The sequence below is a fragment of the Hippocampus guttulatus genome, chromosome 6 (assembly GCF_054856545.1).
Source record: "Hippocampus guttulatus isolate MCC_2025c chromosome 6, RoL_Hgut_1.0, whole genome shotgun sequence".
NCBI classification, from domain to species: Eukaryota; Metazoa; Chordata; class Actinopteri; order Syngnathiformes; family Syngnathidae; genus Hippocampus; species Hippocampus guttulatus.
The window spans coordinates 10,630,596-10,918,953 of NC_141266.1; the positions used below are offsets into that span (position 1 = coordinate 10,630,596).

The window sequence follows — 288,358 nt, forward strand, 5'->3', positions numbered from 1 at the left end:
GGGGGGGGGGGGGGCGCAACGGGAAAGCAGTCCATCGCGAGACATCACAAGTAATCTAATAACGTGTCTGTGGCTTCCCTCGCTTTCTCTCTTTTAGAGGTCAGGGAGGATTCATATGAATTGTGTTTTCACCTGCCTCACTATATCGTTATGTCCTGCATAATCTCACATACTCCCCCAGCATTTGGCCTATATGAGGAAAGGAGGCGAGAAGCAAGTACCGGTAGTTAATTTTGGTTAAAGCACAAAATGTGATCACAGGAGAACATGTTGTATAATGCTCAATTATTATCTTGTTCAGGCACTCCAATCGATGGATATTAATAATGTTGCCTGATATACGATTTTATTCTGAATTCATCAGAACATCAGTTTACTCAAAAACATGTTTTCAATGCCCAATGGTTAAGAATGGGAACATCACTGGCCTTTCAACAAAAACATCACAAATATTAGCAAATATAAAGGCAATTAAACGAATTATGTATGAAAAGGCCGGAGTCAGTTTTTGAATACACATTTATTTCACAGAGAACATGGAACATTTTAATTTCATGGCATAGCTCAAATTTAAATGTGTAGCAGCACCCTGTGAATGTAATCACTGTCCACTTCTGTCCCTCTGACATTGGAAGCCTTGTCACTACTGAGAAAACTGAACAGTTACCTTCATCCTACCACACACCGGCTTCTTATTCTGATTTATATTCATAAGAGACACCTCTTATGGAAAAGTGGCTTATGAGGTTGCACTTCCATCAAACATAATTGGCGTGACCTTCACTGAGACATAAGTGCACTTTCTGTACCGTCTAACCTCCGGGTTTTGATTTAGCGTATTAAAATCCACAGCGGGTGCTGTATGTTCTACCTTCCTTTGCGGTTTGGTAGATTACATGCTGCTCTTCCAACAACTTGAAAAACAGCATGTCTTAACGTTGAAAACCTCTTCTTGAGGCAGATTATGTATCAGACAGAGAGAAGAAAATCTCTATTCTCCCTTCTACCACATTTATCCAGGCTGCTGAATGGACAATGGTAAACACATTATACATACTATAAACTACAGTGTCACTTTAAACAGCATCAGTCGATTCACTTGATGCCAAATTCTCCAAATGCTTCTAGTGAGGTGGTCTTTCTCAGGTCCTATCTCAAACAGTCGAAGCCGAATCCTCATTTGCCTCATCCCGCATCTGTCCAAAAAAATAATTTGCACCACTCAAGACCAGTAAGGAAAAACTGGACTTGTAGTGCAGTTGCCAATCATAGGTAGGATTTCTCTTAAGTCTGAAGGTGCCATTTGTCAGTCATTGTAACTCTTCAGATTTCTTAACTGGGTGTTACACTGGGGTCATTAACAAGGCCATCTGGCGAGGCTCCCAGCCATGTCACCTGTGGGTGAATTACAAGTGCACGACGTGAGTAATTCACATTGTTGCCTCAAGCATATTGTCGCTGTCCTGTGAAAAACAAGTATGTCCATTTTTGCCTTTAACATTTATTTTTACATAAATGGTAGGAACATTAACATTTTTTAAATGACAAGAATGCATAGACGTGTTTTCCACAGGACAGCAACATTTTTGGCTGCCTGAAATTTAATTTCTCCTCTTTTCAGTAGTTTCTCTGGTATCTCTAAAAATACACTTGGCAAGATTCTCAGTTGTACACCTACTTACCCCTTACGTGGCACATGTGGCAATCTTTGGATTGTGCTTGATTTGTGCAGCTAGTGCCAGTTCTTATTCTTCCATGATCAATATCGAAGACTCAATTTTGTGAGCCGTCTATCTCTATAGAAAATTTTAGTTCTGTATGCTATGCCTATATGTAAATGTTCTTCTAGAGTGCATGTCCACACACATTCTGTCAATGACAACTGTTAGGTAATACAGGTAAAACACAGAGCGGGTGCAGCATTCAAAATGATGCAACTCTGATCGGAGAGTACAGCCCCACCCCGAGCTGCGTGAAACTGGCCCCATACCCAAGCAAAATTGTCTGTGTGGTTCTTGCCATAAAAATGTTCCTTTGTGCTGCTACCGTTTTGCAGTTATCCAAGATTATTTTTTGGTCATCCAGATTATTACCCCCCATTAAGAGAGTGCAAGTGTGTCTGCTCTATGCCTCATCCATGGATGAATGAATACTTTTTTTCTTGTTTCAAAGGAAATTTCAGAACTGTTTGTATGGTTAAGGTTATGCAAGGTCTTCATGAAATGTTAAAAAAAACTGATCATGTACTCTATTTGGGGAATGTTTTAATCAGAAGTCAGAGTTTACACTTTAATATTATTGCATGGCATATATTTATGTGAGATATGAAACATTTTTTGCACAGTCTGTGACTTGCGCAATTCTGGCCAACCTGAGAGAAGTGTGCATTCCAAACTGAGAGTGATGAACATCAAATATAGCATCATTTCATATCATTCATTCATTCATTCATCTTCCGAACCGCTTCATCCTCACTCGGGTCGCGGGGGGTGCTGGAACTTATCCCAGCTGTCTTCGGGCAGTAGGCGGGGGACACCCCAAATTGGTTGTCAGCCAATCGCAGGGCGCACAGAGACAAACAACCATGCACGCCCACACTCACACCTAGGGACAATTTAGAGTGTCCAATTAGCCTGCCATGCATGTTTTTGGAATGTGGGAGGAAACCGGAGCACCCGGAGAAAACCCACGCAAGCCCGAGGAGAACATGCAAACTCCACACAGGGAGACCGGAGCTGGAATTGAACCCGGTACCTCTGCACTGTGAAGTCGACGTGCCAACCACTGGACTACCAGGCCACCATTTCATATCATAAATGAAATATTAAGGATCCAAAGTAATGAATAACAGAGTGTAATCTTACAAAAACAATACCATTTGAACTCACCCTTAACACATGCAGCACAGGAACATACAGGCCAAAAATATGTTTCCCTATTGAACAAAACAACATGAATTAGACAGCTTCAACGCATATCTTTTGGGGAAAAAAATGAGTAAATGCACCGCAATAATAGTGCTCATGAACCTGTAGTGAAAAGCCTGCACTTCCCCTGAATTCATATCGCTATTTTACACTAATACTGTAATGCCAAACTGATTCCAAAAAAATCTGTTGGACTGTCTGCGATGGTACGGCTACGAGGGGCCTAATCCTTCTGTCTGTGTGTTATTAGCCAACAGATGAACAAACAGCTGTTGGCAAACTACACTTGCTGGTTTACTTTCAACATCAGCTTGGAGTCGTGCATGCTGGGATCTTGACATCCATGATTCCGGCGCCCTCTGATTTTATAGTGCTGAAGCTCGTATTTTCTTTCTCCTCAAGAGAAACCAAGCTAGAGTGTGTTGGGGGCAAAGTGACCTTCTTTCCCCTGTGCTTTCTTTGAATTTCAGACGAGGAGAATGTTGGTTATCCAAATACAGGCTGGAATCGATGAACAGTGCCTTCGAAGAGTTTATTTGCAGAATATTTCGGGCACCCGCGGTTTACAGACAATGGCTGCAGTGGTCACTAGTGCAAAGAAGCAAGGGATTCAGAACGTGTTTATATCATCATAAGGGCGGCACCAAAACGCATGGTGAGGCATCAGGACGTTCGTTTCTCCTAAAGTGATTCTTAGCTTGTATCAACTGGTGCATTCCTATGTCTGTGCGTCTCTACAAGGTTGTCCAGTAGGGAGTGTTCCAATTTTACGTGATGATTGCTTCAAGGACACCAAGTTACGCTGCGGCCATGGGAAAGCTATACAGCATGACTGAATATGGGCAGAGTACACACTTCAAGTGCAAAGATTAGATCCGTTCCGCATCCTACTTCTTAGCTTGAATCATGCTAACGCTTGACGTTGGGTGGCACTGCTCTTTCAAGGAAGGACGAGAAAACAAAGAAGAGCGGGCATGGTGGGAAATGTATAATAACAAGCGCTTAGCAACATTTTTATATCAAATATTTATTGTTAAAATCTTGCAACAAGCGAATAATCTTGAACAGGAGATGTATAGTATTTCATGTGGTAGTCAGAAATGAGAATGACCAAAAATAGGAAAACCCGGACTGAAGAACACACAGACGGGGAATCACAGATGCATTGTAAATAGACCAGTGTGGGGAGATTTGGTTTGTTGTGAAAGTGATTACACCATGTACGTATGCCAAGGGGAAGAGGAGAATAAGTGGGGGAAAAAAAAGAGCAGATAATTTTTCAGATGAGGGCAAAGAAATTCAGAAGCAGGACGACAATTGCAAGACAGAGATCAAGAGGCTTAGGAATTTATGATGAGAGTAAAACAATGTAATCAATGTAGTTGTCGGACACATTTTTTGGAAGAAAAACAAAACAAAACAAAAAAAGATTGGAGATACAAATGGCAAGGGGTTTGAACAGAAATTGGAAATGTAAACTTTCTGATGATTACCGAAAGTAATGAAGACCAGAGTGTGCCAGCACAGGATGAAAGAAATTGGACAGTTCAAAGTAGTGAGCGCTATCACACCGAGAAGATTAGTAAGTGGGTCAAAAGAGTGATTCCAGTGTAGGTAGGGATTAAAATTCAAGAAATCTAGACAAACCTGACAGGAGTGACTCCAGTGACTCAAGAAGGAATGAGAAAGAAGTGCTTCCAGGGAAAGTGAACCTAAGTTGTCTGAACATCGTCTCAAAGAAGTACCAGTACAGTACTGTATGTTCCGAAACAAGTTTTGATTAGCTTTATGGTGGGTGAGTATACGCAACACTGTAGATTAGCTCGAAAACAGTCAGAATACAAACGATCTTTAAATCAAAATCTTATCATTTGGATCTTGGTTGGACAACATGGGAGGAATGTCAGGAATGATCTCAGCAGTCAAGCTAGGCAGGAGTAACCATGGTTAAATAATGGCTCTTCTTGTTCAATGTAGTACTAGAACTTTGTTTGCAAATGTTAAGGAATTATTATTATTATTGTAGTTATTTTAGGTGAGCAAAGTCCAGTACACACTTATTGTACTTGTAAGGCAAATCACCTTCTTGATTAAAGTCAGCAAGGGCCCAATTATTGGACGTCACTGAAGATGACTTGATTCTGATTCTGATGAGCTTGACCAATTACATCTGGAAAAAAATACTGCAGATGTTCAAGGGATCAATGCTGACGAGCGCCCTCATGTATACCTTTGTGTTGTGGAATGGCGGTGGTGCATCAAGGCAAGGGACAAGGCTGTCATAGGCACAGAGATGGACAGCCTGAAATCTGTGGCACAAAGGAGGACGTTGAACAAGCTTTGGTCCTTCACGGACAATCCACAGCATCACTGCACAGCGCCATCTCCAGGCAGAAGAGCAGCTTCAGTGATAGGCTGAAGAGCTGAGGAAATCCTTCTTCTCCATAGCAACCTTTTTAATTCCACCCTGAGAGGGAAACACAATACACATATGTGGATATTATATATATATATATAAATATATATATATATGAACCATGCTAATATATATATATATATATATATATATATATATTAGCATGGTTCATATATATATATATATATATATATATATATATATATATATTAAAAAAAAAAAAAAAAAAAAAAAGTAGGCGCCCCGGTAGTCCAGTGGTTAGCACGTCGACTTCACAGTGCAGAGGTACCGGGTTCAATTCCAGCTCCGGCCTCCCTGTGTGGAGTTTGCATGTTCTCCCCGGGCGTGCGTGGGTTTTCTCCGGGTGCTGCGGTTTCCTCCCACATTCCAAAAACATGCATGTCAGGCTGATTGGACGCTCTAAAATTGTCCCTAGGTATGAGTGTGGGCGTGGATGGTTGTTTGTCTCTGTGTGCCCTGCGATTGGCTGGCAGCTGATTCAGGGTGTCCCCCGCCTACTGCCCGGAGATGGCTGGGATAGGCTCCAGCACCCCCTGCGACCCTAGTGAGGATCAAGCGGTTCGGAAAATGGATGGATGGATGGATGGATATATATAAGTACTGCAGTTCAGCATTCCAGCTTTGACTGGTATTGTGTTACTTTCATTGTGGGCATGACTTAAACTAGGATTTCTTTCAGTGTAGGATCAGGGAGTAAATTGCTCTACTTCATACATCAATATCACAACGTGAACTGCAGAAAGGGGTTTTTTTTGTGTGTGTGTTTACCTCATTTATGACAATGGTAATATACATACCTGTACATGCCAACATTTTCTTTGGGGGGGGGGTAAAATACGGTCATGTATATACTTGTACATTTTAAATTTATAGGCAACATATTTTGGACATGGTTGGTCAGAAAAAAGTAAAATGAATGAAATTACTTATTATCACAGCGCTCAGGGGTGGGTTGTTTGTGTGTGTGTGTGTGTGTGTTAGGGGGGTTGTAAGATTTTATGCAGTCTTGGAAATTCCACTCATGCACACTCTATAATGATAATTTAAGCGGATGATGAGGGATTGAAGCAAACAAGAGCAGAGTGGGCGAGAATTGAGTTACATATGGGTAACATAACATATAAAATACCATGTTCTCTGCAAAAGTGTTCCAGGTTTGATACTCGACAATTCTCTGAAATGTTCTACCATCAGGATGAGCACGATTATTCTTGTTGTTTTAGATATACTGTAACGCATCAGTCGTAATATCCACTTGGAATTTAAACTTCTCCGAGTGTTGGATTCCAAAACTCGGCAGCAATAATGTATCCAATAAATTATATCCTCCCAACAGTTGTCTTCATTGAATTAATGAATTGTTGTTGTTTTTTAAAATTCATTTCTAATAAATAACGATGTTGATTATCTGAGAATTAGGCTAATCAGAGATGAATTTATTGCTGTGAAAACTGTCGATTGTGATGGAGTCACATTATGGTTACGACGTAATCCCTCGCGGGAGAACACAAAACTGAGCAGCTGTGAAAAACCCAGCACACGCGAGCCACAAAGCGGCTCGAGTGACAATGACCCAGGGATGGCTGTAAGGGTTTCAACTGTAATCATCAACACATATGCATACTGTACCATGTATGTCATATTTAAAATAAGATGCAGGAAAATAACCTTTATTCGTCCCACAATGGGAAAATTTGCAATTCACAGTACTTCCCTAGTTTGTGAGTGTGCACGCATGTGCGTGTGTGTGTGTGTTTTGGAGAGTTAGAGGCAGTGGCAATTTGAGAACAATATGTCCCACTTAGTTATGTATTTATATCAAGTATGAATTCCAATTAAATACAAAATTACGATTTAAAATATTAACCAAGAGTGTAAATATTTAATGCGAGCCCTTTACCATATGCCTGGTAGTCATTACCATGCAGCGCTAGAATTTAATGGGCTATTCCCCCCCAGACAGTTTGTGGGTTTCCCCTTTCCCGAACGGCTGCAACAGGGGTCGCTGTTGTTCTACATCTCTGTCAGTATACATTTGAATACTGTAAAATACATTTAAAACGAGGGGAGAGTTGGAAATATACTGTACGTTTGCAAATAGACATTGAAGTGTGAATATGTGTGTTAGTTTTTTAAATTATAGACACATTATATTGTGAAAATCTATGAGAAATTGTGCCCCTGTGGACAAATAATACAAATATGACTTTGCCACAATCTGCCATCATCAGATATTTTAAGATTTCAGTCAGTAGCGAGCGGTCTGAATTGTTTTCAACTGCTAAAGTTGTTCAGTCGTTACCTAAATATATATATATATATAAATAAATTCTTTTACATTCTTTTTAAGCCCTCAAACACACCTTGCCATCTGTATTCTTGCCAAATCACAGTACAAGGGAAATTTCCATTTAAACCCTTTCACTACATAGCAGAAATATGTATCTGGAATGTCCTTCATGTCCAGTGCATCAATTACCAACACACCCAAACTGTAAGGCTGCAAGATCATGTCACCAAATTTAACCTTCAAAAAATTGTTGATATCATAGAAGAAGAGGAACCTTTCCAGAAAGCCACAAGTTAAAGAAATTAGCTTTATAGAAGGCTAGTGTAGGGTTCGATATGCATGGGCGTGCAGCACCTCTGAGGCAAGGCGGGGAGGAACATTAATCATCGAGAGACATCTGTTCATTCTGCCACTTTACAATTCTGTCAAAGAGATCCTCTCTCACCGACCCGCCACCCTCAAACCATCCACTTATAAACCACAGAGAAAACCTGTCATTTGTTAAGCATGGACTGGCAAAGTGAAACATCAGAGCCAACCTCTCTAAAGCGTCCCCTCAATTTGATTTTTTTTTGTTTTTATTACCTTAATTCAAGGCCATTAAATCTGTACAGAGGGAGAGGGAAAGGGTGCTGGATGTAAATCAGTGGGACTCTCTGCCTTTGTCTGCCTTTAAGTGGGTAAACAACCATGCATGTTACTATGTTATTAGCTGACACTCGTAGACATTGATTTGACATCAAGCGCCTTTAAGTCATTATATAAAAAATACATGACAAGCTATTCTACTGTACTTTTTTTAAAAAATACATGTCACAAAACACTGACAGAGGGAATGCACTGAACCTATACACTATATGAAGTTTCAACCTTCAAAAGCTGTCAAGTGGCTGTAAATGAAAGTGTCTACAGAAGACAAACAGATTAATATCTGCTGTTGAAAGTGCTAATATAATATGATATTCTTGAAACAAAATAGGGAATGAAACAAGTTTTACGTTTATGGACATATGGTTGAAGTACCCATGAGCATTACCGGTACCGGTTTATTTATTTTTTAATTTTACTTTTATTTCCTGGTAATCCCTCCATCCATCCATTTTCCGATCCGCTTTATCCTCACAAGGGTCGCGGGGGGAGCTGGAGCCTATACTAGCTGTCTTCGGGCAGTAAGAGGGGGACACCCTGAACCCGTTGCCAGCCAATCGCAGGGCAGACAGAGACGAACAACCATCAGCCCTCACACTCACACCTAGGGACAATTTAGAGTGTTCAATCAGCTATTTACCGGTAATGTACTTTTGGAACGCTGATCTGGTGGCAGACAGTAAAGCAAACCAAATACAAATATATATGTAGCAAACTGCACAATGTGATATTAGTTACATGCACTAGTTACATAATATGTCACACTGGAGCACATGAAGAATAAAATGCTTGGCCGAGAACGTGCATTTGCCTCATCCGCCAATCAACCATAGATGTTCTTTAGATTGGAACTGTAGAATGGCATTTTTGGAGTGTTCATAAAAGCTTCGAAACTGACAAAAGCCAAGGAACTAAAATCCGAGTTGTCCGGATGGGTCACTTTATCATAAAGGAAAAGAAGTCCGAACAATCAATGGTAAAATAGGGATTGAACAATTTTCAAACTTCAAAAATGAACAGAAATTGCACATCTTTAAGTAAACATCCCCTCCACCTTCCTACACTGTTAACTACCATTTTGGGACCTTACTCAGAGCACAAAAGTACCCCATGAGGAAATGTGCTACCTTTTAGACTGCATGATTCAGCTGAAAGTAGGGTCTCGCACAGGGTGTCATTCAAGCAGCGACTGCCACTTTCCACTGGCCACAAAATTACGGGGCTATATCCATGCGAGCAATTAACGTCCCTTAGCCGAATAATGGAGTCCGCTGGGGAAGTGCTCTCCAGCACCTCCTCCAAGAACTCCAAGCCACGGCCAATATGTATGCCCACGCCACACCTCTCAACAGGAGCAACTGCAGTGTTTGAGAGAGCGAGTTTCCAGGTGAGCCTGACTCTCTCCTGATAACATTTAAGCCATTTAATAACAAATTAAATCCCAAATAACGAATGAGTTCACCCAAGGCATGGAATACTGTGGCAAAATGTGTCTTTAGCAAAAGGGGGATATAATGTTTGGTTGGGAAGCGTGAGGAGAATTTTAAGGGTTAAAAGTCTGTAAAGACAAGCACATGGCAAAAAGACTGAGGTCCTAGTGTTAGCGATGCCATACAAAGACTGAGAGAAGTGGAAGGTTATTGTTTTAGGGAGCGCAGAAGCAGATGACTCAGCAGAAAGTTAGCAAACAAGTGTCTGGGGGAAAAAAAGCAGGGTGTGTCAAAGGCCAAACCTCCACATGTGCTGGTGTGGCCTTGACCCCAATGTGAACACACATTGTGTGTTCTAAAGTTAGATATATATATATATACAGTATATATACATGAGATTTTTTTTTCTTTTTTAAAACGAACCCTGTATAAATTTTAGACCCTGGAAAAGAACTGTTCATATAACCAGGACTGCCCAACCAGTCGATCACGGTCGTCCGGTACTCCGCGCGGACTGGAAAGGTTGAGTATCACTGAACTAGATACTCAAAACCAACATCCCCAATTTCAGGGCCCCTAAACACGCTCGACGAGCTTCCACGGCTCTACAATCCTCTGTTCTCCGGGAATGGGTGTCAAATGGCCGTTTCAACCACTTCAGTCTAAGAGTTGAGTTAGCTTTGCCCTGATCGACTGAGGGGTGAGAGTTTGTCATTTTCAATGTTGAATAAAGTATTAAAAGGTAAGCACAATTAAAACTACTAAGGAAATTGTCTCACCCCCCCAAATAAATAAATAAAAGGAAAAAAGATGGCCCTTATAATCTGTGTGGGCGGAGTCAAATGATTAGGTCCACCCCACATTGAGCCTCGCCTTGAAATGCACTCCGCAGCCAGGGCTACTCCACTGCCAACAGACAGACAGTGTGACGGTTTCGCTCGTATATGGTACATAACTCAAGCACATAAAAGCACTTGAATGGAATGAGGCTAAACACGTCTTTTTCATGTTTATTGCAGACATTAGTCAGCTCATTGGCAAATTCCCGATTTATGTTATTACTGTTAAAATCATGAAGTTCCATACTTTGGGTAAAATATGTGTTTTTTTTCTCCCAGAAGCCGGTCTGAAATACAATTAGCATTTCTTAGTAAATCCTTATCCAAGTAAATCCATAGTTTTGAAGGTCAGCACTCTTAACTGCGGTTTCATACAGCATCTTCACATTGTCACACAACAAAATGGCTTTTTCACAAGACTGATTAAAGCAGCGTGATAGCTTTTTCAAGCTGGCAGAACAAGCTGTAAAACCACCAGTGAAATATTATGGCCTAATAAAGTTGTTGTTGACTGTATGTCAGACTTATTCATTTATTGGGAAGTCACAAATTTGAGGGGGTTTTTTTTGGTCAATTGCCATACTAGTGGTTTATCTGTTCACTTTAGCTCCTCCAATATATACAGTGAATGTTACATCATTTATATTGGCAAATTATCACCTATCCATCGACTTGGTATACTGTACCTATTTTCTTCATTAGGGTTGCAGGTAACTTGACCCTATTCTCGCTGATTTTAGGACAATACTGGACTGGTGTACAGTCTGTTGCAAGAAACACACTTTAAACAACCATCCATTCACAATACATTCACACCTATGTGCAATTTAGAGTCTGAAATCATGTTCCCCAGAGAAGCAGACATGCTAAACCCTCTATCACTGTGCTACCACCACGGTCAAATCTTAATTGTGAAATTTTATGCTGGCTGGAAATTAACAGTTCTGGGACTGCATTTATGCACAGACAAGGTTCTAATTTCACCGATTCTCATTTTGCTGGTGAATGGCGAATGACGGAAGCTTTGAAAACAGACAGACGAAGCGTCAACAAAAGCGTTATTTTTTTTGCCCATCACCCAAATCGTTCCGGGCCAGTGCCAACGGACCTTTTCAGTCAGTTACTGATGGACTCCTATTTTGCTGATGACACACACCAATGAAGACAACTGTTGATAGGATATAATCTCAGTTCCCATTCTTCATTCTCAAGCTACTTCCTTTCACTTGGGTCTGTCTGCCATTAAGTCTGCACTCAATTACTATATACCATTCTACTGGTGACATGTCCGATGTAAATGTTTATTAATTTAGTCACGATGGAAGGATCTAGTGATGATCCTCTTTAGTTGTCCGTCTATTAAAAGGAACACAAAAGCTTTTGAAGGCAAATATATATTCTACAATGGCATCTTTGAAAGCAGTTACCAGACCAAATCCTAGAGACCGTGTTTTACTATTTTTGAAGAAAAAAATAAATGCAAGAAATCAAAATTCTACATTTTGTATACTTCACAAAAGGGATTGACAAAATTCCTTGAGAGACACTTGCAAATGCCAATAAAACTATCAGTGCTGATGTGATTGTTGATGTCAGTCTTACAGATGCACGTATACATATTACCAGGGGGTGAAACAGTCTGTCTGGAAAATTAGCTGTGCATTAAGTACGTAATTTATGTATGAGGGCACATATGACCTGAGCTTCTTTCCACAGATTGCCATGCCACATCCCATTTATCGTGAATAGCTGGTTGAGTCCCCCCAGAGCAACTCTTCCACAGGCCAAGAAAACAGATCTCGGGCACAAATGATTGCTCCTCTCATCCAAATAAAGCCATAATGAGGAGTCTTCGGAGGAAAAGGTAATGCAAAAGCAACAATAATGGTGTTTCTATTCTAACCTTGATCTCTGGAGAACATTTGCATTTAAAGAAATGTTTGTCATTTCAATATGGATGTTATGTCACAAAGAAAGCATGTTGTAGATCCAAACAACAGTGAAAGAAAGACATTTTGAAGATTAATCTCAATGTGGCATGCAAAACATACTGGTGGCCATCGTTTATGGGTTGCACGCACAACATGAAAAATAACTTTTGTTTCAAAGACAAAAGACACACTATTAAAAACAAAAGTAATTTCAAAGGCAACTAGGATGACTTGCCAGACAGATCATGGCATACAAGTCAAAGTCAAGTCGAGCCACATGAATGCCAAGTCACTCATGTCGAGTTTTTCCTACGTTTGTTCCAAGCAAGTCGCAAGTCGTAAAATTAACGACTTACATTCGTCTCAAGTCCCCCACTTCTGCATATACTGGACCTATTATTGGGCGGACAGAGCATGCCCAATCAAAATAGTGTTTGTGTTTTCCCACCTCGATTTGCACAGTAGGAAACCACCTACAAGACTGGAGTAAAACTGTATTACCCACACATCTTCGTCACAATTTCATCCCATTTTCTCTACCGCTTATCCTATTCCGGGGTCGCAGGGAGTGACAACGGGAAAGGCAGACGCTACCGCGGACTGGTTGCCAATCACTCGGACACGGGGACAGATAACCATTCACACTCACATTCATATCGTCACTGAATGAGGACTGACCTAGCGCTGCGTATCCCAATGTCACAATGTCACTACACGAGTGCTTCTGAATTATTTTCTGTTACACTGCCCCTAGAAAAAAGAAAACATTGCGTGCCCCTCACAACTTTCTGCTCCCACGATAAATATTTGTCAATAAAATTGTGATATGTACACCTTTGCAGAACACCGTATCCTTAACATTAAAGGAAAAAGACAAGAAATATAGATCAATCTTCAACAAAGAATAACTATGAAAAGCATTTTTCAGTCTTAGTCTTTTTCATCCATCCATCCATCCATCCATTTTCCAATGGCGGGGGACACCCTGAACCGTTTGCCAGCCAATCGCAGGGCACACAGAGACGAACAACCATGCGACGAACAACCATGCGCGCTCGCACTCACACCTAGGGACAATTTAGAGTGTTCAATCAGCCTGCCATGCATGTTTTTGGAACATGGGAGGAAACCGGAGCACCCGGAGATAACCCACGCAGGCCCGGGGAGAACCTGCAAACTCCACACAGGAATTAAACTCGGTACCTCTGCACTGTGAAGTCGACATGCTAACCACTGGACTACCGGACCGCCCGTCTTTTTCATCCCTGTTAAATATTTTCCCTTGGTGTCTCCTAGGGATTGTTCACCGTACTTCATATCTGTCTTCTCTGTGCAGTGTGTGCGTATGAACGGTGCAAAAGATGAATAAATAAAAATCTGCACCTTAGAGCTAATTCTCTCTGCACACACTCTGACAATGAGAGCGCAACTGCCACCTACTGTATTGAATGTGCAATTACATTTTATTCAAGTACAATTTCATGAATCAAATGAGTCAGTCGTCAAAATGTCTAGTACTCTTTAGCTTTGGTCAGGGCTATTGTAGGGTGTTCTTTTTGTTGTTTGACGTACATGTGAGCTTTTGTCAGTGAGTAATGGAGAGGTTATTGGCTGGAGGGAAGCAAGCCCTGTCTTTTCGGTTCTTTAGATAAAAGCAATGTGACGAAATGAGAGCAGAGGCTGATTGAACTGAGCAGGTCTAAACCATAAAAGGGAAAATTAAGACTAATGGGCATGTGATTGGCCAGGAGGCAACACAAATAAGAGACCGATGCTGGCTGGACATCTACTAATGACAATTCCATTTCACAAACAGGCCATCCACCCACTGAGAAGATCACTGGCCTTTTGGTAAAGCGGTGATGATCATCGATCACACTGCTAGATATCATACAAACACACACTATAGCATGGAAAAAATATAATTTCTGTGACAAGAGCAATACTTGACGGGAAATTGCAGTGACTAAATGCAACACAGCAAAGAATGCTTGGCAATGGAAAGAAAATCTATACTAATTATTCGCAGAGCAAAGAGGAACATAATTACACACAATCTGTTGTTTTGTCACACTGTACAAGCCACTATGCAGTCAGTCACTGCTGACACCCGGGGTTTTTAATAGCTTCGTGTCTGAAAGACACTTTTTGACTCCTAAGAGCAAAACTGAGCAGCGATAGCCGGCAGTCTTTTTGCAAACCGCTTCATTCTATGTTCCAAGGCACTTTCTGTCAAAAAAACAGCCACTGAATGTCTAACCTTGTAAAGCTCTCAGATTTATGAGATGGTCTGATAGAGGTAGTGCAGGCCCAGTAATAGCAATGTCATTTTCATACTGCTTTACGTTACATTTTACTACAGGAAATGAAATTGCTGCTTGAGATTTTTAGTGGCTCCATGTGGCATTGCACTCTGATAGTTTCCTTTGCATAAGTTAAGACTTGGGAACATTAGTGTGGCACTCAAAATTATGTGGTCACATTTATTTTGTTTAAAAGAGCACATTTTGTATGCAGAATTGATTTTCACATCAAATGTTGAGGTATGAGGGGATACAGTTTCTAATTCATTGCAGTAAACGTGAATTGGAAACAAAAGAGTGCATCCATCTAATTAGGTGTTGCGGTCGGTTTCCCTGTTCAGTGTAGTTCACACTCCCACTTCAGAGGAAATGGCCTTTGTGCGTGCAGAACTTACACATCCTTTGTCCTGATTTTGCCCTTTTTCGACTAACCCAACACTTAAGAGGTTCAGCTCGTAGGACTCCTTGATGGTGGTGTATGTAAACTTCACTGGAATTGGAGTTGGTATAGAACTTGACTACTCTTAGAAGGCATTTCGCCTCTCATCCAAGTAGGCTTCACCACTTCATTGGACTCCAGTGCACTATTGCACCAGCCTAAACTGGTGTGGAAAATGCAACTATTTATGTTCCAAGCTTAGACACCGAGTGATTTTGAAACCAACAAACAACCAAAAAAAAAAAAGGGATTGTTCCCCAGTGGCTGTTGACGCAGCTTCACCATCTTTTTACAACTAAATGGCATATTAACGAGGGAGTTTCTTTCCAACGACTTGACAGAGGCCTCTCTGCAAGGCATCTTAACGACTGTTGTTTTGCATTCCCCCAAAAAATGATAGCGTTCGTAGTTGGGGTGTGCCTCCAGCATAAATAGTTGGTTTCGCAACGCCGACTTGGGCTGGTGCAGTCCGAAACAAGCCTTATTCGAATCAATTGCATCAATTGATGAATCCTACTCAAATGAGAGGCAAACCATTGTCAAAAACAACCACAGCAGTCCAGTTGCGATCAATTTAACCCCTCATACGGTAGAATGAAATTACTTGGATGAAAGAGAATATTCACACGCATCTTAATACATCTGTTAAGGTTTGTATGTGACCTCAATTGCATGACAACAAGCAGGTATGGTGTAAGCCAACACTGGGCGTTGTTTATTAGTCTTTGCAAATTCAACTCCGGGAGAAGCACGAGGAATCCACAAGGAAATGTTTTGTACAGGATGCGAAACCCTCACACAGGAAAAAAAATGGGACTTACTCAAAGGAAATGTCTACTCTGCACAGGAAACGAAAACGTCAGGAGATGCCAACAGAGCTTACTACAGTTGGTAACGGCACAAACTTGCACTGAGGACTGGTTAGAGAGCCAACTTATACCAGTCCAAACGTGCAGATTGGCCACAGGTGGGTGATGAGCTGACGATAATCAGGTATGAGGTGCAGAGCACTCTGGCTGAGGAGGCTGTCTGGCTGGCCCCTCCCAACCAACATCAAGGCATGCTGCCATAACCACCAAATATACCTAAAGCAAGGACCAACTGTACAATATGTTATAAAATATGTTATAAAATACATGATAACATTTACATACACACCCTTACTTGAGATTGTCCTTATGAATTCATTTCAGATGATTTACTGAAAGAATTGAAGCGTGTTTTATTCCAATTGAACACTGGTGCGAATGATTGCAACTTGTTTTAATTGTTGAGTTGACTTTTTCTCTCGGGTTTGCCATTTGCTGTTATTGTCTTATTTACATGTTAAAGTCATAGGCATAACAACCTTGGCTGATATAATGGAACTGTGGGTGCAATAAAAGCATATCCACAAGACTTTTTTTCCCCGTCTGGCCCAGTTCGCAATTCAAAAGTAGTTTTCATTTTGCTGCATATAACATAAAATAAGAATGTGGTCTACAGTTGTTTCGACACTGTTTTGATGACAGGCTACTTATATCTCTTTTATTAGGCACCTATCCTCTCTGATAGGTCAGATGGGAATGCATGCTGCAGGTTTTTATTACTCTGCAGTGTTGAGATTGGGTTGGGCCCACTGCATACTATCCAGGGGGGATTCAGTTTAGCTGTCAAGCATAAGACTTGAATATGCCATCCTGTCAGGAATAAATCCGATCCAGACTCATTTTAACGACGACGTGTTTGATATTCAACCACTCCTCTGTAATATTAATCCAGCCTTATTTGGCATTTTTCTTGAAGTCATCTTCGTGTCTACCTATCGTTTTGAATTTGTTCCCAAGAGAATGCTACAGTATTCTTGTCAGCAGCAATTGTTATTACCGCCCTCAGGGAAAAGTGAAGCACAAGAGGACAAAGAAATATTTTGATTTCAATGCCAGCCACCGGCAGTTGACATTCTGACATGTCTTGATGTCAAGAGTTGTCGCATTTTCCCCATAAATACAGTGCTTTGTAAATCAGTAGTTGAAGTAGTTGGTATTTATACAAATAAATCAACTTTGCTGTCATCATGCATCTTTATTTATTCTTATTTATTTATTTTTTACAGTAAATACCTTGCTTTGCTTTTATTTGGTTCCCATTTGCTTGGCAACAACTTTACACAAAACAAGCTTTTGGTGTCTTGTCAATGTGTGAAATACCAGCGATGACTCACTATCACCTATTACAGTCTGTGGTTTTAAATGATCTAACTTAGCTGCAGGATGCTGTGTTTTAAGTCTGGGGGGGGGGGAAGTCTTAACAACTTGCACAGGCAAAGAAATGAGTGCTTCAACCGTGTGTGACAAATGACTTCTGTGGGCGAAAATTTAAAGAGCATTTGTTTTTGGTAGGGAACATAATGTACCATAAATCCCACCTACACTTTCCTACTTCTGAGAAAACATTTTATCTAACTCGCTGGAGCTTTCTCAGCTGATTAAAATGCACTCTCATGCAGACAGTGCTGCATTGCATCTGTTTCTTTCCTCCTAGAGTGTCTCATCCATAATTCTGACTGCACTTTTTTCTTTCCTGTTGTTGGTCAGTCATATCTCAACTATTATTCCTCAGCTGTGTTATCCTCCTACTCATTAACACCCAATTTCATTAGTCATGGAATTTGACTCAATGCTGATCTAACATTGGACCATTTTACTGCATCTCTGTGCAAAGCCTTCAAGTTCACTCCAGTGCCTGTGGTGAGAGCAATACCGTCTCTTCAGGCTCGACTCCCAAAAAAGAGATGATTCATTTGGCTCCAAAGTGGCTCCTTAATTTTTTATTGTTGCACCAATGAATTTATTACCAAACTAGGTGGGGAATGAATATTATTATTTTTTGCATTATATTGACGATGCATGATTTAGATCGACCTTTCTCAAACCTTTTACATCAACTACCGTCCCAAAAAATGATTGGCTCTCCAAGTACCAATATACAGTAATGAACTACATTAACATTTAAGAACCTACAGGCGGAAATATTGATATTCCAAAAATGAGACAGATGTTGTTTTTGTAACGTAATATAAAAGAAAAAAAATGTTTTATTTTATCCTATTATGTTCTCATTTTTTGCTACTCTTTCCACAGTAACTAGTTTTCTTATGACGTATTCGTTCCCATGTAGATGTAGGGGATACTATATGTTCACCTCATAAAACTGCATTGTGCAAAGTGTGTGTGCTTAAATAAAAGTTATTAGCCTCAAAGCTTTGAAAGCGAACTCCAAACTCTTCAAATGTAGCAGCCTTCTAAGAGGAATTTGTCTGTTTCGGCCTTTTAAATTTAATGCAGAAAAAAAACAAAAAACAATGTACTGGCTGAGTGTACTGCAGGCAGCAAAATTCAGCCAATGTCCATTAATTAAATAATTTGTATCCATTATTTCTACAACTCTGTTCTCTGTAAGAAAAGTCACTTTCACTTAAAGAGATATTTTCATGCAAGCAGTTATTATTGAACTGTTAGATGGCGCCCGAGTAGGCAGCCGTCGGCAAGTGCTCTCATGAGCCTTGCTTTTTTTGTTGTTTTTTGGTTTGTTTTGTCACTTTGTGTTTGTTGTTACGTCGTGTGGACCTGATGTGGACTTTTTTCAGCATTTTTTGGCCACGACATTCATCAAGGAGGAGACTCTGTGCTTGGTGGTTGCGCCTTCTCGGCAGCATGGGTATACCAGCACTGTTTTTGCCTGGGAGGAATGTCGGCACCATTTGACTGTCGTTGCTGGACTGTCCCGGGGCGCTTGTGTCTTGCGCCTGTAATGGGCAGCATTTTTCACAGCCCCGCTTTGTTCAGCGGAGAGATCGGTGCTGTTGAACGGTCTGCGGCTGGATGGATGTAAGGCTTGAGGAGCCGACGATGAGAAGAAAGGGGCGTTAGCGCGGAGCGCCGATGCGGATGTGGAACTGGGAGTCGCGGCTTGGAATTGAAGTGGATTTACATGGGACAGGAGATGTGAGCCAATCTCTTTTTCGTCAATGGACGCTACAGCTTCGTGTTTGCTTCCAAAACTTAGCTTGTAGGAGACGTGTGCACATTTTCAGCATGACGTCTCTGATCCACTGGTGAAAGGACACTTTGATCCTCTCCTCTTTCATCTATAACTGCTTCAGACAACAAAGTGTGTGCAGAAAAGTGGTGAAGATTGCACGACTGTCTGTGTCCTATGTGTTGTGTTGTGTTATTTTTGTTATTTTGACTTCAAAATGGCGCCGCGTGAGTGGCTGCCTTTCCAGCAGCTCCTATATTTTGTTGTTCTACTTCTTCCTTTCATAACTTTGCTGCTATGAATTGGGAATTTCTCCATTGCGAGACTAATAAAGGTTTTTCTTATCTTATCTTATCTTAAGGTGCACAGATTATTCACGTCAAATTTAATTGAAGAGCCCTTAATCACATTAAGGCTCAAAGGGCTTCACAGGCCCACATTTCACCCGGATCAACATCATATCATCTGTTCTAAAACACCCACATGGGCAAATAAGTTTACAAGCAAGTATTATTCGTGAGTTGTTATCATTACAAACTAATATACAGTGGATATCAAAAGTATACACAGCGCTATTCAAGAGTCAGGTTTTTGTGACAAAAAATGAGGGGAAAAAAATAATATCAAAACCTTCCCCGCAATAAATCACCTGAACCACTTTGTCTTCACAATGGTCATATCCCAACTGTATTCGGGCAGTAGGCGGGGTACACCCTGAACTGGTTGCCAGCCAATCGCAAGGCACACATAGAGACGAACAACCATCCACGCTCACAATCAGACCGAAGTACAATTTAGACTTGGAGTGTTTCATAAACCTGCCATGCATGATTTTGGAATGTGTGAGGAAACCAGAGTACCCGGAGAAAATCCACCCAAGCACAGGAAGCACATGAAAACTACACACAGGGAAGCTGGGGCCGGATTCAAACGAACAACCACTGCACTGCTAACCAGTCGGCTACCGCGAAAATTTTTTGAGTGTGCTGTTCAAAATTACCCCATCACATTCAAACTCATTTAAATGGGAGTTGGCACACAATTCATCATTTAAAATGCCTATATTAACTCATTTACACCCTTTGACGTATAAATACGTCAATTAGCGCATAGCCGCTCCCTCCCCATGACATATTAATACGTCAATCACGTTTTTTCATGGGGGAGGGTGCAAGAGAGTCTGATGCAACTTCTCACCACAGGATTAGGCTTGACGGCAATGTTAATAAATCCCACCACCTTGACTAAGGCCCCAGTTGCAGTTGAAGAAAAACCTCCCCAAAGCAGATGCTGCCCCCACATTCTTCACGATAAGCATGGCGTATTTTTGGTGGTGAGCAGTGTTGCGCCTGCGCCAATAAAATACTTTTTGGAATTAAAAACAGCTCAACCATGGTTTCATTGGACCATAATTCATTTTCAATTATTTCCTGTGCATTCATTCACAATTTGTTTTTGAATGGCAATGAAGTTAATGCAAAACCATTGTGTGGTTATTGAAATTGTTATCTATTATGTATCAGGACGGTTTGTATAATACATGAGAACTGGCATTCTGGTGTATTCAAGGACAGCGTATTAAACAAATGGCACATTGAGAATTTTTCCAACTGCCTTGATTGCTAAATAGGGTGTGAGAAGGAGTGTGAAAATGGCGGGCACTTACTGCATATAGCACATCTTTACAATGTCACCTCATATCTCCATTAAGGCTGCTGAGCGGGGAGCGGGTAGAGGGCATTTGGATTTCCATAGACTGTAATCAAAAAGTGTCAAAAATGGCCTGTTCATTATGGGAAATTGCATTCATCTATAATCAACCTTATTGTGTGCTAAAAGCCTAATGGGGAATTTTTATTATGTAAATCTTCATGTTTTGGCTAATTAATTATTTAAAGTGTGTCTCTGCCCCTCGGCTCATTGAACAAAGACATTGGGCGCTTCACTTTGCTTTCAACTTGGTACCATATGACACAATTTAAAGTTAAACAAACAACATGAAAAATACCCCCAAAGATCATTACAAAATACAGCAAAGTACAACAACTGCACAATTTGCCTTGTTCTGCTTGGTTTCTTCATGTAACTTTCATTCAAATATCAGAACAACGGACAGGTGAAAATCAATCAGCTTGCATAAGAAAACCAACCTTTAGCTTTCCAAATAAATAAATAAATAAACATACATATATACAGTATTAAAAAATATATAGTAATAAAATATATATATTCTCTCTCTCTCTCTCTCTCTCTCTCTCTCTCTCTAGAATGCACACACGCATTTGCTGGGTTCATGGAGAAGCTTTCATATGCACGTTGAAAGTGGATCGAGACAGCGGACGTTTGACCATAATAAATTATTCTGTTGAATGTGTTCTCCTAATGAGAAATGACGCAGCAAAATGCACTTAGACAGCAGATACATTTGTGCTCGAGGCTAAATGTGTTTTAAATTGTGTTCTCTAAATAGACTGTTCAAAAAGCACTCATACAGAGATGTCATTCCATAGTTGCACTGTCCTATTGAGCTGACCTTTAACCAAATGGACCAATGATAATTGCTTTATGTGACGTGCATGCAACATCAAAATAACTTACAAAACTCCAACAAAGAGACCCTTGCATCCTGATTCATCATGGTAAATCCATGAAATGAATTATGCTATTGCAACATTGGATGAACTGAAGTATTTAATATTTTTTTTTGGAATTGCATGTGTTTAAAAGCAGCTACAAGCTCTGCTCCTTTTGTGTTTTTGTTCAAATCCTACTCCTTTCTCCTCCCTTCCCCTTTCCCTTCCTTGAGTGCATGGCAAAGATAGATAAACATTGGCCAAAACAGTTACGAATAATTTTGTTGGTGCTTAGTGAACAGTCCTGTTTAACCAATCTAGAAAGTCCCCAATGGTGAAACAAAGAAAGGCCTGCACACAAGCAACCAATTTACAATTTCAAAGAAAGGGAATTTTTGCTCTGCTAAATACCAAACACACTTAATGTGAGAAAAAACAAGAAGCACAGCAGTATAAAGGGTTAAGGAGAATGGAAAAGGAGGCTTTATGGGATTATGGGATACTTTACATTTGATTATAAAATCAAAAGCGGGATGTACGTCCACAAATATTGTGTAGTTGCTTTTCAGAACATTAATATTGCTTCTGAAAAAAAATTTGGACAACCATTACTTTTAAAAGGATGTAATCTCAGAGAATTATAAATTCGTTACAATGATAAAACCTTTAGCCATTGATTTCGTTTCAGTGAAAAAGTATAAATATGTGAAACCATCAATTACACCAATCCTAAGAACGTTCTCCGTTGTAAACGGCTGCCGAACCAAAGTAAATACGCTTGCTGTCCGTAGAGAGAAGTGCACTATTTCTCCACTGTAATGGATGCCGTGTGCACTCCATGCCTGCAGCTACATACTTCCACCACTGAAATTTAGGCTTGGAAAGCACAGAAATTGATTTTTCTTTGGAGTCAAGCAAAGACTTTCACAGACTACAGGATTATGATTGCTTCAGGGTTGTTTTGGACACTTAGGCATAATGAAACAAGTGAAGCAGCCGCAGGAAATGTAGAACATGGCTGCAAATTAAGCCAACACCCGGCATGAAAATACATTACATTTTGTTTTTAGGTAGTATTGAAAAAATGTGCTGGATCTCATTTGCATATATCCAAAATCATAAAGTAGCTTAAAACACTAGATTTAATCAAATTTTGGCATTTTCAATTCAGTTACCGATAAGTAAAACAAATTGTGATCCATTTACAATATGCTGTCGGGTATTGGATTGCAGGTGTCTTGATATTAAGTGTGTATATGTATAAGTGTACATCGTGACCATGTTGAAGCGTCCTTGAGCAAGATAATGAACTCCCAGTTGATACCTGTCGTGATTCTGTTCCTGTGTGTCTCCATCATAATCAGCCAAATATATAAGGACTGTCACGTTGTCATGCCTTTGGCGGATTATTCACCCTGCTCACAACTCTTTACCCAAGTGTTGAATTCTTCTAGGCGTCTTTTGTTGATCGACATATTTTCTCTCGTCATGTTTTGCATTTGCTTTTGTAAGTATTTATTTTTGCAATTTTATTTGTTTATATACAGTATCTTTAATGTAATCTTGGTCCCGGTTAGTATTATAGGTGTTTTAGGTCATTCTTGTCTTTTCACAACCAGCGATTTCCATTTGTATTTATCCTTGGCCTTTGCAAGTGTTTTTTGGTTTGTCTTGTTTTCCTGGTTATTGTAACCAGCATCATTTGTTGTACTTTGTCGGTCTTGCACATTTTTGTTAATAAACTCTTTTCATTCAAAGTCTATCACTATTGGGGCTCAGTCGGAGTAGCAGCTTGGTTAGCATGGCAGTGAAGTTGTTCACATTCAATTATGGTGACCAGTTATGTTCATTATCATAATGGAGAAAAATTCTGGGCATAGCCAAGGTGTGCAAGGTTCAAATATCTTGCCTCCTGATTTGGAGCGCTGACCTACAGTACTTTCAAGAGCATTTCTACTGACTGGGAAGCTTCACTCTGGAACTAACTGGAGGGGATGGCAGCCAGCTCTCACCCTTGGAATCCAGACTCATCGCTCTGCCAGTGAGTGATTCTGGTTGGAGTCTCATCAAGCACATTTCTGAAACCGGGCAAACCTGAGCAACGAGACAACACAATTAGGTCAAAAGATGCCGTGCACAACCACGTTTTACCGTCTCATGTATGCTTCTGTTCATTTTTTAGATAATACTCATGTGGCCATGACTGAGATGACAAAAGCCTGTCATGACTGGCAATCAAGAATAAATTATACTTTGCCAACTCCGACAGCCAAGTAACCACATTGCTGTGTACACAGTTTATCGCTGAGCTGTACTTTTGCTGAAACTGATTTAAAATCCAATTAAATTTTAAATACAAGTCCAACATTGCTAGTCTGTTCTCCTCTTATCTCCTCCTGTAATTCTCTTCTGGATGTACCAAGCTGTGATTGCATCCGTCATCATCCTCAATGATGCGGCTGCTCCAAAACCTCTGAATACATGAACAACAATCGACCTACATGCATGAATGCCATCTAATCAGACCATTTAGTGGTAATGTGGTAACCTCATTCATAACAACACTATGTACAAATATATTTCTCTTTTTGTTTCTGTGTTAGCTGTGGTTGAACAATGCCGACAAACCAGTGGCATTCATTCACATGGGTGATGTTTCAGTCCCCAAAATCATAGTTTTATAGAAAAATGGTTTATTCCACACAAAATTTATCATATTTTCTATTAAGGGCTGTTTAATTGTACAACATTAGCTCTTTCATGTTTCATCAAATATTTTGCACAGTATCGACCCATTGTTAACAGCACTAAGCCTAATGTCGCTGTATGGCTTCTTGCCAATTTCATTTGTTTACTGAAATTCCACTCACTTGGACTCCAATGGAATGCGTCTGTGAAGAGAAATCATTTGGAGGCTGCCCCCCCCTAAAAAAACATCTTTGATCTCTCATAATCTTGCTCTTATGGCATCTTCAATTTAAATGTCAAGCATTCAATTTCAGCTAATATACAGTACATATGAATGGGGTCGCCTGTCTTCTTTGCTTCTGGATTTCACTGCTGTTTTTCCTGTTTGCTGACATGTTGATTGATAAATAAATATATAAAGAAGCAAATTTGATAAGTGTATTTTTATTTGCATTGTTTACCTGTCTAAATCTTGCACAACAAATGCAGCAATGAGACAGCATATCATCATTCAATGAGACAGCATATCATCATTCAAATGTCTTCCCAGGTTTTCTTTTATCACAAAATCTCTCAATTCCACAAGTATTTGTATTATATATTTTTTGTTAATCTTTATCTGCTTTCCACCATTATTATCGTTGCTACAACTATTTTATTTTCTTTTTCTATTTTTTTTTTTAACCTTTTAGTGAAAGCACCGATGCTGTCTGTTAATAGAAGTACAGTTATCAAACTCAAGGCTCATCGATCAGACCGGGCCCGTCGCATTTTCAGATGAGGGATTACCTAAGATTGTAGTACATAATCTTTACCTGGTTTCTAGACATCTGTAAATGGAGGGAATATGAGGGTGGCATAATCAAATGCAGGACTGCAGAAGTGAAAGTAAACAAACATTGATCATTTTAGTGTGTGACAAAGTTGTATCAGTGTACACAAATTTAAAAAGTAATGCATTGCTAGCTCTTACACAATATGAGGTGTTAGAATGTAGTCCAAACACACTGTCGAGTGCAGTGGTATCGGCACATCTTGAATATAAACTGGACACCATCTCCACGGCCACAGTATTCAATCTCTAATTCAAATGGGCAAAGTATTTTGCACAAACTGTGGAGTCCACCATTGTTTTAGCAAAATTTCACAGTGACGCAAACTTTATTTTTCATTCCTGACAATTATTTGCACGTGTAACTTAACCGATATTGAGGCAAGTGGAAGCTATTTTATCTAAAACTGTTTTACCCTACCTGACTCAATCTAGAGATGACTCAAGTCTCCCACTCGGTTTAGAGACAAACATAAATCGTCCATGATGAATGCTGAACTGGAGACTCCTCCTCCATTTGACACGTCACGTTGACATGCATGGTTTGTCATTTCACTGAAATATTGGAGGTAATAAGCTCCAAGAAAAATAGTGTTTCGGAAATGCGGTAATTCACAAACATAGGAGAGCAGGTGAGATAAAGTGACTGGGACGAACTGGCGTTAACTACCTAATGCATACTGAAGGTAGTCTTAAAGGATCTTATCCTGGCTTGAGAATGACAACGGAATAATGCAGAAATCAATGGACCTGATGATACGACTGCATTTAAACTAATCAATGAATTTCGCTTTTTAAATCAAGGTGCTTGACTTCCTCAACGCAAATCATATTGTTATACAAATTACAAAGAGCAGGGAAACATGAGGGAGAGGGAAAAAAAAACAGGACTCACAAGATGAGCTCCTCGGTCTTGAATTCAGCTGGTCACATTGATTAGGATGTGAGCTTCTACACTCCCAGCAGTTCACATTCAGCTCAGGGGCCTTATCTGAAATTAAAAAAAATCCTCTTCTCTGACGCTTTGAAGTTTCTCTAAGCCACTCAAATAGTGCAATTTGAAAAATGTGGAAGCTAAAGAAGGCTTTGATTTTTGCAGTCAGCTTTGCCTGTCACTTTAAGTTACATGCTGACGGATCTAAAGGCTAAAACAGAGCGACACTGTCATCCTGTCAGCTTTTCTCTTTTGCCATAATAACAGCGTTCTGGCATTAATGACTGCTACACAGAATAAAATATTGGCCAAGAGAGTAAGTCTAGTTTGAAACGACGAAGCACTAAACTAAGAAGTCGATGTATTGCTTCACTGTCACATAAGATACTTGTTTGCGGAGTTTGTTTACCCCGCCCACCTCCCCCCAGAAATAAAAAATAAATGCAGTAAAGGAGTAGGAGTAAAACCTTGATTAAAATATTGTAAAAAAATCTAAGTATACTACTGTGGCTTTTAACACACCGGAAATGCGCACATTATTTTACAGCATCGTATTTTGCCGAAACCAGGGGTCGGCAACCCAAAATGTCGAAAGAGCCATATTCGACCAAAAAAACGAAAAACAAATGTGTCTGGAGCCGCAACAAATAAAAAACTTAGAAAGAAGGCAATATATGCTGTATGTATCTATATTAGCTATATTAGCCTACTATCAAAATGACTAAGTTGGCTACAAATACACAATGAGCCTTCCTGATTAAACGTTTTTTTTTTCCCTGCAGTACATCCTGAAGAGCAGGGGGGCCCAACCTTTTTTGACCAAAGCTCTATTTTTCCATCAACCAGCCTCTCGCGAACGACCCGCGACCGCACACGCACGCACTTACACACACATGCCATAATGAGCGACAGCCATAACAGCCCCTGAGATGAACGAGGCATGGGACGCACTTTTGCAGCGTGTTAACCTTCGTAGCTGACGTGTACCGTTTTAAAATGCTTCTCTCGGTCCTGCAGATTGCCAGTCTTTGCCAGTTCCCTCTGTGAATTGAAAAATATATTTTCGGCTCCGTGGCCGCGGGTTGCCGACCCCAGACTAACCCATCAGAGATGCCGTAAGACAACTGTCTTGATCAGTGAGAAGCGCTGTGCTGTCGGCTATCGCGTAGCACTTGTCGAGGGACCAAATATTGTCGAGCGACGATGACTGTTGCTTAATGTCTGTTTCCCAAATCCATAGGAGTGTCAATAATACAATATGGACTCATTTGACGTAATTTGTAAATAATTTACTGTATGGGTGGATAATTGAGACATGGACTGTGAGAGAGTTCCACTCTGTTAGGGACATACAGTTATCCCTCGTTTATCGTGGTTAATGGGGACCAAAACCACCCGCGATAAATGAAAATCCGCGAAGTAGTGAACCCCCCCCCCCCCCATATAGGAACATAAAAATATATTATAAGGCCAAATTTATTGGTACACATGCATGTAGAAGTAAATTTTGTAGTAATTAACATTACTTAATGCTATATACTAATAGATTTAAACATGTATAAGTTAGGTTAGGTTAGTGTATGAATAACAAAATACAGTAAAGATATACATGTAGTACTGTATATGTTGCTCTATGTGACTCGCTGTTGTTTTGGTGACTTTCGCTGCTTCTCGCGGACTGTTTGCGGACTTAAAAATGTATTTATTTATTTTTTAATGAATATGTTTGAAAAAATCCGCGATTCACTAAAACCACGATAAACAAACCGCAATATTTAAATATTTAAAAATGCTTAGTTTTCAATACCTTATGTGTCCCTTATGAGCTCACTCTGGCATTGGTCACTAGTGCCGACTTGGTGGCATTGAGACCCTGCTCCACATGTTTATCCTTTGCTTCGACTGCCCCTCTGGTTGACAGTCGCAGCTAGAAGTTAAAGCTTGTGGTCACTTACAGCCTGGTGTTGTATGACCTTAAGAATTTCTTTAGAACAAGCGCAGTGTACTTGTGTTTATTTCACTCACCATCCATATAGCAGCATTTAGCAATTAACAGTATTAACATTAACTCAATGACTGTAAGGGAACTCAGGGTTGTCTCGTGTGGTGCACATCAGTTTTTGGTAAACGTCCATGTAACTGTCGTCCTTGATACGAAGTTTTAATATGGTTCTCAGTTGGGGAAGGGGTGAGGTCACTTTTTTATTTCCTACATGTCATGCAGACTCAAACCTGGATATATTGCCTTCACCACCTCTTTAATAATCTGTCTCCATGTTCTCTTTGCTGATGCCTCTGTCATCCTGATGTATCAAATTGGTGTGTGAGAGTCTGTTTTTTTGCCCATGTTCGCAATTCTGTCCAGCAGTCTTGAATTCTATTCTGATTGTCACTTCAGGAAGCCCGTTGACAGCTGCAGGCATCATGTTTTGGTGAGGCACCCTTTCACTCAGCCTCCTCACTTGGTCCTGCAGCGCTTGATTGTTTAATTGGAGTTGTGAGCTTTTCTCTGCTAAACTTACACTCCCTTGCTTGCTGCACAGCTCTGTGGAGTGGTGCACACTGCATTTTTCACCTCACCAATGTTTACCATATCTTGTGTTTGCTGAGTTAGTTTCAACATTTTTTTTCAGGTAACATGCTGCAAATTACTAATCTTCATCATTAATAAAATAACATAGATTCTCTACTGTTTCGGATTAGTGCTCACCTTGTTGTGACATTTTCATTTTGGATTTTAGTCTCCACACACACACACACACACACACACACACACACACACACACACACACACACACACACACACACACACACACACACACACACACACACACACACACACACACACACACACACACACACACACAATCCACCAGCATCAGTGTGTGCTGATCCACTTTGGTCCACCTACAGTACATGTCCTCACCTTATTAGCCTGCGAGAGAGGGAGGGAGAGAGAGAATGATCTCCTAACTCATCTCTGTCTCTTTGCGACACATTTGTCGTTCTCTACAGAACTCATAACAGTGCCTCTGGAGTGGGGGCTGAGTTGATGGCCTGTGTTAGAAGCGTTTGCCTGCAGAAAGATAGTGGCTGCCATTAGTTTGGACTCACCACCGCCTCCATGTCTGCATTGCTGACGGTCCACTGAGCTGCCAGCTGCAATTCTCTGCAGGATGAGATCCTTCACCCCCAGCACTTGCCTATAATTCCCTCCCAAAATGATACATTTCACCAAGTAAATCAAACAATCCATGCATCCATTTTCTATGCTGCTCACCCTTATTAAGGCCACAGGTGAGCCGGAGCCAATGCCATCTAATTTTTGATGATAGGCTGGTTACACTCTGTACTGGTCACTGGTCACAAGCTAATCACACGGCGCATGTCGTAGTGCAGCGGTGCCCAAACTATTTTGACCGAGGACCAACTTTTCGATCAACCAACCTCCTGCGATCGACCCATTACCGCGCATACACATGCACGCACGTAAACACGCATGCCATGATGAGCAATAGCCTGACACTGAGGCACTTAGGCAGCCTGTTAACGATCGTATATCACACGCACCGTTTTAAAATGCTTCTCTCGGCCCTCCAGATTCCCATTCTTTGCCCATCCCCTCGATGAATTGTACAAAACAATTTCCGAATGAGAATAATGATAACGATAAAAGATATAGCACAACAACTGTGATCACAAGCTGCAACTGCAGAGTGCTGAGCGCTAACAACTTCTGGTGACGCAGGTCACGCGCCACCATAGGTTAAAGATTTTTAAATTTTATTTTTAAAATACTTTTTGTAAAGTGAGACTGATAGAACGATTAGGGTGCCGTGTGCATTAACACAAAAATATATGACTAACATGCACAGAGAAACAAATGTTTGGGGTTTGCCAACTAAATGCCAAGCCAAGCAGTCATTTCAAGCCAAGTCATGTCGAGCCATTTGAAAAAAAGAAAGAAAAACATAAGGGGAGGCCATGTCAAGTAATTTCTGCCAACGCAAGCCTCCCCAGAAATGTCAGCCTCCCCCAAAAAGAAAAAAATGACAAGCCATGTCAAGTCCTGTCAATCCAAGCCATGCCAAGCCAAGTCATTTCAAGCCAAGCCAAGCAGTCAATTCAGGCCAAGCCAAGTGGTCAATTCAGGTCAGGCCAAGCTGTCAGTTCAAGCAGTCAAGCCAAGCCAAGCGGTCAATTCAAGCCATGCCAAGTCATGCCAAGCCGTCATTTCAAGCAGTCAATCCAAGCCATGTCAAGTCAAGCCCCCCCATAAATGTTTCAAGCCAAACCGTACCATTTCAAGCCAAGCGATGTCAAGGCAAATCTCCTCCACCATTAACAGTCAGGACGGCTCTTAAAAAAATATATATATATACAGTATACTGTATGTACTGTATATATATATCGGGCTGCCTAAAAAAATGCCTAATGAGGATAGCTAATGTAGAAGAGGGATGGATCATTTAAGAATGCTCTTCAGTTAGACCAGCCTTGCTGTTAACTCAAAATGTTGCTATAATACTCTTATTCTGAAAGACAGCTACTTCTGCAGCCAGAAGTTATACTTCTTTCTGACTTCCGGGTCCACACACACGTACGCACACACACACCCACTTGATCACTTTTACAGCTTGAGCAGCTAAATCATTTGTTGGACCCAATCTCTGCCAACTCCAAATCTATTCTCTTTGATGTCACCACACACCCGTTGCTGCACACTCACATCCTCTTAACTAAGCGCGGTGTGTGCGCGCCTGTGCGAGTAACCTAAAGATAAGCGTCAATCATCCCAGCAGTGCCTCCAGTATTTGACGCACACCGATAATTCCAGGCGTTCGAGGGTTTTCCAAAAGCTAACCGTACATCTGTAACTCACAACACACAGTGTGCGTTTATCCTGACACATTGCTTTAACTGTTGCTGATGTGCTGTCACTTACTGAACAAATTCAAAATGTGGATACATAATATGCAATGTTGTACATTTCGACCATATAAAGTCTATAGCAAGAGGTACAAAAATGGCTACTTTACCCATTTGCAAGTTATTATGCATCACTATTGTACGTATACATGGTCCGATGAATGGTAGTGTTTCAAGCACTTTTAATGAGTAGAAATGTTCGCCCCAACCTCTTAATAGCAACACATTGCAATAAAAATCAAGTTGATTACAATATGATATGGCCAGTTTGTCTATTTTTCATATGATTCCAGTAGTTTCATTTACTTAGCAAGACGGTGCATTTTCTCTCCCTGCAGCACAGCCAGAGCTTGCCATCGAGGTTAAAAAAAGCCCATCAAATTTCTCTGCCTGAGTGTCATTCAATGACAATATAAAGCCCAGAAGATCCTTCCATTTATTAAAACAAGGTATAACAAGTTTAATAAACAGGAACAACATGTCTGGAGTCACCTCATGAGACAAAATAAATAATGTAAGGAAGAAAGATTGATCACTCTTCTCTCTGAACCATTTTGTCTTCTCACGAGTAACGGCAGGGTGGTGGTTATGGCTGTGTATGTTCACAATTAAAATTCCACATACTTCCTGGCTGAATTTCAAATCAAAAGACATACAACTTTTGTTTGGTCTAATATTGGTTTTCATATTTATTATGAACATGTGGATGGATGTCTGTCTGCATTCTGAACTAAATCAAATGTCAAATGACTACAGATGAAAAGTAAACATTCCTGCCTCGTCAGAAAAGAGAGTAGATCATCACACACACAATCTGTCCAACACCTGTCATTTTGCTTTTTTAGGTTGAAAAAAGCCACCACCTCTGCAGTCTGTCATTTCTTTTCATAGCTGTTACATGGATCTGGAGTACAGATAAAAAGTAAAGAGTCAGAAGAGCACAAAGAGCAGAGCGAGGCAAAGGCAAGAGAGAAAGGAGAGCAAAGGAGGAAGGAAGGACTGAGCATTGAAAGCCAAAACCTGCACGATAAATGTGAAGAGTGGGAACAGAAAAGTAATGAAGGGATGGATAAGGAAGGACTGACTGACAAGAGCAGTGGCAGTCCTCCTCAGGACCATAGGCCTACTATAGGTCCAGTTGGACCTCATGTCACAGTATTTTTGCTGACCTCAGACAGCAGTGTTGTGTAAACAGTAGCCAGAACACTGTAACATAAGAACATGAAAGCCATTTTGTTGTATAGACATTTGCTTGTGTACTTGTGGTGTTAGGTTGGGAAACACTGCTGTAGGTGACGCTACCATTCACATGTGAAAACTTAAACATTTATGAGAAATCATGATCTCTAATTCCTTCATTTTGCGCAAAGAGATACGCGTAGTCAGCAATATCATCCTGCAAATTTGTTTTACGCCACTTATTAAAAAGAGCTGATCACCAATCTGAGCCTATCTTTTTCTCTCAGGATTTTTCCATGGTGCCTTAAGGGGTCTGAGGGTGGTATGGAGCGACCTAATATCAAGCAGAATTTGTATCACAGACTGAAATTAATGACCAGGTTGTCACATGGCAACAGGCAGTCTGATTTCAATTCTTAAGTCAGATTTTATCAACACATCCACTGTTCGACAACAGAGAACAATTTAAAGACACTAAATTGTGTTCTAAAACTCTTTGAAAGTAACAGGGCAAAGTGGAAAGAGACTGCCACCACTCTGATCACATTTAAATAATTCTTAAAGTTGACAAAAATAGTTTGAACTTTTCATTTACTGTATGTAAAATTGCAGCTGCTTTGCCTGCGGGTAGTGCTGGGTGTGAGTGCCACATCTCAAAACCGAAGCCTGTTTGAACCCCCCAACCTTTCATTTAGCATTGTTGATCACATTTTTATGATATTTGAACAAAGCCATTTCGGTCCAGTGTCTTTGTGACTAATTTAAGACTGTCTTAAAGATCTTAGCAGCTTTGATGGTTGCCAGCAAAACATTTGCAGTGTATATCTGATAAATGCTGACTGCATGAAAGACTGTTTCAATATTGAGTGTCGAACATTTAACCCAGTAATTGAAATCAGAACTCGCAATGTTTGTGTGTGGGTGGGGGCGGGTCTTTCCTCCCAACTGAACGCAAGTAAAACCAACTCAACTGCCACTGCTCTCAAGGCGTGAGAAAATCTATTAAAATCGATTCACGCTTAATCCAACTGTTACATTCGTGTAACAGAGGGAACTAAGCGTGGATTAAGCGATTTATGTTTTGCTGGTCACTTGTGAGCAGAGTTCAATAAACAGTCTCTTGGCGCATTTGCACGCTGCACAGACTCGACCAGTTTGTTTTTGTGTGACGAGTGACTTTAGATGCAACAGTACCATTGTCTGATTGAAGGTTTGCACACCGTAACCTGGAAAAAAAATCTATATATCTATATACAGTATATATATACACAGTATATATATATATACCACACCAGACAAGACCCAAGGTGTAGGTTGTGCAAAGAGGCACCTGAGACGATCCAACACATAACTGCAGGGTGTAAGATGCTGGCAGGGAAAGCCTACATGGAACGCCATAACCAGGTGGCTGGCATAGTCTACCGAAACATCTGTGCGGAGTATTGACTGTAAACCCCAAGGTCAAAATGGGAAACACCTCCAAAGGTGGTGGAAAATGACCGAGCGAAGATCCTGTGGGACTTCCAGATCCAGACTGACAAGATGGTAATGGCGAACCAACCAGATATCGTGATCATAGATAAAGGGCAGAGGAAAGACGTTGTAGTGGATGTAGCGGTCCCAAGTGATAGTATTTTTCTAGTTTCTCGTGTTCCTTCTTTCTGATGTTTCCAAGGGCTCAGAGAGGAGCTGGAGAGAGCCTGGAAGGTAAAGGTGACAGTCGTGCCTGTGGTGATCGGAGCACTCGGGGCAGTGACCCCCAAACTAGATGACTGGTTGCAACAGATCCCGGGAATAACATCGGACATCTCAGCGCAGAACCCTCAAGCTTCCTGGCCTCTGGTAGAGGACCCGAGCTGAATGGGGGATGGACACCACCCGAAGGGTGAGACGAGGATTTTTTTTTATTAGACATATATGATACACATATATATAGCTAGTTAGCTTGCTGTATTGATAGACAGTAAATTAATTTCTAACCCCATTATCTATTGATATATCTCTAAACCAAATCACAAACTTTGTCCCTGACTGGTGTGGAAGTCACATATTTTGCCAGTGGCCCTTTCTGACGCAACCCTCATCCTTTACTGGAGGTTGGAAACAGCTCACAACGGTTGGTGAACCCAAATGATTGGTCTGTACTGGTTATATGGTATTGTTGAAGGAATAATTATGTATTTTAGTTGTCAAACATTGTTATATTAATCATGAAAATTGATTATGCTTCCAACGATGAATTGCTTAAGCTCACAATAAAGAATGCTTATGCTTGCAATGAAGAATGCTTATGCGCTTAAAAAAGAAATGCTTATGCTCATACTGAAAATAAAGAATGCTTAGTGCACTGTGTGACAGTTAATAGAAGGTCAGAGAGCATTATACATAACCTTTTGACAATTCATGACAGTCAAAGGCAGCAATGTCCTGTGTACTTTTTGAAAACGTGAAAAAAAAATGTTGAGTGTCCTCTTTGTCTTATCACATGTTGCAAAGAGCATCCGTAGGAAATGATTCAGAAATAGCTAAAGGTCACGGTTTCTGCAGCTATTACAATTTCCATGTTCAATAGGTCAAAGCTAGAAGTGCCATGGAGGCAAAAATATCCATCTTTTAAAAATGACATCTGCTGCACATATATTATTGCTGCTGAATGTGGTTGCTGGCCCCCTGGGTGCTTCTTGATTTCGTCTTGTGATTGTCTATTACTCTCGACAATCACAAAATGTTGAAAAGGGTATGCCCTTTAGAACATGGGAGCTGCACCGTCAAAGTTGTATCAATATCGAGCAAGGAATGCAATCCAATATCAGTACAGTAATAAGTATCGTGGTAGCGGTTGGGGAGGAAGTCACTCCACAAACAGAAAAAGTGCCAGAGTTTAGACAGAAATGACTGTGAATTGAATAAAATATGAAGCATTCTCCCTTGAGTATCGAGAACAACTCCTTATTTTTCAAGAGATTTCTTTTTGGCAGGATTTCCTCTCTCTGATAATCCAGCCAGGCACAGTCACGGAGAGCTGAGCTTAATCCAGACACCCGTAGTAAACAGCATTTGCGATGGGATATTAGCCTGAGCTGTTCACTCATTTGGAGTGTCTGTCTCATTTCATGGATGACATCTGAGAACTGCAGAGGTGTATTTCAGGCAGACAGCAGAACCCACCTTAATCGGTTGGATCTAATTACCCCTGGCATCTGTCAGTCACAAGGATGATATGAGCCAAATGTTACAGCATCTGCAGAGTACAATATGTGAATTGGCCGATAATTTCTGCAGAATGTAAATGATGTCATCTTAACACCTCAGGAGCGCAACAACATGCTATAAAGGGGGACGTGACACTTGGACAGCAGAGATTCATTGTGGGTTCTGGTGCTTGCGGAGAATGTAAAAGCCCATGGGACAGGCTAATATTTGAGAATTCACAGAAAAATCATAATGGTTGGTCAAAAAAATAAATAAATAAAGTAAGAGGTCATTGTAGGCTAGTCGTGCATTGTGGTAATTCATTGCCAGTAAGCAATGCTAGCATAGAAAAAGGGATTCTCTCTCTCTCTCTCTCTCGCTCGCTCTCTCTCTGCCGCCACAAAAATCAACTCACAAAAAATGCTTACATTATTTTGGTACTATATACAGTATGTCATTCCAAATATGGCAAAAAAATATTAGGACTACTCATGTTGTAGTATAGGGCAGGATAAGACCCCGTGCAAGCACAACTAAGCCATGTCTTCCATCAAGTGGTGAATGGTGATATTACAACTCAAAACTACTGCCGTTGCATACCAGCAGTTCAGCACCCGCCTATTTTCTTTTTCCATTTATTTTTAATTTTTTATTAATATTTTGGGGGGAGTCATTGATGTCTATGGGACTGAAAGGTATACAACACTGTTTTATTTATTGTATTATATATATATATATATATATATATATATATATATATATATAGACAACACACACACACATATATATATATATATATGTAATATATTTTTTAATGGATTTGGCTGCATGTCAGGTGTGTGGCACTTGCCTTTGACCTAGCACTGGTAAGTCCATTTGCAATGCTGTTTGGCTGTCGCCGACGACACGGACCAATTTGGCCGCCATGAAATACTGATGGCAGCTCACTCGAGTGTAAATATAAATAACCTTGCAATGGTGACATATTTCCTGCAGAAACTAAATGAATACTCTACAGAACCATTTTATATTTGGCTACGGATAGACTGTGGATAACTGATCCGACATAAAAGTTGAAGATGGCATAAGGGAGTGAGAGAGAGAGAGAGAGAGAGAGAGAGAGAGAGAACGATGGTCAATCAGTATACACAAATTTTGCAACGTATGTTGATTGTTTCATTGTCTCTCAGCACTTCCAGTGAGAGCTAGATCAACCTTATTGTAAACAACCTTATCTTGTCCTTGAGCTCTGTCAGATTGGCACATTCTCCACATCATCAAATTCTCTTGTCAGTACTGCCAAAATTGGCTAATCCTTCTTTTGCTGGCTGTCGATCATCATCACGACTTCTGTCATCCTCCCTTAACTAAGAATATTCATTGTCAAAAAGGTCTACAGGAGAGTAGACCAATCTCAGTCGTGATGGAGTTATTTTGCCAAATAACTGCCACACCTTTTTTTGTTTGTTTTAATTACATCCAATGTGTTATATACAGCCAGTATTATAAGAATAAGGCAGGAAAAACTCAGCCCGGGTCCACAGTTTAATTTCATCTTTTTAATTGATGACCTGCATGAAAATGTAACAAATGAAACATAGGAATGATGCAGGAAAGCTTGAGATGCTACCAAATACAGTACAAATCTTAGCCTCTATTCTACTAATAACAGTAACAGAAAGTGTGCATGTGTGACCGACATTTGGTTTCCTTCCCGTCACTGAGAGGCACTCTTTCCAGAAAAGCGTGAAATCAGATTTATCCCACTTGGATTGTAACAGTTGCAGCCAGCCTCAAGCTGATGTCAACAACAAAAAGGGCCATTGTCAAGTGACGTCATACAGAAGGAACTCGGTGATGCCTGGGTGGATTTTTGGATCTCCCACTTTGAATGGCATTCCAATGAGTGCACCTTTTCTTGTTGAGAACTCAGACTTTCCACATTCATGGAATGCAGCATAGATACGAGCCACGTGATGAGGCAACAAGGCAGGGGGCATTGGTAGATACAAGGGAACAGTTTGATGAGTTGAGGTGGAAACAAAAACACAAAACAAAACAAAACCAGATTGCAAGTCAGCGTGATACCAAAGTGTTTTCTTAAGAAACAGTATTTGTGTTCATGTCTATGTGGCTGACATGAATCATTGTATTCAATAACTTATTGGTGTAGCATATTTATAGCAGCAAGAATGGAGAAGAAATGCAAAAGTCAACAAACTGAATGGCGACATGCAATATAGGCCCTCTCTGAAACGAGTTACTGCAGTCCATAACATAAATATGAAAAATAATATATTTACATACAATGTTGTGTTTATGTACAATGACTTACATTAAGGTAAAACATGAAAGTTACAGCATATTTTGGAAAAAAAATAACATTTTTGCATGCAGTATTTACACATAAATACATATAACAGTAGCCCACACACACACACACACACACACACACACACACACACACACACACACACACACACACACACACACACACACACACACACACACACACACACACACACACACACAGTCCTTTTCAAAGGTTTTTAAATTGCTCCCATAAAGAAATGACTGTCTTACACAGCCTAGTTTGTGTTCTCATTTTAGTTACAGTATGTAATCATGTCAGTTTGTGGAAAACTAAGCACGACGTGAGCCCTGCAAAGTGGTCTTCAAAGCCATACTGTGTGTCCTTAAGGTGCCACCTGGGGAAAAGAAAGCATGTCCTGTGATTCAATTTTTGGATGGAAAAAACGGTTAAGAGAGGACACACTCACGTTCCACTGATGTGATGTGCCTCACTATCCCCTCGGAAAGAATCACCAGCCCTCCCAGCTGCGGCTCAACAAAGTTAGTGAGATAAGTTAGTCAAAAAACCTTATTCACCACAGTTAGTAAAGTTTTTAGGCAATTGTTGTTTTTAGGCAAGCAAGGACGGATGCTTAGCAAGGGAATTTTCAATTATTCCAGCTGCTCTGTTCCCAAAGGTAGTGTTATATGGGTAAACACAAAAATAAAACAAACTTTTTTTGGGAATGTTGATTAAACTGATTCAATCCAGCTGTTCTGGAACTGTAAATTCAGAGTTTCCTATTTGAGATCAGATCAACTTAAAGTTGAGCATCACAAACAGAGTTTGTTGAACACTTTTTGTGAGTGCATGAATTTCATGCACTCACAAAAAGTTTACAAAAATTTCATGCCATGAAATCCAGCAATCAGATTTTTTTTTCCCGAACCAACCACGAGCAAGCGGCTTGTCTCATTCCATCACAAAAACAAAAACAACAACACAACAACAACAAAAAACTATGACCATAATACATACTGTTGCTTTCTCCTTTGTGAACTATAGTAATGTAGCATGTAAACGTCACGTCTTATCTGTATTGAATTGCATTTGGTGGTGTCACGATCCATATGCTGTGAGAGGAGGTGCGCAAACAACAACAACACGCGAAAAACGGTGTGTTGCATATATGCTTCTTATATGATTTCATAAATGGAACAAATGCCACCCTGTCAAAATCCTTGACAAAAAAAATCACAACCTCAATCGACAACGTTTGTGACATCACAGGTATATTAGGTGAGTTCTTTTTGGTGTAGCTGTATATTGTCGGCTGCATGGGTTCACTTTCCATTGTGTGACTGTGTGAATGTCAGTGCAAATGGTTGTTTGTCTGTATATGTGCCCTGCAACTGACAGGGCAAATGGTGGGCTATAGCCTGCATTGGTTGCCAAAGTCTGCTGTTACGTTTCTGCTCACTTGTGATCCAGAACAGGCTAAGCAGTATAGAAAATGGATGATGGCTGAGTTATTTTATATGACGCTATTTTTATGTGCACCCACACATATAGTACTCTTGGATTTATGGGAGAGGAAAAGGCTGTTTTGATGTGTGCGCTTATGTATCACTTTAATACTTCTCCTTGTCTTTAACCTGTTCACACTTCATATCTGAAGTGAACCAAACCACACCAGAGTTCACTTGCAAGCAGAAGAAAATTGCTTGACGAGGTGGGTCTGGGTCCATGAGACCATGAACTTGATGGGTGAGTGGATGTTCACCAGGGTTCGGATGAGAGCATCCACACTTGACCAAATGAACATTGCATTAGCTGCAGAGTTCACTTGAATCACGGCGAAGTCAGCTTGGATAGCCTCCAGCTAATGATCATGGATAAGTATTGTCAAAAAAGGCCAGCCGATTCTCATGTTGGTTTTACATGGCCAGCACCTTTATTTCCATTTCAACAGGACCCACTTTAATAGCAACTGATTATATATATATATATATATATATATATATATATATACACACACAGTACTGTATATGTGTGTGTATATAAATATAAGCATTTTTTCCTCATTTTGTCCCAGCTCCTAAACATAGTTTCTGTCATCCAATGCAACACTGCCTGCTGGGAAAATCAACCCTAATCACCCTTCCCCACTGCAGCCAGCGAGACAACTCAATTGACGCTAAATTATGCTAATCTTATTCCTTAGATGATTACACCATGGAGTTAACATTGATCTTCCATGATCATGGAAAAGACACAGACCCTCAGTCAAAAAGACTGATAGGATGGCTGTAAGGAGGGCAAGGGAGACAGGGGCTTAATTTCAAAGCAATGTGGAGGCATAAAGACTGCAATTACCAGACTGAAATGTCTGCTTTCAATTGTTATTAATTACACCCATAAGTTTGGCTATTTTCAACTCCAAAACATTTGACCTGCAAGGTATTTATTGAATAACATGAGCCCACCAGCACACAATTATTATTTAAAGTACACACACACAGACACACACATATACATATATATATATATATATATACACACATATTTATATACATATACATATACATATACATACACATATACACACACACACACACACACACACACACACACACACACACACACACACATATATATATATACATTCATTCATTCATTTTCCGAACCGCTTTAATCCTCACTAGGGTCGCGGGGGGTGCTGGAGCCTATCCCAGCCGTCTTTGGGCAGCAGGCGGGGGACACCCTGAATCGGTTGCCAGCCAATCGCAGGGCACACAGAAACGAACAACCATGCGCACTCACACTCACACCTAGGGACAATTTAGCATGTTCAATCAGCCTGCCATGCATGTTTTTGGAATGTTGGAGGAAACCGGAGTACCCGGAGAAAACCCACGCAGGCCCGGAGAGAACATGCAAACTCCACACAGGGAGGCCGGAGCTGGAATTGAACCCAGTACCTCTGCACTGTGAAGTTGACGTGCTAACCACTAGACTACTGGGCCGCCCTATATATATATATATATACATACACACATATATACATATATATATATATATAATTTGATCCAGCAAGGGGCATAAAACACCCATAGTGATGCGTTAGAGCTACCAATAAATGAGTTACCAGGTTATCAACTAGCTGCGGTTAAAAATTAGAATAATTTTACTCCCAGCATTTTGGAAGAAGAAGAAGCAATTTTCCCTGGTCAGGGGTCATCACAACGAGTCAATGATATGTTTGGCACAATTTTTACACCGGATGCAACACGCCTCATTTTTAATCCAGGCTTGGGACCTGCAATGGCTGGCAATCAGCATGTGGTGTAAACTGTGAACACCCAGGCTATTACCATTTGCATTGACGGGGATTTGAATCACAATCTCAGAGAGTCCGCAGTGTTTTCCACTAACCCAACGTTTGGCAGACATTTGGTAACACCCCCCGCCCCCTCAAAAAACAAAACAAAACAAAAAACGTGTGGTGGTGACCATCTTCAGCCTGCCCGAATCCAATCATCAGCCCAATTTGCTGCGACAAAATAATTAACCCAACCTTGGGTAAAAGTAACCCGATCTGCTCAAAATCCAAAGGTAGTAGTTTAGGAAAGCAACCCCGTATTTTTTAGTGTCTGCCTTTGGTTTCCTCTTCTTCATATCCTTCAAAAAAATTGATGAATGTAAAATTTGTTAAATTGTCAGTTATTGTCATGTGTTTCATTGTGTACCGGTAATTATCTTTTTTGCCCCAAAGTATGAGTAGATTATATTGGCAAACAACCATCTCGGGATCTGCCCCACCCCTCGCCAAAAGTCAGCTGAAGTAGGCTCCTGTTCACCCACAACCCTGGTGAGGATAGGCAATGTAGAAAATGTTGGATGAATGGATGTGTACATTTAAATTCAAACCTGTGGTCAACAAGACATGCTCCAAAAACATTTATTTTAATTGCAGACAATTCCACCATTTGCAAAGGAACTACATGCAACCTTTTCGACCGCTCATTCTATTCAGTTTTGCAGGAAGCTGTAGCCCAGCCCAATTGTCTCTGGGCAAAAATACAGACCATCAGTGAGTTGAGACGGAACCCTCACTGCCAGCTTTGACTTCAGGAAAGTGAACCACTACCAGTTTTAAACACAACATAAATTACCTTTGAATCCTGACTAATCACAATCAGCTTGTCGGAAGATTTAAATAATGAATGAAGCTATGCTGCATTTTTTTCTGTATGAATGCACACAGCAGTGCTCTTCATACATGTTTTATCAACAGAACTCTTTTGGTATAGTTTTACTTTGACCAGATGCTCTCTCAGGCAAATTAGCAATGATTTACACAGTTATTATATTGTGATTCTATGCAATTACGATGAGACACAAAATGATTTCCTTATGGACTGTTAGAGAGCCAAGCAAGCCTGGCATTAATTAAGATGTGTAAGTGCAATAAATCAGTTGTACAGTGTGCAATGAAAACAGAGAGCGCCACTGCAGCATTGCTAATGATGCAGGATTTTGAGTGCAAATGTTTGGAGAGTATTAAAAATACATATTTAAGTGTTTGGATAAATCTACATGAAATGTGGACAAATCTATGAACACACGCTTTGGAGGGGATAGCCCACTCTTATTTTGTTCTCAAAGTGGGAAATGTTACAGAGTGACCATATGCACACATCCATCTGTGAAATCGCTGATGTGTGGGAAGACAACCCCACCCCCCACCTTCCAAAATACATTGGAAGGTTATTGTCTATAAATGCTTTGTTTATCCTGTCTGTATCAGTCATCCTTGGGTACAGTATAGATAGTTTTTAGCTTAATTTTGTCACGATCACTGAAGCAAAATAGCAAAGGTTTGTGAAGAGGTTCATTCTAGATGTGTGCAGATTTAGAGTGAAGTTGCAAGGGTTTATTGACCTTGGCTGCAAGCTGAGATGCTCATGTGTTCAATTTGTATCCATGAGTCATTGTATTAGCCTTCGACCCTGCAGCAAAACCTGTCTGGAATAGCTACTCTGCAAAATGCAAAATGTCACTCAACAGGATAAAGAAAAATGCACTTTAATCAAGGTACTCTGAAAAATTTCTTCTCAGGAAAAAACTAAATCAGCAGCAAGAGCTAATTAGAATGTAATGACACACCCTATTTCAATTGTGGAAACATTTTACATGTATTTTTAAACCATACACCTTTGGCCACCTAAATAATACCCCCATAATTATTAAAGTCACACTTGTATAGTGAAACATAATAAGACAGATACAGTATACACATGACGCAGTATTGCAATGTACATTGTAGGAACTATTACATTGTTCACTGAACAGCGAAAATACTGCTTTGCTATTTTATCATATCCTATTCTTGGTCCATCCTTGCATCTTCTTCTGCTTATCCAGGGTCATATTGCTGCCTGGGGCAGACTAAGCACAAAAACTCAGACTTCTGACTCCCCAGCCACTGGGGATCCTCTTCCAAGGGGATTCCAAAGTGTTCCCAAGCCAGCTGACCACCACAGCCTGGATCTTCCCATGGGAAGATCAATGGGACATACCCAAACACTCATCAGGGAGTAGTCTAGGAGGCATCCAAATCAGATGTCCCAGACAACTCATTTGATTCCTCTTTGGATCTCTCTGTCATAGCCCACGTGAGCACTGGAGTCACCAGCAAAACAAAGGAGTCCCCATCAAGAGCACTCTTTCGCACTTGTTTTGGCATGCAACATTGGTCATTTGACACAGACCTGTTCAAGATCACAGGCTCGAACCACCGTCCACTGGGTTAGAAATGTTGTGCACTGACCAACAGATTAAAAGCAGTGAACCAACCGGCTAAGCCCTCCTGACAAGGCTTCCAAAGAGTGAGTTTTACGGACGTACTTTTTGCATTACCCGAGATGACACGTTACAGGTGCCAAACCACAAACATAGGTCGCACAACACCCAAACCCAGAAAAAAAGACAAATGGCAGGAAAGCAATTCAGAACACGCCTATTCTGTGTTGACAAAGTCCAAGAGAATCCAACCTCTCTCAAAAGGACTGATTCCAGAAACAACGCCGTTTGTCAACGCAAGCCCAACTGTATCTAGCCAGGACCTCTCGGCCTCACACACCAGTTCAGGCTCCTTCTCTGTTCGAGATACAGCTTCCGTAGCCCGTGATCTGCCAATGTCCATGCCTTTGGCCACCACCCAGCTCACATCAAAGGCGGGCAAGGAAAAATGTAGTCCAATGTTTTTTCGTCATTGTAGGGGTTCTGACCTGTGCTTTGTCTGGTTCGTCACACTGGACTTGTTTGTTCTGGGTGACACTGCCAGGGTATGAAGCCCCTGACAATTTAGCTCCTCGGATTATTGGGCCACACAAACCCCTTAACCTAGGTAATGTGACTTCTCATGTAGGGGTGGAATCTATTGTATTCTATTCTGCTAACAATTAGCAGAATAACAAACCACTCACAGGAGTGCACCAAACATGATGTCTTGGATTTGGTGTACATCGCTCACCTATTCCCAAATCTCTCTCTGGTTTATAATCTGTCTATGCATATCAGCAGCTTTTGGCTTCAAGTTTACACCATATCATGAAGAGCATAGAAAAATACATCTATCCCATTATCAACCCCTATATAACCCGACCTACTTAAATTGTGCAGATTTTATGTACCGGTATTTATTTATTTATTTTTTTAAACACCTGTGATGGAGGCACGCATTTCTCTTCATACAAACTGCACTTCATACAGCCTCTGGTAAGCTTCTAGTGCTTGAGCAGCTAAATTGAACCAGGGATAAATTCGTTCGACAATCTTCTAAAGTTAAGCTCCAGGCGTTGAACTTGTCTGTTTGAAAGCAGTTGGTATTTTTTATTCACATGGGAGAGGCGATGAATTGCATTGACTGCAGACATAAGATTCAGCCTCTTCATGTGCATACTGGTATAACTCACTAAACACTCACTAAAAGCAGTAACATTAAATCATCTTTTTTTTAAATTCTATTATTTTACAAAACTAGTCAGGTAAAACCATTAGACAAAATATTGATTCGAAGCTTGATCACTTTTGTATGACCCCATATTGATGCCAACACTTTCACTAGATGGCAGTATGTCTCAAGCTAGACTTTAAGCACAATCATTCCTTTTTCAAGCATCTTCCTCCTCCTCTCACAGCACTTTTACCCTCTGCTTGGAAGGTGCTACCAGTCTCTTTAATGGAATGTCAAGAAAAGGCAGTGCACTGCGCTTGTCTCCCCCCTCCCCCCAAAATACACAGTGAGTTTAAACAATCCACTTCCCATTCTTTAAAAAGCTGCAGTGCTCTTGCAATTTGGTAGCTATTCTCCACAGGTCTGATAAACACCCTTGTTTTTCACAGCGAGAGAATGTTGCAACATTTCTACTACTCTCTCAAGGGTTGTCAGGCCAACTGGAAGGACTTGTGTTGTTGGATTCAAAGTAGGTGAATTTGGTAAACAAGGCAGGGTACCTTTAGTGCACAAAGCAAGCACGCTCTGAATAAATTGTTGCTCCCACAATTTCTGGATGCTCACAAAATAGATCTTGGCGTCACTTGGTGGTTTTCATCTCATTCATCACATTTCATCTCAATGTCCTTGCCTGAGAGGACATTGGTTTCCGTCTGATTGCATATGACTTAACATAATTGTACCGTCATTGGTCTGAGCTATTCATCCAGGCTGCTGACAAATGTATTTATGTAATATAGCATATCATCTGTAAACATGAAACTAATGTTTTGCCATCCATGGCAATGTGCAGGTGAACCAGCCTATTTTGGTACATCATATTGTCTAAATAGTAATTTGCATCCACCGTGTAATGTTAGGAGGACTAAAATACACAATGAGTTACATTAGTTTAAAACGTCAAAAGAAAAAAAAACATTCACTGAAAGCTCGTAAGTAGTTTCTTAATGCTCCATTCTTTTTTGATATTATCACAATTTATTTTAACATAAGGCATTATTATTACATCAATAAATGAAAGAGGCACATTCTAAAAAGTGTGTGCACATGAGCGAGCTACTTTACGTTCTTTTTTTTGGGGATGTGGACACAGATGACTAGCTTTGCAGCCAATGGAAGCGGCTCCTCTCATTCCCTTCAAAATTGATGCCGTAGGGAGGTGGTACAGTGTTTGACTTGGCGGAAGCAGGAACAGATTTGCTGGAGTCCATGCAGAAGGTCGATGCTCGCAAAGACCATTTGAGGGATTGCGAGCAGATCTCCTCGGGCCGATGATGTAAAGTACACAGGAGGGTGATTTAAAAATATGAAAAAGAGAATAATAGTATTAAGTGATTTATACAATGTTTCTGGGGTTTCGATGCATGTTATTGTCATACAGTATTTATGAATGAAATACAGGAACATCTCCCACACAGCGGAACTCAGAATCTATTTGCCTGCACCTCGATCAAATTCACCAAAATCATGTTACACCACCTGCGCCAATACTTAAACCTGCTTTCAGCAATGTGTAAAGTTTAGTTTACTTTCAGAAAGCAAATTGTCAGTTGCTAGAGCAGTGTTGTGCCTATTTATGTTACTGTATATATATATGGCGGGCCGGTAGTCCAGTGGTTAGCACGTCGGCTTCACAGTGCAGAGGTACCGGGTTCGATTCCAGCTCCGGCCTGCCTGTGTGGAGTTTGCATGTTCTCCCCGGGCCTGCGTGGGTTTTCTCCGGGTGCTCCGGTTTCCTCCCACACTCCAAAAAAAAACCATGCGTGGCAGGCTGATTGAACACTCTAAATTGTCCCTAGGTGTGAGTGTGAGCGTGGATGGTTGTTCGTCTCTGTGTGCCCTGCGATTGGCTGGCAACCGATTCAGGGTGTCCCCCGCCTACTGCCCGGAGACGGCTGGGATAGGCTCCAGCACACCCCGCGACCCTAGTGAGGATCAAGCGGTTCGGAAGATGAATGAATGAATGAATGTATATATATATATATATATATATATCCATCCATCCATCCATTTTCCGAACCACTTGATCCTCACTAGGGTCGCGGGGGGTGCTGGAGCCTATCCCAGCTGTCTTCGGGCAGTAGGCGGGGGACACCCTGAATCGGTTGCCAGCCAATCGCAGGGCACACAGAGACGAACAACCATCCACGCTCACATTCACACCTAGGGACAATTTAGAGCGTTCAATCAGCCTGCCACGCATGTTTTTGGAATGTGGGAGGAAACCGGAGTACCCGGAGAAAACCCACGCAGGCCCGGTGAGAACATGCAAACTCCACACAGGGAGGCCGGAGCTGGAATCGAACCCGGTACCTCTGCACTGTGAAGTCGACGTGCTAACCACTGGACTACCGGGCCACCCTATATATATATATATATATATATATATATATATATATATATATATACAGTGTATATTTCGGGCGACCATTCACTGACACTCATTCTGGCTTCTGCGAACGGTTTTGGAACGGCAGTTCATTTTTGTTAAAGGGCGCCAGGTTCGGTTAGACTTTCAGGAGAGAACTCAGCTAAACACACTATAAATGAGCCTTCCTATGTAGGGAGATAAATGGCTTATTTGACAACCCCAGGCACCAGATCTGCACAGAACGTGTGATGTAAAGCTTAGTAAAAAAGCTCATGTGGTGATTACCTCAGTCGGGAAATCTCTATTGGTCGGTGACAAATAGTCAAGTCGGAATAAGAGCGTTTTCTCTTTGGATTTCACAGGGAGCCTGATTGATACTGTGGTGAGGAAAAACGGGTTGGCTTGGGAGCACACCATAGTCTTCTGAGTTGAGGGGGAATTTAGTGACAGTGTGTTTGAGAGTTAGAGGGACACAGTGATGCCCACTACTTCCCTGTTTTAGTTTTTTTCCCCCAAATTGGATCTTCATAGCGCCTCCCATTTAGCACGGATTTGCGAGGGAGATGAAAGGAAAACGGCTTTCGATTCACACATTGGGCACTTTGAATATCTTGTCATGCCGTTTGGTTTGACCAATGCTGCGGCTGTTTTCCAGAGCCTAATCAATGATGTTCGCCGAGATCTCATCAATGTCTGATGTTTTGTTTATTTGTATGATTTCAATATTCTCAAGAACCCTGGAGAGCAACAAGCATGTTCGTACCATTTTATAACAACTTTTGGAAAACTAAATAAAGTTCCATGTCGATGCTGTTCAAAACCTATGGTTTATTATCGGGCGAGATTGGTGAAGAGCTGATCCTGCTAAAACCAAGGCAGTCGTTGAATGGCCAATACCCACTTCTAGAAAGCACTTGCAACGATTTCTAGGTTTTGCTATTTTTTATCGCCGATTTTTATCCGGAACTACAGCAAATAACCAGCACCATTAACTAAGTTAACCTTGATTAAGACCAAATTTCATTGGACATCAGAAGCCGAAACCACATTTAATAACCTTAAAAGAGCATTCTCTAATCCACCAATTGTGCATCACCCTCCATCGATTTTCCAATGCCGCTCATTTTATTGCTCTAGTGAAAACTCCGTCCGCACTAGAGATTGCTAAGTTACTAATGACCCACATTTTCCGCGTCCATGGGATCCCGGTCAACATCTTTCCAGACCAAGGTCCGCAATTTGTCTCCCAGATTTGAAAGAGATTCTGTCGTACCCTGAGAGCCACAGCCAGCTTATCATCAGGCTATCATCCTCAGTCGAATGGACAAGCTGAACGCAAAAAACCAAGACCTAGAAACGGCTCTTCAGCGCGTATGCCTCCAACAATCTGTATCGTGGGCCGCACATCTAGCTTGAATGGAATACACCCAATAACACTCTCACGTCTTCAGCCACGGCTCTCTTCATGGCACTGTCCCTGTCTCATGAGGGGTTAGATGAGGTTCCCTTGGTGCTGCTCCATCTGAGGCAGGCCCATCGGCTATGGAGGGATATCAGGGCTGCCTTCTTACATACTGCTTCTAGGAACCGGCTCATCGATGACCCTCGGCGCAGGGCTGCCCCAGAGTGCCAGCTGGGACAAAAGGTCTAGTTGTTGACATGGGATCTATATCTGGCAGGTTCGTCTTGAAAATTGGGACCACAGTTCACAGGACCATTTGAGGTGGAGGTGATCGTCAATCCTGTGTCCGTTAGGCTCCGGCTACCCCCATCTATGAAGGTCCATCCACGCCTCCTTGTTGGTGCCAAAGGACTGGATGACACAGGTTTCATCTCCGACTCTGCCCCCTCCCCCGTGAATTGTTGATGGTGACCCGGTTTATATGGTTAAGGAAATGTTGGCTTGAGGCACAAGAGCAGAGGCATACAGTAGCTGGTTCAGTGGGAAGGCTACGGAAAGGAGGAGCGGCAGTGGATCCCCGCTCCTTGCTCCGGTTTAACCCTGGAGAACCCACGGGGTCAAATTTGGCCCCTATAAATTCTGCGACTAAAATGCTACCCTTAAATCCCAAAGGGTCAAATTTGGCCCGAACTCTAAATTAGGCTTAAAGCATTGAATATTTGAATAAACATATATTTTGGTGTTCAGTGAACATATAGCAGTCATTTAATGTATAATTCATCATTTTCCGAAGAAGAAAAGGGTTCTTGGGTTCTCCAGGGTTAAGCTGTTTTCAGGGGCTGGGGGTATCTTTGTACATGTGAACGCTCTACGGGGAGCAGCTCCGATGCTTCACCAGAGTAAAAGTTGCTGCGTGAACACCCCTTTAGTGTCCGGCACGTGGCAAAGGTGTTCCCTGTTTTCTTGCTGCACACCTGTCTAGCATCACAATTATTGCGACTATTTAAGGACCTCATTGACTCACTTCAAGATGCTGGATAATTTCGCCTTACTCAAGTCATTGTTCATGTGCGTTTAGTCTAGCCCAGGGGTGCCCATTACGTCAGTCGCGATCGACCGGTAGATCTTGGACTGCTCCCAAGTAGATTGGGAGGGGTGTAGAGGAGAAAAAAAAAAACAATTGTGTGTCTTGGTGCATGTTAGTAATATATGATTTAATGTTAATGTACACTGCACCGTAATCATCCTATCTGTCTCATTTTCACAAAAAGTATTTAAAAAAAATAAAGCAGGTAAATCTTCAACCTACGGTGGCGCGTGACCTGCGTCACCGCAAGTTGTTAGCGCTCAGCAGTCTGCAATTGCAGCTTGTTATCAGAGCTGTTGCGCTATACTGTATCTTTTATCATTATCATTATTCTCCTTCAGAGTTTGTTTCGTGTACAATTCACGGAGGGCGGGGGCAAAGAATAGGAATTTAGAGGGCCGAGGGAAGCACTTTAAAACCGTACGTGTGAGCTACAATAGTTAACAGGCTGCAAAAGTGCGTCGCATGTCTCCGTGTCAGGCTGTTGCTCATCATGGCGTGCGTGTGTATGTGTGTGCATGGTAACTGGTCGATCGCAGGAGGTTGGTTGATCAAAAAGTCAATCTTCAGTCTAAAAGGTTAGGGCACCCCTGGTCCAGACAATATTTTATTACTCTTGTTCCGTTTTTTTGTCTCTTGCCTTTGTTTATGTTCTTCATTATTCGAGTAAGTAGTTCTTGTGTTTAAGTGTATCAACGGTTTATTCTCCAAGAGGTTTGGTCTTGTACTTTTGTTACAGGCTATTTTCATTGTTGTGTTTTTCTTGCTTTGTGCAAGCGCTTTTTGTTTTCTTCGCAGCATTCCTGGCTTGTTCTCCATCCATTCATCCATTTTCTGAACCGCTTTATCCTCACAAGGGTCGTGGGGCATGCTGGAGCCTGTCCCAGGTGTCTTTGGGCACTAGGCGAGGACACCCTGAACCGGTTGCCAGCCAATTGGCTTGTTCTCCTGCATTGTTTGTACTTTTTTGGCCTTGCGCCACATTTTTTGTAAACAAATACTTTTATTCGATCAACTTTCTTGAGTCTACGTTTGTAGGATTCGATTCTGTCTGGAACTTTCCGGATGCCCGCCATACGCTATGCACTGATACCGATACTTATGATGATATCATGCAGCATGTACTGTGAGTAAACAACAAATGATGTGCAAATGATGCATTGTTTTTATTGCAAAGACTTCCAAATGAGTGCTCTGTGTCCAATTACTGAAAGCTCTTTGCTCAACACAGTCAGAATTTAAGGGGATCATTTCTTGTAAGCGTGTGATGAAAACCTTGAACTCAGTCATCCACAAAATGCCCTAAGGACTGATACCATCACTGTGACAAGTCGAGGTGGGAGGAGGGCTTAGTTCTTGGCTTCTTGCTGGATCGAAGCTTGGCTTTGTATCTCCCCCGTGTTATCGAATTGCCAATGTGCTGGGTTGCAGGGTCTATTGTCTCCTTAACTACAGGCACTCTGCTGTGGGTTAATGGAACAAGCTCTGCAGGATCACAAGACTCGCTGTATACTTGACCTCCCAGTATATTACAAATCAGTGTCTGTGGCAAGTTATTTGCATCTACTTACTGCACATTCTGAAATGTGGCACAATGAAGGGTCTTTGAGATACTTATGTTGCACATGAAATCACATTTATATGGATTGAGAAAGAATGTTGATTTCAACTTGATTGATTAATCAATGAATATAGCCTCCCTGTTATTGATTCTTTTTATTTGCATTTTATCCAGATTCTGATTTTTATGGCTCCAAGGAAGGAAAAAGAAATAGATCTACAAACTATAACAAATTACAGCTTGATTTTTGATTGTGGGACATCCCATAGTTTCAATTTTAATAGCTGCAAAACACACATTCTGGACTAGATAACCATAATAACAATGACAATAATGTATAACCTTTGATTAGATTTTTTATATTGCAGCATTTGTTGACAGCTTTCCACGTAAGTGCAATGAGAAGATCAATGGGTACAACATGGTGGCTAATGAAAAACAAAACCAACAAAACAAAAAAGGAGAAAAAACAGATACATTTAGGTCCATGAAAATACTGACGATCGTAATACCACTTTAAAAAAAAACAGTTAAATAAGAAGCTAAAACTGTCTCATTGAAGTCACTTGTTCATAACTTGCCGAAGGTTACTGCTTTCAGACCACTGCCTGCTATTTACGCAACTGCATGAACAATTCTCCATACTCTGGAAGTTTGGGGACATCAAGACGTTAAATTTACACCATCACTTTGACAATCACTGAACCCATATGGGCATATGACTGGGACATGATCTAAGACAATGATTTCCTAAACTTTGCCATTTACATTTTATATGAATGGGAAAAAAATACATTGATCAAAACACCACCAATTACACGGTGCAATTGATTAATGACATTCTTTGTGTTTATAGATGTGATTACTTCTCCATCAGCATTAGAAAGGTCATTTAACAGAAGTAAATGATACATTTCTGGAATACGTTCATGGCAACTACAACTATGACATCCCTGTTACTGATGATTGGGGTTTGGCAACTATAGTACTGAGCAACACATTAATATTCAATGAGAAACTGTGAGAATGAATATTTCTTGAAACAGTGATCGATCAGCTCATATTTTTCATTTCACACGCTCACTTTGCATCCAGGGCACGGAGGAAATATACCTTTCAACATGTAACGCTAATCAACATGTAATTTTGACATTTGACGTTTTTCATTGAACAAATATGCTCACTCAAATGTTTTGTCCATAACACAATCCCAAGTAATGTCACCTCTTCTGCACACCGTGAAATGTGGCTATTTGATGTCGTCCAAGTGTTTTTACCATAAAAGTTCTGCTACAGAATAAATAATGCACAGCCCCACGTCATCATAATAATTGCCCTTGCTGCAAAAAATACAGCATTCTTTGTCTTTTAAAAAAAAATGTTGCCGTTGATGAGCATATGGTGCAGTGAAGAGAGTTCTGACCACATGCGATCATTCAAGATGTACATGTATTGACATTATCTCACCTGGTGCAAACAGACTTGCTGTGCTGTGGTGATAAGCCAACCCCAATTACACGTTCAAGCAGCCTGAATAGCCTCCGACTGTGACTGGTAGCTATCTTGCTGTATACAGTGTGGCCATTAGATAGGTGTTCCAGCCCCCAAAGGTATAAAACTAGGGGTGTCAAACTTTCAAAAAAGGACACTGAAATGATTTTACAACTACTTAATGAAATGATTTATGTTACTGAAATTGCAACACACTGGTGCTTACAGGCAACATCTTCACAATATCCGTCCTGACAATGAAGGACAGCTGTTTATTCTTGACAGGGAGAATATGCCCTTGGTAATGCATTTCATTTATTTGCTGGGGGGTGAGGGGGGCAAGTGTGCCGTGCGTAATCTACTGTGTGTGTGTGCATATATATATATATAGAGAGAGATATATATATATATATATGTGTGTGTGTGTGTGTGTGTGTGTGTGTGCGCGCGCATGTATGAAAGAGAGAGTAGTATTTGGATAATTGAAAATAGCCTTGTGCCTAATTATCATTAAAGGAGTTTATAGTTCTTTCTGCTGGACCTTTTTACGGTACTAATTGCAGGTATTATTAGTCCGCCTCACCGGGTGTTCGTGATGACGTGAGGACGTTGCACTGTGTAATGTGATGAGCTGAGCCGACCACCTGGGCACACTCTAATAAGTTTGGAGTAAAGTTAATGACTTTGAGAGTTTCTTTTCTTGTGCGAAGTTACAACCCATTTTGGAGGATGAGGTGAACAGAGACGAGTTGTCTTGGGGTTTTTTTTCTGATTTTGGCATGCTTTAGCTGCAAGGTGGTAGCTAGCTGGGTGCTCTTGGACAAACAGTGATCTGGTGCGTGGAGATGACACCGATAGTGCCGAGGGGTTACGTGAGGGCGTGGAGCCTCGAGAGCAGATGGCTATGTTTGGGGTGATCTGTGAATATGTGGAAGGTAACCACTACAAGGCTACAAGGAAAGGTTGGGACACGTTTTCGTTGCTAATGGGATTTTGATGAAGCTAAGAAGTGCTCCATTCTTCTGAATGTGTGTGGGGCTAAAATGTACAAGTTGATGCACAATTTGGCCACACCCCTGAAACTGGAGCACATCCGATATGATGAACTGGTTTAGATTGTGCGGTACCACCACAACCCAAAGCCCTCTGTGATAGTCCACCATATAAATTTCACAGCCGTTTTAGGAAACCAAATCAATCTGTGGCAAACTTTGTGGCCGAATTGAACCAGCTGTCAAAGCATTGTGATTTTGCAAATATGTTGGATAACATGCTTCGTAACAGACTTGTATGCGGTGTAAATAATGATGCCATATAACGGCGTGTATTGGGAGAAACACTGCCAATTGACTTTTAAGAAGGCGCTAGAAATCTCCCACGGCAGCTTGACCTGGCGCCCTCACCTTGACACACAACTTGGGCTCTGGTACCCGTCATTCTCGAGAGGAATTGGATTCTATTCCACTCTGGAATTGCCCAAGGTGAGATATGCTGAGCAAATGTAGGCATACTTATTATCTCCCAACTCCATGGCTGTACGTTTGAGTTAACACTGGGGGATGAGAAAGTAGCCTTCCGCCACCTTCAAGTATTTGAATGGGTCGTGGCTGTTGTTTGTTCCTATGCCTAAAACCGCAGTTCAGAGTACCCACGCATCTTGGTGGTGCTGGAGAGCATTCCCTCCGGGGACTCCCTCGTTCTGTTGCTGTTCAATGTGCACTTAGGCAATGGCAGTGAGACCCGGAAAAAGCGCTGTAATAAGGAAAAGATTCCCCCCCAACCAGAAACCGCATAGTGTTCTGTTATTGGGTGTCTGTGCTCATCATGGATTGTCCATAGCTAGCATCATGTTCAGACATTAAGGATGTCCACATGTGCACTAGGGTAACCTTGGCAGCTCTTCGACAACTTTGTGGTCATGTCATTGGACTTGCGGTGGTGTCTCAGGAGGTGGAAGCAGTGCACCATCAATATTGTGTATAGTAGGGACTGAGTACAGCTGATTTCGACTCTGGACATTGTGAATTGGTGCGGGGAATCCTTCGATGACCTCGTCAATTGTATGACACGCCTACCATGAGGAAACAGAGTCCGGGGTCTCTGAGACAGGCTCTCCCCTCTCTGCGTTTGAGGTCACTGAGGTGGTTAAAAAGCTCCTCAGTGGCAGGGCCCTGGGGGTGGATGAGGTCCATCCAGACTTCCGAAAGGCTCTGGATGTTGTGGGGTTTTTCTGGTCAACACACCTCTGCAACAATGTGTGAACGGGCATGTCATTTTCTCAGTACTAATCAGTGCACTCCATCATTCTGCAGGACTGATCTGATACTGAAAACAGCTTTATCATTTTGTAAGACGCTACGAATAAATTGTCATTAGATTAGAAAAAATAATGCGATCAGAATTATTTTGAAATTGACTCAAAATAATCCAGTTCAATCGTACAGTGCTGGTGAAAAATGAAGTGTAAAAAAATGGTTGAAGAACAACCAGTTTTGGAAAAATTGGATGGCTTTGTGTTCTGACTGTTGATATCTGGTGAAACCATCAGCTTTCTCGCCATTGTTTTCCGTGTCTATCTTCATGCACTTTATGTCCCATGAGATATAGACCCTCTGAGGAGGGTCTCCTGAATTACACCTTTAAGTGATGCAAATTGTTGTTTAATGTCTCTTTGTTCTTGCCTGAAGGCATGATTACACGTTTGTCTGTGCATGTTATGTGATGCATGTGTGTGCATTTGAAATGGAGCGGAATGGCTTCAGGCCCTCAAGCTAGAGTCTACAATCCAAATGAGATCTGAGGAACTGTATGTCAAGACAGCTATTCATCAAACAATACAGCAATGAGAAGCGAGATTGAATGGTGAAGATAGCATCTTCAATCATTCAGTGAAGTTGCCCACTTTGAGGGTTTCATCTCCACAATATATGACTTACAGGACCGTCAAGTGAATATGATAATGTGAGAATAGATCTTTTTTGAATATGGATCTCTGGTGGGTTATGCTGCAAATGGTATGTCAGCCTGTCTCGAAGACATCCATTGAGAACACTGTTCTGTGTAAACAAAAACGACATTTTGAGTAGAAAAATCATAGTGGGGAAACAATTGAGTCTTTCACCTAATTTTTATGTTCTTTTATTATAAATGTTTCTTTAGAGCAGGACAATGCTGAACAAATTTATGAAGCCAGGAATTAATTAATGATTTTATCAGCATTAGAAAAAAAAAAAGATCCTATGTTTAAGGCATAGGAGGGCCACTTTCCTGCCTGTTTTCCAGCTCTCCCGGCTGCAACACACCTGATTGAGATGATCAGCTCACCAGCCAGCTCTGAAACAGCATTAGAACGTTCCTGATTATTTGAATCAGGTGTGTTGCTCTTCGGAAAGCTGGAAAACGGGCAGGACAGTGGCCCTTGAGGACCGACTTTGGACACCCCTGGTTTAAGGGGTGGCACTGCACTGGTGAGCACGTCTGCCTCACAGTGCAGAGGTCCAGGGCTCGATTTTGGCCTTGGCCTTCCTGTCCGGATTCTGTATGTTCTCCCCTTGCCGACGTGAGTTTTCAACGGGTACTGCGGTAGTTTGAAAGTGCTGAGGGCATCGGTTCCCTTGTGATGGTCCTTTTTGTTCACTTATTTGGTTTGCTGTTTCTTGGATTTTGCTTCTCTGTATTATGATCGTCGATAATTTGTGACAATCATTTCCCTCTGATTGGTCAGGAACTGGGATGAGCTCATTTCCATGCAATGAGCCTACCTTATTTGTGCTTCTGTGTTACCATGGTGTTGTTTTCCTGGAAATGCGCAGGGTCCATATTTTTTTTTTCTTGCGGTTTATAATTAAGTCAATTTCCTGGCGTTGTCTGTGCGTAAAGTGGAGTTCGGAAACTTTTCTGTGTCCATACTTGTGTCTTCCAAAATGGCAGTATTGCTTATGGTGTGTGTGTGTGCGCGCGTGTGTGTTCGAGCGCACGCACACACGCCCTGTTTTGATTACCGTATTTTCACGACCATACGGTGCACCGTATTAAAAGGCATAATGTCAATTACGGGTCCTATTTCTGTATTTAACACATACATAAGACGCATTGTATTATTGGATACAGGCATGGTAAAACGTACGGTAGCATCCATTTTTAAAAATGCATAGAAACTCGTTTGTACTTCAGATATTTAACAATGTACAAGGTATTTTCCGCACTATAAGGCGCACCTGAGAGCATTCAATTTTCTCAAAAGCCGACCAAAAACTATTTAACTTCACTTGGGCAGTTACCATTTTATCATGTAACATAATAATTCAGTAGGATTATGGCTGTGCGTTAATGAGTTGAGACCAGCAAACCTGGAACAAGACAAATATTCCATAGTACAGGGGAAGTATGGAAGGCTGTAAATTGAAGAAACCTCTCGGAGGAAACACTGGAAATGGTGAACTATAATAAATGTTTACTGATGTTCTCATCACTTTCATTTAAAGTGTATCGATGATTCACTTATTTGATTAAGATCCCGAAGAAGGATTTTCATGACTTAATGTAGCTCAGGAATAGACTGGATTCATTCTTTTTGTTTTAATCCTTCATTTTGCACATTATCTATTTATGAACATTATCTAGATTGACGTTACATTATATTATTTCAACTATTTTTAGATTGTTTTCCTTTGTATTAGGAATTTTGCAATGTCTAAAGATTTAGCTATATTTGTGTAATGTTTTATGTAAAGCAATTTTGAATTGTCTTGTACATGAAATTATTTGTGGTAAATATTAGTCAGCTAACTTAAACCCGTCAGATAATTGTAACTGATTTCAAAAGCAGGATAAAATGGTCTAAAATACACCACTCACCAACTTTACATAGACATTTCTTTTTTCATTCAAATGGACTCCATGCCTGGCAGCTCATGACATATTTCATATTAAACAACATATATACTAAATACATAATTTCTCCAGCAATTCCTGATTCGTCTGGAGGGCTTTCTCTCCATGGGATGTGCCCAGAACACCTCACCAAGAGCCACCTTAATCAGACCCTTCAGTCACCTCATCTGGCTCTTCTCGATGCAAAGGAGCAGCCGCAGCTCTGTTTGTACCCCCTCCCGGATGACCCAGCTTCTTACCCTATCTCCAAGGGAGAGCCCGGACTCCCTGCAGAGGAGATTCATTCTGGCTGCTTGTATCCCTGATCTTGCTGTTCCAGTCAAGCTCGTGACCATAGTTGAGGGCAGCGCAACTGATTAACGGAGTGCTTTGCCTTTTGCCTCAGCACCTTCTTCACCACGACAGACTAAAAGAGTCTGCATTATAGCAGATGCAGCACCGATCTGCGTGTAGATCTCCACCACTGCATCGAACTGAGTTTTCTTTTGTAGTACTGTTTGAAGCGGTACCGAATGTGAAGGTCCTTGTCTGTTGATTTCAAATTAAGAATATGTTAAGTGAAGTCACTCATGAGTGCCTTGCAAATTAATTGTTCTGCACACAACTAAGGAGATGTGTAATTAAACGGATACATTGGCTGAGTGAACTGCTAAAATCATACAAGTAGATGGCCTCAACTTCATTAGCTGGCCCTCCTCCATGGCACTATTGATATCCCTGAAATGAATGTCAATTCCGTAAGCAAGACATACCTAGAGTGAGAATCACAGTGGGATATTCACTTCACTAAAATGTCCTTATTCTTTTTAATTTAGAAGTCTTTGATGCAATGACTATATTTTAGAATTACTGCCCACATAGTTAAAATAAATGAATGCTATATTCTTCCACCCAGAGAGCAGAATATCCCTACCCCCATTGTAATTATGATACTGTATTCTGGTTCAGCCCTGCCCCTTATATCAAATCTTCTACCAGCTGCCTCATATAAGAAGACAAGGCCATTAGTTTTCTCATAATGCAGTGTGTTGTGGGGTGGCATATGTCAGCAGCAGCTGAAGAACTAGTAAAATGCCTGTCAAAGGAAAGGATGGCCTCCAGCAAAGCATCTCCAATTAATTTGAGCCAAGAGAAAGTACTGATTCTTGTCAGCGCCATCTGGAGTGTGTCCTCTTATATTTGAATTATGTGTAGTAATTACAGTAAACAAGGTGGGTCATGGGACTATTGCAATAAAAAGGCACAAGATTAAAATCAATAAATAAATGAAAAAGGTACCCAAATTTGTCCGCTTCAGAATTCAATGTCAATTCATTCATCACAGAACATTTTCAACCTAGTTTTGCCTTGCCTGTAACGTGTAACGTGGGGCTCGATGGTGCTAGGCCTATACCCATGAGCCCGATGAGAGGTAGCGTGGCTCCCCCCCATCCCAACAGCCAAAGGTGGAACCTAGGCATGGTTTTACCCGTCTTATTGCAGTAAGCTCTTGCTCAATGGAACCACAATCCTGTTTTTGTACTAGCTACCTCCCACAGCTAGCCAGGTAGCTCTCGTCAGCTTCCATCCTGATGGTTTAGGTCGCTGAATCTCTGCCGTTCAGTTTTTTTTTTCTGTAACACCTTCTACTATTTTCCATCTGCCTGCTTGATCCCGTTTAAACTTTCTTTCATTCATGTCATGACCAATCTCCACCAGATCAGTAAAATAAGGGAGGAAAATCTGTACTCAAGAACACAAAAATAAACATGTTGATTTTTATTTTGGTTTCATGTTATCTTTATTTATCCAAACGTTTCCCTTTGCTTCACTAGTATGTATAATTTAAAAAGCATTCAATTGATCACCGAAATCAAAATGTGGTCTGCACCCTGAAACTCGAAAAACCCTTCGATTAGAAGGGACTTTTGATTTTTTTTCACTGTAAGAATAAAGTACAATGTAATGAACCGGATTATGGATGTTTTACTGTTATGCGTTGCCGTGGGGTCGAGGGTCTGTGACAATTATGTCATGTTCTGTTACTTTGAGTACCTGTATTTATGAGTAAGTCAATGTACCGCTGCTTGCAGGTGTGGCAATGAGAGAGAGAAAGCCAGAGTGAGCGCCAGAGCCGTACGTGTCTTGGCGGGTCACTAAGTTCATACATTGTGTGCTATGTTGTTCAAAAAACTCCCCAAAAAAACTGTTTACCATCCAGATGTTTTTTTCCAAGCTCGAAAGACTTTACAATGTATTGTTTTGAAATCTCATTTAGAATAGCCAGGCACGTCTTGATGTAAGCTAGATCGCGCTGCTGCCGCGCCTCAATAAACCTCCAATCATCTAAAAACCATACCGCTAACTACTATTTTACATAAGTTGTTACATTTGACAGACAATTTGAACATATTAAACATAGACTAGAGCAACCACAAATATAATATCGCTTACCTGACTGTCTGTGGTCCGCCACACTTAACTTTTTCCCTTAATTGGTGGCACAAATATGACACAAGCATTTCTTATTGAAAGGTGGGGGAGTTAGAGTAAATACACAATATTTATACACACTCTGGAGAAAATATAAGTAACACTTGTATTGATAACATTTTGAATTTAGTATTGATAGATTTATTGCCAACAGCCAGGAGTTGCAACTTGGGGCCAAGGCATTTAGTAAGGGTGGCAGCTGCCACTCCTTGCCACGTTGTAAAACCACCTATCACCATCGTTTTCATAATGCATTTTATTGCATAAACAGGGTTGTATGCAGAGTTGTTAACAACACTCTCCTCTATGGTGTCAAATTCACAAGCCATATTTATTTGTGCATTACAGGTTTTTTTTTTTTTAACTACATGAAGACAACCATTCCTGACTCTGACAGGTTGATAGATGTGCGGCATGCTATCTTTTCATTCATCCATTAATCTCATATAGCATACTGCTTGTCCTCATTAGGGTCGTGGATGAGTAGGGGCATATTTCGACTGAGGCAAATGTGCTAACCATGATTGGAACAATGTGCAATCACCGTATTGCCATTCGGCTCTAGAATATTAAATATGAATATGACAGAAATAGAAAGAGCTCTAACATTAAACATTGCATTTGTGTTCATCAATAATGGTTTTTAATTTAAAGTATCGTTATATTTATTGCTGTTATTATTGAAACACAATTCATTATAAAGACTGGGCATTCAGTATTGTTTGAATAATTGTGTGAATGATGGACATTTTAAAACATTCCACCAGCATCAGTTGAGCCTTTTGGGCAATTGAATTTTTCAACACCGCAGTACAGTTCAGATTTGTGAGCTTGATTTTCCTCTACAGCGCATTTGTGAGAGTTGAATGCAACATTTCTGCTCTCACACTTTTGTGGGAGTGCCTGTGCAGATAGAGCTTCTACAGCTGCACACAGCGATATGAAGTTAATTAAACTGCCAATCCAAGCAAGAACCATGACAGCAAGCAAAGACCTGTGGCTGTATTAGAAAAGCGAAGATGTGGGGGTAGAATTAAAGCAATCTGCAGTATGTCATTAACTCTCAGAAACCAAAACACATTGTATGAATATGTTTAATATTTAGTGCTGCTGAGCCCGCTGTGGAAATATGTGACTCGTAGATTCCATTATTCGAACAGTATTGATAAGGAAATCATTTTACCCTGTTGAAAAAGTGGATTAATTTTCTTCCAGACTTTACAGCAGGGTAAAAGGCTCTGGTTTTGAAATCTTGACCGAGTCAGACAAAACCTGCCTATACAGGCTGCTTATTTTGCCCCTTTGAATAGTACAAATTCATCATTAGAGATGAGACCTACACTTTACCTTTGCACTCCTGTTCGTAGAATTCCAAGTTATGATGACTATGTGGCACGATTAAGTATTCTTAAAATCTGGTTTTGTTTAGGTACTGGGGAAAAGGGGGCAAAAACCCCCCAAGTCAAATCGTATGAAACAAATGTATCTATCACAACACAAATGACAATTGTAACACCGATGTCACTGACAGAATGTAATGACACTAAATACATTTTTTTCTTTTTTTCATGGGAGAAATACATGATAGTACTGCAGTGGTATCATCTGGGCTTCTCCAAGTGCTGTATTTATTTCTGTTGGAAGCTCTGTCAGCAAAGCAGTCCCATGACAATGATGAGGGAAATATGCTCGAGCGGGGCCATTCAGTAAATGTTGCCTGACTAATATCTGCTTTTGTTCTTGCATGAATTAATCAGCCGGAACATTGTACTTTGTATTTAGAAAGATACATTTGTGATTTATTCCACAGTTGGAACGCATGAATCAATGTATTCCAGAACAAGCAGGAGATGGGACCGCTCAGTTTCCGTAATGAGGATTATCTTGGAAAAATGACAGTTTTTCAAAATAGAAAATGTGATAGGAGGGGAAGGGGTCCTTCATGATTATTTCAGGGGCGACCCACGTGGGCCCGGACAGACTGCCCCTCGTCGGCGACAGCCAATCGGCGTCACGGTCATTTCCACATCAGGCACAGCCACCACACAAGCAGAGACAAATAATAAGAAGGAATTCTAATAAAAACAACAGACAAGCACACGCTCAAAGTAGTGAGTGGTGAAATTAAAACAATACGGGACACATGTCATTGAGGTTTGTGGGACTGAAAGATATACACTGTTTTATTGGTTATATTTTTGATGTATTTGGCTGCGTGTCAGGTGTGCAGCACCTGCGTGTGACGTAGTACCAGTAAGTGCGTCCTGGACGCCGTATAGCTGTCGCCGATGACTCGTCCAGACTAGGACAGCCTGAAATACTGACAGAAGCTCAGTGACTGACTCAACAGGGCGATGATGCCCACCTCTAGTCAAAGGATACAAGGCCAACGTTTATTACGTTAAAATATGCAGGTGTCCTCGGTTTATGATGATACAAACATACATATACTGTATGTTTAACTAAAAAGACGATATATTTGATATGTGTTCATATTAATTTTAAACTCTGCTCTTTATTAGTTTGCTGTTAATATCAAAACCAGCATTTCTTTTGCAAATGGGTTCCAGCCTTTGGAGTCGTGTGTGGATTTTAGTGATGGCAGCACGTCTCTGCTTTACACAAGTGCTGAATATGGACAGGGATATGACCCAGGGATCACTCTCAAAATGAGGTCACAGAGCCTCAAACATTCCGCTAGCTTTTAGACTGAGCCAGAATTTTTTGTTCCAATTCAGCCTTCAGCTTCCAGTGTAGGCTGCTATAGTTTACCAGCGTAATAGCTTTCATGAGAGCAAAGTATACCCCTATGATGAGTCAATCAATACACTTTCCAGTTTTCAAATTCAAAGACTTAAATGCCATAATGCCAGTAGGGTAAATGATTTTCCCTTCAATTTACTTCAACATTTAAATTACAAAAACATGCACTCATGTCTGTTGTCCCAGACCTATGGAATTGGAGGAAAGACAAAACAATCGATGGGGTACAGGAAAGAATAATGCTGACATTTGAAAAGGAGCTAAAAGGAATGCAATTCCACTTTTCTCATATGAAAAGGTCAGACACGAGATCAGGGTAAACAGCAGATATCATCAAATTGGTCTTAAGACTGGACAGAATTTTATTAGAATGACAGTTTTGTTATGAAAGTCATCAAATTATTGTTCCAAGTTGCAAACCTAAGTCACAGGGTCAAAAATGCCTTCCTGGAAAAGCACAGACCCAGTTTAAAGAGAGCAAGATCATCAAATGCACTGTGATATAATGGTCAATAGGGGAAGCTCAGAGGAACAAAATAGATTGAGCCCAAACCCAGCAGCGCAAGCATATTCTCTACTGCTCTCACCAGAAGCAAGTGAGGCTTTTTACAGCTATCTTTATCAGGGATTTTACGATTACAAAATCACCAACTCAGCAAAGAGAGATGGGATACGGGGACAAAAGAGAATTGGGGAAGGAAAATAGGCTGACAGAGGAATATATGGTAGGCTACAGTGTTTGGTTGCTTGAACCAAACTGATAATTCAAGATAAGTTTCAGAAGCAGTCTTTAGTTACTTCAGCTGCTTCAGCTAATGTGAATCAATTGTCATTTTTAAAGTAAAGTAACATGTTGTCCACGTAAACGTGATGATGACATGCAAGCCTCATTTCGTTTCAGCCTCATCACTCGATCTGACACTGTCTTCACCTCCAGGACATTCATTATAACACTCTTCATTTAAGATACCCCCGATTCAATTTCTCTTCCCATCCACATTATGGAACAAATATTTCAACTCTGTCCCTAACCATTTTTCTTTTTAGCTTTGCTGCCTCTCCACCTATACTTTCCATTTACGTTTCTCCTAATCATCATGTCAACCAACTCCTACCTTTTGCTATCAGAGCCCCTACATTCAAAGTTCCCACTTTCAGATCCAAGCTATGTGCTTTCCTCTTCTCTTTCTGCCTATGAAACCCGCCTTCCACCTCTCCAACTTTGACTGACAGAAGCTGAATTTCCACTGGTGGCCTTTAGGTTAATGGCATGGGTGGCGGTCAATGTGAAGTTGGGCTGCGACTAATCTGGTATGGAATTCTTTGGATGAACGTTGATGATTGTTTTAAGATGGATGCCCTTCCTCACGCAACCCAGTGCTTTTACCCGGGCTCCGGACGAGCCTACAGTTTCCCAAGTCTCATGCCGCTATCGGGCTGCAGTATTTTGGAAGTCTCTTTCACAGTATTACTTGTACGTGTGGCGTAAATTGTAACCGCATCCAAAATTAAAGCGCAATGTGTTCGAACTTTCCATTGCGTTTACCTTCCCACGGGCTCTGAAGCTGATGATGTCCAGCCTTTAAACTGATAGGAGAATACACGGGAGGCCAGATTTGACAGAAACCCCGCCACAATTTCGGTTGGGTATCGAGCATGAAGGTTCTTAAATGACAAACTTAAGCCAATGAGAGGTTGTGTGCAGCTCGAAAAATATTTAACATCACAGCCTTTCCCTCTCACGCACATGCACTGCTATGCAGTGGCAGGGCAGTTTCTCTTGATGTGTTATAATTGTGAATGGAATTTGAGTAAAAGAACATTCATTATTCCTTGCCACACGCACAGGTGCAGGTGAGGGTTAAATCCGCATGATTACATAAGCATCGTTGATTTCTATTCATTTCCAGCGATTTTGCCTGGTTGCCAAATAGAGATGGTGTTCTGAAAGCATCACGGCTCTAGTCAGAAGCCAGTCCACGATGAAATTTCTAATTGACTTGGCGGTCCTCTCTGTGATTCTTTTCCCTGTAGACTGTGTGCAGCAGTATGAAGAGGTTGCTGTTCTCCTGGCTGAACTGCAGCAGAAGCAAATATGCGTTCATTGGACTGTAACTGATGTGACAATAGAAGCCCGCACTTCGCTTTACGATGCAGACCCATAATTGTGTCTTCTCAAGTAAACTCTGACAGACTCTTATAAGTAATGTATTTCCGGTGTGTATGTTTTAAAATGCCTTTGCAGTGTCTCACTGCTATGTTTAGCGTGTGTCTTGTCTTCCCTTCCCAGTGTCGTCCCTTCATCTTATGATTACACACGCACTCTGATAACTGTGTAATGACAGCATTACGGGGAAAATATAAGCTTCAGTCGAAATCCAAAATCAAAATCTATGAATTTGTCCCAAGCAGTCAGTAGCTAGAATTCTATTTGCCCTCCAAAAAATTTCCATCCTTTTGTTGTAGTAGTTGTCTCGCTCTTACACAGCACACCCAATGGGCTTTATCAATGCTAACACCATCCGTTCACGGACCAGATGGAAAGCGAATCCCATAAACGTGGATTCAGACAAAGGACAGTACAAAAAGTGTAAACGGAATGTGCTGGCAACAGAACCAGGAAAAGCCAATATGAACAAAGTAATCATGAATCCCAAAAATACAAAATACATCAAACGAAATGGCAAAAGTCCAATTACACAGAACTTAAGTCATCCAAACAGCAAGCAATGTCAATAATCCGACGAAGACTCGGAAACTTGACAGTCCTTAAATACAAGACTGGGCTTGATTTTGAACGGGAAACAAGTGCATTGCCGAAGAGGAGATAAATAGGACACTCAATCCATCAATCAGTTTTCCGATCCGCTTGTCCTCACGAGGGTTGCGGGGGTGCTTGAGCCTGTCCCAGCTGTCTTTGGGCAGCGGGCATGGTCCACCCTAAATTGGTTGCCAGCCAATCACAGGGCACACATAGACAAACAAACATCCTGGCTCACAATCACACCTAGGGACAATTTAGAGTGTTCCATTAACCTGCCATGCATGTTTTTGGCATGTGGGAGAAAACCGGAGAAAACCCTCGCAGGAATGGGGAGAACAAACTCCATGCAGAAAGGCCGGAGCTGGAATTGCACTGTGAGGCTGATGTGCTAGGCGACTGTCTACCGTGCCACCCTAGTGCACGAAATATAATCAATAAAACCTTTGCAGCATAATAAATAGAAGAAGTAAGGGTTCACAATTGTTATTGAAGATATCACCTATGTTATATGTTTAGCTTAAAACTTTGTATCATAGACAGGTCGACTTTGACTATTAGGTCTCTGTCCTGAACATCCGCTACTTAAAACAAAGAATGTAGTGTGAAGCTGGGCTCCTATTTCCCCTTGAGTGATTAACAGCCCCCCAAGTGTTTTCTTTTGCGTCTCCCACCTTGGGAAAGTCCCTGAAGGCTGTCAAGTGCCTTCGAAGAGGAACCCTAATCTCAAGATTTGTGGACCAACAGATATGGTCTGTACTTTGTCAAAATGCCAAAATCGAACTTTGCTTGACTTTCTTTGTTTCAGATTTTTACATGAGGGTAAGGACTGCCCGCCCCTAATTAATATAATTAACATACTATGCCTATATGTACGTGTGACTGTAGTTGCTCGGGGCTTCCTGATGAAATCTGAGACTCACAGGAGCCCGAATCGATTCGTGTTGTGCCCTGAACGTTCAGTAAAACATCTTGCAAGAACTTCTCCATTTCCAGCCTCTGACTTTTGCACATCAACTCAGCCCGAATCAAACGAACACGCGGAGGACCTGGGGAAGTGGAGAACGGTCAAGGGATCCCGCCGTGTCGACAACAACACACTTCCCCCTGTTTGATCATCCTCCAACAATATTAATACAAGGCAGTCACTGGGGATGTCAAGTCAAGTGAAATTTGTTTAAATATGCCTAAATCACAAGAGTGCCAAAGGGCTTCACAAGACATATTACTGACATCTCCTCATTTTAACCCCACAAAAAAAGTAATAATTTAAAAAAAACTGAGAAAGGGCTGCAAACAGGGGGAATCCACCTTCCAGGATGACTCCTCCGTTGCCAAATCTGCATCCCCTAATTTCTGCTGTGATAAAGTTTTCTCCCTTAAAAGTCGTTTGTCTATCCATCTATTTTTGTCTGATTATGGAGGTTTGCTAGATTTGCCTTTTAGCCATGCCGATTCTGTGCCACAACAGATTGAGGCAGCATCCACATCCCTGCAGATCCCACTTGAGCAACTCCACTTGGGGTATTATCTCATCCTCAGACATGAGAGAGCACTCCACTACTTTCTGAATGAGGATCACCGGCTCACAATAAGAGTTGCTGATTCTCATCACAACACTTCACACTGGGCTGCAAACAGCTGCAGAGTTGAAGAGAGAGAGAGAGTTAAAGATTACAGTTTGTTGAAAACATCAGAACCACATTATCTGTAAAACGAAGAGACATAATACTGAGGTCACCAAACCCCAAAAAACAAATATCGCCGCATCACCTGAGCAGCACCTACAAATTCTGGTGTCCAACCTTCAGAGGAAAAGAATACAACAGGCTATCGGCACCGCCCAGCTAAGACACACACAAGGATTTGCGATCTTAAATATTGAACAGGCCCAAGCCATTTCCTCGCAGAAAAAAAAAATCAGTTAAAAGATCTTACACACCAAGATAATTGCTCAGCTTATCAATATTTATGAACCCCCATGAAAACAAAAACTGAGTTTCATCAGTTTTTGCAAACATTTATTAAGGGAAAAAATGGAATGAATAGCATTGTGACTTTTTGCTTTATGTAGAATTTAATACTGAGCTTTTAAATATAAAAACACACAAAAGTTCTGTTTTTATGAATGTTCAAAAGCAGAGGGGCATGCATTAAAGGGATACTTTACTAAATTTGCCATTTTCAAGCAGTAAAGGTTACCGGTAATATTTTGTCTATAATGCATTGGATAACTTCATATTGCATATGCTTTAAAATATGTATTCATGTGCACAGCGGTTGCGATCATTTAGGTTTACTACAGTATGTGTGAATATGTGTGGAGTTGCACACTGTATGTGTTTCAATGCACATGTGCATGTTTATACATATTGTGCTTAGCGGTTAACTTTATGTGCTTATATATGTAGAGTGTTGTGAATATGTAGTATGCATATATTAATTTGTGTTGGAGCATGTGTACAAACAAAATTTGCACATGTTGCAATGTACAATTGTTACCGGAATTTTTTTTTAAACTCTACAGTAAAATTATATTTTAAAAAAGCTCACAGCATGGTAAAAATGGTTTCACCTGCAGTTCACCTATGTTAAATTTAGTTGAGTGGATATGATTTGTCAACTGTCAATACAAAGTCACACATTTGAACTGTGTTCACAAAGCCATGAGGTCAAAGAAAGCACATGTAAACACACACACACGCACACACACACACACACAAAAAGTAAAACACAGGATTGCAACACTGCACAAATTCTCCCTCAGCCAAGAGTAACTAACTATAATACCCACACAATTGTGAAAATCCTTTCATACAATGTGCAGGAGAGTCATGATTTGATCTATTTTAATGGGCCAAGGCACTCATTGTAGTTTAGAACTCTCATGGCAAACCCTCCATCCATCCATTTTCTGATCTGCTTATCTCACAAGGGTTGTGGGGCATGCTGAAGCCTATCCTAGATGTCTTCGAGCAGTAGGCGGGGAACACCCTGAACTGGTTCCCAGCCAATCGCAGTCATGGCAAACCACAAAACTAAAAATGAAATGTATAAGTACTGGGCGGCACGGTGATCCACTGGTTAGCACGCCGGCCTCACAGTGCAGAAGTCCAGTTTGATTCCGGCTCTGGCCCGATGTGGAGTTTGCACATTTTCCCTGCGCATGCATGTCTTTTCTCTAGGTACTCCGGTTTCCTCCCACATCCCAAAAACGGGTGTGGCAGATCAATGGAACATTCAAAATTGCCCCTGGGTGGGATTGTGAGCATGAATGGTTGTTCGTCTTTGTGTGCCCTGCGGTTGTCTGGCAACAAGTTCAGGGTGTACCCGCCTGCTTCTCGATGACAGTGGGGATAAACCTCAGCACCTCAGCGACCCTTCTGAGGATAAGCAGATTAGAAAATGGATGGATGGATGCATGGATGGATGGATGAACATATAAATACTGAAATAATGACCAACATTTCAGTTTACTCCCAAATGTACTTACACTGTGACAAATGGCCGTCTTTTTAATTGAACACAAACTGTGCATCTGTGGGAATAGATTTCATCCTGACTATTATTTGTAAAATATCACGAGTACTCTGTCCCCTGCGTATTGGAAAAGCGTTAATTTGTGGCCCATTTCAACATGCCAATAATCTCATCCGATGGAACATTGAAAAGAAAAGTAACGGCAAAGGTTGCATTAAGAAAACAAAGAAAAGTAGGGAGTAAGGAGAGCCTTGAGGGGGTGGGGGGATCTGAAAAAAGGTGTTGCTCTTCTGCTTCATTGGCAGCTTAATGGTGTGAGACAAAAACGGTGTCACCTCCTCCCCTCTTCCCTCAAACCTTCATCTTTGCACCCTCCTCACCTGATACTCCCCCATCCCTTCTCAATTACCTCCTCCATAGCTGACTCATCCCTTATCAGATCATTCAAGATACTATTTCCAGTCCAAAAGCAGAAGACATTATCTCGGTTTCCCCAGTACCTGCCAGCACTATTCAGGATTTACACTTTTGTTCGACACACAATCTATTTTGCTCGCATTGAAGTCTGTTATATGAATTCTTTTGAAAAGCAGGGCAACACTACTGCATTTTCATGATCATAAGGTGCACTTAAAAGTCTTACATTTTCTCCAAAATGGACAGGTACCTAATGAGACATCTTGTATATACATTAAGTTCCAAAATCTGTAAATGGTTTTGTGTAACTTCGATGAGCGCTGTGCTTGACTGACTGACGTTGTGCCAAAATGCAACTTACAGTATATCAAGGAAAGGCGGACGTTAAAGTGGGAAGGGTGGGCGTGGAAGAGGGCACTAAAGGCACGCTGCCAGTATGTGTAATAAGTGCCAGCGTGTGCCATGTGCTAAACAACATCAGTGTGGCTAAGGACCCCCAAAAATGGCACCTAGGAAGAGACACGCTGACAAAGCAAAGTTTAAACTGCAAGCTATCAGTTACGTGGAGGACCATGGGACTCGAGCAGCCGCATGCTACCGTATTTTTTGAAGCTAGCGAATGTTTGACCATGCCTGCATCCAATAATAAAGTGTGTGTTGTGTTTGTGTTAAATACAAAAATAGCACCCATAACTGACACTGCGCCTCTTAAAACGGCGCACCGTATGGTCGTGGGAATACTGTGTAGTGTGTCATGAGCTGTAAAATGTCTCCAGTATTAAAAGCTACTGTACTTTCTGATCTCTTAGCTTATTAATTAGTTGTTGTTTTGCACATTTTAATACATGCTCCAGTGCAGGGGTGCCCAACCTTTTTGACCGAAGATCGACTTTTCAAGCAACGGACCTACCGCGATCGACCCGCTACCGCACGTGCGCGCATGCACACACAGACACACACACAGACACACACACACGCATACATACAAACATGCATGCCATGATGAGCAACCATAACTTCCCGAACATGAACGAAACATAAATATAAAGTGGATACAAGAGCTTTTGAGTTTGTAAAAAGTAATCAGCGCTTACCTTAGTCGAGAGCTGACACGGCAGCATGGGATGCATTTTGTCAGCGTCTTCAGTGCAACGTCACTATCATAGCTCACGTATATCGTTTAAAAAAAAAAAATCTCCTGGCACTTCAGATTCCCATTCTTTGCCAGTGCCATTGGTGAATTGTACATGAAACAATCTTTGAGTGAGAATAATTATTTCAAAAAGATAGATGGCAACAGGTCTGATTGCAAGCTGCAAGTGCAGACTGCTGACAGCCAACACCTTCGGTCATCAGGTCACGCGCCGCCTAGGTTAAAGGTGACCTGCTTTGTTATATTATTTTATTTTGTAAAATACTTTTTTGTGAAAGTGAAACTGAGAACATGCTTAGGTTGCAGTGTGCACTAACACCAAAATATAGAATATTAATAACACGCACTCAGACACACACCTTTTTTTTTTTATCTATTTTTCACTTGATCCCCACCCAGTGATCGACTTGGAACCAGTTCGTGGGCTTCCTGTGGATCGTGATCGCCTGGTCGGGCACCCCTGCTCTCGTGTCTCTTTGATGCATGCCACCACCTACTGTACATACATAGTCAATGCTGTCTACTCAAGCAGGCCGTCTGTTGCCTGTTTTAACTCCCTCAAACAAATATTCGCAAGACAGGTGGTGCACATGTTTCCTTCGGGCAGTATGCGGGGGTACATTCCGAACTGGTTGCCAGCCAATTGGGAGGCACACATAGACCAACAACCATTCGCACTCACAATCACACCTAAGGACAATTTCGAGTGCTCCATGAACCCGCCATGCGTGTTTGGGATGAAACCATAATACCCGGAGAACACCCACGCAGGTACAGGGAGAACATCCAAATTCCACACAGGAGGTCCAGAAACGAAATCAACCCCCTGCACCTCTGCACTGCGAGGTGGACGTGCTAGCCAGTCAACCAATGTGCCACGTCAGGCAACTGGTACAAACTAAAACACAAAAACAAAGGTTTATTCAAGGCTAAGAAGAAAAAGAAAATATAGCAAAACATACAAGTAAAATATCAAAGAAAACGACTGACAGAACTAGCCTAACGGGTAACAAGCATGAGACTAGCAAAATGATTTGGCAATGATGACAAGTGAAGAATAATATTTCATCATCTCCCCTGAGATGAAATACCTTGCTGACGCTAATAGGAGATTTCACCACCCAACACTCTCCACGGTGACCGCAAGAGTAAGTTAAAAAAAACTAAGTGGCAACAACAGAGGATTGTAACATTGTCAGGGTTCCCTTTATCTGATCCATGTATGTCTGCGTCCTATCGCTCCCCTTCTGACCTTTTACCTGAATACCAATTTGTCCATTCGTAGAGAACCATCGCATGGTGGCCAATGGAGCTGTCCAAGTAAATGTCCGATGTCCATGTCACTTCACCTACGGTAGTGCAAATTTCTTCTTCTGTTTAAGATATCTTCCCTTCTCTAGTGCCCAAACACGCCACCCTGCACCCTTTGTTTCTGGTGTCCCTGAACCTTGATGGCAGCAGGCTGATACAGCCCTAGTTCTGGCTCAGTGGCAGCTCAAGGCTCCAGTTCTGGCTCTGTGGCACTCAGTGGCAGCTCAAGGCTCCAGTTCTGGCTCTGTGGCTGCTGAAAGCTCCAGTTGTAGCTCTGTGGTTGTGCAGACTACAGTTTAGAGACCGAGACAGGAATTACACAATACCATGGCCCAACGGCTGCCATCCAAACCTGCTTCACTGGTGCATGACCTGTGGCTGGCATCAGTCTCGGCTCATCAGCAAAGACCATGTGGGGCAGCTTCATTTGGCCTTGCATCCCTGCAGTCCTCTTGAAAAGCCCCGACAGCTCTGCTGGGCCCAGTGTACCCGATGCCCCAGAAAGGCCTCAAGAATGCCGTGGTGCCAGGTCATCCCCCTTGAAAAGCCTCAGAAGTCCCACAAGCATGGTGGTCTGGCTGCCACCACACTGGATCTGAAGAATTCTTGTCATCCTGTTGGCCTCCCAGATGATCTTGTCCACCCGGTACTCTGACCTTATTTCTAAATTCCAGTCAGGTCCCCACCATCTGCCCTTTCTTGCATAGTGTTTTGGGATGTCTGGAATCTGTCAATTCAGGGAAGTGTTTGTTCTGTCATAATCTGCTTGTGTGTGTTTAGGATTTACTATGATTTTCTTGCTTCCTAGTCATGCTTTCTTTGTCTGTCCATTACTTTCTTCTATCCACCTGTTCTTCTCAGTCCTGCTTCCCTTGTATGAGACAATCTGGTCACACTCCTTCCACTTGTGTCTTGTGCGCCCTAGTCGTGTCACCCTGTATTTGGTTCCCAGATTCCATGTACTATGGCTCTGGTGATTGTCATGTGTCCGGTCATATGTCTCATGTCCTTTCATTGGTCTTACATCCGTGGTGGTGAGTCTGTCTCCCTCATTCTGCGTGCTCCCAGTATCTTTTTTTATTTTATTTTTTTTGCATGTACTATTTATTGATCATTGATCCTACAACCCAGTTGTTTCCTTTTTTGGAAAGATTTTTTAATGTTCCATTACTCTGCTGCTCTGCCTTACGTGCATGCTTGCCTTCACTTCACCACAACAACAAATTCTTACATGACACTATTTACGAACATTTTCTTCATTAAGCATAGACGTCTACGAACACTGATATCATAAAATCATACATTGCACATCACATTGTTCCATACCAGTCAATGTAACGGAAGAAACAGTAGCCACATAAGTGGACAAAGGGGTTACTGCAAAAGCCCCTGAAATCATACACAGCATGCTGAACTTTTTCAGTTCTGCAGACTATATATCTACTGTACTAGAATCAGAAACACCAGCCAATGCGACATTAAGAGAGTAGCGAGTAATGAGAATGGAACTGGTAACAATATTAATATGCAGAACCGACCCAAGAAACATCTCACTCATGAAAAGCCTGGTTCATTGTTATGGGCAACATTGCGGAGTAGCCATTAGGTAGCAACACAATTACATCAGGTGGCAAAACAATTAACAAGGCTAAAGAATCTAATTGAAATTGAAAATGAATATGTCTTGTAAATTTGGAACACCACCAAGAGGAGTGCTTGTTATCAACCATGCCGAATTTAAATGACCAAAAGAAAAATTGACAAGGATATAAAATGTGTAATTTTTTTTTCCTGCCCTCAGATGCTGTAGGTGTGTCCGCTGAACCTACTGAAAACAGTGCCGGCTCAGCTATCACCTGTCACTCAAAATACGCTCCACCAATAATGACACAAATTTATATTTCCAAATATAATCATGTGGAAGTCTGTGCTGGTATCACAATAAAATTCAGTGAGTCCTTGGTCATCGAACAGGACGCCATTCAAGCTACCACAGTAACTGCATCAACGCACGCGGGCGCTCACACACGCACGGATACTGTCCCAAACCCGCTGCACTCGGACTACAACTCCTACTTGAAGCATTAATGCATGTATAAATATGTACATATTTCACAAATTATGAACACTTTGAACATGGCAACAAAAGCACAGCCAAACTAATTTTGTGCCGCATGAGCAGACCTCAAAGGAGGAAAAGCAGTGCGTGTGTGTGTGTGGGAGGAAGGGGAAAATAGGAGTGAGAGTATGTCGCAGTAGAGCTTTATGCATAGCAACGGAGTGGGCGCCCGATCCTTACCCAACTGATGGATGTATGATTTTAATGTCAATTTGTAAATTTGAAATGCACTGGTCAAGAAATATGATGTTGTGTGGCCCTGAATTGTCCCTTTTTTCCTAGCACTTCATGTTTTTGAAAAAATTAAGTGCAGTGTAGTGCTTGCGCAATAAGGGTTTTACCATACGTATTTTGGTTTTAAGTGAGGCTTGCTCTAAAATTAAGAAGAGTTCATTTGTCTACTTACAGATGGCGCCCGAGTAGGCAGCCTTCGGCAAGTGCTCTTCAAGAGCCTTGCTTTTTTGTTCTTTTTTGGTATTTTTGTCTTTTGTTTTGTCACATGTTGTTTGTTGTTTCATCGTGTGGACCCGATATGGACTGTTTTCAGCGCTTTTTGGCCACGACATTCGTCAAAGGAGAAGTATCTGTGCTTGGTGGTTGCGCCTTCTCGGCAGCACGCCTGTACCAGCACAGATGTTGATTTGGAGGAATGTCGCCGTCATTGACTGTCGGTGCTGGACAGACCTGGGGTGCTTGTGTTTTTTGCGCCTGTAATGGGCAGCATTTTTCTCAACCCCGTTTTGTTCAGTGGATATGTCGGCGCTGTTGGACAGTCGGCGTTGGTGCGGCTGGATGGATGGCTGCTGAAGTTGAGGATGAGGAGAGAGGAGCGTTGGCGCAGAGCGCCGGTGCGTATTTGGAACCGAGAGTCGCCGCTTGGAATTGAAATGGATTTCCATGGGACAGGAGAAGTGAACCAATCTCTTTTTTCGTCAATGGATGCTACAGCTTCTTGTTGACTTTGAAACTTAGCTTGTAGCCGACGTGTGCACATTTTGAGCATGACGTCTCTGATCCACTGGTTAAAGGACACTTTGATTCTCTCCTCTTTCATCTCAAACTGCTTCAAACAACAAAGCGTGTGACGGAAAAGTGGTTAGGACTGCACGACTGTCCGTGTTTTATGTTATGTGTTGTGTTTATTATTTTACTTTATGTTAACTGTTTTGTGAAGCGCTTTGTTACAGCTGTCGCTGTTGTGAAAGCGCTATATAAATCAGCATGTATTGTATTGTATTGTATTGTATTGTATTGTAACTGTACAGACGGTGGACAGTGACTAGAAGATGATTTTAACATGAAAGGTTCCTTGTATGATCAAAGTGGGTAGAGTGGATGTGTGCACAGTGTTCCAATGTCCCAATCTGGGGGAAACCTTGGACACATCGGAGCTCCCGCAGTCTTCCCCAGTGCCAGAAAGGTCAGCGACATCAGTCAATTGAGCTCATATAAAGCAGCTCATGATATTGTCTTCAGAAGAAGAAAATGATAAAACAAAAATGTACTAATTTAATCTTTATCTTGCCGAAAAAAAAAAAAAAAAAAAGAATAGCTAAACTGAATGGTGAACAACGGCCATCACTGACGCTGTGTTATTTGAGCCCATATCTCACTGAGCAGCACAGGTTTGCGAGTTTGCGCGCACGCAGCGAATGCTGTTTTTTCATCAGTTGAAAAGATGTTCGTCAGCAGTTTTAATGGTCGCAAACAGTTTTTCTAGTCGCAACGAACTTTGTAACTTGTATCGCGCAGTCCTGCTGTAATGCGCTTAACAGAATTTTTAAATTAGGTAAATCAATTAAAATTGAAAATTAACAGACAATGGGACACAAGGAGGCAAGGAAGGCAATGAAAGACATCATTTTACATCATTGCCACTACAGATATGCCATGTGGTGTATGTGTTCTGTTAATATTTGTTGAATGTTGTTGTTATTATAATAATTAACAGACTCCGAGTCTTTTTAGTCATTTTTTTTAACATTTATTTTTCCCAGATATTTTATTGCCCAACAGTCCAATGCAAATATTCCCCTTCCTTGAGAATTGAAATTCAATTGCCCTTAATAAGGATGTACTTTAATTATTGTTGCTCTAGCATCAGTTTGTCAGTGGCATTAAAAACAAAACAAACAAAAATATGACAACAACAACAAATGATTGACAAATGATTATTTATCATGATAATTTCTCGATGACACAAAAATGAAATATCGAATATGAAGCCGGTCGGCTTCTCCATCTTCACCCTTTGAAAGCTTTCTGGAGGAAACCTTGGCAGTGAAATGAGAGCAATCCCCCGTGAAAACTGAACCAAGTCTTCTTTTGTAGTGACAACCCAATGATCCCAAACTGGGTGAGTTGATTCTAATTGTGGCAAACACTGCAGGTACATTGTAGTGGAAAAGGGGCTCTATTGCATGTACTATGGAAGGTCCAATAAAATATAATTAAGGCAGTGGCTGTAAAACATGCTCAGTGAGCAACAACAGATGCAGCGATTACAATATCCTTGGTCTTCTCGATCATTCTCTCTCTCTCTCCCTCTGTGTAGTTAGCAACTGTCACACTTTTATGTTGCACATATACTGTAGCCTCTCTAATGATTTTTGTGCTAATAAAATCTGAGTGGACCTCTGAAGGTGCCTGAGTTTGCACATTGAACTTGCCTTTCTTTCTTGCATTTTTTTTGTGACCACACTGATATCCTATGAATTATTTGGCTGATCAATACACAATTTACTAAGCTTGATGATCGTGGGGAACCATCATTAGTCACCAGCCCAACCGTGAACACATGAGAAAAAATAAAACTGTTTGCATGAATCGATAGACTGGCTGTGTTTAAGTGCATGTCTTTTCTAAGGTCAATACAGAAATAGCTGACTGCACCCTCAGTCCATTAACACCTAAAATTACACAGCATATCATTATTGTGTGCCGTCTGTATATACTACCATTCCACTTCCCATTTGTGAGAACTTTGGTCTCGTCTGTGTTAAAGTTCCCCCAAGGTTTATTTTGTGAATGCTGTTGTGCTTGCATCCCCGCCCCCCCCCAAAAAGTATTGTTCAGATATAATAAGTCATTCAGAGCATACTGTTGTTTCCTCATCAAAATGACATTTTAGGAAGCAAAGCTAGGATAACGGTGAGAGGCTATTGTGACAGATTTTTCAAGCTGAACAAAAGTCAGTCTGCTGGAAAATAGATTTTTCATTCGGCCGTGCTAGCTTCAAGCCCTTTGTATCTATTGATTTATCCTTATTGATTAAACACTTTTTTAGCGTCCGTTGAGTGTACAATTGAGGAGTTCCAGTGCCTTAGGTGAGCATAAAAAACAAAAATGAAATGAGTCAAGAAACAAGTCATGTCTGGTTTTGATTTTCTGATGTTGGTTTATCCCGTAACACCACCTGCGCCCAAAACTTAGACCTGGTTTCACCTGGATGAAAGTGTAGTGTACTCTCTGTCCCCCAATTGTCTGGTGTGACGGTGACATGTAATAGAAAAGGCCCTTGGTTCGCCGGAACACCCTGCGAGGCATGGCACGGAGGGTTTTACATTTAGCACATATGCACCTGTCAATAAAAATAGGGCCCCTACTGTGAAACCAGTCTCTTACCCAGCCTCCCTCCTAGACATCTGGATTTTGTTAAGTTTTACAGGCACTTCTCCTCTCTGCAACAAATGTCCCATTCTTCCTTGTTTTTCTTAAAATGTGTGGAGTCTTTTTGCAATTTAGCAAACTGGCTTAATGATACATTACCATCACTCACTGATATTGGCCTTCCTCTCCAAGGAAACTGATGAGATGATGGTGGGCGGTTGTTATGAAGTTTTCTGTTACCATGTAGCTGACAGGGGTGTCCAAATATTTTGGACCGAAGATCGACTTTTCGATCAAGCAACCTCCCGCGATCGACCCGATACCGCGCAGGTGCACGCACACACACACACACACACGGCATGATGAGCAGCAGCCCGACACGGAGGCATGCGACGCACTTTTGCAGCCTGTTAGCTATTGCAGCTCACACGCACGGTTTTAACTTGCTTCCCTCGACCCTCTAGATTCCTATCTTTGCCTGGCCCTCGGCGAATTGTACACTAAACAAATTCTGAATGAGACTAATGATAACGATAAAAGATATAGTGCAACAGCTCTGATCAGAAGCTGTAAATGCAGACTGCTAAGCGCGAAGAACTTCCAGTGACGCAGGTCACGCGCCACTGTAGGTTAAAGATTTACCTGCTTTATTTTCTTTCCTTTTTAAAATACTTTTTGTGAAAGTGAGAATGATAGGATGATTAGGATGCAGTGTACGTTAACACAAAAAGTATATGACTAACATGCACAAAGACACAAAGACACACAAATGGTGGTTTGTTTGTTTTTTTTCTCCTCTACACAACTCTCGATCTACGTAATGGGCACCTCTGAATTCGAGCAGAAGGGGTCTGAAAGTGTATTTGCGTCTCAAATTTCGAGACAAAATGGCCAAGGGAGAGTTTGTTTCTCCAGAACACCAACGTCAAGACACTTGTTATTACAGGGCACTAGTGTACTCAGCTGATAATAAATCATTTTTGTTTAAAAATCCTGCATTCAGCAACCCACTTCCTTGTCCTTGAGTGGATGATCAAAGACCCTCCTCATTTCAGTGAGAAAGGTAGGGGGATGGCGAACACACAGATGGACAATGATTACTCCCCGCCATGGCCCAAGTGGGCGGCAGCCTTATCGGTAAGCAAATGATAAGTGAGCGGCAGTTGGTTGAATACCAATGAGCATAGGGGAAGAAAAAAGGTAGACAATGTTGGGTTGACGACTAAAAAAATGCATTCACTGGGTTGAAAGAAATGGATTCAATGACAGATGAATTACCCATAGCAGAAATTGGGCAGATGTCTGATCTGTTGTGTGGACTCATCATCTACAGTTGAAGTCAAACATTTTCGAGCTTCCATGATCCCACGTAATCAGAGCTCAGGATGGCTAACAAGCTTCCCTTGGCTCGATGAATCCACGTGCAAATGCTTACAGTCAGCAAGGTCCATATTGGCCGGACAATTAAGTAATGAGGCATACGTGCCAAATCTTGGATCACAAATCAGGCTGTGTGACAAATGTGAATGTTCTGCTGTCCCTGATCACTGATCTTGTGCTGTAAAGCATTTTCAAATGCGTGTTTGTATTTATTTTTGTTTGACTTTTTTAATCAGTTGAACTCAGAATGATCTTGTTTATAATTTGCTTTTCTGTCAGACATTTGTTTGATGAATTCCCAAAGGTTCATTTGGCAAAGTATATGTCATTGAGTTGAATTCATTCATATTTGTTAGGTCCTGACGGGAAACGAGGCACAGCTGCACCTGCTGGAGGAAAACCCCCTTCACTCCAGCTGGAGCTGGAAAGCAATCAAAACAAAACATGATCATATTTATGTTTGTGTTTATGTTCATTATTTATTTGTGTGTTCATTAGTGACAATTCTCTCATGTACTTGGTTTGAATGTCGTTCACGTCAAGTCCAAATGTGCCTTCGGAAGTTTCCTCTTTTACACAGCCTTCATTCAAAATAAATATCATTTACTGTCAATAATATGTTATGAACAAAACATTAAACATGTTATATGGTCCGTTGTCATCGTGAGTTTTAGAATTTGCGGTTTAAAAAATAAACAAATAAAAATCACACCAAGTAACAGCATCATTATTGGGTTTGAAAAGTGTTGTCCAAAATATCATCGTTATTCTATCAAATCAAAATTGTCTGGTATCGCTCATCACTACTCCAAGGATTTTTCACACCTCCATCAGTTATTTCGTTCGGGCCATGAGACAGCTGTGTTGTCTCGCATGAAGCAACAGAAAGTGAAGTCAAGCAAGACTGAACCAGATGGCGTATTTTGAATCGATGTCTGCAGTATGTGTTTGGTCTAAAAATAAATAAATAAAATAGTCGGAGACAACATACCTGATCCAACAACATGCAGTAATTACATTATTTCTGTATAAAGTACGGAATTTGGATCATGTAGTCAATATCCACCCACTCCCAAAAGTACTGAAAATGAGGACTGTGAATTTCTTTCCGCTAGAGGCTGAATCACTGACTGAGAAGATTGTTTTGTATTCTGAGATATTTAATGGCCGCAGGAAGGCCAGTGTAAGTCATGATCCTTATGACTCTGTTAGAGTGTCTTCGTACGAACTAATTGTGGACAATTCATACTGCAGCCAAGCAGTGTGTGAAGACTCGTGCATAGGTGTCAAACTCAGGTCCTGGAGGGCCACTTTCCTGAATGTTTTCCAAGTCTCCTTGTTGCAACACACCTGATTCAAATGATCAGATCATCAGCAAGCTCTGCGGAAGCCTGACATTGAACCTCTTCATTTGAATCAGGTGTGTTGCAACAGGGAGACTTGGAAAACATGCAGGACAGCGGCCCTCCAGGACCTGAGTTTGACACCTATGCTCTAGTAAGTGCCTGAAAATTCTTCACTAATAGACATTGTTCATCATTTCTGTTGTCCATTATTGCTGATTTATTTGGAAGCATGAAACGTCGCACAGGTAATCAGAATTTAACCTGTATAAAGCTGTCCATTTAAAATAATAATAATAATAAAAATAATAATTGATTTAAACGTCCGAAAAGTATACTACAGCCATGAACCATTACAAAGATGATAGGCTAAAAGCAGAGGTGGTCATTCCGTCAGTACTGACCAAATGTCCGTCAGTCTGTCACTGTGGTTTTCATTTGCTGATTGAATTTTTTTTCTCATACTGTAGACAAAATTTTGAAAAATGCCCACCTCTGGCTAAAAGACTGATTTTGCACTTTGTGCATATCTACGACACTTTGGCAGCACAAGCAGTAAACACGTATACAGATACGAAACCGAAGCTCAGAGGGTATTTTTCATCGGAGAAAAAAATGTGCAATATTAAGTCGACAAACTAGAGAGATCTGGAAAGCTACCATACCAAGATTTACATGCTGGCAAAGAATAGTGAGCGTACAGACATAGATTTTGAAATTACTACACAACTAATATAAAGCTGCAAGTCTATGCAGGTTGGCGTTGCGAGAGCCCAACATGGCAAGAAAGGAACTTCTAGGTCATGGGAGTCTGGTTAAGCTGTCTGAAATGCAAGCTGCCGGCATAAAACAACACGCGGCTGGTACAGTAAATGCAGTGCATCAGGCAACTGAAAACAAACCCTCAGCTACAAATCAACACACAATGAGAGGTGGTTCAAACATAAAGGTAATGACACAAACAATGCCAAGACAACAGATCACACGTCAGAGAGTACGCCATGGAAGCAGTGTCACACTGAGAGCAACTAACAGGCCATTGTCATCGAGCAGTGATGATACATGTACGCTACAAAATAATCTCAGTGTGCCAGTCTTGACTCTAAAGCAAAAAAAAAAAAAAAAAAACAGAACTCCTCGTCATGGCTCCCAAAGCCCTGTGTCAGAAAGTGGGGGTTTTTATTGTCCTTGTAGGTTGCTCTATCTCCATCCCCTGAGGTTTGCAACTGAAATGTCATGCTGTATTCCAAAAATGCTTGCCAACCCTAAATTTAATGAAATAGATTGTCAGAGCTACAGTCTTCCATGTAAAAAAAATGGGGTATCAAGTCCAGAATAGTTAAAGTCCAACTTTTATTTATTTTTCGTATTATGACTCTGTTAGAACTTTAATCGATCAATCAAATTTTATTTATATAGCACTTTTCAGACATAAAAATACAACTCAAAGTACTCTGTAATTCAAACATCCAAAATACAATATACAAAGTGGACCCTCCCTTTCCCCCAACATACACAAATATATGTCCCCACAAGCATGCCTGCCCTCTCTCTCTCACACACACACACACAGTACCTGATACACTATATAAAAAAACAAAAAAAACCTGAATGTTAACTTGTTTAAAACATTTATACATTTAAAAAAATGTTTGAAAAGCAGTTGTGAATACATTGTATTTAAAAAAGAAAAACATTTAAACAGAACTAAAGGAGGACATAAAGAAAGAAAATATAGGCTTAGATTGAAACACAAGCATGACAGTAGTGCAAGGCATGGGTCCAAGTCGCATTAGATTATGTTAAATTCTCTTTCGTCTGACCACACTTTCTGCTTTAACGCCTGAGGCACAGAGAGTACCCATTTTGTATATCGTTTCATTTGTGTGAGCCACGATAAGGGTTGAACCCCCAACACAGTGAAAACAGTCCACTCATTAAAGCCCTACATATCAAACCTATTGAACAACCTCTGGCATACTGTCACAGTGATCTGCCTGGAACAGCCATAAATCAACTACAGAAATGTCCTCATTATCTGACAATGTCAAAAAGACAGGAGCTGGAGTTTAGGATCAAAATGTATTGGAGTTATATGGTCGGGTGGTTGTAAATGAAGGCGCGAGGATCAACATGAGATGATTCACTTAATATGCAACATTGTTTCTTTCAACTTCTTCGCCCTCATCAAACTGGCCTAGTTTGACTCAAACACAACATGATTAACCTCTCTGGCTCTGCTGAGCCACTCTACTGAGTCGAAACTTGGGTTTACAGAAATAGGTCAAGCCGCTGTCAGTGGAGGCTGACATATGAAGCTGAACAAATACAAACATGAGGATGAGCAGCACTTGATTCCCTTCTAAGTGGTTTCATTGCAAACAGCCACTTTTGCAAATACTGTAACTATAAGCATCCGAGAGTGCATTTGACAAATTAGTCTTTGGCATCCAGATAATAAGGTGATTTTATTTTTCTCATTAATGATATATGAATGATTTCAATGGAATGCTTGCATTCAAGGAAGGTGAAAGCAGAACACGGTTGTTGCACAAACTGTGAGGGTTTCTCAAACCTGACGTTAAGGACATTGCATCTGACTGATTTAAAAAGACCATATTCCATTTTTTTCAATGAAATAAAAACATTTTTTTTCTTATTGAGATTTGGGTTTGGTTTTGGCTTTTACTTTTACATACTCCATCCCGGCTGATTGAGCACTCTAAATTGTCCCTAGGTGTGAGTGTGGGCGTGCATGGTTGTTCGTCTCTGTATGCCCTGCGATCGGCTGGCAACCAATTCAGGGTGTCCCCCGCGTACTGCCCGAAGACAGCTGGGATAGGCTCCAGCACCTCCCGCGACCCTAGTGAGGATAAAGCATCATTCATTCATCGGGAGATGAATGAATGAATGAATACTCCATCCCTAACGCACACACACAGAGGATGGGATGCTGTCCTTTAGCCACCGGTGTCAACATTTGATGAACTTTTATCAACAAAAGAGTTCTTCTGAGATTAAAAAAAATACAGTTGAACCTCATTACAACATACATCGAAGGACATAACGAATTTGTAAATTATAATGGTAGTTCGTTGTAACCATTTCCAATAAAATGGCCGCCAATTCCGATGAAAGTTTGACAGTATGAAAATTTAAAGATGTAAAAACATGAACATAAAATACAGTATAAGCATGACAATTACAAATGTGTATACAGTCTGAAGAAAAAAAAGATTTTATAAGACATGAGGGCATAAACTATTTCAAACAAAAACGACCAAACTCCTCACCTTGAAAAAATATCTACATATCTTTTCATAGACCACAGAAAAAAAAGAGACTTCACTACAATATATAGTACTGAGCGTGCTTCTTGTAAATTGCTGTGCCCTCAAAATAACTCAACACGCAGCCATTAATGTCAAAACACTTGGCAACAAAAGTGAGGACAACCATGACGAAAATGAATGAAACAATGAAACTATGCCCAGAGTGTCATTATTTTCTGGGGCCACCATAATTCTCAAGCACCAAAGCTGTGGTTATCTCCATAACCAAGAGCAACCCTCATGGGCACAGAGTTCACCGGAGGGTCACAGATTACTATTCGAATCCTCTTCTACTCCTGCATGACGCTGTTACAAATCCCATGGGTGTTAAAGACCTGGTGCTCCTCCACCTTTTGTTGGAGAATGTCCCACAAATGCTCAATAGAGTTTTCGGTATGAAAATATTCATAGCCAGTCTACCACTTTTGCTGTTCAGTTATTCCCGTTTTTCACGGCCCTCTGAATAGGGATCATCAGTCAGCATGGAAGGATTACTCGCTCTGTACTTTTTTGATGATTTATTGAAGCATACAGCAGCAGGTAATAACATCAAGTACACAAAAATGTAACAAAAATAAATGTATCTATCTTCATGCAGCACAATGTAAACGTATATAATTGACATGAAGGAATTAAATTAAGACCTTCATCTTAACAATAATGAATAGTTATATCAACCATGGTTTTGCATGATTTATTGTTATTGTCATCATTATTCATAGTTGAAACGAAAGAAACCATACAAATGGAACCGAACAAAATGACTACAAATCCCAACGGTCAAACCCGGAAGCAAAGCGCCGGTACGATTGACTTCAGCCGCAACGAAAATTTATGTTTCAAACTTTCCACTGCAGCCGGACAAATATGACATGGCAACACTCCAACAAAGAATAACTAAGCAAAGACACCACCGCAATTGCAAGACCCAACTTTATAACCTTTGCCCACGTTGTTTAGACTGCCGATCGCGCACACCAACTAATGTGATTGCGATGCAGCAAAAATAAAGTGATACGGACACAAATGCAAGCAAAGCAGATAAACAAAGCAATCAGGCATGATCGAATCTAAAAGATAATGCTACAGTTCTGTCAAAGAAAAGCGGACACAAAAGTAGCTTACCATTGAGGTCATGCTGACGACGAAGTGAGCGATTTTCAATTGAACAAACTTTTCAAACGTCATGCGGACTGTCACCTGTCAGTGGCAGCCCCGCCCCTCTTAAAGCCGTAAATCCAACATTTTCCCTCCACTTCTTGAGGGAATCAGTGGTCCACTTGGAGATTAGTTTGGAGTTGGAGTTCATCATGTTGAAATACTGTCCAGCAGCCCAGTTTCTGAACGTGTTCTGCTTCATTACATATTGTCATTCACAGTTGCACCAATGAACTGAAGTTTTCCAGTGCATAGCACTCATGAAGACCCAGACCATGAGATTCCCAGCAGCATACTTGACAGAGGCCAAGACACACTTGTCTTTGCAGTTGGTTACCAACATACACACTTGACACCATCTGAACCAAAATAATATATCTTGGTGTCATCGAATCACAGGACATGGTTTCAGAAATCCATCCAGGCATCCATGTTCTGATCCGCTTTATCCTCACAAGGGTCGTGCTGGAGCCTATCCTAGCTGTCTTCGGGCAATACTGTTGGCGGGGGACACCCTGAATAGGTTGCCACCCAATCGCACTACACACAGAGACGAACAACCATCCGCACTCACACTCACACCGAGGGACAATTTGGAGTGTTCAATCAGCCTGCCATGCATGTTTTTGGAATGTGGGAGAAAACCGGAGAAACCCCACACAAGCACGGGGAAAACATGCAAACTCCATACAGGGAGGGCGGAGCTGGGATCAAACGTGATACCTCTGCACTGTGAGGTCGACGCGCAGACCACTGGAACACCGGCCTGCCGGTTTCAGAAATCCTTGTCCTTAATATGCTTGACCTCAGCAAATCGTTTTTTTGGGGGGCATCGTCTTTTGAAGAGGCTTCCTTTTGGAACAATAACCATGCAGATCAATTTGATCAACAGGCTGACCCCCCCCCCCCCCCCCCCCCCCACACCTCTTCAACTTCTGCAGCAATGCAGGCTATTCTAAACAGACAACATCTTGATATGACAATTAGCATCTGCATTCAACATCTTCGGTCAATCATGGGGTGGCCTGTTTAAACAAGAGATGAGCTAGAGCAAGAAGGACTCATTCCTGACGACTGCCCTCAGGAGTGTATCAGCAAGATGGTTCCACAGGCGAGAAGCGTGATAGCTAAAGGCTCTTGGAACATAAGTATATAAAGGCTCTGGGACTGTAGCGTTCTTCTTGGCTGATAAGCCACTACAAGCTCTTTATGGTATGTTGGTGCCTGGATGTAATGCTTTGTATGTAGGAATGAAGATTTTAAATTCAATTTTGTACAAAACGTTGTGACTTAATGTCCGCAGGGGATTTGGCGTCTTCCCCTTATCTGGTATGGGAAACGCCCACGTATGTTGATGCAAAGTCTTAAGTAAAAAGGCAAGTGTGAGCTTTTTAAAAGATCATCAAAACCAACACAAACAATTCCATGAACATTGCTTTGTTCCAATGTGAACATTGTCATCCATATTTCACGGTGTTCTAAGCAACCCCGGATTTTCCAGCAACGTTTGACTTACGCGTGATTCCGTGTGCTTTCCTCAACACTGCAGTGGATGAAATTATACATAAATTTAAAAGAAGAAATAGACTCATGAAAGCAAGTGATCCCAGAACTGAAAATTAACTCCATATTTGAAACACAAAGTTTCTGTTCAAGTAAGATGACATGTCATACAACTCTACCACACGCACAGCATATTCACTAGTATTCACTGAATCCTGGTTGTTCATTAGCATGTTTATAACCTGTAGCGATAACGACAAGGTTGGATAATATCAAGAATATTGGATTGATAACTTCATAACTGTAGATGAAAGGGGAGGCATATATCTGGAAGTTGCGTTATTTTGAGGTAACAATACATTTGTTTATTGTATAAACTGTTACACAGGCTATACATTGGTTGCTTTACACTGTAGTAGTACAATTTTTTTTCCACTGTTGAAAAATAAAATATTTATCCAAATGTAAGGGGTGCAGTGGGGCGGCCCGGTAGTCCAGTGGTTAGCACGTCGACTTCACAGTGCAGAGGTACCGGGTTCAATTCTAGCTCCGGCCTCCCTGTGTGGAGTTTGCATGTTCTCCCCGGGCCTGCGTGGGTTTTCTCCGGGTACTCCGGTTTCCTCCCACATTCCAAAAACATGCATGGCAGGCTGATTGAACTCTCTAAAATTGTCCCTCGGTGTGAATGTGAGCATGGATGGTTGTTTGTCTCTGTGTGCCCTGCGATTGGCTGGCAACCGATTCAGGGTGTCCCCCGCCTACTGCCCGAAGACAGCTGGGATAGGCTCCAGCACCCCCCCCCCCCCCCCCGACCCTAGTGAGGATTAAGCGGTTCGGAAAATGGATGGATGGAAGGGGTGCAGTCACTATTGTGAGACACTATTTGCCCTGCTTTGGAAAGATGGTAATTCCAGAGTGGACACTGGGTTTCCAGTTAGCTGCAATGGACACATACAAAGCATTAAACAAGATCCGTTCAATATAAAGTCATGCTATCTTTTCTTCTTGGTGTGCGTTCTTTTTCATTTTTTATCGATGTGCTAACCTATGGGAACAGATTAGTAAACTGTGTGAACATATTTTTAAAAACTGTGTGTACAGATTGTTGAATTGTAGGTACAGATTAGTAAACTGTGGGTCCAGATCAGCAAATTTTGGGTCATCCCCTTGTGACAGAGGGGCTCCATAGCTTTGCATTCACATGAGGCTGATATCCCTGGAGCATTTATGTAAATCAGGCTCATGACAGGGAACCAGTAATTGCACTGCACTACAATAGTGGTGATGTTGAAAAAAAAAAAGGCCAAACCTTTCCAAAACCAAGCATGTCATAACACCAACACGGATGATAATAAGTGACAATTTACAATTAATTGCACCAGTTTTCTTCATGCATGAATAAAACATTCTGATTTGTGAGACTGCAGTCAGCCATTTATAAATCATAAAGAAAAACATCAATTTTGTAGTCACATCATTTTCTCAAAATAAGATTTTGTCATATTCTATAATACATTATTTCAAGTCATAAAAGGTATCATTACACATTTTATTTATAGAATCTGTGGTTCCTATAATGACAGGGACAACCTTTGTTTGGCTGGCAACCAGTTCAGCGTGTCCCCCACCTACTGGGATAGGCTCCAGCACGCCCACGAACCTTGTGAGGATCGACAGATTAAAAAAAATGCATGGATATATGGATGGTAATGTAATCAACCTTAAACATCAGTAGAATTCAGAAATAGACAAAAGACATATTTTGCTTAAACGCTGAGGGCCCCAGTTCCGTTCCCAACTCAAATCTAGCACAAAGAGGAGTTCCACGGTAAAATTCCTGTGAGAGTGAAAGGATCTAAACCAGGCATGTCCAGCTGCGGTCGCCTGTTTTAGTTGTGTGATTCAAATGATCAGCTCATGAGCAAGTTGTGAAGAAGCCCGGAGTTTATCCTGATCATTTGAATCAGGTGTGTTGCAGGAGGGACACATCTAAAACATGCAGTACAGCGGCCCTTTAGGACTGAGTGTGGAGACCCTTGGTCTCGACACAGAGTTAGAGCCTTCAGTTAATCTCAGAAGAGCGTTTTGCAGATGTGGGAGGAAACTGGAGTACCCGTAATAAATTTATCCGGCTCTCATCTGCCAACTGTGCAACATGGAGTACATATAGAGACAAACAACCATTCACACTCACCTCTTTTACCGTGATTGAGCGGCACCTGATCCAGCACACAAGTCAGGCAAGTGTACCACTACACGATCAGGGACTTTCATTTAATTAATACATTGTGTTTTTGAAGTACCATACTTGTTAGAATATCTGGAATGAAAGACAAACATCACAGGAATCATTCATTTGTAAGTTTAGTTTCAGTAAGGTACAATAATGTAAAACACTATAGGCCGCTAGAGATTTGTAAATGTGGTTTTCATTTTTATTTTGATGGTGCTATCAGCCAATTAATAAAAGGTGATATAAATTGTGCAGAATCTGTCAGACCTGTCTGGCTGTTTGACCTGTAAATATCAGACACTGACATTCAAAGGTCATCTGAGCATGTCGGCACTTTTGATTTGAGATTAATGAAATGAATGTATCATCAAAAGTGCACATGCAAAACAAGATGGAGTAGGACATTTGTGTCTCATTACCTGGTTTCCTGAATATAAATATTCTGTTAATATTTCAGGAAATCCACCAGATCTGGATTAATAACATTTTGAAAATAACATAAGACTTCGACATAATTTTCAATTTCACAACATTGTGGTGAGCTTTGTCAGTCATTGTTGAACATGTTCACACTGAGCCAATTGAATTGTTTATCAGAATGAATTCAACTTTGTAAATTTGCTGACCTGGATAAGTAGGTTTGTTTTTTTTTCTCGTGCAATATTCAAATAACTGACAGCGTTCTGAAAAAAAGCTCACTTTACAAGGAAGACCTGACTGTGAGTCAAGCTCCACAGCAATTGTGAGTTTGAGTTTGAAATGCTGATTTAGGAATGGTCAATATTAGGTCCAAAATGCGTGAGGTAAACTTGATGATATGAACACAAGAATGATACGAGCAGTTGCTTGTTGAAATTCAGCTTACCAGCTTTCTCAGGATCTCTGAAAATTAAATGAGGGATTATTATTGCACGTAAATTAGTCAACAGAGTTTAATGCCATGTACAAAGCATTTCCATCTATCTTCCGAAGCAATAATAACCTTATGTCATGATTACTGCATCACTACATACATAGAACTGCAGTATGCCATACTACTACTGTACTTCAGACGTACATCAACATGGGCAGTCTACTCTCAACAGGTGCTGTAAAGCTTAACATTGCTGAACATCAGAAATCAGCGACAAAGCTTCCCCACAATTAAGGGAGCCAACTGCACTTTTGATCACATCAACCACTGAAACAATTGGAGTGATCAGCCTAATATTTTGGATTTTGTGGACATTAAGCGTCTGCAGTAAGAAGTAAAAATGTATAAAATTTGTTCTGGCGCTATAATTCTATTTTCTTGTTCAGTACCTTTGTGCCATCCTTGAATGGTAATTTTTATGCAAGAGAGCCCTTTGTACTGGAATATATATATATTTTGTGATTATTGTTTGCTTTAAACTGTCTATTGTTGGGATAGTGGCTCTCCACATGCATTGAAAAATGCATTTTCAAAAATGAAATGTATTAAGAGCATATAGGCATGTAATGTGTCCATATAGTAAAACAGCATTTTTGTCATACAGCTGCCAAAGAAATGCATTGTCCTCTGTGCCCCCCCCCCCCCCCCGGCCCTCCCCAAGTACCACTGATGAAAAATGGTGGCCCCCTCCGGCATTTAAATTGCCCATCCCTGTTCTAATCCTCTAGTCCAGACCATAAGCCATTTTACTTCAGATGAATTGTCTCACAGTAGCGGCGACATGTCGACACAAATCAGAGAGAGAGTGAAGGAAAAGAATACAAGAGTAAAACAACCATTTTATTCCACTAAAGTGAGAAATCAAATGAAGCAAGATAGGTCTCGGCTGTGAAGACATTAGGTCATTATTAATTACAAAGATGTTTCAACTGATTTGTCTTTCCAGGCTCTAAGACCGCAGGCTTGATTCCTTATCAGCAGTGAGGGAGAGAGAGGTAGGAAGGAGGGGAGTGAAAGAAACAAGGCAGAAAAATCTTTATAATTAAACCATACTGGCTTTTAATTAAATAGTGTGTTGTTTAATTAAGAAAATTATCACCAAAGCTAAATCCATCATTACAGACATTTCAGCCAAGTTTTTTTTTCTTTTTCTTTTAAGGGTAAGCAGTGGTGTGGGGGAGTCACGGGAGAGCGGCTGGGCAAAAAAAGCCTGCCATCCATTACGCAAATGTAATTTCCTCCCATTGTCTGAAATCTTCATTTTCATTAGGGGGAAAAGACAATGAAGCAATTAGGCCACAGCTTGTTCCTCAGCACAAGAACTCGCAAGGTACTGAATGTGGAGTGGCATAGTGCCGGACTATGAGCACAGGTTTGTTGGAGATTTGGACTCTCATGCCACCATCAGTTTGTTTCTGATAGTTTGGCCAGAGACATGTTTGCTGAGTGGCCGGCTGGATGTTTATTTAATGTGCTCCTCTTATTCCCTCTTCCACAAAGGAGCAGTAAGCAGTCATATCTTTTATGTGTTTATGTATTTTTAAAGGCAGTGCAATGGGTGACTGGTAAGCATGTCCGCTTCACAGTGGAGAGGTCGTGGATCCGACTCTGGCTCTGGCCTTCCTGTGTAGAATTTGCATGTAAGTAGGGTACACCCTGAACTGGTTGCCAGCCAATTGTGGAGCAGAATGAGACAAACAACCTTTCGTACTCTCAATCACACCAAATGACAATATAGAGTGACCCATTAACCTACCATGTTTGTATTGTGATGGATATGTACTGGGAATACAGTCAAATAGAACAAGGTTGGAGACGGTATAGACAGATGGAACAGAGAGAACCCAGCAAAATAAATAAAGAAAGAAAGAAATAAAATAAAATAAAGTCCGATCATTATGATGCTCATCGAAAGCACGTTTGAAGATTTTCATTTTTTTTGAAAGCCAATGTGCCTTATGTATTCATTCTGCCTGTGGTACACAGCGCCTCAAAAGCAGTCAACATGTTTTAATAGGTAGTAAATCCATTTGTTTGCAGTGAAGGGCGAAGACAGCATGGATTCTTTTCAGTTTGTCATCTTTCATTCACATTCCTTCCTAATTACTTTCACATTCATGTTTGTCTTCTCATTCTTATCCACATCTAATCATGAGCGAGTATACAGGTTTCCTCAGACCAAAACTAGAACCACTTCCTGATTCTGTGCCTACGAAATCCATCCATCCATCCATTTTCAACACCTCTTATCCTGAAAAAGGTTGTGGGGAGTTTCTGAATCCTATCCCAGTTGACTTTGGGCAGACTACACCCTGAACTGGTCGCCAGTCAGTCGCAGCGCACATATAGAGACCAACAACCATCCACACCCACTGAGTGGTAACTTATCCGCCGCTGCCTGCATACCATGTCTAAGAAATGTCAATCAGAATTGCCGTATGACAAGCACGAACCAAATTATGTACATCTGTCTACAAAAGACTACATATTAGCAAAAATACAATCCTGGTGGTGACATATACAATTCAAATAAACGATTTAACATTTTGTAAGCTATGAAGCCGCTTTGCTTGATGGAGTGCCGGAACTTTAAGGCTCCCGTAGTCAGGACCCTGGCAGAGTATTATGTACCGTGTGTCAATAAAAATAGACACACCTTATAAACTGGAGTGCCTATTCCAAATAATAGGGGAAACGTTTCATGCCTTAAGAAGCTACTTTATGCATTGCTCAGTGCAATCTTTGCACCAGTGTACTCATGATAATGTCTGCTTATGCAATATGACAAGGCCTGTTTGCACCACCCTTTACTGCAACAAGCACTTGATTCTGCACCTGAGCAGATTGAGTTTAATAAGTTCGGCTGCATTCAAGATTGCAGAGTAGCTCAGTGAAAACTCGTTGTGACCCTGGAAAATACCCTTTTCTGATTTTTTGATTTAGGTGACACGCATTAATAATCAAACTGTGATAAGAAGCCACTGGGAGGATAGAATAATTGATGTGCAAAATTGAAAGTATAATGAGTCTTCCAGATAAATTGATTAGATGGCTATGAAGACCCAGTTCACAGAAACAAATCAAGTGCGGGCTCTGAGTGAAAAAATATATTTCATTTATCTTTAGTGTTCGGTGCATCAGGCAAGTGAGACCATTGAGGGGATCCTTAACAAACCCCTTTTGTTGAGAATATGGTGTAATAAAAAGCTCATGGATAGTTAACTTGCTTGCACATTTCAGCACTGAAAAGGTTGGTGGAGGAAGAGAATTATTGGGGAGAATCGAAAGATTAATTGATGCTACTCTGTTACATTTCTTGTAAAATCCTGCAACATAAATGTCAATACAGAAAAGGGGAACCATAAAAAGCCAAAACTGGTGTGACACTTGAGAAAAGAAAGCTACCCCCCCACCACCACAAAAACTTACAGTACAGTATACTTTTTATCTAACAGAAACAACCTCTCACAAGGCTGAAACCGGCATTTTTCAATTTTAACTCAATGAATCATAGATTGCATGGAAACAGTTCTCAGCCAATTGTTTTTTGCTTTCACTTGCAATCAGAAAATTCAACATACGAGCGTTTGATGGTGGCAGCAAACTCAACTCACTTCACAATAATCAGCAGTGTGTAAGAGAAAAAACTTATGCCGGCACAAAAATTGACCCCCTGCCTCCAAAAAATATTTTTTTGCGAGGGATGGGTGGTTGGGGTGGGGAACAGTTCAGCATACCTTACAAATGGTGCGAAGACTGCCTGAGTGACACATCAGCCTGCTGATCACCATGCTGATGTCTCAATGTGTCAGGAATGTTCGGATATCTTCGGACAATGTTGGACTCTACAAGCGTAGACTCTGATGAGAATTTGACAATAAGATTTATTTTCACAAGAAATATGCAGGACTGTCAAAGTACAACAAATTACACTAGTCACAATAAACCAGTATAGAACAAGAAAAAACAAAAACACTTGCAAAAGGCAAGAGTGAATATAAACAAAAACAGCTTATTTCAAAAAAGGACAAGAAAATCCAAAATGTGTATTGGACAAACTGAGACTAACAAAAACTAAAAAAAACAAAATACTATTGGGGGATGAGAAGGTAGCCACTACTGGGAGATAATAAGTATGCCTACACTTACTCAGCACATCTCACCTGACGAGAAAACTACAGCTTATAATCATGGAGCGTCTGGAAAATTGCACTTGTAACTGAAGTCATGAGCAAGGCGAATAATCCGACGATCCTTAAATAGTCTGATGATTATGAGACGAGACAGGTGTGCCGCTTGAGGGAACGCCCTCCACTCCAGCTGGAACTGAAAACAAAAACAAAATAGAACCATGACACAATGGGCTTCACAAGCCCACGGGTGACAAATATTACTTACATCTTCTGATATTAACTACCAGGAGGGCAAGCAAAAATTTGTAAAAGCCCATCTGAGGAAAAAAATTAAAGCCTTGAGAAGGAGAATCTCACTTCCCGGATGAAGAGACTGCAATGGATGCTGAGTGGGTAACATTTCCCACAATATGGTGCTTACAACGTTAGTTGGAATAATGTAAGCGTCCATTTAGTGAGATGAAATGCTGCAGGAAGACACCTTTGGAGACCTGGGTCCTCCTCAAAACCCAGTCTGGTCAAGAAAGAAGATAAATCCATTGAAAAGGGGACACCTGGTCATCCTATACGACAGTGTTGACAATCATTGCTTTCATACATCTTTGGCGTACTGTGACCTTAGGGCATTAAATAATCCTGCATTGCTCATTTTTGTACAGGTGTACGTCTAGTCTAGTCAAGTCAAGTCTCCATTCATCTATTAATGTTCACATTTTGGTCAGGATTACAGGCAAGCTGGAGCCAGTCTCAGCTGGCTTGTGGGAGATGTGTGACTACACTGGACAGATCACCAGTCAATCACATGGTTGGCGCAGGAAGACACACATGGGAAAAAAAAATACACGACTTTGCACATGATTAAAACGTGGTCATCTGGTGTAATTTTCAACTCTTTCCCTCATGAATATTCAAATGATGTATTAGTTGAATCCATTTTAATCATGCACAACCGATGTACATGTCCAAATTAAGTAAATCCAAATGCAGCTGACCAGTCACGCTCACACTCCCCAACAATTTGGACACTGTGGGACAAATCTCAGTTGAGAATCCACCCAAATGCCACCCTTCTCCAACACACAATTAAGTTCGTGAACTGTCTCATTGTGGTTAGTAAAGTGCTCACCACTCCACTGTAGTGCCCTTTGAATATCCCTTCATTCGGTATTCCACGCAGTATTTTTGGTTTACTACGACAGTAAATTTTATGACATTCTCTTGATTCACATTAATAATTAAAGTCAACCTTATTGCCGATGTGATTCACGTTTTGTTTAGTTCACATGAATCCAGGCGTCCTAACGTTTAATTTGGAGTTTTATGTCACCTGTGGGTGACAGGAGACCTATTATTCCCCCTCCAACACCTGTCGTCCACCAAGGTCATCGTCAATAAAGTCCTACCCAGGGAACTTGAGGGCTGCCTGATTTGCATGCATAATGCAATATTTATATGCTAAATGCCTTGTCGAAAGGGTAGAGATTCATCAGGCAAAGGAATGGCTTTACTTTTTGTGGGACAACTATGTTCCCTACAGTCCAGGATTATGCCAGGTGTTTTGTGTGCGTGTGTTGTGTGTGTGTGTGTGTGTGTGTGCGTGCGCGCCCCCGGTGTTACAAACTTTCTTCCCACCGAGCAAACAGAAATGCGATAATGATCCAATAATAGTAACACACTTCATGAAATTACACTTTGAAGTGTTAAATTCAAAGAAGCGATTGCTCCAGGCATCAGATTTTCACAAAAGGGAAAATAGGTCTGGTCAGCGTGATGTAGTGCAAGAAATGAAATGCCATTTTGGCCGATTGAACGTGACATTTCTTCTTCCATTTACCTCCCTGTACCTCTCAAAGAGAAAGTGAACAGAATGACCTTTTGTAGTTTCCTTTGAGGCTTTGCCCGAGCAAAACACCTCTCGATATTTTGCAGTGCATCAAAGCTAATTGAATCTAAAATAGAGTTTATGAACCCAGGGCTGCGGTAATGAGAGAAGAGCTGCCTTCAGACAAAAGGTCTCCAAAATGAAGGAGAAGGTGGGCTATCCTTCTGACAATTTGACTTCAAAGGGCATTCGCCAGCCCTGTTTGATTTGAGAACACAAATATGTTGAATTACAGTTCCTTACGACTCTTCGTGTACTTGAAAAGTTCCTTCTTAAACGTAGCGCTGGAGCACAAACGCTCACTCGTTTTCGAAGTGGCATGAGATTCCACTTGCTCGGACACATTGGATTAGATTGGATTCAACTTTATTGTCAAATGTACTGTATGTGAAACACACAGCACAGATGAAATTTCTTCCCTCTCAACACAAAACAAGAGGAGCCGCTGCGGGTGTCCGCGCCGCCATCAAAAGAAAAGTTAACAAAAAAAAAGACAAAGTAATACAAAACAACACGAGACACATAAATCTTCACTTGAGAATGTTTTTATTTTCTTTTCTTTAAACTTTTTTACCATGTTTGCACTGAGGATGGAGAGGAAGAAATTTCATCGATGCTGCATGTCATACATAAAGCATATTTGACAATAAAGATGGCCTTGACCTTGACCTAAACCTGACTGACTGTCATCATGTTGCATCTGACTCTAACAGCTGAAACATAAGGACATGCCATAATTTTTTTATTTTTTGCATTTAAATTAACACAAAATATGGGGCAAACACTGAAACACCAGCAACTTATGGAACCATGTTAGCTATTTAAACTTTAAGTTGCTAACTACACCAGCAACAACTACACTACAAAACTGATATGAGTCAATGCTGCCTACGACACAGACCAAGTGAATTAAACAACCCAGGCTTTGAGAGCCTTTACAGCAAAAGCTTTGCGGCCATCATCCAAAGTGTCTCTCAATACTTGCCGAGCACACTGGAGATGTGCTATAAGTTTCTTAAATCAGCATTAGAGGCAGGGGAGGTGCTAAACAAGGACCAGAGGGTATTATAGCCCCGTCAGAAATCGGTGTAAGCCCAGTTTAGCCCCTGAAGCATTTTATTGGACATGATAAAATATATGTAGACATTATTTATGATAATATCACATCCAGAGATGTGCTCACTGGACGTAGAAAAGATTCTACAGAGAAAGACTTCAGCTTTTTTTTTTCCAGTAATCTTGGTCCGTGTAATGCCTGACTATGAGCCTTTTTCAATAAAAACCAAAAACAACAAAACAACTGCAGCACGTACTGGATGGAGATACTATTCTCTACTAGAGCTGAATAGAACCCAATGAAATTAGATTGAACCGTTTCTCTGTGACTTTGGTATGAAATAGCCGAGCGTGGACACATTCGCATGTCACCTGGGATATTTAAATCTCCACAGGGCCTGTTCTTGTCAAATCAGTCCAGACAAGAAATTCCCAATTCCTGGAAAAAAAAAACCCCAAAAACTTTTATTTGCATCTCAAACTAAAACATTTTGAGAACATGCAAAGTAGGATTCTTGATAGAGGACCCACACTATGTCATCTTTATGATGTCAAAGGAGAAGAGTGCCCATTCGACTGGGGAGGTTCAAGCCATCAGCACGGCATCAGCCTGCAACTGCTCAGAATACTATCCCTCTTGTCTTACTTCACTTATATACCCTTTAACAATTAAGTGATTTATGATTTTAAAAATTACATTGAGGTATTATAAATTGAATTACCACAGAAAAGGCTGCCATGAGCGGGAAAAATCACACCAAATCAAGTCAGACCTCACTGAAAATACATTTCCAGCATTAATTATAAAGAGGCTGCACCTAATTGTCCACCCATTATGGTACAAGGCCTTGCACTTCAGTATATCAATGATTTATCAAGCTTGCAAAAACACATACAGGTACTGTGAAATGAAATTATGAGACTCAAGATATATGAGAACAGGAGAGGAAAAGAGAGAGAATATATAAGAAAACCGAAATCTCACTAGCTGTTTAGTTGACACCCATTTTCAACCATCAGTGGTTTGGCTTGTGCAAAATACACCTTCCATAACATAAAACCGTCTATGACCAGTCCAGCAATTTGCAGTGGGAGCTCTTTCCCCACTCAGTGCTTATTATGGTGATCTAACGAGAACACCGGTGTGGATCCATATCAGTTCATACAAAATACATTCTGCTTTAATTTAAAAATGTCTAAGGTCTCATTTTTTCATCTCGCTGTTTTCACTGTGGCATCACGTATATAATTTCCTGTCTCAATGCCATCTCATAAATCTCCTGGCCAACACAATCTGGAGCAAAACAGAGATGTTGACTCATTGAAAATCAAGCATTTGCCTTTTTATAAAATGTCTTCCCTGCTTGTCCTCTCACCCATTTTATTGCATTCCTATTTAATTCTACATATTCTATCAGCTATTAGCTTTTATGCTCATCTTATAACACATGCACTTCTCGGGCCGTGTCCACTGGCCAAAATCTCACAACCACCAATCAGAATGGGAAATCACATCAAACTGGCCTTCGTTTTTTTCCAGCACTGTGTCCCTCAAAAATAAAAAGGAACATTTCAAAGAATCTCATGACTGTTTACATGTCACTGCGATGAGGAAGTGAGTTTAAAAGTGAGTTGGTGCAAAGATTAGATTTGCGAGTCTTGTAAAAACTGATATAACAATTTGAGCTCTCGTGAAATGTTCAGATGTATTTGATTTTGTTTGGTCATATTTAACCAGTTTGCAGTTGTTACACTTGATTTAGATCTCTGCGCCGTCTGCTGTCAGGGTTATAGCAATGTCTTACTAAATGACAAATAAAAATCTGATCATTCATCATCATTTCTTACAGTGTAAACGCCAATCCCAGTTGACTTTAGGTAATGCACACTGCAGTGGCCACCAGCCAATCACAAGGGCACTAACAGACAAGCGGCCATTCACATCTATGTGAGTCTTCAGTGAATTTATGGGTTTGGAATGTGAAGCCAAAGTACCTGGAGAAAAGCTTACGCTATGACGTAGAGAACGTTCAAACTCCACACAAATAATTCATACGCAAAACTGAAAGGTAGATTTGTTAACCATTACCCACCTTACTGCTCACAAATTTTACAGCCCACTCACTGCTTAAGTAATTACTGAAACAAATGAACCTTATTTTATGTAGCGTTACTTAACTTTATCATTTTAAGCACTTGGGTTTATTTTTTTATTTATTTAGTTGACTCGCATGTAAACTTGACGGAGGAACAAACAGTAATTGTTCAGTGAAGTATGAAAGGAAGCACTGCCATAATGATCTGGCATAAAAAGACAGTGTGGAGTATTCAATTATAAAACATTTCAAAAGATTGATCAAATAAAAACTCAGTCAGCATGAAATGAATGCATGTTATTTTGGATTCAAGCTGTGCATTTGCATGTGTGTGCATTTTTTTGGCACATCACAGGTTTCGGTTCTTGGGCACATTGGCTTTGTGGCAAGTGTCTTTGACAGGGGTCACCAGTGGACACCAGCTATCCGACAACTGCCATTGAATTTACAGAAATCGTTGAATCTTGATATTTATCTCTTTCCTAACTATTGTGCAATAAATGAAAATCATTGAGCAGTAGCCAAGAGTTCGATTCTCAGGTTCAAAATGTCGGCGACCTCTGATCTATGAGGTTTGCCAAGTAGACATACTGTAGTCACTTTTATACTGGATGTGTGTATTAACTCGTATGTGTAAAGTATTGTACAAGAAGCAACATAGCAGCCTGTTCGGACATTCCACTATCATAACTACAAAAAATACCGTTGCTTTGGCCTGTCAGTTGCTCCATTGACATAAAAAAAGGTGAAATGACTCCTTAAAATCTGCTGATGGTGACGATCAATCTTGTGGTTTGATTCGAAGGTCCTTCAGCTCATCTGAAAATGTATAAAAGGGATGGGCAATGACAACGATGGATTGTGCCGAACCTATTCATCACCGCTAGTGGGGGGGACAGCAAATTCGAAATTTTTTTTACCATACCTCCTGATTTTTTTTTCTTGTGCAAAGGTCTTCCATTCAGAGATGGCACAAAACTTCTGAACAGCAAACCATCATGAAATACAAAAGCTCAGTTTTCACAAAAATTGACTCACTTCAATATTTTTATATTACTCTACAGTACCGCATGTCATTCAAAATCCCCACAATTACAGACTGGCACTACTCACCTGTGTCCAGAATAGGGCAGTAAAGTTTGTCTACGATGTGTTTCCACTGCATAATCGCATGTCCGGTATCCATCACAACAGCCGCTGGTCCAAGCCATCAAACGCACTTTTAACTAGGATTTTGCCAATCTTTTGAACTATGGACTTCTGAAGCCTGTTGACTGTTTTGTAATAAAGAGCCACACAAATATACTTGACTTATGTGCCACAGTGAATCTTAAAACAATATTTTTTTTACAAATACTGGCCAATGGATGGCCAGTCTTTCACTCAGGGTAGCCACCATGATACTTAAAATGGCTCTATCTTAAGTAATTCTATGCATTCTACGCTTAATTGATCATCAGCTTGACACCATTGTCCTGTTGAAGCCAAGTCAAACATTTTGTTTACAATATGTTTTATGCGCCAACACGGCATTCTGGTTAATATTCCGTTCTTGGAATATGAATTGAGCAATAAATTCCACCATTGTTATCCATCGCAGAGGGCAGCCACTTTGCTACTTGCTGTCGACTGAAAATAACATCACAGTGCCGAAGGCATAGACTTCTATTATGATAGACTAACATTAAGCAAGATGTGAAGCCACTGGCAGTCATCTTATGTTGCCACTCACTAAGTGCGGCAAACTGGAATATATTGATTTCTCGTGGCGTTTTCATGTCATTTTCTGTTTTAACAGTGAAAATGCCACAGTGGCAAACAGTTGGACCAATAATAATAACAATAATAATAATAATGCATTTCATTTAAGTCTGGGAGAAGTGCTACATGCACATTTCATTGTTAAAATTTTGATAATAAATGTTCTCTAATAGGGGATATCACTGATTGTAACTCATAGATTCGCCTACATTGTTTTCAGAACAATGATATGAAATAAAGGCCATCAGGAAAAAATTTGTCCAAATAGATAACATTGTTTTCAATGAAAAATGAACAAAAGTGGCAATGTAAGATGCCTGCCCTCTGGCGCCAGCCATGAGGGGTTAATTCATCATACATAAGTCTGTGGCCGAAGGGCTCACCTGTTTTTTGGGGTTTGGTCATGTGATGTGCCCTCAGGCACTTTGATGTCATTTTCAGTTGACAGCAAGTGGCAAAATGGCCGCCCCCTGAAATAGATTTAAAAAACACAACAACAAAAAACGGGTGGATTTTGCTGCTTGATTCATAATTCACAAATCCAATGATAATCAAAATACTGTGTTTCAATTAATGGGGGTGCATGGAACACATAATCGTAAAAAAAAAACAAAAAAACCCCACATTTTTTTACTTGATTTCCAATTTAAACTGTTGAAATGTCATAAAAACGGCAATGGCACTTTACAGAGCTTTTCACATGTGCACGACAGATTCTAAGTGAGTTGAGGAGAACCTGTGAAATGGTAAACGAGAGGCGATAGAAGTAGCTGATGACAGAAGGGTGTCCCTTACACTTTGAAATTCTGCTAAATTTAGTTTTTATCAGACCATTTCTTTTGTTCTTCTTCTGTGCATTTTTTTTCTTTTGAAATGTTGCACTGAGCGTAGTAACCACACCCGTGTGTGGCAATTACTTTAGAGGGAATTATGTTGTTCTAGTCTTTAACATTTTTGCAAACCGCTTCTTATGTTTGCTTTTATACAGCTATTACAAAAAGGTATAGCTAGCTGGCTTTTTGATTTAAATATACATCCTGTACTGAATATGTACTAAATACATGCACAGTACATCAATGCATTTCTATTGTCACACTCGAAACAAAAAAACAGTATTTCTCTAACAACACAGAACTAAATTCACAATACCTGCTTTGGTTAAAGTACATATATATATATTTTTAATTAGAAATAAGACACATTCACTTTGTGCTCTGAAAACTGTACATTAACAAACAGATGACCCCAGATAAAATAAAAAGGCTAGTTAGGAGAGGTGCGAGGGCTCTGTGAGAAAGGCTGGCGATCGAGCAGATTAGAGAACAGGGGACAACAGTGAGGAGATCCAAGAGTAAATGGTTGTGGTATAAAAACACGCAGGTTACATTGTGATACAGAACACGCATATAGTCCAGTATCCTGAAAAGACAGGAAAGGGAAAAGAAGGATATCATAATACTTATTTTGATATTTAATAATGACTCTTCAAAAGCAGAGTATGAAATATATTTAAACCACTCTGTAGAACTCTGTCATATAATTACAATGCTGTACATCATGACTCCAAATGAGCCTTGTGCTTTCATGTTCCTTTTATGTATCACAACATACGGTATACTGTATATTCATATCTTGAGCCACATACGTATCTTTAATTATTCAACATAGATATTCCTTTTTCAGACCAATTTTAAAAATGGAATTTTAGCAACACAAAGCCTGCCTGCTTGTCGTTGTCAACAAATGCCACACAGTTGGATGTACTGACCGAGTAGATGTGAGCTATCCCCGATCCTTAGGGGTGGTCGATTGTGGTCGAAGCCCAATTAGATGTCAAAGCCTGCAAGAATTTGAGAGGAGTCATTCGAGGAGAAGGCAATTCTTCTTTTGGACGCTTAATTTTGTTTTCATCCACATTCCCCTTCAACTTGTCTCACCAGTGCCAACCGTGCTAGTGTGGAGAAAAAAAAATGTCGGAGCCAGAAGGATATGGGTGATTTGTGCAGGCGAAGGGATTGACTTAAGGAGCATAGCAGCGGCAGTCTGTCCTCAAACTATTCTTGATGTTTCAATTTATCACTGATGTTGAGGAAAAACGTTTGAGCCATGTAAAACAGCAGTGCTGATTTGGAGAAAGAGAGTGCAACAGTGACGCAGTAAGACTGAATGGATAGAAAGAAGACATGACTAATTACATTACAACCATTAAATACATACTAGACAACAAGTCATAGCCTTTGTGTATGATACACAATGGAGTCACTAAATGTCCGACCAAACTGTCTCCCCCCGAAGCAGTTTGGTACTCCTGTCCATATTCAGGGAGGCAGTTCATGTCTGATGAAAACACAGTCAAAACAGTAAATGAAACAACATACAAAGACATCATGACAGCAGTTCTGGTATGCGAATGTCCTGCATTTATTGTCTTTTTTTTACTCTCCTTTTTCCTCACATTTGCAGTAGAACTCATCCAGTACATGTGACATGTTCCTTATTTGTCCAAGAGTGAAGTGAAAGGTGATGCGAGGAAATACGGCTTATTTATCACACCTCCGTTTGCAGGTCCATGATATCCTGGCCTACCAAAGGAATAGTTGCACTTGTCTTCTCCCACTCTACCGTCTGCATCTCCAAAGGGGAGGTCACTGCTGTTGCCAGGTCTTTTCTTCCCCAAGATGGAGGTGAGTGGGTCTTTTGAATGCCCTCCCACACCCTCTTACTTGGAGTCTGCTGCTTATCCTAATAACAGAAAGAGAACACATTTGCTAATTATTATTTTTATTATTATATAGTATTTTCTTGAGATATACAATTGTGTGGCATGTGATCAACAGAGCACAAATTCCCCAACATTTCCCCAATTCCATAGTAGGTTTTATTTCCATACATGGAAATGTTTTAATTTCAAAATATAAAGAGGGAAAAAAATGGTAACATTTCCGCGAAGAGGTGGAAAAGAGCTGCAGAGCTGTTTTTTTACCCTAAACAATTGAGGTATCTAATAAAAAATAGAATTTAATAAAATTTTCCTGCCAAACTACTGAAGTGATATTTAATTGTACAGTATACAACAGTTCCTGAGAGCTGCTTGAAATCTGTGTTACATGGAGTCGACCAAATTCTGGTATTCCAGCCGAGGAAGATTGAACAACATTCCACAATTCCTCAGCATTTTTTACATCAACTCACAAGTTCTCGGTTGGACTAATGTGTGGAGATTGGATTGGCTACTCAATAACATTATGTTGTGTGTTTGCAGTTGTTGTCTTGTTAAAACACCCATTTCAAGGGCACCAATGCAAGAGAAACATCCCCATATTCTGGTGCTACCATGCTTTATGACTGTCAGTGTAATCTAACTTGAATTCAGTGAAGGAGCTTTTCTTTTTTTTGTCCATCCATCCATCCATCCATTTACTTCTGCTTATCCACGGTCGGGGCATACTGGCAGCAGCTTTAGCAGAGAAGTTGAGATTTCCCTCGCCCCAGCCACTTCATCCAGCTCTTCTGGGGAGATGCCGAGGCATTCCCAGGACAGACTCCCTCCAAAATGTCCTAGGTCTTCCCCGGGGCCTACTCCCAATGGGACGTGCCCAGAACACCTCACCAGGAAGGCATCATGGGGGAATCCTAAACAGATGCTCCGCCCTGCTCCTGGCCGGGGCATCTGGCTCCTCTCAATGCGGAGGAGCAGTGGCTGGAGTCTGAGTTCTTCCCAGATGACCAAACTTCTCACTTTATCTCAAGGTGAGAGCCTGGACATCCAAAGGATCCGGGATCTTGTTCTTTCAGTCACAACTCAAAGTTCATGACCACAGTTTAGGGTAGGAATGTGGATCGACCAGTAAATTGAGAGCTTCGCCTTGTGGATCAATGCTTTTTTCACCATGACAGACCAACACAAAGTCCGCATCACTGCAGAGGCTGCACCGATCCGCCTGTCGATCTCTTGTTTCATTCTTTCCTCAGTCATGAACAAGACCTCAAGATACTGGAAATCCTCCATTTGAATCTGATCAAATGGCCATGAAATGTGGGGTCCCTCAAGAGTCAGTCCTTGGACCCCCTTTTTTCAGTTTGTATACAGCATGTTACCTTTGGGTCAAACGCTTCAGAAAGCCAATGTCAGAAAGCCAATGTTGGCTAACATTGCTATGCAAATCACAGCTATATTCATCATTGTGTCCCCAAATGACAGCAGTTCAATTAATGTGCCGTGTCACTGTCTAGCGCAAATAAACAACTGGATCAAACAAAATTGGCTTCAGCTAAACCAAAACAAAACAGGGGTAATTGTTTTCGGCAAATAAGAGAGGAGGATGTCTGTTAGAAAACACCTGGAGTCACTGTCATTACAAATCAAAGACGGAGTCCAAGATCTTGAGGTTCAAATAAACTCGGGCCTGACTTTCAGCAATCATAGAAAATCAATCACCAAAACAGTTTTTCACCAGATTAAAAACAGATCCACACTGAATTGTTGGAGGCTCAAGCAGACCAGGAGAAACATATGCATGCTTTTATCTCCAGTATAATTGATTATTGCATTGAAAAGCTTATTGAATGAGCTGCAGCTCATTCAAAACGCTTTAGCTTGGGTTCTGACCAGAGCAAAGAGATCATATCATATCACTTCAGTTCTAAAGGCTTTACACTGGCTCACAAGGAGCTGTAGAATAGATTTGAAAATTCTGCTACTTGTCTATAAATAATTGAATTGTTTGGCTCGTGTATACGTCAAATTCATGCTCATTGGATGTAAACCCAGTAGGGCTCTGAGATCTGCAGTGTTGGAAAAATTCATGGAGCCCGGATTTTAAAGTAAACATGGCGAAGCTGCATTTAGTTGGTATGCTGCATGCAGATGGACGCTGCCAATAGCAGTGAAGTCAGCCCAGAGTGTAAATGCTTTTAAATCCAGATTCAAAACATGTTTTCCCACTTACCTTGGATTGAGGTTTTTGATATTTGAGATCGTAAACCCCAACGCAACAAATTGAAACCAATGATATCTTAATGGAGCTGCTTTTAATTGAACTTTTATAGTTTTTAGCTTCAAAGTTAAAAAAAAATATCTAAGAACCCAACACTCTCACTAAACAATATTACCATACATTAGTCACATGCACTCTTGATTACTGTCACTCGCTTCTCACTGATTTACCCATTGAATCTAGCAGAACAAATGCAGTTGTTCCAAAACTCAGATTGCACACTCTCAAGTCTCCTCACACCGGTCACACCTGTTTTTACAGCAACTCATTTGCAAATTACTCACCGCATTATGGATGAAATCCTGCTCCTCACATTCAAAGCAACCAATAACCAATAACCTCAGCAAATCACCAACTTCTTTCCTATGAACATCCACCCACCTTTTCTCTCATGTCTTCCTCACCTAAATCCCCACTGCCATTCAATCACAAGTTAACTATATTTAACCACAGTTCAATTAGAGTGGCAACACGTAGGCCGAAGTGAGTGATCTCGAGCCAGTCAGTCTGGAAAAGATTTCAAAGCCCTTTCCAAAGGCTTTGGGGATTCTAGCAAACCACACTCAGAACAGCGGTGAACCTTCCCGGGAATAATCGACTTAAATGACTCCAAAGGTGCAACAATGACTCATCCAGCAGGTCACAAAAGAATCCAGAGAACTGCAGGCCTCACTGGCCTCAGTTAAGGTCAGTCATCATGACTCAACCAAAAGAAAGAAAGTGGGCAAAAATGGCATCCGTAGCAGTGTTCCAAGTAAAAAAAAAAAAAAAAAAGAATAAGAAAAGAAAATAGCTTGTCTCACCATTACAGTTGGCGTGAAATAACACTATATTTGATAAAAAGAACATCTTAGACAATGAAACGGTGGTGGCAGAGTGCTAATTTGCTCTTTCAGCACACGGACGACTTGCTATGATGAAGGGAATAATGAATTCTATTGTCTCGCAAAAAAATCCTGGAGGTGATAGATCAGCCATCAGTTCGTGCCCTCAAGGTCAAGTGCTCAGGGATGCAGGATCACAACTAGCTGAAACATACTAGCAAGTCCGCCTCTGACTGGCTAAATAAACAAAATTAAGGTTTTGGAGTGGCCAAGTTGAAGTCTAGACTTAAATGTAGAGAAAGGCTGTGGTATGACCAGAGGGGAACAGTTTATGCTGAGTTATGATTGAGCTAAAACAATTTTGCAAGAAGATTGGGACAAATTTCCTCCAGTGTGACGAGAAAGATTGAATTGCTTGATTTAGTTATTGCTGCCAAGAGGGTCACAGCCATTTACTTACATAGGGTCAGATATGTTTGGTGTTTTTCGTCTTAATAAATAAGATCATTTGGGAACTGCATGTTATATCCTGAGTACCAGGTACTGTCGGACTAAGTGGAGGTTCAGAGGGGTGAGAGCAGTGGTCCCCAACATTTTTTGTGCTACGGATCAGGTGGGTTGAGTACAAGCTGTTCGTGGACTGGCAACCATTTTCCCCCTGCCCCAATCGCATTTCAATTTTAAAGCAATGGTACTGACAACAAACATAATTATAGAGTAATTAAATATTTAAACACGTTTTTCATTCCTTTTAACAGTACAGCAAATGTAGAACACATAAAATAACACAGTAAACTAATTAAAAATGGACCAATCAGGAATAATGAATGTGTTTTAAATGTAAACATTATAATTTTTAAGTTATGATCCTATAGATCGTGTTGGCATCATTGCTACTTGCAAACACGATGAATCAAAAGATGACACAATTGATTCCTGCTTTCATCTGGTAGTTGCCGGCAAGTTATGAGTGACTAAACTGCTCATGTTTACGTGGTCAGGCTGTGCAAACTCGCATTTTCATGCTTTCCACTTGGTCACTTGGGTGCTACTTGTTCAAATACTTCAACAGGTTTCTTGTATTGTCTTGTTTTTGACAACATCCCACGCACAACAGTGTCCTCCACCCCGTCGCTCTGGAGATACCACCAGGGGAGGAACTGCTCTTGTCAAAGCAGTTTCATTTTCGGAAGTCATGGCCACTCATCAGCTGCACGTTTAGATGTACCCGTACGTGTCATTAATTTGTTACTATTACTTTCTGTGTACTGCTTCTTCTTTTATTTATTGGCAGATTCTTTTTACTTCAACTTGTTAACCAATGTTGGAATGGGATGTTCGATCCGCTAAATTTGCACATATTTCTGGCATAATTGGCCGTAATGGCGTAAATATGCTCACAGCTGGCCACTGGTCACGTAATATCACGAATCATAATCTTATAATCACCCAGCCCTATTTACATTGCCATTTGGAAGGTAAGGGCTGGGTGGTATTGGATGGGGATGGTGTGTAGGACTGTTGCCCAGCAAAAACAAAAACAAAACAAAACAAAAAGATCGTGGTCTGTCTCTGTGCTGCCTGGTACCAAATGGGTCGCAATCCGGTCCCGATCTGGGGACCGGTGGTTAGGGACCCCTGGGTTCGAGATTTTTCCATTGCCAGCCCCTCCCTTTGGAATGACCTCCTATTAAACAATACGACTATTTTCAGGGTCATAAAAGACGTGTCATCTGAGATCTGGGCAGGGTTCATCAGTCTACACAAATAGGGCAGTTCGAGCTTGGCAGCTGTTTTATCTCGTGTTAGATTAGGCATCTTTGGCACAGTAGTAGATAGGTGACTGGAGCTAGGATGTGATGTTGCGGTGACCTTTTCTCCAGTCTCTGCGCATCTTCCTATCTATTTATACCCTTGCACACATTTCTAGTTGAAACCAGTTAAGACCGTGGAGTCACATGGACTTGGCAGACCCCATGCCATTGATTGACCAAAATTTTTTGCCTTGAAATAAGAGGCAGGGCGATTAACCAACCAAGTAATCGAATGAATAATCCGTGGGACAGTAACAGCCCAAATTATGACATTATTTTATGCCAAGACACTGATCGTGTTCATTATTTCTCACAATAATTAGGAAACAGATAAATAGCAATATGCTACACATTTCAATAAATCTCTTCGATTGTTCACATTTTCAATTGATCACTTGGATAACATTTCCAGAAAATCATAATGTCCTGACCTATTTTTCGAACAGCCCCGTGGACTACTGATGTGGTCCTTGGTGGGCTACCTGGCGACCGTGGGCACCATGTTGGGGACCCCTGCATTAAATAGTTCAACAGACGATATACAGTCTTCTGGTAATTACTATTAGTGGACATTAAAGACAAAAAGGACCGGATGAAGGTTCCCTCGGAACTTTTCACTAGCTTATGTAATAATAATATTAATATTGATTATTACTATTAAATGGTCACTGTACAAATTTTAATGGGTGACACCCCTTGCCTCCTTGCACTTATTTACCAATCTGTCCATAATTCCTTACACATAGAACTGGTGTTGTTTACCCTTGATAATGAAATTCTAAAGTGAAATGAAGATGACAGATTACTTATCAAAACAAGGTTGCAATTCCAATCATTTCTACTCGCATGAAAGGAAACTTGATCTCCCCACACCAGGGATAATAACACACATAATTATAATCAACATGCAGTCAATGTTTTCTTACAGCATGGGAACAAATAAGTTAAAATGACAATGATAAACACTTGCAAGAAGGGGGGGGGGGGTGAACCAGAAAAAAATGAAAGATGGGACAACAGCACAATAAGCCAGTTTGCGGTCACAGCTTCGTGTGGGCCTGTAAAGCTCCTCAACAGCATCGATTGAGTTGACGTGAAAACTCACTGAATCTGACTTCAAGAGAAAACTCCACCCACGTTTCAGATTTTCGCTTGTATTAGGTGAAAGGAGAACATCGTTAGAGGGGTGGGGTGTAGAACAGAATAAAGTCAAACTCTTTACACTTATGTTGGTCTTGTCGCTGCCGGCAGAGGACACGCTCCATCTTTTAGTAGCTTTGGCATCAACAGGTGAAGACTCTACATCCATGTCTGCACTGTGAATCTTCCTGTTCAGGTCCTGAAACATGTCCTGGTGGCGTTTCCGGGTGTGCATTATCTTCTACACAAGAAGATTGTACATTACGCACAAGGGAAATAGCATAGACGCCCATCAATTCCACTTCGCCCTCTTCTTAGTCATCTCTAATCTCTCTAATTACGTTTCATACCTAACAGTGAATAAGATAAGATAAGAAAACCTTTATTAGTCTCGCAATGGAGAAATTCCCAATTCACAGCAGCAAAGTTATGAAAGGAAGAAGTAGAACAACAAAACATAGGAGCTGCTGGAAAGGCAGCCACTCTCGCAGCGCCATTTTGAACAAATGTTTGCAAACATCAACAGATTATAATACAAAAGTGACAAATCGAAGCTCTGTGTATGAATAAAAGAGACTAAAATTACCTCAAAGTCAAGCTCTGCATAGCGTGATTTTCGCCTCTGGTGGGAGGAGATGATACAGACAGATTAATGACTTGTAATGATATTATGCGCCACTTGAGAAGACAAATGCTTGAGTATCCTCAATACATTTCAGTCTGGTGGAAAGTCAATAAGGGATTTTTGGCGACTCATAGGAGCACAGTGATGGCAAAGGGAGAAAACTATGTTTGTCGCTGGTCATTCCAGCCCCGTTGGCAAAAGCTTGCATTTAACAGATTGTGACCGAATGACCTTTAAGTCAGCTGTCACCGAATAGAGAGGGGAAAACCTGACCTTCAGGCTACCCAGTTGCTCTGGCAACTGCTGCTTCACACGCCATTATGGAAGTGTGTTTTGCCCTGAAGTGAAAAGACACCAGCAGACAGATGTTGGGGCCACTGTGTGCTGCTCACTCCGCTGCCACATCTTGCGACTGCAGTCAGCACTATAAACTGGACTAAACTCGAACTGTTTCACCGCCAAGGGGTTTCTTATGTTCATCCTTGCTTACGTTTTTGGATGCAGTTTCGTTCACCCATGAAATAAGATGACTGTTGTTGAATTTAAGGCATCGGTAAAGCGGTGACTGGAATATGCGTCAAATGTATCAAACTGATGAATGGATAAACAAAAGAAAAATATCAAAGTGCATATTATGTGATGAGACAAAAGAATGTGTAACCTACCAAAAATAACTTTGATACATATACAATACACAAATCCTACTGATTTGTCTTCAAATCTGGGTAATGCTGGTAAATACAATGTAAAGTCTCATGGTTATAATATTCCCATGAACAGAGGCTATACTTAAATGGACGGAAATGTTCCAGTTTGATCTGATTAAGGCGACACACTGCCAGCATCTTGTGTTGTCACTTGTTTTTGTTTGTTTGTTTATTGAACATACAAACATATAACAGAAATTTGGCAGGGAGTCAAGGGAAGTTAAAAAAAATTTAAAAAGAAAAAAAGTCATCATTCAGCACAAATTAGATGGTCAAAGGAAGTAGGAAAAAGTAAAACATCAATCTAGTCCTACCCCTTGTACTTTATGAATTTTAACTTGTTTGCCATTAATATAATAATAGATCATTCATTTAGTTGATCTCAATCTGAGAAAAGGAAAAAAGTCAACATATAGGCCTACACAAGTATACAAATGCATGTACGCTTATGATATGATAAGATAACCATTATTTGTCCCACATTGGGGAAATTTGCAGTCTACAGCAGCAAAATTGGGGGTGTGAGGGGGGTAAAGAAGAAAAATATATATATATTACATAATATGCATGCATAATATGCATTTTTGTTGGAAAGACACCAGCATTGAATGGCAAGTTCCATATGTATTTGAAAGGTTGCACAACATGTTCTATAATATTTTGACGAATGTCATATTAATGTTAAAACAATCCATGGACTTTTCTTTTTTTTTAAACATTTTGACAGGAACATGGTGGAGGAGTTATTTTGTCGATATTGATCCATTTCAAACGTGTTTATTGGCTCAGGAATTTCTTTTGCAAGGTTACAACCGATATTGAGAAAATACGCTATTTCTGCAGTTTTATCAACAACAGTATTTGTGTCTTTTATAAATTATTCTGGATTGTCTACTTTTTTAGAGCTTTTTTTGATTACATGATTTAGTATTTTCCATTCTTGGGTGTTGCTTTTGTTCTGCTCTAATAATGCATGATAACGATCTCTCTTACTTATTCTTATAATATTTACAAATTTATTTTATAGGTCTTATACTTTCTTTCAGCGCCTTTAGTTCTCAATTTTATAAATGTTTTACATTAAATGTTTTTCTTTTTACATGCATTCTCTATACCACGTCTTACTTAAGACTTTATACTACCTGGTGACTTTAGTTAATGGAAAATGTTTCGCATATAAAGAGATTATAGTGGACTGAACTGCATCATACGCAATATTTGGGTCTTCGTTTGAATAAACCTCAGACCAGTTTGGATTTTCTAGGTCTAACTTAAAAGCAGCAAAGGAACATTGTGTTCTTTGTCTTATTTCTGATATTTGAGTTGTTAACTTTGTTTGTTTTGTTTTTTTAATCAAAATCATTATGGAAAAAAATGCAAAGACAGGGAGATGGTCACTTATGTTGATAATAATAAGATCACGTTCCATTTTAGAGTCAATTTTATTTATAAATATGTTATCAATAAATATGGCTGTTTGAAGTGTTATTCTACTAGGTTTCAAGTTAACTGGGAACAGACTGGTGCTTGACACTGTATTCATAAAGTCAGTTTTTTTTAATGTCATTCAGATTTAACAAACAATTCAATGTTAAAATCATTTTTATAAATATACAGTGTGTGTGTGTGTGTGCGTGTGTGTGCGTGTGTATATATACTGTATATATATATATATATACAGTATATATACACAGTCAAACCTCGGTTTCCGAACATCTCTGTTCCCAACCAAATCAGTTTTCGACCAAAAATTTTGAGTTGTTTATGCCTTGGGTTACGACCGAAAATTGGTTCTCAACTAAACTGAGCGCACTTGAATGAGCCACTTGACTCCTCTCGCCCTCGTGTAGCGTTCCATTGTGAACAGACGTGTTCAATAAAGATTTTTTTTTTAAAAAGAGCGTGGTTACGGTTTTCGAACAAATCGGTTTTCGAACTGCCTTCTGGAACGGATTTTGGTCAAAAACTGAGGTATGACTACACACACAATACAATACAATACATGCTGATTTATATAGCGCTTTCACAACAGCGGCAGCTGTAACAAAGCGCTTAACAAAACAGTTAACATAAAGTAAAATAATAAACACAACACATAACATAAAACACGGACAGTCGTGCAGTCCTAACCACTTTTCCGTCACACGCTTTGTTGTTTGAAGCAGTTTGAGATGAAAGATGAGAGAATCAAAGTGTCCTTTAACCAGTGGATCAGAGACGTCATGCTCAAAATGTGCACACGTCGGCTACAAGCTAAGTTTCAAAGTCAACAAGAAGCTGTAGCATCCATTGACGAAAAAAGAGATTGGATTCCTGTCCCATGGAAATCCATTTCAATTCCAAGCGGCGACTCTCGGTTCCAAATATGCATCGGCGCTCTGCGCCAACGCACCTCTCTCCTCATCCTCAACTTCAGCAGCCATCCATCCAGCCGCACCAACGCCGACTGTTCAACAGCGCCGACATATCCACTGAACAAAACGGGGTTGTGAAAAATGCTGCCCATTACAGGCGCAAAAAACACAAGCGCCCCAGGTCTGTCCAGCACCGACAGTCAATGGCGCCGACATTCCTCCCAATCAAAATCTGTGCTGGTACAGGCGTGCTGCTGAGAAGGCGCAACCACCAAGCACAGATACTTTTCCTTTGATGAATGTCGTGGCCAAAAAACGCTGAAAACAGTCCTTATCAGGTCCACACGATGAAACAATAATCAACGTGTGACAAAACAAAAGACAAAAACACCAAAAAAGAACAAAAAAGCAACGCTCTTGAAGAGCACTTGCCGAAGGCTGCCTACTCGGGCGCCATCTTGGAAAATATATATATATATATATATATATATATATATATATATATATATATATATATATATATATATACACACACACACACACACACACACACACACACACTCTTCCCTCTCCCGAGCCACTTTTTCCAGCTCTTCCCGGGGGATCCGAAGGCATTCCCAGGCCAACCGGGAGTCACAGTTTCTCCAGCTTGTCCTGGATCGTTCCCAAGGCCTTCTGCCAGTGGGACATGCCCAGAACACCTCACAAAAGAGGCGTCTAGGAGGCATCCTAACCAGATGCCCAAACCACCTCATCTGGCGCTTCTCAACGTGGAGAAGCAGCGGTTCCACTCTGAGTACCCCCGAGATGACTGAGCTTGTCACCCTATCTCCAAGGACACGCTGCAAAGGAAACTCATTTCGGCCGCTTGTATCCAGAATCTCCTTTTTTCGGTACAACCCTCCACTCGTGGCCATAAGTAAGAGTAGGAATGTAGATCGATTGGTAAATTGAGGGATTTGCCTTTCGGCTCACCTCCTTCTTTATTCCACAACAGACCCATGGAGAGCATCACAGTCGACGCTGTACCGGTCCGCCTGTGGCTCTATCCTTCCCTCACTCATGAACAAGACCTCAAGATACTTCAAGATAATTTGTCCACTTGGGGCAGGATCTCCTCCCTGACCTGGAGAAGGCAAACCACTCTTTTATGACTGAGGACTATGGTCTCAGATTTGTGCGTTCTGATGTTTGTCATCCCAACCATTTCACACACGGCCGCGAAGCGATTACTAGTAGATGAGAAAAGCATATCTTTAACCTGGGTTTAAAAGCATTTACACGTTATTGGTATGTTTTGAATCTTTATTCATTCATATTATTCTCTCTGATAACAGTGGTCAAGAAATATTTTGGTTCCAAAATAAGTTTCAACGGTTTTAGGGTATTTTGATGTCGCTAAATCCGAAAATTATTTTGGCTTTTTCGAATTAGCTGTAATTTAGAGATATTTTTTCCCCAATAAAGGGCTAAAAATACGCAAAACAATACGCTACAACTTTGAGGCTGTGTCTTTTCAGTGTATTGCTTGGGCAAGATTATGGAAGTATGTCTACTCACCTCCAGGGAACTTGTGGATAGCGTAGAAACAGTTTCACTCTTGGTCATCATAACAGAGTTTCCAGATTCTGCTCCATTACAGGTGCTGCTGTCCACTTGAGAGTCTCTTGGCAGGTTTTGAAGGTTGTGCGCAGGTGAGTCTCTCTCTGAACATGACACACTGACCTGGTCAGCAGGCAAGCTCTTCAGTCCGAATCCAAGCACTGGCTCACCACTGACAGGGTTAGCCAGGTGGATGAGCCTTGTCTGAGGCAGCTGCTCAACACTAATGTTGTACTTGGTTGGATGCTCTTCTTTGCCCTTAGCTGGCCTTAGGGTAGCTGTGTTGTTGGTTGGTAATAGGACTAGCCCTGGGGCTTTGCTAGTGCCCTCACAACTGCTTCCTTCGCCATTCCTTTGTGGAAGGTCACCATCTAGCTGCTTAAAGAGCTCACTGTCACATATGTAAATGGATTTGGCACCTGGCAACTCAGTGCTGATTCCTTTAGTGGTACATTTCTCTCTGCGTAGAGTCAGTGTGTGGCTGGTATAGTCTGCCATGTTCTGGAGATGGACCTTGGCCATACTGGCTGGCATTGTATTGAAGTTAGATCCCCTTTGAAGGGTTACAGCCCCGGAAGTGGGCTTTTCCTCTCCCTGGAGGGAGGAGTGCTTCATAGTGCCTAGGTGAGCAGACAAGAAAGATGCGAAAAGAAATAGTCTTTCAAGGTACATTAAAGTTTGACACAATTCATCCCGTGATGCTCGTCAACTTTTGAGATGGTTAGCTTCTGACATATCCCTTTGAGATCAATTATAATCAAAATAATTTATTCCAGAGTCCAAACTCATGACTCCATTCAAACTGTTCTCATCATGTGCGCTCTGGACAAAAGCTATTCACTCTGATGTTAAGTAGTCAAAAACAAAAAAACACTCATAATTTTAAGATGGACAAGGTTGAGAAAAATCACTCATGGTAGATCGAAAATGTGAGACAGTAGAAGTAAAGAAAAATCTGCAACAATTGGCTGCGGAATATTGTCGTGGCATTGCCAGATGTGCCGAGGAATTAGAAATTATTATTTTCGATAGGGTTGTGGTCAGAGCAGAGCTTGCATAAAGTCATAGAGTTTGTTAACTACAGTTTGGAGTGTTTTTTGCGTTTATTTTTCCATACCCCAAAACAGCCTGACTCATCCCTGTGTGGTCACCTTTCCATTTCAGTTTTTGGGAGCCATGCAGTTACAATGGAACCGCTTTCCACCTTTCAACTGGTTCTAAAACGCAGGCCGAGCAGGGTCATGACATTGTCATATGATTGGCCGGCGTATGTATAACATTTCTAAAATGATGCAGCAAGGAATTGCACTGTAGATGCCCATTTCCATGTTTTAAGTGAGCGAGAGAAAGCCAGACACCGTCAAGTCATAAAAATACAGCATATACAGTCCACATCTATCGGGGTTTACAACAGTACTTAACCATATTTATAAATTCTTATGTAACAATGGATGAAATAGTGAAGCTGGTGGTACAGATTTTAGCGAGCGGCATTCACCGCTCGCCTGGGTCATTCCTTTGAATGAGAAGTCGCCACGGTCAAAGTCGCCAGGTCTCCAAGAGGAGGGCGAAGCATACCCAACGGAAACATCTACTGGTGTTGACCGTGATGAAGACATCCTCTAGCCGCAGCCGAACCCCCAGCCTGACAGTCGTGGTCCCCACCTTGGGGTTGGCGGCTTGGTGGGGCTGTATTTTTATGTCTTGGCGGTGAACAGCGGTGTCAATCTCGTTTAAACCGGAAAATTGAGTGTGAAATCTTATATGCATTTGATGGGCTGTAATTTGCGATGCCGCCACATCATCCAATGACAATTATTATTTTGAATAGCTGCAATGGAGGCCAGGCTAGGAAAATATGGAAAATTGGCTAAGGAGCATGGAACGAGCTAGCAAGAGGATGACTTCAAAGTTCGACTTCTATTTAAAGTCACGTCGTTTTGACGTGTCACAATTGCTAACCTGCCTGTTGCGCTCTCAACTCTTTTGCCGTTCAGTGAGGCAGCTCTGTAACAGGCAAGGAAGACTTAGGCTATTTCAGAAGTATCTTTTGGCTTACCCAGAGTGTTTTTGCATAGTTTGCATGCCATTGTTTTTCCAACTGCCTAATGATTTAGCATTGAGGGAGACAGTTGTGAACACGCAGACGTGCCTCTGTGCGTGTGTGAGGCTCCGCTAGCACTCTGACTATTATCCCCGCAAAAATTCACAAAATGTGTAATGTAAAATTAAGCCATTACTGTTCCTTTTGTCAAGATATGAATAGGTTTTGATTATTTGGTTACTTTGTGACCTATAAAATTTCACAAATATGATCTTTTTGCACCACTACCGATCAGCTGAAAGCAACGTGGTCACACCCCAGTTCCGGGACATCCCTAATTATTTTGGTTTCAGTGCCACTGGTTTAATATTTGTATAAGAGGCCAGGAGGTATGCCCTGAAAATGTTTTTGTACTATTTGTGAACCCACCCCTTGTCTGTTCAGAAAAAAATTCAAAAGGAATTAAAAGTGTGAAAATGATCCAGTTGAGAAAATCTTTCAAAATGATTCAAAAGGGCAAAAATGAATGTACAAGACCCATTTACCTGATCTGCAAGCCATATCAACATCCTTCTCAAAGTCAGTCTGGTAACAAAATGTAAAAAGAAAAATAATTGATTACAAATAACAAGAAATTACACATATGAGCTGATTCAAATGACATGAAAAGTCTGTACATCCCTGTTCAAATGTCAGGTTTTTGTGATATAAAAAAGTGATACCTATATAAATCATCAAAAAAAACTTTTTCTATCATTAATGTGACCTATATCCAGTCCAACTCAATTTAATTTTTTTCCAATGTATTTGAAAAGGGAAGTAAATATAAACAACTGAGATAGACACCTTTTATCACATTCAAACTCATGTGAAATGGGAGTTATTTGAAGTGCCTCTGATTAACGCCAAATAATTACACTGTTCTAGGAGGCTTTTCATGACCTTTTTTTCCTTTCTAAAAGAAGAAGCCTGAAATGTACAGGTATGTGCTTACACTGAGTTTTATTTGAAGCTATCCAATATACCCCACACTATGACTAAAATCCAAGAAAAACACAGCCCCAAAGCTGCCGATGCTTCAATGTCGGTGTGGTGTTTTGGGGGGGTTTTTTTCATGATGAGCAGTGTTGTTTATGTGCCAAACATACCCGTACATTTCGGGGAGTTCAAGTGTGTTTTTTAAACTTTTTTTTTTTTGGGCTGTAAAATAAGGTATCTTGCTACCCAGCTCCATAACACACAAGAGATTGTTGTCAAAATGTATTAGACATGTTCTTGCCAGACTCCTTTAATGTTGCTGTCGCCCTGTAGGCAGCCTCAATGTCCAGTTGTCGTCTCGTCTTTTCATCATTATTGGAGGGACATCCAGTTCTCGGTCATGTTAATGTTGTAATATATTTACAATGCTTTTTGATTATTGTCTTTGCTACGTTCCAGGGTGTACAGCATTTAATGTACTGGCAATCCTTTTGTTCCCTTTTCCTGACTGACACTTTAAATTAGATACTTCTGATGCTGTGGAAGATCTCTGTAGATCATGGCTTGTGCTGGATTATAACATCGTCAAGAAAAGCCTATTAGAACATCTGAACTCCATTCAGGGTTAATCAGAAGCATTTCAAATGGTGGTAGGCGTGTCCAAACTAAAAAAATGGAATATGAAGAGGAATGTTTTTTATTTTTTTAAATATCCATTATGGATCAACCAGAGAAACTGTCGACAGACAAGCTGGCAGGCAGGCAGGCAGGCAGGCAGGCAGGAAAGCATGCCGACAGATAAATAGTCAAATGATTGTGAAGTGGCAATGAATCACATCAATAATAATTATATATTCAGTATGGTCATAATTTCTTTTGTTACATTTTGAAAAGAGCTTCCAGAAAAAAAATCCATAAGCATACCACAAGCTGAGCATGTCCATTCTGGAAAGATCCACCAGAATCCCCATTACCATCTTCCTGGCGGTCTCCCACGCGGCACTTTACTGCTTCCTGAACCTGTTTAACACAATAAAGCTCCTGGCCTTACTTCTGGTGTTTGATGTAAATGATGGTCAACCCTTTCTAAATTCTGGATGAGCCCAACTTCAATGGCTAGCTGTTTTAACCATAAAGAGCAATCAAGGTGATGTGTCCTATTTGATATTTTATATTGGCCTTTTACATTCTGAAATCGAAAAACAGTATTTAACGGACATTTTGGCGCATCATATTATTATCCGCAATATCAATGAACGTGTCCAATTAAAACAAAATTCAGTCATAAGAAAACAAATTATAAGGCGCATTGTTTTTATGAAGCATTGTATGTTAAATAGTTTATTCTAATTGTACCATTTGTTTATTTGATAGATTTAGCACTATTAGGCTAGGTTTAGACCATACATAGGATGTGTGATCACTTTGGCTAATGCTAAATGCTCTCTTGGTTGACAGTTTAACAGCTGTAAACAAGCCACCAGCTATTAGAAGCGAGCTATGTCATTTACCTTGCGCCGGTTCAGTCCCACATTGTAAATTTGGAAATAGTCCGCCAGAAGAGCTCAGTTTACATCTATCCGGCAACCACAACATTAGGTTATTAGGACGTCATTTTCCGTGATTTTTAAGCACAAAAGCTGGAAGTAGTTCCAGCTCCAGTATGAGAAAAACGGATACCTGTTAGCATTTATATGCGAAGGAAAACGAGAACGCTAACAAGAATATGAAAGTAAATAGAAAGGAATATAACTTTATCTCTTGATCCCACAGACCACAATGATATTATCGCACATGATAATATTGGTATGCAGATGAGAATGACAACGCAAATGTAATAGGAAGGAATTTGAAGACGATCAACTGAAAAGACAACATTGGCTTCCTCCCAAAAATATTTATGCTTTTGCTACCATTTTCATTGGAAAACTAAATTGCCCATGTATTAATGTGACTGTGAAATACTATCTGCCAGTATGAGGCTGTGACTGACTGCTGCCCAGCACAGGGAGTACCCCGCCTCTCTCCTCGAGTGAGCTGGGATAGGCTCCAGCAGCTCACCCATGTCCCTAAATATGATAATGAAGCGGGGGGGCTAATCCTATTAAAGTGACATGAGTTTCCCATTGGCGGATCATAATCAGTATAGCAGATTTTTGTTAAAATACCTTTTTATTTTAATCTAGAAAATAAATACATCTCTGAATCACCTCTGTGTGCTGGATGTATATATATTAGAAGCAGTTTTATAATTTGTCATTCATCTAATGATGATGCTGTATGCAAACCTAAATGACAAAGAATCAGGAGTGACTGGGCTTGAGCTGTGTGCTTCTGAATACATATTTCCGAATAGGCTGTCTGCTAGCTGGGGGTGGACCTAAAAAATTTTTAGCACCTGACAAAGGGCACCCCATGGCTCCGAAATGCTAATGAGACATTTGGGAGCAAGAGCGTGGTGAAGGAATGAGTGCAAAACCTTTAGAAATTATTCTCCTAGGACTAACAACAAAGTAGGAGAATGCAATGAACCCAAACCATTAAAAGAGCAATACAGTCACAATTGTTTTGAGAAAAAAACAAAAACAAAAATAGGACGGTGAAAATTGACATTGTAGTTGCCATGATGGTGTCAAAATACCTCTCTTCGCAGGATGCAATGCACCATTACAATGACAAAGCCTTCCATAGAATCAAAGACAGCAAATAGAATCTGGAATAGTGCAGAGCGCCGGTCAGTGATGGCAAGTACAGCTGACATCCATGTGAGAGCCAGAAGGGGCAAAACGACGCAGGAGCTCCACAGTGAGGCCCTGCAGAATGGGAGCAGGAGAGCAGTCACTGACAGTACTTTCATCAATATAATCCAGAAAGCAGATGATTTGATCTACTGTTTTCCAAAAGCTTGCTTCATGTTCAAAACACAGTTAATTCCCATGATCGAAAATTAAAAATGCATATATCAAAGCTCCCCTGAACATTTCATTTGTTTAAAAAATATATATTTAATATAATAAATGATTAGAGCCTTCCATTTCAACAGTGCATGACTGCATCACAACACATTCTCTGGACTACAACCACCACAGGCAAACCATACATCCGATACTCCAATATATGTGTTGGTATTTACATATATTCCATGCATGTATGGTCCAGTATGCTGAGACAAACTGTAGAAGGTATACAGGTACTGTAGTTTTAAAGGGATGAGAAGGAAGAACAACGGTGAATAGTGAGGGGAAACGGGTATAATCAGGCTGGTACAGAATGTAAAGAAGAACAGAAAAGACTGAGCAGAGAAGGACAAGCAGGACAGAGGCATAGTCTAAAGAGGTGTCCTAAATTGATTTTTTTTTCACAAACATTCCTGTTTGTTTACTTCCCTTTTACTTTCAACGTTTTCTACTCAACATAACGTTAATATGATCATATCTGGATATCTGTATGCTTGGAATGGATAATAACCAGCTATTTAGAAGAAGAAGAAAAAAACAGTAACAAGTGGTTTACTAGATTGAAGTCTTGAAACCACTATCACTACCACTTGCAATGTCACCTAAAATGTCGAGTATCTGATCGAAGATTAATGGGTGTTGCAGAAGTATTTATTCATGCTACTTTACATCTTAAATACATGTAGTCTTATATTGGGTTGACCTGTCTTATGAGTAGATCAGTGGTCATTGCATTACTATTACAAATTTGAACTCCAGTGTTTTACTGTGCCTTGCATGGCTCAAAGCCTAAAACATGTTGGATGACGACTCAACCAATTAGTAACAATTTGGATCATTTCTTTCGTGCTGGATGACTGAACCTCTGACTGAAGTCTTACTGTTTTACTATTTACTAAAAAAAATGTCAGAAATCTTATGATGACAAGGAACAGTTTTGCCTAAAAGTGCTTTGTTAAATTATTTGTATTCCTTGACCTCATTTGGAATTTGGGTGTCATTATTTGGATGAAGCCAACCGAACCAAAAAGTGCTTCATCATTCTAATCACGATTCAATGACAACTCGATGTAGGCCCGAGAAATTATTTTGAGAGCAGCTGAACTGAGCAACAACATTAATTTTAGCCTTTGTGTTTGTATGCTTTCCCCATATTTGTGGGTATTTTTTTTTCTCTCCGTAGTGTTTCCCAGTGTCGAAACCCAGCATGTACTGAATATCACATATCATTAGATAGTAATCACAATATTTAAAATTTACCTGAGTATCAATGCTGGGAGTAAATTACCATCTTGAAAGTGTCAGCCCTGTGATTGATTGCTGATGAGCCACATTAGTTAGATATACAAATAAAGCACTGATCAAAAGTTTGGAAACACCTTCAAATTCAAATGATTTCAGTCACATGAGGAACATTTCAAGCCATTAAGGCTTGATGATGCACTGTTGTGAACTGATTCAGGTCCCAAAGCATCAGCCACATCAAGATGTGCCAAATTGTTATCTGGGAAAAAGCTGCTTACTTACTTATATATACCGTGTATATACTGTATATATATATATATATATATATATATATACATATACCTGTACATGTGCACGTTTTTAAAAACACAAATACACAAAGCACAGAGTTTTCATTGTAATTGTTATAAATAGATAAATAAGATGGGGATAGGTATGGCATAGTGGGACTTTCAGTCCTTTGTTCCAACACAGCAATATCAGATCATGCAGTTAAAAATAAAATACACATCAACAACCACACATGCACACACTCACACCCGCACAAATTAAAAAAAAAAAAAAGATCCTCTGGATTTATTTCATTTGATGTACATCGGTTGCACATGATTAAATTGTGGTAAACCTGTGCAATGTTCTTGTGTCCTCCTCAAAAATAAAGAAATGATATACATTAGTTGAACACATTTTAATAATGTGCAACCGAAAATCTTTTCTTTTCAGTGCACACACGGTATACACTGTTCATAAACATGTATAGCACATATATTCATACGTCCATGAAATGCACTGAATTTTTAATAAAATCTGTTGTTTACAGATTATGAATGTGTTTGTCTGTCACCATAAAACACACACATAAAATCATTTTTCAAATCCAAACTTGATTCCCCTTAAACATATATTAAAAATCTAACAGTTAGGCCAGTACCTTTTTATTTTGTTTATAATGAATATTATTCAATGAAAGATTTAAGTTCGACATCCAATGATAAATATGAGACAAGAGCTCATCATTTCAGATCTTACTTCCAGGCATTCTGTCTGAATAGGATAGACAAGTTGAAAGACTGCACCGTTTGTTGGACCTCACCAATGTTTGTTTGTTTTTTTATGTGAGCAAAAGTAATGTAAGATACCACTGTACTACACTGATTGCAGAAACAATAACTAGTTCTGAATGTCCATGATTAATTTCAGATTTTTTTTGGAGGGGGTGGGGGGTTGGGGGAATTACATTTATACGCGTTTGAGGTGTCAACAAGATGAAAACCAGAAAGGGGTCTATGAAAACCTGAAATGGGGTACACAGAGAGATTTATAACATCTTAACCCATTTTCAACATGTGATCCAACACATGATTAGGAAAAAAAAATGTGGGTTGTTACAACTCTTATCATGTACATCACCAAGAATTGTGACTCTCACCGCCCCCCCCCCCCCAAACCCAGCCCCACAATTTTCACAACGCAAAAAAGGAAGGAGTCTACTTTTTTTTCTCATTCATCGCAGTTATATCAATAGCATAAAACTGAGAGGGCTCACAGTGATTGAGGGAAAGTCATGCAATGGACCTCCACCCCCTTAGTGAGATACTGGTCGATCGCGAACAACACAATCGGCACACCCCTGCTGTAGAGCATGAGGTGAACTGTAGAAGAGGGTACAGTACTGAAGTAACACCTCGCAAAAAAAAAAAAAAAAAAAAAAGAAAAAATGCGTCAAAAGCCTGGACTTAAAACTTGCACCAACGTAGAATGCCAAGTGTGGTGGTTTTAATTTTTTCACAACCCTGACACAGATATTGCTAGCAAAAATATTATATAAATCAGCTTTATTTTAAACTATTTTAAGTCTGTTCCATTCTTTTGGCTCACATAAAAAAATCTATTTTGTTACAAACAAAATTCCAGTTAATAAAAGCTCAATGTTGATCTCTTGTCTCATATTCAGCTTTTGATGTCAAACCAGATGTTTCAAATTGTCAGCACAAGAAAATATTTTGGGCCACTGTTCCAGTACTGTTGGAGGGGCAAATACATATTCTGAATTGGGTGTATATACTGCTAAGTTTGACAAAAAAAAAAAAAAAAAAAAGAATCGGATAATGAAAACAGAATCAATCAATTGAGGGAGAACAAGAAAGGTTGAGGAGAAGATAGAAGCAAGAAGAGTTAAGGAAAAATAATTGGCAGAACTAACATGGCGTTACTGGTAGCTGTGGCGGATACGTCAGCCGACGAGATAACTCCACACTTGGCACATTTGAGCGTCATATTGTACAGTGGCACTGTCATCTGACTGCAAAGTCAAATTAACACGCTGTAACAACAACACAAACAGATACAAATGCACCTATACACAGATTCATACAAATGTACATGTACATATGCAAGCACACAAAAAGAAAGCAGTCACGCAAACAGTGAGTCACAGTGGTCTCACACACTCTCTCTCTCAGGGTTGTGGGCTAGCTCAGACTGTTGGTGTTTCTTGGTTTTATCTCTATATGACTTGGAAGAAGATGGAGGAAGGGATAAGACTGTCTTCACATATTTGATTTTCCTGAAAAAAAAGAGATATATATTATGTAAGCCTGGGGGGTTTGGGACTCTGCACTGGCTGCTCAACATTCTACCAGCTAACCATTCATTTGCATTATAAAAACCACATAACATTCCATATTACATAGGCCTGGTGGTTATCTCATCCATGCCTGCAGGTCAGTCTGATGGCAAAAATCAACACTATATTTAGAGCGCATCTATTGAGGAAAACTTGCATTTTAATCCCATGTGTACAAATAGTTGGATCACTGGATCACCTGCTGAGCCATGAAGTCTGAATGTAAGACCACCTTTTATAAGCCTCCTATTTCTGAAAATTTGTTGCTGAGCAAGCCAGTCTCATGCACCAGTGCGGTTAACATTCTGTAAATGTGGTTATGGGTTAGACTGTATAATACCAGACTCATACCGAATTTTTTCGCCCATGACTTGACAGCGAGGCTGAGTGAAAACACACCACTTTCAAGCGACAGTCGGAAAAAGAGTGGAGAAAAGGGCCCTTTGGAAGTTGAACTTCAGATTTAAGAGGAACTGTGTGTTTGTCGTGCTGGCTTTGAACCAGATCGAACCCCTCTTACTTGGAATATTGCAACACGCTTTCTATGTTTATGTTAGTGTACTCTCCAATTCCGATTGTTTGCTACATTTTAAGACACCGTGGAGCTGAAAATTCTTCCATGCTTCCTCAAGGAATTATAAGGCTGTAATCACATTACAGAACCCAGAGCAGTACAGCATAGCACAGTCGTGAAGCAAAGTCACTGTTCACAAGTCCTTTTATGCATTAAAAGTAATCACTTTTTACAAACCCCATTCCAATGAAGTGGGGATGGTATGTTGAAAATAAATAAAAACGGAATCCAATGAAATCATATTCAACCTATATTTAATGGAATGCACCAAAAATACAAGATATTTAATGTTCAAACTGCTACACGTTATTGTCTTTAGCAAATAATCATTCATGTTGAATTTTATGGCTGCAACTTGTTCCAAAATAGCTGGGACAGGCTGCAAAAAAGAAAGATTAGAACATCACACAGGGAACTGGGAACAGGTGGGTACCTGTTTATGTTTTACACATCGTCGCAACTTTATTGGAATTAGGTTTGTACATTAGCACAGCCTAAATCATCAGTCACCAGTGTGTTTTTATGTGATAGAACTGTTTTCACCAGACTGAATAGAACTCTCCAGATATTGGATCTTTTCACTCACGATCCTGTTAACTTTCCTGATGAACAACAATCATAACCAACGAACGGAGGGAAATCAAATTTGTAGCCTGCGGATGCTCTGATGAAATACCACATCCTGTAAGAAATTTAATTTCAAGTGAAAGGGCAATGCACTTGCTAAATGTATGCTGTAGGCAGCAAAATATTTTTTTAAAAAAGCAATTGAAAAAAAAAGATATATATTTGATTTACCGCCAAAGAAATTAATAATATATATATATATATATATATATATATATATATATATATATATATATATATATATACTGTATGTATTTTTTTTTGCAGTAAATCGCCCACTGGTCAAATGACTCACACTGCAGTCAATGTTTTGAATCAAAATGATGGGATAAAAGCTACTGCAGCATAAAATTCAACCTATCTTCAAGTTGAATGGTTTTAGTGTTGCCTAATTTTATGAGGTCTAATTAATTTGTTGTTGGAGTGCAGACAGCAATGAAGCCGGTCTCTCAGGGAGAATTCTGCCTAATTGAAATGTTCCTGTGTACTTAATTGGATGCTGAATAAATTAACTTAATTAAACATGGTTCCAATTTGAACCTTAAGTAACACAAAAATCATGAAAGTGGAATCAACTTGAAAATGTATTTCCATTCTGCAGAAATATAAAACAACCTGAAGGTACACACAAACTGCTGTGGCTGATCAATTTGTATTCTTTATTTCCTATTACCTCCATCCAAACACAAGTGTGTAATAAATAAGCAGGCCAAAACCACTTTGAGCCACTTGCAAACAAACTCATTTGATTAAGTTCACATCAGTTGTATGTGAATTCTGCACAGACATGCACTAAAATGACAGCATCAGAAAGCACAGGGAGATCACAAAGCTTCAAACAGTAATGACTAGGTGTCTCAACAGTGTATTGGTACATTTGTGTGTGTGTTGGGGGGGGGGGGTGTCGCAGTGTGTACATGTGCAACTGAAGAACTCCTATGTTCTCCCAAGAAATCTATTTTAGAATTTTTTTTGTGACATACGAGAGAAGAAAAAAGAAAGTAACACACAAATAAGATAAGATAAGATATCCTTTATTTGTCCCACACTGGGGGATATCTTATCTTATCTTATCTTATTTGTGTCTTATCTGGCTTATGTTAAAATTACTAACTGTGTTCAGTGTCAGTGAACCAAACTCATAATTCTAAATGCATCATCTAACTTTTGATTGCTTTAGTCTGCAGTGCAAATGCTATACATTTGTACGGACCTAATAAATTATTTCCAGAATGTCAAAAGTACAAAAAAACCTACTCAAACGTGTTCATGTAACAGAGAGATGTACTAGTTGTGTTACTTGTAGCCATTACGTTATGCTTACTGCAATTGTTCAGTGTTCATGGCTTGGTCATCATTCCTTTTAAGTGTTTGTTTCCCCACCCCTATACAGTATTTCTTGACGGTCATTTTGCCAACAATATATAAATTAAATTCCATCCTACTTTCTGGGGTGTCAATAGCAGCAGGAACCTTCGCCTGCAAGGTCTCAACTCGAGTCTTCCAATCAAACTGCCGCTCGCTGTCAAGCCAGCTATCGGATGGGTGCTACCACTAGCCATTCTTCTGCTAACATGGCTCTTTGAACATACACCGCTCCAACAACTCCAGGACTTGGCCTGGCGCTCCTCTAAAACAATGGGCTGGTTGCCAGTCAGTTACACGGCATGTATGGAGTCGGACGGCCATTCACACTCAAATTGATAGCATTACTGAATGAGAACTGAAGCCACACTGCCTGCACCAAAGTCAGGCGAATGTACCACTACACCGTTAGTGTTTGTAAATATAATAACAATGCTACTTGTACTGCTACTCGTACTACTCCTGCAATTTCTAGTCCTACTTCTGCTACTACTGCTAATAATAATAACTTAAGAATGATGTTGCCTTACAAGAGACGCAAGGACAAGTATGCCTATTACTGTGGTAGGTTTTCATATGCTGCCAGACAGCAACAGACTTAGGGAGTTTTCTTTTGCCTTGACTTATTATAGGCACACCCACGGCCTTGATAAAGTGTTTGTTGAAGGCACAAACCATCTTAGGTTGGTTTGTGACGGATTTCACGACAGAGGGGAGGTAATGTTGGGCCTTGATGGTGTTCCAAAATATTTTATGATTTGCAGTGTTTCTGAACTACTACTGTTTAAAGCAGAGGTATCAAACTCTGATCCTGGAGGGCCGCTGTCCTGCATGTTTTCCAAGTCTCCCTGTTGCAACACACCTGATTCAAATGAACAGGTTCAATGTCAGGCTTCCGCAGAGCTTGCGGTGATCTGATCATTTGAATCAGGTGTTTTGCAACAGGGAAACTTGGAAAACATGCAGGACAGCAGCCCTCCAGGACCTGAGTTTGACACCCCTGGTTTAAAGTAACCAGTTTATGCCTGACTTACAGCCTGAGTATCTACTCCTTGTCCATAGGTTTCTTGTGAGGTCTTAGTTTTTTGCCTCAGTCTGTGTTTCTGATGGATACGCTCAGATGAATGAGGACTGAACCAGGGATTCAGACAATGTTTAGATCTGATTGTCCTAAGATGGGCAAAGTTTGAGAACAGCAGAAAATAGAATTTTGAAATAAGACCAAAGCACTCAGTCAATATGTCAAAGGAGTGGCTTCAGGACAAATCACTGAAATGTCCTTTTGTGGGCTCGTGAGAGTCCACACTTGAATCTGTGCTGTGCACTGACGATGCCCATCCAATTTGATGGAACTTGAGCGATGGTATTATAAGGAATTGGGAAAACTGTCAAAAGAGAGGTGTGCCAAGCCTGTGGCATCATATTCAAAAAGATTTGAGGCTGTCGTTGCCGCAAAAGGTACCTCAACCAAGTTTTGCGTAGAGCCTATGATGATCTGTTATTTGATTTTCTTACAATTAAAGGTCCAACTTTGGGAATTTTAGTCATGAACAATCAAAAATATCATGCCCCAAATCCTGGAGATACTGATATGAGGTTAATTCGCTCATTAGTTGTGTGGTTCTATTTCCGCATGTAAAGCGGTGACAACGTAGTGCAGGCAAAATGAGTGGCGGCGGGGAAAACTTTTCTGCTCAGGTAAACATTTGTTGACATATGTTCTATTCAAATGCAATTTGGGAGCTTGTGAACTATTTAAAGCCGACTTGAACTCAGTCACAAGAAGGGGTCAAGCCCTATCACTGGTCAGAAAACTCATTTCAAAACTGCATTTGCTGGCATCTTGGTCATTTAGGTACACAGTGACAATTGGTGCTGGAATCTCTCAGGACAGTTTTTCAGATGTGCTGTCCCAATCTTGAATTGCAATGTTACGCAAGATGGGCAGATACCAACTACCCAGAACTCGAACAAATTTACTTGAAATCATACAACAGAAATGACTTTCATGTGGCTGCAGGCTTCCTCTAAATTTTTGGAACGATAGTTTTCTTTTTTGGATTTCAGTATGTGGTTTTCTTTTCTCTTCCACTAACATTTTCAAAGTCATCAGGTCAAACTTAATGCTTCACTTGGACGGCTCTCACAAATTTTCCATGTGAAAAAAAAACAACATTTCCAAACAGCTACTTAATACACTACATTTTTATTGATGTAGCGCTTTCACAAAGTGCCAAACACGTTAATATGGCAATCTCTATCACTTTCAGGCCTCTAGCCCACATGTGCAATCTTTAAAGAGTGGGTGAGCATTCAATTTAACGCCCACTATATGGAATCTAAGTGAAAGATGGTTATCTGCAACACTCCCACCAAAAGTGTATGTAATCTTTCAGAATTAACATATCGCTATTTTGGATCTTAATAAAACAAGGCCGAAATGTGACTGTTGTGGTAGACAGGCCCAATGGATACCCATGGCTATTTCATTTCAGCACCCACTAAAAATATCACTGATAATAAGGAGCATTGAAAGCAGAAAAAAGTACTGGGGCCCTCAAGGGCCAAATGTGAGTTGGCAACACAGCCAGCCCATTCTTTCACTCAAATGTGTTGAGTTACAAATTGTTCATTGGACTGTGACATAAACATGGTGTGCAAAGCAAGTAACAATGTGCAATACTGACCAACATTGCAGAATGAATCACTGTCTCATGACCTCTAAACCAGGTGAATTCAAAAAACAAACAAACAAAAAAACAACTCTTCTGGCATCCGTGTTTATTTATTTATTTATGGAGACCAGTGTAATTTTTGTTGCTGGCAAACTTCTGCTTCACACTTCAACCCAACTGTTGGCGATAACGCACAAGTGAGCACGTGTACCTACTGATAGTAACTCTAAAAGAAGAAGAAAGGAGAACAACACGAAAGCTTTGCAGCCCTTTTCTGTGGTCCGCGATGTGAGGTCTGGTTACTTTATACACAAAACACGTACCATAAATGTATCAAACCTTTGTCCAAAAATCTAAGTACAGACCGTAGCCTAAATTACAAATACCGCCCCACCTCTATGTCACAGTTAACCCAGTTTCTACATTTACCTTCAAAGTATTTATTGGTAATATAATGAGAGGAAATGTCAATATTTAGTTTGCAAGTCAATTTAGAGTGTATGCCCCCAAAATATCCTGCTTGTGTGACTACAATTTTTATTTAGGTGGGGAAAAAGTTCAACTGGAGCCTTGCATCAGAAAATAGTTGACGAGCAACGCTTAAACATTACCCACTTGTGTAATGACAAAGCAGTAATTGCAACCAATTGACCATCAACACAGCAGGTGTTTTTCTTTTCTTTTCTTTTCATGGATGCAGCCATCAAATTATGTTTCAGGTTTTGAATATGCAACTCAACCATAGCTGGCGCTGCGAATTTAGTAGCAAAGGCTTGTCTACAAAGACTACAGACAGAAGAGTTATGTTCTACACAGCTACGGGATAGGATGAATTACATGATATGGAGGCAGGAAGGCCAATATTGTGAAAACTTTGGATGTTTGCAATAGGATTTAGCAGATGTGGTAATGAGCAAGGCTAGAACCGAGACTCTTAGAAGTGAATGGGAGGGGCATCGAAAAGATTACCCAGTCATTGATAGCATGGGAAGGGGCTTCTGAGGCTGATATGTTCTTGAGTGAGGAGCCCTGAGTGAGAGAGAGGGGATTCTGTGCAAACTCAAAAATGACATTTCAGACGGCAAAAACAGATGCAGGTAAACAAAAAGATCACTGAAGAAAGTACCGGTATTTGAATGGGCCAACAATGCACCAGTGGACAGAATAGGCTGCCATGTAAAGGAGAGCAGGGTGCACGGTTTTACTGGATGGTTAGAAGTGAAATTATTCAAATGTAGTCCCAAAGGAGTATTTGTGACTGCATGTCTAACTATTACAATTGTCCACTTGGATTTCAACTTATCAAATTTAGTATGGGTTTTTTTCTTCATCATTTCAGTGCAGTGTGCACATTTATGAGACGTATTAAGACATATCGCTGGCATCGGGCTGAATCTTTGTACCGCCAAAATCATCATTTTTCAGGGGAACCCCAAATCGTCATCTTTGTCCAACCAATAATGTAGCAACGTCAAAGGGAAAAGTCATTTTCAACAGTTGAAATTGGTGAATAATTTGTAAAAAAATAACACCCACACCTGTGGACTGACCAGTAGCATAGTTTGGTGAAAAAAAGACTGTATGAACTCTACCAAATTGTCACAGAGAGGGTTTTGACTCGACACCAGCGGTAATCATGTCAAATGTATGTATGTATGCACATACGTATAGAAATAATAGGGTCATTTATGCGATGTGGATGATGTCTGTGTTCATATGACTCTTCAGCCAAGATGATACGTGTCGGGTCCCTCCAACAAGCCGACTGACATTTTAAATCAACAGCTACTGTATGTTGTTTATGAGTCTGTTGTTCTCTCTTGCCTCATGTGTCAGTATTTTTATTTATTTATTTTTATCATTGTACTCATCTGATGGGGAATAATGTAATTACATCTCGCCCACATTCTAAACTGCGATGCGAATTTTCTTTGAATGTTCTTGTGAAGCCCTGCTTACCCTTACGAGAAACAACCAAAGAGAAAAAGATGGGATGGAATTCATGAATATTATTACCACAGAACAATACACAGAACAGTTGGATACTTTTAAAGCAGTGGGATGAATCACCATCTTTATAGCAGTACCGATAACCAGATGGAACTTCTCATGTCTTGTGCTTTCCTTTCTGAAACATTATACTTTGGTGGTCTCTCATTATACATAATAAATGACTGAAATTCCATTTGTTAATGTATTTCCAGTCCAACAATTAAGGATCCTTTTGGAATCAATTTGAAATGTTTGACCCAAAGAAAAGCGGCTTCATTCACCAACCATTTTGAGAACACATTTGCGCTTTTTAATAAAAAGGTAATGTAACCAATGTAAATTTTCTGAAGAACACTCCACAAAATCTTTACACAGATTTTAGTGGTTCACAACTGAACATGTGTTTAACGCATTCTATTGTATCATACTATAGGATTCAAAATACTTCATTTAAATGTTGTTCAAAGTGAAGTTCAAGAACTCTTCATAAATCTGACTTTGACTCATTCAAGAACCTTTTTTTTAAGAGCAAATGTACTTCTTAAGAACATGTTGATGAATCAGGCCCAGTGATTCCCTTCGTGAGCTATACTACCAGGCTGGTTAAAGGTGACAGTGTAAAAGTATGGTATAAGGCATACCCCGCCCTCTCCTTTAGTTTCATATCAGTAATGCCGTCTTTGGACACCAGTTTGTTAAATACGAGAATCCCAATAACCATGTTAACCTGCCAAAAGAAGAGGCATACAATTAATACATATTATACATATTTTACACAGTACATATTATGACAGCATGCAGATATACTCCGATCATGACTGACGATCGGCATAATGCAAATAAATAATCAATCAATTAAGCTCCTACCGTGAGTGGAATGTACAGTAGGAGAATTGAATATTTTTTCTTTAAATGACATGAGCCAAAGATCACAGACCCAATAAAAATTGTAGACATATGATTAATTCATTGAAATTCAATATTCCTAGGGAAAACCTAGGGTTAACCACCACGTACGTGTTGCTTTCAGCGAGGCGTCCCTGCATGAATGCCAAAACACTTGATTGGCATTTAGTTAGTCAAGCTGTAACTGTCATTGCGGGGTGGTAAAGCCAACATATCGACGAGTCAATTCAACCCCTCAGACATTGTGACAATCTAACTATAAATTGCAGAGTTACAGTACATGATGAGTTACAATATAGGGCAAGGCTTGAGTTTTTGAGGTCATTTGATGCAAATGTGTTTAAAAGCTAACAGCACAGAGAGAGAGAGAGAGAGAGAGAAGAAGGAATACCAAGACAACAGCAGCAGCTGGTCCAACAAATGCATAGAGAAGACCTCCTTCCAGAGACAACCAGCAGCTACAGGAAAGGAGCAAGCAAACAACCATAGTATCACATACAACGAGAGGATGCAAGGTAAGCCCTGTAAATGTCAGCCTCGCTGCTACTGAGGGAATAAACAACACATTTTTGGGTGCAGAATAACTGTTCTATTAATGCTCTTCATCATTCACAAAATTATCAAAAGTGGAGTGATGGAAGCGAAAAGAAGTACAAAGTGGGAAACACATGGCAAGATTAAAAATAGAGGCAGTCAGTGAAAGAAATGTGTTATTTGAAACCAATGTGTCAAGTAAAATATGTACTAGATCACAGAAGTCACAGAAACGTGAAACTATACTGAATATTGCCCCAAAAGAGGAAAAATGATACCGCACACAATAGATCATCTACAGAAAACCATTCTTACTAGCTCGGTGTTCCGTAGCCTTTTGCCTTGGTAAAGCCCACTGAGATTGCAACAACAAGGGCGGGGAGTCCTAGAAGAAACAAATGGAATATTAGGATGCAAAAGATTTGCAAAACTATTAAAATGGAAACATGGATGGTAGCGAGATAAGAAAAGACTGACCCCAACCAAGACAGAGAAAACGCTTGCGTATTATTCGATTCCTTAGACGACCTGTCACTGCCATGTATGACTGCCATGCCTCCGTCAGGACCCAACAGAATGATGACAGGAAAAAAAAGTGAAGAAACGCAGCTATTATGGTACATAAAACCTGGGACAGCAGGGAATAAAAACATATGGTAATGTTTCACTGTGATCAAACAATACTGTGCATTTTTTCTTGATTTAAATGAAGAAAAAAAACCCCCAACAACATTCTTACCTTATTTCTCGTTTGGGTCTGTCCAATGAGAATAAGGGCATTGGAAGAAATGATTGAGAGGCAGAAGTTGATAAGAATGACTGATCTTTCAGACCGAATATATCTGCAGGAAAATCAGAGGACAAAAAAAAAAAAGTGGTTCTGACTGATTTCTATTACAACTGGGGTCAAGAATGTGGAGTGTGTGGCGCTACATATTCATCCAAAATGTTACTCATTCCTATTCACTGTGAGTCTCTGGTCCGTTCAATACTGTTCTAATACTTTTTCGCAATTTCATTTGTTCCGCTTTGGTCATACAGTAAGTGAATATAAGTGTCACCTATGGTTTTGAAAAAAATAAAATAATACAAATAAATACCGTTGAGAACGATTTTTTTTTCCCCTTCTACAGAATTGGGATGGATTAATGTCCCTTTCAATTTTTCAACAATGTAAGTTTTTCCAACAGCTCCAGCATAACAACTGATGTGTTCATCTTTGTACCTCTCAGTTAAGGGGAACTAAACCAAAAAAATGTTTATGTAAGAATACGTTGCACTAGTCAAAACACTCTACTCTGATTAACGCTGTGTTTGTGGAATAAGAATTAAAAATAATTATTCAATTTAATAGGGATGCCATATTAGGAGAAATCATTCTCAACTGCAGACCAGAAGAACAAAACTACAGTAGCATGTTGCCTGCCAATGCGGCGTGCCATTGAACAGCGGCAACAAACAAACTGATTGATTTATACATTGGATCGTGTTTACACTATGACTGAGACAGAAATAGGCGGCTGTCATCAGAGGAGGAAGTACAGCGAAGATTAAAAGCATTGGACATCATCTTGTTGGTGTGAACGAGGGATTCAGATCAGCTCACAACTCGATAAGTCCATGTAGATGATAATGCTTATGATCATTGTTTATTATGTAGCTTTTGTACAAAATGTTTCGAATATGTGGCTTGTCGTTGTTGATTATTTAACCGTATGGTTTTTCGCAAAGAAAGCAGGCACGAATGAGGTGATACATGTCACATTCTTGCAGATTCGCATACTTGCGAGTGCCACGATCTAAAATTGGTGGCCCCCATAAATTAGCAAATTTCAATTAAACATAAGTTGAAAATGAATATTTGCTATTTTAAATATAACAAAGTTTATGGCCGATACTGATAACCTGTGTAGAGAGTGAGAGAGACAGAGAGGAAAATGTTTCAATCCCGCCTCTTAATGTAGTGCGGGCAGAGGATGGTATAAAAATGTTGTCAGCGACAATGTGCAGTCACATGTTTTCTTACTTCCTGAACTCTCTTCACTTGCGTCGTTGCTCTGATGCATCTAGTACCTATAAATAAACTCAGTCCCGTTTTGTTAACATCTCCAGTCGTGTTTTATACATCTTTTATAAGTTAAAACAAAAGCAATTAAATAGTACAAAAAGAGCACCGTGAACAGAAGTGAACAAGTTAGTTGACAGACAAGAGAGGGAAGTAACTCGAGTGAATGTTAACGCGTGTAAAGAAACATGCATGCAAATGACCATTTATCGTGTCCCCCAAAAAACTATCGTGTCCATTTTTTGCCTCCGTGGCTTACCAGACCCGACAAGAACCACAGAGGTCCTGTCGGTCAGTTATCTCATCCGGGGTGTTGAAAATTATGGTCAAGCTCCGCTGGCTCACTTTTGCCTTCGGAGACTTCGGCTGGTTCTATCTGTAGTGTATTTTAATGCAGCTTTAAATATCGGCCTAATTTTGCATCGGACCGATAAAAGTGATGTCATTTTTTCTCCAATATTTAACCTATAATTATCAGGCCGATGTACAGTGCGTCCGTATTTATAAGATGTATTTTCTCACCTCCAGACCGACACGTAGATGATGATGAGTAGCAACAATGTCAGAGAAGACACTCCACAACCCACAATCAGTGTCACAGATGGGAGCTGTGTCTTATCCATGTTCTGAAAAAAAGTAAGAGAACACAGAAAATGTGTTATGTGTCAATTTGTGTCACAGAAAACGATTTCAAAATGGCAGCACACAGAACACAAAGATTGTGTCCTGTTTTCATCTATGACTGCAGATACGTCAAGAGCCTGTAGTCAGATTGTGAATCTATAAGATTTGGTCTTTAACCTGACGTAACATCCATCCATTCATCCATTTTCTTATCCGCTTATCTTTACAAGGGTCGCAGGCGTGCTGGAGCCTATCCCAGCTGTTTTCAGGCAGCAGGTGGTGTACACCCTGAACTGGTTGCCAGCCAATCGCAGGGCACACATAGACGAACAACCATCCACGCCCACACTCACACCTAGGGACAATTTAGAATGTTCAATCAGCCTGCCATGCATGTTTTTGGCATGTGGGAGGATACCGGAGTACCCGGAGAAAACCCACACTGGGACGAGGAGAACATGCAAACTCCACACAGGAAGGCCGGGGCCGGAATCGAACCCTTCACCTCTCCACTGTGAGGTGGACATGCTAACCAGTCAACCATCGTTTTTGTTTTGCATGATTTTGAAAGTGAGATAAAACCTGTTTCGTAATGTACGTTGTGCATGTGATAAGACAGAGATGTTCACGGCTGTGTCGGTCTGTTTTTTTATTTTTTTTTTTGCTTGCTTCTAATTTGGCTGGTGATGTACCTGTAAAGTCAGCTGGAAAACAACCTCTCTCTCAGTCTCACACAGTCACAGCATCACTCACACTTACATGCACACAAAAAGTGGAAAAAAAAAAAGCAAGGGTTTTCTCCACATCCCCCCAAATATCCCTCTTAAATTATTAGGTGTGACTGTCAGTGTGAGAATGGTTGAGTTTCCATATGTGCCCTGTGTTCGACTGGCAACTCGTCCAAGATTTACCCTGCCTCTCACACTAAGTCGGGGGTCGGCAACACGCGGCTTTCGAGCCGCATGCGGCTCTTTAGCGCCACCTAGTGGCTCCCTGGAGCTTTTAAAAATGTATGAAAATAGAAAAAGATGGCGGAGTGAAAATATATTTTTTGTTTGAATGTGGTTTCTGTAGGAGGACAAACATTCTTACCATTTTCCAATGCTGTAAAAACATGTCGATTAAATATTGCATTTCAACATTTCTGTCAACGAAGATTTGCGTCATAGCCTGCGACACACGTTTCTATTAGCAGAGCGGGATGCCAGGCAGGTGGCTGTTGTAAGAAGAAACGGCGTTTCATGTCCAATTCACCAAGGGAACTGGCAAAGAATGGCAATCTGCAGGACCGAGAGAAGCATTTTAAAACGGTACACGTCAGCTACGAAGGTTAACACGCTGTAAAAGTGCGTCCCGTGCCTCGTTCATCTTAGCCGCCTTTATGGCTGTTGCTCATTATGGCATGTGTGTAAGTGCGTGCGTGTGTGGTCACGGGTCGATCGTGGGAGGCTGGTTGATTGAAAAATAGAGCTTTGGTCAAAAAAGGTTGCACCCCCCCCCCCCCCCCCTCTGCAGGATGCACTGCAGGGGGAAAAATAATGTTTAATCGGGAAGGCTCCTTGTGTATTTGTAGCCAACTTGGTAATTTTGATAACAGGCTAATATAGCTAATATAGATACATGCAGCATGTGTTGCCTTCTTGCTGAGGCGTTCAATTTGTTGCAGCTCCAGACATTTGTTTTTTGTTTTGTTTTTTTGGTCCAATATGGCTCTTCCAACATTTTGGGTTGCCGACCCCTGCACTAAGTTAATTGGATTCAAATGGGCTTCAGTCAACTGTGACCACACTGAGGAACAGATCAGGACAGTTGGTGACCCATCCGTATTAAACAGTCCTTCAATATAACAAAGGAAGTTTTGGAGAATTTGCTTGAGTTACAGAAACAGTCATTGACTGCATTTGTCATTGACGGTAATTGTCAAGGCTTTTTTTGAGCAGCTTTACTTCTTGCCATACTTTTTTAGACACTGACGGGTTCTCATCACTTCCAGGTTGCCTCATGAGTCACAATTTGTCAGAAAGAGAATATGGTTGCAAAATAAATAAATAAAATCAATTTACAATCGATTCATCAAAGTCCCAAATAGTCACATACACCGCTTATCCTAAAATCTGATTTTACTGGTATTTTCTTTTCTTTTTGTGCGTGTCCAAAATAGCCCCCCCCCAGTCCTGTCTGAGTGTGAGGAAGTTAAAGAGAGCCCACTGAGAGGATCACTGCCATTTTCATACAGCTCCGTTATTCTAACTGTTGAACATGTTTGGTCGAAGTAAACATTTTCCAATTCTGATTTTTGAACCCTACACCCTAACCAGCCTATTCCAGGACATCGCCCCTTAGCTCTTGCGAGAGATAATTGGCTGAGTTTATAGCCTGTCTTGTCTGCTAGTTTGATGTGTGTGTTGGGGCCAAGTTAATTAAATTCCTCTGATTAATCGGCACTGCAGTGAGTTCCTTCTCTAAAAGTAAATGGAGGAGAAAAACATTCTGAGTGCAATGGAATGGAAACATGTCTGTTGAGAGAATTTTGACTTGCTTTCATGATAGAGGTTTTGCACAGCATGAAAACCACTTCTGTGAGTCACTACAGAGATGATGTGAAAATCACTTATGAGTATGCAGGGAACCTTGCTATTCGTGCCAAGGCTTCGTTTTGAAGCTGCAACAAAATGTATGAGTAATTGAAGTGCCTTTATCATCCAAATATAATTTTTTTTTAAACCCTGGACCATGATCCCAAAACATTTTAATATAATTTCTAAGCTACCCTCCAACATTACCCTAAAAAAAATAGCCTTCTGATGATTTGAAAAAACAACAACAACAGCAGCAGCAAAGAACCATACATGGTAGAACACTGGTGTTTTTGACTCAGGGATACATAGAATACTCAATTTTTTTTAACTACAGCTAGCTATTACCAGCTAATCAGTTGTTAAATTTCTACCACTGTCAGTAGAGATCCACAGTGTTCTCTGTTGCATTCAGGCTGCTTCAGCATGCACAGTTCTAGGAAAACTTTCGTCTGTTAGTCTGTCTTTTATCTGTAATGCTCGCGACACAAACAATAACTTCCACAAGACTGTATATTTTCGATTGAACTATTTAATAATTGCCAGAAAGATCGAGTCACGTCTGTGGAGCCTTAGTCTAGCGCAGAGGTGTTAAACATACATCCCGCGGGCTGGAACCGGCCCCGAGGAGTTTGATCAAGCGCACAGGATAATTTAAAAGTGAAAAAATGCCCGTGAAAAAAGACACAGAATGGATATTTTTAATAAGATGCAATTCACTGTTTTCTCCTTAGTTTGTTAAGTGTAGGCAGGGATTAAATTTAGATGTTATATGTACATGTGTAAATGGTTTAAAAATTCCTTTCTTTATAAATTTCATTTAATCTTAAAATGTATTACTATATTTTATTATATATATATATATAGTTATGTGCCTTTGTACAATCAGTGGGATCAGTTACAATGCATATACTCTATGTGAATGATCAAAGTAAATTGCACATTTGTCTAAGGAAATCTAAGGTGTTTCATGAAATGTTTTGTAAAAGATACTGTATGTTTATTCAATTTCAACATTTTCCTAATGTTCTTGTGCTTCACTACAGTAAATATTCTCTTGTACGGACTCGTGTTTGCGCTGTCCAATTTGTCCTGATAACAGAAATTCCTCATTTGGGAAATGAGCATGCTACATGTCCTTTATGAACCTGCAAGTATGTTGACAAAATGCATGTGTAACAACACAATCAATAAAATACAAAAATATACTGTCCAAAAACTGTTTATATAACAAAAACTGCAATACAGGTGTATCCCAAAAAAATCACAACAGTAAAATACATACAGTATTTTAATGTTTATTTTTTTCTGTCTTGGGGAAAAAAATGTGTATTTTGGATTGTTTTGTTGGATGCATTCTTTGGTTTATGACAATGTTTGCCTGCGTGTCATACAGTTTTCTTGCTAGTTGCAAGTAACTGTCCCGTTGATCACTGATGTCTGGTAATTCTTGTGCATACTGAAGGATTTTTGTTGCCATTTGCATTGCTTCCTTGCTGGATGGTGGCTTGTCATCAGGAGTTGAATCGATGCCTTGTTTTTTAAAGTTTCGTAAATTTGCGTCTTTCCGACTCCAAGTGTCTGCTGGATCTTTTTAACTTTGTGTCCAGCCTGCTCAAACGGATGCATTTCACTCGCTCCGCTCCAGTCGTTACAGTTCTTCTACGTTTCGATGCGATCATCTACACGACGTAAGTGAATAAAGTTAAAATCTTTCGCAATTACAGTAAAACGCACGCCAATAAAAAGTCGCTTACATGTCTTCGTTTCGAATCTGATGAATGAAAACTGCAAAGCGAACACGTTTCTTCGGTCATGTCGAGTGGGTGCTGCTTTTAAGATAGTGCCGCGTTCTCCAGGACGTAAGTGAATAAAGTTAGTCATTCACAATTACAGTAAAACGCACAGCAATAAAAACTCACTTACACGTCGTCATTTAGAATCTGATGATCGAAAAACGCGAAGTGAAAACTTGTTTCAGCGTCAGTCTTTTCCGTCACATCGGGTGGGCGTTGTGTGTATTTAAACTCCCGCGGCATTACAACTCCATCCGGGTTACGGGTTGTGGAATTTCCGCTTACGCAACTTCCGGTAACACGTAATATCGTAGTCAAAATGTTAATGCATAGGTTTTTATTCCGGGTGAAGGATATTCCTTTCTATAGAATTCCGGGGATGGGAATATTTACTGTATACGAAAACAAAGACATGATATTTTGGTTATTTATAGTATAGTATGCTATCATTTTAATGGTCCGGCCCACTTGACATCTACCGAGGCCGTATGCGGCTCAGAATGTGAAATGAGTTTCACACCCCTGGTATAGCCGGTGCGGAAGAAGGTCTTATCTGTACAGTTCCGACTATTAATTTGTCTTGGGTGCTCATGTGATTGGTGAGCTAGTTGAGTTGCCAACTTTGCCTTGCCATTGTGACACGGTCTTAATGGGATTCAACTAGTATGTGTGCCAAGAGTGCCATAGATAAGGAAGGCGGAGCAAGGATAAAGGTCACAGCGATGCAACGGTCTAGCTCAAGTCATCTATCTAATTATAAAAGACCTAATCGAACTAGCTGCTCGCCAAGGTTTGCTATTCTTCCACTAATGTGGCACCTGAGAGGAACAGGGCATTTTGATGGCAACTTGTGATGTCACTGATAAGAAAAAATAAGAACAAGATTGAAAATATGCAACTCAGTGTGAATAGGTGAGGTTTTCAGCAGTTTTTAAATCTACTTCCACAGGAAAAAAAATAATCAAATGGTGAAGAACTTCTATGCCAGGTTTCAGTGTATGCTAAATAGATAGGTCTTGCTCGCCAATAACAACATTGAAAATGGAAATATGTACATGGGAGGAGAAACAATGGATAGTATCATCCAACTACTGATGAAGTATTAAGCAAAGTTAAACCTGATTGGCTCATTAGAAATCCAAACAGCCAAGTTAGATTAATTACAAAAGTAGCAATTGGTTGAACGTATTCTGAATCTCGATTTTCCTGAACAAGCACATAGCATTTCAGTATTATTTACCAACTTAAAATATTCCCTTATTAGACAGCATTTTTTTCTCATCAAAGCTAGTGAGAAATTCCACAGCAAACAAAGGTTCTTGAACCAAAAGGCGCACTTAAAAATCCTTTCATTTTTCTCAAAAATCAACTGTGCGCCTTGTAATGCGGTGTGCCCTTTGTATGGATGAATGTCGACTTCTACCGCAGGGCAGTCGGAGCTGTGGTTAGTCACACGTCTGTTTAAATAAAAATATATATCGATCTACACTCAATGGCTTTCCCCCCGTTGTTGTAGAATTACAGCAATCTATAACTACCTACATTAGTTATTTATTTTTCTTCATATGGAGCACTGAAGCAAAGTTTGATGAGCAGAGACGTGCCTCGTTTTGCCTTTCTGTAAGCCACAAGACTTTTACTCTATAGTAAAGGGGGTTTGTATTTGTACCTTTTACAGACATGCTGCTCTTGCTTCCTATGTCTTTCAAGTTTGGGCTGAAAACATGCACATACAAGTATCATGTCACTTTTTCCTCCAAATCGCAATACTGTCATAGCAATTTAGTACTGTCCATCCATCCGTCCATTCGATTATCAAAAAATGACCAAGGTTGTCCTGGTGCCAAGTACAACATCAGGATACCCTTACAGTTCAACAGTGTGTTCATTATTGATGATACATGACAAGGACGTAAGTCTATTAACCCCAAAGTAGAGATGCCGAGTTGGGGTGCTTAAAGTTCATCTGCTTGTCACCTCTCACCGGGGGAAACTCCAGAGTGGAAGAGAGTCCATCCCTTCTCAAGAGAACTGGTAAAGAACAAGTTGTGTGGTGAGGTGAGCCAGTTTTATCAAGTTGGAAATTCTCAACCGCACTCATCATCTTAGGCTTCATCCCTGCCAGAGAGGTGACTTGCCACATTCCTAAAACCAATCGCTGGAGCCAAGGATCGGTTGCCAAGGTCACTGCCTTTGCCCACTACCAAACTCCCAGTGCACACAGGCGTCTTAGCTCCTTCCACAGATGATGATTCCATAAGATAAGAAAACTTTTATTTGTCTCACAATGGAGAAATTCTCAAAACGTAAAAAGATAAAAGATGAGAGAGAATCTTCGTACCATGTCAAAAAACATGCCGGTATTATGTGCAGTACCATATGGAAGAGCTCTGACTGGAAGAAGTTTGTGGTATTAGGATGCTTCAAAAACCCTGACTGAGCAGCATCTTTTTTTAATGGACAAAAGTGCATTCTACCACAGTGCCCTTCCTCTTTGCGAAGAATAAGAATATCAGAATAGTCTTAGTTGTATTTATTTCTGGCTGTTCAATCATATCTGATGCTAAGCATGATAAATTGGTATGTCAAATGCTTAACTTGGAATACATAAAGGGCTGATGGTCATTGTGACAATTTACCAATTCACTCAATATACTATCCAACCAGTACTTACTTTAACTGACATACACATATCAGGCCCGAGAGATTTCACGGACTGCCGTATCATTTGTCCAAAGAATAAATTTTGAAACAATGGCATTCCTACCATGCAGCAGGATCATCAAAAAAGCTACAAAGAAAGGCCCGGCCGGTTTCGTAAAAGTTTGCATGTGTAAAAATGAAATGCAAACTTGATTGTTCACAAAAACATGTGATATACTAACCGGGCACGCATGGGATTTCTGTGCAATTCGTTTTACATGCTATGGCAGGAGTGCTGTGATTTCTCAAAAATAACACACACTTTTTTTTTTTTGTCAATAAAAAAGATCCAAAGTTGACGGTCTAATACAGGGTTATAAGGAAAAAAATTCAACATTTTCCCGTTGAGTGCATGTTTACTAGTACGTAGGCGTTGTGAAAAAGGCACACTTTCATTCCAACATGATATTTAATGTCTAATGTTACGCATTCAGCTACAGCTTCTTGTTTACTTTCAAACTTAGCTTGCAGAAGACGTGCGGAATGTCATGCACGTTTTGAGCATGACATCTCTTGATCCACTGGGGACACTTTGATTCTCTCCTCTTTCATGTATAACTGCCTCAAACAACATTGTGTATGCAGGAAAAGTGGTTACGATGACATGAATGTCCATGTCTTATGTTATGTGTTGTGTTATATTTTGTTATTTTATGTCAACTGTTCTATAAAGCGCTTTGTTACAGCTGTAGCTGTTGTGAAAGTGCTACATAAATAAAGATGCATTTTATTGTATTGTGAGATATAACATAATAAGAAGTGAGATGTTCCGGGCATGTTCCATCGGCAGGAGGCCCCAGGGACAAACCGAGGACACGCTAAACGATGGCCTTGGAACACATCAGGATCTCTCGGGAATCGTTATATGAAGTGGCTGGGTAGAGGGAATTTTGGTCTTCCCTGCTGAAGCTACTACCTCTGCAACCCAACCCGGAGAAGCGGTAGATCAGGGATGGATAAGAAGTTGTCTCATGTTGCATGGACCTTTCCAGTATCATGTCACATCATACAGCAGTGGAGCTAAATAAAAGCCAAGTTGCCATATGGAACCCATACCTGATGTTCTTGACATCGCTGAGTTCATGACAAAGAGTAAGTTCATGTTCTGTGCTTGTATCCTTCAGTTATAGAAGTCTGATGTTTGCTTGTCAGTTCGCCGCATTAGCCTGCCTGCACCGGTCGAAAGCCATTTGCAGTCATTGATATGCACAATTAAGAGCAAGTTGTTGGGTATTTGCCTAGACTCACTTAACGGATGGGATCCCTGTTAGCTCGGTAGTCGCATAATGCAGGGACATTGGCGGTCCGATCCCTGGCTCCAGAAACTAGCTCTGGGGACATGGAATGTCACCTCTCTGGCAGGGAAGGAGCCCACATCGGTGTGTGAGGCAGAGAAGTTCCGACTAGGTATAATCGTGCCTGCCTCTACACACAGGTAAGGGCTGAGGAACCAGTCCTCCTGAGTGGTGTTGGACAATCTTACACTCTGGAAATGCCCATGGTAAGGTGACGCTGAGCAGGTATGGGCATAATTATTGCCCTCCAGCTTGGTGCCTGTACGTTGGGGTTCACCGCGGTGGATGAGAGGGTACACTCTGTCTCCCTTCAGATGGGGGGACTAGTTTGTTACCCATGCACCATAGCTGTTCAGAGTACCCATCTCAACGACCCAGGACCACACACAGAGGTTGTTCCACTAATCCTCTTCAAAATAGCTCAGTGAGCCCTCATCAACTGGGAACCGATCATTTCAAGGATAATCAATGCCAGATTCCAAACCCCACATAAAAGAACCAACATCATACAGTGCTATGCACTTACAACAGCAATGATGAAATAAAGACATCATCATCCTGCCTCTGGATGACATGAATGTCAAAGTCAGAGATGACAAATATGGATATGAACTGGAGACGGGAAAGTAACGTTTAGGTCTCATGAATGAAAATGTGCAATGATTCACAGATAACTGTGCAGATTACAACCTGGAAAGTGTTTGCCTTGGGCGGCAATTAACTAGCTGTGGTCCTGGGCTGAGCCAATGACATCGCAAATCGGCTGACATACCCAGTGGGATTAATAGCTTGTGCATTGATGAAGACGGCAGCTTGTATGTACGAGAACCAGTGACTTGCATGACACATTGACCATCACATTGACTTCACATATATGTCGCCGCTAAGCACAGCTCCTCCAGCTTTGGAGCTTGTCTTCCCAAAGTGATTATGGGGGATCCACTGGGGCTGCTGCTCCCTTGAAGCAATTTTTATACAAAACATAAAAATCTGGTTAGAAATATTTGTTTCTATGAACAACATTTTACTTGTTCGCCTCCCTGAACCATTCGTGAGAAATCCATTCGCAACTTTGTCATGATTCTTGGTGAGTAGTAGGGATGGACGACTAATGGAAATGTAATAGTTTATCTCGATTTTTAAAACATTTGAATCAATGAAAAGCTATTATTGTGCAGAACGGTGTGGTGTGAAAGTATGCATCATGTTGCTTGTGTAGCAAGCATGTAGTGTAAGTAATTATTCCGTTCCTGAGCATAATTAAGATGTTTAATGACACCAAGCTGGAGTTTACTGTAACACCAAACGCACAAAAAAAAAAAAATACACACATTGTATATTTAAATACAAACCATGCTTTGTTTTCTAAAACACTGTGAGTGCTAATGCTAAAGTCAATGTAATATCCCATTGAAATGCTAGAGATGAATTAGCAGGACTTCAAATAACGATTTTTTTTTTACTGAGAAACGCTGTGGAAACATACACACAGGTAACATAATACTCAAAGGCACACGTTTCCTAATCTGTGAAAAACAATTTATATTAATAGAGCTCAATCGCAACTTCCTTCTTATCTCATTGTAAGTGTATAATCCACCGACCCATGGCACCACATGCGCCTAAGAGGCCAACATGTGCAGGAAAAGTTGGTATCCGTTTTTATTTATTTTTTGTTAATTGCTATTATTGTAGTATATTCTTATTTTGCTTTCTTAATAATTGATTTACTTTTTGTTGTTTCAAGATACGTATATTAAAAGAAATGTTCCTTTCCTCAAAATAGATCAGGGTCATGCTTATTCACAGCTTCAATGTGTGTAAAGATGCAAGGCATCAAAGTTGTGGATGTGGCAGAATAAAAATGCAAGAGGCTTGAATTTAAAATATTGACAAGATCATTTTGTACTTGACAAAAAGAACAGAGTGCTTGGGAATAAAGTGTGATGTGCAGGGGTGAATGTGCATCAGGCTATGATGATAGTTTTGACTTGGGTTTTAGTAGTTGAATAAATACCAAATTCTGAAATGAATAATTATTTTATTAATCGTAATTTTAATTTCAATCAAACTAAAAATGATTACTATTTTTTCAATAATTGCCCCACCCTCGTGAGCAGTAAGAAGTATGTCGCTGTGGAGTCAACAAACAGAAGGAGTAGGATAGGAGTTATATCACAGAACACTTTCCTGAACATACTTCTAAAAATTACGCAAGCCTGAGGAGATAAATAATTTAGTAAAGCGATAGACCAGAACACCAAAAGCGCTTCAGGAGCACATACAAATCCGTCTTAGTTCTGTAGGGGAATTATGTCAAAACCGGGACAATATTATATACAGTATAAACTGATAACATTAGCGATTAAACATCATATTGAACTCAAAGTACACTTTTTTGTTACAATTCCTAGGTCTAAACATTGTACTCTTTTTTTCCTTAAATCTATATACAATAACCCCCTTGATTTTGGATTTTTGTTTAGCTTTGATTTTGCAAATAATAACAATAAGAAGAATTGAATTCAACAGTAGTTGGCATTTTTATGTTGTCCGAATCCCAAGTCGTTACCAATAAGATATTAACTTATACCACATAAATCAAAGCATGAGACTGTTATCTTAGTTTTTTCCTCTTGCTGTGGTGTTACATACAAGTAGAGGCAAACACACTTATTGTTGTAATAACTAAACATTTTTCATTTCATTCACCTTTATTTTACTTTTGATGTACAACTGCATTTTTTTTTTGAAATAGTGAGGGAAAACCTTTTCACTGACATGTTGGTTTGACTTTCCTACTTTGAAAACATTCATCAAACATGATGCTTATTGCTATTGGGCTCTAAAACATCAGAAATAAAAAAACAAAACAAAACTTTTGAGCGAGATTCACCGAGCCCTATTCCAAATCAGCAAATGATTGAAATCAATATATCATCCATTCACACACACACACAGTTGTTGATGGGATAAGCTAAGGTTCTGAGTCTCTGCCTTTAAAATGCAGTGCATGTTTTCTTTTTTCTTTTTCTTTTTTTTTTTTTGGAAATATAAATGCCCGCAGCAAATATGGGCTGAGCAAAATAAGCATGAGAAATAACAGCAAGAGAGTAATAGGTTATGTATGCTGTAAAGATGGGAAGTGGAAATGTAATGCGGCATCAGAGAGAAAAAAATGACTGAGGGGTACAAACGAAGATCGAAAGTACAAGTGAAAAAAGGAGCGAGGTGTTTATTATTCTGGGGCCGTAGGAGGCTAGTTACAGACAGACTGGCTGGGCCATTTAGAAACTACTAAGAAATTCACAGCAGATAATTGGCATGGGGCCCATGGATATCTAAAAAAACAGATTGCAGAGGAGGCATCAACAGCAAGAGGAATAAAGGGACTTTGCCTTGCTATCATCCTTGACCAAACAGCTGGTTTGCAATGTTGGAGGCAGTCAACAGTCAAGGAATGACTGCATTCAAAAATGCCAAAGAAAAAATAAAATCGTACACTAATTTAATCCAAACCTTTCACACAGGTACCACCCCAAAAAATAGCGAGCTCTCCAAGTATCACCCTCCCGACCAATAGGGCCGAATGTTCATTTAAAAAAAAAGAAAAAAAAACAGGAGCAGAAGTTGTGCTCATAATATTATTTAGGGGGCCATATCATGCTAAATCAACTTTTAAGCTTTTAACCATATTAAAATGCTAATTCCTCAACACCCCCCCACCCACACACGCACACACGAACCCCACCCCAAAATGGCGTTTTCCTCAGAGCATTCCTGCTCATTCTGCCAATCTCAGCACCAGCCCCATCCAATCCAAGGATCCAAGAAAACAACTGGGTCCTCACTTTTTGATGTCACTTGAGGAGATACCCACGCACCGCCCCTGCAGACGAAACACGCGCCCACTTTCTCCAAAACACCGGAGTTGTGGACAAGTGCACTAAGTCTTCCTAGTTACGTCTTAGTTTATAAAATATGCAAGTGGCCAAAACGAGTGACTGGGTGTGAGAAGTTTAGGATATCGTTGGCCACATTAGCATGATTGCCAAAGTCATTCTTCAATATGTTTGAAAAACAAGGAAAAAACGAAACTTTTTTGAATGCACATTAGGATTTTTTTTCTTTTTACACAACACAACAACCAGATGGGTCAACAAGTAAGCGGAAGGAAAAAGACCCAATGAAAAATACCAATGTGCTTTCTAAAAACTTTTTTTTTCTGTGCAAGGTTAAGGAAAGGTGGCATAAAAGTTTGATTTCTATTGTGTGTGTGTGTCGAAATAAATTGGCATTTAGAAACTGCATTTTGGTTTTCCTTGGGTTTTCTCTCTGTGATGTTAAAACGGGTCTATTGAACTGAAATCTTTGTGTGTGATAAATATGCAAAGAACATAGAAATCAGGAAGGGGGCAAATCATTTTTCAAGGCACTGTACATGCACAAGAGAGTATTAGGTCACTACACTGACATAGTATGAACATTAAATAAGGTTAATGTAACTATTAACAAAAGCTAGATACTGCTTTGGGGCAGCGTCTTCTACAAACAAGCATTTACAATGTACTGCTGGAGGACCAACTTTGCACATGAAACTACATTACAGTGTGCACAAAACAGTTCACTGTTTTTCTTATGGTAGTTTAAATGGATTTTTAAAGTGAATAATTAGCCATATTGATTGATATGAAATCCTTTTATTGTGAAATATTTTCCACCATTATCGCCCAGCCCTACGAAGCACATAAAGTTCAAAAAGGCATTTATTTCACCTTTATGTTGACCAGTTTATTTGATTTGTTCAATGTTATGTGTTAAAACAAAATTACCTGAATTCAGCCTTTTTTTCTGTGCGTCCTTATTTTCAAAAGTAATAAATAATAAAAAATAATAATGATTAATATTGACCAATCTGAAATATTTATATTGTGATATACTTTTCAGTTATATCTCCCAGTCCTAGTTTTCCTGCTCTCTGTTCATTTGGCCTAACAAAGCCTTCCGTTCGAGTTGTACAGGTGGAGGTCAAAACAGCACCATACTGTACCTTCAATGTAATTCTTTATGGGGGAAAAATGCTGTTACCAGGGTAACCAGCGAGAGAGAAAAACATACTTTTCAAGCAATTTACAACTAATAATAACTAATAGCAAGAAATGAACACTCTCCAATGAGAAAGTGTATATTTTCCCCGATGAGAATGGTGGTACGTTTGAGTCAGATTCTGATTCCTCAGACACTGTTTCCCCATCATGACACATTTCTGCTTCGCTGTGCTCAGCTGCAGCCACATTGTGAAGGAATTGTGTTGTGGCATGCTGTAGCTCAAAACATTATAGCCTCACATGAACATGGGATCATGTGGACATAAACAACAATGACGAATGAGATTCAAATTTTGCACAATATAACCGGCGGTGAACATCTAATACTGCAAATCTCCCATCACGCTGCCCCCCCCCCCCCGCCCCAATTGCCCAAACGCAACGAAATCCTTAAATTGGTAGCTACTTGTGGTCAGCAAGCTTGGTAATTATGTCTTTTTTTGCAGCATTGCTTTGGCCTGGCGAGGCAAGAGAGATAGTAACAAAGATGAGGAGAGGGGGAGGATCTGTTGATAATGTAATGACAATGACGCCCTGGGTTGAAAAAAAGGGGGGGCTGGTGCGTGGACATTACACCACACTAAAAGACACAGAGTCCGCTACGCGTTCTTTTGACGATATCGAGCGAAGGTGACACTTACCATTTCGGGATGAAGTCGTGCTAAAATGGCGAAGGTGGACAGTCTGTCACACAGGCATTTGGTTCTGAGTGCATCGACGAGTACGGTTTTGCAGCCCCTAGCAGACCAGGATCCCAGCAGAGAGGAGCTACATCGACACGCACACACAAAAGGAAGCGATGCGGTCAAAATAGCGATGGCAAAAGGCAAAGAATGCAGTGAGAACCCCACAGCGATAGACCCGCTACTTAATCCACTTTATCTTCGTTATTTGCAATCTAAGGCGCAGCAAGAGACGCGAATGCGATGATGAGGAGGCTCTGGGGCGGCGCGCTGCAGGTTTCTGCGTGGACACATTTATTTGCAAAGAAATACCCCAAAACAAAAACAAAACAACAGTTGCAGTGTGTGGAGGGGGGGGTCAAAACATAATGGTTTTTGTCACAAAAAAAAGAAAAAAAAACATTAATACAAATAACTACAACGGCATGATCCAAATCCAAACATAAAACACTGCATCGTTAAATATAGGCCGTACAGTAACTGCCCTTTTGCAGTATTTAAACAATAGTCTTTGTTTTTTGTTTGAAGTCAAGGGTTATATTTTCATGTCAGCATCTTCACTTCAAGTAGCTTAAATCGATTTCTATTTACCCTTGCCAAGGACATGACATTTGCACACACTGTATATTTCAGTACACCATAATATATTCAGTTTAATATTTTTCCATATCAACCCAAGATTGTTTGTGATTGGTCTGTAAAGATCTTCCAATAACATTTTGGCGAGATGCTAAATGATTATGACATATTTCATGTATTCCAAATATTGTAATTGGGCAAAAAAAACAAAAAAACTTTAAAGTAATTTTGACTTGAAATCAGTTTGCTTTGCTATGCAGGATCAGAAGCTGCAAAATCACACTGAATTTCATTTTCATCTTCGTTTCACACGTCTTGCACATCTTCCAGAAAATCTAAGTTAAGAAGGGAAATACAGTAAGCCAGATACTTGCATACCTGTCAATTGTACGTTTTCCCCGTATTTTATACGTTTTTTTTTTCATTTCAAATCATGTACGGCATATTACAACTTTTATACGGAAAAAAAAAAACAATTGTGAACCGATCTCACAAAGACCATTTTGGCTTAAATCCAGATCGTCTCACCTGCTTGTAACCAACGACAATGCCGTCGTCGATCGCTACTATTGTCACGGCAAACCAGCAAAAGTAATCCTCAATCGTATATTTTTTTTCATCCCTGCGTACGGTCGGATTGATAAAGCATGCTGTGCGCATGGGTGGTAAGCCGTTGTACGGGTTTTTGTTGCTTTGTAAGGGGAATCGTAATCATTTATAAGGGCAGGTATTAGTCGAGGTTGACAGGTATGTGCTTGTCTCTGCAAAATCTCATCAAATGAGGTTATATTTGGCTGGGATAATATAGGCGGCTAATAGTTTCCAACTTTGTTTGTTATCCAGATGGACAAATTGTTCATATTTCAGATAAACATGCAGGAGTATTTATCCAGTCAAGATTACAAAACGAGACAAAACACCGTGATTGCCTGGCAACCAGTTGAGTGTGTACATTTAACAACCATCCAAATAGAGCTGAGACCGTGCATCAATACCCTTAAGTGGAAGCATTTTGCCCCTAAATTTCAAGACAGTGTAGGTACATTTTTCATCGACTCGACCAGTGAATTTGCTGTTCAAAATAAATAAATAAATACATTATTCTTAACTTTTAACTTTTTTTTTTCTGAGAAACTGCTCCACACTTCACCCCAGTTGTTGGGGTTAATACACAAATGAGCTGATTTGCCAACCAAATGTCACTCCAAAACAAGAACGACCAACGTCATTGGCTACTGTGTGATTTGATTCTGAGCAAGCACTTTGTTGCTTGCAGGACAATTCCGCTTATCCATTCTTCTTAAATGAGTGATGATATAACACAGAAGAAGTGTTTGTTGATTCTGGACGAGTATAAAGTCGATACCAGGGATAATTGTAGCACTTGTAAAGCTTTAATTTCATCAAAGGAGTGGAATCCTTCCAATATGCAGAGCTGGATGACAGAAGTGATATACAGTATAGCGCAGAGTGACATAAAAACATTGACCGTACAATATAACCTAACATTGTCTATATAAAACTATTGTTGACATTGTTTGTTTTTCATGTGTGGTATATTATGTTTGCTACAGGATATAAATCCATCCATCCGTTTTCTGATCCGCTTATCCTCGCATGTGTCACGGGGTGTGCTGGAGCCTATCCCAGCCGTCTTCGGGCACTAGGCGGGGGACACTCTGAACCGGTTGCCATCCAATCGCAAGGCATACAAAGACGAACAACCATCCGTGCTCGCACTCGCACCTCGGGACAATTTAGAGTGTTCAATCAGCCTGTCATGCATGTTTTTGGAATGTGGGAGGAAACCGGAGTACCCGGAGAAAACCCACGCAGGCACGGGGAGAACATTCAAAATCCACACAGGAAGACCGGAGTTGGAATTGAACCCAATACCTCTGCACTGTGAGGTCGACGCGCTAACCACTCGACCATCGGGTCGCCCTATGTGGTCAGTTATGTCTGTAAAATATGCACGTATTTGGAAATAACAAGAGCCGGGGACACTGTGGAAAACTGGCGCTTGGAGGAGCAGTTTGAAACTCAACAAAAGCGTAAAAAAAGACTTACATCGCTATATATTTCAGAAAACTTCTTTTTTGGGGGGGGGGGGGGGTAGCATTTTCCTTTCCCAGTCTGCCAACCACATGTGCCAAGTAAACTTTTTGATTTTTTAATATGAGGAGAGTCTGAACATAGAAACCGTAAGTACAGCTCAAGTTGGAATCTTTTTAATGCACTGGATAGTTTGGCCTGAAAGCAAGTTAGCAAATAAGTATTAAAACGTATCTTACCTTTCATTTTCATCCCAGGATATACATGTCTGGTTCGTGGTGCCCTATTGGAGGAAACAATTGTAAAATTAATATAAAAAGGCACTGGCTGCTCTATTTGCTTGCTCTTCTGAAACATCGATTTGTCACTCACGTTGTACAAGTGAGAGAATTCAACTATAACAGGAGCAGAAAGGGAAGCAGGAGTGGGTTTAATGGTGACGGATACAATCTTGGAGTTGAGTATAGTGCCGTTTCTGCATTGAGCAAAGAGGAAGAAAGAGAAAAACAATGAATTTCACTGTGGCAATAATTAGTCTCTGCCCCCAAAAAGTTCTTCCATTTTGTCGCTGAACATACGAGGCAATACATCAGGGGTCACCAACGTGGTGCCCACCTGCACCAGGTAGCCCCCGAGAACCAAATGAGTCTCCCGCGGGTCTGTTTTAAAATAGCGCACATACTGGGACAAATTGATTTTTGGAATTTTGTCATTTGAAAATGTAAACACTGGCAGAGATGAATAGAAAAAAAGCGTGACATTGTGACATTTGCTGTATCTGTTTGCTGATCATTGTGAAAAGTCATCGACATGATCAGTGTGTTCACATGAATTGTCAAATATTAGCCTTTTTTTCTAATATATAGAAATAACTGTTCCAGTTGAGGACGCAGTGTCTTGAAAATGCCTAATTGTCAGTCGGGAGGGAAACTAGCATCCTTCCAACAACAGGTCTCCATTTCACCAAATTCTGGGCCCCCATGCAACAGCCTCCAACAGCTTTGTTCCCATTGCCATAAACGTTTCAAACAAATCACAGTAACACAGATTTTTTTTTTTTGTACATCTCGAGCATCAGTATTCCTTCATTTGTCCGTAAATAGGATTGTCACTTATCCATAATTTTGCACATTTCTGTTTTATACTGTACACATCATCAACCTTTCTGTACTTTATGGAGACGTTATATGCTAAATGTATATTTCTGTTATGTATCGTGTTTGTTGCTGTAAGAGTGACACCAACTATCGCCTACAAATCACTCATTTCGAGTTTGAATCAGGATGATGTGATTCATCCATCCTGATTCATATGCACGCAGGTTGGCAAGGTATGGCTGGTCAATTGGGTCCTCTCCCAACTTGTGGGTTGTGGGTTTGATCCCTGGCTCCCTTGAAGTATTCTTGAGGAAGACAGTAAAGGCCCCGTTGTGAATGAGATCGGTCAAATCATGACTACACACTCCATCAGTCAGTTTGTGAATGAGGTGAGAGTAAAAGAGGTTCCGCTCTTTCAACCTCAAATGTAGAAAGAGCTATACAAGTGAAATCCATTTACATGAACGCTGTGAATATTGGATTTTCTCACATGTCAAAAACGTGTTTCACATTGTCATGACGAACTGCACAGGTAGAATTTTGATGAAAAAATGACAATAAATCTATTCCATTTTTTTGTTGAAGCAGACTTCTTTTCAACTTCCAAAGGTGCACTTAAAATAATTGCATAAAAAATAATAAACAATTTATTGTGATGTCTTCCCAAAATGTTGAATAGTTACAAAAAGTGAAAAACTGCAGTAAAAATCCAACATAATGACGAAATGTACATACTGTACATGCACTGAATGGAGTTCCACGGCAGCATCCAACTACTGTACATCCCAACGCACATGAGCAAAACAGTTGAGTTTGTAGTCTCACATACAGACTCTATATTGACAGTAAATCATATTACAAATGCTAATAAGATGTTTACTTGAGAAAATTGTCTGTCATGACAAACAAAAGAGATCTATTTGTCAAGGAAATTTGAATGTAATGTAAAATGTCAAAATGCTGCATAGATGCCAATTTGCAGTCACAATATCCATCCATGTATGCATTTTCTAACCCACTTATCCTCACGAGGGTGGCAGGCGTGCTGGAGCCTATCCCAGCCGTCTTCGGGCAGTAGGCGGGGGACACCCTGAACCGGTTGCCATCCAATCACAGGGCACACAAAGATGAACAACCATCCGCGCTCACACTCATACCTAGGGACAATTTAAAATGTCCCGTTAACCTGGCATGCATGTTTTTGGAATGTGGGAGGAAACCAGAGTACCTGGAGAAAACCCACGCAGGCACGGGGAGAACATGCAAATTCCACACAGGAAGGCTGGCGCCGGAATTGAACCCTTCACCTCTGCACTGTGAGGTGGACGTGCTAACCAGTCGACATAATTTCGTGGTCATAACCAATATAAAACGGACAGTTGCGTCTGCTGAATCTTCACAAATTATGATGGGATGATTCCCAACAGAAAGAACGGAATCTTGTGGACTTTGAATGTCTGTAACAAATTCAATGGCACCTTTGATAAGGACAAAATAAATAAATAAATCTAATGAATCATGTGAAAACCATGAGGTCAGAAAATAAACACTTTTGGAACGTTACATTTTTGCTAGTCCACTGATGCTTCACATCCCATTGAGCGTGCTAACCATTTGCACCAAAGCCTAATTGAAACATAAAAAAACACCGCACGCTCCATCACGTATTATGGTTACAGATTGTGTGGAACTGACCTCAATGATGCCGAAAGGTTTTAGTTTTTGCCCCTCTTGTGTAGCTAAATTGGGGAACAAAATATGAACAACTGCACTCAATACAACACTGTGCAGTTAAACACTGCAAAAAACTAAAACAATTTCTCAACTTATTGTTTTGCATGTAAGACAGAACGTAATATAGCTGGTACAGTATAGTTGTCGATATGCATGTGTACTTAGCTGCTGAGTTTATGTTGCAGGTAAAGCAATCCAATTTCTCGATTCTTTTGTTTCTTGCACGAGAAGCTTAGCAGATTTGTTTTCCAATAGCTTCATATAATTTTATGCCATTTTATTTCATACCCTCTTCCCCTATTTGTGATTCTTGTTTTTCACAGAATCCATCAATCATGAGGAAAGAGACAATCACAAGGAAATGAATCGCTAATGGGGGTGGCATGCCGAATGCTTCCAGACAGCCAAACACGTTCAAATCTTGCTCCTCTTTTTGATTCCTCACAGCGTCAGTGTATGCTTTCACCATAATCACCCTTTCACCAGTCCAAAACACAATCTGTCACGATAATCTTTCATGTCATCTAGTCTCTTGCTTCAAACTCATCTCATTTAGCTGGAGGGGCAAATCAAATGCAAAAATGAAAGAAGATAAGAATGGAATGAAATGGCAGGCTGAAGAGGAGATGTGGAAGATGAAAGCAGTTCCAAGACTCGGAACAAACATCGGAGGATTGATGAGATTCAAGGTTTAATTTCCCCAATTCTGTATGTTTCTACGAGATCATAAAATGTTCTACAACTACAAAGTGGAGATTTCTTACCGGAAGTACTTGGACATATTGTATGCAAATGCAATGACTTAAACCATAGGCAGACGGAGATGGGGCTGTCACCCTGGGCACTTTTTTTTACAAATCCAATTATTTATTGGAATGATACCGATGGAACTGCAGCATACATGGACAGGCATGGCGAATAGTACCTGGTAATTTCTCAACCCGCAACTGTCCAAGTCACATAATCATTAAAAAAAAAAAAAAAAAATACCAGCTGTAATAGCTTCCATACAGGGCAAGCATAGACCATTAAACAATAAAAATAAGGTCCATTAAAAGTGTGTCAATCATCAAACAAGCAGAAAAAAAAAAGACGGCCATCGGATAATTTTTTCCCCCACTTGTATGGCACTTTTCTACCTTAGGTATCTTGGTGCTTAACGCATTTCCTCATTCACCGACTGATTATGCAGCATCAGGAGCAACTTAGGGCTCAGGATATTGCTCAAAGACGCTTAGCCTGAGATGGTGCTCTGTCTTCTAGTTGACATCATTGTGTGTGGAAAAAATACTAAACGTGATCTACAACATTTTAAAGAAATGACTCCAACATTTATTTAATTCAATTGATTAAACAATGGCCTTACCTTTGCAAATTCAGAACGCTTCCCAAGTTTCTGTACAGAATGATACCTGTGACAAATGTCGAGGAGTCATCTGAATCTGAGAAACACAGAAAGATCAGGAGAGAGAAAAAAAATAAAAATAAATCTGTCAGGGTCAGAATTTAGAATTTCAATATTGCAGTCATTGTTTGAACAACCTTTGTCTGAGGAAAATGCAGGTCACCCATGCTGCTTCAATTCCTCCAGCTCTTTAGAATCGAGGTGGCCTACATGACTAGTCAACTATGAATCTTGCTTTCGATCGACTCCCTTGGACACATATTCACTTCATGTTCCCAAGATCACTTTAATTTTAGAGTATTCTGATCGTTAAAACTAAAAGTTAGAATCATATAATTTGTTCATTTTCATGGTTTTTTTAAAATCCATTTTTTGTGGAGCCATTGCACCCATTTTACGTGAGAAAAATATCACGGTAAACCACCCAACAAAAATATAAAAAGTATGCATGTTGACACACTGGAATGATTGTGTCTCAATTTAGCACGAAATCTATTTAAACAGCGTGAAATCTGGATGTGAAAGTTGACCAAAAAGCTGATATTGTTGCAGGAAGTCGATACTTCTTCTGATGTATGAACGGCAACGGGCGGATACACAAGTTGATTGTACGTTTTGCCAATCAAATGAATAGCATTTATTTGTTCTGCCTGGCACAGAAAGAACAAAAAGAATATATAAATCATAATACAACAACAGTAATAGTAATTCATACTTTCTCTTTTAACCTAACTGCACGAGAGTGAAGACGTCCCGAACCGAAAACTGTGGGCACAAAACCGATACGTGTTGTAGTGTGGATTTTGTGAACTGTTCCACTCCTGATTAGATATACAGACAGACAGCAGGGAAGGATCAAATGTGGCACAGGTACAGATAGGCCTCAGGCAAAAAGAACACTTATTTCCCGCTGATGTGTCAAGGGTGAAAAACAACTCCCATCTGCTGAGCCATCTGAAAACATCCAGCTCCCCTCTTCTAGGACACTATATGATAGCTTCATAGTATGCCAGGCTGCAGGCGGAGAATGTAGCTCCCGGGCAACAGCTGAGCTTTCGTGGCCATCCGGGGTGAACCAAGTGAGTCGCGCGTGTACGTGTGGAAAGGAGTTGATATTTTATGTTTCCTATTCATCTAAATTTAGTCTGGCATATCTGAAACGTATAAAACAGATTGTCTGTGTCCCAAAAAAAAAAAAAAAAAACTTGCCTGAAGGTAACATAAATCAGTGATTCAAATGATTTCTTCAGAATGAGGTTGGCTTGTTTGAACAGTGCACTGCAAGCTTAATTTTTACTTTGACTTTGTTGCTCTCTACAATGCACAATATTTCCATAAATTGGCGGTGTCTATTAGAATGTGAAAAATAGTCACACTGTGGGAACAGTCACTGAGGATCAGCTTCATTTAGGAACTGGCATCATTGAACTTCATGACAGGCTATGACTCAGACAGATCTTGGCTTTTACACTCACTTCATTTCTCATTTGTATTTATATATTTATTTATTTTTGTCGGCTGTATTATATTCACATTCATCAAAACCAGTTGATGTGGAAAGTAATACCTCCCGATTTCAAATATGTGGACTGCATAATCAGGGGAGAGAACACAGGGGATCTCCTTGATACAAAAATCCCAGAGTCATACAACATGACATGCCTCTCCCACCTTGCCCATTTAAGGCACCAAAATTATGTTATTACCAACACACAAGTCACTGACAAAGCCAAACAGGTCTGAGATGGAAAAAAAAACAACAACAACAAATAAAACACCAGGGTCTGGCCAGAAGGAGCACCCTCAAATCTGCATACAGACTGGTAGAAATTTCAAGACAGCTGCCTTTCAGGGTGATTACACCAATATCAACGACGGCTGAAGCGTTTATCAACATAGCCAAAGCAACACGGCACAGAGGATGCCACTGTCAGCAGCAATATGCGTCTATGTAGATGAATACCCTTCACCACCTCCATACCGGTCAGCTCTAACCATCAATCTGAGCAACCACAAAGAGGATTCAAACAGAGCCAAGCCCGGAAAACAGAGCGCCCAGACAACATCGTGGGACGAGTGTTAAAAGTTTGTGCTGATGACGTAGCACATGTCCTGACTGACATTTTCAGCACCTCACTCAGTCCAGTCACCGTCCCCAGATGCTCGCAACCATAATCCCAATAAGCAGTTGTGTCCCATCTGAACAACTTTCGTCACGTTTCCATATCAGTCACAATGAGCATTGCAGTATAATAGCAAATAGTAAAGCTTCCTGGAAATAACAAAATAAATTGACCAGTTTTTAGCCCCAAAATTAAGTTTACTATCAGTGGTTAAAGTGCAAGTCAAGTCAAAAATTGTCCTTTACAATATGCTCTGTATAGCTAATACAATATCCCACACATGGAAAAAGACAATGGAAGGTTACATTGTACGGTAGGTGTTTTCCAGACTCTGTTCATCTACCATTACGAAGATAGAGCGCAGATCAGAGATGAAGGGAGATTTTACGCATGCGCATGAACATGGTGGAGGTTACATCACAGCACCACTAGCCACCTGGCATACAGACACAGTAGAATTACACACACTGTGTGTGTAATTATATACTGTCTTAAATTAAATGAATACTATAAATTAATACTGTCTGCATACAACAGTATGCAGACAGTATTTTCTTGTATTAACGTGAAATCAAAAGTGGAGACGATATAACACTTTTGCATCTTCTGTTTGGATCAGCATAAAACAAACATATCTTAAATTAGGGGTCACCAAACTACAGTATACATTAGTATACTGAATTTACTAATTGATGTAATTGGGCCAACGAAGCCGAGTGTTTGTCATGTCTCCATTTATTATCATGTTACATGGTTTTTGGATGGGGGAAAAAAAAAAAGCCGGGGCCAAAAACTGACCTCTGACCTCTGCAAGGGACATGCCCCCTGTGTCCTTCTGTAAAACCTAAGCTTATGGATATCGATATTGATACAGCTATTCCCCCCTCCCCCGCTATGCTTTTGTTTCATACAATACAATACATGCTGATTTATATAGCGCTTTCACAACAGCGGCAGCTGTAACAAAGCGCTTAACAAAACAGTTAACATAAAGTAAAATAATAAACACAACACATAACATAAAACTCGGACAGTCGTGCAGTCCTAACCACTTTTCCGTCACACGCTTTGTTGTTTGAAGCAGTTTGAGATGAAAGAGGACAGAATCAAAGTGTCCTTTAACAGTGGATCAGAGACGTCATGCTCAAAATGATGCACACGTCGGCTACAAGCTAAGTTTCAAAGTCAACAAGAAGCCGTAGCATCCATTGACGAAAAAAGAGATTGGTTCACTTCTGCTGTCCCATGGAAATCCATTTCAATTCCAAGCGGCGACTCTCGGTTCCAAATACGCATCGGCGCTCTGCGCCAACGCTCCTCTCTCCTCATCCTCAACTTCAGCAGCCATCCATCCAGCCGCACCAATGCCGACTGTCCCACAGCGCCGACATATCCACTGAACAAAACGGGGTTGTGAAAAATGCTGCCCATTACAGGCGCAAAAAACACAAGCGCCCCAGGTCTGTCCAGCACCGACAGTCAATGGCGCCGACATTCCTCCCAATCAAAATCTGTGCTGGTACAGGCGTGCTGCCGAGAAGGCGCAACCACCAAGCACAGATACTTCTTCATCGTCGCTTTCACGATGTTACTGACCTATTTTGTATATCTTCTTTATTTCTTTTTTCCCATGTGGAGGTGCTCCTGCTCGCCAATCACGAAGGCATTACAGTTGCGATAATTATTTCAGAGGAACCTGCCTCAAGTGGCAATCAATCAACCAATCAATCATTCGTCCTACACATACTGTAGCTGGTGAATGTGTGCAGCACTCAACCTGGCTTGGCTGTTAGCAGGACGTGTTTTGGGATGATGACTCTGTCCTCTGAGTTGCGAGCCCAATCCACCATGCCTCTCCAACCCTTCATCGGGAAGCTGATATCTGCATTACTCAGCACAGGACGCTTGTGGATGCTTAGAACTGGAGCAAAAATGACAACGTTATTAACATATTACCTAAGAATATCTTGTATTAAATTTGTCTGTTTAAAACAACAGACCAGTAAAGAATAATTGGGAACATTGAGAAGCTGCACACAATGGTATATTCAGTTTAAACATGCTACTTAGTTTTAAACCTCCAATAAAGTATGTTAAACACAACAAATAAAGCAAAGGAAAAAATGACCAATCGATAATGTTCAGAAGAGTAGTTAGAGCATACACAGTGATATATACCTGTATATACAGTATATATATAAGAGAGAGAGAGAGCGAGAGAGAGAGAGAGAGAGAGAGAGAGAGATCCCAATTCCAAAATTCCAATGAAGTTGGGACGTGGTGGATAAACATGAATAAAAACAGAATACGGTGATTTGCAAATCCTTTTAAACCAGAGGTCTTCAATCCTTTTCTCAAGGGCCGTCACCCTACCTGTTTTAGTGTGTGTGTGTGTGTGTGTGTGTGTGTGTGTGTGTGTGTGTGTGTGTGTGTGTGTGTGTGTGTGTGTTTCATGAGGCAGAAAATACTTAATAGCTTTATTGTGAAATTTCAGATAGAAATTCAATTGAATTTCAGTTTGTCATCATTGGTCATCTTTCTCCTCTTTCTTTTTTTTTTTATATACATTGATGTCAATATCACTGTTCAAGAACGACAATGGCAATGCACATAAATAATTGTCAAGGCTTACCGATGTTGTCAGTCACTTCATACATGTCCTGAAAGTCTTTCATTCTCAGACCGACAACATCCACAAAGTCCTCAAACAGGCGGAACAGCTCTTTGATGTTTGGACCCAGCTGTGAAAGACAATGAAAAATACAACAAAAGACGCATTTTATTCAAAACAAGTATGCTCTCTGAATGCAGTTTAACCTATATCTTAGTGTGTACTTTTTTTTTTGTACACCATACAGATAGCTAGAGCTGGGCAACATTACGATACAGTATATACCGTATATCTGAAGATGATAGAAAATATTCTATCCTGTGATTTTCTACGATCACATCTATTGTCATTTGTCATCTGCAACAAACTGCATGTTCTGTAATTAGAACGCCAAAGCTTCATTTGATGGGCAAACGCTTTCAATCTTATGCCACACAGCTGCCACTTGGTGGAAATGAACAACAATACTGGGAAGTGAAACATATCCATTGTCGAAACAGAATCATCTTTACTGGCCAAGTATGTAAAACCCACAAGGAATTTGTCTGTGGTAGTGTCGGCTACACTTGTATTGCAATAACAAGCAACTAGGATAAACAAAGACATGGCATATAAGTATCGAGAAACTTTCCATAATGTAAGGGTACCATTGTGCAGTAGTACCACCAGATGACAGCTGTGCGACAGTGTGCAGAGCCATCGAGCAGAGATAACATGATCGATCAGTGGTCCAGTACTATGACCGTTGTTCAGTTGGTGCAGATAATCGTTGCACCATTCTTAAGTGACCAGTAGCAGTAATTGTAGTACAATTTCAGGTGTGGAATTACACAGAAAGTCCTTGAGCGCTTTAAAGTGTCTAGTGCTGTGGAATATTGATCAACGACAATTGCTCAAGTATGTAGAGAGCTGGAGCTACAATGATTGGTGTGGTATACTGTTCCACAGGGGTGTGTAAAAATGCAAAGACCCACGACAGATTTGGGTTACGGTTTAGGGAGTTAATGGCGAGAGGGAAGACGCTGTTTAACCTAACAAGAAGAAACCTGTAATTATTAATAATTATTTACAAAAAAACTTTCCTCAAGGCATGCTGGGTGCACCTTCAAACTACACAAGCATAGCAGTTTGCTTCATAAAAACACAAAGAATACCTAAGCTTCAAGTGAAGGCGAAAAGTTAAAGAAAACATTTTCTGAAAGCTGATTAATGATATCACTTTCAACATTCAAAATATATTGTTGCTCAACAAAATATACAATCTCCCTATATATATATACACACACACATACACACATACTGTATGCAATTGCAAAAAGGTGCAAATATATAAAAATGACCTTTACCAGTTGAGCTTCTTCCCATCGCATTCGGTTTTCTTCCATTAGTAGATTACTAAGTGACTGGACAAAGTTCTAGAACAGAAAAAATATGTTTCATCATAAAATAGTTGACAAATCAAAATGTTTATGATGTTCTATCAAACAATTTAAAGTTCCAATGTATAAAAAAAAAAATCTTGTGACAATTTAATTTTGACACAAGCCCATATTGATATTACGTTAAAAAATTAATATGTATACTAAAACAGAGAGGTGGGCATTCCATCAGTCCTGACAGAGGGTCAGTACTGGTGGCCATTTTGCTGACGAATGACGAGAAACTTGAAAAAAAAAAATAAACAATGGACGGAAAGCACCGATGGAAGCGGGTTTTCGTTAATTCGTTTTTGTCTGGAAGGTCTGTCAGTCAGTCACTGGCGGTCACCCGTTTTGCTGACGACTGATGGAAAAACGCTCCTGTCTCTTGTGTGTAAGTTTGCGGGACTGAATACAGCCGCTTTGACTAGATATGGAAACGCTTTGTGCTCCCAGTGCAGTAGGTGACGGCATGCATCAAAGAGCTGTAATCCGCCAATGAAGTAAGAAAAGGAGAAGGGTTTGAAGGATTTATATGATTCAAACATATGCAGGCAGTGCTAGAAGTATGCACAGGACAAAAGAGGAGGAAGATAGAGAAACAGAGAGAGAGAGAACGACAAAGAGAGAATAGTCATGAATTAGAATCATGTGTTGAGTATAGTCAGGCAAGACAACAATGAGTTAATGAGCTAAGTCAGAAAGTAGTTTTGAATACTAGAGAGATTTTACAGAGAAGTTCTGAATTAAGGTTTAAATCAATATACTGCATATTTTTTGAAAGAGTAGGATAAAATAGGAGGTTGTGAAATAGTATTATGCACACCCACACTCCATTTCAGAAAGTGGCTGTAACACACGAAAAGTTGTTTGCCAACCGCCAAAAGATAGAAGAAGAAGCAGATATCGAATAAAAGCACTGATAGTCATGGCAACTTGGTTTCGGTTTCCACAAGGATTTATGAGGCACGTCAATCCACTTGGTTACAATGTGACACAGATTTCTGGTTATTACCCTCATGTCTGCACTGCTGGGACTGTAGTATGCCCTCCTGAAGATCTCAGTCATGTTCTTCAGCACATCCAAAATGGCCTGCAAATCACCACTGTAGCTGGTGCCATCACTGGAAGTCACCCTCAGTTTAGTCATCACTTCAGACAGTCCATCACCCACAAGGCCTCGCTGTGCTTTGGATAAATGTTCTCGAGTCTGACAAAAAGAGTTTGACCGCAATATATTTTGTTAATTATAACAACATAGCATGAGGTGTAATTATAACTTAGAGAGGTCCGCATGATGGTTGGTTAAATTGAGATCTACACCTGATTTTGAATGTCTAAATCTGAACTGGAATCGTTCAATAGAATGCCTCTTTCTTTCTTTTTTTTTTAAATTAGATGTTGACGAAACCAACATCTCAAAAATATTCAGTGTTAAAAAAAATGTAAATTCCAGTTTGACCTCAGATGGCACAAAATAAGACAAGAGGTCAACATCTAGGTAACCATGGAAAAAACAGGGAGAAGCATTTGTCCTCAATATAATATGGCTGATGGATGATTTGATACATCAAGGTCATGGTCTGTATTGATTGTGGTGGCTAACAACCTAACAATCTACATCGATGCTAATTACCTCACTTCCGGTAGACACAACTGACCGTGTGTGTGTGTGTGTGTGTGTGTGTGTGTGTGTGTGTGTGTGTGTGTGTGTGTGTGTGTGTGTGTGTGTGTGTGTGTATGTGTGTGTGTGTGTGTGTGTCTGTCTTAGATCCACAAACAAATATTGAGTTATGTTTTTTATTATTTGATTTTCGATCACCAATAGTAAATGGAAAGAACAAATGATACATGGATTCTCTCAATTCATCAAACATCTAGCTATTTGTGATCCATTGTTCATGTGACAGCCAGTAGAAGGATAGGTAGCCCCTTTTACTGACCTCTTGGCTCCCAAATTATGTGTCGTGAGTCCATAGTCATATATATGGATGTTTTATTAAGTGGCTTGCTCCATTGCAACTCCTCCACATCAAATATACACAGACCCTAGCGGGCCTTGAGCGGGTTGGCCTGTTGCTGGGATCAGTAACGTTGGCAGGCTAAGAGAATGTGTCAAATCTTCCTCTTAACGAATTCATGTCATTGTAGTGAATTTAATCAAGTGCCTTCTTCAAACTAAACCGGGTTAATACCTCTCATTCATCTGTTCACACGCAGAGGAATACATTAAGGAAATTAGTGCATTATTAAAGGTTGCAGCTGATATATCGCGAGATGTGTTCTTGCAATGTATTGGCTTTGCATTGATTACAATGAATTAGCTTAGAATACGTTGAGCCTACTTATTTTGCCGCAAGAATAAATACATTTCTTTCATTAGATAAAAATGTAATTTCTTTCGGTCTATGTTAATTACAGCAATGATACCAATACCGCATTTTTTTCAATATCATGCAGTCTGTAGTCTGCAGTGGTAAAGTCAATCACACTTTATAATAGCTAAATAATAGCCCAGAATATATGTATGTGCTGGCTCCCAGGCGTCGGAGATCAGATGCCAGCATTGTTGCTGTAGGATCTCAGTCACTGACATGTAAGGCAAGAACAGCATGCAAAATACAAAAACAAGACTCAATACCAGATTACGGGAAGAAGCTTGCGTGTGTTTGACTAAAATTTGATGGCTCCATTTTGAATTGTTTGCTCTACATACCACCCCTGCCTCACTGTGTATGCATTTGTCAGCCATCTTAGAGATGGTAACATCAACAGTCAATCACTCAATCCACAAAACACCAAACAAGAGTCAATGGAGCAGTTTGGTATTGGCAGAGAAAATTAGGCATTTTTTTGTAAAAGGATGTACTAACCTACTAAAAGTAGGTTATGAGTCTGGTTTTCGTTAGCAAGATACGGGCCTCATACAAGTATGACACGAAGCGAGACCCCATTACAATTGTGTCTACTCAACAAGGTAGGTAGAATGGCTGTAAGTGTAACACAGGTTTTTGTGTGTGTGTGTGTGTGTGTGTGTGTGTGTGTGTGTGTGTGTGTGTGTGTGTGTGTGTGTGTGTGTGTGTGCGTGCGTGCCTTGGATGCTTTTAAGAAGTTGCTACTCAGCAAGCGGCAGGAAATCAATGAAACACAGGAAGAACATGGAACCTCACATCGTGCCACTCTTATTAGCCTTGCCATGACACCATTATAAAAATGTCCACTCAACAAAAAAAACTTAAAAAAGAAGAAAGGACTTTCCAAATTGGTAGTCCCATGCCTATACTGAGGGCCACCTTGTGTATTAAAGCAAGGCTTGAAATAAGCAGTTTTGCATCACAGTTTGCGAGACAAAATAAACGTGCATTTATGTGGTGAAACGCAGAGCTGCCAAATGTGAGGGAAACCACTGAGTGAATGCTAACATTAAGCCCGTAATGCATCGCGATTGTTCCAAGTATTAAAAAAAAGACAGAAAATGACAAGAGAATCTTTTATGGTATCTGATAAGTATGCAGAAAAGTAAGGGACAAATGGTTTGATTACGGTAAATATGATCCCAAATAACACTTGTTGGTCTCATTTGTTATGAAAGGGAACGACGATTCATGTTTGAGGTCAAGTACAAACCGAAATGTGTGAGTCATGTGACTTAATTGCAGCACAGTGTGTTCTACTTGGACACTATTTTTAGGGACAGCCAAGGTAGCCTGAGAATCTCATTGCTGCTATTTGCACATAATGGAAAATGTAATTGTTTCAGCTTCTTAAAAATATGAAACTCACCAAAGTTTGTATGCTGCGATAATCATTGGAAATGCACTTCATATAGGTCGGATTCTCCCAGTATGCCATACCCTCCTCATCAAGGATGCAGCGACGCAAAATCAACCCTGTAATGAGACAGATGTAACTATTGTTGCATATTGCCTGCGCATATTTTACGTTCCAATGTTTTCTTGGACAGTAGGATATGTGTCTCGATGGCCGACGCTAACCCATTGCATTGGGAGGACATCGTACTGCTGCTGTATCTCCAGCAGGAGTCATCTTCCAAACAACGTTTGAATAGTTGTCCTCAGCACATATTTCATGAGGCTCTAATGACACCAAAATATGAATCAATTTGTTGAACATCACAAAAATCAGATAAACTACCAGTCAAAGGTGAGGATACTGTCATAATGATTGATTAACTGTGTCAAAACATTTGACTGACTGCAAGTCAGGACAGGGTAAAATATACATTTTTACATTTCTCAAATCCAACAGAGAAATAATCACGCAGAATGTTGGATTTCATTTACCCGGGCATCTTTTTTCATTACAGTGTCGGACCTCTTCTCGTTCTCCAGGGCAAGACTGCCCCCCAAAAAAGGGCCCATAACAAATTCTGTTTCTCTGCTGTCTCCCACCGCCACAAGTCTTGGAACACCCTGACCATAAAGACCATGGCTGCCACCTCCCATCCACTGAAAAGACATTTGCAATATTAGCCCATTTGCAAAACACAGGAGTCATGGGTACAGTATAAGGACATGCATAAAGTGTAAAAAGTCTCAATAAAAAATGTTCTCTCCCCTACCAGGGCATTCCCCAAGGAAGCAGTCAACGGTCTCCAACCACTCTCCTTTACATTCAGAACCTCCGTATGAGGGGCCGTTACACTCTCTTGTTCGTTGCGTGGTCCCATTAGAGCAGGAAGATGAACAGGAACTCCAACTTGACCACTCATTCCATTCGCCATCCACTGAGAATAGTCAGGGAAGAGAATTTGCAAAGCACAAAAAGACTCAAGAGGTATGTGTATCATTACATTTTGGCAGCACAGTGGTACATCATTTGCTCATAGCCATTTTTGTGTTTGATGTCTTGATGCTGTTGGAAGAGGCATTCCTTGTGGCGTAGACCCATCTTTCTGACACTGGGCAACAAACTTCACTCCAGACTGCTTTGATAGTTTTGTGATTTCATTATACCCTACAAAGATTCAAGCAGTGGGCTGATGGTGTCCACATAACTGTAATAAGCCAAACTCAAAAGGGTATGTTTGTAGCACATTTGACAATAAAGTTGTATTCAATTCAATTCAATTCAAAAGCTGTACGCTGAAATTTCGAGCAACATGTCAGGTTCTGCTGGAGGAGGGAACATCTTGGATCATGTTTACTCCATACTTCTTCCCCGCCTTGGCCAGTGAGATCACCTCTCCCTCTTGCTCTCCCCAGCCTATACCCACCTCTGACACAAAGCCAGGTCCACCACAAAAACAGTTAAAAACCTGGCCGGACAATGCAATCTCCAAATTACAGGACTGCGTTGAACAGAAAGACTGGGCCATTTTTGAAGACCAGGAGCTGGACATTTTCACAGGATAGTAGAAAACAATGTCGAGTTCCATTTTGGGAATGTAACTGGAAAAAAACATTCAGGTTTTCCCAAACCAGAAACCCTGGATGACCGGCCCAGTCAACACACTCCTCAGGGCCCACGACGCTGCCTTCAGGTGAGGTGACAGAGCTCCGTGCAGAGCTGCCAGAGCTCATCTCAGAAGGGGAATTAAAGCAGACAAGACGGGCCATAAAAGGAGCATTGAAATCCACCTGTCCAGCTACAATGCACGAGATGTGGGGCAGGATATATAAATCATCACGAATTACAAGGATAGTCATGTAGCGCTTTATCAACACTATAAGGTAGCAAGAGCACTGTACAGAGCTTCACATTCGCCCTTTCCCACATATTCAGACACCAACGGGCGGGTGCTGGCTTGCAAGGCACCGTTAGAACCATGGTGAACAAATTCAAATCATTGTAGCAATTTTCAGTACCTTTGTGTATGTCTTTATGGTAATAAATTGTATTGATAATACATTTTAAACACACGCACACACAACGTAGATGTTACGTTAAGTTTTACAGAAACAGATGCATTGTGTGTCTCACCTGGACAGACAGCTATATTACAGAATTTAGTCTGTTTCTCTGGACCATCACAGGGATCTCCTCCAAACTGGGGAGGGGTGCAGGTTCGTGTTCGGGATCTATAACCTCTGCCACATGTTGACGAACATAAACTCCATGGTGACCATTCATCCCAAGCACCGGCCACTGCACACAGAGAAGCTAGAGTATGATTTACATGCAGAGACACCAATATTATTATTGTCAAATCCATTGACATTTTTTTCCATGATCATATATTTTGATCAAGCGTTTGTTGTTGAAAGCCTTTTTCTGTAGCTTAAGGCCAAAAAATATTCACATTGAGGGTGAATAGTATCCTAAGTAGAAGATTGGGAATGCTACAAGGAGTGGGGAAGCATCAAGGAGAGGGCTTGGCAAGCGCAGAGGGTTGGGTCGACGGACTGGGAAAGGGAACTTACCTGGACAAACAGCAGGGTTGCAAGTTCTCTGCTCCTGCAGTGGCCCACTACACTGGGTACTGTACGAGGAGGAGACACAGAAACGAGTGCGACTCTGCCAGCCCTCCCCACATGTAGCAGAACACACACTCCATGCTGACCACTCCTCACCTGAGGTTGAGTCTATTGAGGAGGAAGGGCGGGTCAAGAAGGGGGAAGAAGAAAAAGAGGAAGAGGAAAGGAGAGGGTCATAACTAATTTGCATGCAGGAACTAGCCTCTGGAGGATTTGTGTGATGACGGGTAGTCTCTTGGCATTTTAGATGCATGCACATTTGTCCTACGGGACAGATCAGGATGTTCAATTCCATAGATAATTTTAAATATGTTTCTAAAAATGTCTTGGAAGCGTTCAGACTTATAATAAAGACACTTCAACCAAATGATCCAATGGCCTAAGCAAACCTAAAAGTATGACCCTTTTAAAAACAATAAGCTGCAAAGAGTCTGTATCAGATACAAATGGGCATCAACCAATCATTTGCATTCAAATGTGTACGGGGAATATTTGAGTATTTGCTGGTGTGGCTGAGACACTTTATACTCTCCATTTAGGGAAATTAGCTCCTCTGACTTAGGATATGTCAGTCAACTTGTCAGAGGCTCTGGCTACCTATACAGTGTTGCTCAGGGAGTGACAATCCAGATATTCACAGCTAAGAAGCAAGGAGACACCCACACCCCCCCCCCCCCCGCCCCCACACACACACACACTTGCATATGTGTGTAAATGTTCACCTTTAATCGACAAGACGGACAGACACTAATGACAGCTACAATTTACGAAAACTTGCGTGCAGGGAGACTGAAAAAAATACCGTGATGGCTTGCCTAAATAGTTTCTCTTTCTCCTTAGGCGAAGTCATAATGTACACACATGAACAGGCAATTATAACTTGCCTGATGCAACTGGCGCCTTCAACCACACACATCCCGCTTTGTCTCACAGCAAAGTGATATCAGAGAGAGAGGAACACAATCTCATTTGGACTATTTTACATTTATCATACTCACTAGTGCTCCTCTCAGCCAAACTCAACTCAAACTCCCATGTATACTCTGTGTTGCACAAAACACACAGAACCAGGTCTCACATATGCAGGCATGCAGGGGAGAGATTCAGAGGTGTACAAAGAATGATCAAGGATACCTCAAAAGTAGCCAACAAGCAGACTCACATGTTGGAGACATGTGTGCAAGTAGGTGGAGATGTGTGTGTGGTAAACCAAAAGCTACTGCATGGGACCTCTCTGTCGAACTCTTTTACCTGTCTGAGGGTTTTGCTGTCCACTGTGTTGCTTGTCTCCATCATCAAGCTGCTTACGACTGTCCACTGAACGAAGTGACTGACTTCGAGAAATTTGCAGGTCTTTACCTAAGAGAGTAGGCCAAGGGGGAGAGTGGTAGCAGGAGTTAGAAATAAACTAATTAAGTTAAAAATAAAGGCAGCTTGATAGACACGTTTTGAGGTGCAACATTTTCGTCATTTAACTTTCATTCGAATAAACAGGAAAACCATATTTATGAAAAACAGCATGTAAGTAAGCACTTTAAATGAATCATGAATCACAAATCGACATATACAGTATACTCACATCACAAATTATACTGTATCCTTCAGGATTGGAGAATACCATGCACCACCGTTACATATTCACAACACAAGAAAAAACAATTTCCTGTAACTGTATATATAAGATAAGATAACATAACCTTTATTTGTCCCACACTGGAGAAATTTCAGTCTACAGCAGCAAAATTGGGATATTCAAGGTCAAAATGTGCCCAAGACTTTTGGAACGCCCTGTATATATAGTCTATGCTTATATTGCTATATATGGTGAAATACAAATATAAAATCTCATATATGGGAATATATCACTTAATGTATTGCATATTTTCCTATATATTGCAAGAGGAAACACCAGTCAAGATAATTTGAGGTACTTCTTCGTTATTCCATCCATTTGGTGCACCAGCAAAACTAGCATCAAAACAGTCTCATACTTCAAGGCTGTTACGATTACCTTGGGTCCCAAATGACAAGCTATGGCCCGACCCAGAGCGAGTTACGTCGCAAGCTGGCTGACATACCCAAGTGTGACTGGCAGCTTGCGCAGTGATGAAGTAACCAGCTAGTAACCGTGAGAACTAATGAGAATTGCACAACAGATTGAGCACTGGAATTTCATACGCACATTGGGGTCATATGCTTCACTTGAAGTGGAACTCCCATGCCCGATTGGTTATGAGAGATTCACTGAGCACCCCGCCTCCTGAGTCCCCCAACTCCTGCTTGGAGGGAGTGGAATGAAAACTATAGTTATATATTGTAGCAGCCAACCTGGTATATGTTTTAAAAAAAAAATAATAATAATATTTGGAACAATCAGGAAGTGTTACTGGCATAACACGTTCGTGTTCAATGATTTCCGTTAACATTGAACAGCTCTGCAGACTGCAACATCAACACCCATTTGCAGTGTTGCGTTTCAATGACTACGTTTCCATGCAGTCAAAAACTCAAATATCAGCAGTATTCAGGTTTTTAAAGGCCATGTAAACATTCGTTAAACATGCGCAAAAACCCCAAATATGCTCCGGGTTCCCCCTTTTCTAATGCACATATTAGATCATGTAAACAGGATCAGGTTACCTCCTTTCGAACGGTGCATTGATTTGTGTTCTGTGCATGCTCCGCGGCGTTTTCACATTATTTTCTGTCTCTGCATCGAAAATGACACAGTGTGTATACTCACAGGTATGTACATGTGCATAAGTCATAGGAGCATATGGGGCACAGCTTGCCGGGAATACACACACAGAGGTCAAAAAGCAGCACAAAAGCACATTTTGGAGCAAGGAGGAAATCGACTGCTTTATTCCTGTGGTGAGTGACATGAAATGTTTTGTTGAAGGTAGAAAATAACAAGCAGAAATTTGCGTCTCGATGCCTGTGCGTCGCTGTTGAAATCGGGTTATTCAAATCCGGGAGTAACTCTGTCTGTTCATTCATATAAACAGTTTATTCCGAATGTTCCAGAAGTTCGAACGTTGACCTTCACCCAAGTAGTCATGTAAACGTAATCTACGTTCTTCAGGTGCAAAACGCACATTTTTACTTGTAAAGTGCAATTTGTGAAATTGTTTATTTAGATCGTTGGTGTGTGTGAGAGGGGGGAAAATAATAATTGTGTTTTTAATTTATCTGATTGCACTGTGGCCCAATCATTTATTGTTGTTAAATGCAATGCCACACAAGAGGCGATGGGTTTTTATTGTCTTTCAACTTGATTAGTGAGCCTGTTTATGGCGACCAATACTCATTTATGGACCAATAGACAAATGTATACTGCAGCATCACAAAGGAGTTAACACTTTAAAATCAATATAGATGGAAGGAAAAGCTTCCCCCTTAAAATGTGACAGATTAAACAACGTCACTTTTAAAGCTTGACTTGAAGACTGAGAATCTCTGTGTGGCGGAAACGTCTCAAACAGGGACAAAACTGCAATTTTATCTATACTAGTGCGACAAAAGGGTGCTTTCCCGTTGTTGTGAGCATAAAGTCAAGTATTCTTGGGACACTCCAGGACATGTCTGTCACATTAACCGGACCCAAGGAAAATCAAATGTGTACAAAAAACAAATATTGCATGTAGGAGATGTACAGTTATCTCTGTAACCAGTCAGCATTGTACAGGTTCAAAAAGCACTGCATCTCAAAGAGATGAAAGAAACATGATCACCATCTAGTGCTTTGGATTCTGTGTTTTCTTGGCCATTGATCAAATTACGCTCAGCAAATGTAAACAGGGAGGAAATGAGAAAAGAGAGCCCACTCTTGGCGCCGCTGTTATATTAATGTGTGCATCGCATAACTTAATTGATTAAAAAACAAACAAACATGACATGAAATATTATTTTACTCAACTCCAGTAAGGTATGACAAAGTGACAAATGGCATAGACGGCACAGCAAGGAAGTAAAATAATAAATTCTTATTACTTGATTTTGTAATTGAGATTGAAATCTTCCCCCAAATCCATGCCATTGTCTGAAGAAAAGAAACGTAAAACTCGCTTTTAAAAAGAAGATAAGATGACAAACATAGCGCTACCTTCCCAAGTGTTTGGGGAACCAAAGAGTGCATGATCCAGAAGAACAACCTTCAGCTCCTCTTTTGAATTATGATGGTTATTTTTTGTGAACAAATATGCATTATGAAAAGAAGATTAACTGCAGTTTTGAATGAAGGACAGACGGTCACTCCAAGCACACGCTTTAAGCAAAGCAAGAAAAATGAGGAGGTAACTCCATTTGGGAGATAAGATTCTTTTTTCTCTGCGGGATATATTTATATATATATATATATTTATATATATATATATATATATATATTTTTTTTTTTTTGACGATGATGACAAGATGGACTTTTCTTCTTCATCTATACTGGAAAGTATCTTCGTATTGTCTTCCTTGAAAACGACATTTCTGTATGTCCTCAGTCATTCTGAAGGATTTTTCTGTATCCACGCATCCCGGGTCACGGGCGCTGCAGAATTTCATAAATCCCCACCCACATGCCTATTGTCAAACGCCTGCATTCCTGTAAATCCCTCCTCTTTAAAAAAAAATATATAATATATATATATATATATATATATATATATATATATATATATATATATATATATATATATATATATGTGTGTGTGTGTGTGTTGTTCAGTACAGCATAGCATTTTGTTTTGATTATTTTTACTGCATTATTTAACTTCTTGGCATCCATCTTATGCTTCCATCGAGAGCAGTGGGATGAGTGGATGGTTTATCTCCTGCAACAGCTCAAATTCCACCACCTTTCAAAATCAATATCTGCCACCAAACTAGTGCCCTCACCACTAACGCATACACACCTATTCACGTAAAATCACATGCACACAGAAAAACATGGATGCAGGCATATGCACGCTCACACACACACACACACACACACACGCGCACACAGGATGGAGGCCTTGTGTACAATTGCTCCACATTGATTGATTTTTGAGTGTGTTTTGACGTGAGTTTATGCATGATCGGGGAAAGAGAAGTGGCTAAAATGACAGAGTGCGGAGTGAGAAAATACTTGGAAATGAAAATGCTGACAGAACAGGGGTAGTGAGTTCACATAAAGCTGTATGGTTGAGTGGAGGATAAGGCAAGTGCTGACACCCAGAGGACAGAGGCAGTCAACTGCACGTTGGAGATAACAGGCAGTGAAAGGAAGAACGAGGGGGATGGGGGGGGGGGGGGGGTGAAGAGGAGGCCACAAAGGGAGACAGGGACAGACTGAGGGGGAAAAAAAAGTAATAGGACAGATAAGACTAGGGGAGGTAATTGAAGTACAAGTGGGGAAGACGCGTCAAAAAAATGACTTGACCATATGTATGCGCATTCATATTTTCATTAATGTAGTTGCAACGGGACATTTTAATTAATTTTATTGTACTGAACAAAACGGATGAGTTCTTGCTTTGAATGGCAGCTCAGGCCCTCTTGTGTGAATCCTCGGGGGAGGATGGTGGGTGGGTCCTTCTGATTCTTCACACAAACCATGAGTATGCATTTTAGGTTTCTTAAATGTGTGAATGTGTGAATGTTGAGTCTGAATGGTTGGCAGCCTCCACAGTATGTGCTGTGCAATTAACTGTCTGCCAGTTCAAAGTAACTTGTCGATGGCCAAAGTCAGCAGCAAATCTTGCTCACGCATGACCCTAATCAATTATTTTTTAAAACATGTACAAATGAAAGGAAATTCAGTTATCACAATTGCATATGTTGCATATTGTGCATTCTAATAGTGGTCCCCAACCACCGGTTTGCGGGCCGGTCGTGGGCCTCAGCCCGCTTAGGACCGAGCCGCACAGAGACAGACCTTCGAGTCTTGTGTACTTGTCTCAACCGCTCCGTGACACACAAAATAAAAAAAATTTAAAAAATAGAGCAAGGGATCACTGCACTGGGTAAATCATATTCGCAGAACCAAGGATAGGCAATTACTTTTCCAAAGGGGCCGTGTGGAAAAAATGAAATGGCCACACCAACATGTTAACCTCAATTGTGTTGTATATTAATTTCATGTACAGTATTTATAGAACATTTGGGGCTTATTTCATTTGTCCACCTCAAAGAAACACACATTAAGAAAGGGCACAGGCACCACACTCAAGTCATAATGACTTTAAAAAAAATTGGCAAATGCACACAAATTAAATACTTGTATTCCGTTACGGTACATGACTGGTTATACTGTCGCTCAGTGACTATCTCACCTTCATGCCACTTAAGAGATTATTCAACTTGCTTAAGTGCTCATGACAAGTGACTAGCTTGCATTTCAGATGAATGTCACAACCTGTACAAAATGAAACGTTTTAATATTTCAGCACATGGGCATCATGGGGTGTGGTGAGCTTGTCTGTCCACAGTTCAGACGTTCTGGATTTGAATCCCTCTTGCACTTTATATCTTCCCGTTGTTTTCCATGTAATTCAGTTTTCTCCAGGTGCTCCAGCTTCCTCCCACATTCCCAAAACAGGCATGGTGCAGGCATGGTGGGTTAAGTGAAGACTCCAAATTGCCCATTTGTGTAAATGTGAGTGTTAATGGCCATTTATCTGGAGCCTTTATGTGGCCTGCAACTACGGTAGCTGGCAACCGGTATAGGGTGGCCCCCACCCTCATCCAAACATGGCCCCACCTCACTTGCCATACTGAGCAGCACAGAAAAATGGGTGGATAGTCGAGCGCATACACGTTTTGACTGGGATGGAGGCCAATTATAACTGCGAAACATACACAATTGCAGCAAGGATTAATGTTAAAAGAAAGAAAAAAATGTCTCAATCATCTGGTCTATTTTCTGTAAATGAAAATGTACGTAGCCAATGTAGTACCTCCAACGACTTGGTCCTCCACATGAGGGGCTCACATTGTCTCATGTGCAAGCACACTCATTCCTGCGGCATATTTATTCAGTCATGATTACCAGAACAACACAAAATAATCCACAGTGAGGAAAGTTGTAGCAATGCAATGTTGTATTGTGAAGCATGGCACACCCAACCATACTGGAAGCAGAAGAAGTACAGCAGTGTGAGTGTGGGCCAGTGGGAGAAAGGAGAGGGATGGAGACAGAGTGGTCACGGTGTCAAGTTCTACACTTGACAGCAGTGCACTCAACATAAATTGCCAAGACTATTAAAAAGAGCTGAAAAGTGAGGGGTTTGGAAATGTTCATTTTTTTTATCAAACATTTTTAAAAAAAGGCTATTTCATTTAAAAGTGACAGATAGATTTGATAATTTCACAAATTATTTGCTCCACAAAAGAAACATTCTAATCAAGGTTTGATTGTTTGCTCAAAATGTGTCTGTGACATTTACAAAATATTCACACAGAAAAGAGAGATCTATTCACCCAATTTTCGAAACCATTTGTTCTCATTAGGCTCTTGGGTACCTGCAGGCTATTCAAGCTGACTGGGAGGCAGGGTAACACTCTGGCTTGGTTAACAGTCAATCTCATGGCACATACTGTATAGACAAACAACAATTCGAGGCTCATCCGCATGTAGACAAAGTTTAGATAATTCAGTGAATCTAAAATCATGTTTTGGGGATGTGAGAAGAAACAGGAGTACCAGATGAAAACACAAGCACAGACAGAACATTCAAATTCCCCACGCAGTTTGAGATTCAAACTACAAGCGGTTTGGAAAATAGATGGATGGCTGGATAGCCTGACTGTGGGGCCGATGTGCTAACCACCTTTTCACTGTGCTGCCTGTGCTATACTTGTTGTCGTTACATATAAATAGCACGTAGAGAGTCACTTCTTTAAGTAGAATGCGTGGACAATAAAAAAGTGAAAGAGGTTACGGGTACATCCGGGCCACAGCCCGTGTTGGTCTCGAGACACCATGCTCTCCTTGCATTCAATATTTGGATGAAACACAGCAGCAGGAATCGCTATATTTTAATTCTTCACTCGCTGACACCAAATTATTCAATGTCTTTTTTTTTTATCATGGTGAGTGGCTTGATTCAGGAAGGAATTTTAACTATGCTCAAAATACTTAATGTGTGGATTAATCCAAGGCTCCAAATAAGAAGTTTTGCAATCCAGATTGCAAGTCAAAATTCAGATTTTGCGCCTCAATAAAACATATTGAGTAGAAAAATTGAGAATCACAATTTTTTTTTCCGATAATTGAATCGTGCAGAAAATTTGCCTCAACGTGCTTTCATAATCTCTGCACAGGAAGTAGGCGGTCGACACAAGCTCTAAACTCTGTGCCACTTATGCCAAACCAATTACCGGTAACTAGCAACGGGCTTCAGATGGGTACTAGTGCAGCTCTACACATTACTGAGTTCCCTCCTAAGTCCGTAATGTTCACCTCCTTCCAAGTATCGTGGTCACGAAAGGATGACAAGTAGAACAGAAGATAACAAATCCATGCTGTTTGCTCCAATAACCCCAGATTGAGGAAAGAATTGAATTGCTTGGGTGATCGAGTAGACTTTTCACAGAAGTCGGGCTGGACTTGTGTTAAAATTGGAGCCTTTCCAACTTTGAAAAGAAACATGGCGTGCATTAAAGCGTGCATTGATATAGTATATTCAATATTCATTATATTACTAATGTTATTCATTTTGTCAATACAGTCCTGAGTTTAAAATGTGACCTTTGAGATCCATATAAATAAATGTTAGTTTTCAGTAGATCTCATCTTTTTTTTGTATCAACTTATCATAGCTTTTCCAAAGGACCATATAACCCATAAAAAAAACAACAACAAAGTTTAAACTGAAATGTATATTTGTTTAAATTTGGCCCACTGAAAATGTTTCTTGACAAGAAAATAGTTTTCTATTATCCGCCCGTCCATCCATTTTCCGATCCGCTTACCCTCACAAGGGTCGCGGCGCGTGTTGGAGTCAATCCCAGCTGTCTTCGGGCAGTGAGCAGGGGACAACCTGAACCGGTTGCCAGCCAGTCGCTAGTTTAATTGTGATTTGAATAGTAGTAAACAAATAAAAAAGGATTATATTAAAAAAAACAAAACAATTGTTCACTCTTGTCACATTTTTATTTTTTGATAAAACTCTTGCCTTCGGCCCCTGCGATTAACCTGTAAAAAAATGGCTCCTCAAAATTATAGTTGCTCCTCAAATGAAGTCACTGATTCGCAAAACTGTTCCTCAAAGAAAAAAATTTATTTCGAGACTTGTAAGCCATATCTTTTGCTCTGCTTGAGTTATTCCAAAGATTTCACATCAATTTATCGTGGAGAAGGTGCTGAGCATTTATGCATCAGAGGTTCTGGTTTCAAATGTCTTGCTTTTCAACGTGAAGTTTGCATGTTCTCTCTATTTTTGAACTTTCTCCCAGTTCTCCAGCTTCCTCCCACATTCCTAAAACATGCACGTTTGAATAACTGAAGACCCTCAATTGCCCATAGGTATAAATATGTGTGCCCACGTGTTCCCTATGACGGAGTGGCGACAGGGTGTACCACTCCACTTGCCCTAAATTAGATGGGATGGATTTCAGTTTACCCGTGACCCTCAAAGAGATGACTATACTACCATCATAAATACAAAGAATGGATTTTGTGTCCTTTTGCCACGCATTTAGAAGTCCATCCATCCATCCATTGTCAAACCCGCTTTACCCTTACGAGGGTTGCGGGCATGCTGGAGTCCAACCCAGCTGTCTTCGGACAGCAGGCGGGGTACACCCTGAACTTGTGGCCAACAAATCGCAGGGCACACACATTTAGTCGTGTCATGTTACAAGGAATGGGTCTCGATGAAGCACGATATGAATGTTCAATTTGTTTGAATGTGAAGCTAAATTAAATTCCCTTTCAAGGGCATCCATGACTACGTGTCACTCAACATTGGTTAGGTAGCTCAATCAGTCTTACTTTGAATTATACCGTGGACATAAGCTATCACACCCCTCTGTTTCACATAGCAGCTCCTCATCTGCCAAACCACACTGTCTATAAATACATATCATGTCGGATACTCCTTGGTTTCAGGTGCAGGTCAGCCAACCAGACATTTCAATTCCGAAGATGGATGTCCTATTTTAGAGGGAGCGATTAAAAAAAACAAAAACAGAGCTCTTTCTTTAAGGTCCTTCAGCATGGGGATCAGATTTCCCTGTTTTTCAACAGTTGGATAGACAGCTCACTTGGTGGTGCTTTATTTTTTTTTTCATCCTCCTTGAATTGGGGCTTTATTTTTTTGTCCTTCTTGACTCACATATCTTTGTTGCTGATAAAGCTTGCATGCACAGACAGTGACTTAGCAAAGTAACAGAACTCCCAGAGTTTGTTTGCAAAAGTTCTTTTTTTTTTTTTTTTTTTTAATCAATCAGGGTCCTTTTTCTTCATCATTTTAAAGCGGACTTTCGTGTAGTTACAGTTTCAAATTAGCTGAGGGCTGTTTTGAAATTGCCCCGCATGCGACTTTCAGGATGTAACCTGCCTCTCAACCAAATTCAGCAAAAAGATTGGCTCCAGCTCCCCTGTCACCCGAATGAAGGGCAAGTGCTATTAAAAAAACGGATGGATGGAGACTTTCAAACTTGACATTTACACCATTCGTTAACACTTTTTCCCCCCTCAGGAACAGGCTGTTTATATAACACCTGCCCAAGACTATGTGTCCATGACTCAAATTCGCCCCCGCTATGCTCTTGTGCTCAGGCCCGCTCTGCAGAGTCTGCAATCACCTATAGTGAATGTGTCATAATTTCTTTTCGAAATCTTTCTCCAAGTAACTTCAGCAATGCATTAACCATTCCATTTTAAACTCATAAGGGCTATGATATAAGCCCAAGGAACATATTCACAGGCATCCAGGGATCGCAGACCTTAACAGCCTCAGCTTTTTTGGCACACATACAAACGCATGGAAGCGCACACGAATGCAGATCTCTGAGCAATGCAGTTTAGTCTTCCCACGCTTTACAATGCTCTCATACATCAAGCTCTTGTCTCCCTCCCCACACATTGTGGGATGGTGACTACATTGTGACTCACACAGAGAGACCGAGTGAGCGAAACAGTGGTAGAGGTGGACAATGAGTTGATACAGTGGGTGCTGGGAGTCGTATTATGGTAGGCAAAAGAAAGAGGTGTGCAATTATGACGTTTGGATGGGATGATGGAGAAGTGTGGGTAATGTGCTCGATGGCGCTGGGTGTGGGAAGGGAAGCCAGGCGAACTTTGTCAAACTAAGGCGGCAAAACAAAGACTCGATAGTTTGTTGCGTGGGTGTGGGTGAATATGCTAGGGAATCTTTTACTTTACATCCACAGTAAAATTCAGTAATTCCACATCAGATGTCCAATACTTCAGCAAACATCACCCCATCTTCAATTTTGCAAACAAAGTTTCAACATACAAATTCGCAACACTATGACATCACGTTAAAACTCCTGTTTTCCAAGTACAGTATGCAAATGTGATCCACCTCTCAGAGAAAATTTGAGGCCACGCTTAGGGATCACGACTTTGATTCATCTTTGACCGAAGGAATTAAAAATGGATTTTGCCTGGAAGGTAGTCACGGGGATCGCAGGCTTTTCCGTGCCACAACGCCAGTGAAAATCTTTTTCATTTGGTGAGTGGTACGTGTGTTTGATAAACTTGATTTAAGACTTGGAAGGTGTGTCAGAAAAAACAAGCTAAGCGATAACTGGGCCTGCGTTATTGTTCTCCTGTAGTGGTTGTGGTTGCTCTCTTTGTTTAGCTTGATTAATTACTCACAATTGACTTCGAAATGCATCCTGAGGGTGAAGGAGGATGCTCCAGATTATCAAGCAAGAAACCGTTGTTATGCATTATGGGCTGAGGGGCAAAAAATATATCTGCTCGTGAAGAGGATGGATTTCTCTAATACTTTGCATAAAGAATGAAAAGACCGGACACTTCATGAGAATATGTGGGATTATCGTTTAAAAGAAAAAAAAAGTGACTACAAGAACAAACAGTTTGGTCAGACAAAAGCGCATTTCGGAATGTTTCTGTCATTAAGAGAGCAGCAGTTAAAAAGCAAGTAATTAGGGGAGAAAAGGGCTTCTGGAGTCCCAAGTCATGCATGAAGTTGTGTTTCGGTCACCCCGAACCAATTCTCGCAAAAAGAGGCATTTGCGGTCTGCTCAGATGTACAAGGTTTATTTATTATTCGCTGATGAATGACTTGGTAATTTGAATGGTCCAGACAGTTTCTGAATGCTTGGTGGATGGCCACAAAGTTCCATCAAGGCAGTAATATCAGACAGGAAATGGCAGAGTTATGGTTTGAGCTGAAATAATCGAGAATGATAATGAAAGACCCGTTCGGGTGCCTGACGGTGTCAAAATTAGAATTGGCCATTCCTTGTCAGGGCGTAAAAAGAAGAGCTGTCTCATTATCACCTAACTTCAATCCTTTTTCAGAACCTTTGGACCATACTGAAAAGGAAGGAAGATCTATGACAACAGAACTCCAAAAGGCAAAAAAAAGGTTTCAGAAATAACCCGTCACGCAAATGCTTCAAATTCATGCCACCAATTTAGCGTGCCTCTGATTAACCCAAAATCAAGTACAGATATTCAAGTCGGTTTTTATTGACATTTTATTCGTCACATCTTACTGCGTAAGCCATGAAACATAAAGAGCTCCCAGACTGCAGATCTAATTGTTCAAAGGTATCAGTCCGGACAAGGGTAAAAAAAGAATATCGGAGGCATTACACACAGTGAAGAAAATATGGCTCAACAGTGACATCCCCTAGAGCTACACGTTCCTATAAAATTGAAAGCAAGAAAACTGCCAAGAAGCCGAAAGCAACACTGAACGAAATACGGGTATTTCTAGAAAGTAGTGGCTGTGTAGTACACGAGACAACAATCTTCCATGCGTCTTCTTCATACTGTACCACACATCTGGGCTATGGGGTTGGATGCCTTCAATCTACAAAGAAAAATAAACACACCTGAAATCTCCCAAATGCACGTGGGGAACGGTTATGATCCAAGACGGTACATTTTGGCCATCATTTCAAAAGGTGTTTCATGCAGAAACAACACTGTTTTTATGACCCGAAAAAACACTATGCCTACAGTTGGGCTGTTTATATTCACCTGGAACTGGGGCCTGAGTCAAAGTGGAGAGAATGATGTATAGTTTCAAATATCGCTAGCTTTTCTATTAGGAAGCTGCTAGCACTTTAACTGGCAGTAGGTGTGTGCTGACTCCCATTTAACACGAGTGTCAATGTGATTGCTTCCTTCTGAACAGCCTCATCCCTAGTTGTAAGAGGGTGTGCACACTTTTGCACCCACATTATAGTGTATTTTTTAACTTCCTTTTTTTAATCAATCATAGTTCACCTCAATGGTGGACTATGTATCAATATAATCTTTGTGTGTGCGTGTGTGTGAGAGTGCATGCATATGTGTGTTTTAATTTTAGATGTGAAAATGGGGAAGGTGTCAGAATCGCGAAGGTATGGTGGTCGCAAATTCCAGAGCTGGGGGGGGGGGGGGGGGGAGCGGCTTAATGCTCTGCTCCCCACGGTGCTGAGGCAGTCGGTGGTGGTACAGTCAGGTAGATAGAAAAGGAGCATCTGAGGGTTGCGGGCTGAAGCACCATTGTGAAGGAGGTCAGACAGATGTGTGAAGTTGCGGATGGCCTTGAAGGCATACAAGTGGAATTCTAGTCTTTGTTTGACCGCGAGCGAGTGGAGTCTCTGTAGTTGTAGTTGAAGGTTATGGAGGAACTTGTGAGCGAGGCTGAAGGGGGGGGAGTAAAGAGTAATCAAAGCGGGAGATGACACGACTGTTGACAAGGAGGGAGGTGGTACGTGCTGTGAGACAGTGGCAGAGTTGATTTATGGAAGTATGCTGACCTGCTTCAGGTATTGATACAAGAAGGGATTGATTGTGTGATGTTCAAATGTACACTGGATATATAAACACAGATTTTTTTTCTGAGAAGTTTATATCGCAACATGAACATACATCTAGCGAGGCAGGTTAGACAATGTTGTGTAGTTGTGCAGTTCATCCGGAGTAATCGGTTAGAACTTAAATCTGGCAGCGCTTGCCGAGATGTGCTGAATGGTTTCTGTGTCTGTGTGCGTGTGTGTGTGTGCATATGGTCGTCATATATATTGAGCAGTTGTATATTCTGACAGCGTTTCACCTCTGGGTGTCATTTTAGGTGATATTGCTCAGAAGAGCAGCCCTTGCAGCTTTCCCGCAGAGCCACCTACGACACTTAACAAAGACACACAGGCACCCCGATGCAGCCAAACAAGGATAAGTGCCTTTTTTTTTCAATCGAGATCTGGCACATGGTAGCAATAAACTTGTACATCGCAAAGTGATCCAAGACAATTCATCGTCTATGCCATCAAATCTAATGAACCGCAATGAGACAGTCAGACCATGTCCTCACAGTCAATAGAGTGGGATACACTGACGATTCTCTATTTTCTCCTTCACACCCAATTTCACCCTTCACAGATTCACAGTCCCTCAATAATAGAGTATTTTGCGGAGAAGTGACAGGTTTTAAGATCCAGGATTCCTTCACAACATTGTAGAAGGTAAATGGTGACAATATGCCTTCCAGAAAACGCCATCCATGTTGCATCCTAACCCACAGTCACACTACATGACTGATGGGGAAGGGGAAAAAAACTCAACGTGTAATACGTTCGTCATTCTAAAGTACGGAAGCAGAGAGCAAATAGATCGTTTCACCTTAAAGAACAGAGGCTGATATTCCGTTTGGACCGGTTTATTTACTGTGGTCCGCAACACTAACACAGACAAAGACGAATTAGCGAGGCATCGACATCATATATCAAACTTGGTTTCATAATTGTGAAACCAAGTTCCATAAATCACTCGATTCAGTGGTTACATAGCTCAGGGGTGGGCAACTCCGGTCCTACACAGCTTTATCCTGCATGTTTTCCATCTCTTCCCTGTTGCAACACACTTCGTCCAAATGATCGGCTCATTAGCAAGCTCTGTAAAAGCCTAATAATGATTCTGATCATTTCAATCGGGTGTGTTGGAGGTGGAAACTTCTAAAACAAGCAGGACTTCGGTTCTCTAGGACCGGAGTCGCATACCCCTGACATAACTAAATGATTCCCAGCCAGGTTGCTGTGGCACACTAGTGTGCCATGAGACATCATCAGGGGTGCAACAGGAAATTATCAAAATTTCCTTAATCTGTCCGAAAAATTAGGAAGAATTACACATACTTCTTTGTTCATCGAACTACTGTATAACAGTAATTTACAGTGACTGACAAAACGATTAATGTTAATGTTTTTCCAATTGATAGCGGAAGGTACAATAAATCATACAACAAAAGAAGTCATGTCTATCCGTGCGTGTATCAGCTATGCGTTCAATTAAACGTGCGTCGATTTCATTTTACAATGTGTGAATCAATATGAATGAATGGAGACAAGTTATTTCCATATTCATATTTTTGTGACATTTTTGTTTGGTGGTGTGCTTTGAGATTTTTCTGAGAATTAAAAAAAAAAACATTAAAGCAATCTGGGCTTTTTAACATGGACTGTTTTACCTTTGGAAATGTGTTAGCGTTTACAATTTAACACTTAATACTAATAAGATCCACCCATCCACTTTCCGAAACCGCTTATCCTCACGAGGGTCACGGGCGTGCTGGAGCCTATCCCAGCTGTCCACGAGAGGTTGGCAGGGTACACCCTGAACTAGTCACCAGCCAATTGTTGGGTGCACACAGACCAACAGCCATTAACACTCACAATCACACCAATGGACAATTGGGAGTGCTAAATATAGTAATAAGATTTTTATAAATAAAATTACAATGTCTTTTTTTTCACAATTTTGTGGAATCCCCTGGAGGCCAGAACACCCTTAGCATTTGTATGTACAGTATTGCATCTTGGGAGAGCTGGCCCAAAATAAAAGCCGACTGAGCTTAATCATGATCACATTTCACTGTCCTCTCTGTCCACATCCGCACAACACTCAAGTATGTCAATGCATAAAACGCAATTAATAAATAAAGTTAGTTCAAAGGTTGGAATTGAGGAATTTTGTTGTCGTGTCCAAAATACAGTCAAAGCATGTTACAAAGTACATCGATACGAGTAATGTGATTTCTATGTAAATGGTCAGTGAGGCTAAATGATAACAGAAATATGTATTACAGCCATTAATCTTTATTAGTCACAAAGATGATTACTGTGGTAGACAACAAATACACAACCATTCTTCTGTAAATAGCCCATCTTCCTTTTGCAGTCACAAAAAAATACATATTTGAGTCTCCCTGCAAACAGGCTGCGGCAAGCAACGAGCTGTCATCGGTCTACCCACACATCACCCGTGGTACCAAGCACCACACACACACACACACACACACACACACACACACACACACACACACAGAGTCAAATGCACATATCAGCTATATTCTCTCCCTCAGTCAGCCACCCACCCTCAGTCAACAGGGACCAACACTTAGTTTCAACTTTCCTGTTGTGACAATTCCACATGCAATGTACTAAAATTACTTCAAGGGGTCATATAATGAAAAATGGACTTGAATGCAATGAGTCCCAGACCACTCATCAAGTTTGAAATTACATTGTTTTACTAGCTGCCTCATTCCTGGAATGTGTTGGTAGGAAAGACTCCTAAATGTTCTAATTAACATATAAAGTACTGCCAACGGCCTAAGTGTTAAGACCTTTTCATACTGCACTTTGTTTTCGTGACGCTGACTGCGGGGCTGGGCGCAAGGATGAGTGTGCTCTGGTGCGAGATATCCCGCTGGTTGGTCTGTTGCAGTTAGCACTCTGAAATCACCCCTTATTGGATGCGCCATATGACATCACGGCGACACCACTCTCAAAATTGAATGCTTTTCAACTCGAGGCATGATGGAAAACACCCATTTTAAAACATTGCCATGTCATTCTGTCATGGCGTCCTTGTCACACATAAACAATGAATAGGTTCGTCGAGGGCGTGCTGCACCAGGCTATGTAAAAAGGTGTTTACACAGCAGATTTGCCCGTAAAGTGCTTTCTCCAGGAGTGAAAATTTAATTGATGCTTTTCACTGTCTTTATGTTTAGCATTGCTGTTTGCTCATGCTTTTTAGACTCAGTTAGAGTCTTCACCTTTGATGCATTTTGACAAAAGCATGTCACAAACTGTTTCAAATTGATGAATGTTTGGTCAAATCAACGCGAATATCCCCTTTGAAAGAAACATTTGTGTTCTGCGCATGCTCTAGTTACGGTGACTAACAAACTACCCGTTTCTCAGGTTGGCAGTAAAAAAAGGTTGTTGTTTTTTTGGTGGTCAAATGCATTTGAGAAAATAGCAGCCTAATTATTGCAAACATTTGTTTGCCTCTTTATTGAGAAAAAAAAACAGCACTTATTCATAAAACGTGAAAAAAGAAGACGTGAGCTCCCAGAAGAGCTGCAACTACAGAGAGTTGCAGAAGGGTTTTCGCAAAAGACTATCCCGGTTACTAAGAGCAACATTGTTCATCAAAAGGACATTGAGAGATGGCCTGATGTAAACAGTGTGCAAATCCCCCACTTGAATGCGGAAATAGGTTTGTTGATTGGAACAAATGTGCTGAAAACAATGGAACTGGAAAAGAGTCATCGAAAGCATGAACGGGCACAAGTGGATTACCACCAACCTGGATAAAACATAGAAGACACTAATATAATGAATTTATTGATAGTAGACAGTATGAAGTGGAAATGATGTCAATTTGCATCATGACGTTGTCCGTGTGTTGCGGGTTTGATGGGGGTATCACAATTACTACGTATACGGGAGTAACTGTCTGCTCACGCATGTCAACAGGTAAATTCCAAATATTTCAGAAACCCTTAACCCAAATATTGACGGCATATAAACATAGTCATTGTGTGTTGCACAGGTATTTTGTTGGACTTTGTGTAGACATTACTTCTGCCTCCCCCACTCTAAAAAAACCCAAAAACAAAAACATAATAAATAAATGAAAGGAAATGATGTATATGTCAAATACGCATTATGCCATGGACTTAAGTGCTCCCCCGCACCCAGACAGCCGAGAGAAATATCTTTCACGAGCGCCGGCTTCTACCAAATTAGTGAGCGTTGACGCCAAAGGGGATGAAGACAATGCCACGCAAACAAAAGAAATTAAAATTGATTTTTCGGCCTCGCACATTTTCTCTCAGATGGCGCATAAAAAAATTTTAAAAAACGGTCGCCGCTTATGATGTGGAGGAAAACTTTGACCGGCAATGCGATAAACACGTTCCTTGCTTAAATTTGCCAAAATAACTACCGGTAATTGGAATACGGGATAGGCATGGATGCATATGGATGTTCTTGAAACGTCTAGAAGATGCTGAGTAAAGTGCAAAAGTATTTACACTAAATATTTGCTGTTTTATTGTTATGGAGCTACTTCATGAACAGTAATTATATCTACAATTAGTGGTTGCGCTTGCTTCGCATGCTAGCAATGGTTCGGCAGTATATGGGGCGCGATGAGGGCTGGCTGACTGCATGAGACAGATCCACCCCTTAAAGTTGCTATTATTGCTTTAAATCTGATTTAGCCAGAATTCTACTTGCTAAAAATGAGTGTGAAGGAGACAACCTCTCAAAATAAACATCAACTGAAGGAGGTTACAGTGAAAGACTGGAAAACCATTCGAAACGAAGCATGTAAACATTTGGTGATGGGTCACACGTTTGAAGCAGTTATTGCGGGGGTGTCAAGGTTGGAACGTCTGCCATACATTAGCATTTCTTAAATGGAAGTAAGCAGACCGGTTGATGTTATTTACGTTGGATTCAGAAGTGTCTGTTTTCTGGACTGACTTTCTGCTGCACAAAGGTATTGCCACTTAAAGTTTAACTTTATATTAACTACATAAGAATGAATGCATGACTGAATAGAAAAATTTCGGCTATTTGCGTGATCTGTGGGTAAATAAGTACCGTAAAGTAGGTTTGGGGTATTCTGTGGCCTCACAATGAACGCTGAATATTGTAGCAGACCACTGGCTTCAACCTCAATCCAGAGGCAATCAACACATGAATTTGCTCTTTTTCTTTTTTATTCATAACACAGGTGCAGGATGGACATGAGCACTCACTGCAAAAGAAAACTGTGATGCCTTGTATGAAAAGGCTCAAAGAATCAATACTACCAAGTATTAAATGGTCTCTTAGTTAAAAAAAAAACCCTCATAATGACAATAATAATAATAATAATAATATATAACTTAAATGTATGTAGTGCTTTTCAAGTGACTCCAAGGATGCATAAACCACTGATGTGATGATCATCACTTTCCTGCTAGACCAGGGGTGTCAAACTCATTTTTGTCGCAGGCCACATTGTAGTTACGGTTTGACTTGGAGGGCCGTTATGAATTTTGGGAAACCATTTTAAATGTTTAAACACCTCCACGTATTACATACACAGCGCACAACAAATGGATGGGTAACTAGTTTTAAAATCAGAAGTCAAGAATAATGACTGTTATTGTGGATTACATATGACAATTTGAAATTTTGGTTCAGACTTGAGCAAGCATCATGGAACTTGACATGCATGATTTGCTTTCGCGGGCCACATAAAATGATGTGGCGGGCCAGATTTGGCTCCCGGGCCCTGACTTTGACACCTGTGTGCTAGACTAATCAGCGCTGCTTTATATATTCATCCTTTTGATATTCATTGTTTCAATGTTTCTGTAAATTCTGTGTATACAGTCTCAAATGTGTCTTACGTTATTGGGTGATCAAGATCACACTCCACAAAGACTCGATCAAGTGGACGTAAGCAGCTTGATTGTTGACATCAGTTCACACCCATTTATCTGCTACTAGGGAGGTGTTACAGTCCCTTTTGCTGAGAGGAAGTGAAAGCGGCTTGCGGCAGATCTATTCACTTCTCAGTTGCTGAGACCACTGAGACCAAATTGATCCAGCTGGATAGAGCCTGATCCAAAACACATGCGTATATCTATCCTCATAAAGCCCTGTCCACTCCTTCCAACTTTCCCTCTGAACTTTTGTCAGCCTCTTCACTCTTTTATTTTCCTCTGCTGCGCCGTCTCTAACATCTTGATACCAATTGTCTTTCCATTCATCACTCACATCCATAAACATTTTTATTCCACCCTTTTGCCAGGCCATTTCCACACTGAATCCATTACACCTGCCCCAGCCACTCTTTATCTTCTTCCGACAATTGAATCTACCCAGACATCCATCCTGCCAGATATTCACAGACGGTTAGCTTCCCCGTTCAAGTGCATCATATGGTCCCTGATCCCTTATAAACCTCGGATTCCCCAGTCAGAGAAACATTTCCCAGTGGATGAAAAAAAAAACGGGGCGGCCCGGTAGTCAAGTGGTTAGCACGTCGGCTTCACAGTGCAGAGGTACCGGGTGCGATTCCAGCTCCGGCCTCCCTGTGTGGAGTTTGCATGTTCTCCCCGGGCCTGCGTGGGTTTTCTCCGGGTGCTCCGGTTTCCTCCCACATTCCAAAAACATGCATGTCAGGCTGATTGGACGCTCTAAATTGTCCCTAGGTGTGAGTGTGGGCGTGGATGGTTGTTCGTCTCTCTGTGTGCCCTGCGATTGGCTGGCAACTGATTCAGGGTGTCCCCCGCCTACTGCCCGGAGATGGCTGGGATAGGCTCCAGCACCCCCCGCGACCCTAGGGAGGATCAAGCGGTTCGGAAAATGGATGGATGGATGGATGAAAAAAAACGAGGAGGAAGCTATTATGTGCTTATGTTACTTTCTCTGCATAGACCAACATCGCATGAAATATCCATCCATATCCATTTTGTATACCATGCATGTTTGCAAGATAGCTGCGGTGCCTATTCCAAGGCACTTTGGACAAAAGGTGGACTACACCCAGGAATGGTCACAAGTCAACCACAGGGAACTTATGGAGGCAGCCAAACATTTAAACTCACTCTGACACTGTCACTGTGGAAAATGGGAACTGCACCTACGAAGCCTGCATGGAATTCAGGCGAGTGAACCACTACAGCGTTAGTGATGCTGGATTGATTTTTTTTCCCCCAAACCTTAAAGCCCAAATCTTGCTAGTGGACAATATTTCACTGAGCAAGGGAAAGGGCAAAACAGCAGGGGATACAAAATAAGCTGCGCTGGAGACAGACATGCATGACATAGCAGGAGAGACCCACAGAAACATTTCCCCTGGCTTGTTTGGTTTCCCATGAATGGCTCAGTATCAGCCCACTATCAGGCTCAGGAAAGAAAGTCTGGGAAGGGAATGATGGTTAAAAAGAGGCGGAGAACCACGGAAAATGTAACAACAAGAAAAAAAATAAGGAGATAGAGAGCCAAGAATCAACCCTCGGGCGATGTTGCTGACAGAGTCAGGACAGGGATGTCAGGCTGCATTCTGTCTGCAGAAGGGAGGCAGGATCAAGTAGCCGGCAATTACACTTCAATCCACAGACCCTTATCCGATTCCATTTTCTAGTTCCCCTTCTAATGTCCTCTCTTTGTTTACATCACCAGTCCACACACCCCCACCTCACCCCCTCCCACCTCCAAACACTGTACTATCCGATATCAGCCTTTTTTTCTCCGTCATGTCTTCTGCTCTCCCAGAAGCTGATTGAGTGTCCCTCCTTGGACCGAACAAGCGCAAAACACAGTATTGACCTTGCAAGGTCACAGAGCTCTCTTCTACCAGATGAAATTGTAAACCATGCATAAGGGATTTTCGGTTCCTCCTTCCCCTTCTCTTTCCTGCATATCCTAATTCCCTGCAGCTGCCCAAATCAATGTGATAAAATTACAGACACAATTTTCAAACCACACACACCCTTCTCGTTTGCTTGCTTGTGTGACATAGCTGAAACGTTGACATGAAATAGGTCAGGATAATCCATACGTAGGACAGAAACAATCATTCAAATGTCAGCTCATAAGGTTGTACTCACCATTTATTTTGATGTTTTTTCCAGTTTCTCTTACTTTGGGTAAACAGTTTTCCAGGTAAACTCCGTTGTAGTAACAGCTGTTGCCCTCACCGTGCTTTGGCGGCGGATGCCAGCACGAACACGGCATCTGCATCATGCCACATGGCCTGCTTGATGTGCTGGAGGCCAGGCAGTCCTCCAGCCACTGGCAAAGCATCTGACAGGCTGCCATGCTGGGGTTACGTTTTCCAACAACCAGGTACTCGACTTTGAACTCATCACTGTCACTTGTAGTGGTTGCATCTTTCTGATGAGGACCCTTTCTCATGTGAACAAACTGCTTGTCGGCCTCCAGGAAGGCCATTGGGGAGGAGGTGTCACACAGCCTCACAACTTCATCAAAGCTGTCCATTCCTAGGTAGGAGTGTGTGGTCTCCAAGAAGGAGTCGTATTGGAAGATACGAAGCTGTAACAGTGGGCAGTCTTGGGTAGGTTTTGTTATCTTGATGAAGATGGTGTAGTACCGTGGATCAGGATTCTGCAGGGTCCAGGAGCAAGGCACAGTGGGGAATACTGATGATGACCGAAAGAAGCCAAAAAAGCGGCTTTGAACCAGTGTAGAACAGGAGTTTGACTCGGACCCTGAAGGGGATGAGTGGCACCAAGCCCCCATCAATAGCAGAGGAAAAAAATACTGAATCACCATTCGAGGCGGGCAACTGGCAAATTGAGATGCAATGTTCGACATTGTTTTAGATAAACAGAATGATGTTGCAGTTTCGACTGACTCTTTAGGAATTGTCGATCAGGAGGTTTAAGAGATGCAAAAAATGTGACGGTAGTGCTCAAAAATCCATAAATTGGCGGATGGCGGGGTAATTTCCCAGCAACCTGCAAAATAAAAGAAACAACATGTGAATGAAACTTTGGACAGGAAAGCAGTTATCCTAAATTTTTCTATATTTACATTCATCACATAAAAATAATGCTAAAAAGGGCTTGGGATTATTTGACGTTGAAAACTGCTGACGTTTCATCATCATAATTTTGATACATTATACTCATTCATATGATTACTTTTGCTACCTGCACCTTTGATTGAATGATTTTGGCTTTTTAACATATGATCATCTGTGTTCTCCAGCACATTGTTTTTTCTTTTTTTCATTACGATCTTAGAGTCGCGGGTAAACTGGAGCTAATCGCAGCGAACTTTGGGCACGCCTACTCCCTTCTCTCTCTGTCTGTCTCTGTCTCTCTCTCGCCCTCTCTGTCTCTCTCTCTCTTGCACTTCTTTGCCCCTTTTTAGGAGCCTTGCACATCAAATACCATTCCACTAAATCTTGCAGGAACAATGATTAAAATTTGAAATGGTACTACAAACGGGTTGAAACATTGTCAGGGAAGCTGTAAACCAATTCATCACGTTTCACATTTCATCAAGTCGAATGCAGGTATGAATTAATAATTCATTTGAAGTCCAGAAGGTCATTTAAGTGATTTACAAATGTCGCCAATAGCAATTGACGCTCGAAAGGTTGAACTGAGAAAGCTATTTAAATATATGTAGTTATACTTTCTTTATATATATATATATATATATATATATAAATAACCAACCTAAATAACCCAAGTAACATCTAGCGACAAATGATAAGAATACACTAAATATTTGATAAAGCCAACATAATAGGACAATATAAGGAGTTCCTTGGACATGTTTGAAGCTGAAGTGGAAGATGACGTTCTGCAGTGGTCTTCTGAAGAATAGCATCCTGAAGATGCAGTATAATTATTCCTTCCTTCTCTCCCATGGGTAGATAGCAACCAATTAAATGAACAAAGGTGTTGAATTAGCCAGGAGCATAGATGGACCAATCTGTGTAAACATGCCAATCAAGCCTGCTCTGTGAGAAAATCCAACAATGGCCCAATCACAAACATCCAACTGTCCCTTCGACAGAAATGCACAGAAGGAGAAAAACTGAAAGGGAACGCTGATGAGAAAATGATAGTCACCAAGCAGCGTGTTATACCGGAGACAAATTCCTTGTGTGTTCTACATACTTGGCCAATAAAGATGATTCTGATTCTGAAGAATATCACTTCTTACTAGCGGCGGGATTGGCAGTTATTGAATCACTCGAATGGGTTCATGAAAAAGATTTTGGGAAAAAATATTTGTTCAAGGTCGAAAATAGATTTTCCAAATGCTCTATTGTGTTCCCTCACTTTTCACGGGTGATACGTTCCAAGCAATCAAGTGAATTTTTCGCAAAGTAAATGTTGACCCTTTTAAATGATTTAAAAAACATACCGGTACAGTATATATTTTACTCTAGGGGGATTTACGCCTCGAGTGAGCCATCACAAACACCCCCATACAATTGCCACCCTTCTAAACACTTGTTACCCTGAACAAATGTAACATTTAAAATGCACGTCATAGAATAAACCGTGAGCCGTCACCTTACCGTGGTGGAGGGGTTTGTGTGTCCCAATGATCCTAGGAGCTAAGTTGTCTGGGGCTTTATGCCCCTGGCAGGGTCACCCATGGCAAACAGGTCCTAGGTGAGGGACCAGACAAAGCACGGCTCACAAGCCCCTTATGATAAATAAAATCAATGGCACTCAGTTTCCCTTGCCCGGACGCGGGTCACCGGGGCCCCCCTCTGGAGCCAGGCCTGGAGGTGGGGCTCGTTGGCGAGCGCCTGGTGGCCGGGCCTACACCCATGGGGCCCGGCCGGGCTCAGCCCGAAGAGGCAACGTGGGTCCCCCTTCTCATGGTCTCACCACCCGTGGGAGGGGTCAAAGGGGTCGGGTGCAATGCGAGCTGGGCGGCAGCCAAAGGCGGGGACCCTGGCGGTCCGATCCTCGGCTGCAGAAGCTAGCTCTTGGGACATGGAATGTCACCTCTCTGGCAGGGAAGGAGCCCGAGCTGGTGTGTGAGGAAGAGAAGTTCCGACTGGATATAGTCGGACTTGCCTCCACACACAGCCTGGGTTCTGGTACCAGTTCTCTCGAGAGGGGTTGGACTCTCTTCCACCCTGGAGTTGCTCACGGTGAGAGGCGCAGAGCAGGTGTGGGCATGGTCATTGCCCCCCGGCTCAGTGCCTGTACATTGGGGTTCACGCCGGTAGACGAGAGGGTTGCCTCCCTCCGCCTTCGGGTGGGGGGACGGGTCCTGACTGTTGTTTGTGCATATGCACCAAACAGCAGCTCAGCATACCCACCCTTTTTGGAGTCCTTGGAGGGTGTGCTGGAGAGTACTCCTGCTGGGGACTCCCTTGTTCTACTGGGGGACTTCAATGCTCACGTGGGCGATGACAGTGAGACCTGGAGGGGCGTGATTGGGAGGAACGCCCCCCCCCCCCCCCGATCAGAACTCAAGTGGTGTTTTGTTATTGGACTTCTGTGCTCGTCACGGACTGTCCATAACGAACACCTTGTTCAAACATAAGGGTGTCCATATGTGCACTTGGCACCAGGACACCCTAGGCCGTAGTTCGATGATCGACTTTGTGGTTGTATCATCGGATTTGCGGCCGCATGTTTTGGACACTCGGGTGAAGAGAGGGGCGGAGCTGTCAACTGATCACCACCTGGTGGTGAGTAGGCTCCGATGGTGGGGGAAGATGCCGGTCCGTCCTGGCAGACCCAAACGTATTTTGAGGGTTTGTTGGGAGCGTCTGGCGGAATCCCCTGTCAGAAGGAGTTTCAACTCCCACCTTCGACAGAGCTTTTCCCATGTTCCGGGGGAGACGGGGGACATTGAGTCCGAGTGGACCATGTTCCGTGCCTCTATTGTTGAGGCGGCCAATCTGAGTTGTGGCCGTAAGGTGGTTGGTGCCTGTCGTGGCAGCAACCCCCCGTACTCGCTGGTGGACACCAGCAGTAAGGGATGCCGTCAAGCTGAAGAAGGAGTCCTATCGAGCCTTTATGGCCTGTGGGACCCCAGAGGCAGCTGACGGGTATCGACTGGCCAAGCGGAACGCAGCTTCGGTGGTCGCCGAGGCAAAAACCAGAGCGTGGGAAGAGTTCGGTGAGGCCATGGAAGCCGACTTCCGGACGGCTTCGAGGAAATTCTGGTCCACCATCCGACGTCTCCCCTGGAGGGGGAAGCAGTGCACCACTAACACTGTGTACAGTGGGGATGGGGCGCTGCTGACTTCGACTCGGGACGTTGTGAACCGGTGGGCAGAGTACTTCGAAGACCTCCTCAACTCCACCAACACGTCTTCCTTGGAGGAAGCAGAGTCTGAGGACCCTGAGGTGGGCTCTCCTATCTCTGTGGTTGAAGTCACCGATGTGGTTAAAAAGCTCCTCGGTGGCAAGGCCCCAGGGGTGGATGAGATCCGCCCGGAGTTCCTCAAGGCTCTGGATGTTGTGGGGCTGTCCTGGTTGACACGCCTCTGCAACATCGCGTGGTCAACGGGGAGAGTGCCTCTGGATTGGCAGACCGGGGTGGTAGTCCCTCCTTTTAAAAAGGGGGACCGGAGGGTGTGTTCCAACTACAGAGGGATCACACTCCTCAGCCTCCCTGGTAAGGTCTATTCAGGGGTGCTGGAGAGGAGGGTCCGTCAGGAAGTCGAGCCTCAGATTGAGGAGGAGCAGTGTGGTTTTCGTCCCAGCCGTGGAACAGTGGACCACCTCTACACCCTTAGCAGGGTCCTCGAGGTTATGTGGGAATTCGACCAACCAGTCTACATGTGTTTTGTGGACTTGGAGAAGGCGTTTGACCGTGTCCCTCGGGGAGTTCTGTGGGGGGTGCTTCATGGGTATGGGGTACCGAACCCCCTGATACGGGCTGTTCGGTCACTATACCACCGATGTCAGAGTTTGGTTCGCATTACCGGCAGTAAGTCGGAATCATTTCCAGTGAGGGTAGGACTCCGCCAAGGCTGCCCTTTGTCGCCGATTCTGTTCATAACCTTTATGGACAGGATTTCTAGGCGCAGCCGAAGCGTTGAGGGGGTCCGTTTTGGTGGCCTCAGTATTGCATCCCTGCTTTTTGCAGATGATGTGGTGCTGTTGGCTCCTTCAAACAGGGCTCTCCAACTCTCACTGGAGCGTTTCGCAGCCGAGTGTGAAGTGGTTGGGATGAAAATCAGCACCTCCAAATCTGAAACCATGGTCCTCAGTCGGAAAAGGGTGGAGTGCCCCCTCCGGGTCGGGGGGGAGATCTTGCCCCAAGTGGAGGAGTTTAAGTATCTTGGGATCTTGTTCACGAGTGAGGGCAGGAGGGAGCGAGAGATCGACAGGCGGATCGGTGCAGCGTCTGCTGTGATGCGGACGTTGTATCGGTCTGTCGTGGTGAAGAAGGAGCTGAGCCAAAGGGCGAAGCTCTTAATTTACCGGTCGATCTACGTTCCAACCCTCATCTATGGTCACGAGCTATGGCTCATGACCGAAAGAACGAGATCCCGGATACAAGCGGCAGAAATGAGTTTTGTCCGCAGGGTGTCCGGGCTCTCCCTTAGAGATAAGGTGAGAAGCTCGGTCATCCGGGAGGGGCTCAGAGTCGAGCCGCTTCTCCTCCACATCGAGAGGAGCCAGATGAGGTGGCTTGGGCATCTGATTCGGATGCCTCCTGAACGCCTCCCTGGTGAGGTGTTCCAGGCATGTCCCACCGGGAGGAGACCCCGAGGAAGACCCAGGACACGCTGGAGAGACTATGTCACCCAGCTGGCCTGGGAACGCCTTGGGATCCCCCGGGGAGAGCTGGAAGAAGTAGCTAGGGAGAGGGAAGTCTGGGCTCCCCTGCTAAAGCTGTTGCTCCTGCGACCTGGCCCCGGATAAGTGGTATAAGATGGATGGATGGATGGATAGAATAAACACTGATCTGCTAATTGTCATTGTCTCCGTTTTTGTCAAACAAATTCTTACCCCCGCCTGCAAATTTAGAGGCACTGTCCCTGACGTCCACACAATGTTGAAGAGGCATGCCAACCAGGCCAGCCATGCAACATCCAGAACCTTTCGGAACCATGGGCGGATCTCATTCACCACCAAGGGAGATAGGAGAGCCCACCTCAGAGATCCCATACTCTGCTTCCTCATGGGAAGGCATGTCGGTGGAATTGAGGAGGTTTTCTCCCCATCGACAAACAATGTCCAAGTTAAGGTCAGCAGTAACCCATCTCTATTTTAAACAGCATTAATCACTGCTGCAGACCACCTGATTTAAAAGATCAACTCATCAGCAAGCTCTGAAGGAGCTATCATTTGCTATAATTTGAATCAGATGAGTTGCAGCAGGGAGAGGTGGAAAAGCTGCAGGATAATGTCCCTCGAGGACCGGAGTTTGACACCTGGTGTCATGGTGCACTACTTCCTCCTCCTGAGAAGGACCAGAATCACCACTAAACTGTCCGGAAGTTATTCTCTGTGGCTTCACTAAATTCCTTATGGAGACTGCCAAAGCCGCATAACACTTTTCCCATGTAATTATTCAAAGCAGATGTGGGTGATATAGACAAAAATGTATATCCTGACACAGGTAATTTTATATCCGGATGAAGGTGGATAGTCCAACGCTGTGTGTTTCCTTAAAAATTGAAAGTGACATGAAATTAAAGGCAATTAGCCAGGAGAAAACTCTCACGTTAAATGGACTACAGATAATAATTATCTTTCTGCTAAATCTGGTGCATGAATGCACACATTGTCTACAAAAAAAAAAAAGACAATCCATTTTCCCCACAAATTCTCCTCTGAAAAAAAAATAATTTTTAAAAAAGGGCAGTGGAGTTGTATGAAGTGGTCATGCCCCCAACCCCCCCCCCCCCCACACACACACAAAACACACCCTGGATGTGTAATATCAGTCTTATATTCCTGCGGCAGTAATTAATGATAACCCCCACATTGTTGAATAGAAATAACTGAAATCGCTCAAAATAATCCAGAGTCAGAGCCCAGGGTTGCAACTGCAGCGGGTCATTTAATTCTTGCGACTTGTGACTGCCACAAGTTATTTATGGTGGCTGCCACATTGCAGGCAGCACAGTTTGCTTCACAGGCACTTGGGTTTCCTCTCACGTCTACAAAACATGCATGTTCGGCTAATCGAAGACTTTATACTGTCTATATTGAATGCGAGTGTGTCTTTGCTATATGTGCCATGCAATTAAATGGTGATCGGTCCAGGGTGTGCACAGTTTTCTGTGGTAGAAAGGGACAGCCAGTACATAAAATGGATGGATGGATGGATGGATGGATGCCACCTTGCATAATTGTAATATATTTCATTGAACGTCTGTCCCTTGTTATTGAAAATAAATCGGAATACTTGTTCTAAACAAATGAGTCCTTCTCTTTTCCAGGCCATAGCCTGTATTCATTGTTGATTCACATTTCAGAAACCGGCCTCTTTGAAGTGCATCTGTTGTGGCTCTGCTAATCACTGTTTCAGCACCATCAAAACCTGCAATGTCATGCAAGTCAACAACATCAAAGAGCTAAAGAGTTGTCTCTCCGTCCTAATGAAATTGTTTACCATGGTAAATGTCAAAGCCTTTCTAATATGCAGCGTCAACTCAGATATCATCATCTCACAAGGTTACACACACACACACACACACACACACACACACACACACACACACACACACACACACACACTTGCACCAAGGCCTGAAATTAAATTTTTTTTCTTTGAGAAGCAATATTGATAATCAATGACTTCATTTGAGGAGCAACTTCTTCATATTGAAGAGCAACTTTTTGCAGGTTAATCCCGGGACCCTGAAGCAACGGTTTTATCAAGAGGTGAGCATTGACACGGGATACATCAGATGCCCCTAAATTTAATATGCTCGGACCCGCGCACCTCAATGTGCATTTAAGCCTATTGAAATGCTCCTGAATATGATGGCGCGAGAACAACTTCCAGGACACGTTCAGTGTTTTGAGGAGAGAGGAGCTAGAAACGGTGACATTAGGAGACATGAGATGAGCCCATAGTATTCAAAGGTACACAACTAATTCATGAGCTAAGAGCTCAGAAAGTAGCTTTGAATAATAGAGACAGAGCAGTTCTTGTGAGTTAAGTTTTACATTTTTATTTTTATTTGGGGAAAAAGGAGCGTGAAATAGGGGGTTGTGAAAAAGACCCAGTCCCACACTCCATTTCAGAAGCGGACAGTAATGCACCAAAAGTTGTTTGCCCACCGCCCAAAAACAGAAGATGACACCGCTACGAGGCAACACACAGTAATAGAACTACAATTCCTAAATGACTCTTCAATGTACTTTGTTCGATACAGCTGTTGGTAAATTGGACAAAATAAATTTAAAATCAACCATGAAAGCTCATGTATTAGATTGTTTTACAGAGACAAAATTTAAGAACAATTTCGCCAAAATTACAGTTAGTTTAGGCTAGTTTTTAAAATATTGTTTAAGTTAGCATTTTTTTAAAAACAGTCAATTTAACTTTTTCTATTTTAGCGTCAGTGGGTTGTCACTTTTTTGAAAACGATTATTTTTTATTTTATTTCGTTTACAAACATGTTTTTTCAATTTTACTTTTAGTTATTTTGTTCATTTTTGTGAACTATAATGGTCTCGTTTGGATCGGTCAACCTAACTTTCGTAGCACAATATATCATCTTTGTATCGTTAGCAGAATAATAATAACCACGCTATAAAAACACCATCGTTTGAATGCAATTGTACTTACATTCACAAGGATGCAAAAGTGGTAACCTCGGATTTCCACAAACAAGGCGTTTTGAATTGATACTAAAGGGCTCATGACCGTGACAGACAGACTCATTTTGCTTTGAATATGGCTGCAATATTAGCGGTGCTCATCCCACAGTTAGAAAAGGAAGAGCAAGATTATAGAGCTTTGATGCATGTGCCTGTGGGCATGCTTGGGTGTTATCTCTCTTCCCTTATACCAGAACTCTCAGTGGGGATGTTACTGATGGCAACGATGGTCCTTTTTTCCACCACGCTGCCATAAGTCTCAGTATAATGGCTGCTTTATTCTAGCCGTAATCACATTAATATGAAAGGCAATTGCTCCTGATACCAAATCAAATTAGATCATATTCAGATTAAATGAGTTAATTGGAAAAGCTATGCGTCTCCACTGTTAGAAAAGGATTAAAATTACGATGAAACTCATCGCATTAAATTGTAATTCCAGTATGCAACAGTACAACCGATTTCTTTTTTCTCACTGTTTGTTTTCTGGAAATGTGAATATGATAGCATTTGCTGAACTGATGACACTTATTTTCATGTATTAATGTTGGAAATTACCAGTTATCTAGAGATAACTGGTATATTAATTTTGTTTGCATTCTACACCATATGTTTCGTCAAAGCTCTAATTTATTTATCTGCTATGTACAATATAGCCTACCACATATCCTTTGCAGAGATGTGAGTGTTACCCATCTGCTTTCATAATTTGATTGTACTTAATTTAAAATTCTCATGCATTCATTTGTACGTAATTATCATCTGTTTTGCTGGCCGTTTTATGCCCTGCTCTTCTGTGCTGCCTGTGAAGTGTGTACCATGCAGAACAGTTTTTCAGGTGTGCTGTGATATGTTTCAAATGCAATGTAATGCTGGATGGGCAGAGACTGCATACATGTCTTTTTTTTTTTGCAGCTGCTGGCTTCCCCAAATGCGTTGGAGCGATAGACTGCACTCAAATCCAAGATATTCTCATATCCCGCCATCTTAAGAATTTAAATGTGCAAGTATGTGTAATGTGAGTGTTTGAGCATGTAGCATTTTTTTGTTGTTGTTGTCAGACGTTCATTCAAGGGTGCAAAAGGTTATGTGTATGCATGTTTGCACATGTATTTATATTAGACGACAACGATTTTATCAAGTGGATCAAATTCAGTTGATTTGGCATTTTATGCAAAATAGGTTATCAACTGTAATGTCATAATGCACTCAATCTATCACTAATGTCTTTGATTGGATCATTTTCCTGCATGCACACATGCAGTCATGCATGCTCATTTGCAAGCAGTCTGCCGGCACAGCCCTTTCATACACCAATAGTTTTCTTGGCTGGGTTATTTAACTCCGATCATGAACCAGAATTAAAAATGAGAAGTCGTACAGTACTCAAGACATAAATCGAGATTTTTCTATGCGAACGGATGCATCGGTGGGCCTGGAAAACCATTGCTAAAGTTGTCGTTCTCACTGTGTCATCAGGTAAATTGATCACCTTAGTTCTATACAGTATTCATTTGATTGCATATTCCAAATAATACAACACCAAACAGGTAAACTTGCTTGGCTCTTGACGAAGGCGGACACTTTTGCTTTCTGCTCCTGTCCCCCCACCCTTCCCTGCTCGCCACTCAGTCCATGTGCTGTCTTTGTCTGACTTTTCCTAGCCTCCTGTCGTATTTTCATCCTAAAAACAAACATGGAATTGGTTGGCTGGTCTCTCGATGCCATCGACAAAATTTTCTCGATGAGAAGAGCAGGCAGTGGGGAGCCTACTTGCCCCTCGGGGACTTTTGCTGCTGGGTACACCCTAGATCCTTGGAGAAAGCGGAGAATGGTGTGCCTGTCAACACTGTCCGTTGAGGATGTGGATGACATCTACATTTTCGGCCTTCCGATAACAGGTATGCTGCTGTTTGGTGTTAGCAGTTTCCTGATCTATCGCAAAATTCAACCGACGGGAGCGGCTCTATTGGAAGTGAAGAGGCTGCCGGTCTAGGATGGCATAGCGCGGATGTCCAACACTCAGACTCAGACTGTGCTCAACCACAAACTGTTGCGGTTTGGAGCGTCTCTGCAAGATGGTCAAGAACTTGGAGAAACTGGAATCCGTGCTCAAATATTGACTGAAATCATGGATTTGGCTGATCGACACCACTAAAGAGACATAAGCCACGGACTCAAGGCTGTCTTAAATTCTTGGGCAGCCTGCTACCAAAACAACATATGCTATCTCGACCTTCCCCTGATGAAAGTATGCACGGAAGCTAGTCCCCCACCATCACCCCCTCCTTCATACATTCCCTTGTTTCACCGTCTTCATTGTTTATGTCTTGTGACCTGTTGTAACTGTCATATGCTTGTGCAGGAGTTTTTTGCCTCACTCAAACTATCCTCAAAATGAGGGTAGTTCGAGCGTTGGTTTTTTTCTCCCCCTCTCCCTCCCTTGTGGTTTCTTTCTGACTTCCGGGTTGAGTAAACGCTGGCGCGTTTTGGCTGCCGCTGCTCAACCCGTATTGTTTTGTGTTTTTTGTTATTGTAAAGTGTCCTTGGGTGTCTTGAAAGGCGCTTATAAATAAAATGTGTTATTATTATTATTAGTAGTAGTAGTAGTAGTAGTAGTAGTATTAAAGTTTCGTCTTGGGCAAAAACAATAAGCTATGCTAGCTCGTTACCTTGACTATGTTAACCTACAGGACGCCAAAGTGTCAAACATGAAAAGAGCGTCAGATCGAGTGATGAGGCTCAAGCCTGGAATCGACAGCTTCATGTTTAGTGTTCTAAATGGTTCTGCCCCACAGGTAACGTGAACAAGAAGAGCAAGAGAGATTCTGGAAGGAGCTAGACAAAGCGGTTGAGAGCATCACAGACAGAGAATGTAGTGATTGGGGCAGATTTTAATGGACATGTTGATGAAGGAAATAGAGGTGACAAAGAGCTGCTTTGGTATCTAGGACAGCACTAAAGGACAAACGCTGGTAGACTTTGCCAAAAGGCTGAAAATGGCCAAAGTGAATACTTTCTTCCAGATGGCAGGGCAACTTAGGGTGACCTACAAGAATGTAGGTAGAAGCACAAAGTTGGACTACATCACGTGCAGGCAATGCAATCTCAAGCACATCATTGACTGCATGGCAGTGGTGAGGGAGGGTGTAGCTAGATGGAAGAGGATAGTGGTGTGTAAGATGATTCGGGTGGTAAGGAGGATGAATAAGACAAAGAGAGCAGAGAAGCATGTACAGTAATTAAGGATGCTGTGCAGCTTTCAGAGGCAAGACAGGCTCTTGCTTGACAGGAGGCGCATCCAAAAGACTGATGTCTTTTATATATAATCGATTATAATCAACACGTAAACACATAAAATCTGTTCAGTTTAGCCAAGCAAAGACAGAGAGAAAATATGGAAATGGAAATGTGTTGACTGGTGTTTTGGATGGATAGAAGTAATACTTTGAGGAGTTGGTATATGCGCAAAATGAGAGACAAGGAAAAATTGAAGAGGTGAGTTTTGGGGAGCAGGGAGTCACAATGGTTAGTAAGGGGGTACTTTAGAAAGTCACTGAAGAGTATGAACAATGGTCAACTGGTCCTGACTGAGGTGAAATTGAAATAATCTAAATAAATATAAATATAAACAACCCGTGGAGCTGTGGAAGCATCAAGGAGAAAAGGCTGTGGCATATTTGACTATTTTGCTTCAAATAATTACGGAGGGGCGGCGGCACTATGGTCGAGTGGTTCGCGTGCGTGCAGAGGTCGTGGGTTCGATTCCGACTCTGGCCTTCCTGTGTGGAGTTTGCATGTTCTCTCCATGCCTCCGTGGGTTTTCTCCGGGTACTCTTGTTTCCTCCCACATTCCAAAAACATGCATGGTAGGCTGATTGAACACTCTAAATTGTCCCTAGATGTGAGTGTGAGCGAAGATGGTTGTTCATATCGATGTGCCCTGTGATTGGCTGGCAAACAGTTCAGGGTGTCCCCCGCCTACTGCCCGAAGACAGCTGGGATAGACTCCAGCACCCCCCCCCCCCCCCGCGACCCTTGTGAGGATAAAGTGGATCCAAAGATGGATGGATGGATGGATAATTATGGAAGATGAAAAGATACTTGAGGAATAGAGGAAATGTGTGCTGGCATTCGTTTCTATAAACAAGGGAGACACGCAGCGTCGTGGGAACACTAAACAAATAAAGAGAAAGGAAGTAAAGAGTAGAAGAGTAGAAGAAGTAAAGGAAAGAGTAGAAGAGGCTAGACTCAGGACTGAAGTGAGTACGGTATTTGTGTATTCTGTGTTGTTCCCTGACAAGGAAGAGTATCACAGATATGTTTTTTTTGTTTGTTGTTGAGGGTGTTGATAGAGAAGTACAGGGAGGGTCAGGAGGGCCTTTTTATCAATTTAGCGGCTGGTGTCCCAGCATTAGAGTTGACTCTTGAGAACAAGGAAGTACTGACTTGCACCGTTTTTTTTGATCATTATTCAGCTGGTGTGCGTGTGAGTTGGTGTTGAAGGGTCCCATTGAGACAGACTATCCGCCTTTCCTGTCATTGCCATGCAAAGGGGGACCGGCTTCCCACACTCGGCCTTGACGGCTAAAATATTTTCCACTCTGTTTACTGGAGACATCCAGACAGACCGAGACCTCCCCAGCACAGCACCTTAAATATTTCCTTTAAATGAAAACATCCGATTTTCTTATCTTCTCTTCCCACTGAACCTCTTTGTGAGCGTTCTGACAGTGTTGGCTTGGAACACTGGTCATGTCGATAAAAGTCACTTTGAGTGACATATTTTAATCCTTTCCCATTGTAATGATATTTGCTCTCCCCTCTGTGTGTCATCCACTATCAAAATGTCACAGGCAGATTTACAAGTGCATCAGCTGCCAAACAAAGCTTATTTTAGTCGGGGCTTCAAGGCAGGGGGAAATCCATATGCACTACAAATCAATGGGGGGAATTTATGGCTGCCACCTGGGGTTTGAAGATTGCAAGTGACTCGTATTCCCACAAAAGACTCAATGGTTTGATTGATTTGATCTGCATCAGTTCAGTTTATCTTTGTAATTTGTGCAAAATGTTATGGCAATGCCTCATCTGGACATTTTGTCAAGGCCACACATGACATGTCCTTTTGCTGCCTCACTTTCTTTTGCAAAAACTACTTTACACCTGATGTCTCTGCCCCTCCGCCGACTTTAAAAAATAACACAAAATACATTCAGGACATAAGTGCATCTGAATGAACTACAGAGAATTATAAAACAATATAAAGTGTTCAATAGTGCAATAAGTGATTAACAACAGAAACGTGAGAGTGACAAAGACAGTGACAGAGCTACACAATGAATAATGGCACAACAAAGATGTGCAAAAGGGCACAGTGCCACTGCGAACGTCAGACACGCTTTGATTTTCACACGCTGCCTGCTGTGTTTCTCACCGTGACAGTATCTCTACAACAGGGAGCAGAGAACTGGTACCTCGAAAACGGTGATGCAGTAATTCTGCTAACAGAAGAGGCATAGATCTCGAATTATTTTGATTGGACTGGTCAAGATTTTCAATGGCTAGCCAAGGTTTCCCTAACGTCTGCCGATCACACATTTGCAGAGAGTTAACACCTTTGGACTGCAAGTGACAGATGGAATCGAAAAACTAAAAGCAGTTGACGCTCTAGCTCGTCAGCTCACTGACCTTCATTAGATGCTGTGGAATTGTCATAGAAATATGCCGGTTTTGAATGATCCGATTCTTAGAGGCATTAGAATGGATCCCGATTGGGAGGTTATTAGCTGTTTTTGTTTTTGTTTTTGTTTTTGTCTGTTAAAGCTATATGGGATTGGTCAAGATGTGTGGCGGCATCTACACTTTGCAGAAGCGGAAAATCAGGTTACAGGCACTCAATATTGAGGAGCTACTTGGGAGCCCAAAGAGCCGTGCCTTAAGAACCTCCTTCAAGGTGAAAGCTACACACAAGCAACACGGTGAGCAAACAAACTGGAGCGTGGAAGAGACAAGAAAGCGCAAGACAACATTGCTATGCTTTTATATATTGACAAACTACACAATGAAGTAAAATGTGGTTTAAAAAAAGTAAAGATAAAAGTTAATCGCTAGTTTGAGGGAAGAGTGCAGACAATACACAGAAGTAAAACACTTTTCTGATGGTGTATTTTACAGGTCTCTTTTTTTTTTTTGTGGCAGCCTGAGTATGAAAATTAATAAATCTATAAAAAATTATATATAGTCACTGTAAAGCATCTTTCACAATCATTAAGCAATCAAGCACCACCTATACAGTTTATAGGTGCATAAAAGGCACCTGTGCAATTATTGACCAACAATAATTAAATCAATACAAATGATAAAATTGATTTAACTTGCTCATGATCATTGAAAGGAATACATTGCAATGATCAACAATCCACAAGATTCCTAACCTGCATCTGAAGGCATTGTTCAAGAGTATTGTATAATAAGACCAGTGAAAATTATACATTGGTGACAGTGTTGACAAATACATCCACAGTTCGTATGGCGAAAAGGCTGACACCAGCACTCAACATTTCCATTGACCATACTTGCAATTACTGCTCGGAGGATGGAATTAAATGTTTCTTTGGAGATGGCAGTTCATGTTTCTCTCCACAGGAGCTGTCGAGGTACTCAATTTATATGCCTGTGGGGCGATTCCTCAACGTTGAAGTGAAAAAACATGACATGCCTTTAAGGCACAATTACCCAGTGCCAGCCACTATTACGGTGAATCCTCAACAATCACCCATGCTCCCTCAGAGTAAATAATCAATGATACACCCCCGCCCAGATAGAGCAAACAGCCGCATGCTCATCAAATCTCCCCCATACTCGATGAAGGTTCGTTTTACTGGACCCATAAGCTTGAAATGTTTTTTGTCTTGCTCCACCAGTCTGCAAATGTGAAGGGGTCGACGCAGCAAGTCATTTACCGGTACATTTGTTTGGCACGTATGTCATTCCTGATCTCGACTTGACTTATGAGTGTCCCAAGTTAAACATTTTTCGAGTTATGTCAATTGGTTTTGCTTTTCTTTTATGTTGCGAGCAAACACCTGAGATATCGGTGAGCTTCAGATATGCCGAGGCACAAAAAAAGGGGACAAATCAACTTCTTTAATCCCATCATGTGGGCAAAGACAAACACAAGCACCGACGGACATCCAGCCATTTATTGAACAGGACAAATGGTAAAACACGCAAAGTGAAAACACTCACATAGGAACTGCTGCAGCCATAACTCAAGGCCACACGCTGACTCCGGCACAGGACGTGACTCACTTGGCCACGCCCTGAAAGGCACACATCGAATACATGAATACTGGTGTCGCAACTGTTTCAATTTTTTTTTCTTGGGAGACAGAACACAGTATGAATACATATATTAAAACAGACATAGTGCCTCATTTTCCAAACATACCGCTGGCTACGCGATCCAAAATGTAAAACAGACCGGCGACATAACGAGATAATAAATCATACATTTAAAAATAAATAAATAAATGAAATACATCAACCACCCCACCACACCCCCAAGAGAAGTGCTCCTCAGAATCCGTAAACCGCACCCTGTGTTTTAACCATCTATTCTTTCCCTGAATGAAATCATGAATCTCCAAATATTTTCAAGTTCTTCCAATCTCTCATTGAGGACATATAGAGTCCTGTCCAGGCAGAGGGTATCAGTCACTAATGATATCCAAGCTTTAAAGGTTGGTACAACTTTCCTCTTCCAAAGCAAAAAGATGAATTGTTTTTTGAAATGTGCTCTTTCTAATTTGTTACATTTCTACTGCGTCCATTGAAAATAAATAATACAACTTCTCACATATGCTTTAACCCTTTCATACACCCTGTAACCTGATAACATGAGAAGCTGCCAACTGTAGTAACCACTGTCCCTAAAAGAGTTAAATGTCTCCCAGAAAAGAATTGGGTGAAAGGCTATCGCTGTCATTCATCTAAAAAAAAAAAAGGTTTAACCTGAGCCTCTAAATATTTAAAAGTTTTTCTTTGTCAGCACAGGACAGTGGTCAGAGATGATAATGTTGTGGTATTTGGCTGTATTGAGCCCAGACCAAAATTTGTCATGCAGCGAGAAAAAAAAAATGTAAAAAGCATATCTCCCTTCTTTGTCTGAAATTGTAGTCTTGTGTAAAAATGGAATGTTTTTGCGAATTATTAATACTACTCCTCAAGCCTGGACAGAAATGAGCAGACCTGAAATGGTGCACTTGACTTTTCCATTTAGCTGTAATTCTTTTTTGTTGTCTCACCTTTGTGTATTTTTTCTCCGCAGCTGCCCAGCTCCATGCACGATTAGCATGTTGAAGATTTTATCATTCCAATTGACTGTTTTAGTTTTGGCTGATGACCCCATTTATGTTTTGTTTCTTTGTTAATCGAGATTTGTGTCTTTTCTTGGGTTAGTGGGACAGCACTGAATACAACAACCTTTAATATGGGTTGGTCCAGTGTTAACCCCTCGTACGTTCCTTTTGTTTGGGATCTCTACTCCTTTTTGTATGTTTTCGAGCCTTATTCTTGTTCAGACAAAATGTGACATTTGATCTAATTCATTTTTGTCTCATAATGAGCAAAAGATGTCATAACATCCAAGTACTAATACCCAACAGGAATTTTTAGACAGCAAAAATGACTCTGTACCATGAATTTTAAGTAGAGTTATTTGAAAACAAAAATGCAGTCTGGAAGCTCAACTCGATGTCAAAAGAGGTGCAGCCCTGAGTGTGGTGTTGGTGCCGCAAGCATACAGCGACACGGCCGTATGCCGCTGCAAACTCTCACAGTCTTACAAACATTAAACTCCTTGTGAAGAAACAAGATCCTTGCAGTCTTGCCTGGACTTATTTTGTCAACACGTCCAAAAGGTAGGACGCAGCGAATGGACACAAGGGGAATGTCTGTTTGCGAGCCCTGTTCGACAGCTATCCGCTACGAGTTTAAGAGCTCACTGACGTCCTGACCGGGTGTGCTGAATTCTAAAGAGCAACAGGTTAATTTGTAACACATTTCAAATGTGTAAATTATTTTTGTGATAGGTGTTCTTGTTCCCGATCAGTTCCGCTCGATGAGGCACTGTTTGTATAGCAAACGGCACACAGTCATGCTGTTTCATTGCATGATAGCTGCAATGGCACAGCACAACAAACCCAAATGCAAAGCCCAATGGATTGTTTTGACTGTTTTACTTGTTTAGCCTTGTTGGAGGTTTAGAATAAACTTAGGACCCTTTTAGTTTCATATAATCACAATGACACGACTAAAACAAAATGTTCAGAGGTGTTTAAGAATGTTGACTGTGTTCAGTTGTTCGAAATTCTTTCAAAATGTTTGACATGTAAATGTGATCCAAAGTACTCAAATTGGTATCCTGAAAATTTTCAGCACAACTACAAATAAAATGAATTTGAAATTGTTTAGCGGTGTACTATTATTCCACTGTTTTTTATTTATTTATTTATTTATTTATTTATTTGGTATTTTTAAGTTGTTACCGTAATATTGTTAAATATGTAGGTATAGTACCAATTTCAAAATTTGGTATCATACGATTACTCAAGACTGTCGGCCTTCCCCACATAGATGAGGATTTTTGTACATAAGTATTGAACATGATTAAACTCAATAGCTAAACATATTCCACTGTGGATGCTGAGGTTAAAATTACATACCGTAATCAAAAATCCAAAGTAACAAGATCTTAGAAACGGGATGGTGTGGATCCAGTTTTGGAGACAAATGTGGTGCTGCTAAAGTATTAGCAATGGACAGTGGCAGAAAGTATCATAGCAAGAGGTTTCATCCTGACATATGGCTCAGCACGGCACGTCAGGATAGGAGAAGAGACGCGGAAGACAGGAAAAGGCATGAACGGATTAACAGAGGTGGGCCAGAATGTTCCAGTTTAGAAGAAGAGGAGAGGAGACGACATTTGAGAAATAATCACATGAGAGGATGGAGACAGCTGGTGAAAGTGAGGCCGAGTTGACTGAGTTGAACAGAACTGAGAAGATAAGAAGAAAGTGGAGAAATGTAAAACAGTGTCAAACTGAGATAAGAGGGGAGAGATTATGCCGGGCAGAGTATGAAAGAGAGCAAGATTAAATTGCAAGGAGAGGTTCAGATTTGAAGACGCGCAAGGCTAAAAAAAATAGGTAGGGTATTATCGTAAAATGAAATTACACTGTTGTATTTTTCTATATGGTCTATTATAAAATATGTAGTATATTTTGCATAAATGTACTGATTTTTCTATCATTTGTTACATCTGCTCAATCCATGCACATACTCATTTTACATATCTTTGTTCATATACTTATATGCGTTCATATACTTCATATACTTATAATATATATATATATTAGAGCTGTCAGTTTAGCGCGTTTTTATTGGCATTAATTTAAATGAATTTTAACGTGATTAAATTTTTTCTCGCGAGATTAACGCGGCCCACGTCACAGCGGATGTTACGTTGCTCTATAAATAAACCAGAAACAAAACAAGCGCGCTGCACAGGTCCACGCACGTTTGTTTTGCCAGCCACGGCAGCGCGAGACACCAAAAACGGATACTTAAAGAGTTTATGAATGGAAAGTTTACTTTTAAAAAGTTGCCAGATTGTTCCACTGACAAGACCAAAGTTACCTGTATGTTTTGCAGTCGTAAACTGAGCATCATAGCACGTCGAGTCTGAAATACCACTGAATGGCCAAGCACACAGTTGACGTGAGGACTCCGCCCCCTCGTCTCAGACAGACAGCTATCATTTCAAAGCGAAGAAAATGGATGACACGACGAAGAACAAATTTGCTGAAGCCATAGCTAAATGTATGGATAATGCATGCAAGCCTGTCAACATTGTCCACAGCTCGACTCAAGCTGAAATCATTCGCATTGCATCTAACGACTCCACTACGGATTGCCAGCGAGAGCCTCCATTACAAGCTGTGTACAGAGATTGTACATAGCGGAGAAGGCTAAGGTACACCAAGCGGGAGAAGATACTGTTTCGGGAGAGAAATAAGAGACCAGGTTGATGAGCCTCTGGTGAATAAAGAGCAGGTAGCCTGTCGAATACGATGTATGCCACTGACGCGATTGTTACTTGTTTGGAACAATTTTGTGTGCAAGGTTACAGTGTTCCGTGTCCATATAAATAAAGCGGGTGGAGCTTCTCTGTGTTCGTCTGACAGTGACGGTGCGCTGAGTGCGCGAGTTCAGCGGTGCAGTGGTAGCGACCTAGCGAACACTGAAAATAAAACTTCTCCAGTGTTGTCATCGAACCAAGTGTAGTCATCCGAAATGATGTCTACACAAAACCGTAGAGAGACTTCCGCGCAATAAGGACTAACAGAATCAACATAGCCTGACTGCTGTGTTCAAAGCAAACTTGAGAAAAACCAAGTATGCAACCATGGCTTAAATCCACGATTGGCTGAGTACTAGTTTACCTTAGATGTGCACTTTATAATGTTATATTGCTCTGTTTTGATTCCATAAAAAGAGCTGTTAAAGCAGCTGTTGTGTGACAAAATATTTTTTTTACTGTTGTTGATGAACTGTCATATTGTGTGAGAGATTATGTGTGAATAACTGCTGAAAAATGTTCATGTAAAATTGCAAATCGAAATTGTTATTTCAGTAAATATTTGCATTTTGCACATAGAAAACTGATTCATGATTCCATGCTGATGAGAGCATTAAAATGGGGAAAAATAGGACAAAAAATATTAAAAGAAATTCAGAAACGATAAAAAATGCGTGAGTAATCACGATTCATTTTTCGTGAATTTGAGTAATGACAGGTGCATTTTTAATTAGATTAAATATTTTAATCGTTTGACAGCTCTACTACATATATATGTAGTGAACTTCATGTGACCTTCTCTAAGCTTTGGAATGCACATGTCCAACTGTTTCATGTTTCAGTACTTTTTGCACAAGTTGCTGATCTCTCACAAGGAGGTTGTCGGGAAAAATTCACAACAGGCGTTTGATCCTTGAATTGAACAATAAATGTCCTGGTTCGATTCGAGCTGGTGTTTTGACAGTCGTCCTCATCATGCTGTTCACATTTTGACATCATGAGACCAAGACAACACCTAACAATGGATCAACAGTGCCATTTGTGATGCTTCAAATAGCATGTTCTCAAACAGAAGAGGCTACTGATCTTAGAGTCACAGAATGACATCAACAGGTAGCAACAGAGATATACCGAGAGACTGGAAGTCACCGAAAGATGTAGAAGAGGACATCCTTTGGCCACAGCCCTTGCTGATGACCGCTACATTGTGAACAATGCCCTGAGAAACCGAATGATGAATGCCAGGCCACTCCAGGCACATGTAAGGGATGTGAGAGGCACTCAGGTGTCACGTCAGACCATTTGGAACCGTTTCCAACAGCGTGGTCTACGTGCTAGACGACCTGCATGGGTACCTGACCACACCACCAGGCGTCCCGCATGGGCCAGGGAGCATTTGCGCTGGACAAGGGACCAGTTGGCCTCAGTGCTGTTTTCTGATGAAAGTCGATTCCCATTGAGCAGAAATAATGGCCGCCAACAATGTTGAAGACGTCAAGGAGTGCATGCACTATGCAACAGCCATTGTTGTCGCTAAATGAGCTTTTGATAGTGGCGGAGTGACAGAGCCATTTGCCCATACTACCTGAATAACATTTTTCATCCAGTGATATATATCAGTGGTTCTTAACCTGGGTTCGGTGAATCAGTCTCAGGGGTTCAACAGAGCCTCCGCCAAGGAGGTTAAGACACACCGACTAAACATGTCAATTAGTTATGACACGCCCGCTTGGCTATCATTGGCTGGATCATTTTGTGCACAATTTAAAAACGTATACTTTATACTTATACAGTTTCTTCTACAAAGTCTTGAATTTGTAAAAAAAAATTGTATTTTTGTATATACGGTATATGTATAGTGATTCTTAACTTTTAACCAGTTCATATGCACGTATGAACTGGTGAAAGGTTAAGAATCACTTATATATTCCGTATATACACATATACAGGTACATACATACAGTGTATATATATATATATATATATATACAGTATATATACACACACACACATATATACAGTATATATATTTAGGCAGCAACGAAATTGGCCGCAAATGCAAGCTATTTCTTAGCAATCGCGAGTACGAATTTTATCTGGTCGCATTCGTGCAAGAGCATATGTTGTCATGATCCCACCAGCCCAGGCGCTGTTGTGTGGGTGTGTACCAAAAGTCAATCTCTTCTTCAGTTTTGTAATCTTTCCACATTGTGCGCACGCTGGTCGCTTTAGACTTGCACGGGGACCGCAGATGTGCACGCGGTTCCATTCATAAAATTCACAATATGGTGTGAGCTCCAGTTTCCTCATGCGGTGCAATGCAAGGCATTTATTGCAGAGGTGATAGACCGGCAAAAATAAAAGGCCACTCAAAAATGTGCGGTTTATCTGTATTGGGAACGTCTGAGGGGTCGGGAAACAAGTCAGTATCAGGTGTGACCACCATTTGCCACCTGCAGTGCAACGCATCTCCTTTGCCACGAGTTGATCAGTTGAGCCATTCATCCACAACCATCACCACATGCTGCAGCCTGACAACGCATGACCCCGTGTTCCAAGGATCTATCTGTACACAATTCCTCGAAAATGAAAACTGCAGCTCTCAGAGTGGACTTTTATTGTTGGCACCCTCAAGCGCAATTGTACAATGAATGTGTTGCACGGAATGAGGCAAATGGCGATCAGACCAGATACTGTGTGGTTCACCACCCACAACAGTAAAACTACATTTTATAGCGGCCTTTCAACATGGGCAGCCTAAGGCATACCTGGGCAATAATCATGCAGTCTAATCAGCAACTTGATATGTCACACATGAGGTAGATGTGCTCACCATCACAGACTTAGATTTGAGAGCAGAAATGGGAATTTTGTGTACATAGAAAAGGTCTTAGATCTAGGAAATGAGCAATAAATAAATAAATAAGCGGAGGTTTTTTTGTCCGTGTATAAAGACAACAGGAAACACATTTGGATACTCTGACACACAAATGTTCCCTTTTTGAGGGGTGGGGGGGGATTGTTGATTAAATGTTTTCCGGTAAATTGGTGCTTGCCATGTCTGTTTTCATTCCATCAAGGCAGGCCGAATTTGGATTGTGTTTTTTTTCGCTTCACATGCTCAGTTAAAACAGGAAAAAAAATAATAAAAATTTTGCTGAAAGCCTGGCTGACATTAATGCACACACAATTTGGGGGAGGGGGGGCAATCAGAATCTGAATATTACACCAGCATAATTGTAATTGCTCAACAATACATTTTTTAGTAATTGTTCACCTATCAGAACAATTTCCCAGGTTTCCTTATACAATATTATGCTGACATGCTTCAGTCGAAATGGAAATGATTGCACGCTATGCACCCATGACGAAACAACAGCCATTATTTGTTTCATTTTATTTTTGGTGTGTTCCTGTCTCATGTAAATGAGCCACCCCCCTAATGAGAGGTGTGCTCCTATAAGTTGGGCTCATTACCATGACAACAAGGTGGAGGGAGCTGTTTTGGGCCCCAATCTTGAATTTTACTTCGAAACTGAAAGAATTGTCAAGCTCCGATAAAACAGCAAAGCATTGTTTATGTTTAGAAACGCTACTTCATCACCGAGCTGCAAAATTACACTTACATTACCACTGCTGCTTCATTTTTCTGGATGCAGAGAATAGAGCACATGCGGGTGCAAAACTACACATATATTTGACTGTGTGCTCACTTTAATAAAACTGGCACATTGCATTCTCCAATGCGTTTGTCCAAACACTCCAACCGTAATGGGTATCAATATCGTCGATTTGAATATAATGTGACGAGTACCACCAGAGTATCCGATCAGATTCATCCAGTTTTTATAATATGTTAACTCCCCAAATGGCAACAGTGCAACACAAAAGTCAGTCTTGTGAATGTTATAGATGTAAATCACTCTAAAGACTATTTGTTTGTCATATGGGCCAGGAGTTCTTTGGTACCACTTTCAAGCTTTTAATTCAGTCCAACATTCCGGGAGCCTGTATTTTTGGAAGTGAATCTGGTGAATTGTGTCGTAGTTTCTCAAAGAAAATATATTTAGCTCAACCATAAGGTTGAAAAACCATCAGGGACATTCATTTTGTTCGTAATCTTGACCTTAAAGGGTTTGGGTTTCTGAGGGATTGGTGTCGGTATTGCTGACTGAGTATTTCAAACCTTGGTCATATCATGTCCTTCTCAGAGGACACACAATAGCCTGGTCTGTCTGTTGTATTTACAGTTCCTTCTTCAGTCTTCTGTCATCCTGCTCACTGTCTCCTCATCACGTATCTATACATCTCTCCTGTTCAATGTCTCCCTCTCCTGCACTCTGGAGCCACAAATTCAAATATGAGGTTTCCTCCTTTGACACTGCAGCCATGTTTTAAGGGGTGTGATCAGAGAATGAGCAGATGAAGACGAGGTAGGGCAGTGCCTATATTTGTATTTGAACGGCAACAGTAGAACAGACAATGGAAGGAACATCCAGGTTTAAAAAAAAGAAAAAAAAATGCATGAATGATTTTGCAAAAGCCCGTGTCGTATTGCTGGCTTGTGTAATTCCTATGACTTGACAAACCAACCGTGCCAGCCACAGACAGAATCGCCATATCTTTTCTGTGATATACTTTGGTCAATTATTGTTCTGTGGCCAGATGACTGAACATGCAATATCCGCCTCATTCAAAAAGCGTGGCAAAATATTGATTTTAATTCCAGTCTTAAGTGCTGATGCCTTAAATAACTCACAATTCCCCTCAATTTTGTATTTAGAGTCACAGCTATTTTAATTTGACATTAGCTCTGCTAAATAGGCAAAGTAAATCTTGCATCAATGTTGCAAACTGAGTGTCAATATGAACAAATATATAAAATATTCTCACCTATATAGAGTTTGTCAAAAATCAAAAATATACACACAGCCTCTATTTATCAATGCCTTCACCATTTCTGACACAGTTGATAATGAGCATCGTTTGGATTATTTAGATTTTTTTCTTCTCACAGTACCCTTTTATTATACTGGCACAGGTTGAGCTTGGTTTCATTCTTTCTGATACTTTGTTTCCATTTGTGCATACATACATACATACATACTGTACATACATACACACACACACACACTCACAAAAGGCATCATTATGATTCACATAATTTGATCAGAGCATTGCATAATGTAACAGCGGGTCTTGTCAAAAATATGAGCTTGTTTTTAATGTTTTGTAAGAATAATATGGAAAATTTAAGACAAAATTAACAAATTTACATGAGTTTGCTCTGCTGGTACGTTTATTGAATAATGATGCCCCACAAATGGAATAATATTTGAAATTTTCAAACGAGAGAATTTCTTTAAAAGCATTATTTAGGTTTGCAGCTATATAAGGGTTATTTATGAAAGGCAATCCAAGGAATTGGCACAATTTCAACATGGCTCAATTGTGTTCGATCACCAAAACACGGATCAAATATACATGCAGACAATTGAATTTCAAGACAAGGAAAAATAAGGTTGGATGTTTGGAAATGCCACAAAATGTTTGGGGGGGTTTTGTATCTTTTTTTTTTTTTTTTTGTAATGTGTAATGCTCATATAGAACAAGTCACTTCTGGGGGAACCACATGGTGTGTCTCCAATAAACACTTCTACATGAATAATATAAATAAACAAATAAAACATCCAAACTAAAGAACGTTTGTATTTATTTATTTTAAACAAAATGCGAAACAATTATGAAAGTATATTTGCTTGAAATTATCAATGCATAATTAATGCCACTTAAAAGTTCGTGACTATACAAGTTATCTTTGCAAGACAACGTCAAAATTAAGTGAATAGAAAATGTCCATTGTATTGCAACAGAGTGAATTATATGTGACAATTAAGGCGAAATCACTCGAGAAACGGGCGTCTTTATCTTTGGACCGCAGACTGCGAATGCCCAAAGCGGCACCCACGGCACATTCGGTTTCGGTGTGCGGGGATTTAACAAGCGAAACTCCTTGACTGCAAGTCAGCGTATATCACAACTCGACAACTGTGTAAATCAAGGTGGCAATCATTCTGTCATTAGTCAATATTGTCCACAGCCCCCACCCACCGACCCAAATGTCTAAACACAATCACACACAGTGAACTTGATTGAACAACGGGCAAATTAAATGGTATGCATTTAATTTTAAAATTAAAATTTACCTTGAACAAGTCACTTCTCCCTTTGATGCATATTGTCACTGGACACCAACCAAATCCAAAAAAAGTGTGCCAGTAAGTCCTTCGATAGGTCAACAAAAATCAATGTTTAAATTGTTGATATTGTGATGTGTAAAACCCCAACGAGTTGGGAATGTCCGTTGATTCCGTTTGTTCTCTCAGTGCGTAAAAAGGTAAGGAAAATAACGAGTGTGTTCGTATGTTGCTTTCTTGTTCTGTTCCTCAATCAAACGTCCATCTTCTTTAATTGACAGAGAAATAACCCGCTAGTTGTACTTCCTATGAGTTTTGTTTTTCCACATTTCAACTGTGTCCAAATCTCGCCTGCTCACAGTTTTTTACTATCTTCCAGGTGAATGTGTGGGTTTGACGGAGGAGTGAATCAGAGGTGGGCTTGCGCACATCCCCGAACCCGCCGCCGAAGACTTGCAGCTCTGCCTTTTCTCTGCCTGCTTGCAGCAACAGCCGCATTCCTTGTTTGGAAATCTCGTCCACGGTGCCGTCAAAGGAATTGAATTACACCAAAAAGACTTCCAGTGCTTTCTTTCAAAATAAAAATGAGCTAATAATTCCCTGGGGAAAGCTTTTACTTTGAAGTCAAAAAGGCTAATTTCCTGTCGAAATTCGGTCTTTCCTACGTTCAAAGCTGATCGCGGGTTGAGAAGGTGGGTGGGTCGACCACGCATTGGAAAACTCAACCAGCAGCCCCATCTTCTGGAGTCAAATAGCATCAATTACAATACAGCAACATATTCAGAGTATACGAAGTCTAACATTGTTTACAAATATTTTCCGGGCAATGTTTCTGATGACGAAATTAATTAAATTACCAAATCGAGGTTTCCGTGAGTACAGTATTTCTCTGGCGAGCTACAAGCTGCGTATTTGCTTTTTATTCCAGCAATTTAAATACAGCATTAGATTCACAGTGATTGACTGTCCGCGTCGCTCTGATCATAAGCAATACATGTCTTAGTATTGATGAATTTATGCAGACAGAAAAGTGATTAAATGAATATGACGGCGTTGTCATAGTTATTTGTAATACAGCTAAAACAATGCCGAGATTTGTCACATGGAATAGCCCTGTGAGCTCAAATTGAGTACTGTATTTGCAATTTTGTTCAAAGAATTTTTGATACGTTATTAAATTAGTCTAAAGTGGAAAGTATTTTATATGCTTCTATTTATTATTGGGAGGGGGGTCTGTCTGTGCGTCTGTCTGCACATCAATAGTTAATGAAAAGTTAGCATTCCTTCTACCTGGAAAAGGCTGCAATGAGTGATGCTCTTATACCTCACAAGGGTGGTGCAAAGACCTTGGAGGGGCAGATGTTCACAGCATAGCAAAATCAATCGCCTTTTTGGAGCCACCCGAACGATTATTCCTTTATGTGTTATGGTTGAGTCAGTCAGCATATGCATACCCGGACTTGTCTTTGTGCCAAAGATACACAGACAGACTGTGCAAGAGCCCCAAAGTGACTCATCTTAGGGAAAAATATAAAGAGTTCAAACCTAAAATCCAATTTTTTTTGTGAAGGGACTCTAGCACAGGTGTGAAACGCAAGGCCCGGGGGCCAGATCTGGCCCGCCATATAATTTTGTGTGGCCCGCGAGAGCAAATCAAGCATGTCAAGTTTCCCATGATGCTTCCTTAAATCTGAACCCAAATGTAATATTATCATATGTAATCCATCATTACATAGAGATATTGCAAGCATTATCTCATTACGTATTTACACATTAATGTGCACAATGGTTGAACAAACCATTATTGTTGACTTCTGATTTCAAAACTAGTTATCCAGCAATTTGTTGTGCACTGTATATGTAATATTTGGAGGCGATCATACGGTTTCACAAAATTCACAGTCATAATGGCCCGCTCAGGGAAACCATATCTACGATGTGGCCCACTCCAAAAGTGAGTTTGACATCCCTGGACTATAGGAACGGCTGCATATTAAGCACTTACGGTGGAAGGGTCATGTAGCGCAACACTTTCTACTCTCTATGTACTCAGCTTCTGGGATGTCATCTGACAGAAAAATGACCCCCTTTGCAAAATCTGTGATAACCTGTGATCGTGTAATAGGTATATTCAATAGTTGGATGCTGTTACCTTTCAACAGAAATGCACAATGCCAAATAGATCGGCTTCAAACACTCTTCTCCACAAGGTAAACATAATGTACCACTTTGCCATCCACTTTGTCACCTGTGCTCCCTTCACAGTTGCCACTCTGAACTAAACTCCCTGGTTAGTTGGCCCTCTCTTCTCCCGTAGACATATTCACTCATCCGTGTTTGTCTATGAAAAACTCCTTGGCAAGACCCAGCTCAATGGTCACTTCCTGCTCACCATGCATACCACCACTCGCACCCTACAGGATTTCGTGCTTGAGCTGACCGCTCCACCCATTTAATCATCAGTTCAAAAGCATCTTCTTGACACCACTGTTTTCTGCTTTTCCGACTACGATGACAATTAGTTCCAGTGTGTTTTGTCAAACAGCCGTGACATTTGTCACCTTTTGATGATGTGGAGGTCGGATGAACGGGAGACTTGAGTGTCCAGACTGCAGTCGCATCGGATGCATATCCCATTTATATCCACATATGAAAGAGGACTAGGTCAGACACATGGCACATTGGGCAAAAAAATCAGAATTGACCTGCATTATGAACGTAACCTACCTGTATATGACAAGGTACAGTTTACATATTTCGATTTGCCAGATTGGCATTGTAAATGAGAATCTGTTCTCAGTTGCCTTATGTGGAGAAATCGAGGTTAAAGAAAAAAAAACACATTAAGACAACCCATAGATGCAACAGCAGACAGCCAACATGAGGACAGTGAAAGTTTGGTTCAAGACGCAGACAGAGAAATTTGTTGGTGCAGGAATTCTTTTTTTTAAAGAAGTATATTTTTTAATTAGAAAGTAATATTAGACATATAAGTTTATCTTTCTTATACTGCTTCTCCTTACAATTATTATTATTATTCCTATTATTTATTATTAGTGGTATTAGTAGAGTAGTAGTTTATGTATATTCAATATTTATTATGTAGATTAAGTAGAGCACTGTTACAACTCCATTTTTAATCGGGAAACGAGTCGTCACATCAAGTCCAAATTTGTTTTTGTAAATTCCCCTGCCTTCACCACTTTGAGGACAACAACATGTTTTTTTTTCTGTAAAGTGTGTGAAAAAGAAGGATAATTGAACACTTTCATGAAAGGGTAGTTGACCAGGGTCGCTGGGGGACTATTTTCCAAAACACAAAAACACTGAAGACCACAGGTAGGCTGAATTTTATTTCATGTGTTGTCGCCACCCATTTACCCCAAATAAACTTAGCCTAGTTGCCAGCCAATCGCAGGGCACACATAGACCGACAACCATTTTCACTCACCATCATACCTAAGGACAATTTCGAGTGATCAATTTACCTACCCTGCATATTTTTAGAATGCGGGAGGGAACCTGGGGAAAATCCCCCCAGGCATGGGGCGAACATGTAAACTCCACAGAGGAAGGCCAGAGCTGCAATCGAACCCTGCACCTTTGCACTGTGAGGCAGACGTGGTAAACAGTCAAACATTGTGTCGCCACTCAGTGAAATCACTTGAACATATTTCAAAGGGAGGACATGGCGCCCAGGCTGCACAGATAACAATGGATATGGTGGATTTATGGACTTAATCCGAGTTTTCTCAACAATATTAGAGACATAGGTCGAGATGTAGACCTTGTCGGCTGATCCCGCTGTTCGGTTGGCTGAAGGAAAGCATTGGCACAGAGTCGTGGGCGCTGTGAAGGAATGGTGATTTGCTTTAGCGGTGAATGGTCACGACTTTTCAGGCGTGAGTTTGAGTGAATTTGTGTTCAGGTTTTTTTGTTTGTGTTTTTTGAATGAAAATGTCTTTCTTAATTTTGAATGTCAGATAAAAATGAAGTTAAAACTTGAACTATCACTGCACAACTACTGCAGTAAGGAAGTCCTGCACATCAATGATAAGAAAATCATGAAAATAATAATACAATATTTAAAAAGAATCTAATATATACAGTTGCTCCTTTGACAAACCATACAGAATGTGCCGTTTTATTCCCTCGTGCTGCATATTACGTTAAAAAAAATGGGTGGTCAAGTAGGCGCGTTAGCATCTTGTATTTGACTGAAAGCTGAGCCTTTCTGTTTGTTGACTCCATTAGGCCAATAGGTCCTGGCAAGCTTCTTGGGCATGACATCCAGGCTGTCCCCCTGAGCAGCTCCTGGATCTTTCACCTAGAATCCTGCAGGATGGCCTTGGCAAGTGCCATTTGTTTGACTTCTGGTTGTCTTCCTGATCAGCTCTGTCAAGTCCACCGAATGGCCCCCAAGCGCCACTGTTGTTGTTCCTGCCCACCTCAACCAATCCTGTACTGGGAACCCAAAAAAGGTGATTTGTCTTGCATTGGTACATTGTTAGAATTTCATATTATGAGCCGCAGGAGGTTTGTAACGACAGCACCTCTGATAACTACAAAGTGTCACTAAAGTCTGTGTACATGCAAAAAAAAAAACATCCTCCTGCAGAACAATAGTCAGTTAATATTGATAAACAATATATTTCAACATGAGTTTCATACTTTTCAATTTATAATTTAATGCGTGCGGCACGGTGGTCCACTGGTTAGCATGCCGGCCGCACGGGGAAAAGGTGGTCAATTTTGGCTCCAGCCTTCCTGTGTGGAGTTTGCATGTTGTCCCCTGTGTCTGTGTGGGTTTTCTCTGGGTGAGTTTCCTCCCACATTCGAAAAAACATGCGTGGCAGGTTAATGGAACACTCTAAATGGTCTCAAGGTGTCTCTGTGAGTGCGAATGGTTCTTCGTCTATACAGAATGTGCCCTGCAACCAATTCAGGGTGTCCCCTGACTACTGCCCGATGACGGATGGGAGAGGATCCAGCATGCCCGCAGCACTCGTGAGGATAAGCAGATTAAAAAATGGATGGATGGGTGAATTTGATGCGCTCTTTTTTCACAAATCGGTCTGTATTGCCATCGATTCAGTACATTTGACTGGTAATGCATTCTCATGTGTCTGAGCTTCTGAATTTTAGCACTCACTTGATTGCTTGGTAAAGTTGCTGGGCCTGTGTGATGGTTTATGGTTGAAGATGTGTCCAAGTATGTCTCTTATTCTTGACCCTCAAGGTATTTTGATCAAAGCATAACCACAGACATGTTATAAGGACACCTGGGAAGTGTACAGAATTGTGAAGGCATTTTCCCCTAGCACTTCATCTCGATCAACAGACTCTCATGCTGTTTTATTTATCGCGCGCGCGTGTGTATGTATGTGTGTGTTATTTGGGTGCGGCACGGTGGTCGACTGATTAGCATATCCGCCTCACCGTGCAAATATGCTGCAAGGTTCGATTATGGCTGCGGCCTTCCTGTGTGGAGTTTGCATGTTCTTCCCGTCCCTGCGTGGGTTTTCTCCAAGTACTATGGTTTCCTCTCACATTCCAAAACATGCATATTTTATTTATTTATATATTGCCATTGAAGTGTTTTGGGGATCAAAATGCTAATTTTGACTTACAAATTGCAATGTAAAATAGTGTATTTGGGCCTTGATTTATTATATGTTCAGGTTCACTTACCAGTTTGTAATTGTTATTTCTATCTCTCGTAGCAAACAACACATACACACAGGAATGAATTATTTTTTTAAGAAATAGAATACGGGTGAAAACCTCACAGATCTTCCTCAGAGAATTTATGACCGTCCTTCCTCTAAGTCTGGCCTCAAGTGGTGTTCTGGCCCACACACTGATGTGAGACAATGCGACAAACATGAACTACAGGGAAGAATGCCTCCACTACACAGCTTGTTACCGTGTTACTCAGAGTGCACTGCTGCGGCTGCAATTTTTGACTGTGACTGCAATATTTTTACTCCCACTTTTGTTTTTGGAGAAGTTCCTATTATGATGATTTGACATCAGTAGGAGGCTAGATTGCACAAAAATGTGTTCCAACTTCACGACTCGAAGAGAAGTGGACAGCAGAGCTGCCAACCCATCAAAATTCTCTTTCACAACATCCATCCTTTCATGATCTGAACAGCTTTATCCATATGAGGGCTGCAGGCGTGCTGGACCCTGTCCTAGCTTTCTTCAGAAAGTAGGCGGGGAACACCCTGAACTGGTTGCCAGCCAATCGCAGGGCACACAAACGAAAAACCATTTGCACTCACAATCACACCTAAGGACAATTTACAGTAAATAATTAACTTATAGTGCATGTTTTTGGAATGTGGGAGGGAGAGCATGCAAAATAACCAGTGCTAACCAGGTGACCAGAACAATTTGTCAGAATTTTCATGTTTAATCTTTTGTCAAGAACATTAACGCAGCACCTCATTATCTACCGCAGTAGATTTAACAAATCTGCAAACCATTCATTTACACAACACAGTTTCTCTACAATCATAATTTATTTTAATGTAATTATTACATCAAGCATGTAAAGATGAAAATGTAGTCACATAAAATTTAATCCAAAATTATTTTTCCTTCACATGGAATGGAATCTGTGAATGTGTACTAACAACCTCACTATAATCAAGGCTTTGTATTGAACACATGAAAATTGATGTTTCAAAGAATGAATCAAACAAAAATTCTGATGAAAATGTAGTGACATTCTGACAATGCACTTTGCGCACACATACGGTACACATTTACATATGAAGACATACTTCCAAGGACCCAAAAATAAAAAAATAAATAAAAAGATACACCATTAGCTGTGCTTCACGGGCCATGGCCGATTGGCATATTCCAACAAGTGTAATTATGACACTGACGGTTCAACACAGTGAAGTGTGGTGGCGTTTGTTTTTCTTTGATGGATAAAGCTGTTGTTAGCACAGAATTCTTGTCTGCGCATTAGTGGACATAATAAGCTGCCACTGAAGCTTCGCTTTGTACAGCTGCCTTTGTTTTGAGCCGCTGATATGAAGCTATTAAAACTAGCAAGAGTTGGGGTCGAGTCAAGTCATTAGCTTTTAGCTTGGACTCGTCTGCTAGCGTCTGTTTGTTTCTCGCTGCTGATCTGAATCTACTGAAACTAGAGGTGATTGTCGTTGAGTCAAATCGTTAGCTTTCAGCTAATTTTGGGCTCATCAGCTTGTGTTAATGTAATTTCCACAGTGATGCTGACATCACTGGAGCCACCGGTGGAAGCGGTATGTTGTCATACATAGATTGCAATTATCTACCAATAATTTTTGCTCATTTTCGTCCTTTTTGTGCAACGTGACCCATGACTGTTTTTTAAATATCCGGAACACCACATGTTGCGGCCATATCTAGGACGCGTTCTGAGATTTGCGGAACAAAATATGGACAATCCGTAACAGTTGGCGATTCGGGGACAGTGAAAATAAGCACTGGCACACATTCAAAATTGGGAAGCCGTTGTAGAATAACACACAAGTACATTTTTTACTTCTCTCTTGAAGTTCTTTGTGTTTATATTTACAAATAGAAACAAATTTTTAGCCCCCCCACCCCGCCCAATATAAACTATAGCTATTTGTTTTCAATTCAGGACATGGGCCGTGTTATGAAACATTTGCAATTTCCGTCAGAGAGATATTGCGATTTTATTTATTTATTTTAAACAGTATGACTCGCATGTGGCATGACCTCAATAAATTCACTGCTGATTCATTGAAAATGTTTTTTGTGGCCCTCAAATATTTGCGACTACCCCTGGTGTATATTTTAGAATGATTGTACAAATCCTATATAACTATGACCGAGCAAAGCACTACATCTGCTGCGCAGCCCCAGAAGCAAGTCTAAAATGACAAGATTACAGCTGCAATGCCGCCAGTCAAACAGGGGTTTCTTGTCTTTGCCGTGACATCATAACCCATAGTGATCGTCTTTAAAAATGAATTCATGATTTGTGTCAATTCACATTGCTGTTGCTAAGAGTTAGGCAAGCAAAAATAACACCAAATAGTGCAAAGTCTGTGACAGAATGATAGGATAGGACTAAGAATATACGGCGGGATAAAGTTTGCACTGTCAGGGCGAGCAAAGGAGAGGATGGTAGGGAAAGTTTATAAGGCGTAGTTTAGGCGAAAATGCATGAGAGAAGAGGGAATCTTTGGTGGCCAGCTGCAAGAGGGAAGATAGTGCAGAAAGGCTTTTAATTCTCAATCCCTACAGAGCCTTTGAAAATTACCAATCTTCTTATCACAGGCGCGGGGCTGCTTATGCAAATTGTTGTGGAGTGGAACATTTAAACGGAAAATTACTCGACAGCATTCCCCCCCTACCCTCCCTCCCTCTTGCCTCTTCCCTTTCCCTCTCTCCTCCACACAAAAAGCCTGTTTTGAGTCAAAGATAAGAAGATGAATTGCTCTCTTCGTGCTTTGAAGCGCATCAGGATTTAAAGACTCCAGCCTCAGCTCTGGTCTAATGCTCATGCTGTTGTTGCCTTTGTCGAAGAAAACAGGCACGGGGAAAAAATGCAGAAAAAAGAAATTCATAACAACATGCATTCTTTCCTCCAATACATGCCTGGGGAGACAGGGAGCAAGGATTAACATTGACTTTAATCTTTTTGTTTAACAGTTGGAATTTACTTTGCAAACATTACATGCCAGAATATGAGGATAAAGATTTTAAGGCGCATTTGAAATAGAAACTCTCGCGAGTGAAATCATAGTTATGACAAAGCAAACAAATTGAAAATCAACCACTCCATGAATTTTGAATTCGTCTCAACATTTTCTTCTCTTTCTTTCAATCCAGGCAGATCAAAGGGGCAGAGGGACAATGGAATTGGCAGATTCATATACCTACAGCACATACAAATATACATTTACTCTCACATGAATCTGAAAGACTTTCTGCTCTTTATGCCGAGCAAAAACTGATTTATTAGTATGAATTTGAGAGGTTTATGATCAGAATGAACTTTCAGGTTACACTTGAACTTTAATAAAGCTGCAGGAGAAACGTACAGCGGAACCTTAACACTAAATTGCTTAACTCGTCGCTGTGACTTGGGGGAATTGCTACCGCTTCGTCAGCTGATCGCATGTTCCCTAAAAGCATGAAACACCTCAAATGTAACGTTGGAGTCTGCTATAACTATATTCCTACTCTGGACTTCCTTTCCGTGACCAGATTGGCAATGGCAGAAGAAAGACCGTTCATTTTTGAAACTCCGTGCCTGACAGGCCTTGGATTAAGTCGGCTGGACTAAGACATTTCACTGGTGTGTTTGCGATAAGCTGGCGCCAGATTTAGGGTGTACCCCTCGTCCCACCCAAAGTCAGCTGGGATAGGTTCCAGATCAACCACAACTCTAAAGAGGTACAAGTGTGTAGAAAATGGATGGAATCACAATTTAAGTCACAAGCTATTTCAATGATTTCTTGATTGAACACGTCTGGAGGTAATCATTTGTTGTAGGAAAATTACGCTTTGAATTTGCTTCATGAACCAGTTGTATTTTTTTTTTATCCCTCGAAATGGTGCGCTCTGTGCCACATTGGACTGAACGTACACGGACTTATCAAGTCCAACGTTGACACACATCTAGTGACATGTTCAATGAACACGGTGGCAAGCTATATTGTTTTAAAAATCAAGTTATTAAATGCGCATGAAAAATAATGAAGTTATCAATTAAATGATAGGCAACATATTAAATTCAATTTTATTACTGCTGTAAATTGCATACATAAAACAATACCAAAAAAACCCACGCATTTGCAAAGAAATAGGCTTATTGTCGCTAAATGAAACACTGGCAGGTAAAAATAATGCAGCAAGAATCAAAGGTGGCAGTCATTATGAGATATGTAATGTGTGTGTGTTTTCTCCCTCTCTCTATAGAGTGCATATATATGATGAAATTGTACAATATAAACAAGTGACATAAACTATTGTTATCAATCAGTCAATAATTGTGTAACATGTTGATTGTTCCACAAACCAAACTGGACTGAATGTTAATCTCATGAAAACAGACCTAAGGCAGAGTTGGGAAATTTGTGACTTTCTGTCGCAGTAAAGTTCTTTGCAACGACTGCCGTTAATCCATGTCTGAACAAGTGTGATGATAAACCCTCTGTCTGAAATGTAATCCTTTTAGTAAAAGCCTTTTGGATAAACTCGCTTCATGCAAATTATAAACCCCATTAGTTTTGAGTGACTAGCCTGCTCCATCGAGATTAATGGCCAACTGACTACCTGATTTAATAGGGTTATTCGACATCTTCAAGGGACAAATACGCAACAAAATTAATGCGAGGCATTTGTCAATGACATAGTCAATCTGAGCGTGCAATCCGTTTCTTTTGTGCCCAGATTGGACTCCTCCTGGGTCTTCATGAGTCTGTTTGGAGCAAACACAGCAGTAAAAGTATGACGTGCTTTTTATTAACACTCACGTATATACTGTATGGAAAATCACGTTCCATGTGATCAATACACAACCGTCGTTGCTTTGGTCATTACTGTTCGGGAGGATGAAACTTGATCACAAAAAAAGGAGACAACATGAGTGATTATTGATCGTAGCCTCCTGTTGACAAATGATTGGCAAAAAAACTTGCTTGTACCCCCTCTGACCTAAAATCCTCCCAAGACAAAATGTCCACCCTCACTTTCCTGCAAACCAAAAGCACTGCCCAGCTCCCCGCTGTGACCACTTCTCTTGAAAATCTGTGAAAAAATTCAAGATGACTTTCTATTGAAGATTACATGGTTGAAGAAAGGGTGAGAGAAAAGAAAAAAACAGATATTTACAGACAAAAAAAAAGGAGACAGCACCAAGAATACACCTGGTATCCACCAATACAACCAAGACAAAAAAGCGCACTCACTGCTTTCCATCCAAGGGTAATAAAATTGCAACAGAGAAAATGCAATACAATACAATACATCCTGATTTATATTGTGCTTTCACAACAGTTGCAGCTGTAATAGCGCTTAAAAAAACAGTTAATATAAAATAAAATAATAAACCCAATACATAATGTAAAAACACGGACAGTCGTGCAATCTTAACCACATTTCCCTCATCTGCTTTGTTGGCTTAGAGGCTAATACACGATGCAGAAATAACAAATTTGCGTAAATCACAACAAACATGTCTGCTCACAATGAACGCTACACGAGGAAGCGTCACTTCCTTGTGTAAGGAAGCTGAGCGGAGTCGAGTGACGTATTCGGGTTTGCTTAGTTTGGTCGAAAACCGGTTTTTGGTCATAATCCGAGCCGTAAAAATCTCAAATTTTCTGGTTGAAATCCGATTTGGTTGATAACAGAGATGTTCGAAAACCGAGATTTGACTGTACATAGTCATACTTCAAAATGTGATTTTATATATAATATATATATATATATATATGAACGACATGGAGGAGTTTAATCTGTTATTTCCAACCCCAATTGGTAAAATTCTCCCAAACTACAATAAATCATCAACAACACTTTCTTTGCTTCGAATTCCCTCACCTAACCCATCAAGCATTCGGATTATCCAATTAACACAACAAATACCTGGCTATTCCCTGATTGACTTAATGATGTGGCAGTGGAGCCATATTTTGAAAGACAGGAAGCTGCACGGACCTGACTGGAAAATATAAATAACTTTTAGTCGCCATTCATTTGAGAAATGATGTGGTAGAACTAGGTTCCTCTCAAGTCAAGGGTTCTGGTAAGTATAGCATCTGCTCATGAATAAATTGTGGCTTTGCATCCTGTGCACAGAGTGGCTTTTCTTGTCAACACACAGAAAGGGGTCTGAAAATTTTATGACTTTTAAATGATTTAAAGCTGTGGTTGATCATTAAAAAAATATTAGAAAATGAAAATAATTACATTTGTGTGTGGGTGTGTTTTTAAAATAGATGTCAAATTGAAGCTGGAGGTAACCTCTAAGGCAGACATGTCCAGCTCCAGGCCTGGAGGGCCACCATCCTGCCTGTTTTCCATCTCTCTGGGCTGCAGCACACCTGATTCAGATGATCAGCTCATCAGCCAGCTCTGAAGCAGCATTAGAACGATCCTGATGATTTGAATCAGGTGTGTTGAACCTGGGAGAGCTGGAAAACGGGCAGGACAGCGGCCCTTGAGGATCGACTTTGGACACCCCTGCTCTAAGGAGTAATACTTTCTACTGTTGTTAAATCGTCAATGTGTTGATTATTCATTTGTCCATTAATAATCTTTTGCAGTTATTGTACCACTTTATTCCCTTGGTTGGGGAATATGGAAAAATAAAGATGACACTTTCTCCAATGTGTAAATTATTGTCATTATTTCAATGAAGATCAGATCACATTGCACGACCTATTTCTGTAGTAACCCAGGTACTGTAATTCCCAAATGCTTTTCTTGTTTGACACCAGGTGCCACAGTGGAGGACTGGTTAGTAGGTCCACCTCACAGTGCACAAGTCCAGAGTTCGATTCCAGGCCTCTGATCCCTGTGTGGAGTTTGCATATTCTCTCCGTGCCTGCGTGTTTTCTCCGGGTACTCAGGTTTCCTCTCACATTTCAAAAACATGCGTGATAGGTTAACTGAACATTCTATATTGTTCCTAGGAGTGTTTATGAGTGCAAATGGTTGCTGTTCATCTGTGTTTGTGCTGCGACACCCTGGCAAACAGTTCAGGTTGTCCGAGGACAGCTGGGGTTGGTTTCAGCACTCCCCGCGACCCTAGTGAGGATAAACCGGTTTGGGTCATGGTTGGATGGTTATTTTACAGCAATATCATTATGATTACGATTCAAATAATAAAATGAATGAATAACTACACTTATTTTTGGGCATGAAGACTTTATTTACACTCGTTAGAGGTGAAACCAACATCAAAATTAAGAAACAAAATGTTGAATACGAAACAGCAGCAGTTCACAACAGAAAAAAATTGAGAGCTAATCAGAGGCGTTCGGGGGGGACTCATTTCTCAGCCCTGGTTGTTCATGGCTCAGACCAGCTGACGTTAGTTTACAATGTTTTCATGGAGATGTTTAATTTTACCCTTATTATTTTACCATTCTAACATACTTAGCCATTATCCTCCAACATTGATGTTTGTATTGCATTTTATCAAAGATCCAAATTACAAATGATTGTGCCGACAAAATCACAATCAGTGCTTATTGAGTACAAAAATGCAAGTCGTTAAAATGCACAAACGGACAAAAAGGGGCCAATTAGCAAGTCTACATAACATGGGAAAAGACACGTTATCTGTCATAAGACAATTTGATCAATGCTGTTCAGTCAGCAACATTTCAGCAGCTAGCATGGCACTGTTATTTGAAACCAATTGACACCACTTAACGGTGCACTACTTAGTGGACTGACACTAACTTCACGATCGCCACACACTAACAGGTACTTTAAAGAAATGTGACATAAAACACATGTGGCAAAATAGTGTGATGAAATGAAAACAGACCATGGCTAAGTGTTTGCTTGCACATGAATTAGACTGACACGATTTACTGGCCAATGATGTTTTGCAAGTGATGGGTGTTAAGCATTCTTATTCCTCTTTTAACTATCTTACGGTCTCGAGCTGTCCTGGAATAACACCATCTCAAGCAAGAAAAGGACTGGATTATTCCCTTCCAACTTCATCACTGTGTATGGAACTCAAAGAGAGTCTCAAGGCAACCTGTGCTACAGCAACAAATCCCCTCAAGGAGGAATGAAGACTAAAAGTAGTTTACTGGCAGTTGGAACTACAGCCGGGACCATTTATCTCGTTACTGAAAACATGCTGGACAAGGATCACGAGCGGAGTCCCACTTTACCAGTCACTGTCAGGACTGATGACACATGGAGAGCTCAGAGTAGAAAGCAACGTGTTGCAGAGAAAACAGCGGTTGCTGCAGCTTAGTGAAAACAAAGTCATGCAAGATGTACCGAGGTGGGACTCCTCCCAGGATACGATGGAAAGATACCAGCAGTTTGCATTTTATTCTGAAAAGACCAACAGCGCTGTCAAGAAGACTAAGAGGAACACTCATGGCCCTCTTTTCATTCCGAGCACAAGTCTAGCGTTTGCGCCTTTGTGTGCCCTTCTGGGACGGAAGTAGCCTTTCCGGCCAATCCAAGTGTCATCCCTCATTTGCATCAAAATCAGGGCGCTCGAGTACACCATGCTAGACACTGCGCAAACGAAAATAGACTCGCTGCTGTCCATGCATGATATTGACAGGTAAGCTGTAAGCGCTGCCCTTGCGGATGAGGTAGTCGGCTGTGCATGTGACGTGGGCAATTGGAGACGGCGTAGCACCTCACATCGTGTGTCAATGTGGAACCCCAACCCAGAATGATTCAAAGCTCCCAATTTATTTGCTGCACTTGGTTTTTCACAGCGGCTGTGAGATCTTTTTACTGCAGTCGAACGAAAGCACCAAGATGGACGTCCTTGAAAATGTTTGATTTTCATTTCTTCTGCAAGCGTTTTTGCCCTCAGTTGAACAGTAACTGGGCTTGGTGAAACTTGATTTGCAGCTTCCTCCACTTGCGGACCATGGATTTGTTGATCTGAATTTCGGATTCCGCATAAACGATCGCTTGTAGTTTGAACTGTGCTTCGTAGGCATGTCTCTTCATAGCTGCCATTTTCAGGTTATTGTATATAAACATACAGGCACTAGGTACACCTACCAGGGGTGCTTTTAAACTCCTCTTTCATGCCCACCTTTCCCCCTTTAACATCCGCATGCTGTTCTCTGGTACGTCCGTTTTGCGTCGATATAAGCAGCGTGTCAGCACAATACCAGTCAGTCAAGCGGAGCGCTCATCAAAGTCACACAACATTCACAGAATTTGGAACTAGGTGCACGCACAAGACACACCGCATTATTACGCGTCAGACTTTTGAGTGAGTGTGTGTGTGTGTAAAGTATGGAGTATGCATTTTCTAACATTGCTTCGTGTTAAAGATTACCTTTCAAAAAAAAGTGTTCAGAACAAACACGAATGATCTATGGACTAGGTATTTTGTCGAATTGGAGTGAAAAGAGCCCTGTTGATTTGTGAAAGCCACAACCTCCATCTCTTGCTGGAGAAATGTTCCAACATCTCCCCTTGATTCCAACACAGCAATTAACCATTCTTTGATGTTGGCCATCACATTTTTCTATTGTCAAATACTCACTAAGCACTGGAACAAAACAATACGTAACCTCCAGCATGGCGTCTGCAGCTGTGTCCACAGGTACATGATATCACAAAACCATTGCCAAGCGTGTATAATATATACCTGTATTCAAATACAGTAAAATGTAAAACACATATTCTGATGTTCACAGGTTTCTTTTGTGTGTGCATGTGTGTGTGTGTGCATAGAACAGACACTCATAAGTTTTTTTTCCTCACTACTACCTGACTTTTACAATTTAGTGGTGTTGAACAGATGGGAACCAAGCAATCAAGCTAGTGTGCAGTTCCATGAGATATGTCGTCATAGACAATGTGATCAAATTGTTCAAGTCCAGCAAAAATATAAAGGTAAAACTTTAGATCTCACTCTCATAAGTGTGCATATGCGTTTTCAATGATAGGATTTCAGCATAACTCCGTGTGGTCCTACGGTACAAGTCCAGACCTGTCAAGATTTCAACATCTCTGACCCGGGCTGTGTGGAGCTTCATCAGGTCCTCCACCCAGTTCGACTCCTCATCTGAGCTCTGCAATGAATCATTGATCAGTATTAGTATTGGTTTTACTCATTTTTCGGTAACTAACATCACCTCTAGGCCTCATTCTCAATAAAAAGATTTTAGCCTGGTCCACACATAATGATAATCAGTCACATGTTTAATATTTACATAGAGACCAAACTTTTCTGACGAGAAGCCCCCCCCCCCCCCACACACACACACACTTTGATCCCTGTGACTATTATTGTGATGCAGTTTATTTCAGAATTTTTCCTGATGAACGAAAGCCATCAATATATTTCCTCATAATCTCGTCACATTTGATCAATGACCAAACAAGTCACAGTGAACCAATGAAACTGTTGGAGTCCACCGTCATACTGAATTTTCATATCAGCCATTTGCAGTTGTAGAGGGCACGCAACAGGGAAGGGCAGGCTGCCTGAGAGAGAAATGCGGAAGGAAGTGTGTGCACAAAGGAGTACGGTGCTGTGTCGGAACAATTGAGAGTAAGGAGAAGCACCTTGAGTTAAGTTTAATGAAGATAGGGAACAAGTGTCATAAATGCATCCATCTCTGCGGTGTGACCCCAATCCCTCTGTTGTTTTGTCTGGCTGCTGGACTCCCACGATTGCTTGCAACGGATGAGAGGCGTTATCCCTGTTGGACAGAAACTCCGGCTATGGAGCAACCTCTCCCAAAAACGTAATAAATGAGTTTCCAATGGCTGCAGTGCTACACGATGAAGAAGACACGGTCGTCTGAGAATTTGCCTCAAAGTACAATGAGAGACTGAGAACGTTTCGGGGAGGTTACTGTGTAACAAGCTGCATTTGTTTGGAAAAAATGCATCTATCCGTGTTTAAGGTAATTATTATAATGTTGTTTTTTTTTTTATCCATCTATGCGACCTTTTTCTTTGCAAATACATGGAGACCTGCGGCTAAAAAAGAGAAATGGCCAATATAAGTATCTATATCTTTTGATGGCAAGATTTAGCTGTTGCAGCTTTTAATCAGGTGTGTTTTGTCATCCGATATTACGTTACTCCACTTATTAGTTGGAATGAGCCCAAGTAAAAAGATTGGCAGTGTTCCTTACATTGCAAGTCTCATCATTGTTTGGTCTGTGTGGCAAGATGAAGGCAGCAGAGCTAAGGGGGCCACCACATGAATCTGCAGCCTTTCTGAAGTCTAAACAGCTGGTTAGAACCACAAAAAAGTGCGTTGGGATGGGTATTGTACCACGTGCATACCTGCAGTCAAGAAAAAAAAATCATGAAATTAGTCATGTGGAATGAAACTGAACAATATTAGTGCGTTTCAAGTTCATTCACGTTTAACACTAAAATTTATTTTAAATAGCAACATGACAAGTGAATAAAGATTAAACGAGTGGGTCTCTAAAATCCTCCAAAAGAGATTCAGAAAAAACTTTTGTTATTATAGATTGTAATACTGTATATATGTATATATTGTGATATATTGAATTATCTCAGAATAAGTCTAAATCGCACCATTTTTTCCACTTGATTGTAGCGGATGAGGGCCTGAGGGGCACTTGTAACTTAAGTCACTGATCAGGTCAAATCAAAAAACTAAAAAATTAATAAAAAATTGAAAAATAGCCCAAGCAATTTTTGTATCTCGAAAAACTCATAATTTGGAGCACTTTCAAGATGCAGTATTATGATAAAGCATTTTAAAAAGTCTTAAATCTCATATTTTAAATTGCAAAGTTCCGACTGCTACCATGTTAGCATTTGCTTAGTTCTCATTATTTCTAGAGTTCAGATTTTTTTCTCAAGTCTCAAGTAGACCTCCATCATTTCATTTAAATTTACAGCATTTCAGAACATAAAATAAAATGTTGGAGAGTCTTGACTCGGTTTCCACAGATTTCTGACGGGACTGTCGCACCATCCTTGGTATTGATCAACAATAGAATCAGCGTTTCATAGTTGGCATTGTCAGTGATTAATAATGTGTAATCATGTGTAACACTGACGAGTGTTTTCCTCAAGTTTCATTAACTAAAGGGTCCTGGTACAAAAATAATCCGTATTCTCAAAAGACGATTTAACAAATGGTTGTGAGTACTTAAAAATATAGAAAAAAAAAATCTTACTCTTTAATCTTGTCAGTGGAGTCCTTTACACCATCAAAATCATTATCAAATATTGGTCCAGTGAGAACATTCAACCCATTTCTTTCAGTGCCATATTTCTTCAAAAGGACTCTCTGAAAATAAAACCATATTTCTGGGGTGGGGGGACGAGAGTGTGGAAAGAAGGAGGTAAGTATAAGTGGTCTGAGAATGAAGGAAATAATGGTGACAAAGAAAGAAACAGAAACCAGTTTGCAAATGAATGAAAATGGGTGGGGGGATTATGGTACAGTCACTGACAGCTCTACAAAAGACCTTGCCTTGTGGGGCGAGGACGATCAGGAGAGAGGGACTAGATAAAAAGCATGAAGGTCAACGATTGGACAAGTCAAGCTGCAGAACTTCAGGCCAGTAGAAAACCTGTGCAGGGGCAAGCTTCGAGTTTTCAAGCCATAGAATGATTTGGAGAGCTTCTGTAAGGAGCAGTGGGCCAAAATCCCGACTGAAAAAGCTTGCCAAAATTTTGCACTGGCTGCTGCAAATGTGATGTTGCAACACTCTGAAATTGCCATTGATATTTTGAGCAAAACCAGTGGCCAACTGTCGGCCACTCATGAAAACTATGCGCTGCACGGCACACTGTGTGACAGTTCACTCGGGTTTGGCTGCATCGCTTCGTGTGCAGCTTAGTAGGCATTGTGTTTACAGTAATATTAACAATACGACACTTGTGCTAAACTTAGATTTACGCCTTAAATTTAATTGACACAAATTTCAAAAAAAAAAAAAAGTGTCTTCATATCAACCATGCATTCAACGCAAAATAATGGAAGAGGAAACAAAACAGTGACCAGACATTATATTTCTCGGATGGCATTATAGCTCAGCTGTTAAATTAATGCATTCGACGACGGTATGAAAACTCAAAGATTGTCATATGTGAAGGAGGCAACTATTCCAAAGCTGGATGGGATGATAGAAAAGTACTTTTTAAAGCAGTCTCCATGGTAACGTTTCTTTTTTCCTTCTGAAGAATGTATCCGTACTTCAGATTTGAATCTTCCAGTGTGACCTCTGTACGTCGACTAACTAAATCTTCGACAAACAGTACACAGTGACACGTTTACTTCTTCCTTGATGTCACAGAAAGTTGTTTTAAGGTATTTCGATACAGCCCTGAAAATGTTTCGGTCATCAGCTGCGGCTATTTTTCTTGGCTTACCCGTTCAATGTCTGAAACATAATACAGCAGTGGTTTCCTCAGGGCGTTCCGAATGGATAGCTGTGGCTGTAGTTCGTGTAAAGGTTCTGATTGATTTTCCAGCTTTTTTCACCTTTCAGCTGTGCAATTGCCTTTTTCTCTTTTCGTTTCATGTTGGTTCTATTTCAAACTAGTATGAATGCGGTCTTCACTGACAAAACCCAGAAACGGAGTGTCAACATTTCACTGTATATATTGTTGGGATGTTGGACAAGATACAGCTGGGCAACATAACACACCTGTTCGTCGCGTTACAATATTTTTGCTCACATGATAAATGGATTTGGGCACACAAAATTGATTTTTTTTTTTGGATTACTTTCAAATGCAACCCCCAGAAAAGAGGTCGCGATGTTGATATCATGTCACATTCATCAAATGATTAACACATTTTTTTTTCCCAGTCTGCAAAAGTCAAGCAATTGGCCTCACTGCTCTAGTACTTTGGGAAGGAAGTGGACAATAAATGCTGAATGAGATACTTACTCTTGAATGCAGGATACATAGGAACAGTGTTGGTTATAAAAAGGGCTTCGTATTTCTTCTCGATGCTTGTGGATAATTCTGTCGAAATATAAAGTACATTTTAGTAAATTGCGATATCAACATTTTCATACAACTATTTAATCCAGATTAAACTATTTCTAAAACAAAGGCCACTCAACAATTGCTTGTACAGTGTTCGGGTTGAGCGGCAATACTCAAATTTGGATTTACTTTAACTGTACTAATCAAGACTCAAGACAACAAATTGAGTGATCACATTCTTATGAACAAGAATTCAAATGTGTTACATTAATTATTTATGTTTTTTTTTTAAATAGAATACAATTTTCACTTACGTGGTGGGTATAAGAAGGCAAAGGTGACATGTTTTTCTGCCTTGTAGTTTGTACAGGACTGGGTGAAGGCTGATTGGACTCTGGCATCTGGCCGAACACAGTTCATCAGGACTTCAGGCAAAGCAGACACTTCTACCTGAATGACCACATGAAGGACAATGTTTGAATATTGCATGCTTCATTATCATGGGAGATATTCTTGCTCCTTGCAGCTTTTGTTCACGTTCACTTTTGTGTTATGTATAGTGCACATAGTGGACAGCAAATCAGAGCTGCCAACCTGGAGGAATTTACTCGATTTCTGTACTCTTTGCAAATTTATCATACACAAAGATTTCAGTTCATCAAACCAATTTTAATAGCACACAGAGACAGCCCAAGTACACATAACATGCCGTTTCTAAATGCCAATTTAATTTATTCAGACACAGTATATATAATCCTCGTCTCACCCCTCGGGTGGTGTCCGTCCCTCATTCAGCTCGGGTCCTCTACCAGAGGCCAGGAAACTTGAGGGTTCTGCGCAGTATCCTTGCTGTTCCCAGCACTGCACATTTCTGGACTGAGATGTCCGATGTTGTTCCCGGGATCTGTTGCAACCACTCATTTAGTTTGGGGGTCACTGCCCCGAGTGCTGCGACCACCACAACACTGAAGGGGTCTCACTCCCTGAAGGAACAATAGCAGACATTGAGGACAGCTACAAGTACCTCGGTATACCACAAGCCAATGGCAACCTCGAACTGGCAACAAGGAAAGCGGCTACAGCCAAATACCTCCATCGAGTGAGGCAAGTCCTAAGAAGCCAGCTCAATGGCAAGAATAAGACCCGGGCAATAAACAGCTATGCCCTGCCAGTGATCAGATACCCTGCAGGAATAATAAGGTGGCCAAAGGAAGAGATTCAGACCACGGACGTTAAGACCCGGAAGCTCCTAACCATGCATGGAGGGTTCCATCCCTAATCCAGCACCCTGAGACTGTACGCAAGCGGAAAGGAAGGAGGCCGTGGACTAGTGAGTGTGAGAGCCACTGTCCAGGATGAAACATCCAAGCTCCATGAATACATCAAGGAGAAGGCTCCAACGGATGACGTACTCAGAGAATGTCTCAGACAATGGGGAACAGAAGATGAGGCGATGGAAGAGGGACCATCATGGGAGGACAAGCCCCTACACGGGATGTACCACCGGACCATAACTGAAGTGGCCGATCTCAAGAAGTCCTATCAGTGGCTAGAGAGGGCTGGCCTGAAGGACAGCACAGAGGCACTCATCCTGGCTGCTCAGGAGCAGGCCCTGAGCACCAGAGCCATTGAGGCCCAGATATACCACACCAGACAAGACCCAAGGTGTAGGTTGTGCAAAGAGGCACCTGAGACGATCCAACACATAACTGCAGGGTGTAAGATGCTGGCAGGGAAAGCCTACATGGAACGCCATAACCAGGTGGCTGGCATAGTCTACCGAAACATCTGTGCGGAGTATGAACTGGAAACCCCAAGGTCAAAATGGGAAACACCTCCGAAGGTGGTGGAGAATGACAGAGCGAAGATCCTGTGGGACTTCCAGATCCAGACTGACAAGATGGTAATGGCGAACCAACCAGATATCGTGATCATAGATAAAGGGCAGAGGAAAGCCGTTGTAGTGGATGTAGCGGTCCCAAGTGATGGAAACATCAGAAAGAAGGAACACGAGAAACTCGAGAAATACCAAGGGCTCAGAGAGGAGCTGGAGAGAGCCTGGAAGGTAAAGGTGACAGTCGTGCCTGTGGTGGTCGGAGCACTCGGGGCAGTGACCCCCAAACTAGATGAGTGGTTGCAACAGATCCCGGGAACAACATCGGACATCTCAGTCCAGAAATGTGCAGTGCTGGGAACAGCAAGGATACTGCGCAGAACCCTCAAGCTTCCTGGCCTCTGGTAGAGGACCCGAGCTGAATGAGGGACGGACACCACCCGAGGGGGGGTGAGACGAGGATTTTTTTTTTTATATAAATAAAAATCCAAACCTACCTGTCCTTATGTGAAAAGGTAAACCTGAACCTAATAATGGGTTGTGCCACCCTTGGCAGCAATAACTGAAATTAAGCGTTTGCGATCATTGGTGACGAATCTTTCACATCGCTGTGGAGGAATCTTGGCCCACTCTTCTTCGCAGATTTTCAAACATGAACTGCCCGTTTAAGGTCACACCACAGCATCTCAATTGGATTCCAATCCAGACTTTGACCACTCGAAAACATTAATTATTCTTTTTTTTTTAACATCATTCAGAGGTGGACTTGCTGGTGTGTTTCGGATCATTGTCCTGCTGCCTGATCCAAGAACGTTTGGGTTTCAGGTCGCAAATTGATTGTCGGACATTCTCCTTCAGAATTTTCTGGTAGACAGCAGAATTCATTGTCCCATAAGATTAAGATATCCTTTATTTGTCCCGCAATGGGGAAATTACAGTCAGAATTCAGAAAGGAAAACACTGATTCAGAAAGGAAAACACTGCAAGTTGTCCTGGTCCTGAGGAAGTGAAGCAGCCGCAGACCATCACACTGCCAACGCCATATTTTACTGTTGGAATAACGTTCTTTTTATCAAACGTGCTATTTTTACCCCAGACCTTTTCCAAAAATTTAAAATTTTGATTCTTCAGTTTTGAGAATGTTTTTCCCCCCCAAGTCTTGAGAAACATCAAGATGTCTTTTTGCAAATGTGAGATGAGTGCTAACAAGGTCTGAAATTCTTCGAGTGTTGTACTAGGTTCTTTTGCAACCTTCTGGATGATTAATGAGCCCCAGAACCTTGAAATTGGCTTTTTAAACCTTTTCCAGACCTTATTTCTTCTTGAATTCCTTTGAATTGTGGCATGATGCGTTTATTTCTTGAGATCTTGTAGTCTTGCTTCACTTTGTCTAACAGATTCTATTTATGTGATTTCTTGATTCAACAAATTTGGTACTACGGTGTTGCCTGTAAAAATGTGACTCATCTTTCCTAAAACGGTTGTTAGTCACACTTACTTTGTGATTTAACAAGGGGGGACAATTACTTTTTTTACATAGTGACAGGTAGTTTTGAATTATTTTTGTCTAAATAAATTACATTGGCACTTGGAAATCGCATGTTGTGTTTCCTTGGGTAGTCTCTGTATGGTATTGTCTGATGAACTGAAACCTTCTTATGTTATAAATATGCAAAGAACACAGAAATCAGAAAGGGGGAAAATACTATTTCAGAGCACTGTATAAATAATAATACGTAATTTGAGAAAGTCTCTCCTCAAACACTTAATGATATAATGTGAAACAATAAGAAATAAGTCTTGACAAAACTCACTGTATTTGGGGGGGCAGGTAGCAAATAAATAACCAGTACAGTACCTGTCGGCTAATGGTGTATGAAGTCCACAGAGGCATTGCGAGATCCTCATTGTAGCCACAGACATAGTCAGTGTGGTGCAGAATGGAATACTTTGTATGGTATCGTACTGCAGGTCGACCGTATGGCATATTCCTACTGTCTAAAAAAAAAAAAGAAAAAAAAATCAGACTGCACCAATAGAGAGGTCAGTGTGGTCCATATTGGAGTACTTGGTATGGTACTCAACTTCAGATACACAATAATAAGGCAATTTCGTACTCTCTAAAAATAAATAAAAGAATACAGTACAGAAACAGACAACCTGCAATGTAAAATGAAAACGTACACTAAAATGAATTTTGATGAATGATTTGGATATCTGGTTTATTGCACTATTAAAGATTTGTCACCATCTCACATTTTGACTTCAGCACCAGTAAAACGTTTGATGACAGTTTCCTGCTACATTATGACAAAGTGTGTGTATAGTCGACCCCCGCATACCTATGGTTCAGCACCCGCAGTTTCGCAAATTGCGACTATTTTCCCCCCTCAAATTTTCCCCATTTCTTGTGGAAATCCTACATTGAATGTTTTCTGCATTATTTTGAAGATGAGGGCGGGGGTTGAAAAAAAATACTCCCCAATGCAATTCAACGGGCATTAATTATACACTGATTTTCACTGTGTGGGACCTAGCTCGGCCCTTATCCCCCGCAAATTGCAGGGGTCGACTGTAATTGCATAATTTGTTGCATCAGTTTGCACTGACCATCAATAGCTTGCCTCAGTCGCTGATTTAGCTCCTCCACTTGGTTCTGTAAGAAACAGAGCCAGAGTGACTCCAGATTATAGCCTCGTGCAATGGTCACTTTCAAACCCCTTTGGTCCCGTCGTTTTACTCGAAACTGCAAAAAGAATGAAGAGGGGGGGAAAAAGCGTCTCTTGACAGTGATCAACATAATAAGAAGCGCTTCATATATTTTCTATTACAGACATGGGCCAATTTCACTGTCATGATAAAGGAAAGATTGCCGAAGATATCAGGCCAGTAGTGGCTAATCTGGAGCACCAGGAGAATTTCCTGTGGGCCAAGATGCATGGCCCGCTACACACTATTGGAATACCACATAAGCATTCACAAAAGCTCTCTCTCTCTCTCTCTCTACCTCTGTCGCTCTACCTCTTTGGACACACGCTGTCCCTTCTTTATTGAGTTAGCTACTACACAATGGACAATTACACACGTGGCAACTTTTTTGTGCAGTGACAATTAAGACAGTGTGATAGGTGTGTGCAGCTCTCAATAGGTCAGTACGATCAGTATTTGCAAATAGAAAGCTAGAATATTAGGTATTACGAGAATCAGTGCTGGTATTTCTCTTAACATTGTACCCATGGACATAGCTCTGCAAGTTCTGCTTCGTTTTAGGTCTTTTTTTTAGTTTTCCAAACATACAGTGTTGACTCAACTGCATTACATCATTGATAAACGCAAGACTGCGTACCCAGACACTGTGTTTTTCGTTTTAGCTCTTTTTTTTTAGTTTTCAAACATACAGTGTTCACTCAACTGCATTACGTCATTGATAAACGCAAGACTGCGTCCCCAGACACTGTGTTTTTCGTTTTAGCTCTTTTTTTTTAGTTTTCAAACATACAGTGTTCACTCAACTGCATTACGTCATTGATAAACGCAGGACTGCGTACCCAGACACTGTGTGTGTTTCATTGTGTGATATCAGATACTGCAACATCACAACTGTTCTCCCAAAAGTAAAGATGCCAACATTGGGCCAAATTGATAATGTCAAGGATGCACAAAAAGATGTGCCTTGATATAATCTGACCAAATTCCTGTGCTCTTCTCCCAACCTACAGGCAGCTACTCCAACACCTCCACCCCCACTAAACAACTGTTTAAGTTTGGAATGAAGAAACTGATCTTGTACTTCAGGAGTGTTTTTTTTAACTACAAACTGGGATGTGTTTAATGCCACCATTGTGAGTAAGGACAACTCTGGAGACTTAAGGGAATACCGGTATGCCTCAGTCTTCACGGATCAGCACAGGTGTCAAAACATTGTCACCACCAAGCGCGGCAAAATCTTTCCAAATCAAAACCCCTAGATGAACTGTGAGCTGTTTCATACACAATGCACACTCTGCTGCATTTGCCTCAGATGTTACCGAGGTTTATCAACACACCAAGATGACAAACTGGACCTCCATTCTGCTTCAGAACTGCTCCACTGACAATGCTGTCAACGAAGTCAATCAAAGTGCCCTCACACAACTCTGAAAAAGGGCCCTTTAGTTCGAATGCTGTTTATTGACTACAGCTCAGCATTCAATAAGGTCATCTCAGGCAGGCTGGCTGAGAAGCTGCTCCCCCTCAGACTATCACCCGTCACTCTCTGCAACCAGGTGTTGCATTTCCTCACAGAAACACCCAGAAAGTCAGACTGCAAAAGGACACCAGGCGCGAGGACAGTGAGCATGGGGATCCCACAAGGGTATGTGCTCAGCCCTCTTATGTACACCATCTTCATCCATAACATAACATCTCCTCCCAAGATGACACCAACATCATTAAGTTTGCTGACGACATGACAATCCTTGGCCTGAACACTTGCGGAACTTGGGCTTGTTTCATCCCTGCCCAAGGCATCTGGACAACTGAAATGGCGAGTTTGGTCACAATTCAGCAAAAAAAAAAGTTCTCAGCCTTTGCACAGATTCGGCACTTATTTTTGACCATATTTAATGTGTTTAGAAACAAAATACTCTAATCACTTTGCCTTTAATTAAGTAAATGATGTCAACTTGCTCAATGCACTGCATTTATTTCTACATTTTTTGCCGCCATTGTGTTTCTCTCTACCCTTAGAACGCAATTTCTTCAGAATTAAATTATGCATTTTAACTCCAGCAAAACACCTTCTTTTCATGATTAAGAGTACAAGTCATCAGGTGCCACATCTCAATAATTTTCATTTATACGTGTGCAGCATCTCAATAACCTCCACTCCCACTCAAAGGCTGCTGTTTCTGGTATTGTTAACAAGCACTTCCTTCACCGAAACAAATACCTTACTTGCGCTGTGATACAAATGCTTTCTTATGTCATGTCATGTTTCTGACCTTCATGAAAATGTTTTTTTCCTTTTATTTGGTGATTATATACTGTATTGTGTGGTTTCCAGGAAAAAATCTGTAAGGTCATCATAGAAAATACATTTTCCTTGTAGCAGTAGAAATTCATCATTCATATCAAAGGTAGTTCTGTATTTGAAAGACTTCTTCCCACTCAAAGGCTGCTGTTTCTGGTATTGTTAACAAGCACTTCCTTCACCGAAACAAATACCTTACTTGCGCTGTGATACAAATGCTTTCTTATGTCATGCCATGTTTCTGACCTTCATGAAAATGTTTTTTTCCTTTTATTTGGTGATTATATACTGTATTGTGTGGTTTCCAGGAAAAAATCAGTATGGTCGTCATAGAAAATACATTTTCCTTGTAGCAGTAGAAATTCATCATTCATATCAAAGGTAGTTCTGTATTTGAAAGACTTCTTCCTTCTTTCTTTTCTGATTGATATAAAAATGATCTATTTATATATAAATACATAACTTGGGGTAGGACTAGATAAGTTTTTTACTTCTTCCTACTCCTTTGAACATAAAAATTGTGTTGTATGATGACTGATTTCTCTTTCCTTTTTACTATTTTACTTACCTTACTTTTTGTCAATTTATTACTGTATGTTTTTATGTTCAATAAACAAACAAACAAACAAACTTTGATTCTTTAAAATGATTCAGAGTGGACCCTGATATCCTTGGGGGATAGACACGCGAATAGCAAAAATCTGAGTGTAATTTATGCCCATCAGAATGCTTTGGGAAATAAATGAATATTTGTAATATTGAGAAAATCTCACAAAAAATCTGGGAATATGTGGGTGCCCAACTTCTAGTATGTGGGGGTCCACTGAATATTTGGCGAATCAAATCAACATCAGTTTTTTTTTAAGTCAATTAATTAACATATGAGTTCCCGTGAGCAACATTTCAAACTTTTGAGTTCAAATATTTAAAACTGCACTGAACTGTGCCATTGCTGTCTTGATTAGTAATAGAGATACTGCATATTTATGACACTGTATAGTGCATAACTTCATGTCAGCTATGAACTGTAAAGAAACCTGGGCCAAGATCGGCAACAATGTCATTATAGTAGACCTTGTAATTGCAATTGCAGCCAAGGTCATCTGTTCCTGTATGAATTTGAGCTGAAGTGGTTGGCTTTGAAACTTCCTCTGGCATTGTAGGTTTATAGAAAGGGTTTCTTAGCAGGTGGTTCAGACTGCCGTGGGTTCCATTATTGGGTGCTGGTGTTAGACCAAGAAGATCTGAAAGCAAAAACAAAAAAACCAAGCAAAAAACAAGTCAGCTAAAGAGACAAATATACAGGCATCCCATTAAAAGTATAGTGGAGATATTTGATAACTTCACATGTACAGCTAGATCCCATTGAGAATACTTTTGCATTTATATATCACCACAATGGATTTCAAATAAAGTAACCGAAATGTGATTAAAATGTAGGCTTTAAGCTTTAACTTGAAGGACAAAAGAAAAGTATGAGCCCTTCCTATAGCCGTCACCTTACTGTGGTGGTGGAGTCTCCATGATCTGCAAAGCTCAACTCAATTTTAATTCGAGAGCATTTTAAAAAATAACTGCAGCTAAAAAAAACGGTTTGACAAAAATAAAATCAACGATCAAGACAAGTAATAAAAACTAATTATTCCTTTTCATAAATATATAACAACATCGTCTTTGAAAACCTATCGGTGACGTTGAGACAATCCTGCAGCACCTCCTCTGTGTCTGCACCAAAAGGTCATGGTCCTTATGTTTTGATCTCAAGGCATAGGATGTCATCGTCAGAGCTAAGTTGTCAGGGGCTTTGTTTGAACGACATTCATTTTTATTCAAGAATTCCAGCTTTTGTGAAACTTTCAGAGGAAAAAACTTTGGGGTTGACTTTGCCATTTATATATTTTAATAAAATATTTCAAATGCACACCAAAACATTCTCTAAAATATCCCCTATGTGATTAATATGTAACAAGAACATAACATCAGGGAACATAACATGAATAAAAGGTAAAGCGTCCAAATAAAAGTGACCGTTGTCTCTGAAAATGTCAACAAAATTCAGTAAAGCGTACTTACCACTCCTAGTACATGCCCTTATAACTATGATTCCAATAAGCTCTGATAATATACAAGAGGGATCTGTACCGTTCAGTCCCAAGTTAAAGAGAGAATCATTCTTGTGAAGAACAAACCCTGAAAATGATAACAATAATAATAAAGACAATAAACAAAAGCATTACTCCTATTATCATTACTGCTCATGCACTTTCCTCCTCTTTCATCCAAACGAATGCCCTCTTTTAAAGGTGTTTTTTACAGAGATATTTTTCAAAAACACCCCAAAACCCATTTTTATTCCCTGGTGTCAGTTGAGACATTCCCTTTGTTTAATTAATTAATTATTATTTTTTAAACTTTAGGTTCAATTATGTTAAGTTAAATTGTTTTCATGTTCGATTTGTATGTATGTACTGCCTCAGCTGCAGCTGTTTTAAAGTGCAATATGAATAAAACAGAGTTGAGTTAAATGTTGTTTCTCCTTTCCCACATTCACTCACTCTCATTTAATTAGACATCCACCAAAAAAATAAATAAATCAATAAACAAACATATCTTACCACACATAACATTATAAAGCTCAATGTTTTCAAAGACTGGAACTTTTGTCTTGAATTTAAAGGAAGGCCCATATCCCAAAAATATTGTCTGAAATGAGAGTTGAAACATTTTTATTTTAAAATCACTGACAAGTACAATGCGGCCGTTACATATTTTTAAGTACCTGCATACTGTTGATTTTATTGTCATATCCATGGTCACCAAAGAAGCCACAAAGCCTCTTCACTTCAGGTGCTTTCCTGAAATGAGAAAATAAAGTTCGATTTGTAAGAATTAGCTCAGTTAGTTTGAGAATACAACACTATAAATTAACAATATCAATGACTGCAACGACATATCAATCAAAAATTAAACACACGATGACGCAGGAAGAAAAACACGCAGGTTATCACAAATTACTATGGCTTACTGCTCCCACCTTCCACAGGTCTACATATGATAGACAGAAGCTCATATTAGCCCCACCCCCATGCTGGGCAACCTTTGTTTATTTTGAAGCACAAATATGGTACTAGTGATGTCATTGGTAGTGGAGTTTGGAAGATACAGTATATGGCTATAATCTTGCTATGAATTAAATCATGTCCATCATTGTTGCACTGACCAGGGACACGCGTTCAGTGGAGGCAAAGACTCACCTGCAAGAAGGGTAAAAATAATAATAATAATAATAATAACAGACAACAAGATATTTCATTTCCTTTCCTTGTGAATTAACTTATGTTTTTAATACCAATAACGATTTCATGGTACAATACATTGGCCAGAGAAGTAGGGAGGCAGTAGAAAGCCAGCCTCACCTCAATCCTTTAGTAAACGCAGAGACCGCAGATGGCAACTACCACCACCAATTGTTTCAAATGCAGTACCACAACTATCGTGACATGAATGTTCTGCTTCTTCACATCTCCAATACAATATTTTCAGTCAGTTGTAATGTGCAGTGCAATTTCCAGGCTAATGTATCTCAGATATTTTTATTCAATATTTAGTTTGCCAACTGCATAAAGCTGCAAAAGTAGCATGAGGTGAGGCAGACAGGATTCTGCCTCCACGCTGTGCAGCATCCGCTGGCTGCAGCTGAAACAAAGTGCTATCCCTTAATACAAATCAAACAGAAGACAATTTTTGAAATTGAGGTACTAATTAATGCGAAGGGCGAACAGTTTGATACACATCTGTGAAATAATAAATACCATCAAGTTAACAATTGAATTGTTGTTATTAATACGTATTGCAATTAATTTATGTTAAGACACTGTTTATGTTTATAATTTCTCAAAATAAGCAGGAAATAAAGCATGCCAACACATGTATACTGTAAATGTCTACCAATGAATATATTTTCAAATGATCACATGTACAACATCCTTCGAAGATTTTTAGAACAGGCTTGATGGCTGCTCACATGGTCCTTCGTGGCTATCTGGTGCCCGCAATCACCATGTTGGTGACCACTGATATAGACTAAAACTATATAAATCAGCATGTATTGTATTGTGTGTTTTTTTGTGTGTTATTCCTTTGTTGAAAACAGTCTTTGTTTAAACCGTTATGAACTCGTTTAAAATATAAATATATTTCAGTATATGCCTTAATTAAAATTCCTGTTTTTGCATGACATGTTATAATTTAATCAGTACTCTTTGCAGTTGCTTATACACACTCTAAACTGCAGGATTACTGCAGCAGGAAATAATGTTATTTATGGCAAAATATAGGTGAAGAAATGCTGCTTTGATGTTGTTGTTTTTTTTTTAACCATTTTCTTGAATGTCTTGCTGCTAACGTAATGATAAATACGCCACCAAAACCGAGGACACACTGGAGAGACTATGGCCTTATCTCCACACAGCCGGGCTTTAAAAAAATCTAGATATATTTGCCCCTCTTTGTGTTGAAAAAAAAAAATCCACATGCATCAACACCCAACTGCGTAAGTGCTGGTGTGCAGGAAGAAATGTGTCTGAGGCACCTTTCTCTAACTTTCCTAACAACTAATTATTATCTCGAAATCAAAAAAATGCTTTTCTGTGATGTCATGTGTGTGTGAGTGCGGAGCTGGGAGTGCACGTGTCACATGCTCGTACGATTGTTGGGGAGGTGAACCAAAAAGAAAAGAGGCAGCATGGAAACAGTTTGTGCTGCAGGGACACAAGTGCTGTTTGCCGCATGACAGAGTGACCAACTGCCAATAACAGACTGACTGACGGTGGTCCTAACGTACAGAAATCTTCGGTTACAACTGTCCTCAGCCAAACGCGATCCGGAGATATCAGCATATCTCCACTTTGACCGGAGTTTTCAGAAACCTTTGTTTTTAATTTAAAAAATCTCCAGGGATGTGTGGATGAGAGGACAAACCGCAGAAAAAAATACCTCCCGTTTGCATATATAGCGGGCTACGTGTAGACAAAGCCTTTGTCTCCAGGCTGTCCTAGAAATAGTAGATGACCCCCCCCCCCCCTGTCTGTGCTTATCTGCTTAGGCTTGCTGCCCCCACTATGCGGGAAAAAAAAGATGGATGAACATCAAACCTGAAAGAATTGAAAAAGAGTGTAGTAAAAATGTTAAATATCACCTGGCAATGTGCCATTTCCTGTCCACCAGTAGATGTACATCCTCAATCCGTCGGTTATGAGCATAGTGTAGTCTCTTTGGCAGATGCTGCTTTAAATAAGGCCTAAAATGCTGGTCTGGTTTCTTGCACTACAAAAGACAAGGAGTGTGACCGTATATTTTCTGATCCTTGGAATTAAAACAAATGACCATACTTACAGTTAGATTTGCAACAATTGCCCTGGGGTTATCTGGAAAAAAAAAAGTGAGAGCAGTCAAGTCAAATGAAGTTCATTTCGAATACGGCCCTTAACTCCTTCATTACCAGCCATTTTTATAACAGAGTTCCTCTCCTATATTGGCTGACACATTTTAGGGCATTTTGACTGATTTTTCAACACCTACACAATTGTGTGCTCTGTCACTACGTGAGCACTGGACCTACCAAAAGAAAGAACAGACTTTTATTTTTTCACCAGAAAAAAAAGTTTTCTTTTAAGCTTTTCTATTATTTAGTAATCACCAAGAGAAAATAGGTTAGTTAAAAATGCTGATTTTTGACTAAAAAGAGGAGAAATCAAGCTCTGTCTAAAAAGAAACATGGATAATTTGCCCCTGTCAGCCACCGTACCCTTCATACAGAAAACGAAGGGACAGTATATTGTCTGTAAGATTATTCCAATATAACCTATGTGGTCAAGTACCATTTTGAATTTTTGGGAACATTTTGCTCAAATGTTAACAGTTGCTACACTGACATATAGCAAAGTAGCAACCAAACAAAAGTAGAGAAATTACACCTGCATCTTTTAAAAAAAAAAAAAAAAAAAATCCGGTTCAAACTGTTTTTTGTGACTCCTCTACGAAACACAAGGAATATGCTCCAGATAGCATTGTCCTGCCCTCTCAATGTGTTGTTCACAAGATGATCAGCCATGAACCAGGAAAGATGAGCCCTCTTGCTCCTTTAATAACTTTCACATGTTAACAATCGCGAATAAGCTTGAAAAAAACACAAAAAGGTGGATAAAAGAAAACAAAGATGCCGTCAAGACGCGTCACATACAATTAAATTATAATTTTTGCAAAAGCGCTGATGTGCGACCTGCACTTTGCACTACTAACCACATTAGTATTTTACTTGCAAACATCACTCAATGTAATTGAATGTCATTCATGCAATACATTAACATAAAAAGATTACGTCGCAGTCACAGTCACCAAATTCTAAAGTGACCACATGAACAGACGAAAACACAAGACCGCACAGCACAAGCAATGGCCAAGCCATCAGTGTTTATGTTTCTGAGGCGACTTGATGTTTCTGCAATGCCCCAGTTTTACGTTTGCTACCTTCAAAGAGGCAATAGATAAAGATCCTATCAATAACTGACATGAAACAGTCTCACAACTACACATGACACATCAATCAATCACGGTTCAGCAGCACCCTCCCCGCCTGGCATTTGATGCTACTAAAGATTTAACAGTTCTCATGACCTCACACCTTCCCCATGGCATCAGAAGAGTTTCCCATACCGTCATCACCTGTTTCAAGATAAACATTTAATAACATTTATCATGCTGACCAAGGAATTCAGTATCGGCAGAGATCAATTCCTTCACGACACGCAGCTTAACTCTATAATTAAATTATATTTGGGAAAACACAACTTTCACTTTCATACCTGTCAACCTCGGCTAATTGCTGCCCTTATATATGATTACGATTCCCCTTACAAAGCAACAAAAACCCGTACAACGGTTTATCGCGCATGCGCACGTCATGCTTTGTCAATCCGACCGTACGCAGCGATGAAAAAAAAATATATATACGATTGAGGATTACTTTTGCCGGTTTGCCATGACAATAGTAGCGATCGACGACGGCACTGTCGTTGATCTGGATTTGAGCCAAAATGGTCTTTGTGAGATTGGTTCACAATTGGGGTTTTTTCCCGTATAAAAGTTGTAATACGCCGTACATGATTCGAAATGATTTTTTAAAAAACGTATAAAATACGGGGAAAACGTACAAGTTGACAGGTATGTACTTCCCCCCCCACCATGTGTACTCAGTGTTCCCAATTCCACAGACTGCAGGCAATACTGCGACAGCATTGTGTGTCTCAAAACAAAGATACACCTAACCAAATTTTTCAAGCAGCAGTATCATTGAACATGAAATTGTAATTTGTTGGTTGTTTTAGCTGTCAGCTTTATAAAAAAAAAAAAAAAGTATGAATCTTTGTTTCTCACATTTTGGGCTGTTGAGGAATCTTGGGCGTATTCTGCCTAAGGATCCAGGAATAAGAATGATATCATCAACATTGGTCAAGTAATTGCTGAGGAATTCCGTTTGGCCACAATGGGCCTCTTCCATACCTAAGAAGACAAAGAGGAGTAGGCGTTGTAAAAACACTTTCATATGTATCTCTTCATGAATTAGGGTTACTATTAACCTTATATGTAACATCCATATAATAATACAAAATTTCAAATAAATATAGCTCTCCCATTAATTGTTTGGACTTGCGGTGTAGTATGCTCATACCGTGATCCCCAACTATGATGATGTTGACACATCGGTGCAATTTCATCTGCTTAAGTCCATTCATGAGTTGACCTACGATCCTATCAATCAACCTAAGAGGATAATTCAACTGGAACACACAAAATGAGTCATTATCACATTATTTTCATGAGTTTGAAATTATGCTGGTAAAAAAATAACAAAACAAACAAATAAAACAAAAAATAAACAAAGATACTCACTTCGATGCTATTGGGTCCCATTTTATGTCCATATATGTCTGGCTGCTCAAAGTGCATAGCATAAACGTACGGTCTAGGACAAGAGGAAACATTTAGACTATTATGTGATGAGGTGAATATTTGAAAATACATATCAGTCAGGCGAAATGAAAAGGAGAAATTGCCCTTAACTGAGAAGTGAGTTCAAGTAAATCATGAACATTTATCACAAGGCCTCCTGATCAGTGAAATGTAATTGATAACTGGTAAATTGACTTGAACGGCACTTTTCTACCTTGAAGGTACTCACAAGTGCTTTTGAATGAATAAATGAATGAGAAAAAAACAACAACAACAAACACAGGTGCTTTTCCGCCTTTTTAATTCTGTTACAGTGTGTGTGTGTATATATACAGTATATACTGTATATATATATATATATATATATATATATATATATAGAGAGAGAGAGCGAGAGAGAGAGAGATAAAAGATAAGATAAGAAGACCTTTATTTGTCTCATGTTTTTGGAACGTGGGAATAAACTGGAGTACCCGGAGAAAACGGCGAGAACATGCAAACTCCACACAGGAAGAAGGCCTTTGCCGTAATCGAACCTTAGACCTCTGCACTGTGACGCGGGCACGTTACTCAGTCGATCACCGGGCTGCCATATATATTTGAATTTACTGGGCTCCAGCCTTCCGATGTCGAGTTTCCATATGCTCCCTGTACTAGTGGGAGTTTTCTGCAGGCAATCCGGTTACCTCCCATATCTCCAAAAAATGCATGTTAGCTTGACAAAATTTTGCTTAGGTGTGAATGTGAGTGGTTGTCGATGTTTGGCTCTTGCCTGGAGTCAGACCGAAATGAGGATGACTGATGTAGAAAATGGATGGAGAACAACAGAATACAGAAACAAAATAAATGTATTCACTGAGCGAGCAGACATTGTCTTAGCATCCTTGTCTCAGGCCGAAAAAGTGTAGGACGGTTTCAAAGTGTCTTTGAACATTAAATGTGTTCATAAATTCAACTGCTTCTGCCAACAAGACAAGCACATTTCATCTTGTCTTCAGTGATAACACATTTCCAACTCCTGCAGAAACTTGCTTACTGCCCTCTTTTTTGTATCATGCTCACTCTCCTACAAGTGACTGTTCCTTCATTGTCAATGCAGGACTGAAAGATAGAACGACAAAAAACTTTAATTTTTTCAATGGTTTTCAGAATAAGCCATGCCTAAAAAATGGATTGGGTCTTATAGGCCAACTTGAGGGACTTTGGAAATGGCTGCCTTCCGTCTTTATACAGATTAAACACTATTAAAAATTCAAGTAGTGGGAAAAAAAAGGATAAGACAAAAAAAGAAACTTCACCTCTCTACTTCAGGGAGCTGGAGCCACTGCAACATGGCCAGTATCCGCCGTTCCAGTGGGATCGTGCTGTAAATGGACATTTACTTCATGCCTATAAGCATTCTCACTTTAGTTTCGAATAGTCATTTAAAAAATGTATATATCTTACACTAGGGGCATCACTTCTCTATCTTCTGAATCAATATTTTACAGATGACTTATTAATGAGACATCGGTTGAATTCTATAATTTCTGCCCACTGTGTCACTGTTCGCGGATTGCATCCCACTAAATGTTTATTTTTTGGTGTCTTTACAATATACTGTAAATGCTCACATGCGGGAAAAGAATAGCCACAGTCCCAGATAAGGCAGAAGCTACTGCCATCCACCAGACACACACAAGCAGACACACAGACTTGTGGACGTCACATGCCACAGTACTCTACCATAACCTGCATGCCTGAACAAACACTGCAACACGCAAGTACGATATTGTCGAAACATTATATTCTTGCGATTCATTTCTTGTCCAAATACATTTACAACACATTTATGTAAGTGTGTTTTAATAAGTTGACGTGGATTTTAATCAATATAAATAAGTTTCAAGCGTGTATGCGGGGTGAAACTACCTAACGGATGAACTAACTACATTTTTACCTAGGGGTGGGTCTGAAATTTATCTCCCGTGATAAACAAAAAAGTGAGCGAAATCAAGGACTACAGGATGGTAGAAAAGAATGGTAAAACGTCCCTAAAGCATGCTGTGAAAAAGCATAATGCTCAGGTGAAGGTTCGTAATGCATTTTTCAGTCTGTTACAAGAAAAACAACTTACACGGGCCAGAAGAAGGAGGATGCCTTGACTCCTTGTTTGAGAGCTGTGATCCAGATCTACGAGAGAAACAGAATCATTTTGCTGATAAATGTGGCCAGATCATATTAGTGGAACTAAGACAAGTCACGGTTTATGATAGATTAGTACTAGAATATGTCAGGACAATACTAACTGGTTGTCCACCCCACCAGCGGTGATTAAGTTTCTCTCGGCTTCTCAGGGTGAACGTGGCATCAAAGACAGGGTCATACATGGAGTTACCAACTATACCATGAGACTCTGGATAGAGACCCTAAAAGTCAGAAAAATTGTTTAGCGCTAAATTTGTGATTGAGTTCACTCCTGCATATCCTATCATTCACACCCATCCCCACCACCCCCGACTTTGATCGGATCTGCAAATTTTGACTTTTTCCACAGTGTGAAAAAAAAAATTCTTACTTTATATTAACTCATAACAACATCTTACAGCAATTCAATGTTGAAATTCAGGTCCAGAAGGGCAAGGAAAAAGTCGAGTCTGAGAAAGGAATGTTTCAGAGAAAACACTCTCTCGGGGTGACCTTCTCCCATCCTAGTTGGGTTGGGTGAGAAAATGGATTATGGGATGGTGAAAGGGGTGAGGAAACGACTCACTGTGGATGGAATTAAGCATTAAAAAGCATTATGAAAATGCATCTTTAGACATTACTTGCAAGTCAGGTCTTTGGCAGCATAATGCAAGATGACATGACTTGATTCAACCTTTGCTATAATTTAATGTAGGGTGAAGTAACTCACTGAGTGAGATGGCCACAGTCCTCAGAGCTACAGGCACACAGATCAAACTCGAGATAAATGTACATAATTACTATTTTGGCTGGCTCCTATTTTTCATCTTCTGATGTGACTGACAGACTGTACTGTGTGTCTTGTGCTAGCAAGAGTAGCTCAGACAAGGAGCTGCACACACACCACTGGCTCCACACCAAGAGCAAGGGATCTATGTGACATGTCTCAGTCATATAAGAGCTCATACTTTCAAAATTAATGTAAAGGTTATTCAGTCAGAAGGCGTATTGAGTTGGCGCAAGTTATGTGCACAACAGATATTCTGACTAACTTGCATGATTTTGAATTCCGCTTCCTTCATTTTCCCATTATTGTGTTATTCAGTAATTGATTATTGTAATGTTTATTATTCAATTCAGAATCGTTTACATCTGCATCTCTTTTCTTCATCTAGTTTACCGATTCCCAGCCAATGGGCTGAAGTACCGTGTGCTGTGCAACTTCAGGTGTGCTGCAGAGATTTATTCAAATTGCAATTGTTTTGTATGTATTTATTTCAAGGATATCCCTTTGAGATGTATTATCTCATTAGAGGGGCTCCATCCGTTTGTGGACACATGTTTGTGTATACAGTATATAAGTAACGTATTGACATTTTACCTTTTTAATATCTGTATGCGGTGTTGGATCTTTGGAGTGCCTAACCACCTAAGCAGAGCTGCAGTGTTGTTGTTGGATGCACAAATTATCATCAGCGAACAATATAAATTAAAAACCGAATGACTGCTCAGAAAATTTGTGCCTTTTGGAGCTTACAGGTTTGCGTGCAGACTCTAAATTTTAGGTCTTTAAATTATTGACTGTCCAAAGTTGACACCAACTCACCCACAGTCAACTAGGATACACTTCAACCTGCATTGAATTAGCAATTTGGGAAATGGATGGATGGAGGACTATTCTAATAATGTGGTGATGTGTGAGTTGAAGGCCTCTCCAGCTGTCCCCTGGTCAATCAGGGTTAGCGATGTTCCTGTGGAAGTTGTGAGTTATTGACAGCGATCACAACAGGAGGTTGTGTCAAAGCGCATCTTAAAAAAAGGTGACCTATACCGTAGCCAGTGAGTAGAGATTGGGGAAGGTTTTGGAAGGGTACACAGGTCGCATAAATGGTGCATGGGTTCCACATTTTCCTGGGAAAGGAAGAGAGAGAGAGAGAGAGAGAGAGAGAGAGAGAAAAAGATTATCTTCAAGATATTAATCATGATTTATAGAAAAATATCAAAAATGTTTTTTGTTTCTTTACTGGACCAAAGTAATACTAAAAATGAAAATGAATCTCATCAACCCCATTCATGCCTTACTCAGCTTCTCAATGTTAGGTATGACAGTATTCCCTCTCTTCATGTAAGAGGCTCGGAAACCATCCACTGAAAGAATTATGAGTGGTGCGCGCACAAATCTATAAGCACAGTAAAAACATTCATTAGATGTCTTATGGATAAAAAGCGAAAGCAAACTTATGTGTTGGTCCTATTCAGGATAAACATAGACTTTACGTGTAGACATAAGTGACATACTGAAACTGAATGAGACTTTTGATTTGTTAAGTGCTTATAAAAGCATACCCTGCAGGGCATTCGGCAGTCTTCATGTCTTCACACTCATCCTGTAGCCATGAACTGTCTCCTGAAAACAAAAAAAAAACAATCAAAGGACAGACAAGATTATATTTGGTGTGTTCTTATACTGACTAACACACTCCAATGAAGCACTGAGTGGCTCTCAGTAAAGTATTTTAACATACTTTAGTATAAGGTTTCAAACTTAAGACTCAGGGGCCAGCTCTGGCCCGCCACATCATTTTATGTGGCCCGCGAGAGTAAATCAAACATGACAACTTCCATGATGCTTGCTAAAACCTCTACCAACATTTAAAATTCTCATATGGGATAAATAAGAGAGATAGTGTAAGTATTTTCTTGTTATCAAAGCCCTTATTACAGTAACTTAGTTGAATAAACCGTCTTGACTTTTTTATATGGTTTAAATCATTACGGTCTTCCAAGGGATACGGTAACTAAAATGTGGCCCGGGACAAGAATGAGTTTGAGACCCCTGCTGTAGTTGGTAAATCAATCCAAAACAGAAAATAATTGTTTCTATAGTTACTTGGTTTTGACATAAGGAAAAGTATCTGAAAAAGTCTTAAAATACAACCTCCGATTAAAACTATATACATGACAAAATGCAAAATGCTAAAGCCGGTGTACAGATTTTTACAATACAATCAAAAAGGCATGCAATATAAGTTATGGGCAGTATCTGGAAAGTGGTGTTACATGATGTGTATTTGATGCTTGAAAAACACACATAGTAGTACACTGACGTAGAGGTTTGTCGCTTGATCGATATATTTTGCTTTGTGTTGTGTGTGTTGTCAGATATGCCATTCAATTGCTTCCAGAGTCCCACAGTCCAAAAAGCCCAAATGGACTCCGTCTTCAACTTCACAGCATGCCCAATTTCCCATGGCCACCAACAGGTTTGGGGATTGCTGCCACGGCAGTCCCTTGATCAACGCTTTAGTGCATCAGGACATACAAGACTCGTCCACTCTCCAAAAAGGGAAGCGAGGCTATCCTCACCTCCACTGCCATAAATCCCAATGGGGGGCAATAAGTAAATCCACAACTGCTTTGCAGCTCTCATGGTGGGCAAAGTGGAAGAGAGTCCAACCCCTCTCAAGAGGACTGATATGAGAGCCCAAGCTGTGTGTGGAGGCGAACTGAACTATATCTAGTCGGAGATTTCTCAACCATGCACACCAGTTCGGGCTCCTTCCCTGCGAAAGAGATGTTATTCCGCATCCCTAAAGCCAGCTTCCACAGTAAGAGATTGGACCGCCACAGTCGATTGCCTCGTGCCACCACCCAGGTCACTTTGCACCTGACCCCGTTTGGCCTTTCACACAGGTAGTGAGCCCATGGGAATGGGGACCCACGTTGTGTTGTGTCTATGGGCTGTGCCCAGCCACCAGGCGCTCACCATCGAGCTCCACCTTTAATCCTGGCACCAGAAAGGGGAACCCGCTGACCCATATCCTGGCAAGGGAAACTGAGATCCATATTTATTGCTCATCAATGGACGACTGTGAACTGTCCTTTGTCTGGTCACTCATCAAGGACCTATTTGGCTTGGGTGACCCTGCCAGGGGATTGAAGCAGCAGACAACTTAGGATCATTGACACGCAAACCCCTCCACCACAATATGGGGCCAGCTCAGGGAGGGGGTTCTTTTAATGTTTTATTTATGGCTAACGAGCTATGTCAGAATAAATAAATCATAACACTTAAAAAGGTATGATTCCTTCTTTCACCACACAGAGGCAGTAACATTGTAATGTTTTCTGGCCCTTCATCTCGATGCAAAAACACTTCAACTCCTTTCAGCGATGGCAACTGCAAAGAAAAAGAGAAACGTTGCCAGAGACAGCCGCCGCTTTGAGGAGCACTGGGAATCACAACACCGCTTCACTGAAAGTTGAGGCAATTGTCTTTGTCTAATTTGTAAAAAGACGGTCGCCTTGTTTAAAACCAAAGACATAGGCCAAGACAAAACATGCTACTGACTGCAATTAAAAAGTGAAGCATCCCCAAGTTGCACTGGTGTCACAACAGGATTTTTCATGCAGGCCTTTGAGTAAAAGGAAAATAGTACCAAAGCCATAGAGTTTTATATATTTATTTTATTTGATTTATATTTATACAAATAATTGAGAACTGATTCTCATTTGCTATGGTGACCTGGCTGTCGACACCAGAGTAAAAAAAAAAAAAAAAGCAAATACGTAATTACACTGTATAATATGACATAGTGACATATTTACATGGTACATTATATTACATCATAACAAATGTTAAATAAAAGGGTGATACCCAGCTCAAAACAGGTGCAGCGCTCAAGCCATCCGTATGGGGATGAATGAGGTGACTTTTATTATTTGTTGCAGAAAGTTTCAGTCGGGGCAGAAATTGAAAAGATCGACCAAAAGCGTATAGCTGAGAATGAAGAGGTTGACGGTTTTATAAACTAGGAGTGTGGGTGGATGTAAGTGAAGTGAGTAGAGAGAGAACATAGGGAGCGTGTTGTAGAATATTGCAGTCGTGTGTGTGTGTGTGTGTGTACACACATTATTATGCTTTTACAGTGCAGTTATACAGTCAGTTTGTACTGTGTAATGAATTACTTTGGACTGAAATAAACTACCGGTATATAATTCTCCTTTTACTCTTTATGGCATTACCTGTATACACAAAATTGTTTTACACAATTTTTTTTACCTTTGCAGCGTGTCTTGTAGTTGGTGCAGCAGTCTCCTCGGGCTAGACAGTCATTTGAGCAGTGGCAGGAATGGTTTTCATTTCGTATCTCCCCACAACGATCTTTACTGCACTCATAGCCACCATCTGCTTGTAATAAAAAGAGACAACTCACCAAAAAACTAATATTGATGTACTGCCTAGATACATGTATCACTACTGCTAGACAGGAGGTGTGACTAGGCATTATTACATTGCTAAACAGTCGGGATTTTTATGGACATTGCCGAAATGGAGAGTTTTTCAAAAAGAAAGAAAAAAACCCCCCGATAATCTATCACAGACGGATTACAGGATAGAGCAATAATTAAATAATGTGTATATTTATTGTATTTGTCAACTGTTAATTTTAATGTTTACCGATCTTTGCAATGCCCCAAGGAAGGAAAGGAGGGGAATTGTGATTTGAATATAAAACATGTCTTAAAAAATTTGCAGAACTTGATTTTTAGTAACAATGTAGCTGATTTCAAAACATGCAATAGAAATGTGTTTTACTGAAGTTGGAACCTTTTGAAAAATGTTTAATGAAGAAGAGTCTGAACTCCTGCACGGCAGAATGAAGACATGTTAGCATACCACAGTGAGGTCATCACATTCAGTGACAGTTTGCATTTATTTTTAGCTTAGTCTGTTTCGTAAAGATAATTGACACATTTTAAAAACCGTATGACTGTGGAAAAATACAATTGAGTGAACAGAGTCATGCACTCTGAAATATGATTTAATATATCGGCTTGCTCGTGGCAGGTTCGCTTCCTATAATAGTATTTTCCTAGCGTAATCCAAAAGATCCTGACGACTGTATGTGGTGTTTCCAAGTGAAAATACACTCAAGGACAACAATAACAGCCGCTGTGACAGTGACTAATTGGCCATTATGCCTGTTGGAGTGATGAGGTGTTCCGGGCATATCTCACTGGCAAGAGGCCAGTGGAATGTGCCCGGAAGAGTTGGACGAAGAGACCAGGCAGAGAGGGAAGTACTGGCTACCCTGCTAAAACAGCTGCACCCAACCCAGGAGAAGTGACAGAAAATGGGTGGATGGACAGATGGATGGATGGTCAACTGTTTACATATGACATGATCTATTATGATCTGCCCATTACATGTGTCACTAACAGTAAACAGAACAGCTGTTTTGCGTCTGTGTGACACAGGCTGATCGAAGTAACATCACGCAATTTGTTAAGATGTAGTTCATTTGTCAATGGAGTAAAGTAGATGTGATTTTTTTTTTTTGGGGTTTTACAATGTTATTCAGGCAATAGCTCTCATCGTTACAAATAATTTAAAACATGCTCTCCCATCCTAAATGAGCTCTGGCAGGAGGCCACCATTTTCAAGTGCATAAACGTCGATGTCACAATGCTTTTACGTCAAAACAGAGCATGCGCAGACTGGAAATAGCCTGGCTATTCCAATTGAACAATTTACATGTCTGTTCGGTTCACAATAAAAGTTAGATAATATCCCACGCGCATGAATCAGAATGACATTCCATTTAGATTTGGCCTGTTTATTTTGATTGAGGTTTTTTTTTTTAAAGCATTTTCATTATGTTTCATTCTAATCAGAACACAAGGTTCCATCTGAACCCAGTTTCTAAGTGGCAAACACTGTGATTGTAAAATACAAATCAAAATCAATTATAGCTGATCACAAAATGTGCATAGAATGCAAAATATAGGCCACTCTCCAATGTGGCGAACGTGAGAAATATTTAGCTCTCCCCTTCCCATTTTAGCTCATCATAGGTGAGGTGGCGAACGGGTAAATGTGTCAAGAATTTGAGTCTTGAGGCAAGTACTGAAGTCATGAAACATCAGTAACCTCAACCAAGTCATGAGCATGAGCAATGACAGTGTGTAATAGTTAGTCTAGCAGTGATGCCATCATTGTAGAAAGCTCATTTGGGATCTCCCACAAGTGTTATTCAGACATAACCAGATTATGGGTTTCCATTTGGATGCTCAACATGAGTTTTTCCCCCTTTCCCCCTTATTTTAGCTGTTTAAAACGTCAAATACAATCTTTACTGCCAACGAAAAAAAATTTGTGAAGACAAACATTAAGTCCTGGCAACACAAGTTAGGTTTTTAAAACATTGCTCTGCTACTGTGCAAAAAAAAAAGTTAAAGTACATTTGAAATGTTCCCTTATACACAAATATATACAAATAAAAAGGGCTATTTTCATTATAAAGGAATTAAAAACAACAAAACAACTTAAAGAATGAGACTACAGGTACAGTACTGTATGTATACAATGCTTGGGGTAAAGGTGAGTACCGGTACCTCAAGTAAATGTACCGGTAATCAATTTAGAATTTTGACACTGACCATGATAATTTTTTTAAAAAAAGGGTCGAATGCCATGTCAATATTCAGTCTACTACTTATACATTAGGGCAGGAAATGACAAGAATTATTCATTACCTGTCTTGAGGCAGAGACGGTCAAAGTCAGAGCAACAGCTATTGTAGGTCTTACAAAGATTGTCACAACGACAGTTTGGTGGTTCCATCTCAACCAGCTCAAAACACCTGTTTCTGCAGGAACTAGATGTTGCTACATATTGAGATGTAGAATGCGCTGTAAAAACAACAACAACAAAGCAAAAAGGGAAAGGTTTAGAAAAGTGTCTGTCTGGAAAATGACTGTTGTCATTCATAATTGTTGTTTTTTGATGCAACACTGAGTGCAAGTCCCGCATTTTATCATTGCCATTAAAAGCACTTTTTTTTTAAGAATTAGAAGATTTAAAGGACACCTACGACGACCCATTTTGATGTATTGATGGGGAAACGGAGCCATATTGTGAAGTTTGACAAATATCTGCTGTTCCCATCTTTGTGTCTACTCTTGTATTTCTCAAAAGAGTGCACGGGTGTTCTTCTAACCATCCATCCACCCATTTTCTGAAGCGCTCATCATTTTGGCCTGAATTTAAATTCATCCGCTTGTAGTACAAGCTGCGAGCTAGTGCTGAGCTAACCTGCCAAACTTCCTTTGTCAGCTGCTGTGATGGTGTCGGGCAGGGGTGCCCAACCTTTTTCAACTGAAGTTCTACTTTTCAAGCAAACAACCTCCCGTTGTCAACCCGTTACCGCACATGCACGTATACAAACGTGCAGCCATGGAGATGCGCGCATATGCAAGCACACATGAATGTCATGATTAGCAACAGCCATAACGGCCCCTAACAAGAAAGAAACGGAAAAATAGAGACAATAGTGTGTGAGTTTGTGGAAAGGAAATCACTGCCTACCTTAAATGGTAGATGAGATGCACTTTTGCAGCATGTTAAGTGCAGAAACTATCATACGTACTGTATGTATACCGTTTTAAAATGCTTCTCCTGGTGCTGCAGATTCCCATTCTTTGCAAGTGAATTGAATTTTGACAGGAAGTCAGAAAAATGAGATGGTGGATGAAGTTAAAAAGTACAACTTTAGGTCATGTTACTTTATGCTATTTTCTCGACAGAGTAGAAAACGAAAATGTCAAAGACTATATATGTTCTCCGTAAAATCAAGGCTGTCCGAAATAATAAATCATTGTCATGTTATTGCTCACTGTTACATCTGTTGGTGTGCATCTCTCAACAAATGCCAATTTGATACGTAGGATGCAAAGATGGTTTGATTTGAAAGTTGTCAGGACTGGAAGATATCTCCCCCCAATAAAGACGGTTTGATACATATCGTGAGATATTTTTAAGTGGAACTATTTGATTTGGTCGGATTCAATACACCTGGATCGTTTTAATTTTTAAAAAATGATTTTCCAAATCAAACTGGTTTTCGTTACACCTCTAGTAAACAAAATTCGAGCTTTTGTGTTGCACCCTGACTATTAACAAGTACAGCAAGTTTCATTGAAATCAAAATCGGCTTGATTTAACCCAGCGGGTGATTTGTCAAATTGTTGCTGCGGTGAGATCTGCTTCTTCTTTCTGACAGTGTACACATAAATAAGTGGGTGCTGAGGGAAGAAAAAAAAAGCCTCCTGCATTTTTTGAACCGAGGTTCAGCCCTTATCACTAGTCAGTCTGGTGACCTGGGGAGCCTACTCTCGGTTCCCATTCTCCAAGTCTGTTCTTGTTCTTCTCACGAAGAAGACGGACAGTCCTAAAATTGTTATGCGAACTGTAATATAGCAGTGAGGGAAGCATCGTTAAAATAATGATAATGGGGTGGATGGATTGACGATGACGGATTTTGTCTGCTTCAAATAATGACTGACGATGACGGACGGGTGGCCCAGTGGCTGGTGAATGATGGACCAGCAAAATTTACTCACACACCCACCCCTGGGAAACAATATCCAAGGACGAGCTGCTAACTGGTTTCGAACATGGGCTGCGTTCGGAAATTAACAGGAGAAAATGTTTGTCTCTGCGAACACACACACTCTCATAGTGCACAAACGCTTGTGATGGGCATGACAGTTAATTTGAACGATATCATTAGAATCAGTTCATCATAAAGAATCGTTCAATGATTCATTCACCAAAACAACTCCAACATCCCACACGCCCTACGCTCAGGTAGGACGGAGTGACTAAAAAAAAGTGCTCACCCTGATGTTGCCGTTTTAATTACGACATTTGTATTATTATTCCTATTATTCCCAGCTGTAACGTACAAACGAGAATGGCATGACAGCATGGTCACTCACTGAATCGTTCGCGAACGGGAAGTTCCCTCACCGACTCATTTGTGACCGCCAATAGTGTGGAAGTATGTTCAGGTAAATTCCGCCTCATCTGACACTGTCTGCTAATTGGTTGTTTGTAAAAATTGATGACATGCACCTGGCTTAGTTGAAATGACCCGAGAAAAGAACGGATCACTTCAGAAAGCAATCGTTCACTCTCACCTTCATTGAAAAGATTGATTAATTTTGAACAGAACATTCGTGAAAGACGCAACAATCACACACTCTCTGAATGAACTTTTGAACGCTCGCTGGATTGATTTACAGTACCGACAAACTAACTAGCATCTGTTCCACACACACAGATTACATTTTAGAGTCTGTTTAGTCCATCCAAAAACATTGAAAAGCAATTTATTTGTCTTTGCTAGCTGTCCATGAAATTTTTGTGCTCTGTGCTACGTTCGCTTACATCCTGTGCACCTCCTGGCGGCTCAGCCCACTGTCCATATTACCCAGTGACACCCCTGTTAAGAAGTATAGAAAATAGTTGGTTGGACATGAAGTGTACTTGCTCTGTTGGTAGTGTTGGTATTGCAAATACCAACTTGAATTTTAGTCAATATCAAATCAGAAATGAAATTGGTGGTAGGCTATCAATCACCATTTTCTTCTCAGTCATTGCTTTTATCACACTGACAAAAAAAAACGATAAACAAGTTCTGCATTCTTTCGAATATTCTGTAAATTGGGTGTGGTGACGTAGGTATATGTATGAAGTATATGTGCTACGAAATGGTTTTTATTTAATTTCATTCCTCAGGACCTAACTTGTACTACTATATGCTGACTAAAAAACAATGAAAGGGCTGTTCTAACAAGACATACTCACGGTCTGCTCTTCCCGTGGCCGTGGCGTTTGCCCCTGAGCGTTTAAGTCGGTCGAACACAAAACTCCATGACATATCAGTGAGTAGTAGCCAGAGAATCCACGCAAACTGAAAAATAGTGACACAGCAGTTCAATTGCCAGCATTTAATATTTTTCAAAATTTCAGATTAAACCGCGAACATCAACAAACTAAACAAAAACTCCAACCAAAGTGTCAGTCTTTCATCTTAGTCGTTTCTGTTATTACTGACATGTTGCAGTTCTACGTGAAACGTGTCCACCCGCTTTAACAATGAAGTATTTGACAGGCGAATATTGCACTTTCGTGGAAATTATCAACCCCGCGGTTTCTGTTCAACCACAAACATAAATACATGAAAAGTGAATTCCCGTTAGGTTCATTTTATGCAAATGTAAGACATTTCGAGCACACGACGTTAGTCAATTGCACGAACACATTCCTAATTTTCATCAACATGTTGACTCTTACCGTCAGCCGAAACATCGCGTTCGGGTTCAAAATAACTCCGTTACTGTAAGATACAGTATCCCAACAACTAACATAAATAAATGAAGATGAGATTCAGATCGTTCCGAGGATAACAATAGTACATTAGTCTCGTTTGATTTTTGGATTGAAGCAATTTATTTATTTATCCATTTTAACATATATACTGTACTTGGGATCGCAAGTCCTGGTTTCAAAGGAAATAGATTCGTGAAGAGGCGGAGCTTTTATACAGCTTCATCTCCTTACCTTTTCCCCGTCTTCGATTCTTGACAGTCTTCTGTATCTTTCATTCCCGCATCCAATTTAACCCTGCCTTGAGGCTGGCTAAACCACCCAAATCAAGATTGCGGTGATAATACACCTTCTATGCTGGTCTACCAAGTTGACCAGCAGAATGGATGATAGACATTTGTATCTGGGGGTCATCAACCTTTTTCAAAGTGAGAGCTACTTCTTCGGGGTGAATTGTAAATTGGATTAACAGAGTTTTGTTGTATATATCATGTAAATATATACCATGCTTATACCAGTTGCATATATGCTTATATATACATCTATATTTATATTGCACTTATATTGAACTGTGTACAGCTCTCTTCTGAAACATTTATTTTTGTGCATGCAAACACGTTTTTTTCCTTCTTTCTATCCCCCAATTTTGCTGCTGTAGACTGGAATTTCCCCAATATGGGACAAATAAAGGATATCTTATCAAAAAAAAAAAGATGAAGGGGGGGGGGGGCACCGAATTATTAAGGGCTACTAGTTTCACGCACACTTGTGAAATAACTACATGTAGTTTGCTACAATCAGGGGCGGAGCTACAGGGTGGCCATGGGTGGCTCGCCACTCTGTGCTCCATGTCCACCAAAATACCAACATCTTGAGATCTAATTTGTATGACAGTATGACATTTTCACATGAATTCACTTGAAATAGCGCATAAATAAAGACTAAATATGCAATTTATATGAATGCAATCACAAAAAAAATCAGTTTCAAGTAAAGAAAATGCAATTCTTATAGTCAATATCGATCAAAATCATTACTTTCACACCATAACAAGCAAACGGGATGACAGAGAAGTGATTGTTTCAAAAGATTTTCAGGAAATAAAATGCACACATTGCGGTCATGCAGATATGTTCATAATACAAGCAGAAACAAATGTAAGTAAAAAAGCAACATTTACAATTGGGAAGGATTAAGGGACTTTTGTGTCATTGTGATTTTAGACATGAATGAATGAGTTATTGATGCTCGTCTGCAAACTGTTGCCAGACGTCTATGACCACTCTAATTGGCTGTTAGCTAGGAAATCAGTGAGACAGAAGTACACTATACAAGTGTACACAAAAGCAAAGCCACCTCAAAGAAAATGGCATCCATCCATGATCAGAGCCGTTTATCCTCGGGCGTGCTGGAGCCTATCTCAGCTGTCTGGCCGCATCTATTGAAATTTAACTCGGCAAAAAATGTAATTTTTTTAACTTTGATTTGTTCCTGCTCGACTGCGAGTGTGAATGGCATTGTTCTGGATATGTTTGCGTAATGGTTCATGAAGCCCTGACTGTGGATGGGTGCTATGATAAAGTATAACTGATGCAGCACAGCCACCCCACTGACGTGTTGTCACCCCGGCCATTCCACTGAAAAATTTCTGGCATTGCCCCTGGCTACAATTACCTTGAATTATTCTAATAATTATTTTTTTTCCCTCAATATTATCAACTTTGATTTCACATGGTAGGAAACAAATAAATATCAAGATGCAACACTTTATTTGTATAAATCTCATGGGGCATGCAAGGCCAACGGGGCATCCTCACCATGCCCCAAAAAATGTTAAATGGGAAGCAAAATCACTTCGGTCGTGCTAAAAAAAAAAATCATCCTCCACCTGACCGCCTACTCCCGAACATGGATTAAAGACAAGAAGAAAACAGGTCATTACGGCTGCCTAAAAGCTGCCAATAACAGTGAAGGAGCTGCAGGATTTTCTACCAAGTACTGGCTGTTTAGCACACATGACAAAATTCACCCATCTTTGTATGTCTGGGTGAAGGGGTAGGATGGAAGCTTCATTTGACAAAGAAAGCCAACAATCCACAAACAAATTTGAAATCCTTCAGATGCATGTGGTAGAAAATATGACCACTGAATTTATCACAAAAAACATGGCATTTCAACAAGGGCATGGGGACTTGTTGTATTCATCCATCCATCCATCCATCTTCTACCGCTTATCCGGGGCCGGGTCGCGGGGGCAACAGCTTTAGCAGGGAAGCCCAGACTTCCCTCTCCCTAGCTACTTCTTCCAGCTCTCCCCGGGGGATCCCGAGGCGTTCCCAGGCCAGCTGGGTGACATAGTCACTCCAGCGTGTCCTGGGTCTTCCTCGGGGTCTCCTCCCGGTGGGACATGCCCGGAACACCTCACCAGGGAGGCGTTCAGGAGGCATCCGAATCAGATGCCCAAGCCACCTCATCTGGCTCCTCTCGATGTGGAGGAGAAGCGGCTCGACTCTGAGCCCCTCCCGGATGACCGAGCTTCTCACCTTATCTCTAAGGGAGAGCCCGGACACCCTGCGGAGAAAACTCATTTCGGCCGCTTGTATCCGGGATCTCGTTCTTTCGGTCACGACCCATAGCTCGTGACCATAGATGAGGGTTGGAACATAGATCGACCGGTAAATTGAGAGCTTCGCCCTTTGGCTCAGCTCCTTCTTCACCACGACAGACCGATACAACGTCCGCATCACAGCAGACGCTGCACCGATCCGCCTGTCGATCTCTCGCTCCCTCCTGCCCTCACTCGTGAACAAGACCCCAAGATACTTAAACTCCTCCACTTGGGGCAAGATCTCTCCCCCGACCCGGAGGGGGCACTCCACCCTTTTCCGACTGAGGACCATGGTTTCAGATTTGGAGGTGCTGATTTTCATCCCAACCGCTTCACACTCAGCTGCGAAACGCTCCAGTGAGAGTTGGAGAGCCCCGTTTGAAGGAGCCAACAGCACCACATCATCTGCAAAAAGCAGGGATGCAATACTGAGGCCACCAAAACGGACGCCCTCAACGCTTCGGCTGCGCCTAGAAATTCTGTCCATAAAGATTATGAACAGAATCGGCGACAAAGGGCAGCCTTGGCGGAGTCCTACCCTCACTGGAAACGATTCCGACTTACTGCCGGCAATGCGAACCAAACTCTGACATCGGTGGTATAGTGACCGAATAGCCCGTATCAGGGGGTTCGGTACCCCATACCCACGAAGCACCCCCCACAGAACTCCCCGAGGGACACGGTCAAACGCCTTCTCCAAGTCCACAAAACACATGTAGACTGGTTGGGCGAATTCCCACATACCCTCGAGGACCCTGCTAAGGGTGTAGAGCTGGTCCACTGTTCCACGGCCGGGACGAAAACCACACTGCTCCTCCTCAATCTGAGGCTCGACTTCCTGACGGACCCTCCTCTCCAGCACCCCTGAATAGACCTTACCAGGGAGGCTGAGGAGTGTGATCCCTCTGTAGTTGGAACACACCCTCCGGTCCCCCTTTTTAAAAAGAGGGACTACCACCCCGGTCTGCCAATCCAGAGGCACTCTCCCCGTTGACCACGCGATGTTGCAGAGGCGTGTCAACCAGGACAGCCCCACAACATCCAGAGCCTTGAGGAACTCCGGGCGGATCTCATCCACCCCTGGGGCCCTGCCACCGAGGAGCTTTTTAACCACATCGGTGACTTCAACCACAGAGATAGGAGAGCCCACCTCAGGGTCCTCAGACTCTGCTTCCTCCAAGGAAGACGTGTTGGTGGAGTTGAGGAGGTCTTCGAAGTACTCTGCCCACCGGTTCACAACGTCCCGAGTCGAAGTCAGCAGTGCCCCATCCCCACTGTACACAGTGTTAGTGGTGCACTGCTTCCCCCTCCTGAGACGTCGGATGGTGGACCAGAATTTCCTCGAAGCCATCCGGAAGTCGGCTTCCATGGCCTCACCGAACTCTTCCCACGCTCGGGTTTTTGCCTCGGCGACCACCGAAGCTGCGTTCCGCTTGGCCAGTCGATACCCGTCAGCTGCCTCTGGGGTCCCACAGGCCATAAAGGCTCGATAGGACTCCTTCTTCAGCTTGACGGCATCCCTTACTGCTGGTGTCCACCAGCGAGTACGAGGGTTGCCGCCACGACAGGCACCAACCACCTTATGGCCACAACTCAGATTGGCCGCCTCAACAATAGAGGCACGGAACATGGTCCACTCGGACTCAATGTCCCCCGTCTCCCCCGGAACATGGGAAAAGCTCTGTCGGAGGTGGGAGTTGAAACTCCTTCTGACAGGGGATTCTGCCAGACGCTCCCAACAAACCCTCACAATACGTTTGGGTCTGCCAGGACGGACCGGCATCTTCCCCCACCATCGGAGCCTACTCACCACCAGGTGGTGATCAGTTGACAGCTCCGCCCCTCTCTTCACCCGAGTGTCCAGAACATGCGGCCGCAAATCCGATGATACAACTACAAAGTCGATCATCGAACTGCGGCCTAGGGTGTCCTGGTGCCAAGTGCACATATGGACACCCTTATGCTTGAACAAGGTGTTCGTTATGGACAATCCGTGGCGAGCACAGAAGTCCAATAACAAAACACCACTCGAGTTCTGATCGGGGGGGCCGTTCCTCCCAATCACGCCCCTCCAGGTCTCACTGTCATTGCCCACGTGAGCATTGAAGTCCCCCAGCAGAACAAGGGAGTCCCCAGCAGGAGTACTCTCCAGCACACCCTCCAAGGACTCCAAAAAGGGTGGGTATGCTGAGCTGCCGTTTGGTGCATATGCACAAACAACAGTCAGGACCCGTCCCCCCACCCGAAGGCGGAGGGAAGCAACCCTCTCGTCTACCGGTGTGAACCCCAATGTACAGGCACTGAGCCGGGGGGCAATGAGTATGCCCACACCTGCTCTGCGCCTCTCACCATGAGCAACTCCAGAGTGGAAGAGAGTCCAACCCCTCTCGAGAGAACTAGTACCAGAACCCAGGCTGTGTGTGGAGGCAAGTCCAACTATATCCAGTCGGAGCTTCTCTACCTCACACACCAGCTCGGGCTCCTTCCCTGCCAGAGAGGTGACATTCCATGTCCCAAGAGCTAGCTTCTGCAGCCGAGGATCGGACCGCCAGGGTCCCCGCCTTTGGCTGCCGCCCAGCTCGCATTGCACCCGACCCCTTTGACCCCTCCCACGGGTGGTGAGACCATGAGAAGGGGGACCCACGTTGCCTCTTCGGGCTGAGCCCGGCCGGGCCCCATGGGTGTAGGCCCGGCCACCAGGCGCTCGCCAACGAGCCCCACCTCCAGGCCTGGCTCCAGAGGGGGGCCCCGGTGACCCGCGTCCGGGCAAGGGAAACTGAGATCCTTTAATTTTTTTTATCATAAGGGGTCTTGGAGCCGTGCTTTGTCTGGTCCCTCACCTAGAACCTGTTTGCCATGGGTGACCCTGCCAGGGGCATAAAGCCCCAGACAACTTAGCTCCTAGGATCATTGGGACACACAAACCCCTCCACCACGGTAAGGTGACGGCTCACGGAGAGGTTGTTGTATTCACTGTGGATTCATTTTGAAACAATCACTTGTAAAACTCAACTGTTGCAATATAAATGCAAGAAATGATTTCCTGGTGTAAAGGTGACTTTTCCTACGCACAACAGTTTTGGCCAGGATGCTATCATGGCACAAGTTTTGTTTGTGGTCATGCTCATCTTTTCTTGGAGAGATGCACACCACTATGGTTAGAATACGATTGCACCAAACGTTGTCTTGGATTGCGAAGACATTCTTAGCGGTTTGAGTCGCTGCAGCCAGTGCTCTACTGCAGGAAAGCCAAGAGGGGGAGGAGGTGAATTCAGGGGTGTTTATGCACTGCAGATCAAGGGGAACAATTCTCACCCTGGCAATCTTCAGACAAGACAGGTGGTTTCAACAAAACACAGTGTTGAGGAACTCATGACAGTTGGACTGAGACACATACTCTTTTTGACAGCTAGTTTGAGAGGGGATTCATATGCTCCTTCAAGAGTCGACGCTTGTCCAATAAGTGCAATGAGAGAGAATTAAACTCTGGATATTGGCTCCTGTATGCCAAATGCCAATGTGAAGGGAGCTCTTTTTATAAATTTTCATTGAAAAAGTGTATTTTTTTTAATCTTACCGTATTTGATGCTAACCCTAGCTGGGCAGTTTGTATAAAACAACCCCCCTGCCCCCCCAAAAAATTGACATAAAGTAAGGTCAAATTGACCCAAGTTGTGGATGGCTCTCTTTTTGACCCAAAGTGGTTTGTTAGTTTTTGTTTTTTAATGCCAATGCTGTTATTCCAACTAGTGAGGCCCATAGGAGATTGTAGGTATTTTTAGGCATAGCTACTTTGGAAAACTGAGACATTTCATATTCAACATTTTAAAATGTATTTATTTAACATTTGCGATGCATATACAGCAATCTGTGACAATGGCTCGCTGGTTTGCATGACAGTGTTTGTGATGTTCATCAGTTGATCCCGTATTTCATTCACGGATTTGGTTGTGTCGTTATGATATTGGAGCACTGGCTCCTTCAGTTCAAATTATTATATAAGCACCCCTGCTGCTGATTATGTTGCACGTACGGTCCATGCAGCAATTTCTTAAAATTATCCATGATGTGTATACTGTCATGTTGTCATGTGAGAGAAGCAATAACTGAAATTAAATGGCAGTGAAAGGAACTACAGCAATCCCTCGTTTATCGCGGTTAATGGGGACCAAAACTACCCGTGATAAACGAAAATCCGTGAAGTAGCGACCAATAAACATAAAAAATAAAATAAAAAATTTAAGTCCGCAAACGGTCCGCAAGAAGCTGTGAAAGTCAGCAAAACAACTGCGAGTCACATAGAGCAACATATACAGTACTGTACTCCATGTATATGAGAAACTTTTTTTTAATGAATATGTTTGAAAAAAATCTACGATGCACTGAAGCCGCGATAAACGAACCGCGAAATAGCACGGGATCACTGTACAATTAAAAAAACATAATAATATTGACAACAAAAAAGGGCCTTGCTATGCCGACAAATTTGTTAAAAATGACATCATAGCTTGAGTAAGAGGTTTTACAGGAATAATTGACATTGGAAGATTAGGTCTGTTTTGTCAAAGACAAGCAGACACATTGGCGATCAATTTTACAAACACTCTTGGTTATCGCAATTTTAAATTGTATTTTGTTCTTTCCAAAGTCCTGCCTAAAACTTCAGCAAGGTAAACTTCCCTTTTCTAGCTAGTAACAAAATAAGATTTTTGTAAAACACCCAGACCCCCCCCCCCCCGCCAAAAAAAAGCAATCATGAATGAGCAAAGGAGTACATTATGAATCTATGAGCTTCTGCTCATGAGTGAATCCTCACTTGAAGGTGATAAAGTGGTTGGTCTACTGTGGCTCCCCAATTGTCAAACATATGGCACTATGATGGGTAGCTAACTTTACCTGTGAAGATTTTATTCAGACAGCGATGGTGAGTGGAGGGACTTGCCACTGACTGGGCTATTGCTGTAAGGATGCCAGTTACTTCTCTCTCTGTCCTTGTTGTCATGCTTGTGCTTGTGTTTGTGCTTGTGCTTTTTCTTCTTTTTCTTCTTGTGCTCGTGATGGTGGTGGCCGTGCTCCCCTCTGTGTTTCGAAGGTAAGGATGCGGTGTCTTTGGAGAAGGATGGTATAGGCGTGGCCGGCATGGACAGCATTGACTGTTCGACGAATGCTGGCTCTTTACCTTGAAAGAAAAGCATCATTGGGGTGGTAAACACAAACGCCAATCATTGGGTTGCAACTATGTTATATCACCTGGTGTGGAGGGTCTCTCCAGAAGATTGAGGTGATGGTGAATGAAGGCCTGACTATCATGCACAGTTTCCATGTCAATATCTTCATCTTCCGTGTTAAACTACAAACAACCAGAACAAAGCATCAACTGAGGAAAGTCATGTGCAATCTATCAAAAACAAAAAACAAACTAACAAAAAATACATGCCAGCCAAACTTGGCAAAAGGCATAACAAGAACAAGAACAATAATAAGAACAAATCATCTACATCCTTACTCTGATCTTGTAGCGCCCGATTCTACCATCATCATCTTGATGCTGCAGTGCCTGTGTGGGTTCGGGTGGGGAGCCCAGCTGAGTCTCGGCCTTTCTTTTGATGCCCTGAGGAGGCTGTCCTACCCCACACACCCCCAGTGAAATAGGATCTGGCTCTTCATCCTCCTGCTAGGAAAAAAAAAAAACATATTAAGCATATTCTGTAATTTTCAAACTGTTTTAACACAGCACAAACCACAGAATAATCTCCTTGCTGTGGATAATTAGAGACTTCCAAACATTGGACAGTAAACTTTTTCATGCACCCTATGACCTGGTAACATGATAAGCTGTCCACTGTACTAACTGCTGTCCCTGAAAGGGTTAAATTTGGCCCGCTTGTAGGTATTGTATTTTCACGAGCATACGGCGCACCATATTAAAAGGTGCAGTGTCAGTTATGGATGCTATTTCTGTATTTAATACATACACAAGACGCACTGTATTACTGGGCGCAGGGATGGTAAAATATATGCTAGTTTAAAAAAGATGGTAGCATGCATGCACGCTAGCGTATGTTTTTAAAAAGGCAACGGGAGCAAAACTGAGTTTGGTGGTACTTTATTTTATTAAGTATTTAATAATGTACTCACATTATTTTTGGATCAATCATCATCCAGGCGTGGAAAAAACACAGTCTCTCTCTCTCTCTCTCTCTCTCTCTCTCTCAAAAAATAAAAATCACCATTGGTGGCAGTCTCTGTCATTATATCCACCTAACTGGTGGATATAATGCATATGTGGTGGTGCATTCCCCCAATAAGTATGATTCAATTTTCATCTGTCCTGCATGAACAATCTATTTGACCTGAACCCATTTTATGGGTTCAGGTCAAATAGATTGTCATCACTAATGACTAAATATTTTTGGCATAGTACTTACAGTTGGGTAATTTAAGCCAACACCATGGATCCCAATACTGGCAGGGGTGTCGATAACAGCACCCACACTCTGTTCAGGCTTGATGGTAGGGTTAAGTACCGCTTTCTTCTCCTTTAGGTTCAACACAAGGCCAAGCTCCGGGAGGGGCAGGCAGGAAGGCCGAGTCAAACCAAACAAAGTGTAGTAGAGGTTCACAGCATCGCAACGCAGGCGCCAATCATGAGAGGTACCTGAATGCAAAAAGAGAACATGCAGAAATAGTGGTTATAATTGCATGATTGTCCATGACCTATGTTGTGTTCTGTCATATTATTTTGTTATTTTATGTTAACTATTCTGTAAAGCGCTTTGTTACAGCTGCAGCTGTTGTGAAAGCGCTATATAAATAAAGATTATATTTTAAAGGTGGGTTTATTATTTGAGTATTGTCGTGTATTAATTGTGTGTGTCAAGACAACATATGTATTTTTATGTTCAATTATTTTTTGAAAGAACACAATGCCTGAGGATTAAATGTTTATATTATGGAAATTAAATAAAATAGCTGTCGGGACCGAGCTGAAAAGTTTGGATAATGGTATGTGCATTGACTTGTTTACAGCTGTTGAACTGGCAACCAAGATAACAGCATTAGCCAAAGTAATCAGATTATTGTGAAGCCCCAGGAAAAAAAAATCGAGCAAAGGAGAGCATTATGATTTTTTTTAAAACCACTAGTCTACCAGATGGACTAGTCATTTACCAACGTTTTTATTCGTCGATTGAAGGATTCCCTCGTCCCCATGTAGTCGTACGGCGAATAAAAGCAAGCGAGACATGCAGCCCTAACCGATATTTCATGTCTTTTCTGAAGCGAGCGTAATGTTGCTAAATCTGTCAAATAATCATATGGTACAATTAGAAAAAAATCAACATACAATGCTTGACATAAATAATGCGCCTGATAACCCAGTGGGTTTTATGTATGATTTTTAAATTTTATTTTTATTATTATTTTATAAATAAATAGACATGTTGATACTGCGCCCAAAAATATGTTGCAGCTTATGGTCCATAAAGTGCGGTAATTAGGTGGAAAACATTGTTTGACTGACAAGCAGGTTGACAGGCACATGTCTGAGACTCACCTGAGTTCATGAGCTTCCAAAGCTGGTCCACCAGAGCTTCATTGCATATCGCTGATTCTGTTGTCTTGGTGAAGGGTGGATTCTTACAAAGCATGGCGAGGATCTTATGTCTTGATAGAAGAACAAATGTTCAGATGTAAACATGTGCATTTGGTTACTAATGCAGCAAAACCACCACAAAACCCAAACATTCAAACCCTCGGCATATTCCATTCCATCTAGAGAAGTAATACATAATAACAAGAACACGTAATTACATTTCAACACTATTTCTCATGCCCTTGTAGGGATAATGACTATTGTTTTTGTGAAGATCGATCCTTGACCAGAGGCTGAGGAATTTAAGGGTTCCGGCACGGACAATTCAGACTGTGCATGTCCAAATTGGAGATAAAATGTTGTCATAATTCAAGATTTAATTAGCTGGATTTGAGGGTGGATTAGGGATGAACATCTCACTTAGGCAAATGCAGTGCACGGCTCAATATTCTGCCGAGATGGTAAATTCACAATACTGAGAACGCTACTCCAGATACAATACAATTCACAACAAGTATGATGCAATATACAGTATTTGACATACTGCAAATAGATGTAACACGGTATGCAGTGCACGGCTCAATATTCTGCCAACGAGATGGTAAATTCACAATATTGAGAACGCTACTCCGGATACAATACAATTCACAACAAGTATGATGCAATATACAGTATTTGGCATACTGCAAATAGATGTAACACGGTATGAAGTTATGCAATGCAAAATATATTGTAACATTGCTTTTAAAATTGTCGACGAAGGGAAAAGCTGCAAATGCCTGATTTTCTTTCACTGCAAACATGGATGATTTCAGAAATTTACAATGAGCTAAATATTGGTTCTTTAGTCAACAAATGCTAATTACTCAGAAAAAAAAAGTATCTTCAGGTAAAACATGTGTAACAACCTTTTTTTTCAAATGTTCGTGAAAAAAGCATGCATTTTTTTTTTTTTTTAAAGGCATGGTGGTGCCTTAGGTCGAAAAGTTACAATTCATGTCACTGGGGAAATGTGGTACTTTGTCAGAGCTGACAGTAGAATGGCAAGTCTTGTAAACCTGAGTGGACCATTATATGAACGCAAAGCTCACACTAGAAATGGTAGAAAAGGTGACATTAGAATCACTAAAATAGTTATATTCCTGCGTTAGGGCAAGTTAGTGAGAGACTCCTGCATGGAAAGAAGCAGAATGTTCAAATTCAGGTGACATCACTGCCTCTAGAATGGACACCTGTACTCCCTCAAGTAAGCCTGTATGCCGACTAACCTGACATAAGGAGCCGGGTCACTCTGAACCAGGTTGAGTAGCCACTGCAGCTCAACTGAACTCTTTTCAACTGCAAAATACATTGACAGCATCAACAAATGAGGTGAACAAAATCTGCACGGTCATCGATCACTGGACATCACAACAGCTCAATTTCCTTTCTTCTGACAAAAGTATTCATTTATGATCTCTCATTCTGATCGCATGTAAACACAAGTGTCCATATTATGAGGTGGCATGGCTAGACTATTGGTCTTTTAGTAATGAAAACATAAAATATGGTAGACTTATTTCTGAAGACATTTTAAATTAATTTGGATGTTGGGCCAGTGCTAATTTTTATTCTGATGATCGTGTCTGTCAGTTTTAGAAATGGCAGGCAGTGGTTACTGGCATGTAAGACTGTTATTTTTGCAAAAAAACACAACCATAATTTGAGCTTTTTTTTAACCCTATTTATTTATTCCATAGAGATAAACCAGCAATGAGATCATGAATAAATATGCTCACCTGTCTCATTTCACACGTTATCTACAGAGACAAATACTGAGCACTTCCTCTAAATGTCTTCAGTCCGTGGATGCTGTTGACCACTGTGTGTTGCGTTTAACTGAGTACAGTCAGCTGAAACTTCATAATCTACATGTGAATTTCTGGTTGGCTCTGTATGCAGGTACTGTACACCCATAAGAAGAATGGCCTTGTTCGGTGATTTCCTTTTTCGTCTACTTCCTTTGTATTTTGTCAGTTTTCTCTCCTCCAATCTAAGCATCATCTTCAGCCTGACTGTTCGGCATGTTAGGACTGAACTGGGTACAAATGCTTAGCTGTGCCACTCCAGAACATTCCACAAACTGAGTTAAAACCATCACATCTTTTTTTCATTTGGAACCTTTCGATCTATTTTAACGCTTTCATGCACAAATAATGATAACCTGTAACCTGATGTGTCCACTGTAGTAACCGCTGTCCCTGAAAGGGTTAAAGGCCAGACTGAAATCCACTGAACAATGCCTGTTTTTTTATTGTTACGGCATGTACAAATCCTGCACTTTATTAAAGCACTGCTTAAAGTACTCACTCAAAGGTGAGTTGAGTTTAGTGATATACTGCGTGTTTTGCGAGACCTATGCTGCTGACTGCTTGGCCAGGTCACCACTCTAAACAAGACCCCATTCATCTGGTCTTTTGTCTGGTTGAATCAAGGTAAAACAAGAAAACATGAACATCATGCCACTTTTCCCGCTCAGCGGAATTGTGATTTTATTCCCTAAATCTGAATTTCAGTGTAGAACCCAGGAGCCTATTTTTTAACTCACTCAGTAAAAAATAGTGCTTGTTTTAACGTTTTATAAACTCAAAGACGACCAGAGGACAGCTATCATCAATATGTTCGCATCTTACCTCTTGTATAGTCCACCAGAGCTTCGATAGCAGCAACACGAACATCCACAAAGTGGCCATACTCTGCATAGGACCTGAAGAGTGATGCTTCACTTGGAATGTGACCATTTTTTTGAAGTTGACGAATGGCTTTCAGACAACTACGAATAAAGGTTAGGAGATGGGGGAAAAAATAAATAAATGAAAAATGCAATTGAATCAAGTATCATCAAACTGAAAATTGAAGCTGAAATGCATCATTGTTCAATGTTATACAGTACAGAAATCAAATTTCTATCACAGTAGGAAACAAATGAGAATCACAACATGTTGTGTTGTATAATTTTGTTGTTATTCTCACTCCAAGAAGGCGCCGCGAGAGTGGCTGCCTTTACAGGAGCTCCTATACTTTTTGTTCTTCTACTTTCTTCCTTTCATAACTTTGCTGCTGTAAATGGGGAATTTCTCCATTGTGAGACAATAACTGTTTTCTTATTCTTATTCAATTGAATCCAGACTTTGAACTTTCGATCTTACCCATTTTATTGTCCTCAACGCAAAATTTCAAACGATACGAACAAGAAGTGCTTTAAGTCCAGACTTTCAGCTTTAAATTTAGTTTTTTTTCTATGAAAACCAGGAGAACCAGCTCCATTGCCAGCCACATATGCCCACGCCATGGCACAACCACCACGCTTCACTCATGAGGTGGTTAGTCGAGTCCATCAATACTGGGATATTGACACAATTCTCATCTTTAGACTTTACACAGATCTGATCGGCTGGATCAGATCAGCACATAATCGGTGCCCGGTTTTAATGTCATAATTTGCCAATCGATCAATGACGTCAATGATCAGACGAGCAAAATAAGACATTAGAGCAAACAATTTGTTCACTCCGGGGACGTTCTGTCCTGCCATCATTATTAATTCAGTGTATAGTTCCTCAGTGTATAGTCAGATTGTTTTCCGATTTTTTCCAATATCGTCTCTCCTATGCACACATGCGCACACACGCACACTATGAAAAGGTATAATAAAATGTTGAGAGAATTGTGAGTGGTGTACAAATACATTTTAGGAAAAACAAGTCAAAAGTTGACCACAAGAAAATGACTAACGTATGCCTAGAAGCAGCAGCTACCTGATCGTTATCGTGCTTTTGTAGCTTGGTAGTAACTTCTCCATGTTAAGGAATCTAGTGATCTCCTCCAAAATGAGCCGCACATCAGCATTTAAATTGTCCACAGTCCGAGTCTCATTGTTGATACTGATGGCTGGCGTCAAGGAGTTGGTCAATGCTTCAAGCAAATCTGCACGGTAGTAATTATCTGAGAACTGGAAAAGGACCAAGAAGAATAGAATGTTAGTAGACAAGAACTAAATACCGGTAAATATGACTTAGATGGCATGTGAAATACACTACAAATTGCTTCAGCCAACTATCTTACTCTAAGATTGTTATTTCTCAAAATACAAACTCCTGCTTCAGGAAGGGACAGAGTAGACTGTTTGTCCTGAGGAGACCACAATCATTCCCTTGTGTTCACCACCGTAAGACTGTGCCACAGCAGTGTGGGCTGAAACAAGTCACCACATTCCCCTCACCACCAACCTTAATCAACAGACGCATCATACACTTGATTAATTGTATTTTCAGTGTATTTGGTTTTTTTTGTGGTGTTTTTTTTTAAATCAAATTGTTGTGTGCTGTTATAACACCTGAATTTCCTATGAGGGAATCATTAAACGACGATCTTATTTTACAGAATAATCAAAATTCCTGAAAAGAGAGGAAGGTTTTGACAGTATTAAGAATTTAGGTTGCAGGGTGTGGTTGCTTTGTCCTTACTTTGTTCTTCCTGTTGTCGTTATACTTGATGAGGTCAAGTATGAAGTTGAGGACATCTTTGGGACAAAGGTTCTGCACATCTCTGAGTAATGCCATGGCAACAGGCATCGTCTTGCAAGGAAAACAGAAAAAGGATTTGTTAGTTGATAAAACCGTCAATGACATGAGAGATGGGTAGACTAAAAAGCCTGCCAGGGATTTTGTTTTTCCTTTTTTTTTTTAAATTCACACATTATAATGCACTATGAATCATTGACACTGCCTTTCCTTTGTCAGGCACATTCTAAAGCTTGTGTATTTACTCTAATGTGGTCTGTAGCCATGTCCCTCAAACCAAATCGTCTCTTTCAACAAACACAACAATATTACCCAGTGTGGTATACTTTTTGGCTAAAACCAACAAATTACCACTGAGTCAGGATACCCAAACATTAAAATATTTAGTGTCTGTTTTAATCGGGCATGCTACCTTTTGCAGGAAATAGCTCTGGAAGTTGATGAAGTTGTTGGTCTTCACGATATTGGGACAACTCTTACAGCAGAACATTCTGGTGAACAGAGACTTCATGGCTGGTGGGCCCTGCCATGTGCTCACCATAGCATTGGCGATCTGCAATTATTATGTGCACAGAGCAGCATATCGGTATGAAGACATTCTTTATATGTAGATGCAGATGCATACGATGCCATGCCCCTTTTAAGGATTTCTGATTTCATCCCCATATTTATCATACAAACAGGTGCTGGGCGAGTTACACGACAATTTGTGAATGAATTGACAAACGTATAATTTCTGAGGCGCCACACAGCGCCTGAGACTGACTCTGACAATGACGCGAGGGAGCTTGCCGTGTTTGATTGTGAACTTTCCCTGCAGTTTATTTTGGATACAGAAGATAAGGATTTTGATGATGATAAGGATTGAGCAAAACATAATCTGAGTACATCGTTAATACTGCGTCAATTAAGTACAGCCGGTCTAACTTTTTCTTCCGCTGCCTTTTACCTTCCTCATACGCTAGCGTGCATGATTGCTCCTGTATTTTTAAAGTTAGCGTATGGTTTACCATGCCTGCGTCCAAGATTACAATGTGTCTTGTGTATGTGTTAAATACAGAAATAGCACCCGTAACTGACACTATGCCTTTTAATACGGTGCGTCGTATGCTTGTGAAGATACGGTATGGCTGCACACGTTATCTATGGTGCCTCGACCAACAGGTTCCGCAAGCCATTACCGTATAAACTTGCTTTAATACAACCAGTGTAGCAAAAACCTTTCAATTTTTTTTTCTTGATAAACAAGAAAATATCTTTCCTTCTGATCCCCACAGGTACGCTTTAAGGTACAGTATCATATACCTTTGCCAAACAGAAGCAAGCCTGCATGCGGACTTTGTAGAAACATTGTTCTTGTTCAAGGATGTCAGTCAGGGCCAGTCTGGAGGCAGGAGTTGGGAAAGTTTCAAGGGCTGATATGGCCTCCTCCTAGAATGAATAAAACATGCAGAGAAACAACCATGAAGAACACATTTATGTTGAAATGATCTGCATAGCCAAGTGTGAAAGCTTATCCAAACATGTCTACCACTTGTGATTGGACTGTAGACTATTTCTAAAGAGCGAAACATCTACCGGTATCTATCCATTAACTGATCAGCTCATCCTCACGTGGGAGCGGGACAGCTTGAGCCTATCCTAGCTATGTTTTAAAAAATAATACTTTTTGAAACTTTAATTTGATTTATATTTATTTATCAAACAGTAACTTTTAGGTCCTGTACCTAATAGCTCAATACATTTTTTAATCACTTCCACAGCTTTGCTCCATGTTTTAGTGCCACCAACAATTCAAATTAATCTTACTGTTGAAAGTCATTCGACGCCTGTGTTGACATCAAGTACTGTTACACACAATTTGATAAAGATAACTGACTTACCTGTGCAACGACATCTCTTTCATACCGCAGCTGGTATTGCCACATGAAGTCGGCTTGCTCCAGTTCCACCTTCCTCAGAATTGACATGTCTGGATCAATCCGTATCCATAGGAGAGGAGAGTCAGCGCTACATAAGAAAGAAGAAAAATAGACATAAAAGAGTTAAGCAGTGGTCATAAAATTTCATGGGATCAGCTGGATGTAACCAAGATCTCTTCCTCTACATAAAATGTTGAGGTGCTGCCTACAAAAAGCATCCTCTGGTTTTGAAACAAAATCTGATATTCTTAAGAATATGCGAATATTCTGAAGTTGATTTTCGTTGACAAGGAAAGGAAGACCTTTTCAATTATCCACTTTCATCCTCTTTTCTGATTGATGATGGTGAGCTCACACGTATTTTGGTCAACTATCTTTTTTAAAATATGAAAAAACTGTTTATTTTGTCACAACCGTGGTTTTTGTGACCAGTTAGTCTTTGTGTTGTTAGCGCCAAACTACCAAACTCTAACATCCAACTCCAAGTCTCCTCATTAAAATATTCAGGTAATTGTAAAGTAACATTGTTGGTTTTTTTGTTTTTGTTTTTTGAGGCTGATGCCGATTCTGATATTTGGCTCGAAAATAATATTAAAAAAATATGCAATGCATAAAATGACTTCTTTGGTCCCTTATGCGCCAGCTTTAATACACTCTTAATACTTAATACACCTTACACAAACAGCCTGATTGTCATTGTGTGTGCCAGACCTTAGTTAGAAAAGGTGAAACAGCCGGTAGTGGGTACCATTCCATCAGGAATTTTCATTGAGAAATTGGGGTTGAGAACCTCTCTGGACATGGTATTGGTCAGTCTCTTCCCTGCATTAAACTATTCTGGAAATGCAAATGTAGCAATTGCCGTGTTATTTGTCTTACTCCATGGCTGATAAATCCATGTCCACTTCCTCGCCATTCATCAGTGGAATCTTCTTTTTCTTATTTCTAGGGACAAAATAAAAAATAAATGAATAAACATGAGTTCATTAAATAAGACAAACTTTTACATGGTAATCAAGTGCATTTGCTGTTCCTCCGATCCCGTTACAATGTTCTGACTCCTTTTGGAACACATATTTGTTTTCCATCTGCCCAAGTGAGTGGTGGGTTCTCTTTTTTTCCCACCTTTCTTTTTAGACCAAACACTGTCTGTATTTTGTTATAACTGAGCTGTAAATAACCAAGAGAGGACAAAGAGAGCTGTAATATTATCAAATCCAAACTTCAGATTAACATGCTGATTTGTGTCGTCCCCAGATTTATCACTGATGACAAAATGAGTGAAATCACTTTCATCTGTGTGTCCCTTGAATTGCGCCCTGGGAATTATACAAAGTTGTGAATTGAAAGTTGCAATCTTGTTCGAAATCAACAGCTATCTGCGATATGCAAACCGGGTGATCCAACAAAGGAAATTCAAGCCAAGTGGTGATTGAATTTTGTCTCCAAAATAATCTGTTGTTATCGACACGGATTGTCCTCCCGGATTGTCAACCCCCACACCCGTGGGGTGGGGGTTGTTAAGGTCACAGGTAAACTGGAGCCTATCTCAGGCGATGCAATGGACCAGTCGGCAGTCTATCACAGGGCACATATAGAGAGCCGCTCTTGGGCAATGAAGCAGGACGCAAACAGAGTAACCATAGAAAACCCACAACGCAGGAAAAGGAATTTTCCAACTGAGACTTCAACTTCGACTGACTGCCAGGGAGCTGCTAGATTAATATGCCATTTCCAAATTGTTGGTGAATTAAATAAAATATAACAAGGGACACTTTCAGTGTAAATTTGTGTTTACTTAGTGGAGGTTTTAGTGTACCTTCGGCTCTTGGAGTGACATGGGATATCATGTTTGAGGCTATTCTCCTCGATCTGCAAGGTATGGTTGAATGACCCATCAAGTTCCTGCACTGTTACCTTGATGGGACCCTGGGGGATACACAAACATTTGAGAGAATAGTTAGTGTTTGGTAGAGACAACACACGAGTGAAAATATCAGTTTATTAACACCATAAAATGATACAATGATTACGGCAGCCCACCATAATGAGAGTTTTTTCTCATACAGTATAATCATATACAATACCTTTCATCTTTATAATGTATAGCTTGTTTTGGTCAGAAGGGTGATAACAAAATTCTAAAACAAGATTACGAGTGGGTTTTTTTGGGGGGGTGGACATCTTGGGTTTTCGGGCCGCCATCTTGGAATATTAAGTGGCCAGTGGTTATTTTTAGGGGGAAAAAAAGTAGGATTTGGAGAGTGTATATGAAACCAATGTGATGCTAGTAGCACCCTTGCAATGATTATTTTACTTATCTGCTCCACGATTTGCCATGCTGGCATACAGCGTTTCACAAATTGAATATTATTGTGCTGACTTGGAGATGAAAAACTGCCTGCACAAGTGACAATGCTGCTGAATCTATAGCTAAATTAGTGTGTCTGGGAAATTGTTGGCATGGCAGGGAAGGTGATGCTTGGTGATGTGCTCATGTGCTACAAAAAATGCTTTCATTGTCTTGGGCACTCAGTTGTTTCCCACACTCTGAGGAATGGCTCTGCTTCCGCTCGGAGAAGCAAGCGGCCACTCGCCAGCGAGTGAGGCGAAAGAGAAGATGGCCAAATATCGTCAGGAATGCGCCGGTGAGATTCAGCCAGCTGGAGGTTATTATAAGTCTTGCAGGTCCAGCATTATGTTTGCCAGGGTGAGTGAGGTTTGGTTCACTGTTGAGACTGATATGCCTCTAAAATGAGACAATTTCACCCTGGCAAAAAATGTGCTGTTAAATGATGATAATTCTTGATCCTGAGGGCATTTAGATGAACACATGACACCTGGGAACCTGTTTTTTGTTATCAACCGTTCCAATACTCTTATATAATCAGGACACGTACAGTAGGTTCATGGCCTGATCCTTGACTCTGGGATGTAAATGTATCCCGATGACAAGAACAATCAAATGTCAACGTTCAGGATGAAAAGAACTGAAATACTCACAACATATTTCTGAGTTCCAGAGGATGTGTAGTCTTGGCGGATCTCCAATTCCAGAACATTCCTCTTTCTGTTGAATGCAAAGCTGCCATAGAATTTTACCACAGCACTCTGATCTCTGGTTATGAGCGAGTTAAGACAAAAAAAATAAGATAAAAAAATCAGCAGTAAGCTATAATTTGCGTGTGTGTTCTATATGTTTCCTGCCAAATATTTGTTGGTAATAAAAATACTTGACAGCTTGCATAACAATGAAAAAACAATGACTACATTTTGCAAGAAAGATAAAGAAATAACTTTTACCAGCCATATAAAATGAACTGGCCAGCCAGATATGGGCCAAGGCCCTTGAGTTTGAGAGCTGTGGAGTTAAGGATACACCCATTGTTTGATAAGAGGGGAAATATCCTTGCCAGAGACATTAGAGATGGATTTCAAGAAGGCATGAGTAGATAGAAGCATCTGGCTCCACATGTGACTCTGGTATCTTTGTGACGAGGCTGTGCTCGCCAGACTCAAAAGCTTGTTGAAAACCTAAAGGAAAAATACACAAAAAAATAATTTTTGGAAATGTAAATCGCGATTTTTGTTCTGGATCGTGCCATTTGTTTTTGTATTTTCTGTTTAATTTACAGGTCCAACATGTTAAGGACTGCACACTAAAAGCCCATGGTCGCCCAGCGTGGACGACTGAAGGCCAAGTGAAGCTTGGGATGGTTAACATACTGGTGGACACACCTCCAAATTAAGTACCTTCTGCGCAGATGTGAGAACCAATACCACCCCCATACCATCGGAGGCACAACAGTAGAATACTTGTTCTTTAGCACCCATGGTGTTACCTTTGCCTTGACTGTCATGTGGCCAGCACGTGTTATATCAGGATATGAACATCGGACAAGCGTAGTCATATTTGTTACCTTAAAATGTATGAGACATGTTTCAAGCAATGCTTGAAACTGAAACATCTGTCAACAACTTTCACTCCATTGTCATTGCAGTCAATGGAGAAAGCAAAATTACCACATCCTTGAGCAGCCCTTTGAAGCCGGATGGGGTTTATCCCATGAAATTCTGGTTTTGAAGAACACTCCAGCTCAAGTTCTTCCAATCCATTTCCATGCAAGTTGACAGCATTCTTCCACAAGATCACGATTGAACAACATGAATGGTACTCATTAAGTAAATTCACTCACCTCAATAATTAAATTCAATATGGATTGACTCAGTTCACGTGACCCTACTCATGTTCTGTTCAAAACATAAGGACTACAGAATCATTCATTAATATTTTTAAACCAAGCAAACTTCATCAGCACAAGACTCTCTTGTTGTTTGTCCTCCTCAAGTGATGACTTCATATAGCAAGACATTTTTTACGCACAAGGATTGGCCACTGGATAAGGGATCGCGAGGAGGAGTGGCATCTCCATGTTTTTTTTTTTTTGTACACCGAGCATCCTAACAGCTCATATCACATGTTGAAAAAAAAAAAAGTTTTATCGTTTGTAAGTACATTGTGCAAAAACACACTTCGCTGAGTTACAAAAAATAAATCGATCACTCTGATCATTTGGAAACCCAGCAACTGCATATTTTTTCTTAACTACTCCGACTACATAGCCCGAGCACAAAATTTGAAAACCACAGCCCAAAAGGGCACACTGTCCGACACAGTGCATACCCATGTACCGGTATTCAAAACTCAAGTTAAAAAAGAAGACACCTCACCTGCAACATGAACTCCATGCTGATTCTGTTTTCAATAAGTCTCATCACCAAGTGAGCCTTACATTGGAACATTTTGTAGTACTCCCATGACAATGTGTGCGGGTGCTTCAGTGAGAAATGAAGGTGGGGAGTTGGGCTGGAGAAAGAGAAGGACTGGTATCAGCATTCAATTTCAAATTGTTGAATTACCATTTCAACAGTTAACTCATTGCTGTTAAATTAAAATGTATTACTTGTCTTTTTCTTTGCCTCCACTAAAAGTTGGGTGCAAAAGGACACCTCCCATCTTCAGTTCATAGTCCACAATTTTGTCCAGCTCCTGTGGCAAAATGAATATTTTCAGTTCAAAAAATTGAATATACTCAGTTTGTTTCAGCACCGATTGGCTGGCAACCGGTTCAGGGTGTCCCCCGCCTACTGCCCGACGACGGCTGGGATAGGCTCCAGCGCCCCCCGCGACCCTTGTGAGGATTAAGCGGTTCGGAAAATGGGCGGATGGATGTTTCAGCACCATCAAATATTGCATGTCATGTCTGGATACCATGCAAAACCAATGAATCAGACATTTGCAAGTTTGCTCTTTCAAGAAGCATTGCCCAATGTGAGGCATGCCTTGCAAAAAAAGCACTCAGAATACCAACGATGAAGAATTGTTCAATTCTCTCTCTCTCTCACTCTCTCTCTCTCCTTCCATTGAGCTTTCCACCCTTCACTGCTGAGTACATAACTGTTTTATAATGCTTATTCAAGTTGAAATAAATGGCCAGAAAAACAAAACAAAACAGTGAGGTAAAGAATTCAACAGCAATAACAGTGGAAGATCTACACAGGAATTCATAATTCTACAGAAGTGGTTATCTTCAAATGGCAAGGAAGAGCAGCAATAACAATGAATTATATTACAGTAATTGATTGTCCACAATGTACAGTGTGTGAGTAATGCCTCAAATCCTTATGTTGTACACCAAAGGGATAATGGCCGTTTGTCAATTAGAGGCACAGGTCCCAATCCTGTGTAGAAAATGGGTGGGTTGCAAAAGAAGGACATGAAGCATAACAGCTGTGGCAAACAAATTATGTAACGGGGCGACCCCTGTTGGCCAAAGTTACAACGTTATTTTCTAATTTTGCGTGGGCAGACCCACAGTTGTCCTTACTGTGAGGGCAAGAGCTACTGGCCTCTTTAGAGACTCACCAATTGAAATTAGGTAATCCATCAATCCATCTATCGACACTTATCTGTCCAAAAATAAGGCTATAATCACTCTCTCCCTCCCTTTCTCTCTAGCTGGATTTATATCGATCTATCTATCTATATATCGATATACGTATATCTATGTATAACAAATCGTAATTAATTGTACAACAAGAACGATGATTTTATTTTTATCAGGGCAACACTCTTGAGACGTAGGAATTTGGTTCATGGCTTGCTTTCTGAAATCACATCCTTACACTTAATAACACTTGGAGAAGTGAATAACCATAAAAT

General features: G+C 40.8%; 3 protein-coding genes across 11 annotated transcripts in view; all 3 read right to left on the reverse strand.

Moving 5' to 3' along the window:
• Nucleotides 1-101,749: 101,749 nt before the first annotated feature.
• adgrb1a (adhesion G protein-coupled receptor B1a) lies at nt 101,750-218,052 on the reverse strand. Of its 7 annotated transcripts, XM_086113117.1 has the most exons (32): nt 217,612-218,052; nt 191,569-192,438; nt 170,732-170,839; nt 169,427-169,588; nt 168,987-169,151; nt 167,626-167,790; nt 167,348-167,512; nt 167,039-167,140; nt 166,827-166,933; nt 164,059-164,253; nt 162,972-163,040; nt 161,647-161,755; nt 160,792-160,935; nt 156,853-156,928; nt 153,028-153,130; nt 152,895-152,938; nt 149,980-150,106; nt 135,759-135,862; nt 133,911-134,013; nt 133,649-133,799; nt 133,487-133,556; nt 133,029-133,095; nt 132,373-132,458; nt 130,709-130,768; nt 124,076-124,174; nt 120,312-120,483; nt 118,595-118,690; nt 117,238-117,277; nt 114,607-115,268; nt 109,947-109,982; nt 109,443-109,601; nt 101,750-103,327 (listed from the first exon to the last, which is right to left on the reverse strand). In XM_086113117.1, exons 2-32 carry the CDS (start codon nt 192,293-192,295, stop codon nt 103,133-103,135), a joined length of 4,668 nt encoding a protein of 1,555 aa, XP_085969243.1. In that variant the 5' UTR covers nt 192,296-192,438; nt 217,612-218,052; the 3' UTR covers nt 101,750-103,132. The 7 variants fall into 7 exon arrangements, with proteins under 7 accessions (XP_085969243.1, XP_085969240.1, XP_085969237.1 ...); XM_086113114.1 differs by lacking the exon at nt 130,709-130,768 and having other exon boundaries at nt 133,649-133,727; XM_086113111.1 differs by lacking the exon at nt 130,709-130,768.
• Nucleotides 218,053-230,246: 12,194 nt separating this feature from the next.
• Nucleotides 230,247-268,357, reverse strand: enpp2 (ectonucleotide pyrophosphatase/phosphodiesterase 2). Its single transcript, XM_086113849.1, has 25 exons — nt 265,417-268,357; nt 264,928-265,033; nt 261,813-261,968; nt 259,336-259,461; nt 256,620-256,680; nt 256,356-256,453; nt 256,105-256,184; nt 254,396-254,515; nt 254,224-254,279; nt 253,406-253,471; nt 252,048-252,120; nt 251,827-251,935; nt 251,532-251,657; nt 249,492-249,523; nt 249,295-249,422; nt 246,877-246,952; nt 246,713-246,800; nt 245,172-245,341; nt 241,697-241,832; nt 240,945-241,084; nt 237,567-237,702; nt 237,211-237,288; nt 235,485-235,617; nt 234,459-234,612; nt 230,247-233,384 (listed from the first exon to the last, which is right to left on the reverse strand). The coding sequence occupies exons 1-25, from the start codon at nt 265,429-265,431 to the stop codon at nt 233,214-233,216; spliced, it is 2,634 nt and encodes an 877-aa protein (XP_085969975.1). The 5' UTR covers nt 265,432-268,357; the 3' UTR covers nt 230,247-233,213.
• A 3,516-nt stretch (nt 268,358-271,873) lies between these two features.
• taf2 (TAF2 RNA polymerase II, TATA box binding protein (TBP)-associated factor) overlaps nt 271,874-288,358 on the reverse strand; it is a 27,001-nt gene continuing 10,516 nt past the window's right edge. For 2 of the 3 annotated variants that reach the window (XM_086113921.1, XM_086113919.1), the window contains exons 11-28: nt 287,100-287,185; nt 286,867-287,002; nt 285,515-285,669; nt 285,139-285,253; nt 283,955-284,064; nt 283,015-283,080; nt 282,097-282,223; nt 281,519-281,644; nt 280,626-280,766; nt 280,157-280,267; nt 279,449-279,642; nt 278,324-278,463; nt 276,920-276,989; nt 275,613-275,722; nt 274,486-274,715; nt 273,564-273,731; nt 273,308-273,407; nt 271,874-273,236 (exon numbers count right to left, since the gene is read on the reverse strand). In XM_086113921.1, coding sequence (XP_085970047.1) covers nt 272,965-273,236; nt 273,308-273,407; nt 273,564-273,731; nt 274,486-274,715; nt 275,613-275,722; nt 276,920-276,989; nt 278,324-278,463; nt 279,449-279,642; nt 280,157-280,267; nt 280,626-280,766; nt 281,519-281,644; nt 282,097-282,223; nt 283,015-283,080; nt 283,955-284,064; nt 285,139-285,253; nt 285,515-285,669; nt 286,867-287,002; nt 287,100-287,185 — 2,457 coding nt within the window. In that variant the 3' untranslated portion in view covers nt 271,874-272,964. The remainder of the gene's footprint in view (nt 273,237-273,307; nt 273,408-273,563; nt 273,732-274,485; nt 274,716-275,612; nt 275,723-276,919; nt 276,990-278,323; nt 278,464-279,448; nt 279,643-280,156; nt 280,268-280,625; nt 280,767-281,518; nt 281,645-282,096; nt 282,224-283,014; nt 283,081-283,954; nt 284,065-285,138; nt 285,254-285,514; nt 285,670-286,866; nt 287,003-287,099; nt 287,186-288,358) is intronic. The other variant, XM_086113922.1, reaches the window with a different exon arrangement.

Coding starts and splice junctions, on each gene's coding strand:
- adgrb1a (XM_086113117.1), bottom strand. CDS start 192,295: ATGTCGAACATTGCATCTCAATTTGCCAGTTGCCCGCCTCGAATGGTG. Junction 134,014..135,758: donor ATCTACGTGTCGGTCTGGAG/GTGAGAAAATAC, acceptor ATTTTCCTGCAG/ATATATTCGGTCTGAAAGAT. Junction 132,459..133,028: donor CAGCTGCTGCTGTTGTCTTG/GTATTCCTTCTT, acceptor TTCTTTTGGCAG/GTTAACATGGTTATTGGGAT.
- enpp2 (XM_086113849.1), bottom strand. Junction 241,833..245,171: donor GCTGCAATTGCAATTACAAG/GTCTACTATAAT, acceptor TTCTTTTTGCAG/TTTCGAGTAAAACGACGGGA. Junction 237,703..240,944: donor CATACACCATTAGCCGACAG/GTACTGTACTGG, acceptor GTGGTCATTCAG/GTAGAAGTGTCTGCTTTGCC.